Here is a 288,358-nt window from a genome sequence, read left to right as displayed (position 1 = left end):
TGCAACTGCATCTGGCTAAGAATGAGGTGTGTGCTAACCTGAGGATCCACCCTGAACTGATCCTGTTCACAGAGGTTTGTGAAGGAAGACCGGGTGAGAATTAGAGAACTGAGTTCACTGGAATTTTTGAGAAAGCATTAATCCAGGAAGGATTTTGTGGCCAAAATCCTGTTCTTACTCTGTTGCTGAAACTGTGCTGCCCCAGTTGCAAGTTGAATTTATCACTGATGTTGAATGTCTTCTGAAACATTTAATGGAGATCATAGCATTTATAGCCAGTACCATAAACCTGAGCTTTCAAAACCACCAAGAATGATATCTCCAGTGCTGAAGAAGGGCAATTGCCAAATAATTCCGTTTAGTCTATCATTTTTTGCTATTGATTTATGCCCTTCCCAGGAGTAAACTCCAGCTACACGTGTAAGAGGCTTTACTCTCTCCATTGGAGCACTGGCAATGTTGGTACTACAGCCTGTAGAAATTAGCATTGCAGACAGGGCTCAAACAACATTATGGTTCTAGAATAACACACAAGAAATGCTACCAAATACTGTTTGCTTCTAGTGTTAACTGAACTGCAGCAGTGCTGGTCAGGATACTCTCGGGCAGGTGGTGTCACTCTTGGGGATGGTGCAGGGCTGGCAGCTGGACTTGGTGATCCTTGAAGGTCCCTCCAACTCAGCTTATTCTGTGATTCTGTGAATAGAAACAAGTCTTTTGGCCTGGCCTGTCCAAGTAGAGAACAGAAGAATGTGAATATACTGTAGCATTTGAAAAGAAACAAACATTTAGAATGATATGGGTATGGTTTTTGTCTTTGCCTAATTTCAGTGTTTCTTGATTTTAATGTGGACTCACAGAACTTTTGGCTACTGCTAAGTTTTAAAACATTATCAAAGGCATTCTAAATATTCTAGTTGCTTAAGCTCCGTTGATGCTGCAAATATTTGCCAAGTCTATACTTATCACTCTATGTTTCAGTTATCTCAGTTTGTTAACCCAAAATAAGTCTTTCTAGCATTTTCATGTTCTCACCATGTCAAAACAATGTGAGCCAACATGCCTTTTTTTCTGATTTATATTTTTTTTATAAGTGATGAAAATGAACCTAAAATCCACCAAAGCTGAACATGCTCAACACTGAAGGAAGGAGCATAACAGCCACAGCAGTGTTTCAGTTCAGGCTAAAGAAGGTGGGGTTTGATCTGTTCATTGTATTTCAGCAGTATCTGTGTCAACAGGGAAGAGAAGTTCCTATACTGATTATTGCTGTTAGGATACAGAAATTCTCTTTATGATTTATGTTAGCTTAAAGAAACTACTTTATTATTATATCAACCTGTACAATTCTCTTTTGCCATATTTTGACTCCGCCTTTTCTGAGGACCAAATTATGTGGAGAGAAAAAAAAAGATCTGATCTTACTTGGGAGTTTAGTGGGAGAGCCAGAGCATTTTTTAAACTGTTGTTGTCACTCACTATGGTAAATCTACTGGTACGAATAGAAGCTCTAGGAGAGCAGTAAGTGCAGTCTATGGCTCCTAGGAAATAAAGCCATAATCTCTCTTGGAGTAATTCAGTTCTGTAGCTGAAGAAAAAGTCTGTATGAAATTTTGTAAATGCAAAATACCAATAGGCTTGATTGTACTATTTTCTGTTTCTGAAGGTTATAGGAGAATGGTCCTATTGCAGTCATATTTCTAAGATAAAAGATCATGGTAATCTTTTAATTTCTCAAAGGAGATCTCTGCTGAAAAAATTTATTAAGAAAGAACTTCTTTCAATCAAATTATAAAGTTAGAGCGGGCAACTTTATTGTGAAAGAGACTGGAACTCAGCGCTGCCCCAGAAGTCAGAATTTATGGATCTCTGCTGCAAAGAACTGTCTCTTCTACAGCTCCACTTCATTTGATGAGGAGTCCTGAAATCTAACAGTCAGCTCTTCTGCTCTGCCTCCTCAATTCCCTATTCTTGCCTGGTAGGAGCACGCCTTTTAAAACTAAAAAGCCATTTCAGAGAAAAAGAGAAAGAGAAGGAGTTTTTCAATTAACATTGAAATTGTCAGAGACTAATTGCATGTTAGCGTCAAACAAACATTGTTGATGTTGTTTTTGGGTTTTGTGTTTTATAAGTTTTCTGTAACCCCTAATCAAACATGGGCGAGTATCTGTTGAAACAATGTATGTAATTTGTTTACATTGTTAGTTCAGATAATTACAAAGCAAGCACAATGGAAATAACTGGTTTCTTACTTTTATGTGGAAAGTGTCGGGAGGATGGGGAGGAGGAACTCAACAACTAACCAGTGGTTGTCAGCTGCTGTGTAAAATATTGCCTAATTTACAGTTGTTGCATATTAGCATTGCTAAGAATGCTAGGGACATAAAGTGTCATGTTGAATATAGGGTGATGACTTCATACTAGAGCAAGTCTGGGGATATGACCAGTTTGCAGTCACAGAGAAATCAGCTTTAATTAATTTGAGTGCCAGCACTGTGTATAATTACACAGCATGAGAGTTTGCATGCAAATGCTAAAATGCTGATTGTTGAAATACTTGCACTTACTTATTAATACATTGGGACTAAGCAATCCTGGCCTGTAAGCAAGGTATAGAAAGAACACATGGTGCTGTTGGGGTAATTTGCACTGCCCTTTAGTTAGCAAGCAGAATTCAGATAGTTCTGCTTCTAAAGTGATAAGCATAACACATTAGTCATTCTTGTGGGTGACACACCTTGCAGCCCCCTCTCAGTGTGCTACTAAAACAAGATGATCTATTATTATTAAAGTTGTCAGAAACATAACAGCAGGATTTGAGCTTCATTTATTGTAAACACTAGCTACAACTCAATCTTGCTTTCCAATTTCAGTTTTTATTTACTTATTATATATTGTCAGTATTCTCAATTAGACAAAAAATGTCTTGTAGGCAACTGTAATATAGAAATTGTCATAGTAAAGTAAGCCCTCTTGTTTGATGCTTCACACCTTTCAAAGACCATGACAAAAGACTGTATGTAGCTTTTTCTCCCCTACCCAGAAAATACCAGTGCAAAGCTTTTTTTCTGGACTTTACAGTTGCTGTGTTCTGAGGAATCAAAACTGGTAGCCCAAGAAATGGAAGCTGTGTACCATCCTATCCAGTCTTAATCAGTATGTTGGTCTTATCCATGTGTGACTAATCCTGTTTGCAATCAATTTATCTCAGTATTTTACTGCAGCAACGAATTTCACTGATTAATTATATGCTGAGTAACGTAATAGCAGCGACACTAAAAATGCTGTTCCTTAATTTGGATGAAACTCTTTTGTCTGTTGATATACACAGGGAAAAGTACATAGGTCTGTCCTTGTCATTCATTACTTTATACATCAGCAAAATCTGCTGCTAAACTCAGGTAGTCCACTCCTCTTCAGTATCTCACCATATGGAACTTCTTCATATCTTTAATCATGCTGTTGACCTTCTCTGGATCTTGCCAAAATACATTCATAATTCAAAAAGAAAAAAAAAAAAGGAGTCTGAATGTACTTGTTCATCACACGATGATCTTTGTATACATCTAGGTAGTGAAACACAGGTTAATACAGGAGTTTATTTTGTATGCATCTGAAAATTTGCTCTGTTTTTCATGTTGCTTCTTAAAGAATGTTTTTCATTTGCAAAGCATTAACATTTGTCAGGGTTATTTCCAGCCACACAGAAAATGTTCCTTTGTGTATTTTGATTATTTAAAGCAATTTTGCTTCTCTGATGTGTATGTGCATCCAGCACAGCATGTTCACTGCTTTGAATGAATGTGTGGGGAATGCTGTTAATTTCCTCATGTGCATGTAGAGAATTGCTTTTACTGTCCGAAGCACATGTTGAGATGGGGTTGCTTTGTCTTCTCTTTCACATTACATAGTGCAGACTTCTTTGTATTTGAAATGCAGTAACTACCATATATTACAAAATTGACAATAAGCAGTATATGCTAGACACTGGTATGGTTTGGGGCTTCCCAGGGTCTCCAGATGAATTACAGAGGCACCAAGGCTTTTTCCATGCTTTGGGCACTGGGTGGTTAAGAGTGGAGTCCAATATAACTAGATGGTAGATGGAAGATTGTGCTTAGATTACAGTGAGGGAAAATACTGCTGTCCTAAAAAAAATAATAATTAATACTTTGATCACTCGATTAGTCGAGTTTAAGAATGCTCTGGAGTGCATTAGTTCCAAATCCTTCCCCTAAGACATGCATTTTTCTGAGCACAGCAGATTCTGCTGCATAGCCAGCAAAAAGTGCTTAAGGAAGCCAATGCCTCCAGCATGCTGCAGTCATCTTCCCCATGGATCCAGGGTCTAATGCCTTGGAATGAGTGTCACAGACAAGACTGGTGAGGTGTTGGGAATTGCTCTGTGACTCTATGTGTTTTCACTGACCAAGGTTCAAGGACAATTTGAAAATATCATGGTGAGAGGATTATGTGCTTCATTCTGGCTTACATTTAAGCATGTGTCTAATTTTAAACACATAGTTGCTTCCATTCATTTCAATGGTATTATTGTTGTACATAATTTTAAATATCTGCTCAAGTGATTTAGTAAATTGTATTCAGAAAAGGCATGAGGCCGGAGTACCTGTGAATGTGATGGGATAGCTGGAGACCAGCTGTCCAGTGGAAACATCTCTCTTCTGTGTCAGAACCATTGTTCTTCTCCAGTTTAAATAAAAATCTCACTTTCTCTGGACTTCTCCCATCTTCCCATATAAGGTCATTGTAGGCTTTTTCCTTTGAAGGGAATTCTGGCAGCCCTCTTGAGCTGTCCTAGCTATGACATATTGTGCTGTGGCCTCTGTTCAAGTCTTATCAAATTGTTACTCATGTTTGTACTGTCTCTCACTGTGTATTTCAAGCAAACTCAGGTATTTTTAAAAAACAAACAAAAAGACATTTTCGCATTGTTTTCAGGAGATTTCAGTAGAGCCCAGTGCTGAGTAAATAAATGACACAACAGAAAAATACATATTTCTTTTCCTGGAATACAAGTCAAGCACAAGACTACCAAGCAGATAGCTATGATTTAGAAAACTATAACTCAGTATTAATGTTTAATGGATGTGGCACATTCCTTGCTGGGAAGTGTTATAAATCACTCCTTGAAGGAAACAACAGAATATTTGAGGAGCATGTTGACGAGGGTTTTGTGTGGTTCAAAGGTGACATGGAAACAATGGCCACCTGAAGACAGTATTATATGGCTGTGACAAAGAGCAATTCAGCTCTATTCATTTCCTAAACATGGAGAAAAAGAGTGTCTTTTTTATCATTCTTTTGGTTGTGCTTGTATCTTTGGAATGTTCTTATTTTCTTCTAGGAAGAAGATTTTCCACTCCTATCATTCTTAATTAAAAGGGTTTTTTCCATCCAGGTTTTTAGTCTATCAGGCATAAATGCTTTTTGCTGTGTTTTGTTGTAGCATTAAGTGAGCTGGCTGTGCCCAGAAGACTTGATTCTGCCATCCTTATTCCTGTTGAAATTGATTTTGATACCAGCTGTACCCACCCTGAGTAGTTTCTTTCTTCTCCATAATTATATTGAAGTCAGCAGGACTATTCATATTAGTAACTGCTCACTGTGTGGTGGTGCTCAGAGCATGGCCCAGGAGGACTCACTTGTGGCCAGTGTGTTAAGTCTGCCTGAATATGAGTAGCTGAACCTGGCCCACTGAGTACTCAGCTTAATAACACTTCCCAGAGTAATTACTGCTTAGTACAGTGGAAGCAGGGCAGGATCCTGACGTGTTTTCTCTCTCTCTGTTGCTTCTTACTTTCCTTTTTATTCCGAAGTGAGTGTATTTGGCTGGATATTTCCCTAGGAAAAGCAAGGTATGTGATTATAACCAAATGAACAGCTTGGAACCACAAAAGCCCCGCAAATCAAATTTGTTTATAGCTTGTTACTGCTTTTGTTTGTTTCATAAAAGCCTATTACATTTACTCTTAAATGATACAATATGACCAGTGTGATCTTGTGGTAAACAATAAGAATAGCTGTTTCTCAGATTTTGCTTTTTGTGGCTTCTCAGTGTTTTTCATTAAACAACAGAGCTTGCAAACTTTAATTCATAAACTCACCTTTTAGCCTCATCAATCATAATAAAGAGCCTTAATAGCTAAATGTTCAATCATACAAACTCAATTGTGGTTCATATCTTGGTTGATTCCTTTTTTGAAACACTTTTGGAACACTAGTTAGTTTCTGTTTTCATTATGTATATCGAAGAAAAACTGTATTGTGAATATTCCTTTTTATTTAAATAAATAGATGCTTGTTTGAAGGAAAACTTACATCAAGAGGGAAGAGTACTACTTTAGACATCAGTGGCCCCAGTATTATACCATTTCTGAACTTTGCTAATCTTTCTATATCTGTAGTTTACATACTTGTTAATGATTTATTTCTTTCAGCTCCTGAAACGGGATGTTTTCTCCATTCTCTTAAGAGAAGAATTTATATCAATAGGGATGTTGTGCATAAAGACACTAACAGTATCAGCAGTACAGTTTTGCTTGGAATGTGGTTACTGAACAGATATCCCTATTGAGCACTGTGAACCTGACTAGCACTAATAGCAGGTTAATACTAAAATTAACACACAAACCACAGGAGAGAAGTACCCAAAGGCCTTGCAATGGTACTCTTAAGTAGTACATGTGTGTTTTATTCTGTGTTGGCCCTCCCATGATGTTTTTAGTCCTTCTAAAGTGATTGATAGACCTGATGGCATGGGCACTTCAATGTGGTGGAAGTATTCTCACTGCATATTTTGCACCCGAGATATTCATATCAGCTGGATTGAAAGGCAAAACTCAACATTTGAGAGTATTTCTGGTCTAAAAATGCTTAGTGTGTGCCTACATGTTTATCTATACACAATTTTACAAATGTATACAAAATATACAAATATATACACATTTTAATTTTGTAATCAGCAAACATACAAATTTGAAGAAAAAGCATCCAGATTCTGGTTCCACTATGATCAGAGCAAATACTGACAAATTAAATTCTATACCTTATGTGAGAGAACAAAGTAGAGATCATTGTAAGGGCTCCCTTGACCCCAGACTCTTCTTATTTGAAGTTCATTGATTAAAAATGCTGTGGCATAGTCACAGACAGTTGTGTAAAGCTGTTGAGTTGAAAATAATCTATTTTCAAAAAGTATTTGGCTGATTCTTTGGTAAAATTTGCCTGCAGGCAAACACTTGAAAAATGATACAGCCTGTTAGAGCTTAAACTGAGGAAAACTCTTGATAGCTGATGTTCACACATCACTAATAGCCTGAAAAGTTATGGGGTTTAGATAGTGGTATTAAAAGTAAACTCCATGTGATACATTGAACAGATGCCAATCCTGTTCATGCAAGGGTCCCAATGTTAAAAAAATGTATTAAATCAACTTTCTGAATGCCCCTGTTCATTATTTTGCTGACTTGGAAACCTTGAAGTGTTTTGTATCCATTTCATTATCTCCAAAAAGCATGAATTGTAATGGAATTTACATAAAAATCCTTCTTTGGAGTGGAGACTTTACTGCACAGTCAGCTGCCCCCCTAATCCAATCTTCCCCAATGCAGTTGGCCCGCTGGTTGCCAAACTCTAACAGTGGGGATCTCCTTTGTTAAGAAAAGTATGAATTTGAGCTTTAAAATGAGCAGAACTCTTTTCTATTACTCACGATGCCTCCTCTTGCTGAGTTTACATGAAATGTCTAGCAGGAGGTGTTATTAAATAGCCTCAAAAATTAGGCAAAAAACCAATTATCTAGAAAAGGGACACAAAAGGCTTAAAGAAATGAGCGTTTGAATTTTCATTATTGAGTATCCATGGGACACCACACCACTATTTGAATTTTGTTATTAACCCTTTGCATAAGAAGGATCAGTTTTGAATTACACTTTGAGGAAAGCACAAGTTGGGAATTTTAAAAAGCCTCCTTCATTTCTTTCAGTATTATTTCAGCGCTCCCATGTTTGCACTTATCTCAAAAGAGTTTTAACTTTGTATTAGATTTTTTGTGAAGGTTGATTACATGGGCATTTCAGTCTCACCTTCATTCTTTATTTAGCTGAAATTCCTAATCAGTTCAGTGGGGGGTAGACAGGACTCAAGTGTTCCTTTAGATGAATTTCAGCTTCTAAAAAATCTTAGGGGTTGAGTAATGTATTCTTGTTTGTTTTTTCCACTCTGCAGATAAAATCTAGAGAACATTCATCATCACCTGGATAGGAGTGATTTAAAGCAGTTCACAGTTTAGGCTGGCAGCCATTTTCTGAACTTCAGCAAAGCATCAAAGTTAGAATGACAAGCAGTAATTTAATAGTTTTCATGGGACCTTTGCAGAGGGTATAGAGACAGATACACATATTGCTTAGGAATTCTTCCCGGAACAGATCTTGCTTTAGTAACAAAAAGGATCCAGCTGTCCTTGCCTCAAGAAAAATGCTTTCTTCAAATTAACATTGTTCTTTTATTCTCCTGAAAATGAAGTTTTCTAATGGGTCAGTCTTGTTTTTATTCTAAAAAATTCAGTCCCAGTGTCCATGTCTGGTCATGAAACTCTGCTTTTCCAGTCAGGTTGTTCTTCCCATTCTGCTTGTTTCCCCCTTCTTGTTTCAGTCTTCTTTATTAATTTTTTTTCTATTCCCTTTTACAGTTTTTCTTTGCTATAATCCCTCTGACAGTGGTGTTAATCTGAATATTACTGAACAGTAAAAACAAGCTACTAGGGCAGAGCACATCTAAGCCCAGAAGTCATATAGTCACTAACAGACATTTTCATTTGGTTTCTTCTGTTTTTACTGGGCTCTATTGATTTCTTCTGGAACACCAGTCTTCCCAGAGCCAGAGGAGAACAGTCCTTTGGCTCTCTTCTGAAAGGCATTTGCCAAATAGTAGCATTAGAAACCTCCCAGACTTTCTAACAGGAGACAATGGCAGTATCCAAGATCTGTACACCAGGATCCTTCACCTCTGCCCAATCAGACACTATGCCAAACTATGCACTTGCTTAGAAAAGATCCACAGAAACCTTTGACATCTATGGATTTACAAGGAGAGAGTTTACTGGACACTAATAGCACTGACGAGAACGACAAGCTATTACAAACATGCTTTTACTGTTTTCAAAACAGTTCAGTTTCCAGGCAAACACTTCAGGCCCATATAAGAGATAGATCTTCAGACAGCAGAAAATTTAGCAAATGTTTTTCTTTTTATGATCTAACTTGTTTTGTGTTTTTAGGTGAACGGAAGTGGTATCTCCATCTGAAAGGAATTTTTAAAAATAGAGTGCAGTCTTTTTGTTGAGGTTAATTGTTGGCCTTTGCCTGCTAATTTTCAGAGGCTGTAGTTAGTTTTTTGGGAGACAGAAGGAAGCATATGGGCATGCATGGCCAGGCCTCCTTGAATATTGCCCTTGAGTGCACACTGCTAGTAAACTGAGGAGGACCTGGAAGGACTGACAGGGCTATTTTCACTGCAGTACTACAGAGTCAACAAAATAATGTGGAAACTGGACTAGGAAAAAGCAGTTATGAGGGGAATAAAATATTTTGTGCCATTTAAGAAATAGAAAATCAGACTCAGGTCTGCAAAATCTGCTTGGGAAAAGTTCTGTTTGAAGATTTGTGAAAGGATTCATGATTGATCCTTGTACTGAAAAAATTATAACAGAGGAACCTTTAACATTTGTGTCCACATCTTTAGCTGGGGTAAAGGATGCAGTTCCATTAAGTCAATGCAAGTGTACTAATTTGCACCAGCTGAGCTTCTGCTTCTTTGTTTGTGTAGCCTTGTCGGCACCCCTTGCAAGGGAAAGCAAACATTCATTGTTCTTTCCTGGGTCAAAGAGAAGTCAGTGCAGAAGGATCCCAAAGTTTCCTTATCTCTTCTTGTTTTCATTTTCACAACTGGCATTATTCACATACAAATGACTTGAACTTACAGTGCAGAACTTAATGCATGTGCTTCTGAATGTACCTGACACTGGCTGATGGATGAGTAATTTCCATGAGTAGAATTCATGTATTGTCATTGTTTTATGCAACATAATCCATGCTACATTAATTCAAAATGTGTAAACTGGAAAAAACAGCATGATCTGAATCACAGTTCATTTCTGATGAAATTTAAATCACATTTTACCCAAAAAATTTACTTCTTAACCCTTAGTTTCTTTAACAGTTATTTTACACCCCTTATTATTTTATCCTTTTGGTGTTATTGATCCTGTCCTCAATGAGCTGCTTTTTTCACTCTAAGTGCAATATCTGGATCCATGCAACACTGTTTGCAAAGAAGCTGTTAGTAACTGAGGGATGATCACAGAGAGATAGATGATGGTGCTTTCATTTGCATTCACATATATGCACTCTTATTGCACATTAAGAGTTATATTGCTAGCTACAATTTTATTATTTCCCATATAAATACTTGCTCATATTCTCACAGGGAATTATGTGTTCATTAGAATAAGAGTGGCTTGATTAAGATGAAATCCATATCATGAAGGGGTTTGGAAGTTATTGAAGAAGATTTTTGGAAGCTGTTTTCCAGAAAACAGTTAAGGAGTCACTTCTCAAATGTTGTTAGGTATTTCCAGTCATCCATCTTCTTTCAAAATTAATTGAGAGGTCAGTACTTAGTCACCCCCTAATTAATCAGTGCTAAATATAATGTAAGAAATATCACAGCCAAACTGGAGTCCTAAGATCCATCTTTTGCTGAGACATTAGAATAACTTTCAGGATTCTGATTGAGGGTTTGGGGCTGAATGTTTCTTGTGACTGTCTCAGAAGGGCTTGCAAATCTCATTAAAATGCTGTAACCAGAATGAAATGTGGTTTGGAGCGATTTCCTTGGCCCTGATGGAAATCACCCGTTCCCAGGATATTGCTATCCCAGTTTTGCCAGGGACAATATATCCCTAAGGCTCACAAAGCACTTGGGAGTAAGGAAAATGTTTGGCCTTTAAAAAAGACAAGGTTATGTCAAGACTCAGTTATTTTAAAAGAAAAAAAAAAGTCCCTGGTGTGAGAATCTTTGCAAATTTAAAAACTTTCCTCTTTTCAAGTGGTGCAAGCTGAGCAGTGGGCTCTCCTTGGCTGTACATTCAGCACTTTATCCATGAACAAAGTATAAATATTTCCAGAAAACCCATTTCTATATTTATTTTCAGAGTGACATCACTTCCCCTCTGTATAGCTGGTGAGAGATGGTTCAATCCAAAGCCAGCTCTATTTTCAGAGAATACACAGACACATAGTCAGGGTGCTAGCTCTGGAACTGCAGTGGTTTTCACTGTAAATGAAACAATGATGCTCTCCAGTTCCTCACCCAAATTCTCTGTATTTTTTTGGTTTAGTACAGGCTAAAGAGCACATTTTTTTGTGGGGAGTCTCATGTGAAAATACTGACCACCAATCATCAGACAGACTCCAGTAGCAATTACTGTAAACTGTGCTGCTCCATCCAATAACATTAATATTTTTGACAATTCTCCTTCCAAAAATAACTACAGTTTATGAGGATCAAAAAGGAACAGAGTTCTCTTCTTTCTTCAAAGTATGTTCTGAAGCAAACTATCATTTAAGTGTATTCTAAAGTACACAGGTGCTATTATAATCCATGCAGTGGGAGTATCTGAACCTTTGGTCATACTTTTTTTATGTGTATCAAAATATGTTTTATTGCATTTTATAGAAATATGCTACATTTATATACCTTTTTGTTTACTCTCCACCACTTTACCCCTGAGAAGAGGCTTTTAGGAGGAAGGGAAGGTGTTTAGCAGCAACCTGCTCATGTTTCAGCTGAGGGGTATGTTCCCCTCAAGGAGCAAGAAGGCTGCTTAACTTACAAATATCTCCTCAGCCTCTTTCTGTTTGAAAGGCCAGTGCTGCTGGGGCTCAATCACTGGTGGATAGGCAACCTTTCCTGCCTGGCAATGGTAAACAATCCTCAGCTTTTACCTTCTCCTGCAGGAGTCTGAGAGCATTAGCTGCATGGTAGATCAGTGCTCAGGACAGAAGGGAGCTGTCACTGCTTTTAGATCTGCAGAGCACAATTACCTGCATTTCCTGAGCCCTGGCTGCCTCATTAAGTGTTCTTTAGAACTATTTCACAAAAAAAAAAAAAAAATTTAAAAAAAAAAAAAAACCAACCAACCAAACAGATATTTGTTTCCTCTTCATTTATTTACATGTAATGCTTACATTGGCCAGTGTGGCTGTGGTTTCTAGAGCAAGGTTTCTTATCTAGACCAGAAGCCTGGATGATGTTTAAAGAAGCCAAGTAGTTCCTCATAGCCACACATCCCTCCAGTGACTCAATCAGGATCAAAGTCAGGGTTCTCTTACACCTTTTTTCTCCCCTTTAACCACATGACCTCCCTCACTGCTGGCAATATGCGTCTGAGTTCCATTGGCTGGGAAACTGCAGCAGCCAGGAAAGGAAACAGTCACACCTCCATAGCCTTGGGACTCAGGGCAGGTCAGGGCAAGGTTAGCAGCTGCTTACAGGTAATGCATCTTTTCACCAGGAAAGGTCAATTTAATGTGAGATCCCTATCAAAAATCCCTGAAACTGTTTTGAGCCCCTAAAGAAGGGTTTCAGTAGTTACATCCTGCATCTTTAACATTTTAGTGTTTAGAAACTGATTTCCTGGAGCTTTAGGGAAGACACCAGGTATCTTGGCTCCAGTACAGATTTTTAGAACTTGAGTTGATATGGGAATTCTGTGTTGTGCTTTCCTTATTTTGTGTATTGTTAAATTATACACTTTGAGGTGCTCTTATGATTAGTGTCATTTACTCTCAAATTCTTGTGAATGTTATTTTGAAGCACTTCAGATATTTTCATTTTAATGACACATAATGATAAATACAATTATTAAAAAATACATCCCTGTGCAAAGCTAGTGATGTCTTAAGAATCCTGGAGTTCTTCAGAAAAACAATAAGACTATAAACTAAAATAATATCTAGGCTAATTGTAAGTCAGTGTAAAAACTAGCCTTTTAGTTTGCTGATCGAAAGCAAGTGTTTTCATAGTATGATGTCAAGAGGAAAATAATTCCATTGATACAGCAATTTTAGAGCACAGAGGGCAGAACCACACAATTTTAGTAAACCCTTGGAACAGCTAGCAAAAGCAGTGCCACAAGAAAAAAAACAGGCATTTTGCTATAGAGAGTGCTAAGATCATGTGCTAGCAGTACCCTGAATGTTAATTACAGAATCTTGAATTCTTTTCACTATTATATAAAGAATCAATTCAATGACCTGAGATCAGATGAAATATGAAAAGGCTTCTTAGTCTGCCTTTGTACCTTGATGGAGGCACTTTCAGTCAGCGGAAACCAGTACATTGATTTACTTATTAGGAAGTTATTAAAAAAGAGAACTCCACTGTGAACCATCTACAGAACAAACTAATCTGATACCTTTCCAGGAGAGATGACCATCTAATGCCTGAAATTCACAAGACAAAAGGAATTTTTTCCTGGTTTATAGATACATGCTGATGCTGAATGACTGTTAGAAAGGATCACAGAATTCACCAGAAGCTTTGCTTGCTGAGAGAATATGTTATATGTTATGTTTTGGAGAGGAAAGGGGATTTAGGGGAAACCACACTGTGATTTTTATGGGTACCAACTGAAATACACAATATAACAAGAAAAAACCCACAAGAGTGCAGCAAACTTGTTAAAAGTTCCACCAAACTTCAGAAAATTAATAAAGCATTGACACTATCAGTGACTTTACCCTAATATGATGTTTACACTGTATAATCTCAGACTTGACAGTGATTACACAACTGTAGGCAGATGTTTTGTAATAGAATTTTGCGTAAACTTCAGTTACAAGAGCCGTCCCGAGAATCTTAATTTAGCTTAACTGCAAATTTTTTAGATTGGTTTATTATTTGGAAAAGTCCAAATGAAGTTTAGGTAACAATAAAGTAATAGAAATCATATATAATTTAGGGATTTGTTCCATTCAGCTCCCATATCCATGCAGTGCTTTCTTGCTGAGCTCCCATAGTCAGCCAGTTTGGCTGTGTACTTGAGAAGACCTCAATATGTCACTTTGATATTAATTTTAGAATACAGTCTAGATTTCCTCTTATCTCCTATCTCACTCACCATCCTCAGCAAAATTTACCTAAGAAAACAGAAGCAGGGAGGAGACAGTGCTGGCAATCAGATACAGCATCAAGGTGCTGCAGGTTCAGGTGTACCTGACTCGATGGCTGAGCACCATTTTACCTCTCTGTGGTGCCATTTCTGTGAAATTTCAGTTACCCAACTTCATCAGTACCATGCCTTGTGATCTGCACGTGGAGTACACTGTGAAAGACAGATATCAATTGTTGTGAAGGATATCTCTTCTCAGATATTAGATATTTTCATTAAAATTTAGTTTAAAAATAGTTTTTAAATGTTTTCAATCTCATTTTGTGTGTGTGTGTGTTCTTGCATTGCTGTCCAAGTGCCTGTTTTTAATTTTGTTTGTTGTGATTAAAAACAAGTTAAGAAGCTGAACCAAAATAGAACATTCTTCAGTCTTTATTGTACCTTTTTAATCAAAGCACTTCACTTTTTTCTTTATCTTTTGAGGCAGTTGGTGAATGTAAAGCAAAAAGAGAGAAGGCAGAATACAGACCAGTAAAGAGGTTAATGATAGGAAACTTTGAGAGGCTTACTAAGGTGAGTATGGAAAGAAGTTTGTGGACACAGTAAGGCGTCAAAAAATTTAGAAATACAATTTCTTCCTTTTTTCTTTTTTTCATATGTGTGAATGATGAGAAGGAAATACAAACCTCAGGTCTAACCTGTTGGTAGCTCAAAGTATGCAAAGCACCAGCAGTAGAAATTATGTCCAATAAAAAAAGATGAAAGAGATGTGATAAAGGAAAATACTAAACTCAAAAAAATTATATGCATTTATGTTTAGAAAAGAACAAAACAGAAACAAAAGGAAAAATTCTTAATTGCTAAAACTGAGTAAATTATGAAGGGTTAACTATTTTTATTGATGTTTTCTGATATAAGCTGAGTAGTTCAAAAGGAGCAAGAATTTTTAGGAGCAAGAACTTTTCACAATATTTCTTATAGTTTGTTAGTTTTTGTTGGGTTTTTTGCTTTGTGATCTAGTATTTCTTAGTCCTTTTGCTTGTGTAGATTGAGAACAAATGCTTGCCATTTCTCTTCCTTGAACATCTACATAGCTACATTGTAATAGATTTTTAAGATATATAGGGTTAATGAATGTTATATATGTAGGTATAGAAATTTGAGAGGATATATTTGAGAGGATATTGACTTTCCATTTGAGATGGAAAGTCATTCTGTAATTAGATGAGGGCTGTGCTTATTTTTGAATGGAAACCTACTGCTAGCATTTTCTAAACAAATTGTTGCATGGCAAGCTACTGCAGTTCTGTCATCAGGACAAGGTTTACCAAGAGCTCCCTGGAAACATCCCTGGTTTCTGGTATTCAGGGGGAGGTTTACAGCACCATTTCTGCTCTGTGGACTTTGCTGTGGATCTGGTGGATGAAGCAAATGGACACTGCTTAAGTGTGATTTTTAAATGTTTTTAAAGTATATTCACATGAGGTTAACAAAAATGAAGGCTGTGCTGTATATATATTAGAGAAACCACACCTCAAACCCCATTTCATATACAATTTTTTTTCAGCTTTCTATAATGCCTATAGGCCCACTGCTTCTGCAATACATCTTTGTCTGTATTGATAGTTTTATTATCAGGAGGGGCTGTTTAATTCAGGTTTCACAAAGAGGGTAAGATTTTAATTTGGGTGGATTATTCATAATGAAAGGTTCGGTATTTTCAGAAGTTATTGTATAGCTGGAGCATTATGTGTAGACATAAACCACTGTGTTATATCAGTGTTTAGTGTGAGGCTGGTGAGGCAGGGGAACAGGATGCCCAGAAAACTTGTGGATGCCCCATCCCTGGAAGGCCAGGCTGGATGGAGCTCTGAGTAACCGGGTCTAGTGGAAGGTGTCCACACCCATGCAAGAGGGGTGGGTCTGAATAGTCTTTAAGGTCCCTTCCAACCCTAGCCATTCTATGAGTCTATGATTCCATGATTGTGTGATATGTGTGGGTGCAGTGGGTAAAACCTGACTGCACACATTTGAATAGAAAAGTAGCACAGCATCCATGAGTTAAGTAACAGCTTAGGACAGGGACAGTTGTAACTGCCAGCACTTAGCCATAAACATAATTTTCTTATATCAAGGAAAATCCTGGGGAAATTCGTTCAGCTTTTAAGAACAAAGATTTCAGTAAGCCTTTGCTGAAGTTAACCCAAGGTAACTGTGAGCTGTGTGTTTCTGTCCTGCAGTGACAGATCGTGTCACACAACCCTGTGTAAGTGAGAGCTGTCTCCCAGGGTTGCTGCAGCCTTGCCTGGGTGAGGCAGCTGGCAGAAGGGCAGTGATGGCCTCCCAGCACAGTGTCCTGCACAGTTCAGATTGCAATGATACAGGTGCTGCTGCTCGGGTCCAGCTGCAGCCTCTGTGGCTCTTTACTGTGTCTGTGAAAGAAATCATAAGTGCTCATCTGCAAGAAATGGAGAAACAGCAAATATATACTACCTTATAGATTGAAAAACTGTAAGAATTTTAGGCTAAAATTACATTAAAAATAATGTTCTTTTTAGTTAGCGTGCATATTTAGATTATTACTAAATGCTGCATCTCTAACATAAAAAATACAACCCAGCTGAACAGTGCAAAGTGTCCAGTACTTTGAGGGTCGTCCTTGAGGTTGCTTGGTTATTGTGTGTAAGTTTGTTTTGTACTGTTATTTGATTAAGGCAGGACTTAAAGTGATCTGGTTGCCTTCTCAGCACTGAAGAGCTTATACACCTTGCAACTGCCTCTAATGTATTCCAGTATTTGTGTGTTTGTTACTGTGACATCTGTTCTTTGCCAGACATTTTGGGTGGCATTGCTGTACACTTCATTCTCAAAGTGCTGAGTGATATGGTCATGAAAAATACCTCCTCTTTGCCCATTATAAAAACCCCAGTCATATCAGAGTTGTTAAAATTTATGCTAAGTCTATTCAGTGAAAGATAAATAGTCATCACTTGGAGAACTTGCTGTGCAAGGCATGATCCTGCAATATGCTAGGCTCTTCTGAGATATTCTCAGCACCCTCAACTTCTAGTGAGTTGCCTGATGCTCAGCACCTTGTCAGATCTGGCCTCTGAGAAGGAACATGAAAAGACCCAAAGCAAACTGGCAAATATTCAGCTGTTTGTTGTACAACTCTTTTTTTTTCCTCTCAAAAGTAGCAATTCAAACAAAGGATTAATTTAGAAAGAAAAAAATTAAAATCAAAAGAGGAGAAACTAGGATGTGTGAAAAAGAATATTAACAGTATTTGAAGAGGCAAAGAAATTAGAGTTATAGAAAACCTAATTTTTCTTTAAATAACATTGGGAAGGTTGTAGATGTTGTTTAGTATTGTCCTTGAATATTTTGTAAGTGGCACAACCACTTCATGAGATGCCAATTGCTGAAATACAGAGTTGTGATTTAAAGTGACAATGTCACCTTAGTTTTAGTCCAAGTGATGAATTTTGCCACGAAATGAGTTTGAAATGGGTATACCAAACCTAACATGGAAAGATGTGTGTGCATTTGAGTTAATTTCAATTAAAATTAGTTTTGTTAGAAGTATCACTCCCATAACTTGTTATGAAAATTTTATCTCTTTTAATGTGAACTCAAATGGGCCTTACAAGACACCAAGTACTCAGGAAGGGAGCTGATGCATCCAGATAGCCAGGACAGGCAGCAAAAATCCCAAACTGTACAGAGTAGCTCTGGATATTTCTTTTCTTTTTAACTGAATGGATAAAAGAAAATAGACAAAAAGCTTTTTAAAAGTACAGGAAGCATATTCTTAATTGCTTGCACCTGGTTTATGTGAAAAGCTAATATGGAATCCTGTAACTGATATCACTTTCTTTTCATTTTTTATTATGATAAACTATAAAAATGGCAAGATGGTAGAATACGAAGCTTTTAAATTGCAAATTGCATAGTAAATCAACTTAATTTATGTACTATGTTTATTGGTAAATTGTCTGGATTCATTAAAGCCCTGGAACTGCATTTGTATAACAAAATATGGCCTCTTTTCTGGATTTTGAGTCCATTTTCAAGCTGCATAGACCTCTTTGAATGTGTTAAAGTAGTAGCCTCATTTAACAGGGAGAGTTCATAAAGCTTTGAAGATGTTTTAAATCATTAAAAGGGATGCTGTCGATTTGAATTCTTTTCAAAATGACCAATTAAAGATTTTTTTTTTTTAATATGGAAGGGGTTTTTTCTAATTCCTAGAAAATATCTAGAATTTTTTTTTTTCTCTGTGAATGTTTGGAAGCATCATTCAGAAGACCAGATAATGTTACCATCATAGCCATCATTATTAATCATGAATACTTTCATATTCCCCTCTCACATCCTTTCCTCTTACAGGAACTCAGCCCAGTGCATTCAGCCAGCCTGACTCCTGAGAATCGTTTCAGCATTGTTTTAAACTTGGAAATCTGACTTTGCTACAGCATTGCTCTGTGCACTGTAGTTATTTTCATTCTTTGCTGCCAGTTGTTTGGGGAGGATTTGTAGGGCTGAGCTTTCCAGCACCTCTCTCCAGCAGAGCCCTGCCTGCAGAGCCCACCCTGCCAACCAGCCTTTCAGCCATGGGCTGTGACAGACAAGCTCTGCCAGATGTCCTTGCCATGATTTCAGATTTTCATGCTCACAGCTGTCCATCTTACAGTTCTGCTGGAAATTCCTGTCAGCCTACAGGGACGAGAGAGAGGAGCATGTGTCTGTGCTTGAGCCACCCACATCCACACCGCCTGCTAGTTTAAACTGCCAGTGAAAAGCCTTTGCCCTGCTCTTCGGGACTGGAGATGGGATTGCAGTCTTCCAGTGGAGGGCAGGGTGCAAGGTTGGAAGTGGCAACATCCAGAAGTGTGGCAGCTTTGTGCTTCAGTGTATGTGAGCAAGAGCACAAACTACCTGTGCTAAGTAAACGGGGAAAAATGGAGCAAAAGCAGGTCAGCTACACTGCATGATGAGTTTTTAGATGAGAAGGCAGCATTTGAGTTTCCAGTGTCTTTTTAATGGCTTGGTGAGATTTATTTTGTTTTCATAGTAAAGTCTAAATGGTGAATATTTTATCCAAGCGATTAAAGTAACTTTTTACTCTTATGCATTAGGCATAGAATATTTAAATATAAGTGAGAGAGGGAACACTAGATATGATAATATCTGACAATGTGTTTCAAATTACCGGCAAAGCATGTGCATACATATATGAATACATCTGTGGTTTCTCTTCAGCATTAGGTAATGTTCTTTTAATGAAAGAAAGGAGTGAAAGCTCCTGCTATTCTCTTCAAAGGAAGGGCATTTATATATTTTATATAGCACTCTTTATACTGCTGTGTTATGGTATGTAATATATTGGAACTTCTCAGCCTGTGATAGACCCCCAAAGGGTAGACATGTAGGTCTAAGAGATGAAAAAAATCAAAGACATGATCTCTTGACAGAATTATATAACCTTCTCACACTGCCTCTGAACCTCACTGAATCCTCGAGGTGACAGAAAGTTGGCAGGCAAAGTCAAAGCAGCTGCTGGTGATGGCATGGCTGAGATCTGTGAATCTGTTCAGTGGGATCAATGGCTGAATGCTCAACAGCCCGAGCCACCGATCACCACCCTGACCCCAGTTCCTGCGAAGTCCAGCAGGTTGCTGGGGAGGCTTTAAGAAGCAGGGAGTGGAAAATGGAAAGCAGGACATGAACAGCAAAGGGAGGAGAAAGACAGAGGCACCCGCCCTCCTCATAAAAGCCATTCAGGAAATTGTAAAACTCAATCCTATGTGCACAGTACTTGATCACATAGAAGTTTTACTTTAAGTTTTATGCATACCTGAATAAATGCTGAGAAATTCTGTTCTCTACATAGTCTGGGAAGCCTAGCTTCCATGGAATTTCAATAAATGCCAGAGGTCTAGTTTCTCCATGGACCTTTGGCTGTCTCACCCATAATATACACATGAACATGAACCTTAGTTTTTACACCTGTTTTTTTTTGAAATATTGCATGTAATAAATAAAATACCAACATGCAGTATATGCCAAATTTTGCAAAAGAAAGCAACACTATAGGAAGGGTACAAGTGAGTTTTACTAAATGCATTTTACTCATACTCAAAAATACTTTAACAATTGAATTGTTTCACAAAAGGAACTATTTCAGCGCAGTTGCATCATGAAAAATTACTTTCTTAGAATGGCAGAATAGATTTCCACATGCTTTAAGTCTCATAAGATTTATCTAATTTTCTCAGTTCACTAATAAAAATATATTTTACAGCTTTTAACTACTTAACTTGGAAAACTCAAATGGTCTGCAAAAGACCAGGCAGGGTTCCTTCTCTCATGCATCTTGTTATTACTAAAGATGCTCCCAGTTAAACATTAGCAGTTTTTCTGCTACCCTTCATTGGGATAATGTAGTTTTATTATAGTACAGAATTTAAATGCACTGCGATTGCATAAATTTCATTGTTGATACAGTAAGTAATGGCAAAAGATAATTCAGTTCACTCCATCATAAATGGGAATAAAACCACTTTTTCCACTAAAGTAATCATACATGAATGTGGATGTACACAAGGGGCCTGATCCAGAAGTAAAAGTCTCTCCCAATAACTAGAAATCTGGATTTAGTCCAAAGAGCAAATTTGTTGAGCAAAGCCAGTACATTTTACATTGGTGCTTTTAAGCATGGAAGTGCCCTACAAAGGCAGAAGTCTTTGAGGCTATTGTTTAATTTAAGGTTAGATTTGTTTCACAGAGCTCTAGTCTGAAGGAAAAATAGTTTCATATATACAAATTGTTTAGTTTCATATAGAAAAAAAACTATATGAATCTCAGCTACTTGCATTTAAAAGTCATGAAGTTGCAAAAGTGCTGACCAAGCCATTTTGTGTCCAGCCACTGGTCATGGCTAACCCAGGAGGTCCCAACTGACAAGAACTTAGCAAATATGACAGAAATGGCTGGAAAGGAGAATCCAGGGAACTACAGGTCCGTCAGTCTGACCTCCATGCGGGGAAGGTCATGGAGCAGATCATGTTTAGTGCCATCAGACAGCAGGTGCAGGACAATCAGGGGATCAGGCCCAGCCAACATGGGTTTATAAAAGGCAGGTCCTGCTGGACCAACCTGATCTCCTTCTGTGACAGGGAAACTTGCACAGTGGATGAGAGAAAGGCCGTGAATGTTTTCTGCCTAGACTTTAGTAAATCCTTTGACAGTTTCCCACAATGTTTTCCTGAATAGACTGTCTTCCCATAGTGTGAATGGGCGCACTCTCTCCTGGATTACAAACTGGTTGGATGGCTGGGCCTAGAGAGTGGTGGTGAACAGAGCTACACCCTTTGGTGGTTTTTGGTGGCTGGTCACTAGTGGTATTCCCCAAGGCTCAGTGTTAGGGACAGTTCTGTTCATTGTCTTTACTGATGATCTGAACTAGAGGATTGAGGGCACTCTCAGGCAGTTTGCCGACGCCACCAAAAACTGTGTGGGTGTCAATCTGCTGGAGGGCAGGAAGGCTCTGCAGAGGGATCTGGATGGGCTGGATCGATGGGCTGAGGCCAGCAGTGTGAGGTTCAACAAGGATCAGTGCTGGTCCTGCATGTGGGTCACAAAACCCCATGCAGCACAACAGCCTTGGGACAGGGTGTCTGGAAAGCTGCCCAGTGGAGAAGGACCCAGGGATGCTGGCTGGCAGCAGCTGAACACAAACATGAGCCAGCTGTGCCCAGGTGGCCAAGAAGGCCAGTGGCCTCCTGGCCTGTACCAGCAATGGTGGGGCCAGCAGGAACAGGACAGGGATTTTCCCCCTGTGCTCAGCAGTGGTGGGGCCACACCTCGAGTGCTGGGTCCAGTTCTGGGGCCCTCAGTTCAGGAAAGACATTGAGGGGCTGCAGCTAGTCCACAGAAGGGCAATGGAGCTAGAAGAGAAATCTTATGAGAAGTGGCCGAGGGAGATGGGGGTGTTTAGCCTGGAGAAAAGGAGTCTCAGGGGTGACCTGACCATGCTACAGCTGCCTGAAAGGTGGTTGTAGATGTGTGTGGGTCAGTGTCTTCTGACAAGTACCAAGCAATAGGACAAGGGGAAATGGCCTCAAATTGCACCAGGGGAGGTTTAGAATTGGTATATTTCTTCACTGAAAGGGTGGTCAGGCACTGGAGCAGGCTTCCCAGGGAAGTGGCTGAGTCACCATCCCTGGAGGTAGTTAAAAAAGCATGTAGATGTGGTACTCAGGAACATGGTTTAGTGGTGGACTTGGCAGCATGAGGTGAATGGTTTTACTCAATGGTCTTGAGTTTTTTCCAGTATAAACATTATATGATTCTATAATACCAATTAGATTATAAGACTGCACTCGGAGTCAAAATGCTCAAAGCAGAAAAGATTAATTCATATTTTCACCAGGAGAAAGCCACATCCTATTTGTTGTGTTATTCTGATGCATGCATTAATACTTTTTTTTTTCATTTTCACATATTTCCTTTCATTATATAGCAGTTGGACTATAAATATAGCTGTTATTAAGATATAGTTTCCAAATACAAAGAATCAGAGGAAGACATGCTTTCTTCTGTCCCGGTGGAAACTGGAGCACTTCCAGTGGTACCGTTGGGATTACAGTATTGTAAAAACGAGACAGAATTGCATTCCTAATCTTCCTTCCTACCATGGCTTAATATCCTTGTCTCCATGTCCAAATGCTCTTTCATTTTTGAGCACTTCTGAGTCAACAAAGATGCATTGTCGTGGTGATAACTGTTGGATAACACTGTCATGAAAACAACTGAATTAACTGGCTGGAGTACAGTTCCTTATTTCATTATGTGACTGTGATATCGAGCCATTTCGTTTCTCTTTCTCAGTGCATATCACATAATAATTTGCACAGCAAATTCTTTCACTGTGAGATACATTGTTTTAAGGTTTGAATGAAGGGAAGTAGTAAACCTAACAATTTTACTTACAAAGATAAAGAATTACTCAGTTCGATCACCTTCACCTCTAATGAGTGCACCCATTTGCACCTGGATAAAATGTGTTTTTCAAATCCAAATTTAGTATACATTTAACACATGCTACTACCACTATAGTTGTTTATAATTCTGTTTTTGATCTCAGTATGCAGAACTTTGGCCATGTCAGTTCTGCACATCTCAGGTATCCTTTATAGGGTCTCATTGCATCTGCCAGTCCAAAAAAAAAAAACCCTCTCTTGCACTTAGCTTTAGAAATACTCTATCAGGACAGATTTTTTTTACAAATGTTCTCAAAGCTGATCTCACTTACTCCACTGACTGCAGATTTTATGAGATGTGCCTGTCAGCAAACCTACCTGCTATCACATTTCTGACTTGGGTAGATCTCTCTCTTTCTGGGCTCTTCTGTTATGTATTCCCTCCATCCCTCTGCATTCAGTCCTGTAGCTTAATGACTTTTACAGAAATTCTCTTAATTTTTATCTTAGAGGCAGAAAAAATATTCATGTCTTTTTGCTTGAAATTTACAACACCTATATGTTTTGGTTTGTTTTTTTATAATTGCATTTCCTGCAGCAGAAATGGGAGCACAGTCAGTTGGCCCAGAGGAACTCCAAGACACCCACAGCTGGATAAATTCCTGCTGTTCACTTCTGTCTTGCCTGTAGGCATTTTTTAACAGTTTTCAGTTCATGTGCACTTTTACCTCTTGTTTAATTTTAATTTGTCTTACAACATAATAATACCTTTAGGGAGTATTAGTGCTACAGTAAGAACATACATAAATTCTGTGTATACATGTACATATTGTGTGTGTGCATAACATACACAAAAACTGGGCACCCCTGTAGTAGTTTCACTCTCTAGCTTGGTTAAGCTTTAAAAAAATAATATGGTCACTTGCATAAACATTGATTAGGCTTTACAGAAAGGGTGTTTAAATTCAAGTAGTGTTGAAGTTAAGTAACTAGAGAAGTGAGCAGAAAATGCTGCAAGCAATATACCAAGCAAGGAGTCTTTACCCGAAGGAGAGGAAGGAGAATTTGTTGAGCACCTGGAAATGGGCATTAAAAACATAAAAGTCTTCAGAGTTTTACTCAGCTTTTGAATTTTCCTGTCATCCTACCCTGTCTCTCTGTCACACAAATCCCTCCCTTCTTTGACACCCATTTGAGAAATGGACCTGTAGCAGCTACAGGTGCCACACTCCATGTCCGCTTCTTGAAGACAAATTTGCAAAGAGCCGGGGTCAAGAAAAACAGACACTTCTCCTAAGAAAATGTTTGATTTGGTTGACCAGGAGGATATTCTGTGATGAATACCTGGATCACAGCAGCTCTTGGAGAAGTGAGAGAGACAACTGCTGGGCAGTGGGAGGATGCCAGGAGCTGTGCTTGTGCTGGAAGGAAACAGGAGAGTTTTTAAGTTATGAAGAATGTAGTTTATTATACTCAGAATGAGGGAAGGGGTGGGGTTAGGTTAAAACAGACTGAAGAAAAATCTTCTTAGAGAAGGAATCAAAGGGGGGAAGGAAACAAACTATTACTGAAAAGTAGAGGCAACCCATAGCAAAAATTTGTAAACTGCTGATAAGAAACCTAGTGAGAACTGTGTATCCCCTACAGAACTGTGTGATGTGCCTTAGTTTAGAGATTACATTGTATTGAACTCCACTGTACCCTGTGGAAATCTCACCCTCACCCAAAACTGATTTGAAAATGTTTTACTTTTGTTTATTTCAATAAACATAACAGGTAAAGGGCTTAATAAAGTTTAAAGTACTTTACCAAGTCTGCTTTTTGTACAGGTAACTTTTTCCTAATATTGTCGGGTACATCTTAAATGCAATCCTAGAAAACAGTCAAAAGGATAGGGAAATAGGTTCCAAAACTGGAATTCTTACACATCTACAGCAAAATCACACAAGGTACAAAAAATGTCTTTGAATGACGTGACACTGTTCTGTGAGGGTTTTTGCAATATCCTTGTCCTAGTTCCAGATAGAACAGGGTTAATTTTTTGCAGTAGCCAGGAAGGGCATGGCAGGACAAGGAGGTTATTCCATACCACCCCACATCATTGCCAGGGCTCTGGGGAAAGGAATCTTTTCCAGGAGGAAGGGAAGGGCTTGCAGGGTGGTGTGGCTGCAGATCAGGTCACAAACTCCTCAGTGAGCATATTTGCATGTGAATCACTCTCTTTTTTGTACACTTTTGTTATTAATATTACTGCTACTGTTCATTTTCTTATCTCATTTCCATTTTCAGTAAATTGTTCTTAACACATGATCTTTGCCTTTTCTGCCTCCATTTGGAGAGGGGAGGGGAAGGCTCAGGTGGGTTTGGTGGGAGCACCAAATTGGAAAGCACCATTTCTAAACAACAACAATCTTTTACAAATTTTCCTGTTTATAAAGTATTCTAACAAGGAATTTTTTGTTTGGCCTAAATTTCCAATTGTATGACATAGGTAATTTCAGCAAAAAAAAAAAAAAATTACTATTATTATAAAGGCTATGTAACAGATTCTTAGCTGGTGAAAATCAGCTTAGCTCTTCCAAAGTTACATGAATCAACAATCAAGTGGAAGAAATTGTAATACAAATATTTTGTACTTCTTACTTATTCATAGATATCGAAATTTTTAGTTTTGAAGTTTTGGGCCTTTTAAAAATTTTTCTTTTCCAATACCATTTCAGAAACTGAACTTTAAAAGATCTTTGCGTCCCCTATGGCACAGTGTTGTTTGTTATATATTGTGTATAGTTATATATAAAGCTCATATTAGATATACAAAGTTGCAAGGAAATACTTATTTTAAACTACTGAGAGCAGTCCTGTAAACTGAAATAGTTTTTATTTATAAGGTTAGACGTATTAATTTCAAAGACTATCTATGTACATCTCTAGAAGTACTGCTGTGAAAAAGCACTGTAGATTCTGAAACTTTTAGTTTTTTCATCAGAATACTGAAAAAATAACAACTTCACTGGTTGATTGTGAGACAGTGCTGTCATATGACTTAGACCTACAAATGTTAGGCTTTGGTACCTGAGCTGGAAAAGTCTCCCCAGATCCATAATGAACATCCCATATAACGTGAGCTTCCTTGTAATTTATGAGCAGATCTTTGTCATGAATGGAAAGCACAATGTGCACAGTTTTTCCAGTATTTCCTAATAAATGAACACTTTATATTTTTTGGTATCTTGAGTTATGAAGCCTCTAGAAAATCTGCTATGGCTCACATGGAGATAAAGTGTAGAAGGTGACTTCATGTTGCATGGTCAGAGAGGTTGATCAGACTTTGTTATCATTGACAAGATGTGGAGTGGTTCTGACTCTGACTCCATTATACCTCTCTGGAACAAAACTGTCCAAGACAACTCTGTACTTACCCAGGGTTTCCAAAACCTTTAGGACAGCATAATCTGAGACCTTATTAAAAAGTGAGTTGTGATAGTTGATTACATGCAAATAGATGAACAGCGATGAAAAATATATCTAGAACAAGAAGCACTAGAGAATGTTTTCTTTAATGCAAAAAAACAAAATTTACTATCTAAAGACAATCTTCGGAATATGTGGAATTATGTTTTAATGCTTTATGTCTATCTCTCTTTCCTAAATGTTTGACTATAATCCAAACAAATTCAATCCTTCTAATGCATTTCTATGTTTTTCACCATAGACACTTAGGCAGCATTAGGAACTTATCTCTGTTTGCCCTTTACCTTAATGGTGACATGTTAGCAAACCAGACAATATGCTATGTCAGAAATATCAAGATTTCCCATAACCTGAATTTAGTAATCCCCATGTACTTTTAGCTTCCTGACTCTTTTTACTGTCTGCATTTCAATAAGGAGTCCCTACTATCTGCTCATCACTTCTAATTACTTTTATTTCAGCCCATGTTCCTGGTTTCTGGGCCAAGAACTTTAAAGAACTATGATGTACTCTGACGAAGCATTTAATCAGGGCTGAGTAATCCAACAAAAAGCTTTTCAGGGCAGGGTGGAATATGGGAGGAACCATATTGTCTGCCCAATTATTATGTTTCCTTTTGTCAGCCCTGAAAGAGTTCCTGCAGGGACCAGAAGACCTGTCCTTTGCTTGATGGGAAGAAGCCTTGGGAAAAGGGCATGGTGGCAGAAGACAACATAATATCAAGTGAAGTAGGGAAGAAACAGTGGTAGGGAAGCACACACACTTTTCAACTCCTAAAGCTTTTGTCATCGGAGTGCAAAACTCTCTAGAAATATTTGTGGCTGTGGGTGAGGGGCAGAGGAAACCTAACCATTAATTCCTAAGAGGTGTTATCAGATGCATCAGGGTTTGGCTGTAAATTTGACTACATTGCTGTGGTGCACAGAGAAATGAGTGAGGAAATATCTGATTAAAGTGTACATTGCTGCTGAGGCAACCGAATGTTGCCATAGCAATTGAGATGAAATGTGCAAAGAAGTGAGATAATTAAATCTAACCCCTTTAGTAGTTTTGATAGTCAATGCACTGCCAATAGGAAAAGTTATCTACAGTGTTAAAGATAAAACATACTCCTTGTGGAAGTTCTCTTTGCTGGTGTTTTGTTGCTCTCTTTTTAAATATTTTGCTTCAGGTACCTAATTTGAATGTTCTCTTTAATAATCAAATACAGTTTTGACCTTGGTCAAAAGCCTAGGACTTTTGCTGACTTATTGTATTATGGGAAGCATGTACACAGAATATCCAGGAAGTTTTATTCACCCTTCCTCTGCGTGCAGTACAGTAAGGCCCAGGCTGGCACCTCAGAGCTTACAGTTCAATAATATCTAGAACGTGCTGCCCTCTTCAGGAGCCCATGATCAGAAATGGGCAGTTTTGTTTAATGCTCCAGAAGCGGCACTGAGCAAACAGGAACTACAGGGCTGATTTTTTTTTTTTTCTTTTTGACATTTGTAATGCTTGTGCCAGAGGCACTGATAATGATTATAACTGAAATAGACAAATCTGATTTTTTCAGAAAGGAGGTCAAAAACTTGTTAGCATTTATTTAAATTTGAGAGCTGGGTGATCATACACTTACCCAGACACTTATTTCAGCAAGTGAAAACAAAATCCAGGAGAAGTCTTGACTCACTTCTTCCAAACTAATAATTCTGTATTCTATATAGCAGCAAATAACCTGTTAAGCAAAAGTATTTGTGTCCAAAATGTTCATACATTAGCCATCACACTAAACTTACTTACTTTCATCTGCTCTGCTCATCTGGAACCATCTAAGTGCTTAAACTATGATTTAGTGGAACATTAAAGCATATACTTAACTCTAAGCACAAGCATTGCTGCAATGCCTTCGGGAGGACACTCGTGTGAAAGTATTGAACAACTCATGTGTCAGCCTGGTGGATTGCATACCTGGCTGATAGGTAGGGACAGGCCCACAATTTTCAGTTTGTATCTTACAACACTGTAAGTCACATTCTAGAATCTTAATAATTAAGCAGGTAAGAACTAGAGACCAAATCTTTTGTGAATATAATTCCTTTTGAAGTCAATGAGAGCTTTTGTTCGTTTATGAAGTAGTGACATTTTATTGGTATACAAATAGTTTTGGAAAAAGAAAATCACAGCTTTGTGGCAAGGTGACTCAAAAGCTGCGTGGAAGAAAAGGGAACTATTACTTTGCTGAAATGAATGGATTTTTTTAGTAAGAGTCCCAAACAGGCAGTTGATAAATGCATACCTCACTCAAACAGCGTGTTTGCAAACTCAGAGGGCTGAGGAGCAGAGATCTCTGGGAAGCACACAGAATCCAGTGCTTTGTGGGAACTTGGCTCCACTGAAACAGATGTTCAAAGGATTTATTTTGAACTTATGTGAAATATTGTTTGTTTGGCTGAGAGGGATCCTGTTTTCCTGTGTTTTATAAAGGAAGCAAAAGAAATATGCTGTGCTACATCTGGGGCACTTTGAAGGAGGTGTAGCCCATGAAGAAAGTGGCTTTAAGCCACCTCTGTAGATGCTCAGGTTCAGGGCTGCTACAGGCCAGTGAATCCTCATGTGAAATAGAGCAGCCCTCAGGGATTGTTCTAATTTACACGAGCTTTAGCCAGGCTCCCTATTTCTTGTGCTGCATGCAACCTACATTAGGTCTGAATTTCTGCAGCACTGCACACCCTGGAAACTCCCTTTTTGCCCAAGGTAAACTCCTTGAACGGAAATAACTTCTTTACTGTACTGTGGAATTCTTCTCTACCTGGAGTCTCCCTTTCCTTTAAATACCCTAGTTCATCCAGTGGTACATGTGGTCATGGTGAAAACCTAGAATTGAGCTATCCTTTATTTGAGTTTTTACTTTTCCTCTTTAAAGATAGTAGTCCTACTTGAACCTCAATTTTTTTTTTTTTTTTTTTTTTTTTTGGTAAGTGGCTTGTGACTGCATCTCTTGGTACTAGTAACATTTTCTCAATGTAATATTTAATTAAATTTCTTAATTTTCTCCCTTGAATGTTTACTTAAAGATTTAATTTTCTTAAACAGTGACAACAATTAAGAATAATAAGTGGGTTTTAAGTGTTCTTCCTTCTTTGGCACACAACTCTTTTACCTCAGAAAACTATATATTAGGCAGATTCTGTACCTAATCTGGCCATTTCAACAGGAGTAAAGTTGTATTCTGTGTGAGAAATGATCACAGAATTTAGCCTATTATCCTGAAAACTTTTTATTCTCAAAGTGCACAATTGGTACATATAGCCCATGAAATCACAGAGCAGCTCTGTGTAGGTACTGAGTGAAACTGATCACCCCCTCTCCGTTCAGCCTTTGGTACAGGGAATGGTAGCAGTGATTCATTTCTTTCTAAAGAAAGCAGAATAGCCATATGTCAGGTGGAAAACAGACTGAAAGGGATCATAGAAAAGAAGGAAGTGAAGAGAGTTAACCAGTATCCATGCTTTCATTTTCATGCCACGGTTAAAGCATGCTGATGAGGTGTGGGGTGTACTCAGTACTCCCTCAGGACCCCATTCTGACCATTGCAAACTTAGAACTTGGTGAGCAATATTATTCTGAAGCAAAATGTAGAGGCTGATTAATTGTTTCAATAGTAATGGAATTTTTTCAGTACTATGACTTAGGAAGAAAGCCTTTAACATGTCATTGATAATTGTCTTTTCTGATCACAGCCCTTTATGCTCTGCTCCCACTCCATAGCAGAGTGAAGGCAAGCCTGTGGCTTTATTTTTAAAAATACAGTCACAAGCTGGATGTCAAGATCCTATGTCTGTATTTTGTGAACACTATGCAGATAAATTCCAACTGGCATGCAGTTCTAAATACAGATATGCACAATAACTTGTGCTTTTTTCTAATCCAGTACCTGCTAAGTACATATAATACATATTTGGAACTGCATTAAACTATTGATCTATGGTTTGAACATGTATTTTCATTTTTTGTTTTGATGCTGATGCACTGTTTGGCAGTTAGGATCCCTGCAGATTAGAATATAATAACTAATAACACATTCTTTGCTTTCTAGGGTCTTTATGGCAGAATGATGAATTCCATCTTTTCCAGAATGGTAAGCAAAAAGCTTTTTCTGTTTCTGATAACACAGAACAGAAGGTAAATTCTTGTAAGAAAGGGTTGCCAAATTGCTTGAAAAATGACTGTACTGTACAATTTCATAATTATATGGCTTATACAGCTGAAAATATCTGAATATTCAGATCCTGTAAGCTACCTAGAAAAGATTTGCAGAACATTATGCCAATTACTCAAAAGAAAATATGGGAGGATTTAACATCCTTATTAGAAATTTTGATGACCACAGAATGCCCAACTGTTCATTCTTAAGAACAACTATTTGTAATGTATAAATTCCCTTAAATATAACTATCTCTCTTCCTTAGGCTCAAAAGGGGTGGCTTTCATAGCGTGTTGCTATTTGAACTGTGTAAAATTGATCTTTATTTATGTTTCACTAGAGCTTTGCTGTATGTGTGAATTTAAAAATGCGTAGCTTACAAACACAGGCATCACTTCTGCATGCTATCATGTTGTTTTAAAAAGATGGTTTCATTTTTCCTTTTTTTTTATGGCTGAAAAAGGCAGTATTTATTTTGCCCCTTGATCATAACATCTTTACAATCAAAAAAAAAAAAAAAATCCATGATACTGTATGTGTAAAGGTCATCCTAAAATAACACTTCTGAACAAACTAGTGAATCCTGTGAGTACCTTGCTAAGGAGAAATGTTTTCCAGCAGGTCTTGGGCATTCACTTGACAAAAAATATCCTTTCCCACTACATAAAAATGTAGTATGAAATCAACATAAAACCATCATGAAGTGAAACTACTGTGGCAGCTAAAGTGGAAAGAAATGTTACTTGAAAAATATCTCACTGGAGCACAAGTTCTGACTTAAGAAGTGCTTCTTAGTGTTACACTTGAAAGATCTTCCATCTTATCCCCAAAAGAACTCAAAACCCCGTAAAAGAAAGTAGATTATTCACAAAATCTAATGCATCAGAGCTTAAAACAATGATTCAAAATATGTGGGACTGATTTTTTGTTATATCTGAGAGCAGCAGTATCAAAATGTGTTCAAGAAAACCAATAACAAAACACAAGTTTTATGATGACCTTTAAGAATTGTTTCTGATCAATGTGGAGGGTTGGTTGTTCTTTGAAACTTTTTTCTAGGAAAGTAAAACCTGCAGGTGAAGCTGTTTTGATGCTTGGTTTTGATCTGTAGCTCTACCCCTCTGATAATAGCAACGAGGTGTGCTTTGGCAAGGTCTGTAATGCACTTTTACCTGCCTGCTCAGAGGGAGAGAATGAGGTATTTCAGAACTATCATGCCTGCAGATCCTTCAGGGACATATCTGTGATTAAAGAAAGGGAGAAGTCATGTTAAATTAGGGGTGGGGGGGACGTGAAAATGAAGAATAAAAGAACAGTCCAAACAGGCATGAGAACTACATTTAACCTCTTTCATCCACAAACATAAAAATGTTCAAGAAGAACTCAAGAGTCATTTTAATCTAAGAGATTAACTATGTGACAGTTAAGTATGTTTGGGATTAAAGCATCAAAGGGCCTGCCTCTTTTGTGTATATTTGCCTATTAGCAGTGGGCCCTTGGCACAAGGATTGTACGTAGGTTGCAGCCACAGACAGACACTTGTACTGCATACACCCTTCTCTGCAATGTTCATTAGACAAAAATATTGTCAAAGGTAAGTGTTTACCAGCAGCTTTAGTTCTCCTTAAAACCATTTTAGCCTGAGGCTGATTTTGTGAAGAAGGCTTGGGGGAAGGGAATAAGAGAGGCACAACATTTCATTTTTTCATGAAAATAAATGTATTCACCCTGTATCCTGATCTGTGGCAATTTTTAACTCTAAATTTGCATGTTAACTGAAATTATAATTATTTTTAATTATTTTTAATTTATTTTGAGGCCAAATGTGTGATATACACTGTAAGTGAAGCAGGTAAGACAAAAGTTTGGACTTTAAGGGTTACTTCAACAGAGGCAGTAATATAGTATTTTGGGTAGAATTAACTTTTGTACATATAAACATGTACCTCAGTGAATTTTCTCTCCCTGCTCAGGAGTCCAGGGTTACTCTGTTGATTATGGATTTCCTTTATGTAAATATTATTTCAAATATAAATATATTTTCAAGTTGGGTATCTTCTGTTTAAGAAATGGGAAACTGAGCTTTGTCACATTACTTCCTTTCCGCATGGCAAGGCTTTCTCTAATCTCAAAACCAAGATAAATATCATAGGATAAAATAAATTGTTGAATATATAATTAATATCACTTTAAGAAAATACTCTTACCTTCTCATTTCTAACTCTACCTCTGCTTAATGTATAAAGATTAAATGCACATTACTGTGAGCAGTCATAACATCTAGATTTTAATCTAAAAATGGACTTTTTTCTACATATGTTAATACATGATCTGTTACCTCAAATGATTCCTAAATATGTGCCATTTTGTGGTAGCATTTCATCAAATATATAAACATTTTTTCATAAAATTTTAATTCCACAAGTTTTAATATATGGAAAATCATGTCAGATTAACTGAGAACCTAAAAGACCCACTAGCACACACAGAAGACAGCTGCAGCTAAAAACTGAAGGAGACAAAAAAATAGTTCTCACTTTCTTCTCAATTAAAACTCTGCAATTATTCTTTGAGATTATAGATCTCTATTGGGATTCTGGTTATACAGAACTTTTTGGTTCATTTCACAGGAATAATATTCATCTTAATTAGCAAAAACAATTGATGGGCTTTTCTCTTTTTTCAAGAGGGAGTTCGCTTGGTGTACTGATTATGAGTAGTAGATTATCCTGATAAATTAAAAGTTCTTGTCTTTCTGAACAGCAGCTGAATATGTTAGCTGTCTTCAGCCTTGTAGCTTCTTTGTTAGACATCACCTTGTTGAGACTGAGTGACTTACTTGGTAAGTGGTTGACCTGATTTTTTGTCTGGCACCCTAACATTGCTGGGCATTATGCCAAGATGGATTCTGTAGCTATTTATGACTACATTCAAGGTTCTACTATGCAAATCACAACTATTAGCCAAAAAAGCAGAACAGATTTGATTCTAAATATTTCCATAGCTCACAAGGTCAAAGCTTTTGTTTTCACAATTTTAACATGTAGTTGTGTAAGTAATGATCAGTAATGTTTAAAGAGATTGTCACCTTTAACATTTTATTTAGACTGATTTAGACAGTACATAAACATTTTTCCTCATGTGCTACAAAATACTTGTATGGAGCACAGGAAGAAGAGACACGAGCTGAAATGAAAAAAATGTGTCTCATTTTATGTCTGTGACCAGCTCAGCCACACCACACAGAATTACAGTAAAGGAAAGTAAAAGGAAGATGAACTGTGACAAAACAGCTTTGGAGAGTGCAGCCTTCCTCCCAGATCCCCCTGATGCAGCAGCCTGAGGGAGTGGCACAGAAGAGCAAGGACCAAGAGCCTGCCCTGCCCACAGTGTGGGCACATCCACACTGCCTGCACCTCCTTGCTGGGCCTGAAATCAGGCCTGAATCCCACACAGGTCCCTAGGCAGGGTGTAGTCACAATTATTTTTGTCAGACCTAAATTCATCCATCATCTCTCTGGTGGATTGTACTTGCAGACAGGTACAGGGCACAGTGGCCCCATAGATCTGCTCTTGCATCGCACACTGAAATGGTGGTGGTGGAGATTTCTCTGGGGTTTGGTGTCCTTCCCCCTTTCCCATGACATTCAACCCCCACCGAGACTGAAAAGTATAACTTTTGTAATTTCAGAAGGAGGAAGTGCTACTAAAGTTCTTTGGGATAGGTTTGCCATTTGGAGAGCCATTTGTTCTCTGTGCTCTCCAGTGTCCATCCTGATTTGAATCCTTTGGTAGTCATTGCTATCATCCTGCAGAGAAGCTGTTGTTTTGTCTCAGTTCTACAAAGTAATAGGGAAAACATATTTACAAAACTAGCACTGGTATATGTTATGTAGTAAGAAGTGTGTCTATAGAAAATTGAATTGTGATTTAAACACATATAAAAATGATTACTCGTAAGCAGAAATTGAAAAGACGTTATGTGCACAAGTTGTTACAAGATAGATTTTTAAAAGACATATATCTCTACCATATCCTAATTTCCTGACAAACCTAACAAACGCATTAATAAACCTTACATGTGTATCAACAAACTTACCTATTAAAAATACTCAATTACAAAATAATAATTCCATTCATCCAACACCTAAAGATTCTTCAGCAATATAATGCAAACAGGCAATAGGTAATAAACAATATAGAATATAGAGGCATGGGCATAATGATAATATAGACTATATATAGTAGTCAATATAGTAAATTGAGATATTTCCTCTTAAAGAAAAGGGAAGCAGATTTAAAACCAAGCAGAATCTGTTTTCTAATAGGGGTTTGGGCATGCATTGGATTAGGTCCTCAGACAGAATCTGAGGTGGGAGCACATGTGCCTTTAGCCACCAAGGGTGGATAAAGGCTGCTTAATTCATTGATTGTAATATAAAATAATTAACAAGGCTGAACCACTGGTTCAGAGTATTTCTTTGATTATAGTAAAGGGTTAACATAGAAAACCTAAACCAGTTAATTGTTTTAACAGTTTGCCTTATCAGTCAACAGTTTTCTTTATAGTTGTAAAACAAAAAGCATTTTTTAAATATTCTATTGAAAAAGAATCTGAGTGTGAGTTACCAGTGGCTGAGCATAGTTTTCATTTGTGCAATACTTTTTATTCACCACCTGAGTTCTGTGGGTTGTGGTGAAATAATGTTTTCCAGCAGAAGGGAAAGAATTACGGGAGAACTGTGAATGAGTGCAGAATCAGGCCAATTAAGATAAAGTAATTGGTCAAAGCCTGATTTCTTTGTTTTACTTACCATCCACTCAGAGCAGGGCTCATTGATCTTAGTGGGGTTACTTCCTTTACAAACTGCAGGACTGAGAGTGTAGAGCTTCCCTGAATCATCTGTAACAGTATAACCCCATAATTCCAACAAGGTGTGAAAGAGGCTTCCAACAAAGTAGGGAAGATATTTTAAAGTGGGACAAAAAAATGTAGGTTGAATTGGGAATATGGAGATTTTCCATTGAATTCACAGGATTTGTACAAAGAAGTAGAATTTGATCCTTATTAATACAATACAAAGCCTTGGAATTTATTCATTGTTAAACTTCCATGCTTTAGCCAATTCTTTTTTAAAGAGTCCCTTTTCCAATGGGAATCACAGAGCCCTGTGTTAAGGTAAACATTAGCAACTCTGTCCACAGGCAAATCTAAATAATACTCCAGAAACTAAATCCAAGACATTAGTGATAAAAATACTTAGCATGTATTTGTTTCCTGGGAGCCTACATGGAAATTGAATTCCACTGAGCTGCACTCACACAGAACAGAATTCAATTAAAAAAAAATCCACCTGAATTCCATGCTGTGAAAAGCCCTTGCAAATTTATTTTAGGGACTTTGGGTGTGGAGCCTGGACACAGTTTTATTTTATTTTTAATGGAATCAGCCTTAATGTCTAAGGTTATTCTTTACTTGCCTCTGCTGAACAGTTTTCACATATAAGCCAACGGAGGACAACTCGTTATTAAAGAAGTCAGCAGGTGTCCTGTGCTCTGAAACATATTAAATAAAGAACTCAACGGGATCATGTTGACTGTGAGCTCCACAAAGAAATTAAATAATGAAGACAGCAGCTCTTCAATGGAGCCAGGTTTTCATAACTAAAAAAGTCTTGTCACAAGGTGGAAAGTTCCCCTACATGTTTTCACTGGAATTTCTGTTCTGGAATTTTCTGAAAATGGGCAGTCTATAGATTTGAGACGCTAAAACTTTCTGGCCAGAAACTTGTGCAACAGACAGAGAGTTCGGAGTGGCAGGAACTGAATAGTCCAAATCTGCGCTTCTCTTCTTATTTCTATTGTTCAACAAAAAAGCCTTGCAAAATGGCCTTGTTATCATTGTCAGGTTTGTTGAAGTGTCTTACCCGTGTCAATATTAATGTGAAACACTCCTGCAAAATACAAAAAAAAAAAAAAAAGTAGGAAAGGGTCCATTGTATTTTTAGTTAGTATTTTTTCAATGTATTAAGCCTTCCAGCCACAGAAATATTTAAAATACAGTCCCCTTTTCAATTTAAATGTATTTTTGGATAAGATAACTTTAAACCTTATTAGAAAAGTTAAGAACTAATATAAACACAATTTTGAACTTCCTACTTATTCTGAGTTGTTGAGTAATTGCACCAGACAACTGTTTTTAGAGTGGTCTTTAATATAAGGAATTACAAAATTTATTGGGTGTTAATGTATTAAAAATTCTGTCATGCAGTAATTGTTTGAAGAAAATTGACAATTAAGAAACCTAACTAAGTTTCTTTTTGAAGAAAAATTAAAGTTAATTTAATTCTCTTTGGAAAAATAAAAGTTGACTTCAATAGAAGTAGGTCTGGCCAACTCAGAGTTGATTGGAAAATAAATTATCCTAAGTGCATCCAGACTCACTGAGCATCTTTAAGAAACAGAGTGTTCATAACGAACCAAAGTCTTCTGACAGCTTAATACGACTTTAAAATAACTAATATGAAAAAATATTGCAAAACCTTTGTTGACCAGGTGTTTTCCCTTTTTATCAATACAATATATTCCTATAATGGCCATCCCATGCTCTGTCATTAAAATGTGAATTTTCCTTTCAGGTGCTTTGTCTCAGACATATGGAATTCTCATCTGCAGTTTTTACCTCCAGCCTCCCAAGTTAATCACTCAGGGCTTCTTGAAGAACAGTTTGCTGCAAACACAATTCCACAATCTGGGCCACAGTGAGTTAGTATGAATTTATCAAAACAATTAAAAACTTCTCCAAAACTCCCCACTAATTTTAATACAAAAAAGACACATTTCCCTATATTTGTGATTTCTCAGTTAATGTTGTTGTTGGTAAAAATTATTTGTAGGGCTGTGGATATGGTCTTGATTCAGCAGAAGTTTGCTGACCTAGACCCGTGTGTTTGCAGAAGAAAGGCCTCAGCTTATGTTAAGTTATGGGTGAAAAGTACAAAGTTCTGATGGCCTGATGCCATTCATTCCTACCAATAATTTATTCCATATCCATACTAATTTTTTCAGGAAGGAAACAAACAATTCTCCAATACTAATTCTTCCCTAGACACAAAGGCGAGTTAATTAAAGTGTTTGCCAATCTCTTGTTGTCAACCTGATGCCTTGTGTGTGGGTAATTGTGTGTTTAACAGAAAAATTTCCCAGCAAGTTCAGAGGAAACCACATTTGTCCAGTTATATGCACTTCAGCCTCAATGTTGATGAAAAATATTTTCCCTACCATTTTTCCACTCCAGTTGCCATAGCCAGTTCCCCCAGAAAAAAAAAAAAAAAAAAAAAATCCATAGTGATCCTTATGCTTCTTTAAATGATCTGTGCATGTGAGTCTGCCTGGGTCAGGAATTCTGCCAGAGCTCCACTACAGCAAGCCAGGGCCCAGTGCAGGATCCCTGTAAGGGGCCATGTGCTGGAGGGCCAGGGGCACTGCTGGACCCCAAAGCTGAGCCTGGAGCAGCAGCCAGGCTGGGCACCGGGCTTGCAGTGCCTAATGCTGCAATCCCACGCCTGACACCCTGTAGGAGTGTGGGAGCTCACCCTTGGAGATCCCTTGAGTGAAGCCCAGATGGCAATCCCTAAGTGTGCTGGAAGAGCGAGTGGCCAAATAAATTGAATTCATTCAATCACTTTCAAGACATGTCATCCTTGTGTAGCATTTTGATCCCGTGCTTGAGTAACTATATGATTAAATTTTTATTAAAAGGTAATGCTCCTGTTTTAATGATGGTTAATTATATATAATTAAAATGAAAGGATTAATAATATTAAACATTTCATCAGAGGTAAAGATAAATATAAATACATATATTGTAGTATGATTTAATATGAGTGTATAATATTGAGCCTATATTATCTTCAATGCAGTATGTAAAATAGAAAATGAATAAAATAATACATTAAATAATATTATATTCCAGGTACTATGTAAAATAAATGTCTGGTTTATTACTTCTACCTTCATAAAATCCATTTGAGTTTTGGAGTACAATATGCAAAGAATGGTTGAAGTAGTTTTAAAAATTCTTATAAAAAGTCCCTATTAAATAGATGTATACGCTTCCGTGCTATGTCACCTTTTCCTGGGAAAAGTTAATTACAATGGTAAATGACCTACATTTTTGACCACAGAATCATAGATTACAATTTGGAAATACCTCATTTCTAGCTAACATTGAATCCATACATCTTTAGTGGCCTAGCTTCTGATTTTCAGAATCTTTGAAACAGACCTTAAATATTCATGCACAGGATGTTCTTCCTGCATTGCTTATGTCTGACAGATCTAATCTCATTTTGACTCTTTCTAAAAACTTCAGTGTTTACTGTCACAACAACACAACTTGATCTCTACCCATAGATACACCTTGTTTTAAACAATAATATTCATTCCAGTTGTGATTTCTGCCATTAGATACAGTGAATCTCCAGGTGTAATATGCTGTGAGTACACAGAAACTCTGTTCTGTAAAATGCTGTGCCTTAACATAGTGTAATAAGCTGAGAAATGTGTTAGCTTTTTAAATAATTCCTTTAAACTGTGTAGTTTTAAATTACAGAAATGTTTTGGATTCTGCAAACTATAAGGAACTTGCATTTTTCTAACAAGATCTTAAGGCCTCAAGAATTTTAAGGATTTTTTATAAACCTCAGTATGCATTTTTTAGCTAGATTTTGGCATTGTTTCACTGTAACTCCAGTACAACTCAATCAGTTTATTTTATAATTAAAAGCAAGGAAATAGTAACAAAAATGCATAATATATGGTACTCGTGTTTATAATAGAAACATCCATAAAGAAAGAAACATGTTTTAACTCTTCTCATTACCCCAAAGGGAATTGCATCTTTAATCACACAAAGCACAACAGCTTTCTAATTTTGTTTAAAGTGTTTCAGTACTTACAAAAACCAGATCAGGTTATTGTAAATCTAGAGCAAATTAGAATCATTGGCCTCTGCTCAGCTGTATTCAAGAATACTATGTAAATCATAAATTTAATGGCATACTGAGACACACATCTGTTTCTATTTTGTAGAAGTTAATAATCTAACTTCAGAGTATTTAAACATTACTTTCATTAACTGGAAAATTGTGAAAAATAGAGACTGCTGTAAGTCATGTGTTGCAGCATTATGCTCAGGGAAATATAAAAACTGCAAGTCTATACAGTAAAGCCTGAGTTTCTCAGAGAAGTGCCATTGTCTGTTTTGTGACCTTGCAGCTCCTCTGTTTACCAGGGAAAACTTACACAAACAGAGCTGCATTGCTGAGTAGAATCTGCACCTGCACATAGTAGATTCCAGTTTGTATTTTTAGTGGCAAATGCCTTTCACAAGGAATAGTTGGTGCCTGAATTCCCTAAACTTATATAGATAATGACCTAATGGCTTTTCCTTTAGTTAGCATTCTAAATTCAGGCAAATAACCTGCAGATCAATATACATATTGCAACTGATTTTATTTTTGACATTAGAACTGATAAAAATGATGTGCTGAATAAATCAATTCCCCATATATAGATAATTTTCTAAAACTTATTTTTTGATCTAGTGTGTACTCTGTCATATAAGTTGCTTCATAACAAAGTTCTGATTGAAAATTTTATTAATTTATTAATATCTTACGCTGTATCACAAATGAGGTATTATGCACAATTTATGTAATTTGAAAAGACCCAATTGTATGTGATTTGTTGGAGAGACACATCAGTATTTTCAGCTTTTTTTTTTGTTGTTGTAAAGACAATAGTTTTATGTATAAAAGTTATGTCACAAATGTAATTTCTAACAGATTTGTTTCTCTTCAAATAATCTCTTTATTAGACGACACCCAATCTTTGGGAAGTCAGATGCCACTTATGTGCTGTTTCTCTTGTGCTAAAATTACCTGTGGTAGTAGATACTTTGCATTAGAGCTTAGGGTGCATAAAGCTGAATGGAATTTATGTAAATAACTGTATGAATATGTATCCCACCTTTTACCAGTGCTAATTTCAATGAACTGTATTTGAGAGGGAATTATATTAATATATACAACTGATAGGAAATTTGCACATTAATTTTACTGTCAACAAAAATTCTGATGAAAGCAAATTAAACTGACATAGCCTTGTAGAGAAGCAACAGGAAGAGAAAACCAAAAGGCAAAACATGATACAATTCAAATCTGTGGTTCATTCTTCAGTAATATTCACTGCTTGCATATGCAGAAAATTCTGCCATTCCTGTGTAAATGTATATGGGGTTATCACTTTGCTTTCCAAGAGTGTCATAAAAATTTAAGTGTCTTAATGATATATTAAATGTAGTACTATGATTTACCAGATGTAATACAAAAAAATCATATTTTGGTGCTGAGTAGTCAGCAAACAGCAGCCTTTGCTCACAGTGAGGTGAAGAATAGCATCTTAAATAATTATTGAATGCATTTTATTATTTATATTTAGCAGTAGTACTAAGCAGCCAATCGATGTTCCTCAAAACAGGAGCATGGTACTAATGTCATTCTTAGATTGCAGTGTTTTTACGAAGGCGTAGCCATACTTTCAATCAGATTCAAGTCTATTTGTCAAAAACATTGAGGTCTGTCAAAAGTAAATGATCATTTAATTAAAGAAAAAAAGGTGGAATATCTTTGATCCCTATACTTAGTGATATTAATTCGCTGTGCTGCAGGTGTGTGTAATATATAACAAATCATTACCCAAGCAGAGGCTTTTATAGGCGGTTTCAGTGAAGGCAAATGACTGTTCTTTACAGCTGCCAGAGTTACACCTGGCGATGTAACACAAGCACAACAAAATGTGAACTAGAAGATGTAAGCCTGGGAACAAATCTGGGTCTCCCTCTCCATGCTCTGCTCGTGTCAGCTGAGATGGATTGCAAAGCAGTGCCGCTGTACAGAGTTGATAGGGAGGGGAGGGAGACTGAATTTGCTGCTGTGTCTAGGCTCTCTGACCAGTGATCCATGATGCATCTCTGGTATCTGCTCCAGAGGGAGCCAATCACATAACTTTCACCATTTCAATCAGTAACAAGAGGAAAAAATATAATCTTATAAAAAAAATAAGGTACCAAGTCCTTGTGTTAAACCACACAACAAAATCAAAGCAAGTATAACCAATCGACTGAGGTTAAAGCACTTCCAGATTGGCATGAGGAACTGATGGGTAGAACCAGATAACTGCATGTAAAGCACAACTAACACTGCCTTGATTAAAGCTACCAATTGAAAATTCTGAATTAAAAATTAAGCATTTGGTTTAACAGAATAATTCATATTGAGACATGGGGAAAACAGCAAAAGGGAGCTGAAATATGCACGTTTGGAAGCAAGTATGTCTCTCATGCCCCATCTTTTGGTAAGGGAAACTTGAAAGTTGCAATCACGAGGTGAGGAAGTCCCAGTGGGAGGTTCTTTTTGGTTCATGATTGATTGTGAGCACACTGTCCTTTCCTTTTTGTAACCTATTACTGTATCTCTCAACTTGATTATTATGACTATGGACCAGGTTTTCATGTAGGCAATATATAGAATTTCTGCAACTTGACTCCTAAAGAGAAACATGGAAAGAATTTAAGCCATTAAGTTTAAAGACTACTCTGCTTAAATGCTGCCTACCTGGGGAAGATGTCTATGTTCAACAGGCACTTCCATGTTTTTTATATCACATTTTCCTGCAGCTGTAATACTCATCATACCAAATACTGCCTCAGTCAAGATAAACCAGACTAAAGAGCTCTGCACTTCTGTTATTGCTAAGGCTCTGTGTAAAACAAAGCTGAGCAGTTAAAAGTGACAGTCAAACTCTAAGAGCATCTGACACCCATGAATGCAGTTAGTCTACCACTAAACCCAGCAGCAGTCATCCCTTTCTTTTAAAGGTGTAGCTTTATTCTACAACTAGCATTTAGAGACTTGTCTAGTGTATGAAACAGGGTCAGTTGTCTCCTCTGCTTGAAGGGTTTCAAATGCACATTTCTCACCAGCTAAACAATTCTCCAACCCACAACCTGACTGAGGATGGAAATATTCTCCACTTCTGTTGAAGTCTTGCACCAGGCAGAAAATGATTCATGATTCACTGTACTAGAAAGTGAGAACACCAGAGGGAACATGACTCTGTAGCTTAATGATTTGGGCAATCAACCAAGATGGGGAGACCTTAGTTCTGGTTGGTGGTCCAAGAATTTGGTGTATTTTTTCCCATTTTTTTAACTCCCAAGAACATAAATTTAACCTTATCCCCAATGTAGGCATCTAAATCTTTATGAGTTTGTAAAGCTGTTCACATCTCCTCAAATGAGAGGTCTGTTCCATCAAGAATATGGATTTTAACAGTGCAGATTATGTGAGGTGTTTGGGTAAGAAGAGAAAAGCCTTCATGGATTCATATTTGCCAATGCAGTGCCAAGGCATTTTGCCTTTGAATTCTTTATTGCATTACCTTTCATTTTGTGATACAGAAGCAACAGAAGAGTGGCCAGAAACCCAGGTAATATGATACTTAAAAGCACTGTGTAATAAATACAAGCTAGAGATTGGAGTCCAGATGCAATTGGAATTTGATTATTTTATATTGAGCAGGAGGGTTGCAAGAGGTAAGAAGAGATGATGAGAATATGCTGAGACCACCACACATGCCAGTCTGAGTCATGGGGTACTTCTCTTACTGCACATTACAGAGATTGAGCAAAGTCATCACAAACTGTACAATATAGTTGTGTAAAGGGGAGGAGAAGGAGCTCCCTGCCTGTCAGGCAAAACTGTATTTATTTTAAATAAAAAAATTACATAGAAAAATTACATAGAAATTACATAGAAAAATCTATGTAATTTCTTAGTATTCTCTTGGGCTTCTGTCCTTAAAAAAACCCACTTTTTTGCTGCCCAAATGCAGAACGTGTGCCTATACAGATATAGCAATTGGAGAAAAGGGAACCTAGAATGTGCAAACCTATTTGGATAATTGGGATCTCATGACATATCTCTTTCCCCAAAAGCTCAGCACTGCAGTTCCTTTCCTGGTATGATCATTTAAGCTTCAGTGCTGAGCTTTTCATATGAAAACGGGGAATTGTACTCATTTCTTTTTTAAGTGTGTCCTGCTACGTTACTCCTAACAGCTCAGTCTTGAAAACTCTTTGGCCTTTGTAAATGCCTGCAGCATTAAACTGTAAACTTTTCTCTCCCAGCATACATCCAAAATACCTGAATTCCAAAGGAATGTATTTCTTCAGTAACACTAAGCTCCACTACTCCCCCAAATTTACTTCAGAGAGTGGAGAGGTAACTGAAAAATACGGCATTAAAAACTGCATCTAAATTCGCTGGCAAAAATCATATTGATCTCTTCTAATTTATTAATGTGAGACAAAAATTCTGTTTCAGAATAGGAGTTAATATGGCATACACATGCTTTTGTTTCATAGCTGCATTTTCTCTGAACCAAGTTGTTTCTAATATTACTTAATTAAACAAAATTAAATTAATTTCTAAGAAACAAGAGAAAACAGCTTTGTTGAATAAAATGATCTTCATTTTCTTGAAGCTATTTAAATTAAAAACATGCGTCTCTACAGTTGGAAAAAAACCATCCATGGTTAAAATGTTTGAAGCCCATCAATCTCTTTAACCACACAGCTAATGTGTTCCTTCTGTTTTCTTTGAATGAAATCACCATGAGTGGTTAGATGTTGATTTAACATAAAGCAAGTGGAAATGGGTGTTTCCTTAGTCATGTGTAGAATTTATTTTTAAAAACAATTAGCAAGTGTTATGAATAAGTCAATGATTTTGTCATTTCTTAAATAATGATATAGATTATGAGTCATTAAAATTGATTACTGAAGTAAACTATGCAAAATGCAAATTCATATTACATTTATTTGTTAGAAACAGCTGCAGAATTCTCTTATTTTATTGATGGGTTTAGTTTTGGCTTTTTTTCCCCAAGTGACAGTAAAATCAATTACTTAGTTTAAAAGGCCGGTAATTGTCAAGATATATTTCCAAACTTTTAAGGCAATACATTGGATATTTCCTATTATGGGTTGTATCATTCACAGTTTATTCATATAAATTTGCCTGCAAAATTAATTGGGGATTTTCCTAAACAAAACAAGCAAAGTTTTCTCTTTTTTTGTTTTATGTTGAAATGCTAAAATCATTTAGTGGTTTGTTACTTTTCCTTGGGAAAAAAAATGAAGTCTTTACATCATAGCAATTAAACTGGGTCTTTATATGAGTGCCCCAATTTTAGCTGATAATAATGCATACCTGTATTTACTACCTCTTCTGTCAGTCTTTGCCAACATTACATCTAATTACAGGTTCATTGATACGTTATTCACAGGAGTACAGACAGATAAGAGGAAATGTCAGTCGCTAGTATTTAAAGTTCAGTCATAAAACTGCAGTAATAAAAAAACAGGCTGCATAAAATCTGTGTAAACCATTACTCATGAGGGAACTGACACTTAGGGCAATACAAAATATTATTTATCAAGGTACTGAAACATTTTAAACTAACCTTTTTAAGAATAGGCAGATATAAAATGCAATTCCATGACCAAAAAAAAAGCAAAAAAAAAAAAAAAAAAAAGCTAGAGCAGCCTGTAAGATCATATTACAGACATAATGATTTAGCCAATTTTTGCCACAAGTTAAATCATCTTTCTCAGATGCATCTCTTTCAAGTACACAGCTGACATTTCAATCTTTTCCAGTTGTTACTGTCCTACACGTGGGCCCTGGAAATGCTAATTGATACACAATTGTGATTATTTTAGAAATTGCTATAAAGAGTGGGGACAAAATATCACAAAATATTTTGATAAGAATGCAATATTTCTTCTCATGTTTTCAAACTAGATATTTTGCACTGTTGTAGCAAAGCAAGATTTTAAGGAAAATCTACTTGTTTCTTCTTGTCTGTGTGGAGTAAGATTCATATTTATAGGGATATGTCAAAAAGTAAATAGTAGGAAGTCATAATGGTGGAAAATTGATTTGTTATAATTCCTTCTTACATATTAATATTCAAATCTGGCAATAAATGTGGCTGAGTAAAAACTAAAGGATCAGATTTACGTATGCTGTGAGTACATGTGTGTACAATTTTTCTTTTAAAGAAACATATGCTGATTCATGTGAAGTAAAATTAATCATTTGAATAGTAGTATTATACTTGCCAAAACAATATACACCTCTGCCAGGTATTCTTATATCTTAATGCAGTTTTAATGAGAATTAATGGAAACATGTGTTTTAGAAACAAATGCAAAAAGGTCTCTGCATTTTTAGCAATTGTTTAAAACCCAGTTTTACAGCTTGCCATTGTAAAAGAGTTGTAAAACTCCATCTCTGCATGTAGAAAGAAATATGATTCCAGAAGTTTTTGATGAAAAGAGGGAAAATGAACTTCAGTCCTACATTTGAATCCACATAGGTGAATTCACTTTGACTTCTGCAAATATTAGCACAAAGCCTAGTTCTGCCGTTCTTTTCAATCTTTTTGTAGGCAGAAAAAAAATTAGAGAACCCAGCAGAGGTTTTTTTTGTTGCAAACAGAAGAACTTCTCTCTCTCATGTCCTCTCAAAGGAAAACCATCAACCCTAGATAATTCTTGTATTATCGACAGTTTTCCGGCTAAATCCTGTTCTCATCAACTAAGCAAAAGTCTGTTAGCTCAGGGGTATCACTGCTTATCTGCAATTACATGAAAGAAAGAAAAAGAGAGGAAGACAGAAAGAAAGAGAGAAAGAAGGAGAGAAAGAAAGAGAAAGAGAGAAAGAGAGAGAGAAAGAAGGACTCGTTAATGATAAAATTTAAAACTTTGGTAAAATCATAGCAAGTCAATATGCATATCTTTATATTTCTGTGACCCTCTTTTAAAGGATGTTTCTGTAACAGATGCGTCCAGATCTTTCAATGAAAATCAGCTTCTCATAAAATACATTAAAATGCCTGTATAATTTAATTCCACTGGAAATGCATAAGGGGTTATTTAGGGTTTATACAGGTGTTTATAAGGATAGCAAGAAAGGGCAATTGGCTATATTAGGAATACACCAAGAACTTAATAGAGACTCTGCCCTTTTGCTAAATGTTGATCTCACAGAAACCCATGCTTTTAACTATATATAGTAGGTACAAAACTGTTACATAGATGATCTGTCCTTCCATTCTGTTTGAGGCATTTTGCAGATTTAACCCAATTGAAACTTATCTTAGGAAGGTGTGCTGCTAACTGTGGTAGAACTCTTCCTTTGGGCCTAAAAGCTTGAGATTGTTCTTCCACTCCCCAGTCCCCTGGACAGACACCCTGAACTGAGGAAGGCCAGCATGGCTATGGCATGTCCATACTTCAATGACTTCTAGATATTCACCCCCAAGACTGTTGCTAGCATTGTTGAAAGTCTAATGTGGTTTTGAAGAGCCCTGGACCAGCTCTATGGTTCTCAGCGCTCCATATTGCAAGGTCTTCAAGATCCAGTCTCCTTTTATCATGTCCTGTTTTTCTTAATACATGCTACAATTTCTAAACACTAACTGCACAGGTATGCAGAGACATCAAAATGATTAAGTAAAAAAATAAATCATTACCATTAACAAGGGTAATGATCCTGATTATAGGTGTTGTACTCTGGATTGTCAATGTGCTTTGGACCTAAAACAGTTGATCAAGCCCGAAGTGGTCCGGCCCAGTGCATGCGATTTCGTGAGTAGAGGCAGTTGAGAGGATTTCATTTCAGTGCTGCAGCGAGGGAGGGGATGGCTAAAATCCCCAAACAAAGGGAGGGGGCAGTTATCAGGTCAAGCCTGAGCTGCTTTGACCGCGGCTGTCAAAGCTCCCTCTGGTCACCGCAGCCCCGGCGGGCGCGGAGCGTGGGACGCACGCACGGCCCTCGCCCCCCGCTGGCACCGGCCCTCGCTAATGCCCAGCTGCTTCTCCCTGACCTTGAGAGCTGGGAATTGCCCATGGTGCACATCCTGAAAGGTCAGAGCGGATTCTCAGTGTTTTGCGTCCATGCAGACGAGAAACACAAACCCTACAGCACCAGATCTTGTTTCTAAGCGCAGATTTTTGGGAGAATGCAACAACGCTACTACACTGCGTTTTGTATCCGAGCACACCAGTGAGTCAACTGAGTATCCTTTAAATCGTTTCCAAGTGCTGTTTACCCTGCCCTGACATGCTTTCCCTAACGCATCGCTGTGCCTCGGCGCGCCGTCCCTGCCGGGCAGAAGCCGGGCCATGTCAGTGCGAAGGAAAGAAGGAAAGGACCAGCGGAGCCGTGAAGGCGCTGGGGTGCCGGGACCCCCGTCTTCCCGCCCTGCCTGCCCTCTCTCGCTGCTCGCCCAGCCGGTGAACGATTTTTGGCTGATGCCGGGGAAGGGGAGGCGGGGGACAGCCGCTGCGGCGCGGAGAGCCGGCCCGGCGCGGCGAGCCCAGCCGGCCGGGCAGCTCCGCTCGGGCCCTCGCACCAGGCGGGGTGCGCGGCATCGCCGCGCGGGCGGGTCGGCTCCGCGGCGGCGGGCGAGCGGCTCCGCGGCGGTGCGCGCCCCTCGGCATCCGCGGCGGTGGCGCGGGCAGCGGCAGCCGGTCTGCGCGGCCTCCGGTGCCGAGCGGCCGCTATTTAGCCTTCAGCACCCCCATCCCCCCCCCAAATGAATGAAGGGCGGGGGGGGGGGGGACTGAAAAAAGACAGGAAGGGGGAGATTTTTGTCCTTCGCCGATGCCGCTCTACGTGATAATATGTTTATATGATTAGCTGAGCCCAGGGGTGGGAGCGCAGGGAGAAGGGGTGGAGATTGGAGGGGGAGGAGGCTGGAGGTGACTCCAGTTCAGAGAGTCCGTGTCAGGACTTGGCGCTCCCCAGCCGCAGACGGAGCGGTGCACGAGCACGGAGAGGCTGCCATACATTCATTGGGATTTTTTTTTTTTTTTTTGGTGTGTATGTATTGCGTTTTTCCCATTACCGCGCGCGTTACTTGCTCAGCGTCCGATCTCCAGTCGTTGGCGGGGCAGCAGCACAGAGAAGAAGAGGAGAAAATCTGAGGAGGGGCCGGCCCCGCACTCTGCCAGAGGCCAGAATGTCATCCCGGGAGATGTGAATCCGGTCGGTGCGAGCGACAGAGACACGGAGGAGGGGGTCCATTGTAACATTCGAGTTGTTCCCCGCTGCCCCAGCTGCTGGCATCGCCTCCTGATCGCTTCACAGAAGGGACTCCCGAGGCTGGGCACACACACTGCACTGCGCCCGTCCTCCTCTCCATTTCGGCTTTTTTTTTTTTTTTTTTTTTAATTTTTTTACTGAATTTATTTCTTGTGTGCGTGCCTGCGGGAGCCTGGCTGCATCGCGCTTTTGCCGCGGAGCGGAGTGTGGGGAACTGCAGGAAAATGTTGACTTAGACCGAGAAGACCCTCCCGGCCGGCTGCGTGGAGAAGAAGCCGCCCCTGCTCTGCGCTGCCCCAGCCCTCCGAGCCGCAGCGCCGGCTGCCGCCCGCTCCCGCCCCAGCCCACCGCCCGCCCGCCCGCTCCCGCGCCGCCGCCGGGGCCCCGGGACTAACTCCGCCGCGATCTCCCGCAGCCCCGCGCTCGGCGGGCTGACCCGGACCGCGGGTCCCGCCGGGGACACAGACCCCGGCCCGCCTTAGGCTCCCAGACATAGGTAAGCGGAGCCCCGCGCTGCAGCCTCGCCGCGCGTTCCTGCCGGCGCCTGCTCCCTGACTCCTGGATGTTCCCCTGCCGAGCCGCCGGCAGGGATGCACTTACTTTAGGGTTTGCCTCGCCTGCCGCTGCCGCGGGGCCGCCGCCGACGCAGCGATGTGCCCCTCGGTGAGCCGGCGGCTTTGGCGCGGGCAGCGCGGCGGCGGCGCTGCTCCGCACGGCCGCGNCCGCCGCGGGGGCTGCGCGCCGGGGTCCGCCCGCCGAGCAGGCCCGGTGCTCCGCGGCGCGCAGCGCGCAAAGTTGCACCCGTTCGCTAAATAATTACCTGTTGCGGGTTTATTTGTGTAACTCTGCCGAGCGCCCGGCTCCCAGCCCGTGCGGGGTGGGGGGTGCCTGTGGGAAGAGGAATAAATTACCCTTTGTCGGCTGTGGGGTGAGAACAACTTTTTTTTTTCTTTCTTTTTTTTTTCTTTCTTTTTATTTCTATTTATTTTCACATGTAGAAATCTGGGGCCATCTGGAGACAGAAAACAGTGTGTCATGAGGCACCGTTGCTGTGTCTGGCTCTAAAAATAACATCTTGTTGTTAGTCTGCGTCGGCCCTGCTGGGATTTGAGCGCGGTTTGTCAGAAAGTAAAGAGCTCTGCTAGTGCTCAGGTGTGTTTTCTTTGCCCAGAAATGCCCCTGTGCGCGACGGAAGGAATCCTGCGGAACAAATGTTCTGCTGTTTGGCTTCCTCAGACGCCCCGGCTCCCTCCTTTTGTTGCTTGCCACGAAAAGAGGTGCCATTTCGCATCATTCTGCAGAAATTGTTTGAATTAATGCAAGTGTGAATTCTTACCGTTTGAAGGAGGGTATTAGCATATCAAAGGTTTCTTAGCTCCGGCTCAATTGAGAAAACTTCAGCTTGTCTTCCATTTGCTTCCAAGAAGAGGCCCAAAGGGCAGTGGGAATTGTAAAGGGGTAAAATGGGGAGGTGGATTTGGGTTATGTTCCTGAACTTTTGCTGTTTTGCAATTATGCGAGTGAAGAACAAGGTCCCTCCGCTGCAGAGCCCTTGCAAGCGCTCGGACAATTACACTCTATTGATTAATGGTTTGTTCCGAGCAAAAAAAGTGACCTTTTATGACAGGCACTGTGGCCTGGTTTCTGATTCCTCCTCTCTGGGAGGGGGATTTAGAAAGTGCTTTCTCCCGCGCTCTTGCTCTGGTATGGCCTACACGTTACTGCGTGGAGGGATGAATGGGGAAGACCTTCTAATTACTTCAGAAAACAAATGAAATCTTGTAATAAAAGACCTCTTGGTTCCAGGCCTTTGAAACAAATATGCTTCCTTCCTTAATGGGTGGGTAGGCTGGAATAATAGATATTTTTATGGAGAGTTTTAAAAGAAGTTTTGATCACCACCGGCCATATGCTTCCATTTCCTTTTCATTCTAGAAAAAGTGAAAATGAGTAATTCTTGTAATCTCATTTAATCAGTGATACTGTGTTTACAAAGATAACCTAATTTGTGGTTAGTATTGCCCTATAATAAATAATTCTCAACCAGCTATGGCAGGAGTGCTGTTTTGGTGGCTGTGTAGAACATTTATCGCATTGCAAGCTGTTTTACGAGACTACATATTCATAGTTTTTTATTCTTTTGTTACTATTTTCTTGAGTTTGAAAGGGGATGTGGCCTAGCCTACACTTTTATTACCTTTGCAAATCAATATTCATAATCCAGTAACCCAAAAGCCAAGCAAAATCCAGTTATCCATCAATAAGTTGGGACCTTTTCCAGGGACCAGATGTTTCTTGGGAACTGTATTCTGGTTTATATCTCTGGCAAAAAAAAGAACTTCCTAAATTTTCCTTACCTATTGCTTCTTTCCAAACCTTTTACTTGAATGATACAGATATTTTATGTTTTTAAAAAGTTGGTTTAAGTCATTGATATGTAGCATTTGGTCTGTTGTTTGGGTGGGTTCGTTTGTTTGTTTTATTATTTTTTTTTTTCTTCTGATTCACCATTTGGGGGATGTTTCTTTTACTGCCATGAAAGTGATGTGCCTTTAGAGTAGGATATTCAATTTCAGGCTTCAATTTCCTTTCATGTAATGAAGGAACTGAGTATATATGGTATGTCTTGGTGAAAAACACTGCAGTTGTTCAAGTATTCTGTTATTCTTAGATGGACACGGCTATTTGGGCATTTTGTAAATAGATGTATTTAGTGGTCCTAAAATTAGATAATTACTCTCAGGTAATTTCCAGCAGTTTATTTACCTAATGTCTTCAGCTGTCTGAAGTAGTATCTTTTGGTGGTGTAAAAGGAACATATTGATGTAATTGCCATTATCACACTTAAGTTGCTGTTAACTAGTCTGCTTTGAATGCAGAGGGCTATCAAGAAAGCGCATTATCCTTTCAGCTGTTAGAAATAATCCAAAAATTGTCTTGAAAATGTTGCACTTTGGTTTATGTGACGGGCAACCCCAAATTCGACAAATCTCTAAAGGTAATATAGTAGTAAAAGGAAGATTTTCAACATTCAGATGACAAAATTGGACCACTTAGAGAAAAATTAATGTGCTGCAGCAGCACTTCAGCTGCCATTTTCAATCACTGTGGGTTACTATGTGTTGGCAACAGTAAAAAAGCGTAGACATTCAGATAGCTCAGGGAGCTGGTAGTTGGGGGAATCAGGATGTTGAATCATGTGGGGTAGAACAAACCAATTACTTCAGGTTTTGACTTGAGAATTTCCAGTAAACATTTTTTTTTCTGGCTTTTGGCTGCCCTGCTCATTAATAGACCAACATCAAAGCAGGCAACCAAACTTCCAAATGTTATAAAAACTAATGTAAAGATACAGATCTCACATGTAGTCTTGCAAGTCTTAATTTAAAACAAGCAGTTGGAGTTTTTATTGCTGCAATTTTCACAATCAGCAGAGACATTAACACCAGGCTTCTGGGTGTTTCCCTTCTTAAAATGAGCAAGAGGAAAGCTTTAAAAAAACCAAAGTGTGCTTAGTTAGTTCTTATTTGATCACTTCAGAAGCTTTCTCAGTGTTTTATTTATCTCTTACTATTTTGAATGTGTAAAGTCAGGAAAGGGAGTTACTCAGGAATCCCAGTCCATAGTAAGGAAGCACCTTATTAAAGTTTAAATAAGGAAGGTAGTATAGTCTTAGGAGTTTGTAGTCTTTATGGTTAATAGTATGTAATAATATGGTTGGTTTTATTCTGGAAATGTGATATGTAGACATGACATTTTGATGAATAGATATTTTTTAAATGAGAATAGTTGTGATGAAGAAAATTTCCTACAGTTTTGAATTACAGCTTTTTTTTAAAAGTCCATAATTTTCACTTCAAGGTTTCGGAGAAAGAAATCTCTAGTTAGGCAAAATATTTATCAAAGTTTTATTTGAAATACATTTCTAGATAGTGTGTCATTAATTCATATAAATCATAATAACCATGCAGTAGAAAGCATTGTTTGACATCTAGAGAGCACAGAAATGCAATCATAACTTTTTCCTGAAATTTGGACTTAAAGTTTATGTATTTCCAAGCCGTTGCTCATCCTCTGTCCACCTAAAATGTTGACATACCTGTAAGAAAATACTGTTGCCTTGTACTATGGCTTCTGCTGGGGATTGTGCCATGCCTAATATTAATGACATATAACCTACCAGTAACACTTTATATCAAAAAATGCTCTGTGATTCCTCTGCATTTCCACTAAGGAATATCTGTGGATGACTGATTATACAGGAACTGGAAGTAACAAATAGCGATTTTTACCTAGTCAGCTGCAAGTGAAGAAGTTAAACTGTGTGTGGTGTGTAATGGAAGTCATATCCATGCACAGGTAGACAAGCAGTCACTTATGAACCAAGACAGTTAAGAGCACAGGGTAGTGAAATTTGTAGTCAGTCCTGTTACTTGGAGTTGTCATCAGACTCTTTCAAAGCATTTTTTAGGATTCATGTTTATGATGTTCAAAAGTGATTTGAAATTGCGAGAAATTCACCTCCTTAAGTATTTATGTGCAGCTTTTCAACTTAAAAGCTCTCTATTATTTCTAAAAACACCCTCTGTTTGAAACAGGTAAAAAATTTTAACCATCATGGTTGTAATTGGATGTCAAGAAAACTGGAAAAACAACAACCTATTTTAAGGCCATTCTCTATACTGTTAACAATCATGTTTAATATTTAAATAGTTTTCAAAGATAGCTTCATTTTGTTTCCAACAGTTTTTAAAATAAAAGTAGCAGGTGGTTCTGGAATATTGGTAACTTATCTATACCTGGTGTAGAAAATACTTCTAGTCTTTATATGATTCCTTTTAACATTCTTCATTTAAAAGGTGAAAGATGACAGCCTTAAAGCCCTCTTCAATAGGTAATTTTCTAGGAGTTCATGTTTCTTTCAGCCTGTAATAGATGAGATGTGTTTCTACAGCATGGACTGGGAAAATTGTGTCGCTTAATATCAGCAATTTAGTGATAGAAATACACTTGCTTAGTGAGTGCTACGATCTGACAGCATTCTCTAGATGCAAACTGATAGTTAACTAGAAATAGATTCCAAAAGGAGGAAGGAAAAAAAGTCTTCAAATTCAGAATCGTAGCACCTCCAAGTTATGGGTTGTTACATTAAATGGAGCATTTTATGGGGTTTAGAAGAATATGTAATATGCATATGTCATGAATTCATTCTTTCTGATTTTCATGAGGTACTCTAATGATTCAGCCAGCTCTAGCTTGCCGTTTACCCAAGTTATTCAGAAATGCAGGATAGTAAAAAGCATTGCAGCCTGACTGAAGCAAGCACAATGCTCAGCACCTGCAGGTAGAGTGCAGTCTCTAGCAAAATGCTGTTGATTGTTACTCTGGCACAAAGCAAGCTTAAATACAGTTTGCTTAATTACAACAAAAATGCTTTTTTATGAGTAAGACATGCCATGTTTGGGGAATGTTTTGTGTGTTGTCTGCTAAGTAAAATCCCATCACACTTGTATATGTTTGTTCAATTATCAGAGCAGCTAAGAGGAGGAAAAAAAATCAATTTACCCTGAAAAGCACCAGAAATAAGATTACCTTGGCTGGTAGGAACTTGCCAGCACTGTCTGAATTGCTTAATATTATCAAATGTTGCCATTTTTCATGTTCAGTAAGAAGGATGTTGACTATTCTACATGTCCAGTTCTGCTATTTGTCTATTTCTTTATAAGGTATAGGCATGTCTTATTTTTATTCCTGCAACAGCAGTTACAGATAAATCGGAGGATCTAACAATAACTTTATAAAATAGATGGAATAATACCATTCACTGGAGAAATAGTATTTACTTGAGATAAGTGATAACAACTAGTTTTTTCACTTGTTGTTCTCGTAACAGACAAATGTAAATACCTTAGCAGACATTTCAGAGTGAAAGGCGAGAGATAAAATGTAATTACTTTTCAGGGTGGCTCTGTCGATGCCCATGTTCTTGTCTGTAACAAAAAAAATATCTTTGCTCATCACCTCAGAATATGAAGGCCATTTTTACTTCTCAATATAAAAATATTTTCTGATTTCTAATGTTGACCTCAGTATTTATCTTTAGCTCTTCTATGTAAGCTGGAATCCTTATAGCCATGAATTCTAGTTGCTGTTATCCAACGGAGCATTTAATAGAGCACCTAATGGACTCTGCTCCTGTATTTTTCTTGAATGCATAGCATCTTGCTTCATTCAGTCACCAAAACTAACTTTGCTACAAGGACAGGCAACACGACAAGTTAGAATCAATGGACCATTTGTAGGTCACAAAGTCAGTTTACTGGAATTTCAGAGGAAACTGGTTGAAAAGAGAGGACAAATGTCACTTTGAATAGAGATGTTTAAATCAGACTTCTGCCTTAGGGTAAAATTTAGGTCTGTTGTAGCCTAGATGTAATGTCTCCCTCTACAGAGCACAGCATTAATCATGGCTTGACAAGTGATCATGGGCTGAGAGAAAAAAGGGCCTGTCTTGGTTATGTGGTTATTTTTTCTTCTAATCTTAATCTCTTAGGAGCACATTATAAACACTAACATTTACACAAAAAGATTTAGTATCAATGTCTGTGTTTCAGTAGTGAGAGTAGCTAGCTTCGGAGAAAATCTAGTTAGTTAATAAGAAGCTACTTGTGTTTCTTACGTAGATCCAGTATTAGGAATATTTTCCTTTTAACGTAATGCAGGGCTTTTTTTGTCTAAAGAGATTTATTTTATGCCATTTCCTAATACAAATATGGTAGAGTCTCAGTCTGCCTGTTTTGTTCCTTGGTTTACTAAATAACTCTAAATCTTTTTTCTCTACAATTGTTTTACAATGTGTTTATCACCCAAGAAAGACACTTCCTTTTGCAAAACCGGCAATATAAGGAAAAGGGGGAGCAGTTTTTCTAAAATGTAACACAGATGAGTGTTTTTTTACTATGTTTATATGTTAATGATGTGTTACTTTATTGCAATGGGCTACAAAATTGGAATGAAATGACATGAATGAAGAGTACTATTTAAGATCCCGAGTTCTGGTACTATACAAATTGTGTTTAATACTTAAATAAGGGATGACTTGATTCATAGATAGGTGTGGGAGTGTTTATACATTTTATGGTAAAGAAGGGAATTTTTCCATTTCTTGGGCTTTTTTGCTGCTTCCTGTGGTGGGGACGGTGTGAGAGCAGCCAAGCACTGGGTGTGCACCAGTGCTAGGCAGGTATAGCTCCTTTATGGAGGGTTACATTTGTGTCGGCAGCTGTTGGAAAAATAGATAATATCAGTGAAGTAGCAGCAAAACAATTTATCGCTGGAGAATGATGCTTTAAAAATTAGAGTACTTCTGTTTATCCAGTTGCCTGTGGATGTGATAAAATCCCCAATCTCTCGTTTAGGTTGGGCTGCTGCTTTCCTTTGTGCCCTCTGTTGGTATTTTCCCATCAGTCGACACCTCACACCGATTACTGCTCTGAATCCAGATGACAGAATAATAACGCCGATTACTGCTAAAAGTTGTTTCTGGCAGCTGGGGAGGGGATGACCGACCTTGTTCCTGACTATCAGACTTGCTCTGCTGTTGATGGGCTCGGGTGTGCATAGAGAGAGAGCCTTACTGTGAAATCAGTGCTGCAGTGGTGGAGAGCGATCACATGCCAGAAGGAGATTTTAATTCACTTTTCTATGTATTCTCTGTAATTTTTTACAGCATTGCAGTCTACACCAGGGTGAGCAGGTTCAGAAACAATTCCCTCTCCGTAGGCAGCGTTGCTTTTAAATAAAGTGACATTTTGAGAAAATATTTCTGAGAACAAGTTCTGCTGTTGACTCTGCCTTTCTCTGGCAAATTCCCGATGCCTGTGTTGATGGTAGGCAGAATTCTTTTCATCTGATCCAGGCATCCTTTCATTAAACTATTACACTATTTTTTAGACTTTTTCAGTGTAAGGTGACCAATTTGGAAAAACCTGCTTTCCCAGAATGAATAATGATTGAATCTTCATTTTGAACAGAATGAGTGTTCTACAGGAGACCAATTCATAACTATTTTGTTGGCAGTGTCTCCAGCAGTTTTTATTTGCTTTAGTCTAATAAGTATTTCTTAAACTTAGACTGTCAATTGGTGAGGGTGATTCTTGTGTAAATCAGTATAAAGTGCTTAAAGGAGAGGAAGTGCCTAAGCAGTGGTGTATTCCTGGTTGAGCTTCTGTGCCAGGAACATGGGTGTAGGCTGAGAGTTGTTGTGAAGAGAGAGGGGAGGTGCAGGCTGACATAATCTGAAATTGAGAAGAAATCCTTTTGCCCTTCAGGCAGTAATCTTACCCGTGCTTGAATAGAGCATCATCTCTCTAAAAAGTTGGGGTTTTTTCCCCCCCCGCTTTCTTTATTTCCTCATTTCAGCAGGTCTATAATAGTATCTCATTGTAACTGGTTGATGATCCAACTGTTAAAGATATTCCATCAGCAAAGAAGATCTCTATTTGCAGTAGTCTCATCCTCTTGAACTAAACACCCAAAATTTGTCTTATGTTTATTCTATGTAATGGCTGTAGCCGTACTGAAATATCCGTACTGATATGGCTGTATCCTTCTGAAACAGGGGCATCTTTCCCCTGGCTTTTTGTTTTTTTGGGTTTTTTTGTTTGTCTGTTTGTTTGTTTTTTGATGGTTTGTTTGTTTGTTTGATTTTTGGTTTTTGTTTTTTTTTTTTAAAGCTGATATTGAAACCTTGAAGGGTTGTATTCTGGAGTTTCCCAGTGAAAATTGAAGTTGACACAGGGCATATGTGACTTTATGCCCAATGCGTATGCATTCATTTTATGTATGTTCTTCATCAGTCTCAGGGCACTACTTGCAGAAAGTGAGATTTTGCTCTGTAAGAGAAACAAAACCACAGGCATACATTTATTCTCACTGTGTGAGAAGAGAAATTAATGTTGCCTGATGGCTTCCCAGTTTTTTGGGTGTGTGCTAAAGGTTAGATAGGATAAAGGCTTAATTACAATGTACTTAATATTTATAGCTTCATTCACTGGAGCTTTATCCCATTTGCATTGAAGGGATTTTTATCTAGACTGCTCATCCCATTACGGCAAACAAACTTGAGACATTTTAAGGTAAGGGTTTTCTTTTGGGAGAAAAGCAGTTTACTTCCAGTTGGATGAAAACTACATTGTTACTTCATGATTTGATTTAAATTGATAGGGATTTTTTTTTAATATATATAATTTAATTTTCAAGATAACTTACCATCCAGTTCAATTGCACTTTAAACTTTGGTGGAGTGCATGTGTAATTGTATCCAAAAGTGACTTTAGGTTTTACCTCCTAGCAGTAAATAGAATGAAGGAATGCTGCTGCTTGGCTGGTTTTCAGTTAGACAAATGCATCAGATAGGATGAACTTGTTTTACTGTTTGGGGTGGTCTTTCATTTTTGTTTAGCTCTGGATAAACAGAGCCATTTTTAAATTTTCATTCTTTTTTTTTCTTCTCTTTTTTCTCTTTTATTTTTTTTTTCTGCACTGAAAACATTTAGATGAAAATGATATGGAAAAAGAAATTTGTGTGACTTAATATAGGAAAGACTAAAGCTGAATGTTTAACTTTTCTGAGGAGACTGGAAGAGACACAGAACTGGGAAAAAAAGTGGAGAATGTTTCCTGTGTTACCTCCTTATGCCGGATAACATCGGAGAAGGATTTCTGGGGGTTTCTTTAAAATGATGACTGATTATTTGGTTTCCTACGCTGGTTGTTGCCCACATTTTTCACATATTTTTGCTCATTCTTATTATTACCTGCAGAGGGAGCTTGTATATGAGATAATCAGAGTAATCAAGGCATTCAGGGCTGAATTGTTTCCAGTAAGTACAATTTCATTTCACTGTGCCTTTCTGCAGAAAGGCTCTGCAAGACAGCTTTTAAAAAGGCTGTCCATCAGTAATAGCAAATCACAGTGGGCAAAGATTTTAAAACATCAATAAGCACAAGCCAACTTAAAAAAAATACTTCATATTTCAAAGAAGTGCCTATTAATCAGAAGTTTAAAAAAGAGATGAGGAAAACAATTCTTGCCGGTCGAGGTGCAAGAGGACAGTTTTGGTATTCTGTATGACAGGAAGCAGATTTTTGTTGCATAAACTGTCTTCTCAGATTCTGAAAATGTCATGTCAGCATCACAGAGACAGCAGAGTTCTTTCAGTCTTCGACACATCTCGTGCAGAGTAGTGTGGTAGCCAAAAAGCAGGAGGTAAGTATTTCCTATTTACCCAAGCAGTGTTATGGATCATAATCAAGGTGACTGTGGATGAAAGGCTAACTCCTAATTTTGCTTTTTCTCGATTTAAAAATATAAAGAGGAAAATGAGTTTCATCCAAATTGAGGAATTGATTCAGTGGGGTGCTAAAGCAGGCAAACAGTTGTAAGGATTTCTGTCTTAAGCTTTAATAAATGCTGAGAACAAAGAACAAGGAATGTCTTAACCTAAGTTTGTTCGTAAATTGTAACTTAAAAACTAGCTTAAAGAATCAGGAATTTGTACTTTAGGTAGTGATTTTTCCTTTATTTAGCACAATGAAAGAAATAATCTGGTGTACTGCAGGCTTCATAATCTGTATTTTAGTTGTCTGGATAATGAAAGTGTGTGATCCTTCAAAAAGTTAAGATTTCAGAGAAGAAAGTAATATATAATACAGTTTCACTTGCTGAGCAAGAAGCATAATAGATGGTACTTAAGTTTATTCTGTCCTTATCTGGGGAAAAAAAGGTGGCAATCATTTTATTTTAAAATATTTCAGTAAACTGAAAGATGGTTTGCTGTGATATTGTTAGGAAATAAAGCAGCATGTATGCAAATTCCATGAAACAGAAACAGCTTTCTGTAATATGCTCTCCTGTAATAAATCTGTGGTGTAAATTGGTCAAAAAGTTGATTTTTTTTTAATTTTTTTTTTTAGTTTAAATGAACAGAACCTTAAACTTAATATACATTCAGCCTTATGTGATCTTAGCGGTTTAGTTTGGATTCTCTTTTTAAACATAGGGGAAGATTTACCATATCTAAAAGAGTAGTAACTCTGTGTCAATTTATTATTTATACTGGCTAATCCTTTCTAATGTGAAAAGTCAGCTTGTTATTGTAACACCAAATGGCCCTCTAAGTAGGGAAACAGTTAAGTAGATCTCCTGTAATAGGTTGTTGTCTAATAAAGAGATTTATGGTATTGGCAAGGGCTATTGTATAGGTATTACCCTCTCACAGCATGATCATGTATTATCTTAACAACTCAGTGCCACGTTTATGTTGAGCATTTTCATAACAGGGTAAGAATATTAGCCACAGCAATTACACCCCAATAGGATTATAATGGTAAGATTTACAGAAAATATATAAATTTTAACTTTAATGGAGATTTTGGTAGGTGCTAGGAGTTGAAAAGTTGTACCATCCTTTTTGCATGGGAAAATAGTGATGTGTAAGTCACGATGAAGAAAGAGAGGTTTGTTAATTTAATCTTGTTGAGGAATTGTGGAGAGGCAAGGACATAATCTTTCTTTACACAGTCTGTCCTTTTCTTTCCTGGTGAGGTAGGGATGTTTGAGAAGTTCCACTCAGTGGAGGTTGCCGTACAGTATGAAAATCGAGACGTGAATGTAACTTTAGTTCTGGTGTGAGGATAATGCAGCTGCAATTAAGATATATTTTTAACAGCCTTGTATTTTGAAGGTAGAACAATGGTAATTTACATGCTACATTGGAAGAGCCTACTTGAATAAAATCACGTAATTTTTTTGTTTTAGCTGTAGCGTAACACGTTTTCTCTTTCACTAGTGCCAGGTTTTTATCGTGATAAGTAACTTAGATAATTTTTTTAATTACTGCAAGCAACAAAAGTGACAATAATGTCATACTTGTACAATTTTCATGTAAGTGACATTCAAGCTGTTCCTTAATTCTTAAAATTTCCATCTGTTTTTAAAAAAAACAAAAAAGTGAGGCATTAATACTCACTTACTTGGCAGAAGCAATGTTCCAGTCACATTTAATAAAACTAAATTATGTTTTGTCAATAAAAAACACTTATGGGGACTAATTGAACAAAATGCATTAGGTTATATAGTCATTTATGAATAACTGCATTGAGTAGCACAGCAGTCTGCATGGCAGAGTGTGATGAAACAGCCACATATTTTAAGATGGTATCTTGAGCTATAATTTAGTAAATGCTGAATTTAAACAAACAAAATACCTTTCTTTCCCTGATTTCCTGTACCAAAATTACAATAAGGTAATTCCAAATTAAGAAAATTCTTATTGTATAAGAAACTTCCAGTACATGTTGCATACATTGTAGACATTCAACGGTAGTATTGGTTAAATTTGTAAGACGCATTTCCTGGGTGCTTTGGATTAATTCTGTGTGTAAGAGTTTCTATAGAAAGATTCTGTACCCATCTGTTTTAAATTGTTATTGATCACCAGAGAAAAGATGTACATATTTCTTTTGACATGATATATTCCACTTCTGAAAATGTGCTAGGAGACGTTGCCCATGGATTTAAATGTTGGTTTCTTGTGTTTACTGGAAAATAACTGGGACCTCAAAGCTGCTTCAAAGCTAATACTCCAAACTTCATTATTTTTGTTGTCATGGTAGCAGCATATGGCTTCATCTGTGACCAGTAGCCCGTGCATGTTTTATCTAGTGCAAAATTCTGGAACTTTGTAGTTTTGTGTTCAGAAGAAGAATAACATTTTCTATTTTAGACTAACTCCTGTAGCTTCTTAGGTTGGCTTCACATTGCATTCATTTTGAACTGTGGAAAGTGATCGTATCTTTTGTCTGTAAGTAAAAAGAAGACACAAAAGGATGAATGTTACCCCCAGTGAAAGTGGAGCTCCAGCCGATTTAAGAGCGTGAACTGTGACTGCATTGTTGAGGGCAGTGCTTGGCTTGTTATACCCAAGCTAAGAAGAAGCCAGTACTTAGAATGAAAGGGTGAATAATGCATAAAAATTAAGTAAGAGGTAAAGCATCCACACTTGAATATTACCAGTATTTATAATTAATTTTGAAAGTGTTAAAATAGATTGCAGGGGATTTGTTTTACATGGATTTATCATTTTAAAAGTTGTCTAATGTTTCAGAATGCAATTTCTACATTTGAAAGAGGAAAATATATGCAGAAATATTCTTACCAAATTGTTAGCCTTATGTGCTCTCCTGAAACATATTCAGAATGTGTATATATAACTGTGAGATAGATTAACCATTTTTCTTTTTGTACAAATGCCATAATGAATGGCCTCTTAAAATCAGTGTTCTTCTGCTTGCAAGACAACAAATCAAAGCACAAATCCACACTGTAGTCATTTTACTTGTAGAGTGCATTAGAAATGAAGCCACACTAAGTCATACTTAACTGCCCACAGACAACTAACCCTGAAGAAGGGGCAAGTCTTCTTCTTCTGTCTTTTTTATTATTATTTCTATCTCTTTGTGTGTTTGGAACAGCCATGCTGTTATGACTAATAAAGCTTTTGTATTTGGCAAATGGGATGCAAGTAATCAGCAGTTCTTGGCTCATGACTGAAAAATCTGCCGAGCAGAGCACATAAAACCAATATAACCTTTCAAGTATACCTGTGAATAAAATTCTTCCTTATGCTTCTGTCATTTGTACAGTAATTCATCTCTCCTTCCTACATCTTCTCTTCTAATAGTATTATTTCTGATTACAGTGGGTTTTTTTTGGTCAGTGGCATGATAAGCAAGTACTGCTTGATCAGATTTTAATTTTAAAAAAACAAATATAAGAATATAGGGTCCAAGAGTGAAGGCAGCATCTTTGTGCTATCTATCTAATTAACAGCCAATTGAAAAATTTAGTTTATTTTAATTATATTTAGTTTCATATCCCCCCAGCATGATTTATCGCTAGAGATTCCATAGTCAATAAATCTTAGTTCTTGCATATTTTCCACAGAGAATCACTCAATATATGAAACAATTATTTAAAACAATTTTCTGTTCAATACAATTTTACATATAAAAAAAAAAAGCTACAAAGTCCTAATGTTAATTGAATCAGACTGAAATAAATGAAATTTTCAGTAGGTCTGCTGGAAGACGTCAAGTAATTTTTTTTGTTTGTATTTTAAATAGATAATAACCAATGCACCAAATAAAGCTGCAGCATTAACAGATTATTAAAATTAATTGGTAAGGGTTTATGAAAAATACATGGGGCAGTGAGAAAGTTTCAGTGCTGTGGTTAAGCAGTTTGCACAACCGTGTTCACAACCTCTGCAAAGCTGATAGGATTAATATATCCTTAACTACTTAATTACAGCCATTATTTAAGTTACCTAAAAGAAAACTGCTCAGATCTTGTGCATATATGAAGTATTACCTGCTGCTATGCTAGCTGAGTAGGTATGCTCAGTGGAATTTTTTTGGGGCTCCCAGATGCTCTAAAGGAGTAGCCCCTGGTATCATCCTCTAACATTCACTCAAACTCATATGACCATTGAACAAGTTGTGGTTTTACTGCAGTGCTGGTGAAACATTGAATGCCAGTGTATACGAGGGATTTCCACCCCTCCCCACCCTCCTCAAAAAAAAAATAAAAATGAACAGCTTTGTTACTGTAGGTTTGTGACTTGTAGCTCTCTGGTGGCATGGGCTGTGACATGCTGGGTGCAGCGGTGGTCTCTGCCACAGCTGCCACCTGGGTCTGGGAAAGTAGGAGTCCTTCTGTCCTGCAGGCCCACATTCTCAGCTTTATTCTCTCAGTTGCTTCATGATAAAATGGAGGTGTAATTAGGACTAATTTAGCTAATCATCGTGAGCTGGAGGTGGTCCCATCTGCCCTTCCCCCTGAAAACCTGTCTGTGATACATGAGTGTGATCTGTGAGAGTGAACGGGGAGCGTTGTGTGTGCTGTCTGCAGATGAAGATCCTTGGAAACCAGGTTTGTCCTTTTTCTGTTATTCACAGTCAAAAAGTCAAAATCTCCATTTTAATGAAGACATTTCAAAGAACAGACGGGCTGAGAAAGATATTGTATTTCTTTACATGCTCCTTCCTCTTAAACATGGAAGAAGCCTTAGGCTATAAATTAAAGTGTTTTACTCTGTGTAGTTGATCTCAGGCTGCCCAGTTGCCGTGAGGAGTTAAAGTTTAAAAAAAAAAAAGAATTGTAAATGGCTTGACAGTTTCTTGTTTTTCAGTCTGTGGTTATCTTTTGTCCCCCTCATGTCCTGTTTTTGTCAATATTTTCCTTTCACCTAGGAACTATAGCAAGTGGGAGGAAAAGTAACTTGAAAGAATGTAGTTATGCCAGAGATGCATTTTCATGTGGGAACCTTTATAATCCCTTCATGTAAATGACATTCACTATGGAAACAGTAAGAGCTCTTAGGAGCAGAAGGGTTCATCCTGTGCTCCTTAGGAAACACTGATTTACTTATCTCCCTTCCTGGAAAGGGCACACATGTGCTGGGGCTGGGGGAGGCTGTGGCCAGGCTCGCTGTGCAGGGCTGCAGGGGAGTGCTGGGGGGACCCTGGGAAGCTTTCGGGAGCATCTCATAAACCCTGTGGTTTTATGAGCGTGTTGGAAATGGAGCCACCTTAGTGGATAGGTGCATTTTGCATTTTTAATTTTGCCTGAGAGAGTGTTGTTTACTTTTTTTCTTTCCTTAAGTCGTTGGGTTCTCAGGTGTTCTTCAGTTTTAGTGAATTTCTTTTTTAGTGAATTTCACAGTTTTCCTGTGCAGCAGCTGGGGTCACAGGTGATGCTCGTAGTTTTGCTGGCTGGATTCCAGAATGTTGCCTAGAGTCCATTTTCCTTTAACCTGGAGCAAGAAGAGATGTAGATTTTTGTTATTTCAAAAGCTTCATATTTGTAAGCTTTGTTGACGAGCCTTGTAAAATTTAAAATTGTTTTGCAATGTTTATTACTTTCTCTACCACATTCTTAAAAATTAATTGTGTGCTTGAATAGTGTTTCCCAATCTACTTGAATTATTGATGTTTTGGTCCTTAGTGGAAGAGCAGTAGTACTTTTCTTCCCACACCACAGTCTGTTCAACCCCAGTTTAATGAGTTGTACTCCAGTACCTGTAATAGAATTATAACACACAAAAAAAAATCATAATTATGGCTTACTGAGTAGGGCTAAAAATGGGCAGTGGGAAACTTGTGTGTAAGTTCAGGTTTTCAGACGTTGGTGCTCTGTGGATGTTGAAGTAATCGGTGCTAACTGTTTGGAAGTTAAAATTGTTAGTGGCCATTGCAAGATAAATACTTTCCTAGACAGAAATGCAAAACTTAGTAGAATATTTAAATATTTGAAAATAGTTAGCTAAAATTAAAAATACATTCATCTATCTTAAGCTGTTCTTAGACACTGTGTGTTTTACAAATATTTTCAAAAGTGAATTAAATAACAACAAAGTTTTACTAATCCTAAGTAAATATCTTCTTATGAATGTTTATATACTTGAGTATACATATGTCTGGGTCTTTATTAAAATACTACTTATTTAAAAATAAAAAGTGTCCAGTTTATCTTGTGATAAAATTTGTGAGATCAGGAGAAGAAATGTTTGCCCAGAGTCATGGATGAAGGTTGCTGCTAGCTAGGAAGAGCCTGTTTTCCTTCAGTCTGCTCTCAGCCAGCTGGACTGTACAGCTACATGTTCTAGTTAGTAAATAACAACACCGTGGAAAAGCTAAAAATTGCTGTTGTAAAATAATACTGTCACAGTGAATTTGTTTTTTATTTTGGAGACAAGAAATCATTAGGGTGAAATCTCTAGCTGTTGAAAACTTCCAGTGTGCTTGCTGCAAGCTCCTCTTGTACACCATGGTAGATATTTTGGACTAGATATTTTTATTTTAAAAAACCTAGATATTTTTATTTTTATAAAACTGATATTTTTAGGTCAAAAATGTCAAATCACCTTTTGACTGAAGACATATTAAAATAAAACTGAGTAACTTCTGGAGAGTATGTTGATAACCAAGCAGTGTCGGGTGAAGTGTTCTGTCATGCCTCTGTCCGTCACTTCTTACATGTCTGAGAAGATGGACCTCTAGGTTGACTTGGTTTTTTCCTGACCATTTTCATCTGTATTATTCATCTTCCTGTCTTGCTTTTTTAATTCCAGAAATAAAATCTTAGTTCAGCCCAGTAGTGATCCGTAAGTAAGCTGTACACTTACTATTGTCACAACCTCTCCTGGATTTGATTTTTAAACAAACAAACAAAATTCCCAGAATGGGCAATGGATGTGTTGAAATTGTGGTCAGCTTTTTTTGAAATTAATATTATTATTATGCCACTCTGAAATCATTAGCCATTTATAGAATATTGCAATGGTGCTGTGAAATCATCAGCTGTTTATAGAAAATGATTACTGGCAGCATGGCAAATGTTTCAGAATATTTGCGTGCAGGTGAGAGATGCAGACATAGATCTCATTGCACATTGTGCGTGCTGGCTGCTCTTGTAGCACTGTGTCCACGTTCATTACTGCTTTGACTCAATTGTCCAGAGAGTTTTGTGGACTCTGATGTGGATTGGTGGGCTTTTCATGTGGATGCAAAAGCAGATGGCTGCAGTCCGTGTAGCTTGCAGTTGTGTCCTGGATAGGAGTGAGTTCTCTAGGATGGGTTACGGGCAGCTGATCCTAAACGCTGGCACCCGCTTGAAGGAAATCAAATTGCGCTCAGCTGTTTCCTGCGAGCAGGTCTTTCCCCTGTCTGTGCGGTGCCGTGTTCTCTGATCCCTGTTGCTGTTCCTTGCTGTCCGCCCTCCTCGGGCTCCGCGGCCGGGCCGGCAGGGCCTGCCCGCTCTGCGGGGCGCTGCGCTCGGGCCTTCCCTTCCCATCTGCTGCCCTTCCCTGCGCCCTACCCAGGGGCTTTCCCGCTTCCTCTGCACTCGAAACCACCGGGGGGAATGCCGTCTTCCCGCTCTGCCTGCTTTTTTATTTTTTTCCCTTGTCTCTTTTTTTTTTTTTTTTTTTAACCCCCCCACCCCCAGCCCCATGGTGTGACTCTCACTGATTTCTGGTGAGTAGCTGGCAGCGCGAGGGAGTCTGCCTGATGATGATGGTATCATTGTGCATCTGATTTGCAATCTATTGCAGAAGTGCCTGTGATGCTGACTGCTGTTATTTAGTGTTAGGATTTTAAAATATTAGAGCACGTAGAGCACAAGTTGAATCAGGGTGGCTTGCTTAAGGTGTGTATAAATGGCATTGTTTTGTGAGTGTGAAGGTTTGGCACACTATCTTTGGGCAAGATGTGAAATCCGGTGATCTAGATTAAATTTGGAGTTTTTGAGATTGCTGAACAAGAAGCTGGTAAAATGGCATGCATTTTCTTAACAGGGACAGCTTCTCTTAAATTTGCTTTCTATCTGTTGAGCTGTCAGCCACTCTGTCACTGAAGGCTTAAAGCCATATTCATGAAAACAAGAGTTTTCTGGATTTCAAAGAAAATGCTATTTTTGTTAAAAGTAGCAATCAGAGCAAAAGGTTAGACTGTCATCAAAGTGTCTGTAAAAATATGCTTAAGACCCCGTTCTGTTCTTGGCTGTTGGAAGAGACGATGACTTGTAAATTGCCTTTCATAAAAGTGAGTTTGATTTAAGGTATTAATAAAATCTAAATTTGTGCATTCTGGCTGTGGGGACTGAAGATTTTAATTTAGTGAAATGCCAGAACAATTTTTTTGTGCTCAGTTTGATAAGTGTTGTGTGAAAATTCCATCTTACTAAATTAGGGCAGACATATATATATTACAGTGTTTACAAACTGTTATGATTACAACCTGTTAAATTTCATATTTAATATTCAGTCATCTTTGAGCAAAAAGTCACCTCATTTTTGTCTCAGCGCTGTTGAATTCTTGTGTTAAAACAGATTAAATTGCAAATGTTAATCTAAGTAACTGTGGAAAGTTGTGACCTGGATTTGAAATAGCCATGAGACTATCACAGCAGCAGTAAATCTTCCAGAACATGTAAGGCTGGCACATGGCGGGGATATGTCTGATGTGAGAATTAGAGTGCTGGTGTAGGAATAGCCTGAAAAGAAAATCGTGTGCCAATATAATTTTATTTTAAAATAAAAAAAGGGAGAAATGATCACTTTAATATAAAGTTGTGTTTTTAAAGGTAGCACACAGTAACTTCATAAAAACTTATTTTGAAATGGCAATCTAAGATTCAAGCTGTATTTAAGAAAGACTGTTTGTGGCACTGAGGCACCTGGTTCTTAATCCTCTGGCTTCTCTGACAACAGTGATTCTGATCTTTGAAATATGGATGGGAATTTCAGGTGCAGACTTCAGCCTAAAGAAACCATCAGTTTGAGGAAAAGTAGACACTAAATGTACTTTCCTTTTGTTTTCAGCTTTTTACTGTCCTTTAATAACAGCTTTTCTCTCACCTAAGCCTGGCTTAGCCCTAGTTCTTGCGTTTTAAAGTCTGATATCATCAAAAAGCCCTGAGTTTTAATTGTCAAGCACTGGCATTGCTGGAATCTTTTATTATCTTACTGCTTTGATTTTCTTCATCTCTCTTAAAATGTGTCAAATAAGAATGTGGGTGATGTCAGAAGAATATGATAATAGTAATTTTTAAAGCAGTGTTTTGACTTAAAATAATGTTAAAACAATCCCGTTCAAGCAAATCTTGATATTAATCAGGGGACATTAAATGATAATTAAGCCTAGTGTATTAAATAATTTCTACATACGTATTTGATCTGGTTTGTGGTTCTTTTCTATAAATGAATATTTTTAGTACAAATTTATTCTTTCAGGAAGGCAAGAAATGAGCTTGCAGATACTGGCCCACATGTGCCCACGACAAAATTATCTTGAGGCGCTATAAAAAGGTCTTCAAAGTGTTATCATATCTATTATTGTAATGTTGACTATTGATTCTTTTCAGTTTCTAAAAAATACCAGGATAGTAGAGCTTATGCAGCGAGAGCCTGAAATGCTTTACCTCCCTGGTTTTTTTCAAAGCTAGAATATGACTTTGTTCATTTCCCTCACTCCAGAGAAGGGTGATTGGCAGGCTCTGGCATTCAGCTGTCCACAGCTGAACTGCAGGGCTTGAGTTGCCTTGGCAGGGCTGCAAGTAAAAGTTTGTGCCGCTTTTGCCAACTGTGTTCTTGGCTCAAGCTGATGTTACACGTCTCTCGACTCCAAAGCGTGCTCATTTGCCAAATTCTACCTAAAAATGTATGCTGGAATTCCTAATTAAATAAACCCCCAGATATTTATTTTACTCCTCGGAAAGGCAGGCATTCTTTCACAGTAGATGCTGCTTTGGTAGAAATACAAATAAAAATTTAAAAAGCCCAAGGTGGATTAGAAAGTTACAACTGCTATTAGGAGAGAAATTTTCTCTTGCAAACAGATTAGTAGCTTTGGTTTCTTCTAAGTAGTGAAATTATGTGACTTTACCAGGTTCTTACCTGAAGTTCTTTGCATATATACATTTTCTTGTTTATTTTTCAAGTATTTTGAAAATTGTTGCACTACAAAGGATAATAGCAGTCCGTATATAATTTCCTTGGGTTTTCCAGCTCGATAGCATTATAGCTACCTTATTGCTGCCGTAAGCTGAAGGTAGCAGTTGAACGATAAAGGTGTAATTTATGCCAAACCAGTCTGGAAGCTTTTTCAGAAGACTGATAGCAACTGCTTTTATACGTTTTGCTATGTAAAATGCTTATTAATGTTAGCAGATGTTGCACTTTAATCCCCCAGAATGATTGTTTGGTAGCAGCAGGAGATTTATTAAGCTTGAGTTGTGTGAAATTGTGTGTGCATAAGCTGCTATTTAGATTGTAAAAATGCCATTGAAAACTGTAAAAAGTTCTAACTGTAATTGGCAGAGAGGTATTAGCTGTTTTAAAAGAAGTATATGTGTACCACTGGCCCTTTTGCTATAACCTCTTTATCATTTATCTTCTTGTATTAATGTCACTGAATTATTAATTCATGAGCAGGGTTGGATAGGGTGAAGGCACTATTTAAATGTGTGGCACATGTATCCTTATCGCTGGAGACATGAAAAGAGTCATTTTGTGTTATCTATAAAATGGAAAGGACATTTAAAAATTTCATTTACGGTAATCCACTTCACTTCCCAGTAAAACACCTAGATTATTGCTACTATAATATAATGTTCTTATTAAAATTTTGTAATCTTTCCACTCTCTCACTTATAAATACTGTTGATAGACAAATGTAGACTAATTTTTTTTTCTTTAGTTGCACATACAGTTCATGAACTGCAGCAGAACGTATGAAGAGCAGGGTTTTAATAAAAAACAGTTCTCTTTAATTTCTAGTAAAAGAATACAAAATAAAAGCCAATAAGTATTTATAATCATGAGAGGCTAAATAAATTATCATCTAAAATCATAATGTAAGCTAATTAAAGAAAAATAGGATATTTTCCAAAGTAACAGTGTCATTGTCACATTGAGCCATCAAGAGCTATATTACTTAAAAGAAATTGTAGATGTGTGGTTTGGTCTGCTTGATGAAACCACAGAATATCAGAGGTCACATTGCTGCTAAAAAATGTGTTAAAAATGTATCTTAAATTTCATCTGTGCTGTATGGATGATTAGAAAAAAATAAATGTACAGGAAATATAATGTTTTCAGTCACTTCAACGGAAAGAGTTCATTCTCTTGAATACTTTAAAAAGTGTTCATTCTTTTAAAAACTCTTTGCATGAAAGCAATTTCAGGGTACTTTGTCCTGAAGTGCTTGCGGTGGCTGGCATGGCAGTGCTGGAGATAACTCATATTCCATTTTGTTTAATATTTAAAAGATATCACTTCACACTTCCCTTTTCACCATGCATGGAAGAGACCTTCACTGTTTCCACAATACATGGGGAGTTTTTCTTTTTTTCTCTTCAGAAATTTCTCTGCAGAAGAGAAAGTGTTATGTAGGCTGCTAGGGAGAAGAGTTTTAATCAGTGATACATGCAAGTAGAAGGAGCCTTCCTGCTGAATTGTAATTTAGAGTTCTTCTTGCTTGTAACTTCTCCAAATATAATCATTATAGTTTCCTGAGTTAGACTTTCTACAAAAGGAATAAAAAATAACTGAAATAATTTCTATTTTTTCTGTTATAGTTTGAATAAATAAGAAAGCCCAGTTTTCCCCAACTGAAAGAATGTTGCAGCTCTGATGAATGACTGGTACTTATTCAGCTGTCTTGTATGGTTAGGAATAGTCACCTGAATGTTCATTGCTTATTAAATTGTACAAGAAAATACTCTTAACTACAGCACTCTTGCACTATTATACACCTCGACAACTTGTATGTCCTTGCAGAGCCCATCATCCAGTAAGGGCATTGGATCCCTTGTTTCATTGTAGAATCAGGCCCTTTCTGAATAGATGCTGTAGATTTATTTGCCAAATTTATTGCACACTTTTCTCACATCCTCGGGGATGTGCAAGCTGTAGATGTGTAATTCAGTAGTGTGTTTGTGTGTAGGCACAAGGAAGAGAGTGGTGTGTGCAGTGCTGTCATACAGGGCTTCTCACCCTTGAGCTCTTGTCTTGAATGTGTGTATGAGAAAAGCCAGTTACAAGGTTGGGAAACCTAGGAGTCTGTTGATTTTTATTTCATGATTTTAGAGTTTTCAGCCTTCTAAGTGCTACTGGTATGTAAAAGGGGTGTACATTAAAGATGTGTCTGCTGGCACTGCCTGCTTTTTTTTGTACTTAGAAAGTCCACAGAAGTCCTCCAAAGGCTTATGTAAATTCAGTGGAGTTTCTACCTGTAAGTCATACTTGCCTGGAGAATCTCTTGACTGCTTAGAAAGCAGTTAAAGGATTCTTCCTTTCTTCTGTTGTCCAAATTAAAAATTTTCTTGTGGCTCATGGCCAAGTATGGGATGGTAGCACACAGCACTTCTCAGGTTTCTATGCAAGACATAAGCCATTACCTTTTAATAACTAAATGGTTTGTAAATGGTTTGGAAAATCCAGGTTTTATGGACTTACTCCTGTAAGTTTGTTTGGTGGTGGTGATTTTTAGTGGAACTAAAATGTGGTCTTTTAAGTGTCCTGACCATCAGGCTGCTGGAAAGAAAACATACTTCTGATCATGATAATATTAATAGTGCTTCAGAGAAAAGAAACAAAGCTAGGAATAATGTAAGAAGAGGTTATTTGAAAGAAGAAAAAAAATGCTTAGGTACAGCATGTTTTAAAACAGCATGTTTTAAAACACTAAAATCATGCATTATTAAAATGGTCTTTCATAAAATGCATTGTTGTGATGCTATGATAAATTATAATACTTGAGCATATGATGGAAGAAGAAATATTTAAAATTTCCTTTCTCCTGCTCTCTGTATATAATCACAGATTTTTCACATTTCTTTGCATGCTCATCTGATGTATTTTATTCTGGATTATCTCATTGCCCCCAAGAAAACCCTTTTGGTAATATTGATAACCTAATATATGACAGATTTTGGTCATTATTATTTCATTTAGTGGTCATATGTATAGACCAAGAGGGAATCTGAATATTGATTTCATTGAATGACTAGTAACAATGATTTATGAGTCACAGATTCAGTGCAGTGAGCCAAACACAGCAGAGATTACATCTTAGGTGCCACCACTGATTTTGATTCATATTTCACTGCACAATGATTAGGCCATGGTCTCACAGATGTTAAATGTTCCTCTCCAAGCAAAGATCTGCCCAAACTGCACTCAGTGCATGGTGACTATATCTATATGCCCTATTTAAAATGGTAAATATTTTTCAGTATCTTATAAAGAGCTGGCATCTCTCTGATAACAAAGGGTTTTGATAGAATTTTTTTAAATAATAAAAAGTGATTTTGCTGCACACTCAAGCTTGTTCCTGAAACTGGAACAATATAATTTATATTGAATACAGACCTCTTAATATGATTATAAGTACAACTGATAGAAAATGGATGCTTTAAAATGAATGTTAAACCAGCAGCTTCATGAATCTTTTTGATAATATTCCTTGGCACGTGCCCAGAAAAGAAGTTTTCTGTGCAGTAGTTTCCAGGGAATTGGTGCTACCAAACTGAGGTTTGTGCTTGAATATCAAATGCCAAGGCAGCAGCACAGCCATCTCCCAGGAGGTCCAGTGTGTTGGGGCTATACAGCCCCCATTAACCTGATTATGGCATGGATAAAAGTGCTGTACATGCATGATAAAAATGTGTTCTTGTCTGCTCTTGCCTGTAAGTTGATTTTATTTTGGAAGGTAGTAACGCCTGGGTGTTTTGCTGGCTCTGTGCTGGTCTGCGGAGTTGTCTTACTTCAGTGTCAGCTGTGAAAGACAGAATCATATTGGGTTGGAAGGGACCTTAAATTATCATCTAGTTCCAACCCCCCTTCCATGCCCAGACACATGCTGCCAGACCAAGTTGCCCAAAGCCCCATCCAACCTGGTCTTGAAACCCTTCCATGGATGTGGCATTTGAAACCTGTTCCAGTGCCTTACCACTCTCTCAGTGAAGAGAAGCTTCCAAACATCTACTCTAGATTTACCCTCTTTCAGTTTAAAGCCATTCCCCCTTGTCCTATCACTGCAGGCCCTTGTAAAAAGTCCCTTTCCAGCTTGCCTGTGTCCCTTTAGGTACTAGAAAGCTGCTATAAGGTCTGCCCAGAACCTTCTCTTCTCCAGGCTAAACAGCCCCAGCTCTCTCAGCCTGTCTGCATAGGAAAGGTGCTCCAGCCCTCTTGCCATCTTTGTGGCCTCCTCTGGACCTTCTCCAAAAGGTCCACATAATTCCTATCTTGGGGGCCCCAGAGCTGGATTCCATACTCAGTATCAGAGCTCATCTCCCTGCCTAAGCCCAGGGCCTAGTGGCCATAAAGCAGATCAGGTGTGTTGAAATCCTTGCAGTCAATTAGAGGAACACCATGTCGCTTCACAGGTACCGACATGTCTGACCACAGTCCCAGGACTTAGTTCTGTTTGTTTTGTTTTTCAGTCTACTTCCACTTCAAACAAGTTCTCAGCTGTGAAAAACAGTGGAGGGGAAGGGGAAAAAAAATCAGCTAAGTGGCATAACAGCTTTGAGAAATACGGGCCTCTGCAAAGCCTTGTCAAGGCTGTCAACAAACAGTTTCCTGTCTTACAAGACTGCTATGTCTTTGGTTGATGTTAGTCTAGTGATTTTTTTTCTAAGGGAAAGAAATGAGCTCTTTAATATAAATAGATTATTTTGAGGATTTCTCTTCTCTGAGAAGTTTGAAAAGCCTTTGAAATTTCTTCAGCTGTTACAATTGCTTCTTTAGGTTTGGCATATGGTTCTCAGTGTTTTTGTAAAAATACTCATTATTTTCTTGTTTATTTTTGATGTTCATAAAATCTGTCCTACATAGGTTTGAAAATGAGAGCTATTTGTTTTGCTGTTTAATGAAGAGAATGGCAAACAGCCTCAGACTGTGCCTCTGGTGTCCACAGTGATCAGCATATTTAACATGCTCAGCATGACACTGAGATATTACAGCCGATAACGGCTGTAATTGACTTACAGCATCCCTTTCCCTCCCCCCTTCTTTGGATGGTGGGGAATTATCTTCGAGTCCCCAGGAAGCTGTAGTGACACAGAGGGCAGAAGTGATAGAAAGGTTTTACCTGCACTGCTTGTTTCGAGGTGGTCTCATGTAGCAGGATGGTGTGGCTTCAGGTGAAATACAGGGAATTTGCAATGAGGATTGAGTGACGCGCCCCGTCCGCCCCTACCCCCCCGCCTTGATTCTGAGCATTTATCAAAGGCAAAAAGAGAAATTCAGGCTTGGCAAAAGGAGAGTGCCTGGAGCCAAAAAAAGCCATTCTTATTAGCACTAGCAAAGGTTTGCTTTGCTGGCTTATTGAATGAAAACTCCCATGAGTGTCCAGGCTTTATCCTGTGTTAACAAGGGGCAAAGCTGGCTTGTTGGGAATGGACCACTGTGTAACGTGTCTGTAAAACAGAAGAGTGAGGCCAAGCTGAATTAGAGCACTGATGAGAAAGGAAAATCTTTTGTCTTTTCCTTTCAAATCCTATTTATTTTCTCTGTGAATGATTGTGGTAGACCACTGAGGTGCTGGAGACTGATGGACTAAATTGTGATGTTCCGCTGGTAAAATAGTGTCACTGCACTGTTTAGTGTCATGTCTTGCATAGCTAGATTGGATATTTTGAATGATCCATTACACTGAAGAGCTGGGAACTCAAGCTGGGGTGGTGTGGGTGTTTCTGGGGTCTTTGTCAATTTTAGGGAACACATTTATTGCTCACTGTTTCAGGCATTCATCAGGCATTAGCATGTAACTTCAGAGCACAATGCAGCAGAATGCATTGAAGTAATGTTTTTGTAGCAAGATTGGATGACCTTGGTCAAGTCTTGTTCTTACTGTATTATTCCCTTTCCTCATACTGTATTCTTTCCGTGTAACTTGGGAAGAAATGTTTTGGGTTAGAAATCCAATGTTCAAGGTGACAATTAATAGGGACTGTTTAATACAGAAGTGTAGATAAGACTCCCTGCTACCTTTGGAGCATTAGATTGCTTTAATGAAAAGGAAGTATTTATTTAGCCATTTTAGGTGGATCAGAGCCTTTCCTTTCACCTTGCAATATGCAGCTGGTTTCATTGGAGCAGATGAGGCATTGGTTGTTTATCATAGGTAGTAGAAGGGGGCTTACTAGATCAGCAGTCTTGATTGTTGTCAGGGGTTTTTTTTGTAAGGTCTCATAGCTAAAACTCATAACCAGATTTTCTACAATCTGGTACTGGAGCACTAATGTGCCATTATTAATGTAAATCAATATTTGAATTAGCATATTGAAAACTTAGGAATAACTCGTGTTGAATGCATCTGAAGACACGTTTGATGCTGAAAACTAGAGCTGGATCTCACTGCAGATATGTAGAAAATGGTAGCTCTTGGATCATAAATAGTATTAATCTCATTTGAGGATTTTACTAATGTGGCTTAGACAGTTTTACTAATCACACTTCACTAATTAAATTCTTGTGTTGCAGATTATAATAAGTTTAACTTTTTTGGTTTTTTTAAATTGGGAAAGCCTCATGATGGGAAAGCACGTGGACACATGATTTCTCAGGAGACTAAGTTGTCTATTATATTGTATGAATATATATCTATTCACCCTTGCCTTCTGTGCCCCCTCCTTTCCTTTGCAGAATGGCTCATATATATTACAGAATTACTCAGTTTCATAAACTGGGTTATGAAAGGCAGTGGGGGTGCTGCATGTGTGGCAAGGAAGGTCACACAGGATTTATGAGAAGGATTGCCTGGCCCTGCTAGTTCCTTGGCAAGTATGAGCTGTGCAGCTATGCCTGATGTTCCTTACCTCCGTGTGCCTCGTCATCTGTAAAGCTAGTACAAATTTTATTTCTGTAATAGGGATGTTAAAGCTTCACTGAGGTTGCAAGTGCTCTGTGGTGTTTCTAAAATTATTTGGAAAATTAAGCACTATACTCTAAAATACATCAGCATTAGCCTGAATGACTTTTAGCTAAAGAAAAACATCCTTGCTTAGCTGGAAAGATCTCTGTATTCTCCTTTGTCTTAATTGCCTGAAAAGCTGGATAGAACAGGAGGGAAAAGGCAGCTTTTGAGCATGCTGTGTCAGTTGTCCGGATGCTCTTAAAAGACCCTTTTTTGGCTTTTGAAAATAAAACCTTGGGAAGGTTAAACAGAGTCGAGTTGGGACGCGACAGTCCTTTAGAGGTCTTTCTCTTCAAAGATGAAAGTATTTCAAGGAGCATGCTTGGAGAGCTTTCTCTTATCTCTGGGGTGCTCTTGAGCAATGTTGCGGTGAGAGGGATGGCCGGCAGTGGCATGTATTCTGCAGCGGTCCTGTTCCGTCTGTGAGGAGTTTCAGAAGCACAGAAGAACAAGGAAGCGAGGCGGGGGCACTGAGATATTCGGGACTTGGAGCACAGCCTATGAATACAGTATGAAGAGATGCCCAGTACCTTTGCAGTGTTACAGGTTTGAGCATTAACATTTCTATTCCTGATCTAGCCTTCTTTGACAGTGCATATGAGAAGAATCTTAACAAGGTGAACCACTCTACTTCCAGCAGGGGGTTGTTTTTTTTTTTCCTGTGGGAGATTGCACTGTGGCCCAGAGGTAGGGATTTAAGTTACAACTGAAATTTTCTGGGCAGCTTTTATTGCACTCTGAAATTCAAGCAAGATTTTGCTCTAGGGAGTTTCTCTTTGCCCCACCCACAGGCTGAAGCAGTCAGCGATGCAGAGAAAATGTTTATTAAGGTCTGAGGGGAAATAACTTATTTGTGCAGGACAGCCACTCGCTGTGGTCTCCTTTTTCTGTTTACAAAGAGGTAACTTAATACATCTTTTCCTGCTTCTACTCGTTTGGTTTGGGATTTGTTGTTGTTGTGAGATGCCACCGACAGTCTCTGTATCACTGATAGATGGATGGTCAGAAGGATGTGGCTGACAGCAGTCTTTAGTCCGAGTGCTCTCTGGCTCCAGCTCATGTCTGGATGCCTTTCTCAGGTTTAGCTTTTGTTATGCTGATGAATGGTTGGAACTGCACGTTCTTTTATGTAGAGCCACACAGAGATTCTCAAATACAGAGGCTCCATTAAAATTTGTTTGCTGTGAACATATTAACTTATTCAAAAAGAAAAGAAGGAAACCCAAATCCAATTGCATCAGTTTTCAAACACAGTTTCATTTTTTGGGGGGTTTTTAGATAAACATGTGTTACTGATAATCTGGAAGGGGCTAGTTAGTTTATTTTGAATTCTTTTTGCAGCAGCACACTGAGTTAAATTCTATGTCTGTAGGCTACAGCAATCTAAAGAGAACAATATATTGCACAAAACACTTAAAATTGTTTAAAGTGCTTGCAATTTCTTCTTATTTGAATAGTTTGTGCTGGTTTTGGTATTTCAAAGGCATCAATATGTTTTCAGAAACTGTAGATCCTTATAAAAGTGACTAAGTCAGTTTAGAAGAACTCTACTCAATTGAAAAAAAAAAAAAAAAGCAAAGTGTTTGGCATACATTTTGCAACTATTTCCTAGGGAGATGCTGGGTCTTACCACAAGTGATGCTTTGATTATTGGTTTTATTTTTGACATAACTCTTTCCTCCCTGCTCCAATTTAAAAAGGCCCACAAGGAAGTGGTGACTGAGGATGATAAAGCACAGGGATGTCACTATCCAGTTGAAGCTGAAGAAAGCTATCTCAAAACTTGAGAGTACAGTGATATGTTATAGAAACAATGATAAAAGTTGAGTCTCAGGAAGTCCAGATCTTCTGGGCAGACTGGGAGCAATCAGGAGGCTGATTTAATTTCACTTTTAGCCATTATTATTCATCATCTATTCTCCTGGATTATTCTGATTGCTTACTGAAATTACGCTGATTAGTCTGTAGTGTGTGTGGAATAGTTCTATGATTTTTCCTTTGGGTGCTACAGGTGAAAAATTAATCCAAACTCTTCCCAAGATTCTAGCTGAACTATCTCCAGGGCTTTTTTTTTTGGAGATCATGGTGGCAATTTTTTCGTCTTAACTCAGCAGGAGCTCCTTTGCAATTTTAATTTCTGCTGAATGCAGTGCATCCTTTGTGGACTTTTAGATTTATTTTCTTTTAGTTACAAAAGAGTCTCAGCCCAGTGTAAAAGACCTAGAGCTGGAATGTGACTGTGTCCTCATGAGCACTTCGGGGTCCTCCTGTGTCACCATCTGAATTCAGGTCACACCTTGTACCTCGGGGCAGATGGGTGTGTGCCAGGGGGAACCACGCTGTGCCCATCCTGCACTCCGTTGGCTGTTGCCTGCCTTGTTGAAATATGTGTGGAAAAAATACCTGTGACTGAAGAGCACCTATCTGTTGTTGAAAATTGGAAAAAGGGTTCATTTTTATGTATCAATAAACATAAAATCATATGGCCTCAGATGTCAGTTTTCTTTCATTTCCCTGTGTGAGGAATCACAAGCAAACTTGTGTTGTGAGAGGGATGTCTCCAGTTCTCTTAAAGAGGAGCCAAGTAAAGAAACCTGCTTGGCTATTTAATAATCTCCACAGATACACTGCCTTCATTGAGAGCCAGAGAAATTGTTCCATAATGTTTTCTGTTAATTCCCATCTTTCTCTCTTTGTGGGAAAAAAATTAGTGTCAGTTTTGTTGCTGTTTGTGTGCTCAGGGAACAAACTTTTATCATTGATTAGGATTAACATTAACTAATACACACTTTCTATTTCTAAAATTTATCAACATTTCATAGAATTTCTGTATCTGGAATTTTGTGCTCTTCATCTCTTTCCACTTCTCCTTGCCAAAAGGGTAAATGTATTTTTAAAGCCCTTAACATGCTCTAGTACTCATAAGAATCATAAGTGGCCCTTGGATCCTGCCACTTAAATTTTTACACAGTCATTGTTACATGGTTTTAAAGTAACATTAATTTCAGATATCTCAGCAATATGTCCACACAGTCCTGTTCGTTCGTCCAAGCCAATGTGATATCAGGCTCAGCCCTTTGCATCCCTGGTTACTGCACTGTTCAGTGTTCTCCACAGTTGTTTCACATGTCTGTAATATGTAGAGCCAGCTTTCTACTTTAAAATAATCTGTTCTTCTATGTATGTTAATTTTTCTTTAGCTTCCCAAACTCTAATAGTCAGGGCTGAAGCATGACCTAGCTTCACACAGTGAGATATGGAAGAGGATGTGTGTAGTTACTCAGCCGGCTGGTGAGAGAATAGAGTCATTAGCAAAAGGGAGCACTCTGCTGTCAAATCTTCTACCACAGCTACTGCACTCTATCACTGTAATTATATTTTTCAAATGCAAATGATAGCTTGAAGAATTCTTCCTTTGGTACATCGTTTACAGGAGCAGTTCAGTTCGTATTTCTCAGTAGGAGACAAATCTTGTCTGAGGCTAAGGACAGAAGAAGGTCTCATCCATTGTTTATTCCCTTTTCTCTGAAGATGTTTATTGTGTAGAAATACAGCTAACTGTGCAGTGATATGAAGAGGCTGCCTCACCAAACGGCATATTTTGTCAGCAAAGCAGCTGCTACTGCCTCTCTTATCCGAGGAGAGCAATCTTTGTGTAGCATGAAGGGAACGCCAGAGCCGTGGCAGGGAGCAGACCTGCTCAGCCTTCCTGCTGAGGGGAGTTGCTGTGTTATTCTCAGCCACTCCATATTTCAAATCCCCCCCCCACCAAAAAATATATATAATATATATAGTTGTAATATATAATATATAGTGCCCTAGATTTAATTTTTCTGTGGTTCTTTGGGGCAGAGAAATGCAGGTTGTGTCAGATTGGTGCAGTGAAAAAGCTTAGCCAACTCATCTCCAGGTCCAGTTTCTTATATTCGGTGCAAATATTCTCCTGTTGGGTTTTTTTCATGTGTCTTAGTGCAAATACATCAGTAACACTCATGATTTCAACTTAAACACGTATCATTATTTGGCATTGTGCTTAGTGATGATTGACCTTGAGAGATTACATCCCAGAACCCTGCCAAATTCCCAGCTACAGTGCAGGCATACTCTCAGTTTTTACTAAATATTTCCGTCTCTGTGTGAAGTAAAATTTGGTATTCCAAATTATTGGTGTTCAGGTACTGATAGATTTTTTTTTTTTCTCCTTTTCTTCCAAATCCTCTGCTACTCCAGGTATGAAGATGAATAATGCAGACCACTGGTTTCGATGATGCTGGGCTTTTATAACTGGATTCATTAAGGAATACAAAGAAAATTCTTACAGGGATCAATAATGGTGTCTTCTGGCTTCAGAATGCAAAGTTTTTGGTTTCTGCTCATTATCAGCTTCCTGCAGTGTACTGAAGGTAAGCTTTAGTTTATTTTTTACTTGGGTTTTCAGATGAGTTAAATGGACTGTACAATAAATTTCTGTTAGATAACTTGAAGCTTGAGGATGACAAACTAAATGTAGTATATTCTAGGCTTAATTTATAAGACTCAAATTGTCCCTTTTTAATGAAGAAAATAAGAAATAGGTTTTTTTAGGTTTGGTAGTGTTATATGTTGAAATTCAAATGCAACGTTCAGGCAAGTGAAATATTAATAGACTTGATTGGTAGGTGCCTTATTTTTGGTTTCTTCCTGTTTATCCTTCCTTTTCTATTCTCATTGCACAAGAAATGTATGGATATGTTAAATGTGATATAAAACAACTAAATGAAATACCCATTTTACTTTTCTAATTTCGCTCACTGAAAACAAAATGGCAAACACTTCATTAAGATTAGTGCTATGCAAGTTAAATTTCAGGAAATAAAACTCAAAGTTCATACAGAAATAGCATCTACTTGAAAATATTTTTGCTCTTTTTGGAAAAAGGAAAAATACTTCACTGCTATCAAATGTGTTTAAAATAGCTGTTAAATTAAAGAGATGAGGAAGGAAAAAGATTTTTTTAAAGCAGTTGCATTATCTGTTCTTTTTCTGTTTTTTTTTTTTCATAAACTATACTTCACCCAGTTAGTCTATCTCCACAGCTGTTCTTGTAGCCCTTTTATTAAACAAGAGGAACACAAATGAATGAAAAGGAAAATGTGACTTATGAACTTTTAATTGGAAATACTCATACAGAACTTGACGCTGGTTTTGGGTGTGAGCATTTTAATTGACTAGATTGCAGGTGAAAAGGTTGGTTTAGTAATAAAATAGTGTCTCGATGCCATCTCACATTATTCAGTAATTGATGTATAATATACAGAGTTCCTTGCTGCATCTTTGTCATGATCTCACCAGTTTTTAAAGCAGGTACGCACGTTACTCTGTCAAAATTCCCTGAATTTTAAAGCCAGATTTTCAGAAATACTTCTGGAAAGCTACCCTGCCTCCTCCTCTCTTTCTTCCTAAATTTATATAAGTAAAAAGGAACTATTATAGAAATAAAAAATCCCTAAAAATTCAAATATTTTCTGCAGCCTTCCACGCTCACTGCATCATTTCCTTAGCTTTCTTTCCAGCCTTGCCCAGCTCGGGCCGTGCTGGCAGACGGGCTCTGCCGAGATGGGCTGGCTGTTCATCTGCATGTGTGAACACACACATCTCAGGGAGCGCCTCCTCGGAGTCCTCCTGGCTGTTTCTGAACTTGGGGAAGTCTCATTTCACTGAAATAGCTTCCACAGTCAGTTTCCCATCCCTCCCCTCCTTCTTAAATGCTGCCAGGATGTAGTAAAACACTGAGCAGATCTGAGATGGTTTCATGCTTGGTGGGACTCCTGCTCTGGGAGCTGCTGTACTCGCTGCCCTGGTGGGGTCTGCCTGGGCTGGGGGCTTGGTTGTAATCCTACTTGTACAGGACAGTAAGTACAAACAGCTGAAAGAGAAAATGCTTTCCAGCCTCCTTCATAGGTAAGAAAGGTAAATGTGGATTAGGAGATTGGAGTTATAAACTTTGTGACTGGCTGGTTTGGTAATAACTGGTGCTGATTATAAATGCACTTACCTTGCAAAAGTGGTTGCACCAGGTGAAACCTAAGGTGTAGGAAGGTGAGACATCTATTTATGGGTTTTTTTCCTGAAGTTTTAAAACAATAAGGTTTTTTTTTAAATTATTATTATTGCAAGTGCTTCAGATCTCTCTACTTAATGCATTTTACAAACATTCAGGTCCTTGCAGTTCATTGCTGTGTGATGGTTGAAAACATTTGAAAGCAGAAAGGAAAAGCAGACGAACAACTTTCTGTGGTTTGGTTACAGTTGCAAACAGCAAGCTGTAAAACATGTTTTATCTGCTGAGCTTGGAAAGGGAAAAGTCAACTGAGAACTTCTGCAGATTGAATTTTTGCCATTTGCAGAAAGTTAATTTTCATTGTCATCTGTAATATTTCAAATTCATTTTGTTCAGTCCCTGTTTTTCTTGCTTTTAGTAGCCAGTAGCAATCTTTTGATGCTTCAGTTGTGAATTTACTTTTTTAAAGTCTGTACAAGAGCTGCTTTTTCAGCTAAAAGAAACAGGGAAGGAAATTGGGAGCAGATAACAGAATCATACCAAATTAATTGTAAATTCTTAAAATAAATGAAATACTATGGCTCTGTATACTGGAAATGAATATTAATATAGAGTTGGCTTCCAGCCACAGAAGAAAAATGAATACTGCATTATTACACTTTCTCACAAAATTACATTGCCTTCTGCTTCAGTAATAAGAGATGCCAAGTATAACATGCTTTAGTAGCACTTCATGCCTGGAAGTACGAACATGAACAAAGGTTAAAATAAGAGCATCTAACTTTTGCTAGAAATAAGAAAATCTTTAATTCTCTTGTGTGGAATGTAGTTTTTCTTATAGAAATCTGATGTGTACATGAAGGTTGTTGCAGTTACTGGGAGAGATAAAACCTGGCTGAATTCCCTGCTGTTACATTTTAATGTTTCTGTACAGTTTAATGGAGAGGAAGGGGGAGAATGATCCTGGGTGTGGACAAGTGATTCATTTATTCATATAATGAAACATTTTCTAATCAAGAAAAGGCTTTATTACTCTCACAGCCTTAACTTTACCTCACCAGGGAATTAGCAAGCAGGCACAGTTATACGAAGGCTGTAATTTTCTTTTAGTGTTGCCTATCCAAACAGGAATCGTATCCTCAGATAAGAAAGTCTTGGTTTTTTTTTTTTCTTTTTTTTTTTTTTTTTTTTTTTTTTTTTCTCCTGGCTATGCAGTCCAGATGAGATTGCTTTTGAAACAGTCCATTCCTTAAGGTAAAATGCACCTGGAACAGACAAGTGCCGACAGCTGGACAGGAAAACCACACTAAGTTGTTATACACTGCTGGTACGTCTGATCAACAAGAAGTCAATATTGTTGTGTTTGTTGTTACTGCCATCAACAGCAAGCATTGCCGCCCTAAATGAGGAAGAGACGAGAGGCTGGAAAGAGGAATGAAAAGCTCAAGTCATGAGCTGGAGTATTATTAATCTCATTTCTGAAAGTTATTTTTCTGTCCCTTTTTCTAGCACGTTTTATATAGGCGTGTCTTTCAAAGTTGTTCTATTGCAAAGGCAGACTGAAGGGACTGCCTTGGGAAGCAGTTTGGCTCAGCCTTGGGCCTGGCCTGGGGACTCAGGGCAAAGCAGAGCTCCCTCTGCTCTGTGCCAGAGCCCCTGTCTCTCCCATGTCCCTGTCTGTCTGTCCCATGCCCCTGTCTGTCCCAGCTCGTGTCTGCCCCACGCCATCAGGAGGGGATTCCTGCTCAGTCCCATGCACCTTTACTTACCTGTTTCCTACAAACTCTAGGAAGTTAATTACTTTTGACACCACCTCTTTTTTCCCCCCCTTTTTTTTCCCCTTCCTAATTAGGTGAAATCACTAACAAGTTAAAAATTATCTGAGAAAATACAGAAAGCCAGAGAGTGAGATCACACACTCTCTTGTTTCCATAGCAAAGCAGAGTAGAAAGCATATTATATGTATTATTGGTTTCTCTTCAAGCAAGTTAAGACAGATACACTAATATGCATATGAAAAAAAGATGTCAGAGCTAAACATTCTGGTGTAGATTGGTTTTTGGACCGTACAGGTTTCAGTATTTTAAGCTTTATCTTGCTTACAAAGTCCACCTTTTTGACTAGCTTTTGATGCTGTTTGTTTTTATTCTTTTCTGCTGCTTGAAAAGCACAAGTGCCTGGGAAGTGCTGAAATAATTTTCTTTGCTAACATTCTATTCTAACCAAGGTTTAATACAATTTAAATCCATTTTATTATGAATTATTATCTATGCTTTGTCCAGAGGAAGAAGCATCATGATTTCATTATCTATTTAATTCTGTTTTCCTAAATGGAATTAATGTTATTTAAAGAAATCCAGCTTGTCTTTGCTTCTGAATGTTTGTTTTAATGAGCGTTACACTGAAAAGGATATATTCCTGTAAATTCCAGCTATGCCAGCCAAAGAGCTGAGTGCTGAATTGGAAGCAGTTCTAAGTGCGTATTCAATGGTAGTGCATTTACTAAAGAAAATACAGATAACATACTTTGGGCCACTACAAAGATATTTGCTATTTTAGTGTATTACTCCAGCTCTTCAGCTTCCTGTGAAGCCACTCAGACATGGAGTGTCTAAGGCACATGGCACAGCTACTGAATTAACAGTAAAAGCATGTCAGCTTTACTACATGCTTACTAGGAGTGTTAGTAGGACTTCGCCCAGGATAAAAATTATAAAAAACTTGTACCATGGCATTGAGTAGAAATCAACTTCTGTTAATCAGTGGATTTAGATTCTGCAAGGAGTGAAATCCATTATGGAATCACACCAGAGCAAAGAGGAGCACTGATTTAATTTGTAGCCATGGAATTGATCACAGTGAGGGCTCTGTCAGGCCCCCAGTTAGTAGGAACCACTTGGTTTACAGAGGCTGCAAAGCATCCATAAGCACACCCAGTGCGCTAAGGCCAGACTGGTATTGCCCACTCTTTGGAGGATCACTTTAATAAGCTTATGCTGTCTTTATTTATATCATGTATACCTGATGTTGTTTAGGATTCTTTAGCAAATGAGGGTTTGTTTTTTTTCTTAATTGGTTAATGCAGATGATGCAGAATTTTTCTGAAGAAAGCAACTGCTGCTTGGGTTCTGTTTTCTGTCCTGAAAGATCATGCCATTTTTCAGTGGGATTTTCTGGTCCATACGTATCTGGGACATCTCTCTTTTCTTTTCTAATAGAGGGCCAACATGTCTTCTTAAGAGAAGATTTATCTAAATAGCAAGACCAAACTTCTTCTTAAAGGAGAACGTCTGTTAAGCTTTTCAACTGCATTTTCAAAAAATAGAGACTGACAGACTGCCCAGAAAATCCAGAGATACTTTAACATACTGGCAGTGAATAACCTTTTATATATTCCCAGAGTACTGAGGTCTGCAGGGTTCTATGCTGTAACATTATATTTTTGAAACCAAAGCAATGCTATCACTATTTCAAAATGTGGAAGAACCATGTAGAAGAATGCATGAAGAACCGTTTTACATACTGTACTTACATTTAAATGAAAACTTGCTAGGAAGTGTTAGTGTAGGAGTCTTACAGTTTAAACAAAGAAAAGAGTATAAATGCATAATTACTATGAGATGAGTAATAATATTACTATTTTGATATTCTGTCTTCTCAGTTACTTAAAAACATTGTCCTTTATGAGGGGAGATTTTGCATATTCTTGGGCTCTGTGTTCAGAAGAAAAAACCCTTGTAATGTGTAAAGTGGTAGAAGTGCAGTGTGTTGTGCTAAGGGCAGATGCTGTATTTTTAGAGCCCTCTAAGCTGCTGCTGGAGTTTACTGTCTTTGGTTGCTGTAACCTTGGTGGGCCTCCGAGGGAGAGGAGAGCTGTGCTGATGACCAGTGCAAAGAGGGGGTTTATTTAACCTTCAGCTGACCTGCACCGACATCATTGCCTAAGGTGCTTTTCTTTGTTAAAGGTAAATCTGGGAATGTTTTAGATTAGTTTATTATAAAGGGACCTTTGCAGGAATACAGTAGCAGATTTTGGACGTGTCTTTTAAAAAGCAAGTGGGCTTTATTAGTAGTCTACTACTAAATATAGGAAAAAATATAGTTTATTTTTTATTGAGTTGTATTTTAAAAATCTTTATTTTTCATTTCTGTTTTTTGTTGAGTGGAAGAATGCTGCTTGTCATAGTAACAAGTTTTTATATACAGTTTTAACATTGTTTTATATTGTACTTTCAGGTCATAGTGTAAAATGTGAGTATAACTGCCTGAAGCATCTGCTATCCATGAATGCTTCAGCACTGACTTTCTTATTGCATTTAGTGTCCTTATGATCAGATTATAAAAATTATCATAAAGTATAGTGATTTTAGATTTAGTATTTGTTGCCAAGTTCTACAAGCACAAAATGGGTTTTATATTTGCAAGTATATCCATTGATGCTCGTGGTTTACCTCTGTGAGTAAAAGGCACAGAAAGTCATAGTCTGTGCTAATTGTATATTGCATGGATGGATGTCTTGATAGCAGGAAGAAAATGTAGGATGAAGGCACTACAGAAAAAGGACTTACACAAATGGCTCTAAAATATGTTTCATGTATGTGCACACTTCCATGTTTGGGCTAGCGTTCCAGATTGTGTTACATGAGGAAGAGGAGATAAAACTATCCACAGAGAGAAATTCTTGGCTTGTCCATCCCTGCTCCCATTATAAAGGCACTTAATAGTATAGGAGCTCCTAACAATGGCAAAGACACACTTGGAAACTGTCTGACCTTTTGCAGTGATTAACTGGTATCATCTTTATTCATCAGTGTTGTTTTTGTAGAAGACTATTTACAGTTGCTCCTTTTGATTTTTTTTTTTGTTTGTTTGTTTATTATGTTTGCATTGATATTTTAAATTAAACTCCAGAATACTGGATGCTTTTCCAATTTTTTTTTCAGGAATACTAAATTTTTTACATTTTTAACACAGGGTATATTTTGTATCTGTGCCTCTGTAGACGAGGCATACCTGAAATCCACAGACATGGTATGTTAAATTGAATATGTAGTTCTTTTTGATAGTAGGAGCTGAAAAAATCCTTTTGTGTGAGGTGTTCCAAATTTCTGCTGTTCCAGAAAGAGTCTCAAACTACTCTATTGGCTTTCAAAACCCAACTGTGCTGAAGCTGTGTGTGTTTCTATAATCTCTACCTCCTTGCTTTCATTTGAAGTATAAGGAAATGGAGCTGTGTGAATGTCAGCTCTGTTTATGACTCCTTTCAGTCAGGGAGACAATTCATCCATGTCCCAGTGACATTAGGGTAACCCACGTAGTTGTACTTGAGGGTTTTGCCAGTGGTAGAGGAGATTCCCTGCTTGTTCCTTCTGAGCTTGGACCAGTCCAGGTGGTTGGGAATGTTTAATTCTTTTTGTTTTCTCAATTTATCCTGGTATCATAATCCCTGATGTTTTCTTGGTGTATAAAAGATGTGTGGGGGAGACTAGTTGAGAAGCAAAATGAATTTTTTTTTCATCTGTTGCCTGAGCAACCCATACATGTGAGAAACCCAGGGGGACCACATAACTTTCAGTTGCTGGATACAGCACTCGGTGAGTTTTATGAGGGATCTTGTCGGTGGAAGGAAGGCTGGCTTTTGTGTTCTCTCTTGTCAGGGATTTTGATGTCTCTCTCAGGAGTTAGGTAGTTTTGTTCTCTTCCAGCAGAAAGTACAATTAATGCAAGGTGCTGTTGGAGCAATTTTCTTGTTAAATTTGAATTAGGTAATTCATTTAGGAAACCTGAGAGGAAGTTGACACTGAAACCAGATTCACCTATGTGCTGAACAGTTGCAAAAGCAATGGGAAATGTTTGCCTTTTATAGGCTTCAGTGCTGTTTCATATCGCTTCTGTTTTAACCATCTTTTGAATGAGCTTCACTCAGATTTTCCTGTTTGCTGCTGGTCCTGTGCCTGTGATTAGATCTTCCTTCCACTGTATTTCTCCCACTGAGCTACCCTGGTTCATTTCACTCAGGCTTGTGAATTGCCTCTAATTGCAAAATGTTACTAGAATTAAGTGGCTATTTATTCTGCAACATTGTAACATTTGCCATTGAAAGTCTATTGGAAAAGTCTGTGTTCTAGCCGAGCACTGATCATGCTTTTTAGTGGCTTAAGATAAATATGCTTTTAGTAAACAAAACTGAACAGTTTGTTGCTTACGCTTTTGCATCATTTAATTTGTAACAGATGAAACTGGCATGCGTGAAGAGTGAAGCATGGAAAGTACTAGAGGGCAAACGGGTGGTTTGTGATGTGGATTATTACCCATAAAGATGGATAGGGTCCACAAAACCTCACTTCATGTATTAATGCACCAGCTGGGGGGAAAAAAAAATCTATCAGCATACTATATCATGCATAAACTGCATGGTTTAGGCCTTCAAATCATGCTCAGTAATCTTCTCTATCTTTATTCTAGTCTGAAGATCTATACATGTATATAGATCTTCCTAGATATAAAAAGCATCTGTACACTTTTAAAAATTCACAATGCAAAAAGGCTGGAAGTCATCCATATGTAAACTGTCTTGAAGGATTTGTGATACAGTGTTTGGTTCTGCAGTGTAAACTGAGTGCTGACAGAAAAACAGTCAGAAATACATCTAACCAGCAGTCTTTCCTTTATCAGTTACAAAGTAATCTAATAATGTAGCAATTATTTTATGCTTTCTATGTAACAATATAACAATTATTTTGCTGTTCAAATTATTTGAAATTTCACGCTGATAAATCAACAGAGTCCTGACTCAGTCCTGAGAACAATTCCTGATGTGATATTTAGTCTTACCTCTCTGATGCATTATTTTCTGGCTCTTAGATTTGTTGTGGATCCATTTTAACTGTATTTCTATGTTGCCTTCTTCTTACAAAAGGTTTTTTGAAGTATGAAGAGAGACTTCCTGAATATTTGCTGTTAAAAATTCGTCATCATGTTAATGTTATTTGTAACAGACTCAGTGATTCTGACTTTATTTACCTTAGAGCCTCATCTGTTTTGATTCTTTTTATTCCCTTTTTTATATGGCTGATTAAAAATAAAGTAGAAAAATCTTGTGACAATAAGTGGGAAAAAACTAGTAAAGAAATTCTTTGGTCAAGGTATGAATGATTATGAAATAATCAAATTTCATTCTCTTGATCCTCTTTCCACCTGGAGTAAAGGATAAGGTTGTAACAGAGGAAAAAAAAATACATTTAGAAGCATTCAAGGATGTTAAGCAACAATAAAACTCTGTAACCATTTAAATGACAGCAGCTGACTATTTGAATTAACTTTGTGTTTGACTTAATTTTGGGGCCTAATTATTCCTAACTTACGTGAGTAGATTTCAATTATACAATACTGCAGGGATTTGTAGCTAAGGCAACTAAAGGAATCATTTTACATAAAGTACTTTTGTTCAACTGATTAGGCAGGTAAAAATGGAATGATAGAAAATGGGAACTCTTGTCTGATAAGGGCCAGTGAATTGTTACCAGTGACACTATGAAGAAATTACACAAGGAAATCTCATTATTAAAGATCTTGAAAATTTTTGGCAACATGTTTATATCTTGATAGGGTGGTGTTAGTTATCTGTTCACAAGCAATTCACTGGAGTATTAACAATATCTCTATCAGTAAAAAGACAATGCGTATTTTTGTGATGCCTTGGTTTGGCCTGCATGAGGTGGATATTTCTAGAAGCTTGTTAGCTAAAAATTTTGTTCTTAGAAGGACTTTTTAATATGTATTTATTTATGCCAGTTAAACATTTAACTGGGCAAAAGATGCTATCTTCATTGCTTGATACTTCATGTTTTAGACATAAAATCATTTTTAGACATACAATATATCTCTAGCTTCACACTTATTTAGAATTACTGTTCCATTAAAATAGTTCTCAATTACATTACATTCTTAAGATAACCTGAGGGAATTAAAAGAGAAGGAGGTATTGGAATAAAAGCCTCTGGAATCAATTCCTGTTTTAATGCCCACAAACATATATGCCCTTCATTGGGAATTAATTTTTCAGCAAATCATGTGCATAGTTAGAGCTTAAACCTGGGTAGTTTTATGCATAGATAGACAGATAGATAGAGATATAGATACAGATAGAGAGATATTTTGACAGTGTGGACATATATGCTCAGTTAAAATTTCCTTTTTATTCTTTGAGCATTTATAAAGTCATGCCTCCTAAATTAGATCTGCAGCACAAGTTGGTGTTTCCTTTTGATGATAGTAGACTAAGTTCCCTAGATTTAGAATGCTTAATTTTGCTTTCCCTCCATTTTTCAATCTCAACTTTTTTCGTTTCCTCAACCAAAGTATTGAAGGTTACAAGAGTGCTTATTCTGCTGACAACACAATAGCATGTCTGCAACCTAAACTATTAAGTCTGTGTTTTTAGAGCCGTCAGCTTTGCTCATGTCACTTGAATATACACCTAGACCTTACAGTCAGATACTTTAGGAGAAGCACTGCAGTTGTTTTCTGTGTTTGTTGTGTTTAGGAGGTCAGAACTTGGGAGTGCCTCTGATGAGGTTGATGGAAGGCTTTGATGCTGTTTAAAGGGAGGAAAAAAACCCCACTCGTAAAGCATATGTTAAAATGTGTAATGCAGTTTCTAAATTAGATCCCAAATAAAGGCTTAAAACAATACAATCAGACAATAATAAATGCATCTCTTTCCTCCCTCTTGACAAATTCCAGGTTTTTGTTGAAAATTCATATTTTTGATCGTGTGTCTGCTGTTAATATATTAGTGTTACACGCTTTCAATTAGTACTGCTGACAAGTTATTTGGGAAAGTCTCTGGAGCATGGGGAGATGTGTACAGCTTCTCTGTGACTGGTGTTTGCTTTCCAAAGTGAAAGCATTAAGATTTAATTATCAAAGATGTTTGCAGTAGGCAGTGTGCCTTGGAAAGCCCGTCAAGGGCGAGGCTGCAGGTGCCCTCCGTGCAGCTGGGCAGGGGGACTCAGGGGGACATTCCTGACATCACAGAGGGTCCCTGCACACGGGTGGGTCAGCCTGGGGACACTGAGCTGCACGATTGCCATCTGATGGTGGGAGGAAGTGCTGACTCCTGCTCTGTCCCCCCAACAGCTCCCTTGTGGTTTCTCTGGCACCCCTGTGATGCAGGAGGCAGGGCCGCCAGGAGACAGCCTTTCTTTCTCTTTTAGGAAGAACTTTCCCCCAGCCTCTTCCCTGACCCTTGTCACCCAGACATTTGGCAACTGGGAGAGGTGTAGGTCATGGTAAAGCTGTCAGAGTGCTTCACCCTTAAACAGATGAAAAACCAGTAAGATCTGTGCATCCACTGAGGCTTGGGAAACCACTGTGCCAGCTGAATGGGCCTTTTCTTTTCCATATGGAAAACTGGTCTAGAACATGCCACTCTTTGTTGGAGTACAGTGCCAGTTTGACACTTTATGTGATTAATGTTCCTTTGTGGGACCCTGTCATTTAAAGTCAGAGTATCTAGAGCCTCATTCTCCTTGATTTAGTTATGAAGATGGTGAAGGGTATCCCAAATTGTCTGCAAGGGTTTACAAGTGCAAATCCGAAGACAGCCTCTGTGTCTTTATAAGAGTGCGGTGAGTAGATCCAGAGGTGCATCTGATTTCTGTCCTGCAGAGAGAAACAAGATTTTTCCAAAGGGTTCATTTCCCAGATAAACTAGCCCTTTCAAGACTACTTTAGGGATTTTAAGAGTGCATGTACTTTTACTGGAACAGAAATTGCCTCATTATATCTCAGTCCTTCAGATTTTTTTCTTTCACTGGTAGTCAGTACTGAAGGCCTCAGAGGAAGATGCCAAAATACTTAAATGCACAAAGTAGCCTGCTTAGAGTGTACATTTCTTAATTATCCACTGTCATTGAGTACCAGGAGATATTTCTTGACTCATTGCTTAGGATTTAAAAAAAAAGTATTTAAGTTTGGGTTTTGGAGTGCATTACTGTGGCCATGAATCTCCTTGTCTTTTGTCAACTTTACTTTTCAAAGACATTATCACAGAGCATATTTCTCCATCTCTCACTTCTCAATGCATTTTCAGATCATTTAAGTAGTAAATAATACTGCTGCCTTGTAAATTTTGCCATCCTGTTCCCTCCCTCCACCCTCTCCGTCATTTTGATGATCAGCACCACTTCACAGACCTCAGCTGTGCAGAGGAAATCATTCTGCTTCTCTGCATTGTCTTCCTTAGCCTTGGTTGCTCACCTAATTCAGCAAACTCATCACTTCTCACACAAAAGAAGCTTCCTACTTTTGTTGTACTTAAGAAATTTCTGTTGTGAGATCATTGGAAAGCATTTTGGAAAAAAAAAAAAAAGCAAAACACCTGCGAGTTTAAGATGTGTACAGAGCACAGGCATGGAAAAACATACTAGAGTCAAGAGACAAAGCCAGTCATAATGTGCCAGTTTGTTTACTTTTATATATTGGTACAAGTCATAGTGCTACATACTTTCCTCTAATTTTGCAGCACAGCTATAAATTTTGCTATATCTAATTGCAGCAAACTTTTTCTGCTCAGCAATTTTTTTTTATTCTTGCTGAGCAAGTAGTGTGTTTATATGAAAAATACTTTATATATAAATTTGGTTTACAGATGTTTAAGGGCTTATAATTCTCCCTTTAAAGTCAAGCTTAATTTTTTATATGTTTTTTTAATGGAAAGATTTTATGGCCAACACATGCCCCACGAGAAAAGGAAGAAGTTACAGATGGTCCAGAGTAGAGGGTCTGTTTCATACATAAAAACTTCATGTCAGCATTTCAACAGAGCAGTTTCTTAGGGTATCTCTGTTATCACTGACACTTTCACATTGACAAGCATATGGGATGTAGTGCTGAATGTGTAAATTGAATGATCACATCTAGCATTTCCCTGTACCAGGTGCCAGCTTGCTGCTGCAGCTCTGCACTTAATGTTGAAGGAGGAGTGCTAGGAATAGTTTCATTTGCTAATTATCTCTTATCTTCAGCACATAGTCCTTGGACAAACAGCTTACCCAGGTGTTTTTGAGAACACCTATCTGGACAGTGCAGGACTGCAGGTGGTCCTGTGGTGACAGTACAGAGTGCAGAACATGTAAGAAATTTCCATCCATCTGTGCATGGGGGGGGGCGGGGGGAGTTTCTTTTTTTTTTACGTCTTCAGTGAAGAACAGAAGATAAATTTGTGAGAATTTTTCTATCCTTATAAAGTTTGTGTGAAAAGCAGAAGACTGCTATTCCACAACCCAAGAAAAATGTGTGCATGTGTATGTTGCATTTGAGGGGTTTGTGATAACAAACCTGATTGTCCTGTCTTGTGATTCCAGTGGAAAGGAAAGAATGTACATGCCAGTGAGAGTTTTGCAAGGACCTGCAAGTTAAAATAAATAAAACCTGGTGGTTTAAGGAAGAGGTAGAATCTAAATTGCTTTTCAGTACTCCTTTTCCAGGATCCAGTTTAACAGGATTATATAATTTTACTAATAACACTTTGATCTGTCATTTATACAGAAAGGCAGGCTTTCCAAAGCATTTGCCTTACATGTTCTTTTTGGGCTAGACTTAATCACTTGCAGAACTGATAATATTTTCTCATTCTTTAAAATTTCACATTAGAGTCTTATACTTAATAGGACTGTGGTTTGAGTATAGAATGTTAAAAGGAACAATTTAATTCATAATCCAGTAATTCAGACAGCTAAATTATCCCTCCCTTTCCCTGATATTTATTAAAATGAATCCAAAGAAACTTCAGAAATGTTGCTGTCATCCAATTGCCCTTTTAGGTTTCTTTATTGGTGTACAGAAAATTCTTTACTATGATTAAGTGCAACATCTGTTTGTTTATGATTTCTCCTTGCATTTTTCTACCCTTTTTATAGGAGTTACAGTTTTCATTCTTAGGTGTTCTATACAGGCTAAAATACATGGTGTTTGCCCATGAATCTGGGTGAACTGAGAATCTCAGTTGTATGTATTTGCTCAAGAAAATTTTATTTGTAGCTGCACCTCTACACTTGTTTTATTTCTTGCCTCTAGTTTTTAATATTTACTAGCACTCAGAAGGTGTTACGTAGCAACTTGTTAATTAAAGAAAAAACATCCCACACCTAGCAAACAAAACCAAGGGAAAAAAGCCCCCCCCCAACCAGCCCAAAGGGAAAAAGAACCCCCAGCCTGTAGTCCCAGATGAAAGGAGGCTGGAGAAATACCTGAGCATGCAGTTATTGTACGCAAATCAGGCTGCCTTGAAACTCGGGGTGTGGGTTTTGTGCCATGGAGTTGATCTCCTCTCTTTGCATGTCTGAACTAGTGCCAGGGCATGTTCTGTGCAGAGGTCAGTTTGCTTCATGGGCTTGGGGTTGCAGTGTCCCAGTTTCTCATGGGGTTCAGTCCCAGGAGCTCTCTGCCCTGCTCTGCAATTGGGTTTTTCCTCCTGCAGCCCAGCCTGGCTGCTGGATCCCCCAGCTCCGGGGCCCTGTGCTGACAGCAGCTGGGGCTTGGCCCCCTTCCAGCACCAGCCTGGGTTGTTTCCAAGCCCTGGGAGTGGCTAGGCATTGGTGGGGACATGCAGTACAGCTTTAGGATGGATCAAATTAACTCTGAAACTATTTCCTCCATCTCCCGTCACTGTTCTAGTTTTAACAAAGCTTCAGTTTTCTGTCCTAAGAGCAGGGATTTTTAAAGTGTTGATAATGCTTAGAGATGGAGGCAGCTGCTGTAGGTGCACGCTGTGGGTGCTTAGGTGTTACTGAAAGTGTGTTAATGGATACCATTAGGCATTGTACCTGTATTTTAGGTGCCTCAAACGTAGTTATGAGACTGTGAGAGCGGTGTTTTCCAGCTCTTGTTTCTGCTGAAGTTCATTAACCTGAAGGAAATGGGTAAATAACAAAGACCAAAAAGCATCTTGAGCCTAGGAATTTATTCCAGGCCTCTGAAGAACTCATTTACCTTGTTCAAGGGGTCAGTTCTTTCTATGACTCCTAGACCAGGAAAAACAGGTTTTTTCAGAGAATACCTCCAGGCCAGGTAAGGCCCCAGACCTTTTAACTCTGATTTGCATTATAATGGCTTTCCCAGTCCAGGCATGAATAGACATCTGGGAAGCTGATCTGTTCATCCTGAAATAGCCTTAGCAGAAAGTCAGATCAGCCATTTCTCATTTCTTGTCTTTCTGATATTTGTTGTAGCAGTTTCTTAAGTTTTACTGTGAGATTTATGAGCTCAATTCAAACTGAATTCAGAGAAAAGTGGACACTTTCACAAAACCACAATTTTTTCACTCATTTCCAAAACTCGCAATACAAAAGCATGTCTCTATATCAAATAAATAGGAAATATTTATACTGAAATATTTTACACTGGAAAAATATTAAGTGATTTTAAGGGTAATGTTCATGACATCATATTTTAAGAACAGTTGTTACTAAAATTAAGAAAAAATTTTAATCATATTAAGCAAATTCAGTTTCTATATCCTTTAAATTTACTGCTTGCCTTCAGTACTATGCTGTGTTATGTCTTATAACTCCAACATAATGATTATTTGAAGGACTGTGTGTTTTTTTCAATTTTTGCACTGCAGTGTGTGTTTCTTTTGGCTTTATACTTTCTTTTTGCTCTTCAGCTTTATATTATGAAGACTATTTTGAAGAATATGTAGGAGGAGATAGAGGTTGAGCTGCAGAAGTAAACTTTTCAATTGTTTTCATCATACTGGTATTTCCTATGGTCAACATGTAATCCCCTTTGTTCTGTCAACAGTCAAAAAGTATTTAAGCACATTATTGTGCAAGTCAGTTCTATTTCAAGATATAGCTGTCACTGTTCTCACCTATTTTCTTATGATTTCATTATTCACATAGTGAGCAGTTGGTACCACAGGGATGGCACTTTCTGTGCTCAGGTTGTGCTGTTCCCTGCAGAAGAGGCTGGATTCATGCAGAAGGTAACAGATAGCTATTTTAAGAAACATGGACTGTATTCTTTCACCTTTTAACATGGTATATTTTCTTTTAGTGAATCTTAGTGGATCTGAATCTGAACAAAGGAATTGGTTATTACAACTATAGCAGAATCACAGATTTGTTTTGTTTACTGCTTTCACTTAAGTTTCAGCTGGACGAAACTGCGTTCTGTAGTGACAAGACTTCCCAACTGGTACGAAACAGTAATGGACAGGCAGTGTGGATGCTAGCCAAAGCACTAAAAAAGAGGCATTAGGCAATATGAAAGCTATAAATATGCTGAATATTTCTAGATATATGAGATCTATAAACTGAAGTTGTACATTATAGTAAATCTTGAATCTCATTTGAATGAAACGTCATGCCCTGGTTCAAGAAGTGTGGTGTCCTACCTAATTAATTTAAAAAAAAATAAATGTTTACCCCGGAAAGCAGAAGGGAGAAATATAAATTTCCATAGCTGTGTTTGATAGGACTAGTTTTGGAAATTGTGAAAGGCAGAGATGCCTATAGGAGAGTTTTGATGGAAGGGAGAGGAAGGTAGCCCTAAGCAAGTGCTGTGAGCAGCCCTGGAGGGACTCCATCTTTAACAAAGGAACAGAGAAATGTAGCTGTGAATAACTCTCTGAAGCAAGTCAGCTGTGGGTAAAGGAGGAGCTCAAAAACCTGAGTAAACCAAGACAAGAGCTAGGAAGGCTTGCTTGGGAAAGAAGCTCTACTTTTTTGCTTTTGTATTTTACTTAATTCTTTTCAGTTTTTCTAATCAAGGAAGTGACCCTTTCACACCTCTCAATTTTTAAAAAAGTTTACCTACCTAACCCTGTACAGAGCGTGTTCAGGACAGGGGATGACAGCACTGGGATGCGTTTCCTGCTCAGTTGCCAGCAGCAGCCTGGCAAGTGGGATTACGAGTGTCAGACCAGGAAAAAACGTTCCCCTGGCTGATGCCTCACAGGCAGGAAGGTGCCCTGTTTGGCAAGAGGCAGATTTTCGACGAGGCAAGATGTTCCTGCAGGGTGGGAGGAAGAAAATGCTTCTTGTGCAGGAAAAGCTGCAGCCTCTCAGGCCAAGTAATTGCGTGTGAGAGACTTTTGTAATGAGTAACATGCAGTTTCTCACATGGAACATCAAAATAATGAAAAACCGATATTACAGCTTTTCTAGTCCATTTTTGGACTAGAATATTTCAAAGGTGTATGAGGGAGAAAATCCTTTGTTCACCTACTCCGACTTTCTCTGCAGCCTAAGTGTGGTTGATGGAAAACAAACAAAAGCAGTCAGCCATATGAACACAATATACTTTTAAACAAAGAGTAAAAACAACTGAATTAGCTCTACAATTAAAATATGTCTCTAGTGTGTTTTACATTGTTGGTGCTCTAAAGGGGTTAGAAATGGTAACATGTATCTTGCATCTCTCTTGAACTGGGTTGTTAGCTGTAATAATCTCGTGAAAGGTCAGAACCCTCTCAATTCCTCGTTGTCTGCAGGACTTTCATTTTCTCTCTAATTTCCCCTTCAGCTTTTTTTTTTTTTTCTTCTGTATTTTTGGCTTGTCTATAATTTTTTTTTTTTTTTTCTTTTTTTTTTTTAATGTATTTTAAACCTCATGTCTATTTGTTTTTGCCGTGTTTCCCTTTGGGGCAATTCTTAATCTCTCAGAAGCATCAAAACGTTCAAAAACTGGTTTAGTGGCCAGTCCAGATAAGAGGCATTCTTTAGTGCATATTCTTGTATCTGTTTTTCCCCTTTCACCCAGTAGGATCCTGGATTTCTAGAAAGGTTTGGAGTTTAGGTTGCAGATGTGTTCAGCTGCTGCTCTCTGCCTCCCACCAGCCTACCCTATTTCCTTGCCAATTCAAACAGCACTTTCCAGATTTTCTTAATGAAATTCAGTTCACCTTACTCAGCCTAAAGTGAGTAGTAGAGGGATGTATTAATTTAGCCTAGAAACTTGATTTGTGAGTTATCTCAGTTCTATCAGCCTAGGTACTTGTTCAGACTTGGATCCAAGTCACAGGAGAGGAAATTTCTTGCTGGAAATTTTAACTGCAATTTCTAGGCATAGCTAGCATTATCAAAATATGAAAAATTAGGTTGTCTCATTGCTCTTCACTTTACAGAGGTGAGAAGTGTGTCAGCACCTGCCCAAAATGAGACGTCTTTAAGATTGGGTTTATTTTTTTTATTGGTTAAATTTAATCTCTTCCCTAGGTGCTTATTAGTTTTTGCCTTTTTTACCTAAGACTCCTACTGAAATAAATAGGAATCCATGCTGTGCAGCTGGGGAGGGGACAGTGCATGGTCCTTTGGAAGTGTTTTGCTATAGGGTCTCTGCTGCTGTGGTACAAATCTTATAATATGAAATACATATTCTGCATTTTAAACCATAAGAGAAGTGAAAAAAAAAAAAGACATGGCTATGAAGTTTTTTTTTTTTTCATCTGCATGGAAAACGTGGTTCTCGTGTTAACACTGTCAGTGCAGTTAGTAAGGAAAAAACCGGCTGAAACAAAGATATGTATCAGTAAAATTCAAAATAATTGGCATCAAGGTAGTAAAAAAAATAGTCACTGAAATGTAGCTTATTTTTAAAATTAAGGCTTTGAAGTTTTTTTAAAAGTGTGGTTTTTATTTTGACATAATTATATACATGTTACCAGCATTTCAGTGAAGACGACATTTCCTGAAACAAAACACATCATTTATAAAGGCTGTTGAAAACTCAGCTCTCAAATTATTCTGACTTCAGTGGTATGAATTACACATATAGGCAGAGCCTTTAACATAAAATGACTGTGGCACCGGCATCATCTTTCATCTCCTTTGCCTGCCCTGTCTCACACTCACTCCATCGCTTTGAAAGGTCAGATCTGTTAGTGTAAATGGTCCTGTACCCCACTACAAGCAATAGAAAGGAAAGGCAAAGAATCTCTGTTATATGGAGGATTATCAGTGTGTTGCTTTGTCTATATTTCAGTAATTAATTAAATTATTCAGTCCTTCAACTACTGAGTGTAAAAAAAAATCTGAGATTATACTCATTTGCGATTGAAATAAGCCAATGTGACCACTTAAAAAGCATGTTACCCTTCTCTTCATCCCTGGGACCTGTCTTCTACTTTAGGTTGCCCCTCCCTACAGAAATGTGGTCTGAACCATAATCAGTTATGCATCATGGGTGATCCACTAGCACTTAAAAAAAAAAAAAAAAAGTGAGCACACACCACAAAACACCTAGCCTAAACAAGGGAGGAGCAAAGATGAAAGACAAAGTCTTTTTCTTTCACCTTTTTTTTTTTTTTCCTCTTCTGTGGTGATGCTTGTTTATGCCATTTGAAAATATGGCCTTAGTCTTTTTAAACTCCATTTGTAGCTGGAGAAGTATATTTTCCAAAGCAACAGGATGTCAGAAGAAAAACTGAAGGATAGAACCCATGATGTTTTTACTTCCACTTTTGGGAGGAAATGAGAGATTTTTATGACTCTTTTTATTTAAGGAGACAAATAGAGCCCAGGTTGGATTTGATGTTTTAAGTATTCCCTTGCTTACAGTTTTGAGGTATTATCAGTTTTATAGGTGGATTTAATTTCCATGGAGTAAAATTGTGCTAATTTCAACATGCGGCAGGCTACTGTGATGTTATTTCTTTCGCTGTTTTACAATTTCTTTTTCTGTTCTACTGCTTGATTACTTTTATTGTAAACCCACAAAACAGCTGGCATAATGCAGAGATTAAAATTACACTTTTACAAGAATGATGAAGTGTTAAACTACTTTTACTCTGACATTTTGGGCGGCTAGATTTTAATCATTTGAGTAAAGTTGTTAATTCAGCTCAATAAAAGCCATATCCACATGATAGATGTAGATGTCAAAATGCCACAAAGGGTTCCCTGCCTTTGATTAGAGGTGTTACTATGAAGTTAAACCCAGATTACAAGAGCATCTTAAATTCTATTGATTCTGTCATCCTTTTTTTCTAATGTGCTGTTCAAAATCAATGTTTAAAAAAAAGAAAAAGGCAAAGAATGGCACTATATTCCCCCCTAGACCTGCTGGTTTCTCTGTAAGTTACCAAGAGACAGTCTCTACGTCTTTCAGTCAAGAAAGAACTCAATGAAACAGGGATTTACTCTGACTCGGCTGTCTTGCTTTAAGTTTCATTTTGTTATACATGCTTCACCCATCTTGGGACGTTGTATTGGAGTGTGTGCTTGGGGGATGCAGCTGTCAAGCATTATTTCAGATAAACAGAGCCCCAGCTACATCCTATCAGAAAAACTGTCCAGAAAATCAGATACTGCTTCTTTTGAGGTTGGCTTGACTTTTGCTTACACGAAGCACAAAAGAGCTTACAGAGAGGAAACACAGTCCTTGGCACATTTTGACTAGTTGCAAATTCATGAATACTCTGTATTCTGTCTTTGTTTAAGGCTTAGTCCTTATGACCCCGAGGTGCAGTTACTCCCTTCCCTTTCCATTACCTGGCAGCTTCTTTTCTCAGAGAGATAACAATGGTAATTCTCCTATGCAAATTCTGCAATTCTTAAAGGCAGGATTCTTTGAAAAAGAATCGGTAGTATTTTAGGAATAAGAAGAGGTAAAGAAAGAAGAAAGCTCGCTGTGTAATGGGAGTAATCCTGCAGAGGACAGGTCACACAAAGTGGTTGCATCTTTTCCTTTTAAGTGTGTCTTCCAGTGTGTTTTGTTTGAACATTAAGGGCATAGTGATAGTTAAAGTTCACAGCTTATAGGATAAATATACCTATCAACCTTTAGCATTTGAACATGGAAGTGCACTTAGGAAATGTCTACTGTATTTTACTTCTAGCATTGTGATTCTAATCTTAAAATTCTTTATGTTGCACAGCAGAACAAAAATTGGAACTAAACTTAAGCCAGTTGACCCTGTCCTGCTTACAAGTAAAACTTACACCATGAGATTTTTTTCCTAAAAGTAGATATTAAAATCATCATGCTTTACTTATTTTTAGAAAAATATTTTAGATAGGAATTCTTCAGAAATATAACGTAAATGGTATGTTCTGTGACTTGACATTTATTGCATTTCAAATTTTATGCTTCAGATGGATGGCTTAAATAGGAATTAAGACAAAATGATTTTTTTCCCCATTTAAGTAGTTGCTGGGAAAGAGGGAATAGTCTGGAAATACCATCTTGTAATCTTGAATTAGAATGAGTTATGCCAAGTAGCTGTGGAGGCCATTTAGTATTTCAGAAACACAGCAGGGGAGCTTTTTTAAAAGACATAATTAAAAACAACGGATGATATAGGCTGTTATGGATCTTAGGTCCCAGGCTTCCTGAATAATTGTAAGTTCCTCTAAAATACCTCTTGCTGTGGTTGCCTATTTGTGTGATATTTCACTTTAGTCAGTATATTTAAATGTGGGGGTTTCAGTAAGTTGCGACTATGTTGGTCACTTCCACATTATTTTAGTTAAATATTGTTTGTTTGGGTTTAAATAATAGACCTTTTGAGAGAATATTTCATTAACTGTTTGGATAATCTTACTTTAACTAAGAGACTGAACCTTACCAGGGTATGTGAAGTTACATCTATTGTTTTAAATGACAAAGTTGTTCAACTGAATAAAGGTCAGTATTTTTTTCCACTAGTTGTCAAATTGTACGTGAGTTGTTTGCAATCAACTCTACTGCTTTAGGCGCAGAGAACTGTGCTTTAAAACAATTCTGCATAGCTACACAGGGACATAACTGAAATTTCATTGTAGTATCAGCAGTTTTAGTAAGGACTGTAGTATTGGAGGAAAATTTCTTTGCCACTAGCAGTGAAGATTAATGGGCGTCTTTAAAAGATAGAAAACATAAACGCATGCATAATATTTCCAATAATATAACAATATTCCTGGAAAATGTTAAATGGAATTTTGAATTGGAGCCTTGTTTTCCGTATTGCAATGTTGATCTGCAGTCAGTATATACCGTCCTCTGAATTCCAGTGACACATTCACTGCTGCAGACGTGGGTTAGGACTGCTGCGACACCGACCACTGGCATCTTTAAACAGGATATTATCTAATACAGTTTATAGCTTCATTCCCTGTGCCATTAAATAAATAAAGCATTCAGTGTGTGCATCAGTGCCATCAAGCATGAATACCCTGGTGGACTGGGAATTAAATGCCAAGTGAGGGTCAGAAGCAACAAAGGCTGAATAACACTCAGCAAATATATACATATTAGGTAAGGAACAGTGCCCCTGATGCAGAAGAAATTGAATAAGTACCTTGCAATGTCTAGATGGAGCATAAAGACTTCTTTTGTTTGCCTGAGCTGCTATCATTGACCCAAGTAGAATATTCCATTATTGAATGAACTCAACAATAGTTTATTACAGGTAAAAAGAAATCTTGGGATCCCAAATTCTGCTGTGCTATTATACAATCAGGCCTGATCATTGTTCAACCTGCTACAGTTCCTAGAGGCTGAATATAGTTGTTTCTTGATTGGGTTATGTTTGAACAGTTCCAGAAAAAAAAAAAATCCCCAACATTCTTTTGTATATACTTAAATTGGTTGTTCTTCATTATTATAGTTTGGCTTGCTTCATATTACCCTCTAGTGTACAAATATCCTAGAAATATTATTTTTGTTATTAAGAATTAGCAGGACTGAGTGTTTAACACTGAGGAGTGTTTAGAAGAGTTACCCTCTTTGCTTTGCTTGCCTAAAGTGTGAATAATGAACTTTTTGGCAGATCTAACGTAGATAAGTTTATTTCAGCATTAGTCCATTAGTCGTAAGAGAGCAAACTTAGCCTCTCTATGCAACTGAAGTGAAAAAGCAAAATTTGTATTATGAAACCTTTGTTAAAACAGAGGGGTGACTGTGTGGTAAGCTGAATCAAGGGATAATTATTGCTTTGGGTGAGTAGTAAGCTGGAATGCTTGAGTACTGATAACTGTGTTCCCATTTTTTTTAAATTTTTCTCCAGTCTTCATATATAAAAATTAAGTTGGTTGCAATTCTGACAGTGGGCTAGGAGAATAATTGCCCATAATTAGCAGGAAAAGCATTGTTATGACAGAATTTTCTCCTCAGTTACTTTAATGTGTTCTGCACAAAGTCATTCAACAGCCAAAAAAGTCTGTGAATTGCCTGAATTGATAGGAATTAAATAATGAAAATTAAACGAAATTTGTTTTGGAAATAAAAATGGAAAAAAAATCAATAATGCATCAAACTGTCATAAGAGGCTATTCAGCTCCTTGCATAGTTTTAGTAACTTATCTCCTGAAGTAAACTGGTGGATGTGCTGATATATGATAATACACACTTACCAAATTCTGTAATTTAATCCACACTGTAATTCAATAGCCTTTTGCCTAAGATGTTGTAATCTCTTTAGGATGTACTTATCCATGAAAGTAGAGCCTACCAGCCTATTTGAGACTATATGTGAGTGCGGAATTTCATGCCCTTTAAGTAGTCTGATGCCCTTTTGGTTAGATAGTTTAAAAGATCTGATTTTAAAGGTCCTGTTTCCTTAAAAAAATCCTCTGAAATTAAATTAAGGTAAAATAATAAAATTAAAACATCATGGTAGTTGTTTTATTCCTGCAGGTGAGAGATTTCAGGACAGAGCCTCATTAAATGAGAACAAGTTTAATTGTGATGCCTTCACTACCAGTGAATTCAGTGCTCCCTTGCTCTTATTAAGATATTTTTTGTTTTCCTGGGAGTCTGAAAATAGACACATAAACTCCGGAATTGACAAGCATGTAGTGTCTCCACTAATTCCCACCTCTGTTTGTATGTTCAGAGCTAGCAGAAACATAAACAGGTATAATTCTGGGTACTTTAAGGCTTTCCTCTAATCTTCTTCAATGCTCTTTATTTGTGAATTGGATAACAACACAAAAAGGTTGAGCTGCTGTCTTGATTACTCAGTAGCACAGTATCTTTGGCCAGAGCTACAGTAGGTTTTGCATCTGGTCACATGAAAAAGGTATCCAGTGTTCATCAGTCTCATTATGATTTTGAAAGTTGGATTCAGGTGTGTAAACCCAGCAATTTGTTGTAATGAGGGGTGAGTGTTTAAAATTATAATGAACAAGATTTTTATATGATTAGGATTGCTCACTGCAGGAAAAAAAATCATCCATATTATCCTATTTTAATGATTCTGTTAGAGTTTCCTGGAATAAATGAAATACTGAAATACAGACAATTATAACTACAATAACTGAAGTAACTGGAATACAGATACTTTTGTATTGGAAAGTAAATTCAAAGAAACTACATAATGAGGTTTGACTATTTTGAATCCAGTGAATAGTTTAAAAAAATTACTTAAAAAGGTAGCAGTTGGAGTAAGCAACAAATTGCCACTTGTCTGGATGTAAATGCAGACTGCAAAATCTGTAATATTATTTTTCATTCTGTATTTGTGAAGTCCTTACCTTATTAGAACTAATATGGATCTAACATCTTCTGTAGAAGAACAACATCAGGGTGAGCTTGTGGACATGTTCCCTGTCCATCTTTATCAGAGTCCAATGCCTCACACAGATGGACACAAATATTCTTCATTGTAAAAAGAAACTGTGAAGACAGTTCTATGAAAGGTATTTTTAGGCTCAACAGCCTTAGGTCAGTACCATTAAAATGTATTCTGTCTTCAGTGAAAAAGATCTTTTCCTCTTCATTTTCAACCTCTTCAGTCCAATCTGTGTATAAAAGATGTATTTCTTTTAACATACTTGTGGAGTTAATAACTATAAATAAAAAAATAATTTATGTGGATTCTCAACAGCATATGATTTGAACCTATTAGAGTCCTCACACCCCTTCATTTATCCACATCCATTTTTACCTGTAGCTGTTAATTTGTAAAATGATAATTAAGATTTTGTCAATTACATTTTTAAAGTTGTAATAAGTGTATTGTATCACTATGATGAACACGTTCAATTTGTGCTTGTATAGCACAATTTCCTCTTAGGCATCCTGTAATCTCTACTTCATTATCCAAACAAGATTTCAACTTTCTTTTCAAGTACATCCTCATGATTAATTGGGCTATTAGCTAGAAGGTACCTCATGTGCCTGAAAGGGTAATGGAGCACTGATGTTTGGGGATGTGTGTTTTGCTGTCCAGAGACCAGAAGAGGCACCCCCAGGATTATGTCTATAACAGACTTGAGATACCCAGTTCATACTTTAGTAAGCAATTGGAATGGGTAATCTGGTAATGCATCATTGTAACTAGTGAGTAGTAATTGCTGGAAAATAAACTGAGATCTTACAAAACAACTGCATGCATGCACTTGTGGATTTTCCCTGTAGGGCTGGAGCCAGGAGTTGAGGCAATCACATTTGTACAAGTACGTTTCTATTGAGAAAACCAGAATAAAAAAATGAAATAAAACATGTGATGAAGCTTTCTAAAAGTAGTGTTCTTTCAAGACTGATAGCCTCTGGCTAAATTCACATATCTTGTGGAAAATAATGTAGAATAACAATTTTCTCATTCATATTTTTCCCTCTTTTAGGAATAGTTGGCATGCCCATACACACTGCTAAAAAAAAAAATACCACTAGAGTGTATCAATAAGTATTTATGAACCACTGATTAGTACCTTTCAAAATACTTAGTGTTTGAAAGGTGTAGCTGTAGCTACAAACTGCACCAAAATGCTTAATATGCTAAATGGCTAGTGACATGTATTTCTGATGGTCTTTCTTATTTTTTGTGTTTTAATTTTTTTTTTGTTAACTTTATCATTAGGAATGGTGGGTGGGCTCTGACATTCCACTGGAAGATCCTTAATCTGATAAATTAACAAAACAGCACTGAGGCTATCAAACACATTCCCCAAGAAGTAACCTTTGCATATCCTGGACTGACCACTTGGATTGTTTGTTTCATACAGAAGTTCAGGGATTCATATCATACATGCATTTGTCACAGTATGTATCCAGGTGGATTTCAAATTTCAGAACTAGTCAGAAGGAAGTGCTTTTTGTGTCCAGACAGCAGTGAGTATTTCTCTTTGCTCTAGAATGTGCTGCTTTCAAATGTGCCCAGCTTCTCAGAGCTTTGTCCTACGTTCTGCTTGTCGTGTTTGTGAGCACAGTTGCTAGTGAGCTTGTCCCTCCTGTAGGTACTTAAACACAAATCATCTCTTCACCCTCTATTGGGTTGATTTTGCACCCCACAGAACTGAAATGTGTAGATTCTGAGCCATTTCTGTAATGTTGTAATAGATGTTTCTCCTCAGAGGAGCTGCAGGTTTCACATGTGGAGCTCTCAAGAGCCTCCAGACCCTCCCTGCACATGACACGGGGCCTCAGAACCCAATGGGTTCCCAGCAGAGGACACCCCTGAAACACTGTTCTCCCTCATTCAAACCCTAACTCCTGGCTCAGTATGTTCAGCCTCCTCTGATCAGAAATTTCACTGTGCATCCAAAACAAATTCTTGAAACATTTTCTTGGAAAAAAAAAAAAGCTCTGATCCCTGCTGCGTCCAGGTGTTCTCCCAGTGTTGCTCTTCCCAGGACAGCAGAAGTGTGGCATTTCAATGGGCCTGGCCTTGCAAATGCAGACACAGGTTACTTTGCTGTTGACTGCACAGTTTTATTCTTCTTGGTTTCACCAAGTTCAACAGCTGCCTGAGTACACTGTGGCATAAAAGTGAGTGTGCCCAGAGCTGCCCAAGTGTGTAACTACTCACTATTGACATTGTGCTTCCTCACCCTCCCTCAACCTTGAAGACAGGCGGTATAGTATTTTACAAGCTAATTGTGCCTGGTCTTGCTGAACTGTAAAACAATAAAACACAAACACTGATTTTGAAATCTGAGCTAGAGAACAAGCAGTTTAAATACTGACTGACTTTGAAACTGGAGCCGAAGAACAAACAGTTTTGCCCAGGCACACAACCTGGAATGCTGCATTAATTCACCCGATCTGTTCCCGACTCTCCCTCCCGAGGTGTGGGGGCTCTTGTCTGTGTCATGCCAGCTGGTGAGGTACACTTGTTGGGTTGAGGATGGCTCTCAGCCAACCTGCATCGCTTCCAAACATGTTGAAGTGAGTAAAATTTGGATTTGAAGTATTTAGTTACTCTGAGCCAGCTCTTCAAGGTTTTCTTTTTCCCATCCCTGGTGACAGCCCCTTTTGTTTTTTTGTGCTGGAAGAAGCAAAACTTGCGGGTTGCTGCTTTGAGACTTGAGCAAAAGTTTCTGATGAACACCAGATGAAGAAATACCGTCTTTTGTCAATGTTTATGTTACAGTTAAGAAATAATTTCTTCCTAAGCACCTGTAGTTTTACACAGTAGAGTCTACCTAACAGTTTGGGGATTTTTGATTTCTTAGTACTTATTTGTACTTTTGTTTTGGCTCTTGGGCTCTCATTAGTTTGCCAGATGTCTTGCTCTGAAACTGTGTGATGCCTTTTTGGAAATATAATAATACAAATGGGACTGTACAGATCGATTGAGATACTCTATTCAGTTTTGTTTTAGTTTTGGCCTCTTTTCTTCGGCATATATATGTATGTAGCTGATCTTTGCATTTTTTCTTTTCAGTATCAGTTTTTATCAGTAAGTAACTGCTAATTCTGGAAGCAGTAATCTTTAGACATGTGCAATACTGGCCTGGGAGGTTTGGAGGTATGACATTCAGCCTTGGTCTTCTTAACATCAGCTATGTGGTCCCAGTCTCATAAGAACACTGTAGTCCCTGTACCTTTGTGGAACCCCCAAGTAGGATGTGAAGTTGCCAATGGTCTGACCTGGAGCTGTGAGCTGCTAGCCCATAGTGAATGAGTTTTTCTGACTTAGTAGCACTGAGGATTGCTTGCAGGCCTCTTCTTCCACCTGAGATCTGGAAGTGAACACTGGTTCCTACATTTAGCATCTTTCAGAGGTCAGCCTGCCAGGAGTGAGTCTTCTTTGGCTGCTGGTGTCATCTCCCACCTTTCACACAAAAATACTCCCATGCAGGTGCATTCACACAGGAGCTGGAAATTTGGAGAGTGTCTTCCGTGCTTGATAGGAGACAAATATTTATCTCTTCTCAGGCCACCCAAAGCTCCAGGTTGAAGGGGTCTACATGCCCATCCTGTCAATAGTTTGCTTGGGGAAGGTACAAGAAACCCTGCAAGATGCAGTTCTGGAATAGCCCAGTGCTGATGTTAGATATGTATCCTCCAACCTCGATCAAGTATAAATTGTCTGAAAGCGTGAAGGCTTGCTTTGCTGTCAGTGATCTCAGAGGAGAGTAAATGCTTCTAACTGGGTCACTCAGCTCTGGTCATGTTTCTGATCCAATGTGATAGTCTGTCTCTCTCAGTTCTAGGCCAAGTTACTGCTGTAGTTGTAGCCAGAATTATTTCTTCTGTCCTAAAATGAATGAATCCTCAACTGCTTTTGGATTACAATTTTGTAATAGGTTTCTGGAACAACCTGGTATTGAGCACTCAAAATACTATTAATCTGTGCTACCTGGAAAATGCTAATTAATCCAGACATACTGTTTTCCATGAAAAGCAAGTGCGGAGTGGCTTATTAACCTTTTTTCTGAAGGAGATGGAGAAGAAAATGTAGGCATCACCATTATTCCACCCGCCCAAAGAGATGGGCAGGGAAGAGGTGTGGAATTGCAGTTTATTATTTCTCCCCAGTAAGGGTGCCAGTGTCATACACGGAGTTCATTATCAACTTCTTCTCGCAGGGAAGCAGGAGGAAGGAAAGAAACAAAAAAGGTCATTAGTGTCTGCTTAGCAGAAGTGATGTCAGGAGAGCTGTTTTTGTTCATCTCCCTGTGCCCGGGCAGGGGTGGGCGGGCAGAGCCCGGGGCGCCTGCAGGTGCTGGGCTTCCCTTGCGGGCACTTCTCGGGTTGCATTTAATAAGCAATATTCAAGCCCTACCGGTTTGCTTTCTCTAAGAGGAACGGTGAAAGCATTGACTTGGTCTGGAACAAAAGAATGGGAGGTGCTAAACTGGCTTTAGGCATAGTGCTGTCCTCTGCAGGTATAGAAATAGCTTGGGATTTCTTCGTTCGTTTCCATTTTTTCTGTTCATTTCAATTCTGTGACAATTTATTTAAAAGTTAAAGTTATCTAGGGACAGTTAAAGTGGAAATTTTTAAATTTTTTTCTTCTGATTTGTTATTAATTATTTTTAACTGAGAGGAAGGGACTAACCTGATTTTAAAATTTTCTGTGACCTGGTCACCAAACCCAAACAATTCAATTTTTCATTCTAGAAAAAGTGCTTTTTAAGTATGTCCATTTGTAATGCAAACAAGTTGGATAACTTAATTTATGTGGCGATAATACCCAGGATTTGAAGAACTGTGTGTTTAGTGGAATTCCAGTCTGCTTTTTTTTTTCCTAGAAAAGGTCCAACATAAATAAATAAACAAAATAAATTTGATACTCATTTAATTAAAAAAATAGTACTTATTTACTCTTTTCAATATAAGAAAAGAGGAAAAATGTAAAAATCTCCATTGAAATAGCATTAAGGTAAGTAGATCTACAAACTGAGAAAAGGGAATGCAAATTCAGTTTAAAATCTATGTTTATCAATGTGTTTTGTTAACGATCACTGAGTTATCCTTTATTTTATAGTAAAAATACAGATAAAAGATAAAAGTAAATAAGGATAAATTGGTTATCTAAATATAGGTTTCTTTCTGACAATTTAAATTATTGGACTTTGATTTAAATGGCAATTTAAGTGATTCCGAACAATTTGGTTTACATTCCTCGTTTCTGTTTCCAGAGATATGGATGGCTCTGCTTGTCTCCTGCTCCTTGCTTATGCAGTTATTCCTTGGATTAGGATTTAAATTATTATTGTTACATCAACAGACTTCTCATCTGCAGCATCTAAACAAGCCCAGCGATGCTGCCTGTCCTGTGTAGGGAGAGCTGTGGGGCAGGGAAACCAGAGACCTCTCTGAGCTGTACTCAGGGTTTCCACCTACAAGAACCTGTAGAGCAGCAGAGCTTCTGTCCCTCCTGGGAGTCTGAAGGATCTCTCACACTATCCAGTCTCACCACTTGCTCAGGAATTTCTGAGTAATACTTGTCACCAGAAGGGATCTCTTTTATCTCCCTTGCTGCCTGTGTAGCTCCTTGAAGAAGTTCTGTTTTCCTGTCAAGTGCCCTTGGGAATTTGCTAAGCACCGTGGAAGTGACCTAAATATCTGCTTTTACCATACAATTAACATCATAACTAGCCTTGGAACATTCCTCATTGTTTGGCGGTTATCTTGAATTCCCCTTTTAACACCAAATCTAGGAAAGACCGGTGAATGTACTCTACCAATAGACTGCAGATTTACAGTAAGGAAAGAAAAACACTGCTTGTGTCTACCAGCAACTTAGATAAAATAAACCCCTTGGAGTTTATCTGTCTGAGGCTAATGGCATTTTTGTGCAGCCCCATGTCTGGGCATCAACTGCACGCTGATGCTCAGTCCTAAAGTTTTCCTTAGTAAAACAAGACCTGTGTTTAAGGATTTGATCTCAGACTGGGGGATGCTATTCATATTTACATTCACTTCCCCTCTCCAGATTTCTGTGAGTGTAACTTAATTAGTAAGTTGATCTTAACCTTTTCCTGCTGCTGCTTAATTTTTAGAAATGCTAACAACCTTTGGGAATGGTTAGGTGGAGCTATTCCTGTCTAGACAGTAAATACAGCTTAATGACTGTCCTGGTCTTTAAACAATCTGTAACTCATTGTGAAGTACAGGCTCCCTTATGCTTAGTAGCTCAGGGGACACCTTCAGCATCCTTACTACTTTTCACACAGAAAAATCTCAATCGTGTAAACAAATATGTGTATTTATTAGCAACAAAATCTTACTCAGACCTTTAAATGTGAATCCTGCATGTCATATTTTACTAATGCTCAGCTGAAGCCAGACGGTAATAAGCAAAGCCTCTGAATTTGCAATGGGTTTGTGGGGACTGATCCCAGCTTTGGTTTTCGGGGATACTGCGACAGTGCATTATGCTTTCTCCACCTGCTGACCAAAATATGGGAGTTAATTTAGCATAATCTGTACAGTCTGCAGAGTTCTTACTGACCTCTATGTTTCAAAAGTCACTGTTCTTTATGGAAGTTTGAAAGCAGACATCAAAGTAGTAATTATGGCGGACACTGAATTTCACACAAATTCTGAGGGAGTTGTCAAAATGTGAAAGCAAACATCACAGAAGAAAAGCAACCAAATGCTAGTTTTAGTTACTTTAATCTATTCTGGATTTGTTTAACACATTTGTGATGTTGCTTACTGCTGGCTGTGTACTCTTTTGGGCATGAAGATGGCCTTGATTCTTGTCTCAGGCAGTGTTTCTTCTCACTTCATCAGAAACTGGTCCTGATTGACAACAGACATTTGTGTTTTTAAACTGACTGTTAGAAATAGTCACAATGACACAAAGAAAAATAGAAGACATATGTCCCTAGGAGTGTGTAGTGAACATAATCTATTCAGAGGAGTAGTTCCCAGTGGGCTAGCAGCAGGGAAACTTAAACACATGCATGGAAGGATTCGAGAGTCAGTCTTCATCTGTTTATCCCAAAAATGTGTGTTTTAACCGAAAAAGAAAAAATCTATAGAAGTCTTTTGTAATCTGTTGTGGATTTTACTCAGACCATTACAAATAAACTTGTGTAACTCACTTTGCTGAGCTCATAAATGGTCGTGTCTGCAACTGTCTGCTAAGGCTCAAGATTAAGGTGCCGAGATTTATGTGCAAAACTTAGTTTTTAATGTAGATTAAATATGAACAAAGTGCATGCTGTACTTATTCATGTTCTATTACAGCCCACACAAAGAAAACAGGAAAGTTAAGACTCAAGGTCTATTCTATAATTCAAGGTTTTTACTGAAATTTGAAGGCAATTTAAGCCACCTACTTATTTCAAAGGTAGTATCGATAGACCACCTGCTGTTGACATGAACTAAGAAAGATGGAAGGATGTAAATGACTTTTAGTGATTTGCCTGCCTTTGAATACAAATGAGGCTAACAACCTCCCATCCTGCACTCTGGCAGTCAGCTACTGGAGTGTTTTCAGGGTGCTTTGTTGGAAAGTGAGTGTTGTCACCATGAATTATCATTACACTTTGTTGTTGTTGATGACTGCTTGTTAGCACTGGATAATTCAAGTGTAATTCGGTTAGAATGTTTTAGGTATGTCACTAATTATGTATTTTGTAACTTGCATTTGACAAGGGAAACTACTTCCAGCTGAAACTTGGGAAGACTTCTCTTACCTGCAAATTGACAGATTTGTGGTGGAGAGTGAGATTCAAGCTGAATTAGCTGGAAGAGAGAAGAGAGTAGAAGGCTGCTTATCCCAATCCTATTGTCATAAATCTAATCTTCCAAGCTCAGTCAGCATTTTCAGTGAGTCCAGGGAAGATGTGTAAATTTGTCTAACAGTCATCTGTGCTTTTTTGTTGAGAACACCGGGAGACTTAACTTTTAAGCCAAAGATTCCAGAAATGTCCATGTGCTTTTCTTTTAATGCGGATGCAAAGGCCTTTGTGATGAAGACATTTCTTCCAGTGGCGAAACAAAGAGCTAGGAAGCAAACGATTCAGGGCAGGAAGAGCTCAGTCACTTTTTGGGTTGATGAGATAAAAATCTGAACAATCGGGACTGTCCCTTCAGAATAGCTTAGCTGGCTGCTGGGGGAGGTTTTTGGACTGATTTCCATTCATTGTTTTCAGTGACCCTTCTTGAAGAGCCTGAAAGGCGTTTTTAAAGTCAGTCCCTCTTTTCTCTTCACTTGTAAGTTCTGAAAGCACACTGCAGTGATTCATCTGTGGTTGCAGACTGCCACTGGCTGTCTCCTCCCATGGCATCAACCATCCCTTTGAATATTTGCTACCTATTCCTTGTTTATGCGCGGCTTCAAAAGCAACAGTTGTCACAAAGAAACAGGCTATCCTAAATGACATCTTTCACTGCCTTTAGATCACAGGTCAAATTGGAAAATGAAGGTTCAGGGATGATTTGATAGCACCAGATACTATCCTAATATCTTTGTAAACTGATCTTACAGTTTAATTCAGCATCATAAAACCCAGCCAGAGAAATGTCTGCTTGCCCGTATATGGACAGCTATCATAGCAATAATTTGCTTATGAGATGCTTTTCTTTCTGGAAGACTAATGTGCCTTAGTTCCTATCAAAAATAAATCAATTTCCTGTGAAAACTGGCATAAATCAGATTGTTTCTTCATGTTTTTGCAGTGTTTGTCAGAGTAGCTGTTAGCTTGGTATTGTCTCCTGATGAATTGTAGCAGTGGATGAACAAAACAATATTAATCTGTTTTTGTTAATCCTGTTTTGTAATTAAATACATCTTTCATATAAATCCTGTTAAGATTTGAATGAAAGGGGATTTATGGAAACATGACTTGCTTTTTGTAAGATAGTTTTAGGATTATGAAATGAACACTGGGAAAAAGAAAAGTTTGACTTGCTCACAGAGTAAAAGATTTTCTCTTTGTTATTTTTGCTTTGCTGGTGCTATGAAAAAAATATAATAAGAGCATTCAAGCTGGGTTGCCTGTGGTTTAACTCTAATTCCATAGGCTGCACACTCTTTCTCCCCAAAATCCCCACAGCAAGTGACCTTGTCAAACAAAAGTGTGGAATAATGGGAGGCAGCCCAGGGACTGTGGCTCATTTACAAGCAGCTGTTTGCTACTGTCAGAACAAAGGCAAATCAAAGTTGCATTAACGGGGTATGACAGGCACAGTGAGCAACTCCCCAACAATGTTCATCCTCTTGTGTTGTTCTGGTTATAATATTGGTTTGCCTGAAGGAGAAAATAGTCATAAGGTCAAGTCAGACATCTATGTTTGCAAAGCCTTTCAAAATTGCACACATTATTCGGCTTATCAACTATTGATGTTTTTAACAAAATTAACATAACAGCAAATAAATGCATATTTATGTGCACGCTTGGCTTTTTGTATGAGTATTACAGCCATGTAGAGAATTAACAGTTGTATCTTCACAGCAAGTTTGTAGTCTTGGTCCTCTCTTGTCTCATTCAGCCCATCCAAGAACCAACGCAATTGTAGATAATGTGGCTTTTGAACATCTGCATGGCATCCTAGCAAGTTTAGAGGATCACTGTCTTCTGAATAGCTTTTGTAGTTTACTGCTTGACTAGAAATTTTCTCTGTACCTTGCAAAATACCACTAGATTGTCTTACCTCAGGGTAAAGAAATTGCATAAATGATGTACAACCTTCCTTGAATTTCTATTAAAAGTGTGCTCTGGATCCTGAGGAACCTTGTGAGCAAGGTCTGTTTGACTTAATTGAAGCCTGGCAATGTATGGCTACTGGAAACTGGACACTGAGAGAGAGAACAGGAAATTTCTTATGGAATAGTAGAATATTTTAGGGATAAAGGTCCAGAATGTAACATATGAGTGAGCAGTATTCCCAAGCCACAACTGAATGGAATAAGCAGTAGGTGAGGTTTTAGCCATGTGAATGAGCCTGCTGCATAACTTGAGCCTGTAGTGCTCAACCCAGTCTGTCATCCAAAATTAGGATGAATCAGTTAGACTGGCTAAGAACATGTCTGAGAAAGGCTTGGGAAGAAAGGAAATTCAAACTGAAAGGACAGGAGAATTGCTGGACCTAAACTTTATAACAAGGCACACAATAGGCAGCACATTTCTTAGTGTTTATTGTACCTCACGTAGGGTGATAAAGGCTGAAGGCAAAGTGACTTTTAACAGTCCCCAAAGTGCAGTATTCCCTGAGAAATACAGTTTAAAGTGCCTTACTGCCATTATGAAATTTATAAATAAAAATAAGGAAAGCAGTAAGACTTGCACATTTATTGGGCAAATGGATATGACTACTATGTCATTAATAGCTGATCAAAAAGATCTATTTATTCCATAAAACAGCAAGAAACTGTCTTTTATATTTAGCAAGTATTTTGCTACTGGTATAAATTCCTGAATTGCTTGATTGTTTTTTTATAGGGAGAGAGAGAGACTAGGAGGAGGAACAAGAGAAAAAAATGCTTTTAAAGTAAAATATAGGGCAGATTTAAGGCAACTGTGGAGTACATTTTGGTAAGGGCGTTTGACATCTGCTATATTTCACAATTCAGATACGATAAACTCGTTTAGAATTTAACAATTTGAAGTGTAGTTACTTTATTTTCAGCCTAATTTGCAGTTTAGTTAGGCATGTTGAGGAGGTACAGATGTGAATAATGTGGATAAAGGCCAACTAAGATGCAGCCAGTGTGTCTCCTAACCCTTAGAGACAGTGTGCTTGAATTCTAAGCATTAAGGGTAAAACTTTCAAAAGTGCAGTGGCTTGCGTGCATACAAAGTTGTACTGACAACATCTTTTAAAGTGCTAACATGAATGTGAATTTAATTTAATTTATTCTCACAAACTTGCAGTTCTAGCTGTATGTGTTATAGTATCATGTACAGGTGCCAGCCAAGATTACAGCTCCATTGAGCTCTAGTCATCCAAAAAGTTCTATATTTATCAGCATGGAGAGCTTGTCGAGTTTCCTCTTTCACTGCCGTTATCAACTGTTTTGAAATATTCAAAACCTTAGAGTGATACTGAAAACTTACCCAGTGTCCAAAGCACATTGTGTATTTTGAAGTGAGAAATAGAACGGTACTTGTAAAGTGTGCTTGCATTTAGCTTAACACTCAAAATAGAAGAACACCATTTGCATAGGAAATTTGGTAATACTGATTTATTTCTTGGAAAGGTTCAGATTTCTTATACTGCTCTAGATGTCATACAATGTGCAGCAGTTTTATATCATCATCTTATAGTCAGTATATTTAACAATAATTTAAGAAATGGATATTAAATTTTGTTGTTAATCAATCTGTTAAACTCACATGACAGTATCTTAAATTCCTTTCAGTTAATGGTCCTACTCTTTCGGGGAAGGGAGGACATTTTGTGCATTTCTTTGCTTGAATAGTGCTAAGAGACTAGCAGATGGTCACTTTCCAACTGGTTTCCCTTGAAAAAAAGAAATTAAAATATTATAGCGCCAGGGAGAGATGTTGTAATGTGTCCCTTTCAAATTAACAGGTCGTTTTTTCCTACTATTTTATGATTGTAAAATAGCTCAATGTCACATAAAAGGTTAAAAGCTGGAGTAAATGGCATCATGGGAAATTTGAAATAAATAGGGTCTCATATGGTTTATGGCTCTATACTTGAACACACAAGGAATATATTTCTTTCCTTGAAAAAGCATTCTGTAAGAGCTTACCATGTTAATATGAATTGTGGGCACAGCAGATTCTATTTCAAGTACTTATAATTCACAAGTTAATTTTTTGTATGTTTGTTTACTAAATCACACCTTTCTAAGGCTACTTGTTCAAACTGTTGGCAAGCCTAAGAAAAAATGTGGTATTTTCAGAAAAAAAAAGGAAGCCAAAATTCCAGTTCATTGAACTATTCTGCAGGTGTCTTAGTGGTTACTTTTCATAAAGCACAGACCTTCAGAACTGATCAAGTTTTAGACTCCAAACTGTCAGGTATTTCACATTAGCGCCAAATTTGTTTTTTCTTGGTAAAACTGCCTCCACTCTGATGTTCTTCAGTGTCCTAGTTCCAGCAGCACTACTGAGCAAGGCTTGCAAAAATTTAGCTCCTTTGTCTGTTCCACTGGCTGGTTTTATTGCTATTCAGGTGAAGAAAGATGATGGGAAAGCCTCGTAAAGCTTCTCACTAGCTACTGAGGTGAAATAACCCTTGTTTTGTCTTCTGATATGCCATCACCTGTGGCTGTTGGAGACTTGGTGTGCAAAGGCTAACAGGAAGTGCCTAAAACAGAACTTTAAGGGTTTCTGATTTATAAGTGTAGGATTGTCATGACAATGAGAAATGCTTTGTTTTTCAAAATCATTAGCCATAGTAGTCTTTAAAATTATCAGTCCCGTGCTGCTAGGATGTTTTTATATTGAATCTGATACCAAGACAATTTTTGTTTTCAAATGGGGATTGTGAACTGTGTCTAATCCTGTCAGGTACCTGGGAGGAGAAGGACCAGGGAAAGAAAGGAGTCAGTGGAACATTGTCCTGCATGCAGAGCTTTTTCCTCGAGTTAATGTTTTGTAACTTTTACAAAGGGGAATGCTATGCTTAGCTGTTTTGGAGTTTCAGTCTCGCAGAAAGAGGCCTATAAATAAGTTGCCTATAAATAAGCATCACAACTAGTTTGTTTCATAGTGCCTTTAATTTTTTATTCCTGTTTTGGTTCCAGTCCTTTTTGCTAATATAGCTGGTATTCTGTGAGGAAATGCAGGACGCATTGCCTGTATTTCTTCATAGAGAAATGTCTGTGGTCATGGCAAAAAGAGGGTGTTTAGATATGTGATGAAGCCTGGAGATAGAATTTCTCTAAAAGTAGCTTAGGCCAATTACAATTAATAACCGTTTTTCATAACTACAGCAGGAGACAATTGTGGATGTTTCAGCTGTACGGGGATATATTAAGATTGCATTTGAGTTCAGAATTGTTCAGAAACTGCTTAGCTACAGCTTAGTGGTACCACACCCAACCTCCAAAAGCTGGCAGTGCTCAGCGGGCAGTGCTCAGCCCTGCAGCACAGCTCTTGAGATGTCTGAAGGGCAGGCAGTGAGCTGAAGTTTGCAGAAGCACAGGAGCAGCACCCCACTGCTGCCTGGTGCAGGCTGGCACAGACAGAGGTGGGATGCCCTTGGTGCCCACAGCTACAGGACAAACCGCCTCTGTTTCAGTTCATGCGGTGTGAGTAGCAGGTTGGATTCAGTAGAAGAGCCAATAATGCTCTGCAAAAACTCCCCACATAATAGCAAAGCTTATTGAAGTCCAGAGTTTAGTGTTACAGAGGATAAGAGGTTTGAAAGCTTTTGTTCAAAATTGCAGGAGTCTAAGCAAAAAGGTGAAGACAAAAGATAGTGGATAGAATACTGCTCAGAGGACATAAAAATTCTAAAGAATTGACAAATCAAATTGGCCACCTGGAAGATTGTTCAGAGGAGAAATATCAGCTTATTATGGCTTCCTACCAACAGAAGAGACAGAGGTATTTTTTTCACAGTGGATTATGATGGAGCAGGTCCTGGGTAATATTGAACTCCTTTTCCAGCATGATATGTCACTGGGAAAGCTACTGACACCATTCATTGAATCTTGAAGTATGTGAAACTCTTGGATGATAAAAACAGATTGTCAGAGATGTTTAGCCCTAAAGGTTCAAGATCACTGAAATTTAGCAAGAGACATAAAAATAAACTGGTTCCTGTCATTGTGCTCAGGAATCCAGACTAATTTTTCAAATAAGAATGAAATAGTAGTAAGAGTGTGCCATAGTAAATTATCTGTAAATCAGCTACAGGCCTGTTTTTCTTCTGATGGATGTACATGTATATTTTGCAAATGAATGTATTTATACTCAAATGGCTCAATCATTTACTTTTGTGTTATCTTTTCTGATGGAAACTTTTATTGTGTTTTTTTTCTGGTAAGGCAATCAAGTTTTAGAGGCATATACAGTCATACAGAGAGTAATGTACATTACTGTAATTGGTTGTAACTAATCCATAATTGCACCTTTTTAACTGGGATGACAACTAGAGGGGCTTCAGTTCTTAAATTATGTAGGAATAATTCTTCCTATATGTGATTTAAGTTATAGCTGTAAGAAGCATTTGGATTAAAGACTATTTTGAGCATATAAGATGAGGCAGGAATCCACTTCAGCCTGAATTATCTCATGATACTCTGCAATGAATTGTTTTGGAACAAAGGTCAAAGTTGAATCCAAGCTCTCTTAGCTACCAAACACCAGCATTATATTTCCTTGGAAGAATATGGAAGGGATTTGGATTGGGTTTGGAGGAGAGTTTAGTTTGGAGGAGAGTTTTGATTGAGCCTGTTGTGGAACAAACAGTTGTTGCTTTTTATGCACTGCATGTCTACAGATCTGTTGCACAAAGGATTTTACCAATGTCCTTAGTTAATGTTTGAGTAGTTGAATATTACAGCAGAAAAATTGTGTCACACCATATGTTTTGCTGAGATGTTTGGTTTATCTACCAACTTAACATAAAAAAGATGCCAGTTGTTAGAGTCAGTAAAACTAAATAGCCGTCTCTGAGTAGTAGCTGAGCAGACAGAGAAAAATGCTGTTAGCACACCCCTTTCAGTAAAAGTGGATAAAAATAAATTAGTAAATTACCTTTACCCAAGTGTGGTGTCGAGATGTAGATTTGGAATTATGCAGTCAGTATCCCCAGTGTCCCATTGAAACTTGGATCCTGAGCTGAATCTTTTACATTCTTTATATACCGAAAGAAATGAAGATCATTAGAATGGTGTACAGCAAAGGATTAAAATCACAAGCGTGTATCAGTTTTACTACTTTTAACATGTTTTGCTAACATTAAATTCATAAAAATATATTAAAGGAAATGGTTTTAGTGGTTTTTGCTTGTAGCAGATTAGGAATGAAAAGATTTATCCTTTGGTAAAACAGCAAGGAACCAGTCAACTAGTTGCAGAAGATTCAAAGAATCTACAGGAAATTTTTCTGGTAGTCTTTTTCTCTTCTGTTGTTCTTAAAGGGAGTTTTTATAAGTTTTTTTTCATTCTCACAATTCTTCCCTCTGTCTCTAGATTTTATTTTCCTTAAAGTCAGCTGGGAACATAATGTACTTGCCTGTTGCTCCTCCTATTTCCTTACTTTGAAGATACTTCCTCTGAAATCTGCTTCAGGATTTCTTGAAGGATGAGATAGAGACACTAATATAGTTATCCTCCTTTTTTGGCCTTCCTGATGTTGCAGCACTGAGAATTGCTTATGCTCAAAGTTTGGTGCTTGTCCAGTGGCCATGTGTGATTACACCAGAAACAGAAGGAAAAAACAAGTTTGGATATGTTTATAGAAGGTAATTATCATCACAGAGGAAATAGACAATGATGCATTGAGCTATCTGAATGACTTGGCATGGAGTCAATTTTTAATCTATTTTGTTGTGCTTTTGAAAGCATATTTGTCTTGTACTTCCCTTTCCCTCTTCATCTCTTTCATAAGCATCTTACATGTCCATGAGTGAAACAAATGGCTGATTCCTGCTTCCAGAAGTGCTTAAGGGAGTAGGAGCACAGGGGAGCTGGAAATGCCTGGGACTTGTGAAAGGCTGTGATGACAAGGTTGAAGATGCTAGCACCAGTAAATCAGGAATGCCTTCCTAGTAAACACAGCTGCTGTGTCATTGCACGGCAATGTCTGTCTGGCTGGGACTGGCTGTCCCGTGTCTCAGTGAGGACTTGACGGGGCTGTGCTGGAGCTCCCTGGTCCATCCCCATCCCCATCCCTGTCTGCAGGCAGGGGACGGATGGCGCCGAGAGCCGCCGTGCGTGCGCGGCCGCGCTCCGGAGAGCCCAAGCTCTGCCTGAGAGGGATAGAAAAGCCACTTCCTCAGTCTCTGACCAGAATGCATGATAAGGCTTGATGTCAAAAAGGGCAAGATTGGGCTCACAGCAATTATGGCAGAGGCATACTGGTTTCCTTGACAACCAGATTGAGGATTCTTTGTGATTTATTATTTACCACTTCAAACTCTCATTCTCTGATTTAATTAGGGAGAAGGATTTCCATAAGTCCCCTCCCTTCCAAATTTGAATACCCCCACATTATTGCTATGACCAGCTACACCTATCCCACCTTGATGTGGCTCGAAACCAGCTACAAATTTGGCTCTGTGTTTAGCATTTGGAATATTGGGCAAGTTGCTCAGACAGCAGATAACTGAAATTCAGTGGATGTTATGTTGGGTGGTGACTTGTTAATCTGCACTTACTAGCAGGAATACTAGACCTCCTAACCTTCGCCCCCCACCCCGTTTTTCAAGGGACTGCAACAAGGGATACTTTTCAATTGTCCTTAGAGCTATGGGAAAGATAAAATATCTGTTAGTGTCAGTTTCCCTTGCTCAGGCAACTCACATTATTTTCTCCTTGAAGGCTTTATTAGCAATACATCAGTCACTGTTGTGTAAACAAAGTGCATTTTGATACTTGGGAGCTTTTTCTACTACCAGGTGGATAGCTATTTGAAAAGGAAAATATCTCCTAAATTGTGGCCAAAGATGGGGAGTACAGCTAGTCTGTTCTAACTTGAGATGTATTTCAAATATTTATTGAAATTGTATTTCCCATGTTTATAAAGCATTGACTGAATAGTGATCTTCAGTGCCCATTCTAAATTTAGTAATTCAGAATAGAAGTCTGAACACAATAATATAAATAATAGAGATTTTTATTCAAATGTCACTGGCAAATTTGTATCATTATACATCAAGATTGAAATTGGGTCTTCCAAAGGGCATTTTTTCTCAAAGTACTTTCCTGGGTTGCATATTTTTTATTTCGTATTCAGCATGAGGAGTCTGCTGCATTTAATAAAATAAAATGAAGGTCACAGAAGATCACTGGTTTTCCCATAATGTGTCCCAGTAGATGACTGGAAAAAAGGTAGTGTTTGAAATGCATTGAGGATCCTCTGTGCAGACTATGTAGAAAACTTGTGTCATTTTTTAATTATAGGGAGGACTTCTTGGTTTAATTGTGTTTATTTCACTGCATACAGTCTTTCAGCTGTACCAAAGTGTATACACGTTTTAGCATCTCCACCTCAGGGAGTTCCTGAGGTGAGTCAATAGGTGTTGCTCTTCCCATGGTGGGCTGAACGTGAAGCTCACTGAGTCAATAAAAGACTTACAGTGGCCTAAACACTCTTAGTGTCAGGTTCTGGCTCACTCATGCACCGGTGTCCCATTAGGCTGTTGAGGGAGGCTGACTGCTGAGGGAAGATGCTCCTTTAAAATTGAGTAGTCTAATGAAGCTCATTAATGCATTTTTCATTAGAACAAGAATATTGAGTATCCAGGTTAAATTCTAAAGAATCTGTCCTGCACTCACTGAGGTTAATGACAAAGCTCCCAATGATATTAGTGATGCAGAATGATAACTTAATTGAGGTAATTAAGATTCTGCTTACCTAAAATTCCGTATTATTTTCAAGTAGGTAAAATATTACAAAATTGCTACTATGAAGAGTTGTATAATGTTGGATCTCAACACATCCTTCAGAGATGACAGCAATTCAGTGGGAGATAATACTATTTCTGCATTTTGCATTTGATTTGCAATGTGCCCTTGTAGTCTTCTAGAGGGTTGTGTATGTGAAAAGCGTTGTGGAAAATAGGGTTCCTTTTGGTTTTGGAGCTCAAACATTGCCTTTATTGTACATTTAAAGATAAAGCAGGCCACACATTGCTGAATCCCAGTAAGGATTTGGAGGTCAAATTCAGCAGTGGCAGAGATAGAAAAGGCACTGCAGTAGTACTATGGCATTGTTTAAGTTGCAGAGAATAGTTTAATTAAATGCAGCTCACTTTGCAGTACTGCAGACTTACTAAAGTCACTGTTTGGACCAAAAGAAATGCTATTTGCTTACTGAGTAGAATAGATAGGATATCCAGCTGTAGTGCCTTCCAGGGAGTCTAAAGCCCCTGTTATAAATGATTGCGTCAGGATGCCTAATTTAAATAGTTACCCTAACACCTGCTCATTCCTGCCGCCTTTGGACACCCCTAACCTTCTCCTTCCCTCCTTGGCACCCCCAGCAGATTAACAATTCCCTCCTCAATTACGCTGCCATAATGGCCACTTTGATCATGCTCTGAGCTCGATATGGAAATTACCTTGATGAAGAGCGCTCACCGCTGCAGAAGGCAGCAGCAGTGCAGAGAGGTGGGCGAGCAGAGCGCCCTGGGTGTGCTCAGCTCTGGGCACCCAGGTGCTGCCCCCAGCCCCGCAGTGAGCTCTGGAGCCATCCCTCCCCTCTGACTGCCAGCATCCCACTGCCTGTTGGTACTCCTCCGTCATGGATCAAGAGAGCACCGTGCTGTCGGTAGCAAAGCATCGGTTTAGGTGGTGTGGAAAAAAGTGGAGCAATCAGATCTTCTATACTTCACAGCTGTCTCCTGAGATACTTGCTTTAAATACGTGGGGAAAGATTTTTTAAAAAGAAAACTCTGACCTGGGACAGTGAAGCACCATGCACATTAATTACTGAGAAAATTACCTTTCATATCTGTAGTAATGGTGCAGCACTTCTGTCTTGCTGGTTTTGAGTTTCTATTTGAGCACCTAAGAGTGATTTTTTTCCTGGGTGTGGTGCAGAGTTTTCCTAGTCCTCGCCTTCATTTTATGGGTTGCATTATGATCAACGCAGAGCTTTGGAAACACAATCTTTCAGCTATTAGGTGTGTGCTTCTAAATTGAAGTAATCAGCAAATGCAAAATTTTCCTTTTTGTGTTGTGCTGCAGTGCCTGTTCATCCCTCTTGTTACTTTCTAATATAAATAGTATTAAATATGGAACTCTTACACACGATAATGGAAAATTGCTTAGTTGCTGTCTTAGTACTTAGAGATTTCAGGGATCCTGATTTTTCATTTATTTCATTTGAAACTTCATTAGCTCATTCTCTAAAAGCTGAAAGCATTCTTGCCATACACATTGTGATGGTTGGTGAGGAAGACACAAATTCCAGTACTGAAAACCAGAATTCAAACTCAGAAGCCCTGAATTTGAGTCCAGGTGGAATTTAATTATCCTATCCCTTTATCTTCCTTGTTTTTCATGTTTGTTATGAGGCATATGGATATGCAGTTGCTTTACAGGTGATTAACAGCAGTTTGATGGGTGGAAAAGTGCCTGTTTCATTTATTTACTCTCGAAATGGTACCTGTGTTGCCATTCTTACTCCCTGCTGCCCAGGGAGCATGTCAGAACTGCACATATTCCTTAGGAGTTTTTTAATTACCTCGTTGTTTACAAAAAAATGAAATAGTTTTCCTTTTTTCATGCAATTTATTATTCAGAGGATTTTCTTAAGTATGTATGTAGAATTATTTCATGATTCACAGAATGTGTCAGAACATTAAGTATATTGTAAGAGCTGTGTGCTGTCTATAATAGTATTTTTTAAATCCACAAATATTTCATAGAAGGTAAGGTCAGGAAGAAAGCCTTTCACTCTGACAGGTATTTTCCAAGATTGCATGCTGCTCTTGTCTCGTATCTACTTATGGGAACATTTAAAGTGATGGTACATTTACCTTAAAGTACATTCATCACATGGTTCTTCTTGTTTTCAAAAGGTATGACTGTATATTTTGATTTCATCTCCTGGATCCCTGCCTTTATGTTTCCAAGGGTTCTACTTTCTGCCTCTGAGTTCTCTGAAATGTTCTGAAGCTGTACTTACAAGAAGGGGGGGTTGCTGTGCTATTTGCATGCTCATAAGCACTCCTTAAGCAGCTTGCCATCATTAAAATTAACCACATAACTTTTCCACTATAAATTATACTGTGACAATTGACTCCACCCCATCATTTTACTGAAACAAAAGAGAGTATGTGAACTCTTATATCGTTTCTTGATTCCATTTCTAGTGTATATATAATTCTGTTTGTAAACAAGAAAATGCCCCGTTTTTAAGTTTGCAGTTGTGATCTCAAATATTGCTATGCGGTAGCAATTGTACAATAATTAAATCTATTATTTTTTTTACCACAAGGGTTGTATTTGGTATTTTAAACTCTGGCAACTGCAGAATAATATCTTATTTTAAATGAGCCAGAATTGTCAGGTATCTTAGTGAGATTAAATGTTTCACTTTCTTACATAGGTTAGGGTGTAGCCTGCTAAGAAGGCAATGTACACAGGACACTAAGGATTATTATTAGCACCCAGCATGTCACCTGCTGGGATGATTTGGCTTCCACCAATGCACATATTCCCAAGGAAATGATACATCTCTGCATGGCTTCTATCAGTCTCTGAGGTGACAAGGCTTTGGGTTTCTTAACGAAGGGAAGAAAATAGTTCTTTTGTCAGCCACTCTGAATACTGATGATGGAAATTCCCCTTTCTTCCTCTTCCTCTGCCCCTCCTTAACACATGGTTTCCAATCAAAAAATGATTGCAATAACTGGAAATATAAATTGTTGTCAAGATACACTTTTATGGAAAATAAAAGAATATTTATTTTTATTCTGCTACCAGTATCCTGTGCAGAGGAAACAATTCAACGGGAAATCCTGTTGACACAATATTTCTGACACATCAGCCTTTGTGTGTCTTACCTCCCTTTTTAAGAGGTTGTTTCTGATTCAGAAGCTTCTCCTTCCTGACAGGTGGTGTGCTCAGAGAGTTCATGGTAGGTAAACTGGAGATAACCTTCAGGAGGGCAGGTTTACAAAGACTTGGGACATGGGACTTACTTGCCTAGAGAAATTTTGAAGATGCAATGTATTTAATGGCAAGAAAGAAAAGGGTAGAGTGCTTTTTGTGAGCTGGCAGAGGATCAAGTGTGTATGATGTGAAGGAAAAAAGGAAGGAGATTCTTGAAGCCTGAGAACAGACATCTGGCTGGCAAAAGAAAAGAAATATCATTGGCAGATGAATACTGTTTTAAACAGGGATAATTTTAGATCAAGAGGGCAAAGTTTTGCTCTCATGCATACAGCACCACTGAAAGGGATGGGAAAGGTGCATGCATACGAGAATACAATGTAGTGCTCAGTGAGAACTGAAGAACATGTATTTTTACATTAGATATTTAGACTTTCATGTTTAGATCACATGGTTTCCATCTGCCATATGTAGGCATTGCTAAAACGCTGCCAGGAACCAGGCTCTGGTTTGGTGACTTTCATTAAAGGAATTAGTGGTTTCTCTCCAGTTTCAGTGTGGCTGGATTCAAAGTGCAGAAGCCCATTTTCACAGTTTAGCATTAATTAGCACTCTAATGGCAGCCTCAGCAGGCAGGTGAAGGATTAAATGGGCATGAAGACCAAACTATCTCTTTTCCCGTAGTGGTGATTCCTTCAGAGTAGGGCCCAGACGTATTGGGCTAGTGTGGGGATGTGTGCATGGCTGCAGTCTGCCTGTTCTTGTCCCAGGTGACTGAAGGACTGTGGTCTGCAGGTCTCTCAGTGTAGCACTCATCCCTGCCCTCTGTTCTCTCCTGCTATGTAAGTGCACACACTCTCCCCACACACACCCAAACCCTAACAAAAACACAATCAAAAAAAGCCCTTTAATTCTGCTGGCTCAGAGAGACACATTCTTGCCCTTCTGAATGAGGGGTGAGAGCTGTTTAGGAGAATTTAAATGAGATCCTTGCCAGCAGTACACAGGAAGGATCGACGCTGTTAGATTAAAAGGCTGAGATGCTGCTGCTCACTTTAGGTTTTGCTGAATCATTTAACAAGGTGCAGAAAGTAGGTAAGCCCTGACTCTTTTTTTTTTTGCTGAAGAGAGCCTCACAGGGTTATATTTGAGAATTGCATGGAGACTGAATACATAGAAGGAAAATTGTAATAAGTTTCAGTGAACCTGGAAGGCAGGACCCATCCTGGTGTGAGTCAGAGGGTGTAACTCTGGCTTCTCTCCTGAATCTCATTAAGCAGACATACATACTTTATGTTTATGTATACTGAATATTAAGTGTATAATTACAGAAAATTACATGCCGTTTTAATTTTGCTGCTCACACTGAATCTTGAAAAACATTACAACTTGTCAAAGATTTTTAAAATTTTAATTTTTTTATAGGCTAAATCATGTTCAAATAAAATGTAAAAAAATACTATAAAAAGCCTTCACTAGTTACTTAATATTTCTAAAAGCTTTTCTTGATAAGAAATCATATTTCCATTTAGTAAGAGACAGGCTTCCAGACTTTAGTTATGCAATTGAAATATGAAATGTCTGAGAAGCAGAATTCTAGAAACCAGTGTTAAGAATCTCCCCTCACAGCTCATTTATTCAGTGGAGAAGTTGCCTGGCTTCAGTGTAATTTAAATGGTCAGGTCTGTTCCTTAGGACTGTGTGTCTCTTTGTTAAAGTTCAAATAATGAGCTACTTTCATGTACTTTGTTTTGAGATAATCCCATTTTTATGAATGAGTTTAAAAAAATGAGGGAGGTGTCTCTTAGTAGAAAATAATTTTCCTTTGCTAAAAAATCCCTTTTCTCCTGATGTCTGCTCCATTCAGCATCTTAATTGACAAGAAGGAGTATATACATAAAATGGTAGAGAATCCAGCTGTAGGAGGATATTTTTGAAATGATCACTTCCTGCCTAATTTGACCCCGACTGAACAGTGGGGTTTTGTGTGCTGGGCTGCAGCACAGGCTGGCTGTGCACGGCTGCTGGGTTTCCCTGAAAGAGGAGCTGAGTGCTGTGAACTCCAGACCTCTGTGCACTGTCAGAAGCTCTTATTGTGCCAATGTAATCTTTTAATAGACATGCTTGCCAGAATGACTTTTTCCTTCAAAGATAGAATGAGAAAGCACAGTTGTCATTTAAATTGCCTCTGTCTTTTGTAGTAGTTGGTAGCGTTGTTGACCAGGGTTGGATAATTTAAAAGCTGTTTAACAAAATAACATGCTTGTCTGTGTGAAATATATACAGTGCTGAGAGACAGGAGAAAAGTCTCCCTTGACAGAGTTCATGGGATTCTTTAGAAACTGCAGGATGCTGAGACTTGTCTGAGGAATTACAAAAGCTTTGAGGCGCCCATGTTGAGCATTTGCATGATTTTCAGATGGCAAAGTGTGTTCAGCTGTCTTCGTGCACCCTCCCGTGTGTGCATGTATGCACTTCAGTGGAGAGGGAGAGGATTCTCAGTGCAGTTTTCATTGGGCTTTGCATTTGTTAAACATATATTATTGAAATGCTGCCCAGGACACATCACTTCGTCTCGTGTAGAACTTAAATCATCGTGTTGTATGATATGGTAAAATAAAAGAGATTGTGAAAGAGACAACTGTAAACATTCTGTTTGAAAAGATGTGCTCTTTTCAAAGGACCTTTCTGTTACAGCCAAATAACACAAGAAGCAATATTTCCTTGCTCACAGAGACACATATAGCTATTTCTGCAGAGATTTGGTTTGGATTCTCAGTTCTTCCAGTATCTTCATTCTTTGAAATAATTTTATACTTCCATGTTGACTTTCTCTGTGCTTTAAGTTTTAATCAAAGGTTCCTTGCTTCTGATGTCGAGTACTGATGTTAGCCTGTTTACATTCCACTGTTTTTCCTCTGTATTCGATGAACATTCAAATGTGGTGGTGCCGTTTTGCTTTTATCTACCAAACTTAGCGCACTCTCTTAGTATTGACAGCTCAAAAAGATTGTGTGCTAGTGGGCAGGATGCTGTGAATTATTAACTTTTCTTTGCACTTTGACAAATTTAGGTTATCTCTGTAAAGAGAAATCGTTTTTCTGAAGGAACCAAGACAGTGGAATGGTAAATAAGGCTTTGCAAACTTTAATTAAAATTTTTTAGCCAGATTTGAATTTACCACATTTCTGAAACATGATTCCGAATTACAGTTCTTGTACAGGACTTGTACTTCTCATTTTATAGACTAAAATACCAGAGGAGAAATTTTGATAGTGGTTTTTCCTTTCAGTTTGTCTTTCTTATATGGATTGATCAATAAAGAATTAAAGAATGTATATTGCCACTAAACACCCCCCTCTACCTTTTTTTCTTAGAAATGCGATTTCACAAAAGCAGTTTATTTGCTCCTTTCAATAAAGAACCTGCACTCACCTAATTTGTGAGCAGATGAAATGTGCAGGAAACATATGTTTGCCAGGAAGCTTTTCTATAATCAAAATGGTCAGCAGGACAGAAACAATGTTTTTTTTCTCATTAGGTGTTAATCTTCTTCCATTAAAAAGAAAAAATAAATTAAAAATTGGCATACAACAGTGATTAATATACACAAGCATGAGTGAATCAGAGACAGCATATGTTGCATTAGGTAATAGACGCTTATTTGAGTTAATGTTTAGGTTGTGCTGGAAGTCCCAGCCCAGGCACCAGAAAGGCCTTTGCAATCGGGGAGCATTTTGGGCAGCAGACAGCAGGAGCGGTGTCATCCAGGGCACAGTTTGCCTCGAAGCAATTAGCAGGAAGAGGAGGAATGTTGATTTCAGCTGCCGGAGGACAGCCAAACAAAGTGGGTTTGTTCGAGGTTCGGTAAGGCAAGCAGCAGGTTTAAGAAAATACAGTGTTGGGAATACTCATGTGGAAGTGCATTGGAGATACAAAGTTACTGGTGACAACAGTAATTATTGACAGAGCCACATACTTACGTCTAAAATACTCTGGAATGATGCTGAAGCATTCAGATGCCGGTTGTTCACACTTCCATCCCGTGGCAGTGCATCTGTTTATCAGGAATTATCTCCTGAATGTAAATGAATTTCAGTCCTAAGTCACTGCACCTGTTGCCAAGAGGTATTTATTCCAATCACTTGCCTAAAGCGCAGGGAGTTATTGCTTGACGTTTTATAGCTCCAAAAAAAAACCTGTCGTTTCAAAATCATTTGTTCAGAGAGGAGAAAATGGAGCAAAACAGTTCATTTTACCCTAAGCACTGCTATTTGGCAGTATTCACATTTGCACGGCACAAAGCTGCAATATTGATTTTTCGCTTACAGGGCCTCCCACAAGTTCTTTCTTCGATTGTCAGGATTGCAAGATGGATTGAATTACACTTTGCTTGTTGATATACTTATTTTTTCTTTGGTGATAGGAAAAAAATTACAAATAAAGCTTCAGCATAAAGATCATAGCAGATCTGCTAGTGGACTTTGAATTTATTTATTTTATTTAGTTAAAATTCTTTCTGCACCACAGAGATTCCTTAGAGCAGCATTCCCACCTAACACACACTGCATTGTTTTGCTTTATTGCTTGCTGCTTTTGCAATGTAACACCTACGTAGCAATCTCACGTGTGTCCTCTGTTGCTTGCAAAGTGATCTAACCTTGCTCTAATATTTTTAATGTTTATCCTGATACAGAACTTGCAGATACCTGCAGGGGGAAAAACTGCAGGATAAAACACATTCAGAGTCATTATAGCAGTTGCCATAGATGAAGAAGTAAGATTTGCAGGCTGCTGATTTCTCTGTAGCATAACTGCCGAAGTCTTGTGTTTGAATTCAGAGTGTTTCCTAGCAGAAGTGGAGCTTGTGCTGCAGGATCCACAGTAAGGGTCAGTGCTGGTTCCAGGGAGCTGTGTGTGGCTTTGTCAGCCCTGGCCCCGTAACTATCCTGAGCTGCTGCTGCACATGAAGCCACTGACACATCAGCAGCTGTACCCTCCTGCCCTGGTGCAAACACCTCTTTGGACAGCTGTAGGTGCTGTTCCCCTTCTTGCTGATGGAAATTCAAAAGGTTTGGGAGGGGTGGACTCCCCAGCCAGGCCATGGTGGTGCTGCAGGCCATGGAATCCCGGCTGAGTGCAGGAGATACAGGCACCATTGCTGCCAGCTGGAGGGATGAGCTTCCTGGGGATGGCATTAGATTGACAGGAGTAGTAGGATGTAGGAATGGCAGTGACTAGCAGCGTTATATTTGGTCCCACCATGGCTGTTGTGGTGGTAATTGACCAAAGGAGTTGCTGTATTCACGTGTGGTGGGGACTCTGCGTGTACCCCTCCCTGTGCCCATTTCACACCCTCCCCGAGCTGTGAGTGACTTCTGTCTTCATTGTTTTAATTTGCTGCACGGGAGGAACGTGCAAGGTATGAATGTGATGGATTTGTGTTTTAGCTCTTTCCAGCTCTCAGCCCATGACACCTCAGCAAGCCTATAGTCATAGTGTTTGTTACTGCTCGTGGTATGTGCAGCAACACTGAGGGCCAGGAGTGAATCTCAGGTGGAACTTGATGCTTTCCACAGCACTGACTCCTTCCCTGATTAACAAATACTGAAGCATACTGGCTGAGTAACAGTACTGGTTTCCTGTAGGATATGGTTCCACAAAATATAAAGGCAGACCTGGCCACTGGGCTCTGGCCACTGGCTCTGGCCAACTGTTCTCCTTGTGGCTGGGCAAGTTCATGCCAGGGAGCCACATCCTCATACTAGTGTGATCATTATAAAAAACTTTTGCTGTCTAAACAGATAATCATCTGCATATAGTAGGAGTTTTAATATACAGAATTCAATAGAAAAAGTTATAGCCTCTGGTTCATGGGAAATTTTACTATCAAGGGGTTATCTCAAGTTGTTCTTGATTTTTTTAGGTGCTTGCTTCCTTGCTTCTTCCAGTGCATCATATTTTTTAAGAAAAGTTTATCTTCTTCACTTTCAAAAAGCCAGAGAGCTCCAGCTATCCATACTTAGCAGCTATTTCTCTTTGCTGTCACAACAGTCTCCAACAGTCTGCACAGAAATATTAATGGCCTTGTGTTACTGTATTATGAAGGCATTTAAAAAAAATAGGAAGTTCTGCTGAAAATTTAGGATTTGCTATTTTAAAGAAATAGGTTTTTAACACCACCATATTGCCCAGCTTGTTTTCCAAAAGTCACACAATTTTGTAAGAAACAGAAATACTGTTTAATAATAATCCATCAGTAACTGTGCACAAGAAACCATAGTATGCAGATAGTCTTATTCTGATGTATTTTAGTAAAAAAAAGTATTTTATACTGCTTCATTTGAGAAGTTACTTATTTTTAGGAATTCTGTTAAGCAGAAAAAACCATGTTAAAAATTAAAATTAAACCTATAATTTTTGTGAGAGATGGGGAGATTTTATGCAGTACACATGTGATTTTTGGTAGTGCTAATGTCTGTATTTGTTTCAAAATCCTATCTGTATGTAGTTAAATTAATGTAAAAGACACAGTAACGAGCAGTGGAGTTTAACTAGGTGAAGTGTCAGCATGTATATTTGGATCATGACAATGCTGAGGTCACAAAATAGTTAAGCAAAAGTAACCAGCTCTCCCTGGAGAAAGGGAGAGACAAAGTAAAAAGACTAATGAAGTTGGAAGTTGGAACTACAGCTTTGGGCTTTTTTGTGGTTTTATTGTTTTCTTTTTTAAAATCACTTCTGCAAATCCTGCCTGCTCTGCTGATTCCTGCTTCCCGACACAGCCTGTCTGACTGTGCCCAAGGTCTGGAGACAGAAGCAGAGAGAAAAGAGGTGGAAACTGGAACGTGCAGTGTAGCCATGCAGACAGGCACCACTGTCTGCCCTGCCCAGGATTGGAAGCAGTGAAAAGGAATTTCCTCTTTTCCCAGATTAAGGACCCAGCAGCCGTGGTGTAAGGGATGTGACAGTTCCATGAAAGATGCCTCACTTAACATGGTACCAGGTCAAACCTGGTAAAGGTGCACTTCCTTTAGCACACGAGAATTGGTGTTTATGTGGCAGAAAAGGAACAGTCCAGTTCAGCGTGTCTTTTAGGCTCAAGCCCATTTTGTCCTTGTTTTTTTTCCCAAGGTTTCAGCCGAGCAGCACTACCGTTTGGTTTGGTGAGGAGGGAGCTCTCGTGCGAAGGCTACTCCATCGACCTGCGGTGTCCAGGCAGCGATGTCATCATGATAGAAAGTGCCAACTACGGACGGACAGACGACAAGATCTGTGATGCTGACCCTTTCCAGATGGAGAACACAGAATGCTTCCTTCCAGACGCCTACAAAATTATGACACAAAGGTAAAAATATACAAATTGTGGTGAGGACTAATGAGGAAAAATGTCTGCATTAATACAGAGAGAGGTGTATGCTGTAAGAAATGTTGAGTTGTGCTTGCCACTTTGGTATTCAGGTAGTATTTTTCCTATCTAATAATATTTAAAGGAAATAGAATCTACCAGTTGCAATTAAAGGCTTTGGGGTTTTTTAATTCTGAAAACAAACATTAAAAAGCAGAAAGACAACTTCAAGGAGAACGAAACAATTCAGTTACTTGGAGATTCCCTATCTCCTTGTCTTTCAGGGGGTCAGATAGCCCTGAGAATTTTTCCAAATGGCTGCTGTATTTTTCAGTAAATGCAGTAAATCCCTGCCATAGTTCTTAATAGTTGTTCCCTCCAATGGAAAATGTCAGAATGATTGCATGCCAGGAGGATTATATGTCATTTTACATGTGTGTACGAGCATACATGTGCATATAAGTACAAGACAGCGCTTGACATTCAGAGCAGACAGAAGGACCAACCAAGAATCGTAAAGTCATTTAGGTTGAAAAATACTTTTAAGTTCATTGAAACCAACCATTAGCCTTGTGCTGCCAATTCCACCTCTAAATCATGTCCCTAACTGCCAATAAAAGTATTTTTATTACAAAAGGTGCATGAGAGCTCAGATTCACAGAAAGTCCTGCTCTAAAGGCTGTGTGTGGACAGCAGTCACCTACTACTGACAGTTGTGGAAATGTCAGCACAAATAAGTCACTGGCATTGCTACTGGCTTAAACTAAAAGCCTGAATGAGTTCAGGATTGGTTGGAAGTTTTCCTCCCAGTGCCTTTTTCCTAGGGTGAGGAATCTGAACAAAAAGGGGGATGGGCATAACCTGGAAGCTTTCTGGTGCCTGTACACAGATGTGTCAAATGAAATATGCAAGTTGTCCTGCCTTCTGTGCTCCATTTCCTCTGTTCCATTTGAACATGGTAACACTTAGCCTTCCATTTTGATTTACTGATTCACTTAAGTTGTCATGAGTGGGACTCTTTCAATTTTTTATAATTTTTATACGAATATGCAGATGTTTTTTACTTCTGTAGTCAAATATTTGGGCTGGATCTCAGACTTCAATTTCAGATGCTGGAGGTAAATTGAGGATATCAGGTCTTTTATTTCTTGTTCTTGTGTTGAACCTGTGGCTTGTTTTGTGATCAGTAAGGGAAAGGCTCCATCGCTACACTGTTAAAAAGGTAATATAACTTCTTTAAATCATGTTTGAATTATCTTCTTGTGGTTCGACCTGGTAGTTGTTAATTAGATCAAGCCAGATTTCCATCGAGACTGCAGCAGCAGTGTCATCATCCTCTAATCTGTCAACTCCCTTTGAAACCACCTTCAATTGCTTTTGTAAATGTAGTGCCGCTCTGTAGACTTCCTTGTTGTGTAAAATGCATGTTGTGTTTTGATCAAAGTCTTCCTTATGTTCACTGCAAATATACAGATTAGGGTAGTCAGAGACAAATATAGAGGCACAATCTTGCTGAAGTGACATCAGACTGTTACTGAAAAGCTGAAATTTCAATCTTTCCCTTTCAGTTAATCAGCTGTAAAAATACAATAGCAAAGTGTATTTTTGAACTTCCCCCATCTTCTACTCTTATGCTTTGTTCAACATTAAAATAAAATTGTGATCACATGTAGGACATTGGTTCAGATTATCTATGCTCAAAGAGTTTTTAGGTTTTTTTCTCTTTTTTTTTTTTTTTTGTCTGAACAAATGGCAAAGATCATTTGACACTTTGCTTTCTATTTTTGTCTGACATTTATAGCAATTTGGAAGTTTGCTTTCAGAGTTTTAATGCTTAGATCCTGTCATTAAGTAGAAAAGATGTCTCTTGTCTTGCTTAACTTTTTCCAAAATTGCTCAGTTTTGGAATGTGCTATATTGCAAGCATAGAAGAATGTTGCAAACTTCTTATAAAATATTAAAAGTTCTTATATCTCATTTATTTATAACTGCATTGGTGATTGAAATTTTCTGTTGTCTCAGGCAAATTGTTGTTTGGTACTCAGCACATGTCCTTGATCTGATATATAAAAGTAACACATCAGCTGTATTTTGATGGCAGCAATTGCATAGAAAAATCTAACCTGAAGGACTATCAGGTTCATTGGTTGTCCTTTTTATTTAATTGGTTGGAGCTTTTGATGACAGTGAAATCTTGTCTACCTTTAGAAATAAACAGCAATAGTTTCTATATTTCTACTTAAAATCCTGCAGTGTTTCCTTTTAAGGACCTGTTTTTATCACTTCAGTCAACTGTGTTACCACTGCATTTGGGCACTCAATTCGGTTTAGAGATACAGTTAAATGTGGTTCTGCAGCAATTATTAAGTGCTCATTATTCATTTGCAACATTAATCCACAGCTTTTGCACAGCAACTACATTTTCTGCAATTACGAGGTGAAAACACTAGCTTAATGAGATCAATACTGTGAAATCTGAAGATTGAAAAATAAGATGAGGTTTCCAGTTTAACACAAAGCCGTGTAATCATGTGCTCTGCTCCCTTTCCAGAGAATTTGAGATAGTAGCACACGGACCTTGCCAGTGTCCACTGATGCATCAGCTCCTCTTTCTCAGAATGAGCTGCTACTTAATCTTTTCTACCTCACCCTATTCTTTCTTTTCAGCAGTTCTCAAAAGATTTTTAACTTAATGCGTTCCTAGGAAGCCTGACTAGAACACTAATGACTTCATTGCTTTGCTTTTACCTCTGTAAAGTAGTTATTAAATTTTTAGTCCCTGATTGAAATTGCATCCCAATTATTCCAGAATAAAGTCTTTCAGATGTATTTAGATTCTATGTAAACTTCAGACTGGCACGGTTGAAATTAAAGCTTTGAAGAAAGAGAGTAGACCTTTAGAAAATCCTTCTCCTCTTTCACACTTCTCTGATAATTAACCCCAGCGTTTGCATACCATCATGTTTGAGAGATTCTACCACATGCTGCAGTTCAGTGCAGCAATAAGCTAATTTCTGGAATATTTGGTGAGCAAGTAGCATAAGTGAGTGGCAGAGGACCCATGTTTCACTCACGTTTTAGATCTTAAAATAGTCCAACTCCTCTGTGCTCTGCTGTCCTTTAGCAGGGACAAATCTCCTCTGTTTCCTTTTCATTTAAAAAGAAATTAAATGAACAGGGAAGCAGAAGATGCAAAGCAGCCTGAGGAAATTGCTCTAGTTGCTTGCTCATAAAGTGCATTTTTGTGGCTGTAGCAGAAACTGTCATGAAACTTTGAAGTTGATAAGGCTAATACTGCTTTTTATAGGTGCAGCAGAGATTTGAAAATTAACAGCATAAAATTTACTTATGACCTCGTATTATCCATTTCTGTGGCAAGCAGATTGCAGGTGGATCTTGTGAGTTCTGTTCAAACCGCCTGGGTGTTTAATTTTCTGTCTCCAGTGTCTCCCATGGTCGGACCATAGGTAAAAGAATAACAGATATTTAATAGATATTTCTAAATATGTACTTAAAATGTATTTCAAATCAAAAGTCTCTTATGTATGTAATTTTATAGTGGAATAATAAGATGCTAGGATGGATTCTTGCATGCTGGGACTATTCCTTTTGAATTACAATTAGGGGTTGTTTAGTAGGAATCATTTTTCCTAGTCCTAAATTTTTTGTTTAGGAGAAGTTCTGGGTTATTTGTTGTCATGACTGGATAATGATCTTTGTGATTCCAGGACAGTGCAATTAGATTTTTTTTTAATTGACTATGTATTTAAATATATACTTGGACGGTGTGGCAGATAATAATTTGGAATTATATAATTTTAAATCTTGATAAAGCCCATATTTAAAAAATGGTGGGTCTGTTCCAATCTGTACACCTTATTTTTTAAGTAATTGTAGTTATTAATATTGTTGGGGTTAGTAGAAAATTAGTATTTTGTATTTAAAGAAAATGAAGCCTATTCACTCAGAATCTGTGGAATCATTCACATAGATGAAAAATTCAAACATTTACTTTTGACAGCCAAATTAATATTAAGTTCAGAAGGAAAACACTTTTTCCCTTGTAATACAGGCTAAAATACCTTGAATTTTTAAATAGGAACTGTATGTTCTCTGATCTGATACCAAGAGTATTGTAAACACTGAAAAGAAGAAAATTCAAAATGTTTAGACTTCTTTTGCAGACCATGTAAACATCTGCTTTAAAAAAAAGTAGTCTCACCTTGGGATATTCAGTTTATTTTGGATCTAATTTTTGATCTGCAACAAAAAGGCAGTTACATCAGTTTTGCACTGAAATAGCCTTTAAATTCTGTTTTCACCTACAATTTGTACTATAACTGTGGCTTTTGTGTACTTTACATCTTTACTAAGCATATTTAATCAGTATAATTTTGCTTTCTAAATGTGCACAAACAAGGCAAACCTCATTTTCCATAGGTAAGCTTAAACATAAAAATATGTCAGGTATAATAGATGAACTTAGGCAACTGTCATTTTTTTTAGATATTCTTCCCTTTTAAAACATTGCTGCAGAAAAGTAAAAGGATTGAAAGAGGAATAAATCCTCTTCAGCAGTGTTTGTTTTTCCTGTTGCATCTATCCTTTCCTATCTATAGCACAAGCAACACATGTACCTTCAATTACCATGTCCTTCATGACACCAGTGAGGAGTTCACGCCTGGGTTTTTGTTGCCATGGACTTTTCTCCCATGGCAATGCTCGTAACCTGTTATGTCCATCATCCCTCTGCGAGACAGCTGCACTCCAGCAGAAGGTTTTCACAGCGTGAGCGGCGCACCCCTGCCCTGCTGAGTGACCAAAGGCAAAGCTGAAGGAAGCAACACATCCATTCCTTCTCCCAGGATTTACTTTTTCTTAATGCGTCCCCTGGGAGATCGGAAGACTGGAGGTGTTCATTCTTTTCCATCTATTCACACGTCCAAGAAATAGGTCATTTTGAAAACTCCTATATATAAAGGAGTGAGACATTTTTGAAAGAAAACAAAATGAATTCTATTTCAAAGAAGACTCATCTCTCAAGCCCTCTTTCCTGTTCCTGCTTGTCAGGTCTGCAGAGAAAGCGCTGTCACACTATATTAGTGTCCTTTCAAATGAAAACAAGTTTGGTCTGTTCCGTAATGTGCGTGGATAAAGCAAATCTTCTACTGGACTCCAAGCTTGGGTGAAATCTATAACTGATGAATCTCATTCATTGTAGCAAAAAGGTGTGATCAAAAGGAAACTTGGCACAGGGTGCTTTGCTGATAGAATGCAGCTGCTGCTGTGGGTCACTGCAGACCTGAATTCCAGCCTGTGCAAGATTTCCAAAGAGAAGCATTTCAGAGCCTCTTTCAAAAACAGCTCCTTCAGCCAGGGCCCAGGGTTGATTCAGTGTTTAAACTGCAGCATACTTAGACTGGCATTTCTTGGTGGCATGACTTACAGCCTTTTTCATGGGCTGGATTTTGTCCTTTGCCATTTGGATCTGCCTGTAATTGAGGCAATGGCACACTGCACTTCGGGGGTCTGCAAGGCTTAGACAAAGGCTCTGCTGACCCCTGCTGCTGTCCTTGCTTTTTCCCTTGTTTTTCCTTCTGCAGCCGAAGAAGTTTGTCTCTCTTTGCTAAAGATACTATCAGGTGAAAAGTGTTTTCAAATAAGAGGTACAGTTTGCCTTTCTCTGCTTTCTGCATGTGTTTTTCCTTTTTCATGTCAGAGAAATCCCAGTGCTGATGACAGGGTACACAGGCTGTTGTGCATCGGGTACGTTCTTGGAATTGGCACACATCGGAAGTTCTGTCTTACTGATGCTGATCTCACAAATGAGGACCTTTTGCTTTGGCATGCCAGTGCTTTCTGTTCCAGCTTGCTTATAACTGCTTCACAAAACATTTACCGTACAACATCATCAACATTAGATTTTTTTTTCTTAAGCACCCTTTTAAAACTAAGACTTCTGTTAATCTGAAATAGATCTTAGTACAGCAGTCAACCCTGTGACTATTTTGATGCAGCAGAAGCTTAAAATGCTCTTTATTGTGAAACTAAGCTTTTCACACAAGCTGTGGCCAGATTGATTTTTGTTTTGCTTTCTATGTGTTAGTCACAAGACTTAGTTATGACTCAAATATGAAGAAAAAAGCAGAAATACGTGTAGTCTGTTTTCATGAACAAGGCATAATCACAGAGCCTAGAAGGTTCCTGAAACACACCGCAGTCCTTGGAGTTATTACATCAGGAAACAGAAATACCCGTGACTGAGAAGAACTTTTCTGGCATTGTGTATTTTCTCTATCATTAATTCTTAATATGAAAGTCGTAGGTCTAGTTTTACTCATTAAAAATAGGGGGATTTGTTAATGGGGTTGTTCTATCATGGCATTACTTAGTAAATTAAATAGAAATCCTCATATTACAAGGTTCTTAGCAGCCAGGTGAGGGGAAATAGCTGTCAGTGGTACTTGATCATCATTTTGCAGTGTGTTCTATTTTAATTTCCTGCAGAAGAAATTTCACTACACACGTGCAAACACATAACACATGGGCGCGTGGCTGTAGTCGCGACATTGGACAGGCTACAAAGGAAACAACAAAAGGATCGTTCATACCAACTAATTACATTTAAAATTTAGATTTAGTTTGCTTCAAAAAATACGGGATTCATTATTTTACTAGGGTGTAGCTTGATATTCTATTTGGTGTTTTCATATCTTATAGTCAAGTAGTTTTCTTCCTTTATTATTGGCAAAACCACAATCAAATTCTTCTTAAGTCAGCGTATCTCTTATCTGGCAGGATCATATATACACACTCATCAGTGTTTCCTTACTATTCATGGGGTGAAAATAAATGTAACTAACTATACATATATATACATAAAATTTTAACTATTATATGCTGTTGCTTGTGTATTTGAGCTTCATATAAAATACATGCTTCAGCCTGTGATTTTCTTGTGGTTTTTTTCTGCTTGCTGAAATGGGCTTTACTAGGTGTGCACACTGTTTGGCCCAGTTAATCACATACTATATGTTTTGGGTATGTAATTGCCTCTCTTAGTAATTTGCTAATTTTTTAGAGAACTTGACTGAGACAACATTGCTTAACCTTCGGCACCTTTCAGTTGAATTTTGTGTTGTCTTGAATGAGTTTGCATGAATTTTACATGGTTTTCATATTTCTAGTCTAGCCAATATAAGTTCCTGGTTCAGTTGCAGTCAGAACTTTATTATTAAAAAGTTCTAATTTACTTATATATTGCTGCACCAAATTTAGTTCATATAGAATAATAATGTAATAGTTGAAGCCTATTAATTCCTCCCACCCCAATAAAACCTCTATAATACTTAGCCAAAACAGCTACATTATCTGATAAGTTGATTTAGGACTTTATACATGTGTTCATATAGCCATTTATCTCAACCCTTTCTGAGGAGACCTTTATTAAGCTGTGATGACTGCTGAATATGAAATGTAACCAAGATTATTTTTTTATTCAAATATAATTTAAATATTCATCAAAGAGGAGTTATGCTTGAAACTGACAGAGACTATTAACATCAAAAAATATAATTAACTGCACTGGGTATCATGAAGCAGAGTTAGCCAAATAGCCGAGAGGTCTAATTGCTCTAGAGTCTGAGAAGCAATAGTTTTATTTTATACTTTTGCTGTGGAATTAATAGTGATGTGGTTTCCTACGCGAGGCAATTAAAAGCTGCCTGTTAAGGTTCATTGCACTATAGGAAATCTGTTGAATATCACTTAGTAAACAGAACTGACATGGAAAAGGTACATGAAGATGGGCAGGGTAGGGTATAGATCATAAATTAGGACAGATTAATATGAATTAAATATATGTAAGTAAATTATGAGTACTTTCTAGTGTTAAAAGTCAGCAGTAGCCATGAAAGTGAAAAGTTTTCATTAGTAACACAAAGGAAATGGAATTTAAAGATTATTACAGTGCAGATGTTTAATTCAGAGGAAAGAAATAGAGGAGTAACATGGGTTTAAAAATTAAAAACTATCTACAGAGTAGTAGAGAAATTAGCAGATCTCATATTCTGTAAATGTCTTTCTGCCACAGAATAATCTCCTACTTGCAATAAAAAGAACCTTCTGACCTTTGTGGCTCAATTAAGCTTTTAGTTGTATTCAACAAGAACAGTCTTCTTTATTGAATCCCATAGATTCTGCCTGTGCCCAGAGTATACATTCTAAAAAGGGATGGCCATATTCGTGGTATTTTGACATTAATGAGGTTGCTGAAATGGAAGAGTTTAAGGATCAAAGATACAAGCAATGGTGCTATTTTACAGCATTTCTTTTTTTTTTCCTCTCTAATAATAAAATTGCTATTTAATTGCTTAATAAATGAGCCATGATTACCGAAAGACACAGATAATTTCCCTCTTTCCATTTTATCATCTCCATATTGCAGAACAATAATTAGCAAAAATACTACTATCACAAATGAAAGTTTTCATTTTTTTTCCCTTCGTGTAATAACTGTGAATGAAGGGAGTTTGCATGTGTGTCCTTTAGTCTAGTATGATACTCAGCTTCTATGGTTTTTAGGAAGCAATCTAAACAAAAAATGTCGTACTGGTAAAATAAAATCACACAAAGAATTCAACCAGAATTCCTGCTTTATATAAAGACTGGCTGCCTGTTTCATACATTATTTAGCAGGCTTACCCTGTTTATATCAGTGACATAAGAGTGCGTGCTACTTTCTCAGAAGAGCGCTGTCTTTGCCGCTTCACAGCACAGTGCCTTGTACTCCCAGGCTTGCACATGGTGTTAGCAGATATTTAAAGCACTTCAGCTTAACATTTTATAGGTCATGATGAACTGAGCCTATAAAACAAGTTACTGCAATGAAGTTAATGCAGTCTTAAGAGTGTTACATAGAGCAAATACTCAATATTCAGGATATTTTTAGCCTACTGTAGACATATCAATGGGAAGGAAAGGTTCTTACCATGAGGAATTCTTTTCCATGTCCAACCTGATTTACAATACACTTACAGTACAGAAGCTTTACTACAAATTTACTACTGAAAGCCATTTTTTCCAGGTTTACCCGGTAGTACAGTAACTATAGGAACCTTGGAATTTCAAATTGTTCTACTACACATACAGACATACACATGTAAAACAGAAAAATTAGAAAAGAAATGAGGCAGAAAAATAATTTAATTGGGCAAGCTGCTCTGACCAAAGTCATGCACTTTGAACATCTTGGAGGAAGAACTCTTACTCCTTCTCAGTGACACCAACCTGAACAATGTTTCATCTGGCAAGATGTGTATTTTGCTGTTGTAGGTGCAAAGGCATCTATATTCCTTTCTTAGTAGTAATCTGTGAGCTTAAACCTTACTGTTCATTGCTTCTCAGATACCTTGCTTCTTGTGATATATGTCTATATAATGAAGGAGCAATTTGGAAATATATTTAATACGCACATTTTTGCAGCACTGTAAAATTGTTTTGCCATAACTCAAGAGTTTGTGCTCTGTCTATTAAATACTTTCTTTTAGGCTGAATTGTAAGTGTAGCAATAACGTGACAGTTCTGAACCCATAATCTTTCCCTGTTTACTGAATTTATTACAGACATTGAGTTCAACTCTACTGTTACACTCATGAAACTGTAGGTGTTTTCTCATCTAGGAGGTAGCAGCAGTGATATTACTTTCAGTATATTATTCTGGTGCCAGCATCACTGGTGGGTATGAAAAACATAATTTACTTTGTGTATTTAGCTTTCTTGGATAATTTTGCTGCCTTTTTGACAGAGCTACAGCAAAAGAACACCTCCTGGAGTCACATTTAAAACAGGAGCACTTTGGGTAATGTGCTGTAGACAGAACACATATGAGTTAGAGCTCACTTATCATGAATGCTATCAGCAGTGCCTTGTTGCTTTCTTATCAGCCACTTCCTGCTGTCAGCCCAGTGCTTATTTCAATAGTAAAGGATTTGCATCAAATGTAACACAGTATTATATATGGCTAACATGCGGTTTTTAATTGTGCAGGCTCACAAGACTCCTTCAGTGGCAGACAGTTTCATAAAAGGATTCGATCATTAATATTTTTGACACAATTAAAGATTATCGGTGCATTGACAAAGTGAAGCCAGTGAATTTTCTGTTGTATGTTTTACAGTGGTGAATCTGCTTGCCTTGTGTAAAAACCAGCTGCAGAATAGACAGGATTTTTGCAGATGTGGGAACAAGCAAACTGAAGCATTCCCCTAAATTTCATTGGGCTCAAAACTGGAAGTTCCAGGAAACAGAGAGTGCACAGTTCAAATCAGTAACTTAATCCCTTAACTTCAGATTGCATAGAAAAAGTGGGATTGTGCTTTCCAAGTTAGAGCAGCATACTTTTGCAGGGGAAGTCCTATACCTGGAAGCCCTTCTAGCTTTCCAGATGATAATTAGATCCAGACATCACTGTGGGTAATGAATAACAGGGCTTTTGTGACAGGCATTCCTCTCAGAAGAAAAGAAAGTACTTGTAGTGAGGACTCTCAGACACATTTTAATAGGAAGTGACACCACTGTTACAGAGTTGATTAAAGATCTACCAAGGGACAACACTTCTGGAAAAAATCAGCCGATGAAATGAGAAAAGTTGTAATTTTATTATTAGTTATCAGTTAAATACGTGTAACTTTAAGGCCATGAAATCTGTAGTAAAAATTATGAGAAAAAACACTGTATCTTCTTGCTAGCAGATTGCACTTTTATAAATCTCTTAAAATAACCAAATTGTCTTTTGCCTCTTGCTCAGCATTTTGCTCTGAGTTCTGTTGAGCTGTATAAATGAGTCACTCTGCAGCCCGATGGAGTTGGTGGATGTGCAGCAGTGGGCACATGGCCTCTGTTGATGAAAATGACAACCCAAAAAGGGGATATTCCCCAAGGCAAGTTTACAAAAAACAAATTATTCTTTTTCACCCTGTAAAACTCATCTTACATGCAGGATCTCTTGCATTATTACAAACTCTAATCCTCTGAGTGGGTAATTAACGGACCAGAAAAGCCATTTGTGGAAAGAAAGAGCCATAAGGGTGAAAAATATTTCTCTGCTGAATGATCTTTAAGGAGTAAATAATTACAAGAGTGAGAGGTTTGGGATGACCAATCTAAATCTGAACATAATTAGGACGAACACAGTTTGAAAATCGAAGCAGTTGGCATGTGCAACAATTCTCATTTCAGAAGACTAATTAAATATTTAAAAGCCCAAAACCCCTCACTATTCACAGAAAAATAGCCTGCCACAAAAGGGTCTGTAACTTTGCAGATAATTAGGAAGGGTTATAGGGGAAAAATCACGGATTGGCTCCAAGGTTCTGCAAGGTCATGTCTTATTATGGTGTATCTTTTCTATGGTCTGATAACAAGATCTTGCTAATTTAATCTAAGTAGGGCATCCCATAGCGATTTCCCATTTCCCTTGTTAAAAATATGATTATTTTTCCATATGCTGACTGCAATAGGTGAACATTTTTGTAAATAATTTCTCCTAATTGATACAGGCTATAATATTTTTAATTATTCAAAGTGAATGCATGTGTTAAAGTTGAGTTAGGGTTGCGCCCACTGCATGCCCCATGTGAAGTTGTCCTCAGCCTGCCTGTTGCACAGGGATACCAAAGGACTCTATGGAATCTGGTTGACCCAGTGGCCAGTTCTGTAAATGACTAAATCTTAATTTCCTGTTAGAGGCAAAATAGTTTTTTTGTTGAATATGCATTTCTGTATGCAGAAAAGATGTTTTAAACTCAGGAGACCCATAGCAAACCAAGCTGAATTTGTATTGCACAGACCTGGAGGTCTGATGGAAGTGTGAGCATTGAAAGTGTATGAAGGCTTCTGTTTCAAAAGTTGCTAACAAATCGTACCTGTCATCTAAAATACCTTATTTTAGTAATTAAAGTGGGTGATTGTTAAAAATCTGTTTCAGATCTGTGCAAATTAGCATGAAGAATAAGGCTATATGTTTTCAATGTTGTAATTTTCAAAGTTATTCATTTAATAATGACTCAGAAGCTGTCTTAAGTTATATAACTTTTAGCTATGTTATGAATATGGTGCATGCCAAGCCATGGATAAAAAAGATCAACTATGCTGCACAAAAAGAATTCTAAAGGGTTTTTACTTTACTGTTATCCTGTACTCTCTGCCTGGTAGTCTCTTCTCCTGCAAGTCTGTTGCAGTGTTATTCCTAAGGATCAGACAATGTGCTTCAGGATTTTCTCTTGGATTTTCCATAGCTCTGCTCTAGCACTGTGCCTCTGAAATAAATGCCCCCTCGTAAAGCTCTGGGTTTATTCAAAGCCCCACGTTTCTCCCCTGAAACCTGCTCAACACACGAGGCATGATTCTGCACTCGTGCTCATTTGGTGTGAATAATCTGTGCAAATTGCTCAGATACGACGATGCTGCACTACTAAAGTTTTCATTAGTAAGTAAGCATAGCTGCAGGCTATTTATTTTGTCTAAATGGTGAAACATTTAATTGGATCTTTTGAACTTATTACTTTTCAGCAGTGCGGATCTGCTTGGCTTAGTTGGTGTTCTAAGATGTGCACTGCCCGTAATCCCACGCTGCAGCTTGCTTGCAAATATGCATGCATGTAAATAATATGGCAATTATTATTATGATGAAAATTACTGTATTTCCATTTCTTATTCCTCAGGTGGGGTTGCATTAGAAACATTTTCTCTAAAGAACAGGTCTCATCTGCTTCATACTGTTAAGGGGTTTGGGTTTCCCCCATGCAGACCTCACCAGGAGATTTCTATTTACTTTGCACACCTCATTGCATCTTTGATACTTACTTTTACTGTCCTTGATTTACAGCCATCTCCTCACAAACTCTGATTGGTTTTGTAGGCCTTTGGTATAAGTGGTAGAAAGTAGTAGAGATAGAAAAGCAGGATTATAAAAGTACCTAAAAATATCAAGAGAAAGCAGGAATTATGTATTCCACTGGAAATCCACTTTCTTTTTCCTTTTTCTTTTTTTTTTTCCTTCTCCCTGTTTTATCTGATGCTCCAGTTTCAGGTTAATGATAACCCCATAATAAATAGCATTTACACCAGTAAGAAAAGTATTAGAACAAGGATGAACTGTAACAAGAAAAACTATTTCTGATAGCTTAGATGTAAGTGAGAAGGTTCCTCATTTTAATAGTGACTGCTTTGAACTTAGAGACATGAATACTAAAATGCAAATGGGTCATAACTAAATGTGTTAAAGTTGTAAGAAGAGGTTGAAAGCAAGATATATAGTTAAATTACTTTGCCATGCAAGTCAGATACACATTCATTGACAGTGAATCAAACAGAGTAATTCTAAGAAAAGGCCTATGGGAGTTGCATATTTTATGCTATGTTTTATTGTCTATTTGGAGTTTTTATGCTTAATGCATACCCTTAGACTCCCACAAGATTACATTGTATAAAGAAAGCACAATTAAATATTATTGCAATTTTTTATTGGGCAAATTGAAACAAGGCTATGGGGCACCTTCTCCTACAATATTAATTATACACTATTTAGCTTCCTTATATGTGTTTACTTGGTAATTAGGAAGATTCAACAAATCATCAATATTATATTTTGAAAGAAAACAGAAGGAAAAAACATTTTTTTTTCTTCACCCCAAATATTTTTCATCCAAATCTCACAGATTTATTACTGTAATGGTCATGTTGCCAAGTGCATAGAAAATCCTAGGGCTGGTTCATGAATTTTCAAACCAGGCTGTAGGACACCTCACTGCTTTAGCAGTCATAGCACCAATATCTAGACACAGGTCTTATGGCCAAATTCTGCTATCATACCTGCTCATGTATCTCCTTTTGTCTTTTAGATAATGAAAACTGCAAAGCACAGTTCACTAAATCCATTTCCTCTTTGAGCTCAGTAAAATAGGTGCTATTTCCTTTTTGCATGCTCATTCCCCTATAATAGTTTTGGGGCTTCTAAATTGAAAATAATTTTAAAAAATCTTACAAATTAGTAAGCAATGTTGTCAGGCCAGTCCCAGGATTATAGATCTATCTTTAGGGGCGTGTAGCTCTGTAGGATGTGTGCACTCACTCATCCTGCATGGGAAGGGTAGTAGGAACAGCAGTGATGGCTGGCCAATCCTCCTTCAAATCCAGTCTTTATAGGAAGGCTGGATTTTCACAGCAGGTCTTTTTTCCAGGCTTTGGTTTGGCTTAAATTGCTAACTCATCAGGTCTCAGTACGTAATAATGTATGGCTTGTGAGGTGAATTTGAAACTCAGAATTTAAATACATGCCTGTAAATTTATGTACTGTGGCATTTCTTTATCAAAACATCCCTAAAATAAAATCTCTGTTCTCCATTTTATATGTAAGTTCTGTAATAAAACATAGTATTTAAGTAATATTTGATGTCTTCATACATCTGTAACTTTGCATTTAATGACAGGAGTGGAGGTTTAGTGAATATTCATAAAAAAGCAAAACCACATCTCACATGGCAGTTGTAGACCATTAGGAATACAGCTGTAAAGACAGCTACTTACTTTGGGTAATGAAGTTCAGGGATTTTTCAGTGTAAGTCATCACATGAAGTGCATTCATCCCATATTCCCATATCTTTTCACTCAGACTGCAGCTCACCCAGGGTGAATAAGGAACAAGAAGACCATATGGAGTATGTGGTGCTGCAGCTCGGAGTTTACGTGCCTCGAGTGGTGTTTAAGCAGGTTGCTGCAGGCGATATGCAGGAACATGCCATCGTGCTGGCTTTTAAGTGTTTAATCAATATGCTGAAAGAGAAATATCATCAGAACTGGCTTGAAAGTTTCAAAACATACCAAGATAGTTTTTTTTAATGTATCAACTATGTTACTAAAAATTAATTTTGCATACTAAATGTGAATTACAGTGTATCTTTTTTTTTTTTTTTAATAGTAAATTACATGTGACTGTGTTTGCATTTCACCCTACTTAAGGAAACACTGCATTCACAGAAATACAACATTAGGACAACCCAAAATTATTTTGATAGGTTTTTTCTGGCTATACATTCATCTATATCCTTTTCAAAATATCATGATGTTTATGTTACTATTTTTGTCAAAGTTGTGTATGCAAAACAAAAGCATTTGAAGGATACATTGCAATGTGGACATTATTTCATACATACCTGATTTTTGCAAACTGCAAGAACCACTTGTTAAGGGTCTGCTTATATCTTTCTGTATCAGATGTGACTTGCTCACAGAGATGACCTCTTCCCTCAGTCAGTTGGTTTGATCCATGCAGTGCTAATGTCTTTCCAGATTCTGTTTTTCAGATCCCAGTGCTTCACTTTCTGGTCCAGTCATAATACACTGAGGTTTTCATTTTAGTGCTGGAGTATTTGTTCAAGTCCATAGATTGTATATTTTTAATCTTCCTTAGAACAATGGTGAATAATGGCCCTTGGCAGGAGATAATGAAATTTTCTTAATTTATATTTTCAAGCAGAATCTTCAATTGAAAATGGCATCCTATGGCCTGCAGACATAGCTCTAGTGCAAGTTTCAGGGGAGCTGTAATAATAATGCAGTGCCAGCAGTGACGAGGAATGATAGGACAGTGAAGAAGCAATTTAAGAAAGAAAAGAGAATGTACCAAAGCTTTATTGTAGCATATCTGATGATCTGCTGAAGATTCCCAATAGCTTTGGGAGCATGACAGGAGAAACTAATGTTATCTTGCCAAAACAGAAGCCCCTGCTTAATCAGCAGAACAAGATTATTGATTAAAACACCTCGCACAATAGATTGCACATGGAATCTCATCTCCATACATTGCACATGAAAAAGTGCAATAATAAGCATAAGGTAATAATCATAATAATAAAAAAAAAAAAGCAAAAGCAATTTGTTGGGAATTGAACAAGTCAAGATTAGAGTTGAAATACAAACAAATTATCATGGAAAATACAGCTGTCCTTATAGCTTAGCAGAGAGGATGGATGCAGCAGGGACAGGGCTACATCATGAGCAGAAGATAATACCAGCCCTGCTGGAGCTGCTTTACTTTCCTTTTTCTTTCTGTATTCATCTGAAATGTGAAGGGCCATTCCTCATTTGCACAGTCTTCTTCCTGAGGTGAAAGGAGTTCAGACATTATACTGTAACTGTTAATTAAACACTCCATTTGATTTTTAGATTACTCTAAGTGATGCATGTGCATTATGAAGATGTAACCTTTCTTCATTCATACTAAAATACAGAAGGAACGTGTGTCAGAGTACACAATTGCTCCTTGCATTCATGAGAATAGTGATAATTCCTGCATTTCCCCTTGCAAAAGTGTTGTTGCTGCTAGCACAAGAGCCTGAATTATCATTCTTTCATTACTGCAGTTGGTCCTTTCCTAACTAGCATTTCAATTTTAATTCATACATTGCCTCTCCTAAGTTAACTGTTACTGAGTTATACAGACTTTGCTGATCTGCTGTATTTCCTTGTAAATGGCAAAGTCATTGTGTCATAAATCTTTGTGAATATTGTGAATTCTTCTTGAGTGGGAAGACATTTCTCAGTGTGCAATCATATGAATTTTAAGATTCTACATAATCCCCTGAAAATGTCCATATTTTACAATATGCTGGGGAAGTATGCACTTAGGTAGATTGCAGAATGCTTAAATGGTATTTAAACCTGCAGAGAACTTAAACACTAGATTACAAACACTGAAACACCAGAGTATTTGTGATTTGTCTTCTTTGCAGAAATTACAGCTGGTTTGTATCACACCTTCATTATAACAATTCTGAAAGAGTTTGAATTGAGAAACCAAATGAATGAGGGACTCCAAGTTATTAATCAGTTCAGGTTTTTGAGGTTTGACTTTTTAAATTTTTTTTTCCTAATGATGTCTAGGCCAATTTTGCAATTTCCAAGGCACTTTATTTCTATAATAGCCTTGTTTTGGAGAATCCTGTGACACAAAAGGTGCTTGCCCATTACAAAATTAAATGGGTCACCAGATTTAAGGCTGAAACAGTGGAATATCCTCTTCTTCAAACACAGTGTTTCTAAGTGTAAAGGTTTCTTAAAATTATGAAGTTCTGCTGTAGCAGTGATGAGGTAGCTTTGATAACCTGTAGTCACGTAGGATAATCTGCTGTTTAATGCTATTTTGTGGAGAGTGGAGTCTCTTTTATCTAATGTGCTACAGAATGTGAGGCTTCTTGTCCTTAGGAAGCTCAGCTGAAAGCCTTACCAGTTTGTAAAATGGTTTTTGCAGACAGTAGCAGAAGTATAGGCCAATAGATAACAGAAGTATCCCTGGTTTTGCAGCAGACAGAAGGCTTTAATTTATTCAGAGAACAAATCACAGTAGTATAAATTCCCTGAATTACTTGTCTCAGAACTACCTCTACAAAATTCACTTATTCTTCACCTCTTCTCTGTAACCTATGAATTAGGATTGACAGCTGCTATAATTGCTGTTGGTTTTTATTAAAAGTCTCACTCTAATGGAAATATGACCTCTAAATAGGTAAAAAAATATTACAGTTACCTGTATGTCAGCTTTTAAAACTGTGGATATCCTAACCAAGTGTCTTTAATTTGAAATCTTAGAAGTGTATGTAAATTGCTCAGGTTTTATAAAATACAGCCACCAGTGCAGCAGAATCAGTGATTTGAATGTGCAAACCTGTAACTTAAAGCACAAATACATTATTCATGTAGTTATTCAAGTAATTCCACTTCTTGGGGAAGTGCTGGTGGGCCTGGTAGCACTGCTGTATACTGCAGCAGTGGACAGAACTCGTTGTTTTGTAACTGGGGTCTTAGGTTTAGCCAAAGGGGGTGCAAAAGGTGACCATATGCACAGCAGGTGAAATTTTTCATAAAGGACTTGTCAAAAGTTTTTGGCGTGTTATCAACCTAGTATGAAGTTCTTCTCAGTTTCCTGGCTGATGGCAGCATTATGAATCTTTTACTGAGAGAAAAGGAAACTGAAGAAAACAACTCTTCACAGGGAAATTAGTCTATCTTTTTCTCACTGCTAAATATGACCTTGGTTAGCTTCATTCTCAAGCAATTTCTCCCAACATGTACTAGTTTTATTTTGTAACAAATAAATAATTCTGTCTTAATTGCTGCTCATTTGAGTATAAAATAAAATTTTCATACAGCTCAAAGCTGTGGAAACCATCATACTGAAGATGCACTAGAAGAAGTCTTGTAGGAATTACTTTGGCTTCAGAATAAGATTTTTGCTAAAGAAACGTAAATTTAGAGAAATTTATTACAAAATCCTACATTCCAAATTTTCTCATGCTGGTTAGTGTACCTGAGGTGTGGCATATAAAAACCCCTGTACTGGGGATATTGCAGAGAGGTCTGTGAGGTTTGGGGCCACATTGCCTTCTGCTTCTGCAGCCTCCATCTACACCACACACACAGCAGCAGCACTCTGTCCTCCATGGGAGGGGCTGTGTGCACATTTTCACATTTTACACACTGAGTACAGTGGTTTTCTCAGCAAGCTGGGTGCGCATTTCACCACTTCACCCTGGGTCTGAAGCCACTGGGTGTGTCTGAGTCGTTCCAGGCTCTGCTGCACCGACTGGCTGAGCCCTTGTGGTGGGAGTGGGGTGGCGTTATTTGTGCAAGAGCTGTGCAGGGGACCTGGCTTTGCCCTCTGGAAAAGGTGGCAGATGAATTCCCACAACCTATCCATATCCATGGTTGTGTGTATACAGAAATCCCTGACTATTTCCAATCAGTTCTGCAGTGATGAGGCTTATGATGGTAGAAATAAGCAACTTTAAAATTCTTTTTTTTTTCATTTAAAAAAAGAGGAAAAAGATAAAAAGAGTTAGCTGATCAACTCAGAGAGCTTTTGTCTCTGAGTTTGCTCAGCAGAGAGGCACACAGCATGTCCTGACTGGCTCTATCCTAGTTTGATTACTGTATAAAAAAGGAAGTAATTTATAATAGAGTTCTTTGAATATGTTTGCTCTACCTTTTATGAGGTAGCATGAATTATTCTAATAGCTGTTGGTGCTGTACAGCTGTGGAAAGCCACTGATACAAGGCAGATTATTTTAGCTTGGGTTATGTGGTATTCAGGAGTATGGGAAGAAGTAGAGCAATAGAGAAGTTGATGTACAGCTGGAGTCAAAGGCTAGTCTATTACTGAAGTTCAGACTTCTGTTATTCAGTTTGCTGACAAACAAAACTAACCCCTGAGAAGATCAGCCAAGCTCTTTCCCTTTTAGTCACCAAACTCCCTAACCTTCCTTTTTTTTTTTCTTCCTCTTCCTCATGACTGTTTTCCTGTATTACATTTTGACTATCTCTTCAAGGTTCACTGTTCAGTTTTAACTTCCAAGCTAATTTTTTGGTTTTTTGTTTTAGTTTTTTTTTTTCTGGAAAAAATAATAGTAGTCTAAAATCTATTATTATTATTATTATTATTATTGTTACTCTTCAAAAACATTAAGTTCAGTAGATCCTCACAATTAGAGGCATTGTAATAAAGTTCTTTTCTTTCATTGTTAAGCAAATAATTGTTATGTTTCAGTCTCCTCAAAAATACATCTGAATTAATTTTCTTTACTGCTTCCTGTAGCCTAACAGAGGAAGCTTAGAGTCCACCAATTGCTCCTAAAATAATTAAAATGGAAATGCTAATGTTCTTTGACTACAATAGCTCTTCTAACCAAAATAATTTCCTTGAGTCACAAGAAAAATCTCTCTGAGAAGTAAAGCCATTCAGCAGGATGTATGTCTCTAAAGATGGAAGGAATTACTCATTGTTGTTATTATACATTATTCAAAATTGCACATTTTTTCAATCATCATCTTTGCATTTTGTTTCCATTTTATTGAACAGTAGTGTCAATTCAGTCTAAACTTGGTACTTGATACAGCTGTCTCTGATAGCAGTTAAGATAGCATAGATCTCCAAATTTTTAAGTATAGAGCCTGAACTAAAATATTGCCCTGAAGTCTTCTTTTGGACTTTGGCTAATTAGTATTAATTAACTTTGTTGTCTTATGGATTGAACTGCCCAAGTGTGAAGAGAGTTAGCACTGAATGTAGTCCTTTAGTATGAACTTGCAAATTAAATGTAATTTTAAATTAATTAGCTTGCTTTCTTTTCCCATTACAGGTGCAACAACCGAACACAGTGTATAGTGGTTACTGGGTCAGATGTGTTTCCTGATCCTTGTCCTGGAACATACAAATATCTAGAAGTTCAGTATGAATGCGTTCCTTACAGTAAGTATAATCTTTTTATTCTTGCTCACTTCCTCTGGCCCTCACAATTGAAGCTGGAGTGCTGTTACATGGAAAAGAAGCATATGTTTATGGCCCATGGCCCCATTATGCATGCAAAGCACTTGCAGACTAGGGCCTCCAATTAGCTTCACAAAGTGTGGAAGGAAGCCATGGTGTGATGCTGGCCAAGTGTCTGTCTGTGTTCTTAAGTGTTTGGCTTTTAAGGCTACTGTTTTTCCAGAAAACAAACTCAAATTAGCTATTCAATAGGCCAGATAGAAATTTGTACTTTTGCCCGCAACCAGTTGCTGACAAATTGGCTTGGCTCACAGACTTGTAAAGCAGGAATTGACTTCAATTTTAATCATGATCTACTTGAAAGGCTACCTGCTGCTGTGGTGACTTTGGGTGCACAGCAAAACCCAGCACTGACATTCAGAGGCAAGTGACCCAGTTGGGGGACATTGTAAAAGGATTTTGTGCTTCGTTATAAATGAACGCAGATTCAGAGTGAATAATTCATTAATAAGGTACTCACACTGCGTTCTTTAAAAGCAAAGGGGAAAAGAGTGAGAAAGAAATGTTTGCTTTTAATTGAAAGACAAAATGTCAGTTGTGTCTTGAATCAGCTAGCAAAATAGAGTTTTTCACTGAAAACAAAGTAAATAGTGAAATCATGATGAGACAGAAAAATGTGAAGTTATGGTTACTTCAGCAGTTTTGTACAATATTCTTTATAATGCCAAAGCTCAGTAGTTTTAGACATACTTCTTATTTCCTTGCAATAATTAATGCTTTTTTTTATTGACATGTGTGCATGTTCATGAAAGTTCTGCAGATTCGACACTTTTAACTGGTTTTGCTTTCTTGTAAGGTCATTCTTTGCAGTGACTTCTCCCTCGTCCTGTAACTCAACAGAGAAATAGCTGTGCTTGCAATGGAATTTGAGCAGTGCACTGATCATTCCCTTGAGTTATTATTAGGCATGAATTTCTTGATCTGCAGTAATCCTTAACCAAAGTCGTATTTTCTGTTGGTACAGGAAACTGGCCAAGTCTGAGATGCAAAAACACTGTGGTGACAGTATATATTGAAAAAGGAAGGAAATGAGTTCTGGCATAAGCAAAGCCATGCCAAAACTGTCCATACTGTTTCATGCAAAATTTAGAATTCTCAAACTGAAAACTACTTCGTACTGCTTCCATACTGAACCTTCACTGTTGTTAAAGGCCAAGCACAGATCATCTGTTTTCTCTTCATTTCTGCTGTGTCATTGTGAAATGGTTGCTTGCTGATTTTTTTCCCTGTACCATTTGTAGGTTTGGAAGCCTACTGCAAACAGTGATCCCTAGTACCATTCCTCCTGTGTGTAGTATTGGTGGCTTGTTGTAACTGTTCTTCTCGTGCCACTTTTGAGGAGTGATGTCTTACCCCAATCTAACCAAAGTTTTGTTCCACAAAGACCACTTCTGCTTTAGCATTATTTTCATTTCCAAATTCTCAGAAAGAGGGCAGTGCATCTGATTCCAAAACCTGAGGTCAGTCAAGTGACAAGAAGTTACCTTTCCAGTTCCAGTAGGCTAGCTCATAGAGGAAAAAATGTAATGCAAATAATGTTCAAACATAATTTCTTATGCTGTTTTAGGAAGAGCAGTGTGGATATGTTCTACTGATTGGGTATTGCTATCTCCAGGAATCTTTTCTTTTCCAGTTTCAGAAGTATAGTGCCACAGCGCGGCCTACCCTGTACTCTAACTTGTAGTTACTTTAATTTTAAAGTGCTTGTTTTTGTCAGTTGCATTGGCCTACCCTTTGAATTCTGTAATTCTGTGTCTGTCATAATTCAGGATTCTGGATGCTTTCCTGTTTTTTCAAAGTCTATAAGTTTCAGAGTTTGTCAACTGCAGCATGTACAGTGATGACGCTGCCCAATTCCAGAACTGTAAGATGCATCACCTGTCATTACCAGCAGTCATCAAAAAGATTGCCAGTTACTAAAATGAGTTTCGAAGATTGGTTTCAAATCACATTGTGCTTCAATAGCCATTTTGATTGTTTACTCTCTTTCTTCCCTGTCCCACAAAGCCTATCCTGTTATTTTTCCAAGTCTCTTTTTTTGATGCCTGCTAAACTCCAGTTACCAAATCTAAATTTTATTTCCTTACTTGTTCCAGAGCTCCTTATCTAAATTTACAGAATGACTGAAATCATTAGATTTGCAAATAGCAGCTGTATCAGTGTAAGAGACTTCTTAGGAAGGTAGGATAAGCTTTTGTGGGCCCAGGAAGGGAGGAGTTTAGTGATCACAGCACTTCTAACCAAAGTTCATTTATTTCATTAATTTCATCTTCAGTTACTGCAAGACTAAAAAATTTGCAATACTCACTGTGGTAGCTTTCAGTCCATGAGAGATGACAAGCAGCAATTTTAGGAGGTTTTGTGGTGAAAGGTGAGAGTTCTTACGCACTGGAGTTGCTGTCACCCTTGTACAAAATGCAGTTTATGAGCTCCTCTGTGTCTTGCTGGCCTCCAGAAATACATAGCTGCTTTGCTTATTTGAAAGTACTTCATTTTGCAAATTTAATTAAGTTTGAAAGTACTTAATAAATGCTTCCTTTTTTGCATCTCAAAGTGAAAAAACCCAAAAAACAAAACAACAAAACATTTTTTCAGACACTCAGTTGGATCTCAAACAAAAATTCCAGACAAATTTGATAGGCATTGCTTTGTCCTGAAATAATAAGAGTGCTATCAATTAAATTACAAAGAGATTGAGAGTACTATACTTGACATTTCTCTCACTTGTGCTTCACGGTCTATGTTGGCACTTTGACTAACAGAAGCCAGCCCTTTTATAAAGAACATCAAAAGTGCCATTTGTATATCTGTGCATTTTTATTTTAAGCCTATTTTGGACTCAGGAATTCAATAGAAAGCATTTTAAAGTGTTTTATTATCTCTCTCTGTGTATTGATTGGTCTTTGCAGCATTTGTTTATTTCAATAAGCCCATCTGTCCCTGAAAAATGTACAGCTGTATACCAATGCATGCAGAGCAGACATGCCAGTAATGATTTTATTTATCCCTATCTTTTCCCCCCCTTCTCCTATTACTAATTCTAAGCAGGTACAGTATCAATATTGCTCTTTGGTGAGAAATAAGCACATGCATAGAAGTTCACAAACAGAATCATCTGAAAGTCATTAATACTAATGGTGAAACACAAGAATTCACCTCAGAATACATCTTCTGTTTACTCTGATAAATCCAGAATTACAAATTACAGAAAAATGGGTATTTTACCTGAAGATGTATAACGGTACAAAGGCTAGGAAAACTACTGCTCATTTTGAAAATATTGACACCCTCTAGTTCACCTGTAAAGTTTTGGAATTACTTCCTGAAGAAGCACTAGATCAGATCAGCCAATATCATTCCCAGAATAATCATATGTAATTTTATTAAATGAAACTGAAAATCCAAAACTTTATATGAAACATACAAAGGCATTTTTCAGGATAATATTGTAATACTGAAAACGTAATAGCTGTGCAAATAGTTTTGATACACTTCCCTGGTATCAGCAGCTACTGTTGCACAGCTTGGTACATCTGTCATTTTCCAGGTCATTTTATGAAACCAAGGGAGCATACTTCAAAGGCCACAGAGTATATGAAATAGGTTTATTGCAAATAATTATTGAAAAGCTATTTACTAGCTGGGCTTCAGCTATATATCTTTCTGTAACTTCCTTAAAACTTCCTGGGGGAAAAATTGCTGTAGTAATATAACTTTATTAATTGGGTTCAGTTTATGTCTTCCATGTATGGTGGCAGGATGGATGTTTGTTTTAAACACAGTACTGTCCTTGCATACTAGCTTGCTGTTTCGGGCTTAATCGATGATGCTGGAGAATATCTGAATGAGCTAATTGTTAATTTTTTCTTCTCTTTTCCTCTTGCTTACTGTGCTTTTGCTTCTTTTTTTCTAGATGATTTTGCTTATTCCTTCTAGTCTGATTTTGCAGTTATAGACTAAGAAGTGGCAAAAGTTCTCAAGATTAACATTCAGGAAAACAAATAAAATACAGCCTAAGGAGATGCAAAGGGTGCAAGCTGCTTTCTTTGCAAGAAAGAAAAGCAGGGAAATGTCTGGGGCAAAGATGGGGGAAGTTTAATAATCACATATGCAAACCTATATAATTAATATACTGAATTTTGTATTTCTAATTATCAATTAATACAGTATGTATATGTGCACTTGCACATATATGATAAATTAATATGTTTCTTAAAAACCAACTTGATTAGCATTATGCTTTTAGAAGAAGAGTGTACATAGCATGTATTAGTAAAGTAATTCATTATTTATTCAGGTTCACTAAGTGAAACTACATGTCAACATATCTGTATTCCCTCCTTAATCTACTAAAATGATTGATCCATGTTCATTTGAGTAACCGTAGAATCTCTCTCCTGCTAGGTTATCCTGTTGTCTGTTTCTCTTTATCCAATATAGAGCAGTTCTTATTCTCCCTATATTTAGCGTCTGTTGCTAATTTAATCTTTTAGACTAATAGTCAATTTATGTTAATCTTCTTTCTTTTTTCCTTGCACTTTTTTATTTTTCTTCCGATGCTTAAAATAGAAGTGGAGCAAAAAGGTAAATAACGTATACAGTCCAAACCCCAGCTCCTTGTTATGTGCCTTATGGATGTTAACCTCTTCCCTTCCCCTCCCCACAACACTCTTATATTATGATAATCAGCAGGATCTCATAAGTACACCTCATAAAGAAGTCGACTGTTTGCAATAAAGTGACTTGGCTGCTTAAAGTAGGTGGCGGGGTATAGTGTCTGAAGTACTTGGGCTGGAGGGAAGACTCCCTTGCTTTTTTCTCTCCCTTTCTCTTTGTCTTTCTTTCCCTCTCTTTCTCTCACCCTTGGGTAAATTCTTGTTAATCAAGTGTCATCTTGCCTGGCTTCCAGAACCCTCTCCATAGCATGCCATGGTTACAGGGTTTCCTGGTCTGTTTCATTCATTGCTTTGGTTGTGTTTTGTTTTCTCTGCTCCTAATTGCTTTCTCTATATACCTGATGATGTGTTTTGTTCCTTTATTTTTAATCGAGGCACCTCCTTTTTCAGCCTCACCACTTCTTAAAGTTCTAAACAAGTCAATGTGATTTTTTTTTTGGACTGAAATGACCTAGCACACTGCTGCACATCAGCTAAAAGCTCTGGAGCGTTAATGTGTACTCACTAAAAGTCTGAAACGAAAATGCAAGAGTAGCTCTACATTTTCAGTTGTCTGTGTATGCCATTGAGCCTTGGTCTGTACTAGTGAAAACAGTTCCCATCCACTTTCCATACTGGTACAGCAAGAACATGGTAACTTTAAGAAAAGTGGATGATAAAGGGTGATAATTGCATTAATTATAACATAAGGTATAATCTAGTGCCAATTAAATTGATTTTTTTTTCTTCCTGACACAGTCATTATGATTTACCTACCTTTTTGGTTTTTTCTTCTTCTTTTTTTTTTTTTTTAATTTTTATTATGAGACAGTCTTAATTTGACGTAATTCTTGTCTTACTTCTCTCTGTGACTGTTAGTTTTTGTTTGCCCGGGGACGTTGAAAGCAATTGTGGACTCACCGTATTTATATGAAGCTGAGCAAAAAGCAGGTGCTTGGTGCAAAGATCCTCTCCAGGCTGCAGATAAAATATACTTCATGCCATGGACTCCGTATCGCACGGATACTTTGATAGAATATGCTTCTTTAGAGGACTTCCAGAACGGACGCCAGCAGACGACGTACAAACTCCCAAACCGAGTGGATGGTACTGGATTTGTGGTGTATGATGGAGCTGTCTTTTTCAACAAGGAAAGAACTCGGAACATAGTAAAATTTGACTTGAGGACTAGAATTAAGAGTGGAGAGGCTATAATCAATTATGCTAATTACCATGACACCTCTCCGTACCGATGGGGAGGAAAGACTGATATTGACTTGGCAGTTGATGAAAACGGCTTGTGGGTAATTTATGCTACGGAACAAAACAATGGGATGATAGTAATTAGCCAGCTGAACCCCTACACTCTGCGCTTCGAAGCCACCTGGGAAACGGCCTACGACAAGCGAGCGGCATCCAATGCTTTCATGATCTGTGGTGTCCTGTACGTGGTGCGGTCGGTGTATCAGGACAACGAGAGCGAGACCGGCAGGAACGCCATCGATTACATCTACAACACCAGGTTAAGCAGAGGCGAGCACGTGGACATTCCTTTTCCCAACCAGTACCAGTACATCGCCGCAGTGGATTACAACCCCAGAGACAACCAGCTGTACGTGTGGAATAACAACTTCATTCTGCGATACTCCTTGGAGTTTGGCCCGCCTGATCCTGCCCAAGGTAAGAATTTCTTTTTTTTTCTCATTTTTGATCTCTTGATGTTTCCATTCAGAGAAATAAGTCACGATGTTTTTGGTCTTAGATTTAGCTCATGACAGAAAGGCGAGGAAGGGTTTTTTATCTGCAGTGTGCTAAGCTGAGCAGCATTACAGCAGTGCAAGACGAATTTGCAGAACCTGTGAAGAAAAATAGGATTACTTTATTTGGTTTACAGGCTCATGCTGTTCTTTTTTTTTCTTTTTTCTTTTTTCTTTTTTCTTTTTTCTTTTTTCTTTTTTTTCTTTTTTCTTTTTTCTTTTTTTTTTTTTTTTTTTTTTTTTTTTTTTTTTTTTTTTTTTTTTTTTTTTTTTTTTTTTTTTTTTTGTCTTTTTTTCCTTTTTTAAATGCAAGTGCATAGCTTTTCTGGTTGAGAATGAGTTGGGGAATTATTTACTTTATACCATCAGTCAGTTTGACTCCAATAGCTAAACTGAATTGGAGTTGCTTCATGCTGAGCCAGAAGCCTGTTCCCATCCGCTCAGTGTTACCTGCCTTCTGAATTGATTACAGCACACACACAGACCTTTTAACTTCTTGGCGCCAGCAGTGGAGAGCAATGTGTGCTGGGAGGTCCCAGAGGAGACATATGGGGTTAATGTGCAATACCAAGCATAAGTATTCATCTGCAGCCCTATTTTCACAGTTTTTAATGTCAGGTTAGACAAGATTGTCTGACATCTTTTTAGTGGATTTCTCAGTAAGCCCCTTACAATTGCATTCCAGCTTGCTAGAAGTTAGTACTACTTCCTAAAATGAAAGATACTAACTGTCAAAAGGGAAAAGAAAAATGGAGGTCTTTAGGTGTCAGAAATCCCTAAAAAAATGACATGAACAGGCACAGCCACATATTAACATCTACAGAGGAAAGTAAATACCAGGAGAAATGCTCTGTGGCAGAAGATATATGCAGCAAAAGCTGCTTTAGCAATGAAGGTAATACTTCACTTCTCTCATCTAACTGCTATGCATGTTTAGCAGCCATTTTTTCTACTTCAAGAAAGTAGTAATAATGGCTTCTGCACATGAAAAGTTGCTATCCTGCTTCAGCAAAGCTGATTCATGCACAGCAGTGCAAACTGAATTATGCACACAATTATAACAGCACACATATAGCTTTTCCAGGTACAAAACTGCATAAGAGGCAGCAGAACAGGGTGGTGTAGAACCCATAAGTTAATGATCTCCAAAGCCATGAATGATCTGTCCAGTCTCCTACAGAGCTCCCTGACAATGCCTGGCCAGGCTCAGGCAGGTTACAGGTGTTTGGGGAACTGGCTGGCTTTGCTCTCTGTACATTGAGCAAGTCCATTCCTCAGGGAGGCTTTGGGCCTGCCCTTAGCAGAGAGATAAACCACCTTTGTAATTAAAAAAAATTAAAACTTTCATTTTCATACATTCTCATGCATGCCACTTTTCATTCAGTTCAGCTGAGACAAAGATGCATTTTAAATTCTCCAAAGCTTTAAGAGTAAGAGAAGAAGATGGAGGTGCAGGCTCTAAGTAGCATTTGCAGTTCAGTCAGCTGCTGTGAATGTGAAAAAAGCTAATCTTTAAATCACTGCATACAAGAAAAAGTGTAAAAGCAAAGCAGGGGCAGAAAAGGCTTTGTGGAATCCTTTGTTCTCTTTAGTAAACCTCCAAACATCTCCGGTAAGGCATTTCTTAATGTTTTTATTATGAGAGAGTCTTCAAGAACTTAAGTTATAGTGTATGTGCTGGCCACATCCCATCTGCTCTCAAAACCAGATTTGGGCATCCACCAGCACCCTTTTCTCTTCCTGGGCTCCTTGCTGGCATGCAAGGCAGGAGCAGAAATTTTTATTCCAACAAGACCTAGGCGAGAATCGTCCAGGGCACACTGCAGGGTGCTTGCATCTCCTCTGAGCTATTTGCCCATTCACCCATGAAGACAGAAAAGGAATATCTGAGTAAGTTATGAGTTTGGGTTTTAAATGCATTAGGACATCAGTAAATATCTTTTGATTCTGATATTTTTAAAATATAGAAAACAAATGATGACACTCATTTCATTTGAGCATGTGATGCATATATTCACGCACAGTATTTTTCCTTGGATAAAGGCAATACCCAATATTTTAATTTTGTGTGGGTATGTACATTGCAGATCTAAGATTATGTTTCAGGTCATTTCCTCTTTTGCCTAAGCCATTTGCCTGTAGTTAGAAACTACTAAATGAAAAGAAGAATTATCTAACATAATTGTCCTTGAGATGTACTTCTATAAAAGCAAGAAGAAATTCTTTACGGTATCTACATCTATATTTATTTCTAGTTCCTCTTTGTTTCAATATAAATTCTGTATAAATTGCAGCTCAGTCCTTTGACTATTATATAAAGGATCTACATGTGTAATACACATTTTGATTTTTTATCTCATATGGAATTAGATCAGCTTTTAAGCATGCTTGAGGAACAGCGTTTTCGTGCTTTTTTTTATTCTAATTTGGTTTGGGTTTTTTGTGGTCAACTCAGATTTCTTAATCATCTACTCAACAACATAAGAGCTTCCATAACATTCTGTAAGTCACCTACCACAAGAACTTTCTTTCGGTGTCCTTTGCAACAGTAATATCAAGTATTTAATGGTGTCACAAGGTCAGTGTCTCAAAATTGGAAGTCATGGCCCTTTCTTTTCAAATGGTTAACTTGGGACCATTGTGGAAAACCCAGTAATCTGTGTTCCCTCCGTTGCCAAGTGAGAAATAATGATAGATACTGATTTTTAGTTTTTTTTCCCCTATATATCTGTCTTGGCTATTAGTTTTTGTCTACACCACAATGTCCAGCTACCAAGTGCTTCAAAAACACCAGTCTTTCTTCCTACATGAAAGATGAATTTGTCAGACTTGAGTTGCACTTTCCCTTCAAATTTGCTCCCAGGGCCAAAACTTGGGCTCATCCATGTCCTAAAACTCCTGGCTTTGTTTTCTGTATTGTCTCCTTCATTTTTAAATCTCCCTGTTGAAACCTCTGAAATACCACTGCAATTAACCTAATGTTGACCTTGCTCTTGCTGCAAGCCTACACCATTTTCTCTTCTTGTGACTTTCCCAGTATCCTTATTTTCTTAGTCTTCAGGAGAAGTTCTTCATATTTCTAAAACTGTAGCTGCTGGAGACAGATTGCTGCTTTAGTACTCAGACAGTGGGGTCTGCTACCCTTAGAACTCCTCCCTTAACCCTATTATTTTTATGTTATTTTCTTCCTGCTTCTCTCAGAAATTATAATACACAGACGTATCATAGAATGATGGAAGAATCATTAAGTCCAACCATAAAGCTCACCCTGCCGAGTCCCCCACTGAACCATGTCCCTGAGCATCACATCTGCAATCTGATGCTGAACAAATGCCCCAACTGCATTTGCAAGGGGTCCTCCTGTTTCTGCAGTGTCTGCTTGTGTCTGCCAAGATGGTGCCATTTGCAAGGTGTCTGCCAAGACAGTGCTTCGTGTAAAACATTCAGCCTGCAGCTGTGCTTCTCTGGTGTAGATGTGGAAATGATTTCCAGAGCTACAGCTGTCAAGTACCGCTCAGATGTTGCAGAAGAGCATGTTTTCTAAGATTAGGTGTAAAAAGTATTTAAAAGTCAAAACCCTAATTTTAAAACGAAATCAAATATGTCAGGCCTTGCAAAAAGACACTGAAAAATTTGAGACAAACCAGAGTTTTTAAATCCTTGGTAAATTTAGTGGATATATCCAGGTACATTCTTTCTACAGGAGGTACCAATGGTCCAAATGAATCCTTGATGAAACAGGACTTTTTCAAGGAATTCCAAGTTAAAAGACCAGGAAGAATGAGGGAATTTTACCTCTAAAAATTGAATATGAGCATTACATTGTAAGGTTTCCTTGGTAACAAAAAGAAGATAAATCCTTTTGTTCTGTGTTAGTGCATTAGGGAGAGATTTCATCTACACTCATCCCAATTTGTGCTAACTGTTCAAACTGTAGTTGTCTCCCCTTTTGTGCCATGATACCCATCATTAAGTATTATTGGATCACTGCAGGAAGAGATGGATGTTGTGAGTATGGACAGAACAGAAACTCAGAGAGTAGCATCACCAAGGGCTTGAAGTAATAGGAAACTAGTGCAACACCAAGAATCTACAAGAAAGTCATGCAGCAAATTAGGTAAATTGGGTCTGTACTAGTATATCAAATCTGATAGACTACAGATGAATGAAAATGTGGTTGTACAAGTAAAGACAATATAATGGGGACCAGATAGCATATTTCTTAACCACAGGTATTTTGCTATATTTTTTTGTCATGTCTGTTATCATTTTCAAGGTATAAATTTATAAATGACTGTGTAAACATTTCATTTTCAATTGAATGGGGTTTGGCAGGGTCAACAGAGTACTAACTAACACAATAGCTGGAGTCACCTATAGGTAATTAGGTGACTCTTAGTACCTTCCCTGCTATTCACTGAAGCACAAGAAGAGGTAGAGATCAGTAATAAGCAGAAGGTAGGAAAATTGTGATTTGCACAGGTTTCTGATCTCTGTTGTTTTACATAGCAGCTCTGTGTATGACACCTTTTGACAATAAAGGCGGGCACGTAGATTTTCATGTGTCCAACTAAATTGAAATACCTGACCTATAAAAATATACATTTAACTGAAAAATCCGTGCAGCTGATTTCTGAAATGACTTGGATGCCAGAGGGGAGAATGAAACCTTTTTCAGAAGTGGCACATCATTTGGGCATTACAATTAACACAATTGTAAATCTAAGGTTAGAGTTGTATTTTGGGTGGGGATATTTTTGATTTGGCTTGGTTTAGTTTTATTTTTTAAAATAACTTATTTTATGCCTGCCTAGAATAGAAACCTGTTGGCAAGGAATACTAGATAGCTTGTATGCTTTCTCTAAATCTGCTCTTCACTGATAGTTGGGGAAAGAAAGTTACTATTCCCCTGCTGTCCTACAGCAATTGTGTTAAGTTTTTTATAGACATCACACTGCTAAACAGGTGTTAAGTTTTACTCCAGTTGTGTCTTCATTTTTAGTAACACATAGGATACATAACTGTTTAAATCAACTGTTAGGAACTGCGTGCAACAAATGTAAATTAATTATACCTCAATTTGAGTCTTTGGATTTACTTCTTATTGCTCTTTTCTCTTATTTTGTTAATTTTAATGACTGTCTTCAGCTGACAGCAAGAAGAACCTATTCTTAATAAAAAAGCAGGCAGAAGAGGTTTTGCTTTTCTCCTCAGTATATCAAGCCTAGTGAAAAAGTCAAAATAGCATCTCACATTGTAAAAGTGGCTTTTTTGGAGTTGGACAAAAACTACATAGCTTCACCCCTGCTGCTTAGAACAATAGGTTAATAACCTTGACATGGGGTTTGTTCCTCTTCTCTGTTGCAGCCTGTTAATCATCACTGCCATTACTTTGCAGAGCAAAGTGCTCTGCAAGGCAGAGCCTGCAGATGCCACCACCCTCCACTCTCCGAACGAGACACATCAGGTGGTGGCAGCTCTCATGTGTCTTCGTGCAGCTCAGGAGAATGGCCGAGCAGATTAAGTTCCCCCAGGTCATTAAAGACAAAATGACCTGCTTTCTAAAAGCTAAATATATTCCTTGAAGTGATGTGTTCGGTTGTTTCTTAGTTTTCAACCACCTTCTTTCCCAGACTTCCTGCACTGTCTGAAGTTTCTTGGTGCATTCTTAAATATGCTGACTTATTTTCAAAAATTTGCTTGAAGAGAAAAGCTCTTAGAAGTTATCTGCAATGTTTTTAATTTCTTTTTGTGAGAGGTGGTTTAAAGTCTTTCTCTTACAATGTGAGATTACTTATATATTTCTATGTAGTACTACCATGCTGTGTATGTCATTTTTTAATCATGGGTGATAGGCTTTGAAATTGATTTTAATGGATAGCATGAAAATTGTATTAACTAAAGTTGTGTAATGACAGCAGAATTATTTTATCACAGGGTGCAATACCAAATATGTTCTGAAAATTGTTACCTCACAACTGAACTTCAAAGAGTTTAATCTGACACTGATTTTTTTACTTCTGAGACAAAACTGTCCTAAACATTACAGGGTTTGAGTATTAATTGCAATAATGCTAATACCCATTTTGATGTTTAAATATGTATTAATTAGCAGAGTGTATTAGGAGATGGATTGTAATAATTGGATGTCCCCTGCATCATTCTCCATCCCCATGAGCTCTCTGTTCCCGAGGACCTGATTCAGCAGGCCTTGCCTGACACTTGTGCAAGTGATTGCAAATGCTTTTGACAAATGTTAATTGGGAAGCACTAGAAGGCTGGATGCATTGTAATCAAAAGCAAATTAGAGCAGTTTCACAAGATGTCAGGCAAGCACTTGCAGAACAGATCTGAGGGTTTCAATAGTCGCTGGCTACACCACAAGTTCAGCACAATTACACAGGCTGTGTTCAAGCAGCCAAGAATGAGACTGAAGAGAAGACAGGCTCTGCAGAAGTTTGTGAGCAGGAGAGGGATGATAGGAACATCTTTGCCTTTAGTCTTGAAAAAACAGATCATGATGATGAAAACTTCGCCCTAAATTCATGTAAAAAAAAAAATAATATTCTAAACCTCTAATGTAAGTGAAACATAACTGAAAAAGGGTTTTGAGAAAATTGTAATTTGTCAAACAGCTGAAGCTTAATATTTTACAAAACACTGATTTACAAAACAGCTGCTGAAAAAAATGAGACTGCTCTTTATTTTGGTTTTATTTTATTTATGATTTAATTTAGAGAAGCTGATTGTCCAGTAAGTCAAGAATGCAACGGCCTAGCAGAACAAGAAAAAAAGAGAAAGAAAAAAGCCAAAAATATTTTTCGTGAGCTTATTTTTTCTCAGCACAAGCCTCTGTACTGTTCTGTGCCTGTAAAGCATTTTGAACACTAATGAATATTTGGAAATAATGATAATGGTTGCAGTTGCTTTACTCACCTGCGTTGTTTTTCCATATACCTGTGAAGGTGTTGCACAGCCATTCCAGACTGCACTAGCATTAATTTATATTATCTCTCCAAAGCCTGAAAACCCTGGTATGGCTCGGGCTGTACCTCAGCAGCTCCAGCCATGAGTTCCTGCTGTGGGTCAGTGGCAGGAGCAGCTGCACATCCTGAGCAGGAGGGATTTGGCCTAAGCCTGTCCTGGTGTTTCACGGAAGATGAAAACTCAGTCCTTGCCACTGGCTTGTACGAGTTATGTCTTCATACCTGCTCTATCAAAAAAGGATGTTAAAGCCCCGAATGTTCAAAGAGCAGAACGCCATGTACCTGCTGGGTGCTGCCTCTGCTTGGAGCTAATCGGGCATGCAGCTCTCTCAAGCAGCACGACTGCTGGGTAGGAAGATGTTATCGTAATTATTGCCCTGGAAGGTGTGTGCTGGGTGACTTGAAATTTGGGGGTCTGTTTTTCAAAAATGGTCTCGTTAGTTACAGCCCGCTGCCTTTGTTGTTGAAGCTGGACTACATTGTTCATGGCACACTGATTCAAATGATTCTATCTATTGAGTTGTTCCTGCTGCAAATGTGATTAAGTAATCTTTAATTGCTTTGAGCGTGTTTGTTGTGTACTGATAATTCCCTAGTATGCCTTTCAGCTTTTAGAAATGTAACTATCAATTTTTATTACAGAGGAGATTATTTGGAGAATGTGCTGAAATGTCATAACAGGATGAGCTGGGAGTAAAAAAAGAAAAAAAAACCCCAAAAAATTTCAAAGTTATATCTTAAGCATCCAGAATAGCAATAAGAGTAATATTAAGATAAAGGAAAGGAGACGCCAGAGAATCCTCGAAAGCTACATAAATAGTTTTTAAATAACATTTTTTGTATATAATTCTGAAGTAATTTATTTTATTATTACTCTGTTTTTTCCCTGTGCAGTGCCTACCACAGCAGTGACAATAACTTCTTCAGCAGAGGTTTACAAAACCACAGTGTCAACCACTAGCACTACGTCACAGAGAGGTCCCATAAGCACAACATCAGCTGGAGGAACAAAGGAAGGAAGCAGAGGACCCAAACCACTGCCACCCATTTCCACAACCAAAATCCCTCCTGTGACAAGTTTTTTTCCTTTGCCAGAGAGATTCTGTGAACCGACTGAGGCCAGGGGGATTAGCTGGCCTCAAACACAAAGAGGAATGATGGTTGAACGCCCTTGCCCCAAAGGAACACGAGGTATTGCCTTTATATCTTGATGTCAAGCAGACATTTCAAAAGCAATATGCAGCTCTCTCGTAATGAATATTTTTTAATCTCAGGCTCTCTGTCCCATGATTTTTTTGTTACCCAGGGAGTGCAGTATCTACAGGCAATGGTCAAGTTAAAATCTGCAATCGTCATTTGAGCATAGCCACAGAATTACCTTGCGCTTGCACTTGTGTGAATCCAGGTCAAATTTTAGGGCATTGCTTGAGAACTGTTGTGAAATATGCTTACAGCTGCCTTTCTCATTATCAACTCCCCTCTGGATGAGCTCCAGGAAAAATCAAGGGCTTTTTGTTTGTTTGCAGAAAACGTCTGGTACTTTTCACTGACTTTTTTTTTATTGCTCTTTGTGATCTACATTATTTCCTTACGTTTTTGTCAATTATTGTCAAGTACTACCATTAGCAGCATTCAGGATTGAATGTTGTTTAGGAGCACAGTGTAGCCAATTTCCTGAATGCATGCAGAAAAATGGTTTCCATTTCACTGTAGTTTTCTACATCTGTTGTAGGAACTGCCTCGTATCTCTGCGTGGTCTTAACGGGAATGTGGAACCCCAAAGGCCCTGATCTTAGCAACTGTACCTCACACTGGGTAAATCAGCTGGCTCAGAAGGTTGGTTGAAACCTTTTAATCTGGCATACACTGGTGATTAAGGATTTTAACTCTGAGCATTAATATTTCAGTTTGTTGAAGTTGTCTTTATTACTCTGTGTTCATTAAAGAAGGAGTTATGTGTACTCCATGTGCGAAGTACTGGCCAACAGTTATGTTCTTATGTGTGTTTTAGTATGGCCTCTCTAAATTCTTATGTTGAATTTGTGATTGCATGTTCTCATCACTATTTGAAACAAAGTAGCTTTGCTTTGTTTTCAAAAACCAAAAGAATATTTGCTTAAAAAATCAAATACTGTACAACACATAGCAAAACCTCTGATATACAGCAAGGGGTTTTTTATTCAGTAGAAATGACACTGTAATAAATAGATTTTTGTCTGAGTGCATTGATAACAGTATGATTAGACCGCAGAACCACTTTCTGTGTTTTCCTTTCCTATTGAGATTTACAAAGTTTATGAAAACTGGATAATTTGTTGTCAGTACAAGGCTACTTGACTTTCAAATGCCTCAAGCACTGGTATGAACAAACAGATTTCTTACTGTCTGATAATGCAGTAAAATAAAAGTGAGGATGAACAGAAGATCGAGCCCAAAAGTCTCACTCAGATTTCTGGTTTTGATGGCTGTTAAGAACTGCTTTTGTGTGTCACGGATCTAAGAACCTTTAATCTTCTGAGATAAAGAGAACGTTATTGGTCTCAATTAGTTACAGATTTCAATGTATGTGCAAATGGTTATTTCACCACAACAAAGGTACACAGGGAATTGGAATCAGGAGCCGCAAGCAGAACAAGGGACCCTGCTGAGATAATAGAAACTGTCATTTCAGATCAGAAGTGGAGAAAATGCTGCTAGTCTGGCCAATGAACTGGCTAAACACACCAAAGGACCAGTCTTTGCTGGCGATGTTAGTTCATCAGTGAGGCTGATGGAACAGCTCGTGGACATTTTGGATGCTCAGCTTCAGGAACTACGGCCCAGTGAAAAAGACTCCGCTGGAAGGAGTTATAACAAGGTACACACCTCCCATCACCTCCTCCTGCTGGGATAACAATTGCTCTTGGGTTTGGTATTTTTTTCCTTTCAGAAATATTAATCTATACTTTGTTCCTGCATGTGTACAGTTCTGGAATAAGCGTATGAGAGAAAACAGCAGTAAATACACAGCAGAAAGTTGTAATTACCTTCTTTAGGGAATAAGATATAATTCACAATAGCTGACTGGTCCTAAAATACATAGCTGTGTCCCATATTAAAATCTGGAATACATTATAACTAGTGTGAGGGAAATGAGTATTAGCTCTCAGAAATTCTGTAACAAATCAGCATGTTTATCCAGTGATCCTTTTAACCCTGAACATGTAATAAAATCAGTGGAATTCTGCATAGGTGCAGGGTTTTATTTTAATCCAACTTCCTGCAGAATAATAGCACTTTCTTAGACTTCTAAAGACACCAACATGACTTATAATTGATCTTTAGAAAAAGGCCTTACTGCACATAACTAAAACGTGAATTAATGTTTTCTCTGGAAACATGTTCCAAGAAACATTTCAGAAAAAATATGTCTTTGTGGTTTAAATACAAATTACAGTGTTATTACCTTTCCTCTTTTTCTCAGAGGAAATGCTATATTTCTCAGCCTCTTCCTTGCATGAGCCAAGTCAGCAAGCCACAAATGAAATATTTTTTTGTCCTCCTTTGGAGAGAGAGATCCGTGCACTTCTCTGTTATTTTGGCAATAGTTTTATTTACAGTCCCTAGATGCCCTTAAAATAGTTTTCCCAGAGACAGATCAAGTGCCCACACACAGATTTTTTCCTTTGACCTTTTCATACAAACCCCACCATTTGGGCAAAAGATATCTAGACCCCTGAGTAAAGGTTGCTGTGCTGCTTTTGGCTCGGGTAGAGTTAATTTTCTTCACGGTGGCTAGCATGGAGCTACGTTTTGGATTTGTGCTGCAATAAATCTTTCATATCTTCGGTAAAAAGATGTTTTTGTTAATGCTGAGCAGCACTTTCACAGCATTTTCTTCTTTTCTTGCTGCTGCCCTGTCAAGGAATTTGGGAGTGCATGGGAATTTGGGAGGGACACAGCTGGGACCTCTGAGCCCAGCTGACCAAGGGTGTATTCCATACATGTGATGTGACATCATATTCAGCATATAAAGCTGGTGGGAATTAGGAAGAACTGGAGGACTTTGAAGTTGTGGTGTTTGTCTTCCCAAGTAACTATTCCATGTGATGGAGCTTGGCTTTTCCGGGAATGGCTGAACACCTGCCTACCCATGGGAAGCAGTGAATTAATTCCCTGGTTTATTTTATTTTGTTTTACCTATTGAATTGTGTCTGTCTCAACTCGTGGATTTTGTCAGTTTTACCCTTGTGATTCTTTCCCCAATCCTGCTGGTGAGCAAATGAGCAAGCGGCTGTGTGGTCTTTGGTTGCCAGCTGGGCTTAAACCACAGCTGGGAAAAAACATTTCCTGTGTGATGTTCTTTTGTAGTCATCATGGAGAGAAACTAGATTTATGTCCAGGCTGTCATTCAAAATCAGGATTTGAAACACCAGAGTATTTTTTTTTTCTCTTTCTGAAGTTTTCCAGAATCTTTCTAACTTCTGATTTTCTTTTTCCTTATTAAAAAGCTCCAAAAACGAGAGAAGACGTGCAGGGCTTACCTTAAGGTATATCTCCTGTGCTGTCACCCTGCTTTCTCCCTGCTTCAGCAACCTGCCACGCTTTATCATCTTGCTGCATGATCCTATGTATTTCAGTCTTTGATAAATGTGTATTGTGCCCCATATCAACTTTACAAATGTTGGCTTTGCACAGGTATAACACTCAGAAAAAAAAAAATCAAAGTTCATACCTCTTGTACTTTAACCCGTTTGAAACTAAAAGAGCAGAAGGGATAATTATCTGAATTGGAAGTACATCTCTCTTGTAAAAAAATTTTGGGCAGGGGTAAAAAACTTGCAACTCAAAGAAATTAGTTCACTTGGGTAGAATTTTATATCAAAGACTGTTTAGAGTTAATTTGCTTGCAAGAAAAAGATACATTATGTAGCTTGCTTTGTGTGTATTCTTATGCCTAGTAAAATCACTCCTTCTTACAGTTTTAAGAATTGTTACAATTCAGTGACTTGAGGATACAATGCAAAGACAAACATTTCTCTAACTTCACTAGTAAAATGTCTGCCACGTGTCCCATTAACCAGGCTATATAGAAGGCGTGTAACACATTGCTACCTGATTTCCAGATCCTTTCATCAGCTATAGAATGGTTGCCTGTAGTGGCCAGCTCCTTTGCTGCAGTACAATGCCAGTAATGTCACCTCGCCCTTATAACGGGGAGAAAAAAGTCCTAGAACAGACATGTCTGGCTCTGAAAGGTTTTGTTGCAGATTTTTTCAAAACCTCTTTAAAAATACTGATTGTTACTTGTATCCTCTGAGATGAAATGTAAGAATTATTTTTGGAAAGAATTTTGAAATACTTTCCAACATAATAAAATTCAGACTCTTACTGAAAAGAGATTTCTCTGTACAGGGCACCTCTGTCCTTTATCCTAAAGCCCTGAAAGTGGATGGGAGATGTCCAGTTATACTGAAATTTGACAAAAAAAGAGATCTGGCGAGAAATTCGCTTCTCAAGCAATAATAGTTGTAATAGTTTATATTAGAAAATGTATTTTAATAGTAAAGGGTAATCCAGCAGATATGGTTTGGGTAGAGTGGGTTTTTCTGCTTCCTTTTCATTAGCAAACAGGATCGTGAGAAGAGCAGCAACAGGGCTTCTCTGACAACTGTGTCACAGGGGCTGTGGGGTTTTTCCCATCCATTTGCCTCTCTCTGAGAGGAGAAGCACATCAGAAATACTACTGGGCAGGTGATGTTTTTCCACAAGGAAAATGCAGAGTTAGGTTATGCCATAATAAGCAAAAAGCGTATCGTATCAGTGAATGCATACCGTCAGTGCTGTATGGCAATACATGAGAAACCAGAGCAGAACCTTAATTTCCAACTGGTGTCATTTTCTGTAGGTCTCAAATGGGCTTCTCTGCTTAGATAAGACTAATAAACCTCTTGAAATTACAAATCAAAAGCTGACTTACACTATGCAAATGAAGCGAGTTCCCACTTTGTGATAGAGAATTCATTTGTACCTCAGATTAGAGGCTCCAATCTGTATTTCTTAGTGACTAATGAATCTGGCCTCTGCAGACCAATTTCTGTTCCACTCTAGTTAATGGCTGCAGCAGTATCAGTGCGAGCATTTTGACTATTCTCCCATTAGAGAAAGAAAAAAGGCTTTAAAGCCACTTCGAAGTATCTTCCACCTGTCAGGAAGGTCGTGGTGGCTCACAATGCAGACAGAAAGAGGATATTGAAATGGATTAGGCTAATTAATCTTGCTCTGACAATAGCCTTGACCAAGTTTTCCCATTCGTTTGTTTGCACAATATAGTACTCCAGACTGACATCTTTCTGTTTGTATAATGTGTTCTGTTTCCATTTCCAATGCTTTTAAATTGATCAAACAAATTATATATATGCTTAATGACACATTAGGAATAGGTAAATGGGACAGAGTAAACAGGGTGTTACAGCAGTGCCTGCTGTACTCAGTGCACAGCACACTCGGTGCACAGAGCGTTATGCATTAATGTAAAAGCCTGCCTTCAATTGATTACCTGATTACTCTGATTGGATTATTTTGTAAAATAATGTAATCATGTCACTGAATTATTCTTCTTCCTTGTTTATTACTACCTTATATGCAGCTCAGTGAACCTTAAAGCATGATGATAGAGTTGTTACAAGTAAAACTTTTTGAAATAGCAGCTTTTATTCAGCTTTACAGTTTTGCCGTCGCTAACAGGAACGGTCAGTGGACATCTTGTTTGCTCTATTGATTTCCTTTTCTAACTGACCTTTGTGCAGGAATGGGAGTTGGTAATCCTTCTAAGTATCTATGAACAGGTACAGGAAAAGGAGGGGGAGTGAGAGTGGCCAAAACTAATTTATATCCACTGAGTCAGCTTCATTTCGTGCCTCCTGTAATAAAGAAGGTCTATTTGTTATAGACAAGTAGTTTATAGTACTATGGCTGCACTAGTGGGGCTCAGTTTCCAGAGGACTATTATTGTCATTTTAGCCTAAACTGCAGAGTGCTAATTTTGGCGTTAGCATTTTTAAATAGAAGTTATACATTTTGACATTAAGATGAAAGCTTCAGGCAAGACTTCTGGCATTTATTTTTACATTTTTCAGCACATTAATAATACCATACTTATATCTGATACAAAACAAGTCAAATTTGCATGTTTACTGCTTAGAGACCACACAATGCTAGTGGCTAGCTGCGCTTCTATTCATGCTAATCCAACAAACGGATGGAAAATATTTTAATGTTGCAAATAGTGTTCTTGTGCCATTAAATCACAGTAAATCATTCTGACAGTTAAGTATTATAATTGTCGCCGTATAACATTGGGAATTTTCCCCAGCTGCCTAGGGCTTCAGACCTAATGATAGTTTTCTAATGAATGCAGGCAGTTGTGGATACAGTGGACAACTTGCTCAGGCCTGAAGCTCTGGAGTCCTGGAAGGACATGAACTCTTCAGAACAAGCCCACGCAGCCACAATGTTACTTGATACATTAGAAGAAGGGGCTTTTGTCTTGGCTGATAACCTTGTAGAACCAAGCAGAGTCTCAATGCCCACAGAAAATATTGGTAAGTAAACTTCTTTTTGAGCATAAGTTAAAGTGCTGTGTATTGCTTTACACAAAAGGAGGAAAAAGTACTCCAGATAGCGACATACTTTCTGAAGGCTGAGCTGTGCAATGTTTGATGGAAAGGTGAGTGCTCCAAAGCAGGGAAAACACACTTTTCTTGTTTGAAATTAGCCTTCTTCTTTATTGTCATTAGTACATTATAAAATGGAAAGTAGTTGATGTTACAAAGTTGATTTATCTCTGAAAAATCATTAACAGAATGCGTGGATTTGAAGAGCGCTTAAAAGGCAGAGTATGGATTTTTTGAGGTAACTGCTTTCTGTAGAGCTGCAGAAAATATATTCCTGTTAAATGTAAACTGTTCCTAATAAATTTAAATTACTTTTTTTGCAATGTACTGTGCCAGTTAAATATTTTAGGCACTCAGCATAGGCCAAATGTTTATATTAAACATGACTGCCTTCAGGTAAAAATGTGTTCAGTGAACTACATCTCCCATAATGCAGAATAGCTATGCTCCAGAGACTGCAAAATAGCTGGAGATAGTTGGAGCGTAATTTAGAATTTAAGTGGTGACAGAGAAATGAAGGGGTTTGGTATTAGAAATGTGCAAATATTGTTGCACAGGATGTGCTAAAGCAAAAATCATTGCTATGCATAAAATTAAAATTCCTTATTACAGAGATTAATGTAGTCTTAGGAAGGTACAAGGAACCTGAAAGTCTGCTAATATGCAGAGTACCAAGATAGAGACTTGGAACAGACTGCAGAAATGAGACTTTTCACGTTTCAGTGTCTGCATATTGGTAGCTGTAGATGATTCCGCCTAGTTTTTAATTGAGTAGGAAGATGGGGAAAGGATGGGGAAAAGTCTCACAGCTTGTTATCAAAGGAACTGCACCAGTTGTTTTGAAGGAATGTGGGTAGAATCACAGATCTGCCTTTGGATGCACACAAGCAGTTCCATGGAGATGAGTAGACACTGAATATTACTTCTTGTGATAAGCTGTCTTCATGACATAGTGACACTTCCCTGATGCCATGCAAGACTGAGTTGCTAGTACACATATGTATGTATGACTTGAAGAAAGAGAAGTGATTTCCTAATTTCATACTTTTTGTCAGTCTGTAGTTCAGAGCTGTAGCTAGACTGGTTTAATATAACACAGATTTTGTCAACCAATTGTCCATGTTCACCTATATGATTTTATCTATCCAAGAAAATCCAGCATTCAATGGTAATCCCATAAAAATTTCCGGATATGAAATATGTTATAAAAGTAATACTGAGTGGCATCTTATTTTTCAACTTAAATGCTTATTAGCAGAACTAATAAAATTGTTTCCTATAAATATACAGAATTAGATGTAGAAAAAAAAATTGGAAATAATTTTTAGCTATGCATACTGATTTAGCTAAATACGTGGCATGAGTATACTTAGGTATTTTTTGCTGACTGTTTAAAAAACTCTAAATCAATACTTAAAGTTCTAAATTTGTCAGCAGAGGATACTGCATAGACATTAAGATCTTCAAAACTAACATTTTTTTGCAACATGTATGTAGTATCTTTAAGTGGATGTTTTGTGGGCACAAATTTGAGCAAGGTTTGATGTCGTGTTATCACTAATAAAATGCTGTCATTTTAGCAGTGTGCATTAGATTTAGTTAAAGAAGCTATGTCTGGGTGATTGAAGCATGCAGTGCAAATCTGCCTTACAGACAGCCATATGAGAAAACTAAATAAAGACTGGGGGAAAAGATTGTCGTCAGGCATATCATAATCTGGCCAAGAGACTTTCTCTGCATTCTCCTTTCTTAAATTTTTTTTTTCCTCTGTTCTGCTTAGTTTTGGATGTTGCAGTGCTTTCTACTGAGGGCCAAGTGCAGGACTTGCGATTTCCTCAGGCTGGTAAAGGAGGCAACTGGATTCAGCTCTCTGCACGAACCATGAAACAGAACAGCAGGAACGGTGAGCCTTGGGCACGGAACAGTGGAACTCCATTAACTTCTATAAAACCTACCTTACCTAGTTAAAATATCAAAACAAAACACCACAAAGCTGCTCTCTGTGGCTTTTTTTTTTGATGATCATGGGTACCTTGTTGTTTTTCTTCAAGTCTGTGGCCTGAAAATACCTCTCAGTTTACTGATGCTTAATTGTCATTAGAGTGCAGGTTGCTGTAGTCCTCAGTGGAGTGATGATGGGCTTTTTTTCCCCCTTTTGTAGGACTAGCCAAACTGGTTTTCATTATTTACAAAAGTTTGGGTCGTTTCCTCAGTACTGAAAATGCAACCATAAAGTTAGGCAGTGACTTGGCGGGGCAGAACAGCACGATCGCCGTCAACTCCCACGTCATCGCGGCCTCCATCAACAAGGAGTCGAGCCGGGTGTACCTGACTGATCCTGTGCATTTCACACTGGAACACATTGATGTGAGTTATGCTAATGAGTCAATGGGAAGGTCACAAAATCAGCAAGAGAGAAACGCAATGCAGAAAAACAACCTTTTTCTCCATTTGAATTTTAAATGTTGGACTAGGTCAGAGATGCGAGTTAAGTCTATGAACATAAAATTAAATGAGCCTGGTTCAGTGATTATTAGAACTTAAGTGTATTCTTAATGAAAGCTAATTCAGTAATCAACATGAAAATGTAAATGACTCATTTGTTTCTAACTGAAAATTAACTCTTACCTTAGTAGAGGGGTAGAAAATAAGATTCTTGATGGTTTGATGTAGTAAGTGTTAAGACTCTTTAACTTTTTACATTAATTATGGACCAAGTTATGAAAGCTTATACAATTTTTTCAAATTGCATTTATTCAGCAAAAATAAAGTATGGTATCTTGATCTGTTATACTTTGAATTTACGTATATTTTATTCGTGGTATTTTGTTTAATGTGTTTCTTTGCTCTTAAGTTTGTCCCTTTCTCTTTTCATGTCTGACATGGGGAAAATAAACAGTCACTACTGTGATAGAGAAAATATGGTTAGATTTTTTTTTCATCAAAATAGATAGGCATTGAGGAGTGAAATTTTTTGTGATACCTATTCATATGACTTTGGCCTGACCAAAGGTGAGAACCAAAGGAGAAAGATCCTGTTTTCAAATTGTCAATTACAGAAAAAAAATATCTTCAGAATAAATTCACAGACCTAACTTTCCAGAAAGCAAAAATAGCTATAATGTACCATCCGTGGATAAAAATTGTAATTGTTTAAGAAGGGGTCTACAGGAATTGAGACTACATTTCAGAGTGCTTTGGACTATAAAGACCCTTTTAAACTAGATGTCTTCCTTGTGCAACATAGTGCACAGCTTTGCTGATGAAAAACTTTATTGTCCAAAACGTGCAAAGTTTAATCTAAATTACTTTTTACACATATTAAACAATTGTTATTGCCATCTTAGTGTGTAAAATCCTCATTTTATGTTTTCCTTTTATCTCCCAGCCTGACAATTATTTCAATGCAAATTGTTCCTTCTGGAACTACTCAGAGAGGACTATGATGGGATACTGGTCAACTCAAGGCTGCAAACTGGTTGACACAAATAAAACTCATACAACGTGTGCCTGCAGTCACCTCACCAACTTTGCAATTCTTATGGCTCGTCGGGAAATTGTGGTAGGTAATGATATTTCCAGCCATCAACAGGGAATAAACTTAAAAGACTTAGCTTTAAATTTTTAGCAAGATCAAAATTGTAGAAGTTTCTTTAGTATTTATGGCTCCTACCCACACTTTCCAAAGCAATTTGCTTTCTGTAGCACTTTTCTTCCACATCCATAAAGTTGCAAGCAAAATAACAGGGAAGAGAAAACAAAGAAGAAAAGAGTTTTCTACAAGCCATATTTTAAAGTTACTGACCAACCTTACAACCATTTTATAGACTCTCCCTCAGTACAGATGGAGAGTGCCTGTTGAGACAGCTGTGCAGGCTGTTCCCTGGAAGCCCAAGTGCCAGCTCTCCTTGGCAAGGAAGGTCAAGGAACTTCCATACTGCTTGTTTAAACACCTCTTCATAGTCAGAAATTTTGTTGTCTGTTTAAAGCACTTCCTGCATGTCAGGGACCCAAGAGCATGCAATATTTGCAGGGATAGGTGACTTCTCATTAAGCCATTGTATTTGAAAAGGTCACTGTGAAGAATTGAAGTAAGGAATCTCCTTTAGCTAAACATGAGATTGAAGCCAGAATTACATGGGCAGCATATTCTGCGTTTTGTCCTGATCATTGTGAAAAGCATTGCTTTCTTCTCTGCTGTGGAGTTGCAGGTCTGTAGGAAGTCCTAGGGAAAGCTTTCCTCTCTCCTTTCATCAGAGCCTAGTAGTACCTTAAAAACGTTATGTTTCTCTGCTCGTATTTCCAATCAGTCTGCAGTGAGCCATAGAAAAAGTAAAAATGCTATCTGATCTGGATAAAATAGTCACATTTTTATCTCAGACCTTCTCCTCTTTGACTTACCCTATCTTGCTCTTCTGGGAAGCTGACCTGAGACTGAGAAATTACTGGGAACATTTTGCCCATCTCATGTAATGAACAAGTAACTTTTCTAGATACCTGTGAAAATAGGTTTTTGTTTATACTCATAAAGAGTCATATTAATTTTCTCCATTCTTGGTTATTTCTAGTACAAAGATGGAGTGCACGAATTGCTCCTCACTGTCATCACCTGGGTGGGAATTGTCATCTCTCTTGTTTGCCTGGCCATCTGCATCTTCACATTCTGTTTTTTCCGTGGCCTGCAAAGTGATCGTAACACTATTCACAAGAACCTTTGTATCAACCTATTCATTGCTGAGTTCATTTTCCTAATAGGCATCGATAAGACAGAGTACAAGGTAAGTTTTCTCTCTGTGTACTGATCTCGTTCTCTGAAATGACTGTTTGAAATGGATTTGAATTAAAACATGACAACACTGACAAGTTTTTAGCACTCCAACACAGCAAGGCTAAAATAAAAGCTCAGCATGAAAATAAGATAGATATATTCATACATAGTATTTACATCCATCCAAAATATGCTTTTTATTTTCAGTTGAGAAACACTGACTATTAACAAAGCAGGTGGTTAGACTTTTGAAAGAGGAGATGAAATTGAATGTTGACTATTAGGAACATAAATATGTTTTCTATATCTATTCAAATGTCTTAACAAGTATTGGCTACATTTTATATATAGTAGTACAAAGCCTTTTCCATATGTATACACATTTACACATTTCACATTCAAGCAGGTATTTTGGTGGTATTGGTGAAATTAATTCTGACATGATTCATTGGGTTGAAACTAATAATCTAGCATAGTTTCATCCAGAATTTGGCCAATGGGGAAAGAATTCAGACCAATTTCTGTAACAACAGTAGAAATTTCCATATTACAACAGACAAAAATCATGGGGCAGACACATCATAATTTTAAATATGCAGTATCACATTATGCATAGAGAACCAAGTGTTCATGTCTAGGATTATCTAAACTGTAAGTCCTAAAACTATATCAGTTTCAAAAGAAAAAAGTTGCTTATAAAATTAACAAGTCCACTCTGAAATTGATGACTGGGTGATAAGGGTGCAATTTCCATATCTTCATTCATACTGTTCAGCTAATTCACTTTCTGTAGCTACTAAGCACATACTGGTGTTTTTGAATGTTCAGAGTATGTTTTGAGGTATGGAAGATGCTCCTAAATTTGTGCAAGGTTTCTAATAAAATTATCTGCAGTGTTTCTATTGCACTGTTCAGTTGGAGAGGTAGGGATGTGAAGGTTTAGTGGTTTACATTTCCATCTCTCTCTTTCTTTGCAGATTGCATGTCCGGTTTTTGCAGGTCTCTTACACTTTTTCTTCCTGGCAGCCTTTGCCTGGATGTGTCTAGAAGGAGTGCAGCTTTATCTAATGTTAGTAGAAGTATTTGAAAGTGAATATTCTAGAAAGAAGTACTATTATGTTGCTGGCTACCTCTTCCCTGCTACAGTAGTTGGTGTCTCAGCAGCTATTGACTATAAGAGCTACGGAACAGAGAAAGCGTAAGTAATTGCAAGTGACCTGAGTGTTTTTCAAGTGAATAATTTTTTAAAGCCTATTAGCTGTCAGAGGGTCCCTGACAGACTAAAATACCATCTGAAAGCTTTATTGGTAAGAGAATGGCAATGCTGTGCACAAATTACAATCAAGTCTTTTGTAATTCTCTAGGTTCAGGGGATTTGTACTCTAGAGAGACCAATTCTAAATTACGGTCTTTCTTTTAACACAAAAGATTGACCTGAAACAAATTGAAAAAGTAAATAACTTTTTGTACTCAGATGTATATTAAGCAAAATTTCTCAACTTAAAGTATCTGACAAGCCTAACCACCCAGTTTTAAGCTAATGCTTCATTAGATTTCTTTGTTCAGCTGTCCCTCTAGCTAGCTCTCATCCCAAAGTATGACAGTACAATATTCCAACCTTTATGTTTTATTTTGGTAATATTTTATCAGGCAAGTAGAGTGGGATTAAAATTAGCCGCTGCCTTTTATTTACAAAAATACAGATGTATATAGGAAGTGACAGAAGGTAGACAGGAAACATTTCTGAGGATTTGAGTTGCTGGAGGCATGAATTTGCCTTTCAGTAGTGTTTATTTTGTCCTTTGATGAAATTAGTTACAAAAGGGGAAGATATTGTTGACTACAAGAAAGCTGCTTGATGTTGCTACTGATGAAAGACAAATAAGAGAATTCAGCAGGGAACTGGGCTGTATGAAAAATGAATTGCTAAGTGAAGTTAGCCCTAATAGGTTTATACGTCATTTAGTCTGGTATCTTATGTATTCTTTCTCTACAGTTCAACTCCCAGATGGGGCATTTTATTTATACCATATTATTATTCAGCAAAACATGGCATCTGAGCATTTTCTGTCTCATACTCCTCAGGCGTGAGCACTTAACATGTGGTATAAAGTTAAAGGCAGGCTTTGAAGATCACATGGGAAGCCTGCAAAAATTATTTACTGATGTTAGTTTCATTAGTCCATGATAGCACCTATCACCAAACCTTTTGACTGAAAGGAGGGCTTGCTCTGGTTTTGTTTCTCCTTATGTTAGTTATTCCTAATGATGTAGTTTCAGGTTCAGTCGTGTTACACAGGGTTCATTAGAAGACGTTCAGGTTACGTGTTGTCTGTGGAATAAGTGGTACTGTGCAATGTTCATCATTGTTTACTGGCAAAGTGTTACCTTAAGAAGTATTTTTGCATTTTCCCTTTATCAGACTGAGGTGCTAATGCAGCTTTTCACTTTTCATTCTCTTTCTTCCATAATAGTTGCTGGCTACACGTAGATAACTACTTTATCTGGAGTTTCATCGGACCTGTTACTTTTATTATTCTGGTAAGAAGTTTGGGGTTTTTTTCCTTTCTTTTTAGGTTGCCTCACAGCAGATTAAAAAAATTTAAATTAAATTAGAATTTCATTCAATGCCATCCTTATTCACAAGACATTCCATAAAAATGCTTAGAAACAATTTGTAATGTGACTAATAGTTATATAAATGTATAGAAATCTTTAAAGAGTGCTGACCAAATGATTAATTGTCAAAGCTGTGGTGGCACTTCAGCATGGCCATTTTTTCCTAATGGCTTGAATTCTGAAGGTCGTATTGACATGTGTAGTCATATGAAAGATCAATGAAGTACTAAACACAGGGGTGTTTTAAAAGGAACCATTATTATTGCTTTCAATTGAGTCGCTACTGTACACATTCTAGAATTTAACTGCTAATTATCCAACATAATTATCTCAAAAGAGTATTCTAATGCAATGGATAATTAAATAAATTTTTTTCCATTATACTTACACAGTATTCGTCTGTGTATTTGCATATGCACATTTTTCCATGCCTACTTCTGTGTGTATTTGTGTTACATGTAGTGCCTGTCAGCATAGAAGTTCCCCTGTTTTGGTATAAATAATGGGCTGTTATGTAACCAGGAGAAAGCCTGTGCACATTCATTGCTGCAGTCCCTGTGTGCCTGCACCCATCTGTGCCCCCATGGCTGGGTGCCCCAGTGTCCCCTTAACACAGAATGCTCACTCAGACATCGATTACCAATTCTCTGAGCACTTCCAGGTACAAAGCCTGTAGTCACGTGTCAACCCAGGGAGAGAACTTCTCCCATTTATTTCAGACTAACAATGCCAACACTACAGAGTGGAGGAATTTGTGAGCACAGTGAATGCAAGATGTGCGTTTTGGCTCACCTTGGTTTTCTCTGCAAGCTCTGTATCTTTAAAGCCTGGCTTTACTTGGGAAATACTGTAGAAGGCTTGCTGGGGACATAGCCAGTGTACATACAGGCCTTTTCTCATAATTGCTGATAGTTTGGAGGGATGAATTAATTTGTTTTCATGCTTTTAAAATCTTAAATAGTTACATGTTTTCCTGCCCTTTCACAGTAGTCGAGTTGTGAAATGTTAGCAGAATTTCAGTTCACTTGAATTTCCAAATTCAGGAATTCTACTTTTCCGTATTTAGAAATACTATTTTTTCAGTGTGAAGCACATGCATCAGGCATAATTTTGAAATTTCTTTGACTTTTATAGATCTGTGTGCCAGACATCATATTTCACCACTTTTTGTACTTACAGTACAAACTGATACTTTGGTTATGGAAATTTCTACTAAAAAAATTTCCTGGCCAATGTTTTGGTTTGCATTTACTCTGTTTATATCAAAAAATATTTGAATCCTTGAGTGATCACTTAAGAAAAGATAGTTGTGCAATGTAGAGGTTGTTAGAGTTCATTGGCATATTTTCAAAGACATGGATATAGATGCCAAAATTTATGTGTGTATGACTTGAATTAGAAAAATTACAGTGTTAGTAAGTTTTAAATGTAGACCATAATAATTGCACAGAGTTTATTCTAAATACATTCAAATTAAATCCTATCTCAGAATGATGGGGATTTTAAAAAAAATTAAATTTACAATTGCAGTTGAAAGTCTTAGAAAGATAATGTGTTCAACATGATAGAAAATATTTTTTTAACATGAAGTTGTTTCTTGCAGTTGTAATTATTCTGAAAATTGTTCTGAGTTTCATGCTACAATAGTTAAGTCACGTCAAGTCTAGTTGTGTGGTGATAATTTTCCTTTTTTTTGTGGCTCCTTCTGTATTTTATTGTTACTGGGGGTATTTTGCTAAGTCACCTATATTTCTCTCCCTTCCTCTAAAATAACATTTCACATGGGAAGCCTTGGGCTTTGCTGACAGCTTTTTCACTTCCTCATAACCAGGTCAGAGTGAGAATAGAGGTGAAGGACATTTAATCATATTGACCATGTACAGACATAGTTCACTATTATTTACTGGCCATGACATTATTATCCTCCAGCAAATCATTTAGACTGAGACGCAAAAGGCTTTTGGGAGCAGTATTCCCAACTTGAAAAATATGAAACAGCAGGTAGCAATCACAGCACAGTTCCTAGGAGTAATTCTTCTCTAGCAATTGCTTTGCCCTCTAATCGTCCCAGCTGAAAAAGCAAGAGAAACCAGAGGAAGAAGTGTGAGAAGTGTAGTGGCTGAAAAATAATATGTCGTGCATTGTAACCAAAGAGCTATATTTGTAGTGTAGCTTATTTAGTGTCAGTAGCATGTGAGAATGTTGCCTTGGTAAACTTTTTAACATGTGGCTCAAATCTCTTCTATGTTTCTCACTTTAATAGCATTGCACACAATCTCTTTTTTGACAGTAATCTCCTCTAATTTACAGGTTTTTTTCTCTGAATTTATAAACATTTTTACTTGTATCTGTGCACATTTTTGCACAAAATGAGAATGGGAAGTATGAGGGGGAAGCATGAAGCTCCTCAGTACATCTTCTGAGGAACTTTTAACTTCACTATTTCTATAGCCTGTCATGCCTTTGGGCACCAGGGTTATTATATCTATGAGAAAAGAGCATGTAAGTAATGAGCGGTGGGAAACCATTAGTATGCCTGAAATGGTTTAATGAAAGCTTGGATCATGATACGTCAGGAGCTGTTCTTATCATTTGGACAGCTCCATCTGCAACTTTAATAATTAATTCAGTTCAGTAAGAGTTCAGTGTGCACACTCATTTAGAAGCCTTCAGAGAGCACCTCTCTCACTGCCAGTCCCAAGGAGAAATTGGCTTCTGCATGGCTAAGAGCAAAGATCTGGAGATACAAGAGCAGTTTTAGAGCTGCATTTGCCAGGTAACAAAAGCTCCGGGGAGTTCAAAAAGGGTCAGAACATGTGCAGTTCAGCTAGGTTACTTCAGAGTGGTGTTTCTGTTCTTCTGTCTTATCGTATCCATGTCAGCACTGCAGGCTGTGTGGAATGAATTTTAAGCTGCTAAGCTCAAGGCGGACGTGAGTCCATTGAGCAGGTTCATGGCTATAAAACAAACATTGCACTTCTGTAATCTGTGGTCAGAAAAGCCTGAGCACTTTGACTGCTGTGTAGGTCTGTATTCATTCATGTCCAAGGAATGAGTGGTGTTGGTTTAATTTAGCCAAAACTGTTGCAGTTTGCCTCTCCCAGCTTGCAGGCAGAGCCTGTGTATTAGTCTACCAAGGGTTGTCTAAGCAAAAATTACTTAAGATGCCCCATTTCATTAACACAGAATGTGGTAAACGTTCTCACCCAGGCTGAAGTATTGCTTACCAGCAACTCAGTGGATGGACAGATATACACATAACATAGCTCCACAAGTGAAAATGCACTGTATTTGTAAACTTATTTTTTATAAATAGTATGTGTTTATCTTTTTATAGTAGACACTTGATAAATGGTATTTATCTATTAGTCACAGGGGAAATTTATCATAGTTTTGCAAAATCTAACTTTATTTTGCTACTAATCCATTGTACCTGAAGCTAATTCCAGTTGATCAGTCTTCTGTGCAGGTTAGCACACCCACTTTTTTAAAAAGTTGAGTTGGACACACTCCCTGTCACCAAATTACATAGGTTTCAGGATCTAGAAAGCCACATTTTCTACTTATACCTTCTTTCACGTCCAGTTCCTTCTGATTTCCAAATGAGAAATGGCCATATGTGTGTTGCCTGTGGAAGAAGCATGATCTTCCTGGGTGCTGCATTTGATTATTACCATAAAAATTCTTCATATTTTATATTTTAAAGTAGTAAGTTGTTATTTTTTAATATATATCAATTGTCTTTCACTTTGTTCTATCCAATTACACTTGTATTAAGGGATGACAAGGAACTAGTATGTTAGAAGATAGTATAATTTTTGTTTTTTACTTTACGCAAAATTCTAAAATCAGGGTATAGATCAAGCTAGTTCTCTGTCCAGTATTCCAGCTCTTCCAGTAGACAGTAAGTTTGAGAAACTAGATCAGAATCAAGTATAAACATAAATTAAGTACTATAAATTCAAATTTTTGCTTACTATTACCAGCTAATGTTTTAAAAGATCTCATACTATAGCTTCACCTTCTGTAGCTGTGTGTTCTGTCACTTTTTGGTATCACAGCAGAATCTTCAAATCCAAACCTGATGCCTGACCAGACTTTTAATTTCTTATTTTTAGCTTTCAAAAGAATGTTGGTCTGATTTGCAGACACGCAGCATGAAAAAGATTCTACAGACATGGCCAAGGGTATAATTTTAGGACTGTTTGAGATGTATACATTGTGCATCTGTGTGTGTGTTTGAACAATATATTTATACTTTTTATTAGCATTAAAGAAGAGGGGCACTGTTCAGCTGCAGGTTTTGGCTCATCTGGGATGGATGCAGCCCAGTTGTCAGGATGAGGTCCAGCCAGTCACTGACCATTTATGTTACATGAAGTGATGAGAACGCCACCATTGTCAGAGGCCCATTTTTTCTCTTAGAAGATTGCTCTCAAAAGTCTCTCTTTCCGTTCATGTGGGCCTTTGTATGACCTCAGAGTACTGCATGCTTGTGGTGAACATTTTCTTAAAGAAAGGTGTCCTACTCAGACCATCTGTCAAGCTTGGAAAACATCTACAAATTCATTTGCTTAGATCAGTAACAGTTCAGTCCTCACAGAAGCAATTCAGGTTGAAAGGAGCTCCAGGAGATCTGTGGTCAAGCCTTCTCAAAATAGCCTCCTTAGCTCTGGGCCAGACCACTCAGAGCTGGAAAAGCTTCCCTTGTACAAATGAATACAAAAGTCCTAACTGTGTTTTCTTCTCTCCCCCTACATATTTCTCACCAAGAAAATTAATTCAGCTATTCCTTATAAAAGCAATTATTTTCCAGCAAGTTCCCTTCCCTCCCTGCTAGTGTCTTTCATGAGAAAAAAGAAAAAAGAAAAAGGCAAGATGCCCAAAAGTCTTTAACTTATGAATTCCTACAAAACAGTCAATTTCTAGATGAAAAACAATTAGGGAGCCAAAAGCAAATCTATAGAAAGGTTTGGTTACAGTATCTGTAAGCAAGCAAAACGGGGGTTTTTTATAATGATATAATGTGTAACAGAGATGCCAGCATGTTTGAACAAGTGGCAAACCATGGTCTTTTGACTGCTGAAACTGAAAACTATGCAACATTTCACAGTGATGGAGAAACAAGTATCATATGCTCAGTTGTCATAGTTACTTTGTCTTCAAAGTACAGTATTTTTCCTTTTTTTTGTGGAAGGACTTTCTCAGCTGCTGTGATATGGCATTATTATTTCTGTGGGCTGGTTTTGTGAGTCTGTACATAAATTACCATTAAAATATCACTTAAGAACCTGCTTTGTGCAGTTGTTCCCTGGTGCAGTAAGGGCATACACCCAGAGCTGAGCACCTCATAAAACCTGTTCAACACAGTGGAGCTTGGCTCAAGCTCTGGGGTAAGGCCATGTCTGCCCACATCACCAAAGGAACCTCAGTGCATGAATACAAGTTTTTATTTGTCGTGTGGCAAACCAGCACTTCAGTTGCACAAAGAATCAGACAATAAAACCCTCTTGTTTCATAAGGCAGTCATTTATGAGCTAAGCCATATCTATGAGTTTTTGATCCAAGAATGATGATGTCAGTACAATACAGGATACTCTAGGGTAGCTACTTAGGCAGGGATTAGCTTCCAGCTGTGCTGTAAATATTATTCTGAACTGGATTGTGCACTCCCGGATACACAGGCTGCAGACAAAGTTGATGTACGTGTTAGGATTGACACAAGGCATGTGTCTTAGCTCTTAATCTGTTTGTTTTCACAAAAAGCACATTGAGGTTGCATTTTTCAGGCAGGCTGAAGAAGTTCATGTTATGTCAGCTACCAAACTGTGGAAGAAACTTTTTCAAATAGAGGAAAATGAAATCTGTGTGCAAAGACATGGAGCTGAGGGTCAGGTCAGTTGCAGAGCCCTTGTCCTGTCTGGTGCAAAGGCCAGGGAAAGAAGCAGCTTTGTTTTCTCATCCAATGAAGTTACGCTGTACACTGCAAACCTAGATAAGAGGAAGAGATCACAATGATGTAACAAAAGGGTTTTTTCTCATGTGGTTAGTAATTTCCTATAAGAATAATAAAAGATAATCACCAAGATCATGAATTCTTGACACTTCTATTACATTTTGCAGCAATGGAAATGCACATAACCTACACCATGTACATACATCAGCCTAAATATTAAGTATCTTCAGCCAGTTCTTGAAACACAAACAGAAATCAATCGTAAAAGCTTACTTTTGTTATTTGTATCACAAACACCTTTTTCTATTAATCTCAACATACAATTGTAAAAATGTTGGACTTTGCATGATAAGATCAAAAGTTGCCAGACACTTTTCTGGGGTTGAGAACTGCATTGCAGTTCATGCTGTCCATCTTGATTCTAAGACAGCAGCAGGAGCAATAACATGATTGCCTTTAGCAGTAGGAATTATTTCTATAATTCGTGTTCTCATTAACAGACTCTGATCAGAGCCTTCAAAATACTCATCTTTTCAAGATTAAGACCAGGTCTTTACTAGGATTTCAGTGACATTTCTGACCATTGAGGCACAGCTGCAGGAACACATCTAGCATGAGCTGATATCCCCAGTGTTACAAAAAGAATGAAGATTTTGAAGCTGCCTCAGACAAAAGGCTTCCCAAACTGAGAGACTGGGTATAATCATGCTCCACCAGTAACCATTTGCAGATATATATATATATATATATATATGGGGGGGGGGTTTCTCAATCTAATGTATGTGTTATAAGGATGTCCAAGCATATTCTTCCACCTTCCATCTTCTCTTAGCTTTTGGTCCAGCCACTTTGTGTGCACCATTGTAGTAGTAGACAAGGATGTGTGTCTTCTTGCTGAAAGGACATGGCTCTTACTGGTTTCAAAGATACAGTTTTGTCCAACTTTTCTGTGTGATATAGGACAGCACAAACTAATTACTGAAATTAATTGGATACCATTTTTTAGCCGGTGTTCTGCAGGCATCCTTGTATTTGGCTTGCCTGTGCTTTTCACAGGCTTTGAAATCGATAGGAGAAAGGCACCCAGTAACTTTGATATCTGTGATTCTGTTACACAATAAGAGAATGATAAAAAATTTCCTTCAGTATCTTCCCTGGTGTTACCTGTATGAGTGACACAACAAGAATAAGATGCCACAGTCCTTCAAGTGCACACAGAGTCTCTCTTCGACAGAATCCAGACTACAAAGGGAAAGAGGGCAGCAGGAGGGTGCACCACCAGCATATGTCTATGGCACTGTTAAGTTTGATGCATTTGCTACATCTTTGTGTTTCTTTTTCTTCTTTTCCTCTCTTTTTCTTTTTTTTCCCAGTTACATTTAAGGTCTTTTCAAGACCCCAGTAGGATTGTGAGAACAAAAAGGAATAAAAAAAAAATAAAGGAGAAACCAGCAAAGGTGAAAAACATTTCAAAATCAGGATGGGGTGATAAAAAGACAACTAGTATAGCCCAGTGAAGCAGTGACCATTGTCCTCAGAGAGTGACATGGGGAACAGGGCCAAGGGTGACAGGTAAAGGTGAGCAGGTGATGGCAAAACATGCTGGAGGACAGAGCTAAACTGACAATGGAAAGTGTTGGACATGAGTTAAATATGGTGGTTCATGATGATGTGGTGCATTTTGGAAATTAAGTGAAACAAGGACTTCTAATATTTTTATCCTCTCATTCTTATTTGCAATCACAATTTGCAGACCATCTGATACAGTTACCAAGTTTCACTACTTACTTGGAAACAAACTACAGGGTTTTTGTTTAGCCTGTAACATCATCATTATTCAACCTATTACTTGAAGTAGTTTAATTTCATTCTTGTCTGTTTTGACAGCTGAATCTTATCTTCCTGGTGATCACATTGTGCAAAATGGTGAAGCACTCAAACACTTTGAAACCAGACTCTAGCAGGTTGGAAAACATTAAGTAAGTGCTTTGTGTTCAAGTATGAGAACTATGATTATTTTCTGATTGCTGAACTGATTGAAAGCTACTCTCCATTAGGAGCACATGCCATTGTCTCCCAGCAACTGCAGATGTCAATTAGAAGCAAACAGAGCCAATCCTGCTTTCGTCACATTGTTGCTGTAGTGTCACAAATGCCGGTCAAAATTAGATAATTTCAGGCTGGAACTAATGCCAAGAAACTGTTTCACGGAAATGCCACAGCACTGTAGTAATTTCATTTGCATTTAAAAAGCAGTTCAAAAATGATGTTCCTGTTTGCATGGTTGATATGATTATATTAAGTTTGTTTTGTTAAATGACTTTTTGATTTAGGGATTCTGAGCAGTTTCTACTCGTAATCCTGTTCTCCCAAGAGAATTGACTCTATTATTATTGTTAACTTGAAGATTATCTGCTGTTTTCATGCTAATTTAACAAATGTTTACTTTATCATGGTGTTCTACTGTAGTATCCCTTTTGCAGAGTAATATAAGTTTTTGATAACTAACTAGGCTTTGGCAGCTTTCACTTCTTTAGATAGCTTTTTACTGTATTCTGTTTAGCCTTACATTGTATTCAAGGTTTTTGTTACCACCACTGAAGGGATGGTGCCACTTTCTAACACTGAGGGTTGGATGTGAAAGGGTCTTACAGATCTGCTTTGAACAGTGGAAATGGCAAAGGGAGACTTTCAGTAAGGATAACATTATGAACTAGATGTTCTAGATAGGTCAGTATCAGCTTCATTGCATGTTGCATGATGAGAGAGAGCTAATCGTTAGCATCTCTCTCTTTTCTTCCTTTTCCTCTTTCTGTCTTCTCATCCACACCAGTAATTACCGTGTTTGTGATGGCTACTATAATACGGACTTACCTGGGTAAGATAGAACCCTACATTAACAAACTTCTAGCATGATTTTTAACTTTACAAACTCGGTCATATTGTGGATTTCCCGTAATTTTAATTATCTATTTTTGAGATACCTGATTTGCTAAAGACTTTTAAACTATTACATGCCTTTATACTTTTAAATTGCTTGCCTCTGCATTTTGAATTTCCTAATTTTGACTAATTTTTATAAACAATTAAAAATGCTCTTATTAATTTCTGTTTAAATTCTGTCTAATAATTTTGTTTCTCTTTTCTGCTTATAATGCTTTCTAGCTATGAAGATAATAAGCCATTTATCAAGTAAGATCATTAGTTAGATGTGGAATTCACTGACTAAATTCCCTTTCCCTTTCATTCTGTGCTGTTCACTACAATTCCTTTTCCTTAACCTATTCATGATGGAATCTTTTTTAGATTGTTCTGTAAAGCAGTATCCATATTTTTGTCACATTTCAGCAGGGTTTCTTCATGCGGAAGTTACATCCTCTAGCTTCAGTTTAGCTGAGTTTATCGAAGCATTAATGATTTGGGCTCTAGGCTTTTAATCTGCTGTTTAACCTTTGTGCATTTGTGTTACATTATTTGGTGTCATATGGCAGCACCACTGCTTAAAATCTATGGTGTGATTAGTGGCTAAGCCAGATTTATCAATCTCTTCTCTAAAAGCAGATAAAGCAATGGACTAGCTGAGGCTTGTGCTATACTTCTGCATTTCAAAATAGTTTTGACGTCCTATGCTGTTCTTGAGAAAGACAAGGGTTATATCTATTCTTGCTGTTTTCATTGGAGTCTAAGAGTACTGAATGGAATTGTTCTTTCTTTAATAGATAAAAGGTTAAACCCAAGGAATTTTTACATTTGAATGTGAAAATAGTAAAAGTCAACTGCAGGAACTGAAATGTTAATATTTAATTTGGCAAAGTACATTCTCGTAAGTAATGTTACTAAAATTAATTTTCTTTTACAGATCCTGGGTCCTGGGTGCATTTGCTCTCCTGTGTCTCCTTGGCCTAACATGGTCATTTGGTCTGCTGTTTATAAATGAAGGGACCATTGTGATGACATATCTCTTCACAGTATTTAATGCTTTCCAAGGAATGTTTATTTTCATCTTTCATTGTGCCCTTCAAAAGAAAGTAAGTTACCAAAACCATAGATAAATGTTCCCTAACTCCTTAGAAATGCCACACATAATTCTTAAGAAAATAGAGATAAAATTAACAATTTGAAGAACTGGAGTATTTTGAAATAGTTTGAGGAGGGGACTAGAATTCCAATGCAGCTTTTGTTGTATGTGCTAGTGGGACTCGTGTAACTGCTCTGTGACCCAGACAGGTTTAACATGGATGCATCATTTCCAACCTGAGCTTGAAAAGTTGGAAGGTTTTGTGAAGAAAATTTAAAAGTTTAACACTGGTAGTGTGGTACATATTAGCCTGGACTTACAGCCAAAAATCTTTTATGTCCATATGAAACAAATCCTGCCTTTGCTGCAGTGCTGCAAACAGAGGATCAGTTATGATATCAGCCCATATCAGCCTGGAAATGTTCTCCTTTTCTTAGATCAAGGCAGAGCACCTTTCCTGAGATCCCATTAAGCTGCTACATAAAACTATAGGGTGATAGGCAGGGACTGTACTATGTGTGCTCATTCATTACAAAATTAAGTGGGATGTAAAAATTAATTTAATTATGAACTTTGACACACCTTAGAAAAAAGCAGTCATTAATGCTAGACAGTTGCTAAAAGGAAGTTTTCTGAAGATGGAAAAGATGCCAGTATTAATACTTTTATTCCAAGTGTTTGCCTCCCCCAGAACTCCCAACAGCTTTGTGCTCTTCACTGGAGCCTATCTCACGAGTGGGATGAGCTAAATTAGTTCTGCTCCCTTTCACTGGATGAAAGTAGAAGGGTCCAGAAGGAGCTGGAAGGAGAGAGAGACAAAGAGAGACAGAGGGAGACAGAGAGAAAGCTTGAAGGGGAGAGAGGAGGAGCAAGTCGGAGAGAAGGAAAGTGAAGGGCACAGCTCTGTGGGACCCTTTTTTGGGTCCCCTGCGCCCTTTCTATTCCCCAGAGGGTGGAGATTGCTTCCAAGGATGCCTTAGTGGTGTTTAATGAAGAGTGCATTAAAAATGCTGAAAGCCTTTGTTAGAAGGCAGGATAAATGAAAGTAATGAGAGTTGAGAGGTAGGGTGAACATCAAAAAATCCCTCCCAAACAAACTTAACATGAAATGCAGTATGTCCTACATTTGGAAATATCCAATTTTCAATATTTAGATTGTAAATATTTTTACCAGTTTTGGGCTGGAGACCTAGCAATTTTTAACTCCCATTATAATTAGCTCACCAGAGACATAATTAACTGATATTTGTAAGATGGTTTGAGACCATTGGATGAAGTGTTGTTTAAATACAAAAATCCTGTGCTCATGTTCTCAACTGTACCAGCTGTAACATTACCAGCATCTCTTAAATTTAGTGCAGACAATGGCATTCAGAGGTGTTTCAGGAAAAGATCTGGTAGACAGAATTTTACCCAGATGAATATTCCACTCCACTCATTTGGAGAGAACAAAAGCACACTTAGAAGATTGAGCCTAAGAGAAGAAGGTAGGGAAGAAAATGCAAACTTCCCCAAAATGCAAATAAATTCTAGGTTAGGGTTTCATATAATGTTTCCCTTTTTACTATTTGTATTGGACTTAAAAATCAGAAACAGATTCCTTTTTTTATTTCTTTTTACAGCTGTGCATTGTTTTTATATAAAGTGGAGTCAGCAAAAGGCAAGATTAAAATACCAGTCAAGTGTGAAAAAAACATAACCTAGAGCAATAAGATTTATACCTGAAAGAATGTTAAAGCTGCCATTTAAGATTTTTAAGTGTCACTGCCTTTGACTGGATATTGTCCTGTGCTCTGTCTGCATAGCTAATGTAGTCTTTTTATTCTGTTATTACTACTTGGTCACTAAATTGAACAGAGAAATAGAATTGTGGAAGTGAAAACTATTATGTTTCCAGGTCTGACGAGATGATAGTGCTGTTGCTTCCATCAGTTTCCAACAAGCTATAATTTAGAAATAATGACAGTGGAATGCGCAGTCCTGACAGATAATGTACATTCACAGCAATACAGGCATTAGGCAAAACCAGCCCTGGAGGGTGGTATTTGGGTAAAAATACAGTTTTGATTGCTATTGTCTCTACTGTGTAGTGGCTTAGAGCATTTAATACCCATTAGTGTTCAGGCGTGTTTTTTCTTAGGTGTTATACCACCTAGTGATGATGTATATAGACCTTTGTTTTCCAGGGTTAAAAAATTATAATTGTAGGTTGTTTCATTTCTGTTTTCATTTTTATATGTCTTTTGTGCTGATATAGATAGGAGTTGACTTAAAATATGTACCATATACTTTTATAAAAAGCTGAACTATTGTACTTGAAGTTAAAGTACAAATTATTCAACTTTTCTTTATCTTGTGATTTATAGAAACAGCACAGTATGTATTCTGTGAGTGAAACTCCTGTAGGAAACAGCACATTACATAAGTAAATCCACACTATTAATTTTTTAAATTTTTTCCTCTCCCCTTTTTGCATACACATAACTTTCTGTCTTATATATTCATAGATCAGGCAAAAATTCCAGATTAGCTGAAATCCCTCTTTTCACAGAAACTCATGAGTCTCATTGATGTAGGAGAGACACTTAAGAGAAGACACTTAAGAAGAGACATTCCCATGTAATCTGATAGAAGATTTATGAGTTTAGACTTACACATTTATACAAATTCTATCCATGGTGTCCTTTCACTGATGCAGCCTTGCTGCCAAGATATGCACACACTCTTCTGTTATCCAAAAATAATAGTCAGTGAAGCAGTCATGGAATATAAGAGAGAATTAACTGCTCTGTAAAATGATCCTGATTACTTTATGGCAATTGTTACCACTCATAACAAAACTGAAGTTTCCACTAGGTCACTGGAAACAGAAGGTGAATAAATGTAGCCCAAATACTGAAAGCATCAATTAGTTTTGCTGCTCTGCCAGAAAAAAAACCAAACCCAAAGCAATCATAAACATGGGTATATTCAAATTTCTATATTCAACAAAGACAGGAATTAGAATTTTATGTTTTGGTCCTAAAGGTGAAAGGTGCTTCATTCCCAGCGTTATGGTTCAAAAAGTGACTCTGGAACACTGACGAGTGGCACCAGCAGCATAGCTGGGGCTGTGCCTGGAGTGGGGCAGTGGAGTTTGTGAGCTCTGCTCAGTGCCAGGGCAGGTGTGGCCATCTGAAGTAGCAGCTGGATGAGTTACACAGAGTAAGAAAATTCCTTTACAGGCGTTGGAAATTTGGCACTCTTTATAGGAAGTCATTGCATTAAGGGGTAGTACTGAGCAGTGCTCAAGCCCTTCTTGCCTGCTAGGATGGGAGGACAGGCTTGCTGTGCTTTCTGCACCAAAAGCTCTTATAAAAACCACTATTTTCATCCAGCATTCAATTCAGATAAACTGAACTATATTAATCTACAATATGAAAATGAAATGAAAACAATTCTGTAACTAAGTCAGTAATGATTATTCAGGGACATCTCTTAGAAGTGTGTGTATACCTTGTAAATAATTGGTTCACAACTCCTGGATAGCTGCTAATACTGCCACTGAATAGAGAGAAATATGTGGGTTTGCTAACAGCCAGCAATTCAACAGACAAGAATTATCTATTTGCTTGAAAAGTGAGTAGTTTCAATGCAAGGTTCATGTGTTTTTGCCAGCAGCTATTTAAAACTATTTTGTGTGCTAAGCATTTATTTTTTCCCCCACAGGTACGTAAGGAATATGGGAAATGCTTCCGACATTCCTACTGCTGTGGAGGACTTCCAACTGAGAGTCCCCACAGCTCAGTGAAGACATCAACCACCAGAACCAGTGCTCGCTATTCCTCTGGCACTCAGGTAACAATGATTTTGACAGCATCTTTTAATTACTTTATTTATGAAAAGCCTACTGAGATGTCTTCCAGTCAGGAAGACTAATTGTCTTCTCATTATTGTCATTTAGATGGTAAATACATACTTCTGCATTGTAGAGTTATTTCTTTTTAAACTCTTATTTTGGACTAATACAAATATGTTATTTTTTCTTGTAATTAGGGACTGATTTATGGGAAGGTTTATACCGTCATGTTTCATTGAAATAAAGTTTAATAAATTAGAGTTTTAATAAAAAAATAAGGAATTATCATTATGTGCTAGGAAAATGTTTTACTTTAGGCTAAAGTAAACACAAATATTTTACATAATAGCACATGAGTAGGAAAAAATCTTTTTGTAATCTACTATGCTTTTGTCTCACTGCTTTGTGCTAACAGAGTCGGATAAGGAGGATGTGGAATGACACTGTGAGAAAACAATCGGAATCGTCTTTTATCTCAGGTGACATCAACAGCACTTCAACACTTAATCAAGGTCAGTCACTGGGAACATTTCAGTTTTAGAATCCATAAATTTATTACAGATTTTATATCACTTAAGAGAGAAGAATTGAAAATGATGTTAAAAAAAAATCTGGAACGAGTGTTCTCTAAAAGCAGAGTTTTAAAGTGATCCACCAGCAGTTTTGAAAACCATGTTCCCTTAACTGGCCCCTGCTATAGAAGTTGAATTCTTCAATTCATGGCAATGTATTTAAATTAGTTTCATCAATAATTTAGCTTAAAAGCAAGATGATAATTTTAAATCTTTCCTAACCTTTATAGGTTAAATCTGGAATAGAAATATGAGTGCAGTAACATTTTAATGCATATTTGACTGATTTTTAGGTGCAGAAATTTTCCCAGTGAAATCTAATTGATATCATTTCTATGCAAAAGATGTCTGTAAAGCATTTATCTTTTCTATTTCAAAGAGCATCATGTCTGTAACATGGGATAGACTGCAGATTTTCACGCACAGAGAAGTCAAAACTCAAAACTTCTCATCTCAGATAGACTTTGAAATCTGTAACCTCATTCTCATGTCCAGACAGAAGACAAGGGTGTTAACCAAGACAGATTGTCCCTCCCTTTCTCCCCTCCCCGCTGTGTTTTGGAGGCAGTTTGAGCCAGCAGTGGAGGGAGGACTGCTCTGTGCAAGCCAGGTTTGAAGGCTGTTCTTCTGCCCAAGGCTTAAGTGAAGGTAGCCCTGGTCACACTGCAACCACTTCCTGCTCAGCTCAGAAAGTTTCAAACAGAAAATCCAGATTCAGGATTTGATAGCAGGAACGTTTATTTACATTTATTTTGGAAGTAAAAACCGTGGTGTTTGCAAAGCAGAAGGTATCAGAAAGCATGATTCTACTTTTGCTATTTGGTACATAGAAAGTGGCTAAGACCTGTGTGTCTCTCTGCTCCTCCCACCCCCCTTATGAATCCTGCATGTTCTTCTGGCAAAACTCAAAATTAAGTAACTTCTCCTAGGTAGAAAATGTATATTTTTCATGTCTCCTTCAGTGTCTTAATAAAATTCCAAAAATACAAGCCACATAAAATTTGGTATTTACCCTAATTTGCTGTCTCTGACTCCTGAGGTTTGCCCTAACTGTGCTGCACTGTTGGTTAATTCAGTGTTGAACAGAGGTCTCAGCAGCTTCTCCCCATTTCAAGTTCCAGACTCAAGTCACTGAAGATGTTCTGCCATGATCAGAAAAATTCTATCAACTCTGTTTAGTTATAATTTTGTCACTATCTCAGTGATACATACGTATAAGGGTAGCTTAATAATTTATGACATGCGATTTTTCCTTTAAAATAAAAATTAAGCTTTTAATTAAGCTTTTTTTTTTTTCTTGTGACAAGAAGAAAGAAATCTGGATTGAAAAAAATGATAATTCTAAATTGCACGCAATTATTGTAAGATTAAATATAGTATGCAAAATGTAAAAAAAACCCCGAGCAAAATATATTTCATTATTATTATTTCTAGTAAGAAGTACTTTACAATGTGAAAAAAATACGATAATTTTTTTAGTTGATCGCTAATACAAACTTTCAAATAAGATTAGCATAGTTAGACCATAATTCTCTGAGTGCTAGAATTTTCTGCTCATTTCTGCTGCTGAGTAGCTCTGGGAGTACAAAAGCATTAATATTTGGAATATATATCATCACTTGCCAAATATATTTATACTATAAAAATAGAGCTGTCTCTAATTGTCCTTGGGTCTGTAATATACTGATCCTGATGTACTGCTTTGCAAAGCAATAAAAAAGAAACTTGAATTTAATCTTATTGAAATGTTTAAATTGATTTTTAAATCACAGCACTTTTCTTTAGTAGCTAGAAATCAGAGATTAATTGACTTTTTAATAATTTCTGAAAAAAGGCTGGTTTTTTTATCTTATTATTGAGAGTGTTTAAATGGTGTTGTGTTAACATGTAAATTTGAGTTTACAAGAGTTTAAAAAAGTCTGTTCATGTAGTAATTTTCTTTGTCTTACATTGTTTGCAAACTGATAGTTTAAAGAAATTTGTCATTCAAGGATTTCTTTCTTAAAACCTGGCAGATACGTTTGCAGCATGACTGTCCCAGGAGAAAATGTGAATACTCTGATTTCTTAGAGCAAATATTTTGCTTTCCCCTCAGCATGCATACTTTTGCATATACTTCTTGCAATTTGTCATCCACTGTCTGTTTGAAAACAGCAATTCCCTTCCACTCTCTGTGTGTTTTTAATAAAGCGAGTAACAGCTCTGATCCTGTCATAAGAGATTTTTCAGTACCTTTCAGTTTGAGAAATTCAGTTCTGTCAATTCTGGACAGAAGTGCTCCCTATGATCATTTTTCAAGTCCTAATAGCTTTATGTAGTACCTTGATCTCTAAACATTTAATTGCTACTCTTGTGTAACAGTGATTTTGTATACATTAGTAAATATCACTTTTACTGGATGTTTACTTTGGGGATTTGGACAGCACCTGTGAATTACTGGAATTTAACTGTATTTTCCTGCTCCCATTTCCAATGCATAGCTCAAATACAGCCAGAAATTTTCAGCTGAATTACATTTTAGAAATCCTACATGATTCATGATGACTAAAAATTATTCTTTATTGAAACTGTCAGGCTAAAATTAAGCAACTGACATTTTTTTTCTGTTTCTTTTGCTTTAGGAATGACTGGCAATTACCTACTAACAAACCCTCTTCTTCGACCACACGGCACTAACAACCCCTATAACACATTGCTCGCAGAAACAGTTGTATGTAATGCCCCTTCAGCTCCTGTGTTTAACTCACCAGGTGTGCTTATACTTCCTGAATAAACTGCTTTTCTTGGCTCACTCCAAATTCCCTCTTTTCCCTAGATAGAAACTCAAGTTGCAATACCCCAGCCGTACAGTCTGAATTTCTGAAATAAATTCGAGAAATGCAGTGTTGCCAATGTCAGCTTGTAAAACTGCACTATATTATAGTAATGCCTTTGCCCTAACAGTATTTACCAATAATTATCCATGTTTTTAACACAGGTGGCATAAATCTTAATATACTATTAAAGGACTGACACCACATGGTCCGAGAGCCCATCTTCAAGATAAATATCACTTAGAGGTATCATGTCTATGCAATATAAGGTTGACTCTAAAGCTTGCTGAGAAAACCCTGCTTATGGAATGGATGAGATACTAAAGCAGTGCAAGGCATCTTGACTCCTTTGGATACCCCGGTGTAGAAAATTGTATCCAGCGTCAAACAGATCTAAACTATAGTATAGTGCAGCTTTATGGGAGATAATTTTCCTGTAGGAAAATTTTGAGATGAAAAAGTTTGAGTTAGAAAAGTTTAGTTCTGTCGGAATAAAGGGTGTCATCATTTACCTAACATTTTGTTGTTACATTATCTACTTGCTTTTTTTAACGATATTGCAGTTCATCAGTAAATATCTTACAGATACTGTTCAATGAGTCCTAAGATCACTTTAGTGTAAATAGAATGATAAATCTTTGAAAAAGAGCTCATAAAACCTTGTTTCCAGTTTTTATTTCAAGTCTCCTTTTTAACTGAACTGTAGTTTCTATTTTCATTCTCTTGTTTTCTTACTTTCCTTATGCTTTCCTCTAGCAACCTACAGAGAGACAAGTATGGGAGTAAAACTTAACTTTGCCTATCAAATGTAAATTTTTTCAGCATGATTTTTAATGGGCACAATTAAAACATAACTAGCGGTCATGAAGTAGACTCAGCGGGCAAGTGGTTCACAATTTGCAAATAAAATGTTTCCACATTCAAAAAGTACTTGCAAACTGCTTTTTGGGAAACACCATGAGGTCTGTAGCAAACCCTATTGGTAACACAAGTTATGCAATGCTGAAATAATTTGCTGTTTAAAACCAAAGCAGTGTCATGCCGAAATGCTTAACAATTTACTTATATTTTTACATTCCTACAGTAATCTTGCTACAGGCTATGAAAGATTTCAAATTAATTACCTGATCATGGGCAACAAAATTTGCCTCATCAAACCAATTTGAATATATTCTACCATGCTTAACTCTGCAGTATATCATAGAAAACTCATTTTGGATTATCAGATGTATTTTGATATCTCTTTAGCAGAGGAAAAGAAAATTAAAATTACAGAATTAAATCACTTTCATGAGGGAAATGAATCCAGCATGTGGTCCCTGTGTTGTCTACTTTTATAAATGCCATATGTTCTGCACAGCTAAATCCATTGCAAGAAAAATCTTGGAACGTACATGAAATTGCAAAACTACGTAGTTGTTTAATCAAAGCTTAAAGAGGCCTCTCAAACAACCCTCATCACTGTTAAAATCAGTACACATGGAGAAGAGTTAGCAATAACACAAATGCAAAATGACTTGCAAATTGCTGAGAATTTATTTGGAAATGATTACTCTATTTTTCAAAGTTGAAGACAAAAATCTTTTCATGAGAAAATGCAATCTCTTTTTAATTGAAAACAATATTTCCAGAGAATATTGAATTTTCTAGGATAAGCTGCAGCTTTAATTATGAAAAAAGAAATCCACAAAATGAGAAAACGTAAAATCTTTTCCAAAAAACTTTTCCCTTATACTCCTCCAAGCCTTGCATATTATGCAGCAGCCTCACAGTGGTCAGTCTCATTTCAGTAAAGTCACTTCATTCTTTCTTTACTTCCAGACATATTTGTAGATAACGTGCTTTTCTAGGAATGCTCTAACCATCTATTTCCATGGTTCAGACTGTTTAATTTCTTGCAAAGTTTTTTTTTTTTTTTCCTTTTTTTTTTTTTTTTTTTTTGCTTTGCTTGGGAAGCACTGTGCTGTCATAGTTTACATGTCTTTGTGTCTATAGGAAAACCTTTTCTTTATCAAGTTATTGGAAAAAAAAAGCCAAAACCCAAAGCATAAAGACTTTAATCATCATAAGACTTCATTTTCCCCCCTCTTAAACTCCTTTTCATGTTTTCAGCAGACTTACCCAATCTGTCATTCCCTCAACAGCTATGAAATATCAGCCATGGCTGATTTCCTCTTCCCATTCCACAACTAATATTTATTCTTTGGTTTAATTTCTGTGACCCATACTTACAGAAATTCCTAACATTTCTGCGTTTGACTTCCATGCCCATGGTAACTGTGGGCCTAGCTCTTAATTAACTATTCTGGTTCATTCAGCGCTGTCACTGTGACTGATGCAGACTGCAGGCAAACTTTGACCTTTAGCCTGGGGCCTTTGTTGGCAGACAGAATATTAGTGCAAAAAAATTACATTAAGTGGGAAAAGAAAAGCTGTTATTGCTTAGTAATCTAATTTGCTGAACCCTTGCTCTGACTAAGTTGCTGAGAAGCTCAGTAATTCTTCATCATGTTACAATAAATCATTTTACTTTCTTTTATATATCAGCTACTCTTAGGCCAGATAGCCTGAGCAGACAGACATGATGTGAGTTGTCCAAAGTGAGTCATTCCACCTGCTGTCTATCGTGTTGTTGGATGGTGCTTGTGGGCCCTGGTCCCTGTAGTGTGAAAGATGGCTGTCCTTGTTTAACATAAATTCTTTGTATTTATCCATTTTTTTCATTCTTTTCTTTACTTCATCTCCAAAAAAAAAAAACCAACCAAAAAAAACAGGAAAAAATGTTAGAAATGTTGTTAAAGTAGTTGCTTGCCAGTTATGTGGGTTTATGTTGTACATTTACCTTCAGTTATGTCTGTGATCTAATTCCTTTTTTAATTTAGTGTTGTTTAGGACAAATTCTGTTAATTTTCTTTTTCTAAATCATGGTGATGTACTTCAAAACATAGATGTTTCCAAATGAATTGCTTTGCATTACATATGCAAGGGCATGGAGTGAACAGTTCCTTGTGGAAAAGTCCCATAATTGACACTAAATTAAGAAATTCAAATGCCATTATTCCCCACAGGAAACACACACTACTATTTTTAGAATGCATCTTTCCTATAAGGTGTGCAACTGTTTACATTTGGGAATGTTCAATAACCTAACTTTTCTCAAGTTTTACTTCCAAGTACAACTTTGTCCTGAACTACATTAAAGAATTTTGTTAAAAAGAAAAAAAAAAAAAAAGAAAAAAAAAAAAAAGGTGATAAAAACATGTCAGGCAATAACCAGAGCTGTCCTTTTCCATTTCAGGACATTCACTGAACAATGCCAGGGATACAAGTGCCATGGATACTCTACCGCTAAATGGTAATTTCAACAACAGCTACTCACTGCGCAATGGAGACTATAACGACAGCGTGCAAGTTGTAGACTGTGGACTAAGCCTGAATGATGCAGCTTTTGAGAAAATGATCATTTCAGAGTTAGTGCACAACAACCTGCGGGGCAGCAGCAAGAACCACAACCTGGAGCGGGCGCTGCCAGCCAAGGCTGTGATCGGCGGGAGCAGTAGCGAAGATGACGCCATCGTGGCAGACGCCTCGTCTCTGATGCACAGTGACGCCCCCGGGCTGGAGCTCCACCACAAAGAGCTGGAGGCCCCGCTCATCCCTCAGCGGACTCACTCCCTTCTGTACCAGCCCCAGAAGAAAGTGAAGACCGAGGGAACTGACAGCTACGTCTCACAGCTGACAGCCGAGGCTGACGACCACCTCCAGTCCCCCAACAGAGACTCTCTTTACACGAGCATGCCCAACCTCAGAGACTCTCCCTATCCAGAGAGCAGCCCCGACGTTGAAGAAGACCTCTCTCCTTCCAGGAGGAGTGAAAATGAGGACATTTACTACAAGAGCATGCCAAACCTAGGAGCTGGCCATCAGCTTCAGATGTACTATCAAATCAGCAGGGGCAATAGCGACGGCTATATCATTCCCATTAACAAAGAAGGATGTATTCCGGAAGGAGATGTTAGAGAAGGACAAATGCAACTAGTGACAAGCCTTTAATAGTGTAGCAAAGAAATATTAAAGGTCACGTTCAAGTATTAAAAAGACTTAACTGGCCCCGTGCAGGCTCCCTCATATCTGCTCGAAGAGACAATTCTGTTGACCCTGTGGTTCTCCAGTAACAGGGGTGACTGGACCTCGCAGTTCTGTGAATTTTTATAAAACAAAAACTTTGTATATACACAGAGTATACAAAAATGAATTATTTGTTACAAAGAAAAGAAATACCAACACGGTATTTACGATATCTTCTGCTGCTGAATTTAACAAAATTGTGAAAAAAAAAAAGAAAAATAAACACTTTCCAGCCATTTTGCTGCAGCAGTTTGTGAACTAAATTTGTAAATATGGCTGCACCATTTTTTTTTCCTAGGCCTACATTGTATTATATACAAGGCGTAGGCTTTAAAATCCTGTGGGACAAATTTACTGTACCTTACTGTTCCTGACAAGACTTGCAAAAGCAGGAGAGATATTCTGCATCAATTTGCAGTTCACTGCAAATCTTTTCCATTAGGGCAAAGATTGAATACATGTCTAACCACTAGCAATCAAGCCACAGGCCTTATTTCATATATTTCCTCAACTGTACAATGAACCGTTCTCATGAAAAAATGGCTAAAGAAATTATATTTTGTTCTATTGCTAGGGTAAAATAAATACATTTGTGTCCAACTGAAATATAATTGTCATTAAAAAATAATTTTAAAGAGTTTGAAGAAAATATTGTGAAAAGCTCTTGGTTGCACATATGTTATAAGCTGTTTTTCTTACACTGTTCATAGTACAATAGTTTGTTTAAAATGCAAGTTCTACCTGTTTTCACTTATTTTTTCACTGTAAACAGTGTTCTGCTTTGACAAGTTAGTTTTTATTCTTAAGTTTTGAATTTTTGTTGCCAAAAAAACAAACATAATTGGAGAGAAAGTTTTTTTAGAAGCCAATTATGCCAAGCCTTGCACAAATTTGGTGTAGCTAACAAAGATTGTAACTCAATTCCCTGTTCATTCTTTAATCAGGGTTGGGTGGTAAGGGGTAAAGGGGACACTGGACACTTCTCACAAGCTTTCTCGTGACTAAAAGGTGCCTGTCCTTAAAAAAAAAAAAATAAAACATAACTATAACTCTTCCATATTCCTTCTGCCTATATTTAGTAATTAATTTATTTTATGATAAAAAAAATCAAATGAAATGTAAATTGTTTCAACAAAATTCTGCTTTTTTCATCTCTTTGTGTAAACCTGTTAATAATGAGCCCATCACTAATACCCAGTGTAAAGTTTAACACCTGTTTGACAGTAAATAAATGTGAATTTTTTTTCAAATAGGTAAAATGTGCATTATTATGTACGAAGCATAATTGGCATCAGCAGTCCTTGGACCCAGATGTGTCCTGCCTAGAATGGCATCTTTACATTTCATGATTTAAGTGTCGAGAATTCAACAGAAACTGTCTATAGCTCCACAGAAGACAGGTCATCTTTACTGTTCCTTTGTCACAATTGAATAGGATCAAACCCAGATATAGCAGGGTCATTAGGAAAATGTACTGTAAATTCATATATTTGCATAACTTTTAAGTAGGCATCTGCATTGAAATTAAAAATAAGGTGGTAAACACCACTCTCATGTTCTTGGCAACAGTAATTAGCAGCTAATTATTAGTGATGAAGATACATTGTTGCAGTGGGGAAAACACAAATAAGCAGCATTTGGCTAGCACTGAGTGCTAGCTAAATAATTCATCCATCATGGCACTGGTTTGTGTTAGATAAATAAGCATGACTGTCCCTATTTTTATCAAGCTAGAGAACTGCAGAAAGCAGCTGATGCCCAAGATGTTATCCACAAATCAGCAGCTAAATTGGAGGTCTGAAATCTTTTTTTATGTTGATTCCCAACCCTCTTTTGTTCCTCTCATCCAGGGCCTTTCAAAGATAGCATCAAGGACTGCATTTGTCACCACTTCCTAAACTGTGTTCTTTCAAATAACTCTCAAATTAATGCCCCATCATCACAGAGGCCAGTTTCATATGTGGCCACTGTGACTTTCTGTATGATAAGAGCAAAAATTCACTTGAAAGCTGTATCATTACCTTCTAATGCATTGGGATATATAAAGTCCTTTTGGAAAATAAGTCAATGCATTTTTAAGAAGTTTGGATTTCAGAAGAATGCTTTGGGCGAGACTTCCACTGTTGAGAAGGTTCAAGCTCTAAAAAAACTAAAATCCAGGTTGAGATGGAACTGTGGGGTTCAGGTAACCTCAATATATCTATTCAGGACTGTGACACTGCAGCAATTGTTCATGAGTAAAAAAGCATCTTCTACCATCAGCCACTGGTAACTCTTGCCAGTAAATTCCTTAACACTTGAAAGCTACTGTGTTTGCAGTAGAGTCACAAACATTTAAAATTTAATCAGAAAGGGTTTACTTCTTTAAATGCTTTAAAAATCTGAAGTCTCTATGAAACAGGACTTAGTTCTGATTCAGGGTACATAGCAGACTCCTTGGAGCAAAATTTATTCCCTTAGTCTGTCTGGCAAAAGCTTATTTGCTGCCTTCTACCTAGGAAATCATGTTCTTAAGGATTTCAAAATGATGGCACTCAAGTAATTACAGTACACATGACCTAATAACATCACCAACTTTCTGCAGAATCTTCAACCCCATTTCGAGCAATTACTCCTTTGTGTCTAACTAAAGGTGGCAAAACTACGTACTGGAGAAAGGTTTGTAGCATTGTGATCTTAAATACATATTCAATTGCAAATGTAACAAGTGTTCATGAAACAAGAAAATGTAGCTGATGAACCTAAGATGAACCAGCTGAACCTAAGTATCATAAGGGAATTCTTTTGTTAGCTTCTTTGTAATGTAGATGTTGCACCAGCTGAAGCCTGGGTTTTTTTTGGGTTTTTTTTGGTTGTTTGTTTTTTTTTTTTAATGTTGAGCTAGTGAGTGTCCTGTGTTTAGCTGGCAGCCAATACATTGCCACATTTCTGTTGGTGTAATTTCTCAGTGTAGTAGGTTACAGTATAATTATATAGTTGACAGCTTATTGTAATTTATGTTCTCTTCTAACATTCCTGCCATCTTGTCTTGGGATCAGAAGGACAGAAGAATTCAGAGGAAGAGTTCAAGAATAGCAAAATAATGGCAGCAGAATTAATGGAAACAAATGTTTCTTCAGGGTCATCAGCTAACCAGTTCCTATGATGGTGCCCACGATGTGTTGCTATTTTAGGCACTGTCTTTCAGAAGAGCTGTAATTTTCTTATGGCTGGTAATCTCCTGTTAGTATCAGTGTTAACCCTACTGGCTCAGTTCAATTCTTCCTTGTAACTTCAGTCCAGTTATATTAATTCCTACAAAAGATTGAATGGGATGTGCATTTAGTGAACTGTTGTATAATGGTGCTATGCATTGTCGAATATAAAATACATCTCAGTTCTACATAAGTGAACCATAACATGAAGAAATGCAACACTGGTAATAACTTCTTAGTTAAAACTAACCTTTTTCTGTAAATTCTACAATACACCTTTGCTTATTTTAAATTTGAAATGAAGTTACTAATAAAGTTTACATATATTCACTTATGTAGGCAATAAAAGGTGTTTCAAGTTGCCATAAATTATGGATAAAATATGTGTCATACTTGATGTCCTAAGTTTTAAGGATTTTTTTTTTTACTACTCAGAACAGACATTAACAGAGCAACAAAAAAGTAAACAGTCCCTGTGTACTGTAGCTGGTGTTATCCCTCCTTTGCTTCAAAAATAACAAAACTTCTCTTCTAGATTTGATTACATGACAACATACAGTAGTGTTAACTTTTAATCCATGAATAAAATTGCTTTTCAAAATCAAGAGAAGCGACAGGTATTCATATAAATATATATAGATATACACACACAACATTTTGATTCACTAATTCACTAATTCTAGGGAACAATGAAGAACTTCAAAAGATGGGATTCAGCAGTAATCCTTCAATTTTTCAGTAATCCTGCAAAGATACCCCAGAGAGATCACAGTAAAGCACTCCTTAATTTTTTAAAAAATAAATAGTGACAATTACCTCCCACATTTATGAAGAGCAGCACTACCATTTCAGTAAGCAAGGATCTTGCTATATGGCTGCACTGTGGGATGAGGATCCCAGATTTATGGATGCCACTGGTATGCTGGGTCTCTATTCCACAGTGACACCACAGGTTTGCACTGAGTTGGAGATAAAAAATTATCACTGTCACAACCCTGAAAGCAAGGGATCTGTGTCTTTCATTTACACAAACACTTTGTAAATTAGTAGGCATTCAGTTAATGGCTCCAACTCAATCATCCTGCTCTGCCAAAAGTCTGGAGTTTGTTAGGACCCTGTCTATTTCAACAGAGTGTTTGGGGTTTTTTTCAGTAGAATGTTCATGTGGTTTTTAGAACGACAACTTCCAAATCCTTTTATTCATGCAGGATAAATTCTCAATGGTATTTCATTAATTCATGCCTAAGAGCATTAATATCTCTTCTTAGTGTGTTATGTCATCATTAATCTCAGCCGCTCCCCATCCAAGTTCCTGGCATGTGCAGGGGATCACACCGTGGTGCAGCCTGAGTGCTTATGAATGCTACTGAAAATCACACAAGCCTCTACTCAGCAGCAAGGAGATTTTAAAGGACCATTCAATATCATGCACCAGCTGCTGCAGACATAATTCTGGGATCCCAGATGGGGGAAATCACAGTTGCATAAATTACCCTCAGAATAGGTAGCTCCATAAAGAAAATTTTTCTACAGCGAAGTTTGTGTACTGAACCATTTCTTCCTTGGGCACACGCCTTCTTTTATATGGTGAAGTGGGAGCCCTGGCACAATGTAGACTCTCCAGTGCCAACCAGTTCAAAGTTTAGCCAGCAAAGCTGAGCACAAAAACATCAGTGCGCATTAAAAGCTCAGGTTCCCAAATAGGAGGCAGCAGGTTAGTACCTGTATGGGCTTTTTTAATGGAGAAGCTGGATCTCTGAAGATAGCATTGGAATAACTGGTCCAGTCCTATTCTAGCATTAGAATTGTTTTAAAATAACATAATGCTGCTGAACATCTGGCCGTGATTGCTTAACAGAATGATTCCGAAGGGTTAATGAGGTTCTCATGAAAATCATTTTAATTCTCTTTAAATATACCACTTTTTTCTTTCTTTCTTTCTTTCTTTCTTTCTTTCTTTCTTTCTTTCTTTCTTTCTTTCTTTCTTTCTTTCACTAGCAATATAAATAGGAGCTTCTTAACTTGCGTTCATAACGCCACTCATTGTTTTAAATACTTGCCCTCTGTTTCCTATTACTTAACTTCTTGCTAAACAAACCCTTGTTTTCAGCATCCTCCACCTCTTTAATTATTTAGTTGCCAGTCTTCAGAGTTACTTTTTGCCAGTATGCTTTAAGAGATGGGGCAAGAACAAAATCATGGGGTCATGTTGATTTATGGATGGGAGTTGTATCTTCTGTGTTACTGCCATCCCCCATGGTCTCACATTATCTTTTGTTTTCATAGGATTCCTTTAAAACACACTATTCCACTAGGCTGGACATAGTAAGTAATGACCTAAATAGTTTTGGTTAATTTAGAGCCCAGCAAAACCTACAAATACTTCCAATTATTCTCTTGAATGTATGCCCAACTTTGCATTTCTCAGCATTGCATTTCATCTGCATCACACTGCCCATTTATTCACTTTGTTAACCCAGGTCAATCACAATCTTCCCTGGTTCTGATTAATTGAAGTAATTCTGTGCTAACAGCAAACACAGTGCCACCTCCCCGTCAGCATGCTCATCCCCATTTTCAGATAGCACCAGTTGAGCGGTCTAGGGGCACTAGACCATTAGCCTTTTGTCATGCTGAAAAAAACCCAACCATTTAATCCTGCTCTACCTCTTAGTTTCTAATGCACAACTACTTTAGCTCTCACTTCCTTGATGCGCATTTGCTTTAATGGCTTCTTGGTAGGCATATTTTTATATGGAATTTTTTTTTTCTTTTTTATATCCAAATAAATTACATCAACCATTCCCTCTAGTCTCAACAGCTGCACAATTGACTTAATTTTAGTATGTTAGAGAGGCACAATTTTCTTGCTCTAAGCAGTTACATCTCTTTTGGCAATGTTTCCTCTGCAGTTTGTGCTTAAATGTGGATCTGCGAGATGTCAGACCCAAAAGCATTTCACTGTTCAAAGTGAAACTTTGGTGGAATTTAGGCACTTAAATCCCAGGTACAACAAATGTTACTTCAGGGCCAGAATTAATTATAATCTGGAAGACATGTATGGTTTTGTCAGTAAAGACTTTTTATCATCCATCCCAAGTTTGGTGACTGTGGGTGTGCAGCCCGGTCATTGCAGGAACCATGAGCAGTGTCACTGCCTTGCTGTGCTTACCAGTGCAGACCCTGAATGCCATAATCCAGGAATTAGGTTACAAAGGAGCTCCTTCCTTCCCCTGCTGAAGCTGAAGTCCTGACAATAACTGGAGTAACTCTGATGTAAATGCCACCACCAGGGCTCTGCAGCGCCCATGGATCTGCCCTTGCTCCAGCTAGATCACTGCAGGAGGAACTGCATCTGACAAGCTTTCCAAATCTTTGTGAGTTTATGTGTATCCCTCTGCTTGGAAAACAGGTTCTAAAACTTCTCCCAGCTTTCTTTTTTTTCTTTTCTTTCTTTTTTTTTTTTTTTTTCTTTTTGTCATGGAAGCTGAAGGCTCTGACTGCGCCAAGTTCATTGTTCCTTTTGAGAAAGGGTCACGACTCCTGCGTGTACTCCAGAGCAGCACGGGCTCCATCCAGCCCGTGTCCCTCCCGTGACAGGCGGTGTGAGGCTGCAGAAGGGCCATGCCCTGTGGGTGGCACCGCCCGTGCCAGGGACTGCAGGGTGCTGTGGGGCGCTCTGCAGCCAGGGACACTCCGGACCCCACTGCCCGCACACAGCCGGCAGCCGAGGATGGATTTTAGCAGTAGCTTTACTGGAGAGCCGGGCTGGGCTGCGGGCAGCCCTCAGCCTGCGCTGCCCAGCCGCTCACAGCCTCTGCTTCCCTCGGTGCCGCGCTCAGTGACAGCCAGGCTATGGCTGCAAATGCTGCCTGTGGCTCTCAGCTTCCACCTCCCGCAGGCAGGACTGGCTTAGTGTAAAGCTACTGCTAAAATCCATCCTGAGGAGACACAGCTGAAATAAGCGATGACAGGGCTATCTCCATGACAAAGCCCAAACAAGTGCAAGTTTACACAAAAAAGTGATGGTTTCCAAGCACATTAGAGGTTGGCAGAAGAGCGTGGATCTTTTTTCAAAAGCAGGGGAGGGAAAGGAATACAGACAGATGGAGAAAATAAAAGGACAATATAAAGTAAATGAGGTGCAGAATTAATTTTTCCCTTTCTCATTTCGTTTTTTTACAGCACCACTCGGTGCTGCCCCTTCAAGGCAACACAGAAGAATCTCTGTAGTGTCAATCTGTCTGGGTAATTTGACAAAATAGTTCAGAGAGCCATTTCTAACTCTTCAAACTTGTTGATTCATGTATATGACCTAGCCATGCCAGATCACGATATGCTTACAGAAAGCAGTCAAGAAATTTTTCATTCCAATATATTGAAATTTTCAAAGCACACTTTCAAAATCCAATTTAACATAAAACAACTTAGTTCAATGGACCAAAACTCTACCACTCACAAAAATCACTGAAAATTAAGGAAACAGTCAAAACACCTAGCAAGAGAAAGTCGATTAGGGATTTGCCTTAGCACAGGCTTCCCATAAGTTATCTAGGCAAGTCTCCTAAGGCTATGAGTACATCCTTCCCTGAGAACAAGGCTCAGTACCAGCAAGGCGCTGTTACCCATGCAGGGGTGCTGTAAATATCACAGTACTGTGCTCCTCAGCATCACTTAAGGAATCTGGTCCATGTCCATTCTTAGAACTGCTAGAAGTATCTGCAGAGACAATATTTGTGTCATATTTAAAGGATTACTGTCCTGACTGAATACTAAAAGTAAGCAAAAGTGACACCTATATATAAAGAAGGAGGACCTACAGTAACAATCCTACAAAGTGCAGTGTAACTTGCTTTCATGATCCAGCTCATGGTGAGCACACAGAAGTTTCTCTTGATGCAGAAAGTACACAAAGCTAAGTTCTGAATAGTCTGACATCCAAAGTAAGCAGGTAGCTGCTGCAGGAGAGGTTCTTCTAGGTCTCAGCAAAAGTTTGATGCACATTAGCTGGCACTTATGAGACAGCTTGGTCTTCCCATATCAAGTTAAGAATATGCTTATAGTTGTAAGTGTTCTAATTAGGTCAACTTGGCTATTGTTCCATGGTTTGACAGATGCTGCATTTAAAGTAATTTCAAATACTAATTTTTAGACCTTTCCTGTGAACTGATAAATCAAGTGCTATTTATTCATGGAATTATTCTTTTCTTTCTTAATGCTTATTCCCTCTGGCCTGTAACTTTAATTAGAACCTGCTATCTGTTCATATTGGTAATAGTAACAGTTGTCACTAGAGTACAGATGCATAAATTCAGCTCATATTGCCCCTTTGACATTATACTTAAAGCCTAACAATCTTCCCAGCTATGCATCTGAGCATAGCATCCATTCGTGCTTTATCTCACTGCCACCCTGAACTCCAGACTCTAAACACTAACAATCTGATTGTTTTTTAACCAACCAGTAATGTATTTTCTAAAGACTAGAAACTGTACAAAAATAGCTTCATTTGAAGATAAATATCTGCCTGAAAAGGTTATTCAGCCTATCTAGATTTCTTTTTTATTACCATAGATTTTCCCAAGGCAGTATTGTTTCTTGAATAATTATCAATCTAAGCAATCATGTGCTAAAGCACTCTGATTCACTCACTAAATATACACATCGAAAAGAACTTGGTTACCCTGGTGAAAACAAACAACTCCTCTTCTTCTTTTTGCCCTCTCCTCAACCCTTTCATAGAATATAATGACTGCATTGAAATGTAATCAGTTAATATTTGATTTGCATTTGTCTGGTAAAGGAAACATCAAATACATTTTTTAGAGCAGAGGAATTAGGATCTGGAAAATTGTTCAGATAACACTAGTCTTGTTTGATTTGTGTCTTTACATACTGATTCATAGGTTTCAGTAACTTGAAAGGAGTCTTCCAGCATCTAGTTGCATCTAAAACTTCCCAACTTACTGTTTAGATAAACTATTTAAAAAAACTTTTCCTTCCAATAAAAACAAATTCCTTTTTCATGATTTTTCATTCTGTGATACAGAAAATTATATCTGTTTCACAAGTTTCTGATTAAAAGTATCAGCAATTGAAGAGCTTTCAAAGTCTCTGTTCATTGGGAAGATACAGACAGACTGCTCTTAAGATGGTCTGCACACCCTGTGTGAGAGTCAGCAACACCAGACAGAAACAGTCCTATGAAAGTATCCATTTGCAAATGCAGTAATTTAAAGGATTTTTTTTTTTTTTTTTTTTGCATTGACTCATGTATACTCCTTGGATGGTACAAAGTTAGATTCAGCCTCACATCTTCAAACACCCAGCCCCACTTGCTTACAGGAAAGGCACATTCTGCTGAATAAATGGTGATGCTTGAAGCAGGCAAGGGATGACGATGCTTAAAGGGCTTCTGCATATCAGATATTTAGTTCTCACTTGTCCTCACAAACAGAGCGAGTGATTTAAAGTTCCTCCAAGTGACATTGTAGATCAGCATGCTGCTGTGTGCCACAGAATAAAGTATTATATATTCTTGGCAAGAAAAGAGTGGTAGCTCCAAACAAACAAAGGCTCACCAGCTGTGAACCTGCCCAGAATTCTGCAGTTTGTGAGTCCTGGGTGCTGGAGACAGCAGGAATTCTACACAGCCTGGTCTAGTGGAAGGCTCCCTGTCCATGGCAGGGAAGGTGGAAGCAGATGATCTTGAAGATCTCTTCCAACTCAAATCATTCTGTGATTCTGACTTACTGAAAACGTCTAGTTGAAAAAAGTTAGTATCAGGAATGAAATTTAATTCTCTAATATAGATTTGAGAGATCAGGAAGATACCTGGTGGGCTTTGGTGAATTATGGAAAAATACTGCAGCCTCCTGATATAATTCTCAGTGAATATTTTTCCTGAAATACTGAAAGATTATCACAATCCTTTCACTGTAGCTACGAGTCAGTACACAAGCAGGAGTTCTGCTACATCAGGGAGCGTAAGAGCTTGCAGGATATGCCCAAATAAGTTTTTGACTCAATTTATGCCAATCCAAAATTAGCATATTTTGATTGAGGTCTGTGAAATTATTCCAGTCCTGCACCAGTTAACAGGAACAGAGTGAGGGCTGGTGTCTGGTGCTGTTTCCTGCCATTTCTGTCTGCTGCTCACCCCCTCTGTTTTATTACCTTATCACAGAGCCAGAGCTGTTCCACATCCATGCTTTCCTTCTTGTAGAATCATTGCTAAATTTAATGCTCACTACTTAATCAATTTTCTCTCAACAGGTAACGAATAATTGAACAGTTGGGGGGTGGGGAACGACAAGATTTAGTGTGTTACTTCCTCACAGGAAACAAGGCAACTCACCCATTTATATTTATGCATATTCAATTTCTTTCGTTAGCCAAATGACCTTAAGAGCAAAGGAATCCATGTCAACTCATCCAGTTGGTAGAAAACAACAGGTACCATGTACTCCAAGCCCAACACTGGACCACAGTAAATAACATTTTCAACTGGTGAAAAAGTGAAGACAGCAGAAGGCAGGAAGTTTGCAATATATTTCTGTGTTGCCATGTTTTGTTCTGCCACCAGCACCAGATTGCTGTTCATAACAGTAAAGCCTGCAGCGAAGCCCTGGCCCCAGTTAAATAAATAGCAAAAGTTTTTGCTGACTTCAGTGAGACCACGATTTCTTTTTTGAATCATTGCAAGAATCTTTCTGTATCTCCATTTGTTGATTCTTAGACTTGAATAGTGGACATTAAAAATAAAGGCAAAAATACCTCAGTTTTTCAAAATTATTTCCAGCCATGGAAAAATGCTTTGTTTCTTCACCACTCATAATCTTGTTCCACATGCATCATCCCCAGTAAGTGCTATTTCACAAAGGATAACACACACTGCTTTTCACCCACTAGATCAATACCTGTCTAAAAGTATTTACTCACCAAAAGGGCTGTGATCCTTCTCTTTGTCACCCTTGAACTTCTGTTCTGCTCTTGAAATTTTTTGCTTTTTGACACAGGTTCTTCTTTTATTTCCTGGCTATTGCTAGCTCCTAATAGGATGTTTTTTAGTTCTTTGCTCTGACATTTATTATAGAGTATACATCATAGCTTTTGTCTAACCAGAGGGTTGGTCCAGCACTGAAATTGCAGCTGTTTTAAAATGCCGCCTATAAACACACACTTTATCTTCAGTTCCTGTTCACAGTAGCTCAAAGGAGACAAGGAGATGATGATCAAAAAAAAAGGAAACAGAAAAGACTGATGGGAGACTTGTTTTATAGAAACAGGAGAAGAGTAGAAGGGCAAGCAAGACATACTGGTAATCTACTCTCTATTGGAATAGGGCAGCAGTTATTGTATCATACTCTGTGAATGTATTCAACTAAACAACTTATATTCTGACTAGCAAAGACTAAAGTGATGAAAGAAGCTGGAATAAAAGGATATTAAATAAGCCCCGGATAGTTGGCTGCAATATTCCCAGCCTTTGGAATCCTTTATCTTTCCTGCAATTGGCTGCTGACACACCATTTGTCTTTAGAGAAGCTCATGCTTTCTTCCGACTGTCTGAAACACAGATAAACCATGTTCACTGTCAGGAGAGACAAAACCTGTGTTCTTAAAGCAGTATCTGGAGCAAAAAGCAGTTGTTCACTCACTCCAGTCCAACTGAAAGATTGTTGCAGAGATGGAAGTGCAGCAGGAAAATTAATGCAGTCACCCTTTTGGCATCAGGAGTTGATGTCCCCACTTTGAACGATCTAGAAAGGATTTAAGAACAGATCCCTCATCTACAGGCAGAATGAGCCAATTACAGCAGCACTGTGTGCCCAGCAGACACGGCCAGTGCTCCCCTCCTGGGCCCTGACACGAGAAGACCACCAGAATGCCTGGTCTGGGCATGAGTCTCTCAACAGAGATGCTTCTTTTACCTAGTGCCCCAAAATTTAAGTTTCATGTAACATACATTCCATCTGAGAACTTACCTGCCACAATATATAAAAAAAATTGTGACAGGGTCCGATTTCACATTCCAGACAATCTTTACTTATACCCTGACCTCATTTCTTCTTATGCTGATGTGCTTACAGAGGCTACTAAGTTCTGTCCTATTGCTCAGAGGAAGCAGCATTTACAGCCCAGATTCTCACACAAGGCACATGAATTTGGAATAAAATCTGAAGTGAATTTGTCAATATCACTGAAAGAATAAGAATACCTTTTATTTTTTCTCCAAAGGGCAGCATTTTAGCATATCCCTGAACTTGACACAAAATGGGAAACTTGACAACGCTCTCTCACATAACAAAGTGTTTTAATTAATTCACTTTCCCTCATTTCTAGTGGCAGTTACCTTTTTCAACCTTAGCAACTAGTCATAGTGACATAATCACAAAGAGTACACAGTGCACAGTGTACGATCAGAAGCATATAATATGCTTGAAGTGTAAAATGCTCCAACAATAAAGCTGAAAAAAAGCATTGTTTAGTTATTGGCAGAACTGGTGCATTTATAGTTTCATCCAAATAGCTCCAACTCTGAAATTAATGCCTGTGCATATTTTTTTCAGGGTGGCATATATTATTTTTCATTTATTAAACGGTAGGTTAAAATCAGAGAAAGGAACATTTTGAACTACAAAGATATTGCAGCTTCTAGTGTTTCAAGGAGGGAATGGGGGTGGGTCCCAAGGTGTGTGTCAAGGGTATAATGAAAACCTTTCCCCTATGCATATCAGATACCACGATGCACAAAAACAAAAGACAATTGTCTTCCCAAGTAACTCACTGTATTTTCTGCTTAAAGCCTATTGAAAGAGTAGATAACTTGATATATAAAATCTGAAATGCTATCAGTTGGGTTTTTTTTTTTTCCCCGTGCATCATCTTTCTAGACTCTGAAGACAACAGCGGCCAATGAGCACATTGCTTTTGATTTAAACAGGCTTTAGGTCATTACACTCTGTTACTGCTTCAGCCATTTTGTGCTCTTACTTGCTACTCTCTCATTACACCTCATCCAGAACTGGGAACTTTCTGGCAAGTGACTACACCTTTCTCTGTATGAACAGAGAGGACAATGGATGCTGAAAACGTAAACACAAACTATGATGTGCTATCATTTGCATTCATTGTCTGACACTCCAGAACAAAGTCTGAACAGTTTTTCTGAACAGTGTATCTCCTCCAGTCATATTAATAGGCAAAGTTCATTAAATCAATGACTTTTCAAAAAAAAGAGCCAAGAATCCAAGAAGATTAAATGACATTAGTGTAGTTGGAGATGTGCATAAAAAAAATTTCATTAAACAATACTGTAGGAGGAGAGGCCAAGCACATCAGCATTTTATACAACCTCTGTGCTAGACTGCTATAATTGTATAGCACAGCTGCTTTCCTTCCAAGTTCTCTCATTCATTCCCAAGCCAGAAGCAAACCCAGGTAAGTGCTACCAAGCAGAAACACACTCCTGTTCTGTGCTGGTCCCTCCATAAGCTTGTGCAGCAGCAGTGTCTAATGCAGCACAAATGACCCAAAGCACAGGATGCCACTTCCAGCCCAGCAGCTGCATAGGCCCTTTTCTCCTCCAGCAATAAAATTACTGCAGCTGACCTTGTATTAGCCTGGGTTTAAAAGAGAATAGCAATGAGAACTGTATCATATCAGGGTCCTCATTCTACTGCTGCAGGAATTAGCTGTTGAAGTCAATAAAATCCTACCACTTTGCTTAAAACTTGGTTTTCTATCACCTGTCTGCCAAAAAGCATCACCCTCCAACACACACCGTCCACAAAGAAATATTAAAGGTACCTCAGTCATGTCAGATCATGTAAGAGAGGACTCCCTGGTTTCGGAATTAAAGACAGCTCAACCAATTTGATCACCTAAAACTTGAACAAAAAAAAAAAAAATTATTGCAGAGTCCACAAATGACTAAGAGACAAACTTCAGCCCTACAGTGCTTAGGACTACATTATTAATAGTATTCTGTAGGTTACAAGCTGATTTGTCCATATTATTTCAAGGTGACTGCATTTTTATGTAGCATATGCCTAACACCATGGGTACGATTACTACCACCATGTAACGCCAGTTTTCATGGGTTATTAATTGATAAATGACAGCCACCTCCTTTTTAGCTACTACATAAGTCCTTTATTAACACATTTAATTCAATAAAGAGTGGGATGGTACAAATCATATTGAAGGACAGACAATTTGTTCAGTATCATGCCCTGACTTCTGCAGTGCTCAGTAATGGGGCACGGCTCATTGCCTGCTCTCACAATGGGTCAGCTGCACTCTGGAGACAACAAATAGCAAAATCAACAGACACCATTCTTTTCCCAGAAATGCTTACAATTAAGAGGAGGAAAGGACAGAAATCTCACAGGCCTGTCCTGTAAGGTTACTCACTGTGGCTGCAATGTTATATAAGGCGAATGAATGCTCTGAACATGACATCAGCCCCTGGAAAATAAAAATTTACCAAAAGCAGGATGACAACAGAGTAACAAAAATCACAGAAGAAGAAATAGAAACAAAAATTTGAGAAAAAAAATTGAAACAACAAATTAAAATACGCAAACATTGGAGCCTGCTGGGTATGGACCGTGAGAATTTTAATGATGGACAAAAATAAGCACAAGTGTTTGTCCAGTGAGATATTTAAGCATGAAGACATAACGGCATAAGAAGACATAAGAATCCAAAATGAATCGTCTTCTGTGTGAAGAGCAAAGAGCTCATGGAAATCTTCATTGTAGCTAATTTGGTAGATTTAAAAGTAAACAAATCCTGACAGATTTCTAATAAAAATAGTCCATTTACATCAATATCTCAGAATCTCCTGTTTACTTTTGTGAATCCAAATTAAATCTTTAAAAGGGAGTACCTAAAAATATTTGTTATGTTGACATTGTTGAGAAAAAGTTTCACAAAAGCTGCATAAAACTAATGCAAAATAAAGTTATAAAATTAATATAGCCAATTTAAAAGTGTGTTAGAGCTATAGCCTTGACATGCTAACTACAAGTCAAGTCCTTCCCTGGAAAACTTTAAAAGAAAACAGCCCCTTGTTTGTCATTCTATACTTAAGAATAATACAGAGCTTATCTAAATGTTCTTTATCATAAAATAAACTGAATTTTCTGACCTTCCAACAGGCTGCAAAAGGCACCTCTCTGAGATTTTGGTAGAATGCCAAAGTGAAGGAGCTGCATTTTAAGATGTGTCTTTGGGCAGCTAAAAGGGCTCAAAGTATTTACTGCAGTGAAAATTATTGGCTAAATTCTTGCCTGAGTCATAATTACAGTCCTACTACAAAATAATGACACTATTACTTAGAAATTATGGTAACATGGCTCAGATTTAGGAATATAGTCAGCTATCTAACATCAGCCTTGAAGAGCTCTTTACTGGTTGTTACAATGTCAAATAAATAAATGGTAACCAAGGTAATTTTAATGAATTATACCTTTCCTGTTTTTTTTCTTTTCCTTTCCAGCATTTGTTTGCCAAAAAACATCAAAGTTCTGGAATTCCTGCTCAAAGCAGAAGTAATACAGGTTAGCTGCAATTGTGTTTTCAATTCTGCATTCAATTTTGAATTCTTGTTTTACCTATCTTTATTGAGATACGTCAGACTCTCTTCTCATATACCTCTTCAAGCTTGCAGGAAGCTTCAAAACTCACATTTTTCCTACTGAATTAGTCCACAGAACACAGGTAAATTTAATGGGTGCTTGGTGGTGTAGCTCAGAAGTGAAGACTTTTGGGAGAACACAGCCTTCATGTAGCAGAAAAGTCTCCATTAAGATTTTGTCTTAAATACTTTTCCAGAATGATGAGACAGATGCTTTTACTAATGATGATTTTGTTTAGCTGTTCATGGTCTCTGGAGCACTTTGTCTGAAGAAAGGCTCAGAAAAACAAGTCTCTTGCAGACTTTTATTAATCAAGGGCCTTTGGGCAAAGTCCTTTAGCTCGGACAGGATGGACCAGCACAAGCACTGACAGCAAACTGGGGAGGAGCTCTCTGGGGCAGGTCTGCTCTAAAATTTCAAAAGATTTCCTAACAGCTGCTTCCCACTGGGCCCTTTACAGGCTTCAGCCTCAGGAGCAGCTGGGAGAAAGCCACAGTCTGGATCTACATTCTTAGGGCAAATCTCCAAGGCTGTCTAATTACAGCTGAGATTTTTCTGCCCCTCTAGGACACGAGGAGCAGCCAAGCCATAAACAGTGAAAATAATTCTGTGCTTAAACAACAGTATCTAGTGTCATTTTAGACACTGAGTAAAGACATCTGCCCAGAGAGCATCCCAGATGGGACTTTAGAGGACCATTCCAAGAGACAGAGCCATTGCTATTACATGTCTAATTCCTTTAAACAGAAAACTGAAGTTGACAATGTTTCCAGATTTATTAGTTGAGGCCATGATCCTTAAAACCTCACACAATATTTATATTAATCACAGCAAAAATATTGCAAAGATAAGGACTTGCACTCCGGCTGATTTGAAGACAGCAAACTGTGTTAACAGTGTTTATGAAGTTCACAATTGTCAGAAAGTCCACAAGACTTTCATTCATTTAACCTCATCTTAGAACATCTTGCCTCTCAGATATTTTTCTGTTAGACACACAACCTTATGAAGAGGTTTAGCAGAAAAAAGTGAGGTATTACAACCTCTGCTATTTTTATTCAAATACATTATCATTCTACCAACCAAAGAGAAAATGACAAAAATCCTTTTATGTTTGTATTTAATTCTGTGATTTAAATTGGAAATATTGTGAATTATGACTCTTCGTCTTTGTTTCAACCACATATATATTCTTAAAGGCATAAAATTTTTACCATATAAATGTTAAACTATACCATACTAATGCTGTCAAATTTAAAAAAAACCCCATATTACAGTACAGTATCAAAACTAAATACAATATATCTACACATCTCATATCACTTTTAATGTCCTATCCTTTGTTCCCAAAACATCAGTGGCTTTTTAAATGTCCATATCTGCAGTTTGTAAAAGTTCTGGTACACAGAGAAATAAGAACTTAAAGAAGGGTGATCGGAAGGTGTAAAAAGTGGTACAAAAAGAACAACTACTTTCTGAAATCCTAGTAGAAATGGTAGATGAAGCATTTTAGAGTAACTCAAAATCTTATCATTTACCTGTCAAAAAAGACCCAGATCATTCCAGTCTCATAATAAAGCTATTCATCTACAGAGTTTGGGGATGACGGGTATGAATGATCTTGCCTGTACTTTTGGAGTTCAAAAGCAGTCAAGGAGGAGATTTTTCCTCTCCTTGCAAGCTGCATCTTCCTAAGTTTGTCTGCTTTACCACAGAGACTCAGGTTACTTGCAAGTGTCAGGTGAGTCCTCAACAAGGAGCAAGTACTTAAACACTTTCTAATCCAAACCCCCTCTCTAAAAATACGGGATTTGGAAAATCATAGCAAGACCTACATGCCTGCTCCAGAGCTTCTGCAAACTATGCCATGGCAACAATTTTCCTATTGCCAAGAGAACAAACTGGATATTTTGGGCTGAACTAAAACATTATTCATCATGGAGGGGAGAAGAGTCCTCTGGGGAAAATTAGCCGAGTGTACTATTGCAACCTTTCAGTATATTTAGGAATGAGATGAAGAAGATGGACTTCAGTTTTCCTGATATCTTTAGAATCTCAGTTTTCATTTCCATCTTTCTCTCATATCCTAATTTTATCTATTACAGTGTGGGAGAATTTTAAAGCCAGACTTGGGCTGCAAAATAAGTCCTAAGTCAGAAGTATTGACTACCTGGCATTCATTGCTGACAGTGTCAAACAGGTGAAGATGAAAACCTATCTTGAAAGCATAGTTACGAAGGTTATTTAAAATAAAATAAACCCTGAAATGTCAAACACAACTGTAAGAGTAGAGGTTGGACTACATTCAACATTTTATTGCAACTGGACTTCATGAACCTGTGTCAAATGCTAGAAATAAATTCACTTTCAGCTGCAATTGAAGATTCCGTTTTGTTTCCAAATAACTGTGAAGCCAGATAAAAGCTGATCTGTCAATTTTGCAGCTAGTAGGGACTAAAAAATCGTTTCCAATGAGCAGACAGGAAGCTGGATTTAGGTCTTCAGGAAGATTTTTTTAATAGGGATACTCCCTGACTGAAGGAATGCATCTATTCACACACAATCATTTTGTGATATGAACTGCATTGTCTGTGTTTATATGACACTTCCAGAAACATATCAAAATACATCTGGTTTACCTTTTACTGACTTCTGATGGATTATCAGAGGTACTTCTGCCCACTATGTGCATATCTACATATATGCATACATATGTGTGTATATATATATATACATATATATACATATACACATACATACATGCCTGTATGTGTATATATATATATATATATACACACACACACACACATGAGCTTTGAATTTACCTCTTGTTTTTCCAGGAAAAAAATAAGTTTATTACAACAGCAGAAGATAATTTTCAATTCCAACATCCATGAGTTTGGTGATACCAGTTTGTGTCTGAAAATTATAGGTTAAGAACCCATTTCACAACAGTGACACACTAATTCTTAGCCACGATAGGCCATACAGCATTGTCTAAGAGGAGATGCCCTTCTCAGGCTGACAGTGGATACATGTTTTGGCAGCTTTTCAGCCACCTGTAGTTCAATACAAGAGTGAAACTCATAAACCACATATAAGCTACTTACACAGCACTGCCTTTTAATCTGTGCATAAAACACAAGCTTGCTGCTGAGTAATGGAAGAAGTGAAGGAAGAAAATACAGCAAAGATCAGAAATGAGGACAGATCTAATTAATATAAGCAAAAGCATAGCATAGCATACAAGGCAAAATTGCTCTTTGGAGACCATGGATGGTGGTTTATTAGCAATTTCAGAAGTACGTCTTTACACTTTAAGATATCAGCTCAATAGTCTCCAGAGTCAAGGTTTCTGCTTTCACTACTGAGCTGTTTGGCTGAGTATTACTGTTTCCAATTTGATCCTGCCTGAAACAGAAGCTTCCATGGTTGGTAACACTGAAAACACAAATTAAAACTTTGAAAAATTGTGTTAGTGGAAAATATTCACTTTCATACCACAACATTAGTTTGAGTCAGGCTTCCTTGAACACTCTAATTTAACCTCTTACACACTAGAATACTTTCTATTGTCCATTACTTATTCTTAAGGGGAATGTTCACAGGTTCACCAGCTTGCAGACTCTGAAGGAACTAACAGGATTAACATAAGTGTACCACATAAGGAGGATGTCTATTCCTGGGATATCTTGTACCCTGCATTTCCATGAATAATAGCTACCGCTGAATTAAATAGCTAATTGCTGGGAGCTGTGTAGTCATGCTGCTGGGCACTTAGATGGACTTAGAAACTCTAATGAGGCACAGAACACATTTATTCTAGCAAAGGCCCACTCTATGGACACTGTACCATTTCTTATGATAGCATTGTCTTTGTTATCTTTTTTATATCATCACACTGCAGCACTATTATGTTTGTGCGATTATGAAATGGCATAAAGGTCAAGGGTTTGTTGATGATCAAATTTAGAGGTCAGTGTCAGACCTCACTTGCCTGACCTAGCACAGTCAGTCTAATGAGGCTGCTTTATTTTCAGGGCAATTTCTTAAGAAATAGAAATGCAATCTAGCAAAACTGTCACAGAAGGATGCAATAAAGTGTTGATAGCAGCTCAAGATGATCACTTAGTAAGATCTCTTAATCTATCCCTAGGCTTCCTAAACTCAGAGTATGTTGCACATAATTTTAGGTATTCATATATGAAATGAAATTATTTTGAATATAGCCCTCATTTACATTAAAAAAAAAATCTACATGAAAAGGTTCACCAGAAACTCAGGAGAAGCAGATGCTTTGTTCACCTTTCAGCATTTCTAGAACAGGTTACTGGATCCCAGTTCAGGCTCTCTAAGCTTACTGGAAGCTAGGAAACCCAGTCTCCCCTGACCTGGGGACCAGAATAACTCTTCCACTCTTCAAAGTCAATATCCTCAAGAAGAAAGAATTGTACCTTTGAGAAAAAGAGGAGCTAAGATCTCTACATAGGTTGTGAAACCTGTGGGACTGGTGACACACTAATGCAGGATTTTGCCTTTGAAAATCATCTGCTCCTGGCTTCAAATCCAAACTGAACTCTGCGGCTGCTACACCTGATTTCAGGGCTAAACCCTCCATCCAACTGCTGCCTCATATACAGCAAGCAAAGGTCACAGAGCAAATAAAATATTACACATCTAGCAGCTCTACTAATTTGGATCCTATTAACTTTTCTCCCCTCTACCCCCCAAAAGTCTTCCAACTCCTGCTTGCCTCTCACCTCGTAGGGAATTGTGCTGACACAGTAAAGGGGCAAATAGCAGCAATCATTTGCTCTCTTGCATTGATTGTGCCACAGAGAAAAGCCTTCAAAGGGCCTGATCCCACCTCTCTCAATAAAGCCAACACCATTCCTCACCAAGTACATAAACAACGCATATCTAAAGGAAGGTCAAACATCTGCACATAGGAGGTACATAATCCTACCCAAAACCACCAATTCATCATCCTTGGGCAGGTAATATAGATGTTTTACTATTAAGGATTTAATTTCTTAGTTCAGCTAGGAATTTACATGAGTTGTTCCAGGAAACCTGGGGAGGGAGGTAATTGTAAAGGCAACAGCAGAAGCTGTATGTGTTTAAACCAGTTCTGTAAATCTCTGCACAAAGATATACACCCTGAATGCGAGGGGAAAGCAACTGTGACAAAGAGCATCTGGTCTTTGAGTAGCTGTAACACAATGAACTCTTTAAAGTGACAACCCAAATATGGGTAAGGGCATTGTTTAGATCAAGTCCACATGCTATGGCTCTTACTAGATATGCTCTTTGGAAAATGAAAATTAAACTGAACCGTTTGGCAGGGTGGAAGTCTTGTGAAAATTTCTTGCTTGTATGCAATAATGAAAATTAATTTGAACATGGGAGAAGAAAACAACTCAGAAAGTGATTTAATGGTCCTACAGAATGGTCCAAACCCTGAAAGCCTCCAAGATGTAAAATATTCAGCATTGGATCACTCAAAAAAATCACTTCCTTGGACTAGGGACCCAGTTTCATCTTCTAAGTCACAAATTTATCAGTAAGTTGCAAGAAAAGGGTGGCATTACAATGGTCTGAGTCTGGGAAAAAATTCTTTCTGTCATGTGCTGGCCAAGAGCACTCACGTACAGAAAAAAGAAAATTTAATTTGGTGAGATATAGGCCTGCATGATTAAGCATTTGCTGGTTTTATCTGTGATTAGGTAGGAAAGAAGGAAAGAGAAATATGCTTTGGTTCTGCTGTCAGAAGATGTGCTGTAGCCATGCTTCATAATTTATTTCTCTCAGTTTTTCTTGTAGCATAAGAACAACAGCAACAATAAAGAGAACAACCAAAAAAGACTCAAAAGACATAGCACTGGGGCAGGAGAATCAGGTGCCATACAGAATAAATAAAGACCAGTGAGGCAGACCACATCAATAATGCAGGTCAGCAAGAATGTCTAGGAGAAAGCCTGTGTAAGGCTTCTGCAATTAAGAAAAGAAAATCCTTTGACTTCATGGCATGTCTTCTGAGATTAATATCCCATGGCTACAATTAAAAATATTGTTTGGGTTTGTTGACCCTCTCTGCACACATACCCCGAGCTTTTAAAGAATTTGTTTTTTAAGGTGAAAGGAACAGCTTATGATGTGTGTGAGAGTGTGCATGTGTCTTACACACTCACACCCCCCCACACATTTACACATTCACACACATTTACACACTCACTCACACACTGCCAAAGTTACACACACACACACTCACTCACAACTCACACTCATGGTTAGTTATTTAGAAATTAAAGGTCTCTTGGCACAGACTCACCAAGAAAAGGCATCTGATGCTCACAGAATATGCATAATAATGCTGATCTGCTCATTTTAAAAACCACTTTTCTAATTCCTTCATATTTCTGTATTCCATCAACCAAACGAACAGAATTAATATTATTTAAACTTAGAGAGGTGTACATTTACAGAGGTCATGGATTTCCTTTGATTTATTTTATTAAAAATTTCCTCTTTTCCATTATTCTGAAAAAAAAAATCAGATTGATTACTGCCTTCCATCTTATAAATATGGGCAAAAGAGAAACATCTGTCCATTGGTCTGGAGGTGTCTGGCCTTCCATTGTTCAGCTTCCCATGACATTTGAATGTACTGAAGTAATCACATTTTAGGGGGTTTTTTTGGCTCTTGGAAGACAGCATTTCATGACCCAATGATTTTTTAAAAGGAATTGAAAAAAGAAAGTCTGAATAGTTTGAGAATAAATTATGCCAACATGAAATGAGCTCTTATTCACCAATACTTACAAATAGCTTTAGCAAAGATAAAATAAAGCGTATTGTAATTAATATTTTAATTTGCTAAGAAAAGCTAAATAGTGATTAAACCCCCTTCCCCTCCCCTTTCCCCCTGACAATAATGAAGCTAGGCAGTTTCAAGAGATGCAGAGCAGCCAGGAGTTTAATGTCGTTGATTAAGAACATGTTTCCATGGTGGCTATTATGTCCCTCTAAGAGACAAAAACAAAACCAAGCCTTATTTCCTTTTAGAACTACAGGGTTTCTTCTGCCTTTATAGGACAGACAACAAGAAAATGTTTAGGGATAATTAAAGGCAATTAGGCTCATCAAGGCTCATTTCTGGTCTAGCTCCACTTCTTTTCTCTACAATGTGTACTAATTGCTGCTTCAAGATATCAAGTAGCATGGATGACTTTTTTTTTTTGCACTTTCACAAACAAGACTGCTTGGTCATTACCAGCTTTGACAGTGTGAGTAAGAGACTCCTGATTAGGTTTTTGTTTGCTTTTTAAAAGATTTATACTACATGTCCTATTGAATCTGATAACAGAGAATAATAAATTAACTCTTAGCAATTGTGTAGTACCTTCTGCTAGAGGATCTCGAAGTTCTTTGCAAACATTAATGAATTAATTCACTATACTCTTTCATTGTGTTTAATAGGTATCATCATCATAATTTTGTGGACTACTGAGTACAGACGAAGATGTTGGGTAGTACATTCAGTGTCACAGTCAAAACATTACAGTGCTGGTCTCCTGTTCACACACAATTAGGTTGTTTGCCATAAACACGCCTCGCGTGTAACTTCTCTTACATCTGGCTTTGATTCACTGATAGTCAGGTCACTTAAGTTATTCAAATGTCTAAATTTCAAAGAGAGCTTTCTAGAGGGAAATTAGTAAGAGGCAGAGGATATCTAGAACTATATACAGAAATATTAAAGTGCTTCTATATTAAATGTTGCAGAAGAGAATTTTGGGAAATTCTGATTTTGGAAGCAGAAAAGGTTTGTCAGCAGAACTCTACAATTATCAATTCCTGACAGCACAGTCATGACAGCTCCTATCCCACAGACCCCTTCACTTAAAACTGCAGTCCATTTACCTAGTTCAATAGCTCTCCAGTACTGAAAGCAGTTGACTGACACACACATTTAATTTTTCCACCAGAAAATGTCTTCCTTTACTGGCTCTAAGTGCAGAACAGGAAAACAAGAAATTTTGTCTTAGAAGAATCACAGAATCATGGCATATTCTGGGTTGGAAGGGACTCCCAAGGATCATCACATGCATATGCTTTCAAGGGTTTGAATATTTGTGAACATTAATCAACCATACCTCTTCCAGCACTGAGAGAACTTTTTCCCAAATGAACTTCAGTGTATTCTACAGGTATTGTGAAAGCAAGAAGAACACACTTGGATTTTCTTAATGAAAGGAATATGATTTAATAAAAGAATATAACACATTTTCAGATGGCCAGAGATGAATAATATAGCTTGCCCCATTTTAATAATGGAAATACTTCCCTCACTTCTCAAAAGCTGCTCCCATTCTCAGCCCATGCCCTTCCATACTAAAAATATCTTGGGGCAGCTAAAAGATTAGTCACATGGTGCACTATATTCTTTTGGTTCCATGTCATTTATAACCAGGAGACTGAGAAGAATTTTTCCAATTTATAAATCAACTCAAATTTTTTAAAAAAAATATTTCACAAAATATTTACACAGTCCTTTTTAGCAGACATGCTGAGTACCAGTCATAACATCTGATATACAAACTCCCTGAACAGAGGTGATAAATATATATATATATATATGTATAATATATATATCTGATATAAATCCCTCCTCAATCATATCCTGCATAACACCTTCTACATTGAGGATAATAAATTTACCCACTTTAAGCTGTCTTTGACTGAATAGGAGTTTAACATTCTCCTTCCTGCCAGTCCTCACACCTGTTGAACAAAGAAAACTTGGCTAGACGAGTTTTCCTAGCTTCCCTTTCCTCTACTGCATTTGCAAATATTTGTTTGGTAGGGCTAGGGGGCATTTTGAGACTCAGAGATTGCAGTCTCTTTCTCAGTCACTGTTTTAGACTTCAGTTCCTGAGTATAAGCATGTTCCTCATGGTTTGGATGGTCTTCCAGATAGGCAGCAGCCACTCTGGGCTCACACACACATGGTGCTTTGCAGTAGGTGGGGATGAGGCATCTTCAAGAGAGGTTTTAGACCATAGGTTACAACAGAGACACACTTAATGCAGAAGGGCAGAGCATTAAACAACTTTTGTTCTTTGCTAGCCATGGAGACCAGATCCAGTCCAACAGCACCTTCAACCAGTTACCATGGTCTTCCTACTGATTCCAAAACCAGAAATCATTTTGACATTTAGGAATTGAATCCATGCTGGTTTTAATCCAAGACTCCCTGAACATCACATGGTGAAAGGTGCTGTGGAATATCCCCCATGGAAAACCTCATGGTTTTCCCCCACAGGAGTGGTAGGCTGCAGGCAAACTTGCTCAGTGGATCAGAGTCAGTCTGACAGAGTAAGTGGAGATGCTGCTGATACCTGGCTAGTTCACCCATTACTTACCATTGGTTTTGAGGCATTTTCTAGTAGATGGTTTATGTTTTCTGGTGATGATGGCTAGAGATCTCCTTTCACTTTTTGAACAGCTACATAAGTGTCATTCCTATTTTCAAAAAAAATAATCATGTATCCTATGAATTTTCTTTTACCTAGAAATTTATTTAAGACTCAGTAATGTGAAATCTGCTACTGCACAGTGCAAGGACAGACAACTGTTGTGATGATACATTTTATTTTTGGGCAAGAGCTGGAATACTATTTTTTCTTTTTTGCCCATTCTTTGAGTTATTGAATATGAAAAGGTTAGGCCATTACTACTCCCTATGGCATCTTACTGAGATTTCAGGCATAAAGATACCACACTTGAATCATCAGTTCTGAACAGGGGGTGCAAGCGGTGAGGTACTGCATAAGAGCCTGTCAAATCCAGTGATGTTGAAATGTCCTGTTACAATTTTCAGTCCTAATCAAAGAATTATTGATTTTAAACTACAGTCTCATGGATTATATTACGGGAAACCAGTTAGGTAGAAACCTCCTTCAATAATTAAACAGCTGAAAAAGCAGCTCACTACTTTGATTACCTGTAACTTTGCCTTCTGCTTCAGCTTTGATCTGGACAAGCAGGTAGAGAAAAGATTTACATAGAAGGTCACATAACTTCAGTCACATAGCACTGGAAGTCTGTGCTGCAGATATCTATAAACATATATATATATTACTTATGTTCATAGATATAAAAAGGCATATAAATTTTTATATATATATATCTCAGGCATTTACCTGATGTTCACGCTCCAGGCTTTTAACTGCATCCAAGGCAAGTCTGGAGTGCTCTTTAGCTCATAATAAAAGGCACCTAGGGAAGAATTTTCCAGAGCCTACCTCTAGGACTCTACCTATTTCCAACCTTCCTTTTTCTACTGATACTTTTGATCAGGGACAGCAGATATTTTCAAAGGCCTCAGCTGAGATGATTCCATGGTTTTTCTTCTGAGAACATGAAGGTCATTAGTAGAATTCCTGTTCTCATGTACTTCATTCAAGCTGATCTTTTCATCATTTGCTTAGAGCAAATATCAGCTACAATTTATTACAAAATAACATGCACATGCTTCTAATATTAAACTTACTGGCTCCTAAATGCTTTCAGCTCTATTATATAAGATGCAAAACAGTTTTGTTTTTAATTCCCGAAAAGTGATTGCCTGGATGTATAGAAGATGGAGATGACATGTTTCCAGCTGGAACTGTCTACATATTGCAAAGAAAAAAGAAAAAAAGGTGGGGTAATAAAATGTTGAACACCCAGAAACCTAAATAAATGAAGCACTGCTATAATACTAATTTCAATTATTTTGCCCTGCCTCTCCTCCCCAGACAAAGGGAAAAGTAATTTGAGCACCCCAAACATGTCTTTATATCCCCACCCTTTCAGCGTGTGATCACTCACACCATCAGCTATGCTCTGAGCATTAACCCCATCTTCATTGTAAACATTTTATTCTATTACTTTGACATGGGCTCCCTATGAAAGTTTATGATGAGACATTTTCAAAACTTAACCTTTTGGAAAACATCACTTGAATCTAGAATTTTAAACATTTATCTCTTAGCCTTTCTCAAGCAGCCAAATCAGTTTTGCTTTTCATAATCTATGTATTGGTCCTTCTGCAGGGAGGAGTCCCTGGCTGTCACACTCTCCCCAGCACAGAGAGATCCAGCACAACTGGCACTGTCTATGTTTGGTATTATTCTTTTAAAAAAATAAAACGCTTTACATCCAGTTTCTCAAAACCAAATCTTTATGTAAACATTACCTTAGTACTTATGATAAAATTTTTTTTATGCCTTTTCAAAAACATATGAAATGGACAAGTAACACATTGCCATGCTGTAATTAGCAGTAGAAATCCATATTTTATTTTAAATTAATAAGGATTTCAGAATAAAAATCTGGTGCCTATCACAGAAATCCCCCCAGTGTGGGAAATAAAGCACATACTTATCTATCACTAGATGGAGGCAGTACAAAAAGGTCAAAAATTGTGATACCTGGGGAAAAGGAATAGCCATTGCTTCAGATTTCTGCTTTTAGCTCTCACATAAGGTATTTCCATTTTTTATAATATATATTTTACCACACATTTCTTACATTACAAATGAATGTACTCCAGGGTCACAGAAGCTGGGTACTATACGAGCAGGTACTCCTGCAATACAGCAGGAGTGATTTACAGCATGTAATTTCAGTGAAACAAATTGGCACCTAACCTATAGTATCTATGTTTTTATCTGGTTGAAGGAGATAACATTGTTTGTGAAGCACATCACATTTGTTATCTTGCTCTATCTCAGAGTTCCCTTGAAATGACTTGCTGTTTTTTCATTTGTGAATAAGTGGAAGGAAGGGAAGAAACTTCTTTATTCTTTAACATACACACAATTTTAACTTGACTTACCTACTGAAACAGCTCTGATTTATTATGTACAAAAAAAAAAAAAAAAGTTCTTGAAGATATCCATAGCATTTAATTTTAAATTTGCCCTTAATTATGATTCATGATCCAGATTATGATCCATGATCATAGCGCTGACTGCTGAATTCACTCAAATGCTTTCAGTTGCAATTATTACTCAGCTGCATATAAGTAATTACTCATGAGTGGGAGAAATGGATGAAATAATTTCCTTTAATCTTGAAACTTTTCTCTTCAGAGGCCCTTTCAGCCTTCAGCTTCTAACTCAGTTCCATGCTGCACTTCTAGTCTGCCTCTCCTGTTCTTCCTTGACATTTTTACTCTTGCTATTGTTCTTATTCAGTAGACTGGCTTCAGGATACATTTAGGAACATTACAACTGCAACATGGAGAAGATGGTGAAAGTTGTTAAAACGTAAATCTGTTAGGCAAATATTTTTCACTATTTTAGTTTAAAACTAGTAAAGAAAAAAAAAAAAAGCTCAGAAATGCCAAATTAAACACCACTAAAATAAAATTAACTGAAACCAGCTGGCGAAACTTATGAATTTAGATTTTCTTCCCACTTGCTTTGTGATTTTAATTTTTTTTTTAAAGATTGAGATCACCATCCCTGGAAAACAGGAATAGAATAAGAAAAGGTAAAAAGAAAGTTCTATCTTCCTCTCTCTATTTCCATGTTTTTTCTTGGCAGCCTTCTAGACATCTATTCCCTCTTGCATTGGCATATCTCCAACAGTTAGCAACAGTAACTTCTGTTAAAGACAGGTAGTTCTGCATCTACACAGAATCTTTTACATAAATTAAATGGGACCTATCAGCTTATCTAGAAAAGTTAGTTCAGAGACAACAGTTTTGCATTTCCAGCTTTTGGGAGTAGGAGTCCAATAAACAAGCCACAAATTTTAATAAAATACTTGCTCAAGTTACTCTGGGAGAATTCAGTTTTAGTGGATGGGTACAAACATATAAGATACAAACATATCTGTGATTACTCAGGGATATTATTTAAATTTTCTGCTATAAACAGAATATTTGCAATATAAACAGGTACACAGAATTCTGAGCATATCATGCATAAATAAAGAAAAAAAATTGGCCAATAATTTATTTCCTAATGAATTTTCCTAAAAACCAACAATCTTAGAAATGTCTGTAAGAATTCCCATTATAAATCAGACGAAAAAATTCTTCTACAACTGTTTTGCGTTTTTTTTCCCCTATCTTTCAAGAGACAATAGGCACAGCTAATGTACTAGTTTTCTTGCTGCCTTTACTGTCAGGCTTTCCCAGGATGCTGTATTAAAATCATCAACAAACAGAAATGTCTTTAACCTGGATTTAAACCCACAGCCTGATCCAGCATTTAAGATCTTGGCCAGGAATTTGTTCCACAGTCACCATCCATAATGACTGAGAGGTCAGAGGCTACTTTGCTGTTCACAAGTGCAAACGCAACAGCAAATGTTCTGGAGTTCACTTGTTGCCAATTGTAAGGCCAAGGTTTGTTTTGCAATAGGGCATGGAAGATTAAAACAACACAGGAAACTTGGCTAGAGAACAGGTCCAAGTGGACCTTGAAGGAAGTAATTACTTTGGACTGCTGTACTCCCTCTTCCTCCCTCCACTCTTTCACTTCTTTATGTGCTTAATTGTAAATTACCCTCTACTCCTTCCCTCACTTAGTTTTGCCTTGTACCAGTGAAGCCACACGAAAGTGTCAGTACTAAATTCCTGCTGTAAAACTGGTGTCAATTCTGGATGTCTACGAGCTCAGAGCACTTTGAGCACTGGAGCTAGTGACATTACAAAGCTTGTTAACGTAAAATCTTCTTTGTGTTACATTTTTTGCAATACATTTTACAAAAATCTACCCCAGGGAGCCAAGGGGCAGTTGCTTCTTTATTACATTTTAGGAGAGACACATTATTAGCGTTCCAGTCTATATATTATGAAATTAAGTGGATACCCTTGGGGTTAATTCCTCGTTGTAATTGTAATGAAAAGAAACACTTTCTAACCCTCCATTTAGGATCTATAACTATTAAAATCCACTAGTCTTAGTGACTCCTGGGGCCAGTGAAGTACTTCAGTGTATATGAAAAAGGGCACTCCCACAGTGTCCAATATAAGTAATTTATAAAAATAACAGCCTCCAAGTGGGAAAAGTAACAAATGAGTTTCCATTGAGCCCCTCCCTGCTGTTTACTATTGCATGATGGATTCATCAACTACGTGAAATTATATGCATATCAAAATCATGGAGCTGGGTTCCAAGATTAGAGTTTGCCAAGAGTAGAAAAGGTAGAGCAGGAATCACAGAATACAATGACTAAATACAAGGCAAAATCATGCAATACAGCCATAAAGAATCCTCCCAGGAAAAAGAAAAAAGGTAAAAAGCAACACTCCTTTTCAACGGCTTCTCTGTTTCAAAAGATACTGTTTGCTTCAATGCATTTTAAATTATAATAAAACACATTTTAAATAATCAAAGATTAACTATCTATTTCAAAAACTTTTACTTTCTTTTGAAAATGCCTAATTTCTTTAGTCTAGGAGATGCATAGTAACAACAATGCTATTGCCTGTTTTCAATGTCTTTACTGTTTATCTCACTGTACTTTCTCTGAGAATTGCCCCTCAGCAGTGTTTTCCTGCTGGCTTTCGTACTGCCACCTTTCATGTCATCAGATGTGTCAGGTTTCACCATCTCGCCTACACACCTGTACCCCTGCTCACTGTTTATAATGCCCAAAAAGAGAGAGAAACATTTTCATAAATGAGATGAGAAGAAATGGATTCAAAACCACAGTAGCAAAAGGAATACTGTGCTCCAGGAACCTGCTATTAAATCATTTTTATGAACTGACTAGGTTTCAGCTTGAGAGCAAACCTTTAGCATGTAATTCAGTTTGTTAATAATGAAACAAAATGTATATCATCAGACAGTGCCTTCCAATTTAGTATTCTTACTAAGATCATTGTTTCTATTAAGCCGAAAACCATAAAAGTGCATGGTTGTCTAAGACAGCATAAGTTCCCATTTGGAATGCATGCATGCTGAACGGACTTACTAATTTAATAGCAGGAGAGTTTTCTACTGCTTTGTTAGAACTGCCTTGTGAAAAAGGATACCCCTTTAAGATTTCAGGAGTGGTCTGTCTTTTGATACTTGTTTAGCTGCAGTAGACAAAGCTTTAATACTTTATCTCTCTGTTTTTATTCATTATAATATGAATTCCCTTAAAATAAAGGAAAAGGGTCTTACCAGACATGAAGGAAACATGTAGCTGTTATTTTAAATCAACCATTCAACTGGCTAATAAAATATGATGTAAGTTGCTCTGTACAGATGAATTTAGGCTGTCATGGTTATTTTTAAGGGAAAGAACGAATGTAGCATCATTTTATATGCTCGTTTCCAGCAAAAAATGGGGGGAGGAGGTTAGGTATTAATTGCAAATTCATGTTAATATGTCACCTGTTGCTACTGGCAAGCCATGCTCAATAATGTCCTTATTTTTCCAGTGTCTACAAACCATCTACAAGTGGGAATATTCACAGCTTGTGCATTCTCTGGTCACCACATCAGCCAGTGAAGCTGCCATCCAGGCTGGTAGCTTAGTGAGGCATAAAGTGCCTGCTTGATAGGACAAGGACTCTTGCCTGCTTTCAAACGATTATAGACCATTTAATACAGACATAGCAATAGAAGATGAAAGTGGAAGGCTGATAAGGAGCCACATATACTTTCATTTTTACCATTGGCACTGTATGACATGCTGGATATACAGGTCTTCAGCCGCTGATGATTTTTAGAAGTTACATAAAATGAACAGGTGGCCTCCATCTCACTGGACAGGTGTTGGTATCACATCTAATGAAGCTAAACAGAACTACTGTCAATAGAAGGCTGTAAGTGTAATACTTTTCATGTCATTACATCCCTTTCAATAAATCAAGAGCTGTTCAGAAAATACATGATTATCCCTAGGAACTGCAGCACTTTCTAATATTGATTGTGCAGATGGTAGACAGGGCTGCACTTCTCAAGGCCAGTTGCTAATTATCCCATATCAAATATGGATAGGATGACTGCTGGGCAAATAACTGAGTAAAATGTTGAAACTGGGCACCTCAGAAAGAATTGGAAATCATTAAAAATGAATCAGGGGGCTCCGACTTTTGAACTTCTGCTTGTTTCTTCCTTATGCCTTCATGGAAATGGCTTTAGTAAAATTTATCTACAAGTCCCTGCAATTTAACTGCTAATCATGTACTGAAGGGAGCTTTCTTGAACTGGGACAGAGCAACACACTGGTAAGTCTGGGATGCTTGGAAATCATTGTTGTAATTTGTGATAAGAAGCATATCCATTTTATTCTAGCATTAAAAGTAGTATCCATCATTTTGAAATTAAAATGACAGCAGTAAACTCATGTAAGCGCTGAGAATAAGTCCTTTTATATGTGAGAGAGCATGGGCACAGTGAAGAAGACAAAGATGATATAATATCCCTGAGATGCAGAGTTCGTTTATTTGTCGATTTACTTTGATAGTTGTAGAGATTTTATTTGTACTGTGCATTTCATTTAGTGTTAAGAAGTTGAAAATAAACCTAAAACACAGCACAGATGCTAATACTACATTTCAACTTGAATAACTACACTATAACTACCTAAAAAATTATTGTAATTTCAATTCCATAATGTACCCTTTACTTTTTTCTTACTCATATCCCTTACTTTTGCAAATATAAGCATCACTGCATTTATGAAGGAATGTATTTTTGCCAGCTCTGAATGGCAAATACACATAAAATTATCAATACTGCTTGTTTAATACTGACCAGTAAACTGAAAAAAGGAGTCAAAGCAGAGAGCAACACTAGACTGCTCAAATATTGTAGAAACATGCTTATGTTTTAGTTATTATTTATAAAATAATGATCAAAAGTAGGAATTTGCTCCTTACAGAAAAAAAAAAAAAAAGCCGACAAACCAACCAAAAAGAAAAAATTCTATTCTAATGGCTTTTGTTCATTTTTTAAAACTTGACATCTTAGTTACTGAGGTAATTTCTTTTGAATACTCTTTTAACATGAATAGCTGTATTTTTCAGACTGCATTTCATGAAAGAGGAAAAAAATCACATGGTAGAACCCTGTCTCAATGTTCCCTGTCAAACCATAAATACAAGAAAAACTGAAATGCTCTTGGTTTGTAACGGGAGTTAGTAAAACATTTGTGCATGGTGAAAAGACCAATAAAAGACCCAGCATCGGTTGATTCAGTGAAAATCAGCATAAAGTTTTTCTACCGACATGAAGTGAATGTATTTGTTTCCTCATATAGAAGGACAAACCACACCCATATATTTTGCTTTTACATCCTAACTACAAAGTCATAGACAAAAAGCATAAAGTAAGAGCAAATATCACTCCAGAACGTAAATTGATTCAGCATTCACCTGGGAGAATGGAATTCTGGCTTCCAGCTTCTGCTTTCAATTAATATTTGGATTATCTCCATCCTAAATACCTCCTAGCCATGTGGATTCAATCGACAAGCACAGGCATCAGCTGAAGGCAAGATTTCCACATTCCTGATGGTCCCTCAGCACTGCTGTGTGATCACAGAAAATCAGGCACTTGCTAAATGGGTGCAACCTAACCCAAAGGCCAGACTGGGCCTGCCAGAGTCTCGGACCGTTTTGGGAAAACAAAGTGGGAGAAAGGCCTGTCATTATAGACCAAAGCAAGCAACAAAGCTTATTTAAATTCACAGCTGAACTACTGAATCCAGGCACACAGCACAAAAATAACTTATCCATGGGTCCCTCAGATTAGCACCATGGTGCCTTGCCAGGGCTGAAGACAAGCTACCAAAAACTGCAGCTGAATTTGATGTTGAAGAATTATCTCCCCTGCTTTCTGACCAGTATTTTTCAAAATGTGCCTGCCCCAGCCAGGAGCATGCAGAGCAGGAAGAACCAACCATGCTCACCCTGGCACACCACACCACTCAAACATGCCTGCATGAGGGTTTTCAATGAGCAAAAGGAACAACTCTGTACCTCAAGGAGCCTTTGGGCCTTTTCTTTAAGCTCATACATTTTCCATTGTGAATAACTTGTAACTTGCTTAATCCATGGAGGATTTTTCTAGAAAATAAATGAAGAAATAAATAACCAAACAAAGTAAATACAGTGTCATCTCCTTACTGGTAGGTAAAATATTCTTCAGTGTGGTAGATGTTTGGAGCTATTTACAATCAAGCTGAAGAGCTGGTGTGCTAGACAAGTATTTCCTACTAGCAACTTATTCAAGTAATTGCACAAGGCATTGCCTCTTTTCAGACATTTTGTTTAGAAAGCTAAATTATCTGAACTGCTTTGTTCTCCACATATGTTAAAAGCAGATTCATCAGTGAGTTAGAGAAAATAACCAAAAACAGTCTCCACAGACTCTTAAATAACAGTTCCTCCCCTTTTACTCTTGGCATTGCTACAAATGAAAAACAGAATATTGGAGGATTGCTACAGATCCGGGCTTTTCCATTTGCAAAAAAATCTGAGTTTTTAAAAGAAGCATATCATAGTTCCAGGAGAAGATACTTTGCTAGTGAAGATTCATTTCAATAGCTGAATAAACCTTTGGATCTGACCAGGATTTGTTTTCATTTTTGCACTGTAGCTGTACAAGCAACTGAAGAAGCTGAAGAAGCAACTGAACAAGAGTGCTCTTTTTAAATCTGAAATTTAAAACAGTTAATTATGCTCTGAGGAACAGTCTGAAAAGAAAAAAAACCTAACCAAACCATAATGCAGATATATTTAGTCATATGTAAAAGTAGCATTCAATTGCAAATGATAAGAGGGATCATGAGAGTGTTACCAGCAGGTTCACACTCCATGTAGCCTTCTCTCAGTGACACTTAAAGCAGAACATGCATTAGATTTTCCTTCTGACCAAAGCCTCCTTCTAATACCTTAAACAAAAGTATTCAACACTCCCCTTCTGGGCCAGTTATGGATTGAATTGCTCATTAACTCTGGAACCTTTCTTCAGGTTGTTAAAGTATTTACTCTTTCAGATTTCTAATGGCTTCAAATTAGATTACTAATGCCTACAGTACTGAGTTATACCACTTTACTTACCAGAGTTGTTTTTTTTCCTAGCACATACAGTATTTTGAGTGCTCAGTCAGAAGTTTTCAATAGCAGCAAATGCCTAGTTTAGAACTCAGAGTTCTTAAACAACTGAATAAGAAAAACACTCCCATTCAAAACCAGGAGAAAAATATTTTGTGGAATCACATATTGGTCAGTACATTTCCACTTGAAACCAAAGTTTTTGGTACAAAACAAAGTTTCAATAAATGGAAGTGCAACACAGCATTAATTTGGGAAAGCACAGCAGCAATGTCTGAAACTGTTAAAAAAAAGTAAAATACTCCCTCAAACTGGGTCAAGAACAACTGACTGCTGGTAGAGCCCCAAACACTTTTGGACACTCTTCTCCAGGCTGCAGGAGAAAACACTGCTGCACTTCATGTTTACCTGCACTGCCTGTTCAGATATCTCCTGCTGGGTGATCTGAAGGTCAACCCTGCATGGGGTCAGCCTGGTCTCAGCACTTCTGTAGGTATTGGGAGGAATTTGTTTGGTGCTTGATAGCTGTCTCCTGGAACGTTCACAAAGATGCAGCCCTTGCTTCAGCTGCAAAATAAGTCCAGGTGTTCATCCAATGCTTTGGTGGTGGAGAAAGGGAGATCTCAGATAGCTCCTGAGCCTGAAGTCTTCTGCCAGCTCCTCACAATCTCCCACCATGCTGTCAAATCTTCTTCAGAATAGCAGAGTCCAGTCTAATGAAGATACATTTCAGCAACTACTTAAAGCCTCTTCACTCTTGTTCATGTCCTTAGTGCAATCTCTGGGTCATGCATGGCCAAGTGCAAGCACAGCTTCCCCTCATTACCAGACAAATTCAAATGGATGATCACACTGGCTCAAGGCTTGATAGGTGCTTGGTTTGCTCTGTCTCTTCTTACATTATGTTCTTCAATATTAAAAAAAAAAAAAGCTACATTTTCAGCTGTCTTGTATACCCTGCAAACTACATCAAATAACCATTGAAATTAAACTTAGCCACACTTTCCTTTAAAGTGGATTTAGATTGTCATAATTTTGGTTACATTAACAATCTTATACTCATCTTTTATATATATTTATCACTTTTTTTTTTGTGCATGTAGATATCCTTCAAGAGTTTCTACCTGGAGATTTCTCATCTTGTGACTCTTTTCTCAAGAAAATGTAACTCCAGGGATATTTGTATTAAGATGGAGGGTAATGAGTAAAAAAGTATAATGCAGTTGGAAGAACACACATTTAATTATTCAGTAGTATATTAGTTTGAAAATTTAGTTAATAAACAATGGAAAGACAAAATAGATATTGTTCAGATCTCAATATTTAATTCCAAATTCTTATTTTGGCCATGTGCCCATCCTCTACCAAAGTTACTTAGAGAAAAATTAAGATAATTTAGGATAATTTAAATATTTTAAGAGGGGCTTATAGTTTTCAGGATAAGACCATAGCTATCCACAATAAAATATACTGATTATTCTGATTATTTATTTCAGAAATAAATAATCTTTCTCAGAAACCGAGGGTAAATATTGATGTGCAGTATCAATACCAAGATTTTTCAGAGAAGTAGTACAGCATCTTTACCTTTCTCCCCATGTGGATGACAATGAAATGCCAGAAAGATTGGCACAAAGCTGATTTTTTACTGCACTAAATAAAGTCAGCTTACATTTCCTACAGCAAGAGGATGACAAGGACAAAAGAGGAGTTTAATATTTTACAAGTTCCAAAGACTGTGAATCCTTTTTAGTTGGAGGTAGCTTGATTTTTGTTGTCCCATCCCTTTTCATAGATTTTTTGATAGCTCAGAAAAGAAAGAAGTCTCCAAATATAGACCAGCACATCTGTAGCCCAGATAAGGAAAGTGATATACAGTCCCATGAAAAATGCTATCTCAGGGAGCCATACCAGATATTTTGATGACTACTAAAGAATTTCCATGTGCAGAGCAAACACTACCAGAAAAAAGGGATATATGATAAAATCAAAAATATTTCAGGGACATGAGGAAAAAAGGGAATAGAAAGAAATGCAATAATTGTCTTTGAAACTGTGCTGATAGTGATTCTTTCTATGTCAGTAATTTTTTAGCCAGGTTGTCTGTAGTTTTTATTGAAATCGTCACTATTTGCATTGGACCCTAAAAACAGTTGAGTTCAAATGGATCACAAGTGTTTTCCTCCACTGGAATTATGATATTCTGTGGGTGAAATTGAAGAACTAAGGGTGAACTTTCAAGAACTAATAGAAATGCTTTTCTTTTAGAAAACCCCTCCTTCACTTCATTTTTTCTTTCCCAACATTGGCAATTGTCAGTAATGCCCCTTATTTTTCAAGTTTTACAATGTAAAATTAAAAGGGAAATAGTTTCAGATGAACAAATTTTCCATCACATAAGCAGTTAATTCAAAATTTGGTGGCAGTCTCTTTACTGACGCACTACACATAATTCCCGTTTAAAAAAGCCTTAACACCAGAGTTTCAGTAGAAGAAGCAGTGCTTACTTTAGTATTTTTTTCCTTAATCCAAGATAAATCTCTATAATTAGAATTGACTGCTTTTTAAAAGAACAGAAATGGCAAGTGGCTCTATCTTAAATTAAAAGATCCATTACCTTTGGTCTTCTAATTCTTCTCAGCAATGTGTTTTCTCTAGAGGCACTTTCTCATCCTTATGAAAACTAACTTACTGTAGGTGTAGAGGGAAAAACACATTGTTGGATTTATGTACTAAGTGTCTGGATAGGGAAGATATATACAAGTTTAGAGAAATGGGAAATAATTGCCAAGTATTTCATGTATGAACATATCATTAAAAATTATCTGTAGCATAAGATATGCATCAAATATGACATTTTTATTGAAGGCTAAATTTTCATTCCCTCATAGAAATGGGATGTAGGGAAGTAAAAAGTAAAGACTCATAATTTCTGCATTCAAGAGTTGAATGCCTAAAAAGCATAGAGGCACTTCTGGTAAACTTTGATTGCAAAGTCATTTATTTAACAGTAACCTATACCATTTGTCTAACTACTCACAGCATTCAGTGGATGGTATGTACCCCATATTAAAAAGACCTGGATTCACATCAGTTCAGTTTTCTTTTACCCTAAACAAACAAATAAAAAATACTCCCCTCGAAACAAAACCCCAACACATTATGAAATGAAACATTGCTCAAATGCAAAAATAATTATTTCACTGGTCCCTCTTCCAAAAGCTTAGTTTTATTCATTCTGAAAATTATTTCACCTAGGTATTGTAATAGGTTCTATATTTCAATAACTTCTGCTTTTCAGACCTGTATGTCTATATTGCCCTTTAAAATTGCACCATATGACCACACATTGGCATCTAATGGAGGGATTTTAGGAGTCATCAACAGTCCAGAGAGCTTATGGTTGCTGAACACAAGGTATTTTGACTCTCCTGGCTAATTCCATTTATTTCAGCAGAGCTGTGCCAACACTAAATCTGAGCCCTCTATCTAAATTTAATCTGTTCATTACCTCTGAAGACTATTGCAAATAAATAGGCAATCAAGTAGCTAGAAGGACAGAAAAGAGGGATATGGTGCATAATAGGTAACCTTACAGAAGAAAATCAAAGCACTGATTCATTTCCTTCCAAAAGCAGACAATAACAGTTCAAACTAATCACATTTCAAATTTTCTTTTCTGCATTTGATACTCTGGAGACTTTTTTCTGCTCATTCTAAATCAGCCCCTTGGTAACTGACTTCACCGATAACTGGATCAACCTGCAGGTAAGAGCTGGATTGGGATCTGTCGAGCATAAAGCTCTCTGCTTTGCACAGCAGTGAAAGCTGCTCCCACACTTACACAGGGTAAGCAATTGCTAGGAAAGGCTCCAGATGTCCTGACAATGTCTTTTACCTTGAACTGGTAAAACAAGCTCAATTTTACCCAGTTCTTGGCTTCCTCACTTCTGCTACATTTAGAGTGACACTTATGAAATAGATATCTTTCCCTAGGGAATGAAGCTAAGAACAATTCAGTTTACAAACTCTAGGCTTAAAAGGTCCTTTTTGATAATGCTTCCAGTAAGGACTGACTGGGATATCTCTATACCTGGAGTACACAATTCACCTGTACACTCCTGTGGACTCCTGCCACCTGTCTGATATTTTCTAGTCATTGCCAAATAGAATTCTATCTATTTATAAAATTTCAATAGACATTGCTATTTAAAAAACTTTCCAAAGGCACAGTTGAATGTGCCTCTGGGTCAAAGGAGAATCTTATCTCACCATGGTTTCTAAATCTGTGAGATTTTCTGAGGAATGGAGTGTTGAAATCTGATTGCTGAGGCTGTGCAACAAGAATGAAAGATAAAGAGAAATATTAAAGATGTTTAAAGTTCAGATATATCATTACTACCTTTCTCAGCACATTGACATAGGGATTAAATACAGTTTCTCAGAAAAATGAAAAAAAAAATTCAATAGGCTCTAGTCAGAATTAGGTAATGTAAGGATTGTTATCCCCTTACATAAAATAGGAATATTCTGTAATGAAACAGAATAGTCCTTGAAGTAGAACATTTAATAATAATAATAATAATAATAATAATAATCATCATCCTAAAAGTCCCTGGTTTTGATCAGACTGGATGGGGTTTTTTTTGTTCATTTATCCCTTTAAACTCTTCAGGTCAGCATGTATTGAATTTTGGTGTCCTGGTGCTGCTGCCTCTGTCTTCAAACTGTCCTTCAGAAACTGTATTTGTTTTCCTCCCTCCCCATACTAAATATCTGTAGTGCCATATGAAGCTCTTCTGCCTTACAACAGTAATGGCATTCAATCTCCCAGTGTGGGGCACAAACTCCTGCTTCACTTGGTCATCTTGGCCAAACCCTTCAGGCTTTGGGAGATCACACACATGACTGACCTGTGGCTAGTGACCAAGGCAGGGTCTCAGCTCACTGGAAGAAAACCATAACTCTTGTCAGCCACAGCCACTCTACCAGCCTACAGCAGAAATGTCATGAACAGCCCAGCGGAGAGGGGCAGGCAGAAGAACAAAAGCAAAGTGCCCCAGGTTTATACAGCAATTTTTTTTAGCTACTATGACTTTTATTCATTAGGTTATTAGATAATCTAGTATGGGTTTTTGATCCTTTGAATAGTTCTCATTTTCTGCCTAATTATTACTAATGAAGTTAATTCCCTGCCTCTCCCATGGCTGTTTTTAGCAGTTGAATACTCAATAAGAAAGGGTGTGGGGAACAATTGAGGAGGAAAGCAGTGAGTTATAAAAAGGGAAGGGTATTTTAGTCTAAAATACATTTGCATTTCAAAAGATTAGCATAAATCATGTGTGCTTACCTGGCACTCACTTTTTAAAATTTAATTAATGCTAGAAAGACAGTTTGAGACATAACGCTCTAAAGGTGCTTGGAAGAAAAAAAAAATTGTCCCCCAAGTGTCTGATGTGAAGAGCCCCTAGGTGACACTCAGAGTAATGCACTTTTTGAGCACTTAAATTTACTAGTGTCTTTCAGTGCTTCATTAACATAATTTGACACAATTATAGATATAAACACTTTATAAGCACTTAGTACTAGGAGTATCAAAAAACTGTTGATCTCCATCAGTTTATACTGAAAACAAAAAGCTCCAGCACAGCACTCCAATAAACACTTAGAACTGTTCCATGCTTATCAATAACATTCAAAATGTGCCAAAAAAGAAAAAAGAGTCTTTCTCACATGATCCCTGGATAAATTCTTTAAAGATGTTAAACCCCCATGTAGCAGGCTATCTAAAACAATTAAAATTGCATGAAATGAACTATTAGATTTACTTAATCCTGCTGCTCCATGAGTAGCTGCAATGACAAGGTAAGTCAACTGTTTTCGGGAAAAGGAAAACCAAGAATGGTGCCATTCGGAATAACAATCATCACCTTATCTATCACACTGACATGTTAAAGCTCCTGGAAAAAGATGAGGAATACTCAGGCTGGTATGTAGTGCAGGCCCAAGTCAGAGTAAGTAAGGTGAAACTGAATGCAGGTGTGACATACAGCACCCCACCTACAGAGTTTTTGCTGTTTGTGCTCCTAACTTAGTTGAAAAAATATTTTGGAAAGAAAAAGCCCACATGAAATGTGCTGTTTGCTTTCTTGATGCAGTTAGTGAGTCCTCCACATGCCTTACACACTTCAGAGTGTTTCTTTAGAAGAGAAATGTTGCTCTCCCAGAAGGTACTCCTGAGGACAGGTTCTGACAGGCAGAGTTTGGCCGGCAGTGAGCCCACGCCAGCTGCCTGTGCACGCACTCCATTTCTCATCTGAGCCACACATTCAGGCTTTGTGCTGAAAGTTCCTTCTCTTCAATGGGGAAAAGAGCAACAGCACAAAGCTGAGTTCTGCTCACAGGAAACTTCAATATCACCTCTCTCTCTCTTTTGATCCATGGATTTTCTTTTAATGGAAACCACTTTCAATTATTAACTTTTTAATTACTAACTTCTGTGCAGTCCACAAATTCAGATCAGGGTGAGGACTAAGTAAACACATAGTAAAAGGATCTGTTTCTTAAGATTGATTTGAAATAAAATTAAAGAAAGAAAAAACACAGGGTTTTTTTTCTCTTTTCCTTTCTCTTGATATTTGCAATTTAGCATGCATTTACTCAAGTTAGAGGCTGTGTTTTCCAAAGCAAATTAAGTACATAAACCTTGAAACATATTATCATCTCTTTTTATGTATGGTAGGTCAGCTAAATTTATGAATATTTCACCTGACAGTCACATTAATCATCTTAACATTTCATTATATTTTTGCCAGTAAAGTGGAATAACAATTGATTATACTAAAGACCAGTCATCACATTAAGAAGATTCCATTTATGTAAACTAAAAAACCCAAAAGACTGTGCAAAAGGTAACATTTTTCAGGTGACAATTTTCAAAGTCTTCACTTACTTTCACTAGGGTTAGCACCTAACTGCTGTTGAAAATAACTTATTAGCAATGGTCTCTATTTACCTTGTTAAGTGCTGGGAGTAGGTTCTTGTAGGATCAATTTATTTTGGTTGAGGGTATGTCTGATTTGCCTTGAAATTATCTCTGTCATGTGCAATTGCTGAAACATTGCTTGCTGAAATCAGGCTAGAAAATCTCTTATTTCACTTTTGGAATGAGACTGGGAGGTGTATAACTGAGGAACCTAAAAAAAAAAGAGCAAAAATATTGCTGTGAAAAAAGGCACCAAAAGAATAAAAGAAAATTTGAGACAATAAGAATTTAGGATTATCTGAAAAATCAAACCAATTTTTAGACATCTACCAATAGAGACTTCCTTCCTTTCTCTGTCTAAAATTTTCCATCTACCAATTTAAGACACTGTTGCAGCAAAGCACCTAAACATTGCTTAAATCCTCTTGAAGTCAGAGGGATTTAAGTACATGAATAAAATTATGTGCATACTGAAGTACTTGGCTGGGCTGGGTTGCACTGTTGAATTTGGCCATGGCCAATTTTAAAAAGATTACTCCAAGACTGAAACTTTTATCTGTAATTTCCTTGACAAAAGAAGATGTATTCTGCTTTCCTTTCTCTAATACTTTTGAGATAAACAGGAGAACAGAAACAGCCAAAATTGGTTATTTTATGGGGGAGAGAAAGATAGTCTCCAAGAGAAAAAATGCAAGCTGATTTTTACTTCCTTTGGATAAATATATATTTCAAGTTCTAAACCATCTTTTATAACACCAAATCTTCACAGTTAAGAGTTCTGTCTCTCTCAAGTTGCACATTATGTCTCTCAAAGTTTTGGGTGTTGCTGTGAAAAACACTCACTTTTAAAGACATTTAAGAAAACCCAAACAACACACCCTTTCTCTCCTGAATTCAACTGCAGTTGAGGAAAAGTATAAAACTATGACTGAAAAGGTTTATCCTCACCACCATCTAACCACAGAGGCATTTCTTTGTTTGACTTAGTCCAATTCCTCTAGGATCTAGGAGTCTGTTTCAGAGCATGTTCAAAACCATTCCAGTTTTAGCAGTTAATTTAGTTTGTCTTAAGCTTGATAGGAATCCAAAAATTATGCAGAGAATATCTTAAATCCTGAAGGGTGCAACCCAGGGGGTGGAAGAAAAATATACATAATATATGCATGCAATTTAGTTTCAATGAAAATACAGCTAAATATTCTTTCATAATGAATGCAAGAAAAAGATAGTTCAATAGCCTAGATGGGAGAGTGGTCACTACAAATAGAAAACATATTAAATTCCTTTTCATCCTGAGAGTGTTGACAGCAAAAACCCCCCACACTTAACCTTGAGGTTTCTTCTCCATGCGTGCATATGAAAAACAAACTACTTTCTGGTCTTGAAAGAACAGTTCTAGGTGTGTAACATGGGGAGCTTTGGGGCTGCAGATCCCAAGCAGGTAGAGTTCAACCTTAAAATCCTACTCCAGACAACTTACCTCTAGACAGAGGAGTAATTTAAAGCAGATTTCTGGAAACATATCTTGTCATATAGCCTTACATGCCTCTACTAACCACACACATAACTTAGGTTATATCTCCACTATGTTTCCTGGTGAGGTAATGTAGAAGAGACTAGATGACCAAGGATTATACACCAAAATTTTTGTTCCTGAGCAAAATCCCTTTTGAATTGTTATTGTTTATTTCTAACTTAAGTATTAGACCCGAGAATTAGCCTGCCTCATGAAACCAGTGGTTTCAGTTTATCAGTTGTTGTGACTGTAATTTTATTATTACAAAGCAATGAAAGAAATGGGTTGGTTATTTTCTTGCTTAAAGAAGAACAATGTAAAGTTCAATTGTTACACTATACTAGTTTATCTACCTAATTCCACTAGCAAAAAAAAATTATTTTCCAAACAAAACCTGATGGTGGAACTGTTGATTTAGATGACACCTATCTGCCTGTTACTCCTGGGCTCCCACTATTTTGCAAAACAATGGCACTGTGGGACTATTCCAAACATGTGACATACAGGAGTCACTTAAACATGGACCTTTCCATAGAATAGTCTGGGTTGGAAGAGACCTTAAATACCTAGTTCCAACTGTCCTGCCATGAGCAGGGACACCTTCCACTAGACCAGGTTCTCAGAGCTCCATCTGACCTGGCCTTGGACTTATTCAGGGATGAGGCATCCACAACTTCTCTGGACAACCTGTGCCAGTGCCTCACTACCCTCACAGTAAAGAATTTTTTCCTGATATCTGATCTAAACCTGCTCTCAGTTTGAATCCATTCCTCCTAGTCCTGTCACCATATATACTTATGTAGAGCAGAATGCCAGATTTCTTAACAAAAGCAGTCCAGGAATAACAACTTCACCCTTTTCCTCGTTTTCAAACCCTGAATTAATTCAGTATACATTATAAATCATTTTCCTCTCCAGACAATAAGCATTTGGGATATTCTGTCATTCCATGGCCCTTTACTCACAGAAGGTCTCATTTTGCTCCACCCACGGGCTGTTTGGGGTTTTTCTCATCACAGCTTTAGTCATAAAATAACTTTTTACCTAGAAAAAACACATTAGTTAAATACACAAATACCATTACATGGGGGCGAGGGGATATGTAAATTACAATATACTAAGACAATCATCACAGTTAAAACTGCAGAGGCATAAAGACACTGATGGAATGATTATTCGAGTGCTGAACTATGTACATATACACACCCTTCTGATGGGAATGATATAAATATTGCTTACTGGGTTGGCTCAGCATCCGGTGATTGCGCTTGTCTCAATCAATGAAAGGGTTATAGTTCAGCATGGATGTGACAACAGAACACAGTGCTACAGAGGAAAATGTAAAGCAACCTTAATAGCAACACAATCAGAACCACTTAAAGCATCATACAGTCATTACATTTTTGGAGGCAAACACATTTGTACAGCATCTATCTTAATATTTTGCATGTGATTAGCTTAGGTCTATCACTCTGTGGAAGCATGCCAATAACATACTGATGAAGTGGTATCAGCATAAATGAAGCTTGGGGGTTTTTTGTTGTTTGTATCTTTGTTTTTTTCTTTATATTGTCAAGGAAACTAAGAAGCATCAAGTAAATTGTGCTAAACTGGGCCTGCAGCATCAGCTATTTTGCTGGATACTTATGAAAATAAGACAAAGCTGAGTCTCATATACCTTCTCTGTGCAACTGCTTTTAATACACAATTACTTTCTTGAGTTCTCTGTGCAGAAAGAACACATCCAATGTCCATTGATTTTTTTTTCTAAGTATAGTTATATTGTTTTTTTCACTGTATGCAGTTTTTCTTGTCATTAGGAAGTTCTGAAGACATTCTTGACAAGTGTAATTTATTTCAATATAATTTATCATTTATTATTTATTTATTTAAATATAATTTATTTCAATAGGCTGAATTGTGTTCGAATCTTCAGTTAATTCCACAGTCTGCTTAAATATCTATGCAAGTAAGTTGTTCCACATGCAAAACATCTCTTGCTTGGGTACTGACTGGCCACCACGGACAAATGGCTGCTTATGCCTGCTAGGGAGAAGATATATATTCCTTAAGCCCATCATGCATTATTTAAAATCTGATGCTTTTTTTGTTCTTTGTCAAGAAGGAACACAAATTTGCAAGAAAATAAGCTTAAAAATGCTCTGCTGTGCAGATTTTGTTTCTCCCTTTTCCCTCTCATATCAATCGACTTGTTTCTTGTTTATGCTCTCCCTCCCCACGGCCCTACTGCTCATAATGCATGGAGCTGCAGGCACTCCGAGCAGAGCGGCTAAAGCCGACCTGAGGGAAGCAGATTTGTGGGAAGCACCACAGAGCTCAGCTCAGAAGCATGGAGATGCGTGTCACTTGGAGCTGCTGCAGATCTCATAGAAGCACAAGGGTTGGCTTGTACTCTGGAGCAGATTTCTTATTGAAATGGATGGAAAAAAACTCAGCTATGCAGGCAAGTGCCATGAGTTCATATGATGTGGGGGAGCGTGCCATGCTCTATTGGGCTGGTAGGTGAGAGGTGGAGACCTTCTAGGAGAACTTACAGAAAAATAAAAGGCTTTATAAAAAAGCGGAGATAATTTTTGTTTTCTTAAAATGTTTGAAAATTTATTAAATTATCAAATTTATTCATGTTTAATCTGTAAACTTGCAATAAATTTCTTCAGTTAAAAAGACTTCTCCCATAGCTACTGTATGAGGAGGAGTATGCAGTAAGTAGTGTCATTGGGTAATTAGAATATTGCAGTAGGGGGAAGCACAAAACAAAAAGTTAAGCAGCATTAAAGGCATGAAAATCCCAAGGGCTGAAAATATGAAAATTATGAAAATAACAAGGGCTGTCTAGATAGGTGAGGTTTTAAGAAACTATATCAAGATCTGAACATTGTCTATAGTAATTTTGAATACTAATGAAGCACCAGTGTGTAGCTTTGCATATCCAAACATGAAGTGCAGTTTAGATTTTTGTAGCTGAATAAATAATTATTATGCTACAAACAAGGTTCTGATGTTTTTAACATTTACATGATTGATTCATGCATACAGGATCAATATATAGGTCATTGCTTGCTTTGTTTTTAACAGTTTGTTCCTCCATTATGAAAAATTGGATCAGCAATGGTTGCTGATCCATCCATTGCTCATTGCACTGGAATTTAGCTTTTGTGCCTTGTATTAGATCATATTTTCAATATCGAAAAATTACCCAGTGACTGCATTTCTGATGACAAGCCTGCTGCTGCTCTTTCACATATTGTTTCAAATAAGAGTAACAATGGTCAGTTGTCTAAATGAATACTTTCTCAATACTCATGGGGTCACATTTGCTTGCAAGGCAAGCGATAGAAAACATTGTAAATAGAAAAAAATGGCAATTATATTTCTAATAAAGACTTTAAATCCTTGTCTCTTCTGTATTTGAGGCAATGTAGATGAAGGCCTTAGGAGTGGACAATTGCCTCTGTAGAAATGTATTTCCAATTACTGTCTCCCAGAAAGGTTTTCCATTGAGCTTTTAAGAGTGTTTGGCTACCTATTTACATACAAGGAGAAAGATATAGCATATAAGGGTCATGGCACGTACAATGCCTCCACAAGAGCTTTGATTTAAGGCACACCTGAATAAAAATATCAACAAAAAAGGATGTCTACTCAGTGGCAAGATATCATCTAAATCTCTAATAAAGTAAGAAAGACAATAATAATTCTTGGCACTATTTTTTTATCTAAATAATGGAAAAATATTCCTTGCCTACTCTGTGGCACTTATCTGAAGAATAAAGGATACTGTGCCCATATGGGAGTCATCAGAAGCTCTATATTAATAAATGCAAGATTAGTAAAGAACAAGGAGAATTCCACTCAGAGAGTGCTTTTCTCAGAGAATATTTTATTATGAATATGAAGAGATCTCATTATTTTAAAACTGTTCCTTTATCTTCGAGCAAAACAACTCTAAAGCAGTTTATAAACCTTAAAATATTAAAATGCGAAAGTCTCCAAAAGGACAACTTTACAAACTATTTCCTGAAGAAAATATATTCCTTGTGAAACTTGAAAAAGTTTAGACATCCAATGTCCATTGACCAGGGAATTTACTAGAATAACCAGGGATACATAGCACTGTAATTGACTGCTTTATCTGGACTAAAAAAAATTAAAACATCAATGCAAATGAACTGAAGAAAAAAAACTTTACAACATCAAAATAACTCTTTTTTTTTTTGTATTATATAAATTAATATCCTAAACAGTGGAGAAGCTCCTCCATCTAAGAAAAAAATCAAATGCATTAACTCCTTTGAAATACACCTCACATACATTTAGATAATGAAAAATCTAACCAGCTATTTTATCCAAAATAAGAACAGAATTATTTTATCTGAAAGGTAAAAGGATATAGTTCCATACTAAGTGACATGGACAACTAACTGCTGTAGTGAATGAAGACAAAAACAAATCCTTTGGTTTTATAGGTGAGACATCATGAAAAAAAAAAAAAAAAAAAAGGAAAAATTCCATGAAGGATAGAGACAAATTTTGAGCTTGAGGTTTACAGTCATTTCAGATCAATTTTGTACCTTCCTGGGTCCTTCCCTTCAGCTCTTGGAAATAAGGCTAGAACTGTGCACATACAGATGAGAAAAGACATGCAAATTGTGAACCTGCCAGGTACTAAAGAGTTAGTATGGATCAAAGCATAACAAAAATCTCAAGCCCTTTACTCACTCCATATTAATGTATCTCCCGCAGGGTAAATTATGACCCATCACTGCACTTTTCTAGTTAGTTCATGGAATACACTATTAAAGGCCAGCAAAAGTCAACCCAAAGAATGCTCCATCTTAGAAAATGTTCAGTAAAACTTCCAAAGATCTTGAGTCAGGGCTAGTTCAATGGAGTGAGAATTAATTTTTCAAATCAGTGTAATTACTGATTATGCTGCTAATGCAGTAGCATTATATGGCCTAGTTTGCTTCCATCAATTTGGATAAAAATTTCCTATTTCATAAGAACCTTCCTTTCCGTAATCCCTTTTAGAGATATTTGTCAGAAGACATGTACACTGTCCACTGCCATGCATTCCAAAGAGGTTCACTAGCCTGTGGGATAGGTGGGGATACCTGTGGGTAGGGAGGAATTCAGTCTAGCCTAGGAACAAACCACCAAAACCAAGACTACCAGAGGATTCCAATTGCAATTGCATCCAGTGCATTAATTTCTTGGTAGGAAAGAGGTTTCAGATGCAGATCTATTTATAGAAGAATAAGGACTATTTTTCCAAATGACCATATTAATTTATGACCTCCAGCAAATACTGCTGAAATGAACTGGGCAAAAACTGTTAAAAATCATATACAGTGAAAAGTAGGGCTCATCTCTTTCTCCCATTTAAAAGTTCTTCCTTCTCTAAGCTTTGACCTTAGTCCCATCACAAAGGAAATGAATTCACATATTCAAATTATTGACATTTACTTTACAAGGAAAACAATCAGAATTATAAAATTGGGTCGTGAGTATATTTTTGTCATATGTTACAAAGCTCTGGGTGTCTTGTGATCACAGTTACACAATAACTCTGGTACACAAAAACAAAGCCTTGTTATATTATGAAATCATCAACACACCTTAAACAATTGAATTAGACTTCATATACTTCATAGGTATAATAATTAATATGTGCAAAAAAGAGGAACAAAAGATCAAAACAACTTAATTAAATGCCAAACTTTACAAGCATATCCTCACCTCTGATACACAGACTTAAAAGCATGTAGGCAAGACTCACAGTAGGAACCATTCTTTGGATTAATTAATTAATAGGATAGTTAAATAGCATTGACCGAAGAAAATATAGGATCACTTAATGGAAATGCAGAAGTTCGTAACAACCTCCAAGGTGCAAAATAAGAAATTATTTGATCTTGAACTAATAGCTGTTTAAAACATTCTTTTAAACTTCCAAGATTAATTAAAAAATATTATATTTTTAAATAAAAAGATTATTTTTTGAGTAATTTAAGAAAAAATAACTACATTTTTCTCAAAGTGACTACAAAATTCTCAAAAAGCACAAAACAGATTAATTTTAAAACTGGAAAATTATCTCAGATGTGAGCTGTACAAATTAGAGCACTGTGGCAAGTTCTAATTCACCCAGTCAGCTCCTTACACATTAGAAAATGCAAGGTTGCTTTTTCTTGGCACACTTATGGGATAATATTTTCAAAATGTTTTCATTTGGAAATATTTTTAAAAATATCAGGCACAAATATACATTTCTTTAAAATATTAACAGGGTTTTGTAGAGCTGTGAATAAATTGCTTAAATGTGTGAAAGACTAATGAAATTATTTTAGGCCAGCCAGGTACAGAAGGACATAGCCAAGACTCCTGCTGAATTCCTATCAATGGACCTCCACATGCCAAACCTTGGCTCCTTCAATGAGGACACATGCAGATACACAGACATCTACCACATCTATTGACTAAACCCAAGATCAACTGGAATTCCAAGTCACAATAATGGCACCATTCCAAGCTCTTCATTAGTTGTCACATACCCTTATCACTTAGAAGAATTTTCATGTGAAAACCAAGAAATTGTAATCCTACTATATATTTGACTTACATATAATTGAAAAAAAACCCCAAAACACCAACCAAAAACAAAACGTAACAAAAAAACCCCAAAAAAACAAACAAACCAAGCAACAAAACCAAACTAAAGAAAAACAATCAAAAAAACCAAACCTACTTTAAATTCAGGTAAAGTTCAGAAATATAACTGTAAAGGATCTTGTAGCCCCAAATTTAGAGAAAACAGAAATGTTTTTTCATTGTACTAGAGTATATGAAGAAAATCTGAGATAACTACCCCCAGGACATGCACTTAATTAAGAACTGAACTGGAACAAAACTCATGGCTTTCAAATCGGAAGCTAATGTGTTGCCAGCTGGAATGCATGGAACCCCCATGGTAAGACTGAAAATACATGTTTATAAACTGTCTTCCTCCATGTATTCTGTGCTCTGGAGACACCCAGAACAGTAAAAGTTATATAGTAATAAAACACAGCCCACAACAAAAGAGAAGACTTTTTAAATAATTATCTTTTTTTCCTCCCCAAAAATGAAAGAACTATTTCCCATGAAGGGAAAATGAAAAACTGAGGATGGAATAGCACTAATTTGGACAAAAATAGTCAGTAAAACTCTTCCCCTCCAAAAGTATCTCACCAAATAAATTGTTTGCTTCTGCAGTCCACCATTTTTTTTCAATTTCTTAACCAAATTTGACAGGAGGATTTAGTTTTTCCAGTTACCTTTAAAAGCTCAGTCAGAAAATTAACAATCAGCTTTAGAAATACTTAAGAGAACTTGGTGGTTGCTGTTCATTTGCATATAGAGATTCAAGCAAAGATATTAGGTGTGGTTTAGATCAATTTCAAACAGACACATTGAAGAATTGAAGAAAAGCTCTACCTCATAAACTTAATATAATAATAACAATAATATTCAGAGAAATCTGTCAATAAAGCCCATTTTGTGTCTGAAGAACTACAGCATCTTTGCACATGTGCTAGCAGGGCGCATGCTCATAAGATGAGATGTAACCAACACACCATGTTACATTCATGAAGCAACGCCTTCCTTAATCCCTGAAAAAGGTCCTTCACTGTGCCAGGAAAGAAAAAGAGATCAAGGAAACCTAGAAGTGCTACTTGTACTTTCTGAAATGAGATGCTAATTCCACATTTACACACTTTCACTTTAGACTACCTAAACTAGGAATCTGCTAAAGAAAAACAAGAAAGCTGCATGATAGAGCCATGAAAAACAACCCAAACAACCATTGTTTCTGTAATTCAGTTTCAGCATCATTGGTAGATCAGAGATACTACTGGCAAAAGATCTTCTAAGAGATCCAATTAAATAATTTTTAATATTAACAAATAGGATTTTGAGAATGATACTAGAAGTTATAACAGTAACAAATCACTCCAAATGCATATTATACTGTCTATTGTGCTGTCCAGAAAGAATAGAAATTTTCATGAACAAAATTCAATTTATGTCTAATTTCATGCCTACAATCTTCATTATTGTGTCTCTTCCAAATACTCTTTATAAATAGAGGTCTAACAAGCAAAATCCACTGATGTTTATCCCATTATTTAAATTAAACACCTTCAATTCCATTAGGTCAAGTCACTTGCATTTCTACATTTACTAACTCTTAGCTAATCCAAAACGCCAGTAAGGATTTACCAATCCTAAAATTAAATACCTCTGTCTATTTCTAAAACATTGCCGTTATCTGTTATAGAATAAATTAGGAATAATAGGATCCTTGTTTCTTTAGACTATAACTATTTTAGTAATTTAGAGATAAAAGCAATTAGGTTCTTTCTGCATCTCATTTTATTTGGTATTATATTGAATATTCTTATTCTTTATTGGATAGCTCCTCTACAGGATTCTAATATTAGCATGTCTTTTGTACCTTTTAACTATGTGAAATGTTTCCAGTAAGGGTAATAATAAGACCTCTTAGACATCTTTTCCATTTACTAGTCAGCTAACATGGTAAGACTAATATTTAATGTTATTAATAATCCTCAAGTCAGGAGTTCAGAATTAAATAAGGAATACAAAAGATTGCTAAATTTAAAGCACTGTTTAATTTTGGTAGAGGTATGCAAATCAAGAACTAGTGCAATGCCTGGGAGAAAACTGTTTAAACATGCTTGAATTTCTCCTTAGTTCTGTTTAACCCTCAGGTTTTTTTTCCTGATAAACATTTCCCCTAATGCCTGCTGTGCAAAGAACAAGAAAATCACCAAAGCTACCCACACCGTATCAGGGGCTTGTCCTCAATCATTATCTTACAGCTGCCACAAGTAGCACAAAAGGTGTGATTTCTGCCACTCCCAACAGGGATCCATGGCAAGGGATCCAGCAAAGTGTCTCACAGGGAGAAAACATCATCGAGGAGCTGCATCCGTACCTATCGAAATTCAGTCTCCAGCCTCCAATGCTAGAAGAAAAACATTCCCAGTGCAGCTAATGCATGTGATTCCTTTTCCTGTCCTTGAGTAAAACTGGGGCAACAGAGCCACTTTGGCTAGTTTGCTGATGAGCCCATTGACTTCTCTACTAATGACAGCTGTCAAGGGGAAAACAAAGACCCTAATGTAAGCTGATAAGGGGAGTCTAAGGGGAAATGAAATGTATGGCATATGCTAAAACATTATAGCACAATAAGATATGTTACAGTTTTTTTAAAATACATTGAAAGTGTTCCTTCCCTGACAAAACTTAAATCTTCAGTATGTCAGGGCAGATATTGTTGGATTTTACATCCATAAAAACAATACTTGTGAGCCAGAAGACTGCCTCAGGAACACTTGGTGATTAAGTCAATTTTTTTTTTTTAATATATTATTGGTCTTTTTAGCCTGAAAGAATTTTTAGGTCTAACATTAGTTAAAATATAACTACATTTAAAACCAGATTTCTTTTCTCTCTCTCTTTTTTTTTTTTGTACATACATTTATATAAAAAACAGAAACATAGCTTAAAGAACAACTCATTAATCTCTGCATTACCCTCAGTTCTTGAAAATCCTCATTTTCAAGGAAAAATACTGTCATGTTCTACAGTTACATAAATAAATATACAGTATGATGCATAGAGACTACAGGATAGAGGGTGATTGTAAGTACTGGTTTATAGCAATACCATATGCACCTATAGATGTTGTGGGCACTTTTTTTCAGCTCAGAATATAAAGTTTCTATCAGTCGTCAGATGGCAAAACCTGCAACAACATATGCAATTAGCAAATGTGACATAGATCTATCCAGTATTTGCTGAAGATAAAGGAAGAGGTGCAAAAAGTCATATATACTTGAAAACTAAAGACTAAGTAAACATAACTCAGAGTTCTGTGGGACTAGATTATATCAGTGACATTTTATCCAATTGTTTCTGTCTCCTGTGTTATTTTTTTTTTAGAGATCTGAAAGTATAAAACTTCAAAAGTCTTATGGGGACAAAGCTCATGGTGTGAGAGAGAGAAAAATAGTCTAGATAAAAGGTCAGAAGTTGTGGAAAAGGACATAAAGTAGAACCCAATCATAAGTACCATGTGTGATAGATTCTTAGGAATATTTCCATTTTAATTATCACTGACACAAATTTTTGAAAATAAATGCAGATATGTGCACATGTGCATAGAAACAGACAAGCCAATAAATCAGTGTGAGATTAAACACCAGTGTGACAAGACAGTGAACAAAATACTGAACACATGCACACACTGTACATGCCAAAAAGGTTGCAGTTCTTTTTACTGTAATTTTTTGAGATTCAAATTAATTTTTTTTTTTTTTTTTTTGTAGTAGAAATCCAATGCTTATTTTAGCTTATTTTTAAAAACTGCTTTATGTAATACTAGCCAATATAGAGTTCTGGGGTACATTTTATAACAACAATATTTCAACTAAAATAAAAAAGCATATATGCATATGAAAAAATAGGAATATGTGTATTGAATTCTATAATTGTCTTTCTATTTGAGTATGTCTCCTACAAATAATTTTGCTTGGAAAAGGCAAATAGCATCTACACGCATTTTTTCCTTGAAATGGAATCTGGGAATTGCCTATGGTTTTCTTTTCAGGCTTTTCTAAATTGATCTATATATCTATGTAAAGAATACCTTTTTTTTGTGTACAATGCTTGTTTTTATATTTTTGCATTAAAAACTCAGTCTATATACACTGCATTGTGAACACACATTAGAAAATTTAATTAAACTATTAAACCTGTAACCTATCAATCTTGAACTAAAAGTTGTCAAATGCCAGGGAAGCCATTCCAAAAGTAGCACTCATACCACCATTAAGAAAATGTACCTGAAGGGAGTTATAGAGCACAGTTCCATAGCCACATGAAATAATATTTTTCTAAGTCTAAAACATAATCAAAACTAGCCCATTAAAATCACATATACTTATTAAGAGAAAGAAATACCTATGAACCTAAAAGAGGACAAATAATTGAATTTCATTAGTTGCACTGTGTAAGGCCTTAATCAAACAATGATTTATGCACGTGTTTATGCACACAAACTACCTCATGGATAAATCTCACACATGTAGTTCAAGACAAATTAGCTGTTGTAGGATCAGGTCCTAAATAAGTGCATGCTCAGATGATTGGGAAGCTGTTCCTGAGATTGATACTCAGCCAACCTCAGTGTTGGCTATTTAATTGAATAATCCAACCGAATGCATTTGAATTGGATTATTTGTGGAGTTAATGCAACACAACATGAGAAAAATGGCAGCATTGCACCATTAGAGATGACAATTGTTGGTTGATCAACCTGAAGTTATCATGCTGCAACGTTAATGAGAAGCCTGAACAAAACCTCAGGGGAAAGAGGCAAAGAAATGCTTACTTAATTAAATAATATGGTTAAATATTTAGTCATTACTACCATCAATCTATTTTCATGGATTGTTCAGGAGAATTAACCAAGCCAAAATTGGAGGTATCATAATGTCTTAAAAACCTATAAACATGTAAGACAAAATTACTTAAGTGTGTAAAGTTGGCATGCCGAACAGAATTAATCCCATTTACTGAACTTTGTTGCTGCTTAGCTTCACTCTTGCAGGGGCCAAGGCGATTACCTAGCTCATTTCACAAACTAATTCTATGAAATGCTAACAACCATCCCTAAGTCACCATTTGCTTTTACAAATACATCTATCCTGCCGTGCCATTGCCAGCTGATGACTGATGAGAAGCATCAAAACAAAGTAATTAAGAGAAATATAAGAAAGATGGTGCATCTTAATGACAGGCCGTATTAATTGTGCCCTGTGAATGCCCACTACAGCTCAATGGTCACTGCAGGAAAGAATTATTAGTGGCAACTTATTCTGATTTTGTGAGCCAAATTGTACTTGGACTCCTACAGTCCATTTAAACATTTATATGAACTGTGAGAGTAATTTTAGAGTTGAAAAGGCATAAGGCCCCTGTCACAAAGTGGTGGCTGGAATAGAATGTGTGCCTACATAGATGTAGTGTGGAGAGACTTACATGTCCCTATTCCATGTCAACTAAACAGGAGGAGGGACTTTTGGGCTGGGAAGTCCATGTGGGGCAATTTGAATACCAGGATCCTTTTACTACTCCTGTTTATTATTTGCTTCATCATATTCATTTTGTGTTTTTCTGCTAAAACAGGTGCAATCAAGCAGGAAGTGCCTCACACAACACACCAGCGATCAGCCACATGCCACACGCAGTGCAGTGCACACATAACCCACAGGCTGTTTTCAAAATACTGACTGAAAACAAACACACGGAAAGAAATCAAACCCCATTTGCAGGAAATGCTCACGGAAAACACACACACTGTCTTCCAGGATACATGGGGTGACAGGGAAGGATGTTTGATTAGCTGTTCAGAGTGCTGCTGATGACTCGGGGAATTATATGATACTCCCCTGTTGGGGAGAATGATAAGATACAGGCTATGCAGGGATGAATCAATCTAGCTCACCTCTTTTTGACAGAAGGTGTGTTTAATTTAATAGAATTACATCCTTGTAGGGTTCACTGTGAATGGATAAAAAGGTGATGGCCAACATTGGCAATGTGTCCTCAGTCTAATCCAATATTTCCATATTCCTGATGTTTGGAAGTGGTGTTCTCAAACCTGAAATTAATTTAGTTTCAATTCATGAAATGTTTCATATGAAATTCACGGCTGTTTCTATGTGTCAGTGAGAAGATGGAGACTTCAGTCAGTTCAAGAAGCAAGTTTCTGTTTAAGCCATCTGAGACAAACTAGCCTTCATTTAGTAAAAGAATGATGGAAGGCAACCTAGAACTTTGGTGTGGAAGTCTTGAGATGAGGAACCAATGCAAAAATCTATTTTGTGAATGAGAATAAAAAAATTAAAAAGAGGAAAAGGAACTTAAAAACGTAAGTTGTTCCCAAAAGAAAAAGCATTTTAAGGTAATAGCCACAATGAAAAAGAAAATCCCATATGGAATGAATAACTTTTCTAACACGTCTTTTTTAATTTGGAATAAGATTTGTGATAAAAATGTTAATGCTGGGGATTTAAGTGACAGAATATTATTCTAACTCATTCCTTTAAAGTCTCAAAAAAAAAAACCTCACAAAAGCTCCTTTGTTAGGCCTAGTTTAGGCCACCTTAAAGCTCCTTTCAATCAAAGTACAGCTTCTCATTAAGGGAAAAATGATTATTAACATCCTCATTTTGCTTCCTCATGTGAATTATTTGCATTCAAAAATGTGCACGACATTAGTTTCAGGGTAAATGCAAATATGACAGCGGGATTTCTCACCAAGCTCCTTTTTATTATTAGCTCTTTTTATGCCCTCCATTTATTATTCCCTCATCATTTTTCACAATGTATTAAAATGTTACATTTCTAAAATAATAATATTTTCCTTCATTTGGTAATTGTCTCAGTCCAGTCTACAAAAGTCTCCACCACAGTGCCTACAGTCTATAATTTGGAATAGTTTATAATAATTGTTCATCACTTCTTAGGGGAGCCTTGGGCATTAGCTATCACAGTTACAGAATCCCTACTCTCCCACTGAGTATGTGATTATTTTGGGTGAAGTTCATGTAGCAGGGGGATAGGGCAGGGACACGGCAAAGCTTATATTGTGACTGTCCCTGATAGACTCTCAGCTGGTGGTCTGAAGATAAATTGAGATGTTATTCAGTTTCTAAGCTTCATCTGTCCTATGTCTGCCAGAAATGAGGCCAGCTCCAAAACATATTTTGAGATTATTTTAAATACAACACCAAAAGAAAACAAATAAATGATTACTCTGACTCATCTTCCTGACATTTTAAGAGAAATGGTCCTGGATGCTGAAGATTAGTCAAAACATAGTGTGTTCAGTTAGAATAAAATCAAGTTACCAGTGGCATACTCTCTGCCAGGGTTGTATTTGATAAACTGATTACAATTACTTCTTTTTTCCCTGGTCATATTAAAGAAATGAAAATAGATCTGACTAATAAAAGCAAACTAATAAAATCATTTGATCATCCTGATTCACTGCACTTCATCGTGCCAAGCTTCCCTGTTGACTCTCAAATTGTTATTGTCAAATTCTCAGGCATTTATTACACTCAGGCTGACTCATGCGTCCCTTTTTTCTGTGACTGTGTTGATGTCCATCATCCCACCACCACTACCACTTAATTGCAGCCAACTCTGATACTCCCCCCATTAATGCTGTTTCAGAGTACCAAATTCTGCAGTAAAATCATTTACTGCGATCTGTATTGACATGAACACAGCATCTAATTCAGAGATGTATCTGAATACATTTAAAAAGAGTTCATGGATGATATAACTTTTAATTTTCTTCCAGAGGAGGCCCTAAGATTTGCCATAATATCATTTACCACTGTGTCATGGAAACATTGTTACTGAGTTTGACCTATGATGTTGAAAATTACTGAGAGGAGTAGAACCAATAAGGCAGTTACTGGCAGGATATATGCTAAAAGCAGATCATATCCTATTTATCTTTCCTGTGCCTTATTCCATTTCACTTACACAAAGGTATGTGCCCATTTTGTACTCATGAGTGTCAGTGTGAGTAATCTATGCAATTGTGAGTTCAAGTAGCATAACTTACTGCCTTGGAATTTGTTCCTTTTCTTGAAGTGGTTTCTGAGTTATAGTTTTCTGCAATGTTCTGTGGGAGAGACTTAGGTTACCTTAGGGATCATAATGAAATGCACCAAGAAGAGCTAGAAGTGAAGAAAAAAGCAGAAACACATCATCCTCATCATTTGGTTGTGACCCACTTAGCCAAATTAAAAGCAGCATAATTCAACTCCAAAAATTGATTTACCCATGTGAAATCAAGACAGACATGAATCATGGGGGAGGAATATGGAGGGTGGATGTGGCAGTGAATTCAAGAGACTGCAGGATAAAATCCTTGCTCACCAATGTCTTTTCAAGCCTTCTAAGTATTACAACGGGCATTTCTAGCACTTGTAGCAGCCATCAGTGAATTTCACATTGAAATAATCTTTTGAACCTAAGAAATTCTAACAAGTGTGCTTATATCCTCTTTTTAATCTTTCTTCTCTATTTTCCTACTCTGATATGAGGATATGCAGCAATTATTATTATATGTTTTTAAAGACATATTTGGCTCGGCTACATTTTTCTCATTCTTTAACCATAGATAATTAAATCAGTAACTTATTCCCTGTTCTTTCCAGAGGTCCTTCAGAGCACCGAGCCTTTCATCTGGGCAAGTAGTACAGCTTATTAAAATAAATTCATTTTAATGCCATCTAATTCTGCAATGATCAGTTAATTACGGACTCCTGTTTATTTTCCAGTCCAAGATGAAGAAATAAAATCATCACCTGACAATCAGAGGAGTGCATTTCTATGATTGAAACCATAGTGTAGTAATCAGACACACCCTGAGAATCTCATTATTTCAGGAATGTAAGGACAGGGCCACAGGCTGAAATGCAAGGCTGTATTGGCTTTATTAATTTTTGCCAGTCAGCTCTGCTTCCACTTCCTTCACCATTTGAAGATGTTCTGAAAAATGGACAATAAATGGACTGTATATGGACAAATAATGGACTGTATCTACAGTACAGATAGGTCAAAACCCCAAAATCTGAACTCCTAGTAAAATGATACCATTTTCAAGAACTGGTTGGGTTGAAGGGCCAGTTAGCATTTGCCATAGAAACCCTATTTGGAGGGAATACCATAGACTTGATATTTTCTCTTAAAGGTAAAAACCACAGAAATTAAGCAGCTCTTCCAAAATACTTTCAGAGTTTTCTTACTTGGAAAGTGGTGGGTTTCCCTCTTTGAACCTGACCTTTCTGTTACATGCAACTATTCTCCCTAGTGGAGAGAGCAAAGAGCTGTCTCAGAGTTATATTTCAGAAGGGGCTGCATGTCAGAATGGTTTCTCTAAGAAATTATAGTCTGTCCTCTGTTTCTCTTCCCAAAGCTGAACGCCTCACATTTTTGTTCAGGAATCAAGAAAACTTTCCCGCTAACTGTGCCAATAGCTGCATTATAAATCTCTCTTCCTTCTTCTCTCAGAATTTGCATTTATCTGTTCCGAAGTCCTCAGAATGGGGCAAGAATCTCTGGACCTGTGGTACAACTGGATCATGAGCTGAGCCACAACCACCCTGTCCTGGGTGAAAGAAGTCAGGACACACCGTGGCAGGGTCTGCCACAAGGACAAGATACAGACTGCAGTCTACAGAACATATATATCACATACAGGCTGTTATTCTTTAGACCTATGAGACCAAATCCTGACCTACACATCTATTGGCTTCCAGCTACATAAATACGTTTTTCCCCAGACCAAATTTATAGAAGTAGGAAATTGCACATCTCCAGGCAGAAGAAGCAGCATGGACACTGACTCAGCTTTGCTGAGGTCATAATCTTTACAGAGCCAGCAGAAGAGACTGGCCATTAATTTTCTCCAGAATGATTTCACTTTTCTCATTATGTCCAAAGCATTGTTCCAGACTAGTAGGTTGTGGCTGTAGGCTGGGGAGAATGCATTTCAGTGAGACAGCACTCATAAAGAAGTGCAGCAAACTTCAGTGTGAAGGTTATCCTTGTTGCTAATGATAGCCCAAAATGAATTCTCAGCCCAGACAATGAGGATGCTGACAGTGCTATGCTTGTGACTGTAGGGCCTCTTACAAACTCCACCGTGAGGCACAGCCACCAATGCCCACCACACTAAGGTTGTAATTTAACCACAGTGGGTAACAAACTACCAGAGAGCCTCTGGCTCGCTCCATGTCCCTTGCCCTGGTGGGATGGGGAGGAGAGTCTTGGGGAGAGAAACGAACAGTTTAATAATTTAAATTTAGTAATAGTAACAATAAACAAATGATAATAAAAGTAACAACAACAATAATAGTGAAAAGGAGGTAGAGGGGAAGGAAACCCAAGAGAAACAAGTAATGCACAATACAATTGCTCAGCACCTGGTAACCCACCTCTCTCCCAGCTGGCGGCTTCTGGCCAAAGCCTTCCAGTTTATACACTGAGCATGACATTTTATATTATGGAATATCTCTTTGGCCAGTTTGGGTCAGCTGTTCAGGCTGTGCTCCCCTGCAGGTTTCTCGTTTACCTGGTCAATGGCAGAGCATGGGAGAATGCAAAATCCCTGATTCAGAATAAACACGCCTTAGTGACAACTAAGATATGAGTGCATTATCAGCCTTGTTCTCATACTATATCAAAAACACAGCATTGCACCACAAACTAAGAAGTAAATGAACTCTATTGCAGCCAAAACTGGAACTATTTAGAGGCCTTAACACTCCAACCAGGCATTTCAGAAAAAAACCCCAAACAAATAACCTAACAATTATTTCAATTTATTTTGCTATTTTTATTTACTTATTTCACTATTTGATTTTCTCATTAAAATTTTTTTAAAAGATCATGTTCCAATGCCTTTCTAGTACATCGAGAATGACACCTATTCATACAGAAATAAGCGGCTTCAAAATATTTTCTAAGGGAAGAATATCTCCTTCATCCACTATGAGATTATCTGTATTCAATTTCACTTGATTTTGTCTCACTTTTATCATGTATGCCATTCCACCTGCCAGAGAAGTTGAAATGTCTATCAGAATATAGCAATATATATATAGGAACAATAGGTCTGGATCTTTTATTAGTAGTTTTTACTGAGGATATATTCTCACACATCTGCAGGCTGAGAAGAAAATGATAACTCTTATAAGATACACATTTTTCAATTCAGTAAGATATGATTGGCATAGCATGATTTAAAAGAGATATTGAAGCAGGTATCTCCTGATAGGTAACAGTGCCTCAGCTAAGCACAGCTCAGCCAGGACAGAGAGATGAAGGTCAGGATGTTGATCCATTTAAGCCCATTCTTTTAGGAAAATGTTCACTGATGAGACAAAGTTCATTACTTTTTGGAAGGGTTAGGGGAGCATTTCATGTCAGGATGGAAAAAAAAGAGAGGAAATGAGTGAAATACAGAGCTGAAATGAGACCTCTGAAAAGAGAACAAGGAAGCACTTTTTCCACGAGTACTTAATAACAAAAGCAAATAATAAAAGTAAAACCAAATGCATTCAAAATACTGAACAAGACAACACTACTTAAATACTCACCATTTACAAATTGGCATTTTTCTTCTTATTTTAAGGCTGTGAAACATTCTGGGAAATAATCTATATGGATCAGTGCAGGTGTTTTTTGAGAGGAGAGATATAAGGCAAGTTGCATACTATGTGGAACTCCACTGAGCTGAACCAAATTTATCAGGCTATTATTGCCTGTAAGCCAAAATATGAGAAAAAATAATACAATACAGTCCATTTCTGTTTGCATAGATGAAATTAAAAATTTTCACAGTTTCTGCATCTTCCTGGGCAAATTGAACCCTGAAGCTTTGTCTTGACAGTCTCTTACAAAAAAAACATTTATTTTGGCTTTCATATTAATGCTTTTATAAGATGAAACTTTTACTTAGTCATATTTATATCAATTTAAGTAACAAGCTTAGTGACTCAGCTTTCTAGCGGGCTATCACCTTCTTTCTTTCCTTGAAAAAAATGGGAGCAATTCTTTGCGCTTATGAGAACAATAGGGACAACAATTCACTAAACACAAAAAAAAATATTAAATTATCCACACAAAACTTACAGAGAAGATATAACTGAAGTATATGTACCCATTTACTGACCTGCATCTTAGATTACTTACTTGAGTGAACGACACATCAAAAGACAATCTGAAAGACCCACTTGGCTATTAAACCGTTGAAAATGATGAGCTCAATTGTTGAGGAATTCTGTTCATATTGATCATTTGCTACAACTGCCAGTGCAATAGAAGCTTAGCAAGCATAGAGATGAATTTAATGACAACATTTATTTTTATAAAGACACAGATTTGCTTAAGTCTTTGCAGCATGATCCCTTAATTTGAGATTTAGAAGTGTCTATTGCGCTGGAAAAATACAGTTTAAAATATACAAAAATTCCACAGTCTTAACTGGAAAAAATGGTGCCAGGGACAGGGCATTTTTTTCTAGTTCTTACACAAAACTGTTGAAGCCAGAATTTAATAGTGTAAATTGGCAGCTGTACAAATGTTATTTGACATTAAAACAAATCCAGATTTCTAGTACATGGGGATGATAGACAATACAGACACGCAACATATTAGTTTTCAAAACCACAATTTGACTTAGAGAAGTGAAAGCACTATACATTAAGGGGAGAATAACTTGAGAAATTTGAATGAGAGTTCTGGGTCTTTTCAAGGCTGTTATCCTGATGCTGCTGCTGAGGAACCTTTCTTTATCAGTTATACTATTTGTATGTGGATGAATTCTTCCAGCAAACATCTTTTGCACTGGGTAAAATGAGATGTTAGAACCATTACAATGTAGGTAGAAGGGTACTCTTTAGAAATGACAACAAATTCAGCAGAACAGTTGTTCTAGCACTTATCAAAACTTTTCAAAATGTTAATTCTTCTCAGGTCCCTAATTACTGAACCACACTTTTTGTATCCTGACAGATAAACCTGTTTAAAATTCTTGAAGGGGCTGAAGAGAAATGACGTATCCAGCCCTGAGCACCTTCTGCCACATCTCTGACAACAGTCAGCTCAAGGCACTCTGACCCCACAGATGATTATCTGTGCATTGACAATGCCGTCTACAAAAAATGCCAGAAAATTAGCACTTCTGAACGCCTGTTTTGCATCCTTTACTACACTATTAGAATTCTTTTGTCAAGAGAAGCATGCTACATCATTGTATTCATAATAAATGCTCTTTGATTTGTATGACTTTGTGTTTGTAATAGACCCAAACAAAGATCTCATTTGTTCTGCTGGCAAAAGCTAATCTGTACAAGGATTTTTTTTATTATTTTCTGCAGAAACTGCCTTTCTGAGCCTAGAGATTGGGTTAGCTAAAAGCTTCACATTCATTATCTTTAAGGTACCATGTTAATGAAAGCATTTTAATCATTGACATTGCTTTGTGAATTATTATTACACAAACCCCTGCTGTTGAGTAAGACAAAATTAACCCAGTGTAAGGGGCATTAAAAAAATCACAGCTAATTAGTAAGCTAACAGGAACAAAGAGAATGTATAACGAAGATGTTGAGAGGAAGACAAGTAAAATCTGTAGCTTCCATTCCAACATTGATCTTTCTGTATGAAAATCTTTTTCCTTTCTCATTTTTCCATTAGTCTGGAGCATTTTTATATTTTGTAATTAGTTTTCTAAGCCACAATGTCTCACTTCTCTCAAGCTATAGAAATCCAAAGGCTCATAATAGAAAATGGAAGATATTTAAAAATGCTTTTAAATTATTTCCCTAGCGATCTATATCAGAAACATAAAATAATTCTCTGGATTATTCTGGGAAATTATTTCCTTATTCTCTGTTGTTCTCCATGAATTGCAGAATACTTTAACTAATCTAGCCAGGTTCCTTTGGAATATTCCCTTCATTTTAATGGATTGATACTATTGTCCAGATTGTAATTCCATATGGAGCAGATAAATGAAGCCATAGGTTTAAATCACTGCATGGCTTCCCTTCCATGCTCCTACTCATGCTGGTTTCCAATGGGCATCACATCATTGTGCTGATGTAAGAGCCAAGGATGAGACAATCAAATCACAGAGAAGTATTCATGCTGGGCGCCATTTGCTTATAATTGCTCTTTGTAAGTTATAGTTTCAGATAAAGCTCCCAAAATGGAATGAAGACAAAATAATAATTAAGTCTGTTTCTCTTTTTGAGCCTGACAAAGGCTTTAAAATTTTTTTAACGTGTTTGCCCTTCTGTTCATTATTCCACACATCCCCCCCTTCTCTCTTTTGTTCATCAGCCTTTCCAGCCTGATAATTAAGACTCAAAATATTTGCTGCAGTTGTTTTTTTTTTTCTGAGACATCAATTGGTTTGTGTTGTAAATGTGGAACAACAATCATCTAGTCCTCTTGTGTGCCAGTAATTTAGTATTTCAATAATCTCCAATTGTTGAAAGGTTTAAAACAAATCAACATTTCTAGCAATTTCCTTTTCTTTGTGGGGAAAAAAAAAAGTGTGAACATAACAGTTACAGCCTATAGTCTTCTATTTTCCTTTTTTCCCCTCTTTAGTTTGTGATCTTTATGAGGGAATTAAAATGCAGGGCAATTGCATGGCATAAAACAGAAGACTCACTTCAATAAAAACATAACACTCTTGAACAGGGGCAGTTTTTACAACCAGTATCATTGCTTCAGCTCTGCTAGTGCTGAATAATTTCATTAACTCTTTCTTAAAAGTTCAGTGAAATAAATTAAAGGTAATATCTAATATATTATGCAATGGGCAGTACATTTTCATATGTAGAATTTTCCATGGAAGGATATTATAATGTTTTAAAAATATTGGCTAACCAAGACAAAAAGCTGTAAGTCAAAATTTTGGTAGATCTGTGACACATACAATGGATCCAGGAAGGGCAATGCCAAAATTGGGAACTAGATGTTAAGCACCACAGAACACATTTTAAAATTATGAAACTTATTCTATTTCCATAATCCTGGGGCAGTGTTCCTCTCTCCACATTACCAAATATTTAGGGAAATGCCTGAGTCACTGTTTTGGGGAGATCTGTGGATATTAATCAAGCCAATTGTCTAAAATGGATTTAGCTATCCAGTTCATGTAGCACTGAAACTGTTTACCATCACTGGCCCGGTCAGATAAATCAGGATTAACTCTCAGAACAGAACCAACCGCACAATCCTCATTGCCAGTATATATTTTTTCTTCATTCAACCTTGATACTCCAGAAATAAAATACAGTTTTCCCTGCATTACAAGTTTTCCTGTAACACAGCTTTCAGAGCACAGAAAAGCAACACAGAGGCTGTTCCTAAAATTATATCAAAATCCACAAATGATTCAGCTGAAAAACTAGGATGGACTTTCAAGTTGCAGACAAGAGAGAGACTGTAGAGTTCTCTGGCTCCTCTATAAATTAGAAGCAATTCATTAGGCCAGTTGAGAAATGACTGGCAGAAGACAGAATTCCATGTCCCATGCTGTGGCCCTTCCCCATGTGCAGCATCTGGCTCCCTATTCCTGGAAATGAGGAACCTTCTGGGGACTGCAGGATAACAAAGCTGCTCAGTAACACAAGGTCTGCCTCCAGTCACTACTCCTAAAATGCCATCCACTCTCCAGGGAGATTACAGCTTCTCTCCTTACAAAATAGTGTTATTTTGTAAGTGTCCACAGATGTGGACAGAAGTCCTTGGATAATCACAATTCACAAGCTTCTTTCCAAATTTTAGACAATTCTGGCAAAGATTTCCTATTCCTTTTTTCCTAGCCACCAAAATGGTTCCTTTTCCCTCCTTGCACTAGATCAGCAGCAAATCCTGCAAAGTGGAAAACTACCAATAGCTCCAGCTGCAATAACCTCTACTTCCAGGGATCCATGTGCTGCATTTGACTAAGTATGAACTGAAAATAAAGAAACTCATGAAAGGAAAGGAACAGAATGTTTTTTCAGATGTCCACAGTGAATCTCTGTTGTCTATTGAATGTCATGTTTTTACTTGTGGTAGATGCTATGTATTTATGAAAATTAGATACATACAAATCTATCTATCTTTATGGGTATGGCTTCACATATAAGTGTGGATGTGCATTTGCCTGTAAGAGTTGCATAGGAAAACTGATTACAAAAATAAGACTGTCAACCCTGGCCCATTTGTGTTTTTCAGTTTCACTAGCTACATGAGTATTTACTCAGATTTCATACAGACGTCTGTAGAAACTGTATGCAAGAAATGAATGCATGATATATAATAGAAATTTGTTACCTATAGCAGAGTGATTTCTTCTCAATAAATATTATTAAAGCTAGCCAATACCCTATTTGAATAACTACTTCATATTGTTCTAAATGTTTCTAGCTCTGTTTTTTCACAAAACCTATGTATATGGTTCTATATGAGCATGTGTTTAAGTTTGTTGTTGGGTAGAGCTGAAATTCCACTTCTTTTTTTAAGATGAGCTCTTACTATTTTAATGTTGAAAAAAAGGAAAGAATTTCACACCACTTTTTTATATCTTATACAAATGATTTACAAAAGTTTTTGAATTTTCATCTTTCTTCTGCTTCCCTACAAAGCAGTTATCAGACCCCATTGTGAACACCTTGGAAAAACACAGCCTGGCTGACAAATTAATAGTATTTGGTGGTAATATTACTAATTCAACATTTGAAAAGGCTGCTCACTGGGGAAAAATGACATGTTCTCTAAGTCACAGGAGAAACTAGGGAGATAGTTAATGGGTGTTGGCTGTGCTGCGCATATTGTGCACGACACTCTTCACATTGCAGCTGACTGACTGCCAATAGATGTGGAAGAAATTGTCAACAAGATTTATTGTTAGTTTCACATCTATACAGTTAGAGACAAAAGGCTGAAAGAGTTTTGTGAAGTTCAGTCCTGGTTTCTACCGAACAATAGCAACACACACTGATTAACATTAATGCTCTCACTGAAATAATTTTGCAGCTTTGGAGGTCTTAAAAGTTATTTTCTTGAAAGAGCAAAATCCCCACAATCCTCAGCAATTTTTTTTTTTTCTGAGATCAATACTAGACTGACTTCAGTTCTAGCTCACAAAATAGCAATTTTTCATTTTACAACTGGTTTTGGAAACCTCAGGCTTTCTTAACAAAAGTAGGGCACACAAAGTAATTAAAAAGTAACTGCTAAGGAGGAGCAGATGTTTCTTACTCAAAATTACAGGCTGTAAGGAGCGAGGGGAGTGGGTCTGGGGAGAGGGTTTGGAGAGGGGGCAGTGGGTCATCTATGAACACCTTAGAGTTAACTCTCCAGTTTGAAAGACCACAATAAACTTGTTATATAAATGTATGAATTCTGGAGGCATGAATTTCAATGAATGCTTTTTTCAGTTTCTGTTCCTGCAGTTTGTGCTTCTAGAGGATGTTTTTAACCTAGCTTCACTAAGGCAAAATGGTGTGATTTACATATATTTTATATCCATATACATTCTAACTTCAAAAGGATAGATTTATTTACCAAATGCTACAGAATTTAAACAGAAATCAAGGCTCAATATCTCAGGGATTTTTGTGTGTAGCCAGAGCAAAGGGTTTGTGTCCCTTGCATGATAAAAGTATTTTGAAGGCTCTTAGGATTATCTTGCTTGAATCTCTAGTGTGTTTATTTCTTTGCCTCAGGTAGAAATCAGCTGAGGTACATTTAATTACATTTTTGTTGTAGAAGACACCTCTAGCTCTGGAATCTTCTTGACTAATAGCTTGAGACTCTGATACATGAGACAGACTGAGAGGAAATAACCAGCTGGATTATTTCAAACAAAAATTTCTGCAAAAACACTCTCACATGGAGGGGAGAATGCAGGTACAATTAGAGGACTTACCCAGTGCTACTGCATGTTGCTGCATCCTATATCTTGGAAAGCAAATGGGAAAGGTATTTAGGCACATGCAAATACATGCCAGCCAAACAGCTGATAAAAGTCTCTGTGTTCATCATTTCTCCACCAAAGTGGGCACAGATTATTGTAAAATCATAAAATAAAAAATATTATCTCTTGTTGTCCAATTTCAGGTGACATTTCCCAGCGCAGATGCAGCTATTCAGAGAATCATCTTGGTAGTGAAGGACATCTGGATAACAGACAGCACAAGAGCATCAGAATATGTAGAAAATAGGATGGTAAAATTTAATGGCAGTTCTGGGTTGGAATGACTCTAAAGTGTCCTAACAGGTATTAGAAAAACTGACATTTCAGATAAGCAACCAGCTTATCTAAACATTATTTATAGGGCAATCTTTTTTTTTTTTTTATTTTTTTATTTTTTTAAGGAAGGGAGCTGAAATTGTAATTTTAATTTAAAAAAAAAAAAAAAAAACAAAAAACAAAACCAGTAACATTCACTACTAAGCAGAATATCAAAACAGTTTGAAACAGTCTTCTGATAATTAGGCAAACACTATTACAAGGTACAGTATGGGAAAGAGTCTGTAGAGGTCCTTGTGCAAGGAATTAAATGCTACTTTGTTGTTGAGTGTTCCCAAAAAAATAAGTTTGACATTGTATTGCCTTTGCATGGCCTTGTTTTGATAGCAGGGGAGGGAGGGGGGGGAGTGGGGAAAAGCATTTTATCTCTTTATCTCTCCCTCTGTTTTAGGATTTTTCCCATTTTCCAAAATATCTACGATTTTTTGTTATTCTTCATAAACTACCATAGTCAAATTTAGAAAAAAATATTATAATAATGTATTTGAAAATAATATTAAAAATATCATCTATATATGGGAAATACTACTGCTCTTTTTACATATTGTAAGAGCTGCAAGACTTAAACACATGTGCATGCACACACACACACAACAACTGCCTCTCCAGCTCTGCCTACTCTGGCTGTCCACATGGTCACTAGCAAACAGGACACCCACAGGAAAATTTATTCCCTTATGGCCAACTAGTTTCTGGAATTAGCAGAAATGTAAATCATGTGAAGTGCTGAGAAATCATTGATGACTGTTGTGTATCTGCCTGAGCCAGAACAAGAGCACTCACAGAGCTTTAAGAGAAGCAAAAGGTATTACAAGGATAAAGTGCAGAGTATTAACAAGGGTATTTTCTGAGGAAATGAGGCCAGAGGATGAGGTACATGCTGCACTGAGCAGTGTCCAAGACAGACCCCCTCTGAATCCTTCATTCTAGCACTTCTGTGTCATGCACATGAAATAAATGAAAAGTGGCTACAGAAAGATAGGCTAAGAGGAGTAGTTCAAACTTAGTGATTTCAGACTGCAGAAATTTCTGTCAATTCCCTTCTTCTGCAGAGAATCAAATCCAAACCTTCATCAAATTTGTCTGAACAGTCCTGCAGACTGACAGCGGGGCTGAAGCAATACCTTTTTTGGTCCTCACCCTGGGTAAAGACACAGAGTACTACTTCAGTCATAAGCAAAGCTTTTTCTGCCAAGGCTTAAAATCCTATCTTCTTTCAGGGCTCACATCACTTATATCCCCAACATTTAAGTGTTCTTGTTCAAATGGGATAAAGGTTAATTTCAAAAGAAAAGACCTAAGGAGTCAAATCCTATCTCCTTGAACATTACTGTGAGCTAAAGGGTAAAAATGTAACTATCTGAAAAATAAGTTAATTTGTTGGACCATTAAAGATAATTTGTATCAGTAAAGATACAATTGGCCAATTTACAAAGAGGTCAGGTAAGGCAACAAATGATTTAGGAGATAAAAACTACTAGATGTTTAAACAACAAAAATATTTACCATGGCTGTTTTCAGAGATAGCATTTCAGCTCTCTCTCATCGTGCCTACTTGCTAAAAGCAGTAACGGAAGAGCTATTTTAATTACAAGGAGTCAGTGTAGCACACACCACTATTTGGCGGTTGGGCGGCGTTACTGCTGAGTAACGCAGAAAGTTTCCAGAGATAACATCTTCATTAGTGAGACTATGATGTCCTACACTGACTTGCTTATAGGTCCACCAGGCTGAAAAACAAATGCCACAGATTAACCCTTCAAACATGGCGAACAATTTTGGTGCATGTGTCCTGAAGAGAAAGAAGAATTATAAAATGATCTGGTGACTGATGCAGACAGCCATGTGGTAGCCCATTTCCCTTTCTCCCATACACCTCTGAGGCACTCATCTGTTTGACATGAGCCCCTTCTGCTCACCCACTGCTCACCTTCCCTTTTTATGTGTCAGTAAAAGCCTAGTACAGACAAATTAAAGTAGTTCAGAGCGTATCCCTGGGTTTCACCGACTCCTCAGTTACCAGCCATAGGACAGATTAAAATTTCACAGATGTTAGGAGCAGAGATTATATGGCAAAGCAGTAGTGCCACTACAGATAAGGTTAAGATGGCACTTCCATTATAAACACCTATTCACAGTGGCTTATAACTTCAGGCTAAAAATTTATCTCAGGCTGAAACCGGGCATATTTGAGCTCAGCTTGGTAATGGTTTTCCCTGTCTCTTCATACCATTTTGATTAGGTGTTTGTGATATGAAAATGCAAACAAATATATGTCTCTGGTAGTTTCAAATGGCAATGAAACGTGTTTCTTTCATGAAAAGCCTGGAGGCCAAGGTGTTCCTACCATGCTAACAGCCATTTTATTATCCATTATTTCCCTCCTAAATATATTTTTTAAAGTGGAAATTTACACCATTTTTTCCAAAAACCATTCAGGGCAGCTAAGGGATGTGGTCCCCACCACTTGGCTCTGAAGGATGTGCTGTGTCCCCTTGAGGTGCTCCAGCACCATGCAGGTCAGGCCAGTCATTGCTTACGTCTTGGATAAAAGCCTCTTTTGGAAAAACAGAATTTTTGGGAGTTCAGCATATTAACCAAAACTTCCATAGCTTGGAACGAGGAAAAAACAAGTACCATTGCATAGCACACAAACTCATTTTTTTAATGAGGTATTTATTCTAATTGTCTCATTTATATTGAATTATACCTCATTATTAAAATCCTGCATTTTTGTTCTGATCTTTAATGAAGGATGTAATGAAATCCCTAAATACAGTAATGTCTTTTTTTTGTTCCTGTGGCCTATTCCTCCTATGAAGTTTAGAATTTTTGCCAAATATTATAATTTTTCATCAATCATCCAAAGCAATAAAGTACAAAGTCTTGCTTGCATGTCTGTCTATCTGCCTGGCCCCATGCACAGTAGTATCTACTTCAACAGGTATTTAAAACAATAAATTCCTGTAATAAACCTGTTGAACAAGACAAATTTTTATTGCTTTTTGTTTGTATTTCTTATGCATCAAGTTATGTGCTGAATTATTCTATCACAAGCAATGCACAGCCATGAAAGCACAGTTTTAATGAGCTGAGAGGATGCTACATCTATCAAAGCATATTTTTCAAGAGTCAGACTCGCAGTGGGCAGAGTACAAAAAGACAAAGAAATGAGAACAGGAAGAGAAGAGAAAAAAAGGTATACCAACAATTGGAGAGGGAATATAAAAATGATTGGACCTAGTTATTCTTGATATTTTTCAAGATTTATTTCTAATTTCCCTTGTGAATTTAATTTTTCCCCAGCACAGCCTGTGCACACTGTAACTCCTTCATAGTTCTGGAACATGTGTGGTATGTATAATCTTCAGGGTATCAGGCTGCAGTGAGTCTGCTGTGCTGGGAACAGACACATGATGGCTTTATGTGAAGAAAATCTCCTTGAAGGCTGTGGGGCACCATCGTGGTATTTATTTCAGACGGGAGACATTCAGATGGGGCAGATATAGACAGCAGTGTGATGCACATGGAAGGAGATTACATATTTCTTACTCTGGTCACTCCATGTGGAAAAGTGGAAAGAAGCTAAAGGCAAATCCAAGTAAAAAGGGATTTTTTTGTTGTTGTTTTTTGAAAAAGAGACCAGAAAGAGGACAGGATAAAAATTATAACTATAATGCCAGAGCAAGAAATACAGGAAAGTTTTAGATGTAACAGACTCACCAGGAAGCCGCCCACTGAAATAGGAAAGCAATGATTTGGGTGCCCACATCCCCACTACCCTGTGAGTCCATCAGGAGTGACGGCAGCACCTGGAGAGCCCCGTGGTGCTCTGCTCCCTCTCCCAGGACTCCAGCAGGCGCCAGGGCAGCACGGGCTCAGCAGGAGCTGATTTACTCAGCTCCTCAGCAAAGCAAATTGGCTGTGCTGGGCTCGGTGCCGCCTCGCTTAGGCTGTTACCAGTGTTTGAATTTACATCTGCCTCGGGTTTCTCTGCATTACACTGCAGGCACTTTTGTGGGTAAACTTACAGAAAGATTGTAGAAAGACAGTTTTTAGATAAATTATACACCTATGGAACTCCTAAAAAATATTGTGTTAGTAATATAGTGCAGTAAGACTCCTCCCAAAATACTGGATACATAGACAGTAGGAACATCCTCAGTTACATTACAGAAAATGAAATAATTCCAAAGGCTATAAGGGAGAGATATTATTATCCTTCAGGGCATAAACTTCAATTTAAAATTCCCTATAAACTACTGGTACAGGTAAGACTTAGATTATAATCCTGTATGGTATATTTTATATTCCTAATTGGATATACTGATTAAAAGCACCTTTCCTGTGTTTGTTCTAGAAGAATATTTTCAGTATATATTAGCCATCTGTATAAACACTACTTAACAACCTGAGCCAAATGTGGTGAAGAATAACTTTTTAAGTCAGCACGTATATACCAGCAAAACAAAAACAATCAAACAATAAAAACTAGAATCCCCAAACTTAGGAACGTTTAGCATTAGTTTCAAATTCCAGCTCAGAAATGCAGGCATCTCTAATGTTACTTTACTAATTTATCTGTTATAGCTATGTCAGATGACTGTATGGCTACAAAAATATTCCTTGAAGAGATGGATGTTATTTCTTCTTTGTAGGAAGGATTGGTCATGGTTCAGCAAGACTGCAAAAATAATCTTATTTTAGGTGTGGGCTGGTGATAATTGCTAGTGATTGAATGCCAATGAGTGAGAGAGAGGAAAAAACCCATATAATGACAGATGATGGTACAGGAAAGTGCTGCTTACACTCACACTGTATCACTTCATCAGACATTATAAATTAAGGGTAAATTAAATTAGGTTAAATATACGGTTATTTAACAACACTCAACCAAATATTTCTTTGCTGGATAGCAAATAAGGCTTGTATTTAACCAAAGATTAGTGCATCCAAATCTAATACCAAAGCAGTTTGTTTTTATAGGACAATCTAAACCGCGCTTTATGTTGACATTTCTATTGCCTACTTAATGAAAGCATATCAAATATGCATGGCAAATAAATAGTGTGTTCCACATAAACCTTCCCTGCATACCCCCTATCTTTTATTCTTCGAAATATATTTGTTCTAATAAAAATGCATATCACTACAATGTAACTAAATCTTATTTTCATTTTTTCCAGACTAGAAACACAAATCTAGATGGTTGTAACTACGGCTGTACCACTGTTTTAAAACACAGCCCTGAGCTGTACCTCTGCCTCCCTCTAAAGAGTCAGTCTGCTGAGAAAGTACCCTTGTGACAGATCAGATTAAGACTCTCTGGAACTCCTTAATCTGCTGTCCATGTAGACAGTGCTGTTGCATCGCCTATGATGCACCAACAGAAATCAGACCTGGCAGCACATCCTGGCTATGTTCTTCAGCCTGCATGGCTGAGCTGCTCTCTGTGCCCACCTAGAGCAGGGGAACACCTCGTTTGATAGTGCCTGGTTGGTTCTAGGAATGGGAGATGTATTTCCAATACAGTGTTCAATTTGTCTGTTTGAACATATACTGTGATTTATACTATCAAATGAACAAATTAAGACATATGTCTATTGTGCATGTCTTCTGTATACTTGCAAATAAGTCTAAAGATACAAGAAATATTGCAATTTCCATTTAAGTGATGTAATTAAATCTGTTTCTTATTTGGGTGCCCTACTCATCTTAAGCACAGAGAAGGAAACTCTTCTTTATATGCAAATATATGAACATAAAGGCATTCATTATTAATTTTAAATTTCTTTTATAACTCACAAAGGCATTACAAATAATATTGCAAAGTTGTTTTTTTTCTTTTAAAGACAACACAAACATATTTTTTTGGTATCTTCAAGTGCAGAAACTACAAACCCCAGATTCCTTAGCTCAATGCATTCTGACACAAATGTATATTCCTGCACACCTTCAGGTTCTGTTATTTTATAAAGGAGCTTTAATGCTAGTCCACCTGGTAATTCACTTTGGGATGTCTTTATGTACCACTGACAGTAATACGGCTCATTTTGCGTGATTAACTTAACCCCCAGTATTACAAGTGCCTTGCTACATTAGCATATCTTTCAAGGAATAGTTGCAATGTGAGAAAATTGCCTGTAGGATTATTTGCAACCAGGAACCTGTGAAATGTAAAATAAAATTGAAGAGTATAAAGTAAAACATCAAAGATACCTAAAATATTAATAGCCACTGCTCCAAAAGTAATTTAGAAGACTTGAATGAGGGAGTGAAAATTACTAATTTAAAAACAGATAGCCTTAGCAAAACAAAGAAGTTTAGAATAAACAATAGATAATATGAATTCAATGTATACACAATATGAAAAGAATGCAAGTGATACTAACAACTCTAGTAAGTGAAGAAGGCTGGGACAGAAATGCCTGACCAAGCAAGCAACTAGATCTATACAAATGACACAACAAAGTTGCATTACATTGCATTTAGGCTACCGAAGAGAAAGAAAAACAAGTGCTCTTTAATCCATCTAGTTTTCTGTTGTACTTTCATTCTAACTGAATGCAGACAGAATTTGTGGGCAGAAGGATTTTCTTTTTACTTGAAAAATTTGGAGCTGACAGCCATTGTCGCGCTGCTCCAAATCATGTTTTCACCTGCTCTCTGTGGGCCAAACCACGCTGCAAGTTTCAGTTTGGTTTCTGTGGGAGATTACAAGCTTTAAAGCTAACATTTTGAAACCTGTTTCCCTTTGGATACATGCTTTTTCTTTTAAAACATTTCAGAACAAAGCAATAAACTCAGATGAATCATAAAGTCACAGAAAGTAGGAAGAAAAAGTCTCTAGTCCTGAATCAGGCCCTGATTCTGCATGACAAATGGCAGAACTTTGGGTTGGATTCATGTTTAATATTCCTACCAAACTGCTGTCCCGGAGATGTTCTGATGTACTTACACCTCTGCTGCTTGGAGCCCCAACTGCAGACAGCCCACGGGCCCCTGGGACTGCTGCTCTGCCCAGCCTCAATTCCCTCTGTGCTGGGGCTGCCCTGGGCACAAGATGTCTGAATGAAATTCAGGGCACTTTCAAAACCTCTCCAAGGCCTGTGGAACACCTGCAGGTGAGAGCGACAGGACTGCTCTGTCCTGGTCTGCTCCTGGCTCTGAGGGGTGACTCCAGGTCCAAGCCTGGGTCGGAGGCTGGGATTCACTGAAACCCACACTTGGCTTCTGAACCTCTTTAACCTGTTGGTGCCAGGGCTGCTCTGTGGAACGTCAGAAGTCCCCCATCATAAGTCAGTAGTGCACGTTCTACAGAAAACAACATGGTTTTGGTTAAATGGGAGTCAATTTAGTGAATAAAGAGGTCTTCTTAAATCTCTAAGACCTGTGATCCTGCTGTTTCCATAGACACAGTCTATACAGTACAAGATGGTAAAAACTGAACTTATTTGGGAAGTTCCAGTGCTTTAAAATGTCAAGAATTTCACCAGCTGTGTCTAAAACAAGAGAAGAGTGTTTCGTATTAAATACTCCAGACTAAACTCTGTAATTTTTGATACCGTTTTTTTTTTAACTTGTGATTAATATATCATAAGACACTACTAATAATCATGCTCACTTATACTATGATACAGTGTGAATAAAAGGATTAAAAAAACCCAGAGTTGATACCTCTCTCCTGGTTTATGAGTCAGGGAAGGACGCCCTTTCAAACTGACCTATCCATCCAAACAGCAGATGGAAAAAAAACCACCAGCAGCTATTTTCAGATGACTTACTCTAAACACCAACAGGAATAAAATAGCTCTAAAAGAAAGGTGCTTTTTGTTCTTCTTTAAGCTATTACATATAGTAAGGTAATAAGGTAAAGGCACCTAACAGTGAATGATTCACTTTCCTATAATAATGTCTGGAGCCTCTCCTCATTGTGACCTGCTTTCAAGGTAGCAGAAATCACCTTTGAAATGACTTAACTGAATAATAATGACTATTCTATGGATAACCTACAGCAAGGCTGCTGTATCTTCTTCTGTTTAATTCCTTCTTCCACAAAAGGAATCTTCCTAAAGAGTACTAAATTTCATTATATTGACAAACATGTGATCCCATCTATCCTGTATGGTTTCTTTGGACAACCGGCTAGCAGGGATCATTCAGAGCAGCAGGAAGAATCTAAATCAATGTGTGCTGGGAGGATTAGACCCATATTTCACCACTGTTGCAATGAAGGCATTTTTACTCCAGTTACAGAAATCATTAGGAAATTGCAGTGCTTCTGTACTGGGCTTTAAGAACAAAGTTATTCTTCACTGTAAAATAAAGCTTGGCTGAGCCAAATTTAATAGGTTTTACTTAATGGTTTCCCAAAATTCTCTTCTATCTGCCTGCTTCTATGTATCATGAGCTACCTGGCCAAAAGTGTTTCACCCAGTGAGAGCAAATGAGTGACCTTTGTTGTGAAATCTGTCATAACTATACTATTCAAACAGACATTCTAGGAAAAGAGCAGAAAAAAATATTCAGAGACAATACTGTTCTTAAATGAGGACTAGACGACCATTGGCTGTTTGTTATTAATTTCACTATTGATTTCTGAAATCAGTTACTTTATGTATCCTACAGATGCTGGATTCTTTACTCAATGAATGTGTACACCAGGATTTCCATAACAGAAGTCAGTGCTGATTTTTTTGAGAAGTGTCTCATCTGCTATGAAATGGAAAGGAGCTGTTAAGCCATTTTTTTTTTCCTTTTTCTTTTCAGCTTTACACTTAGTATCAGAAATTTGGAGAGAGAATTATGCTTTTTTCAGCTGTGAAATACTGTGTTTTGGCAGTCTCCCTTCTGGGGATCCATGATCCTGAGGCTGGTTGCCACAGATGTCATGAGCAGGCACATGGAGGACTTTCAGCAGCTGACTATTTGGGAAATGCATTAGTATACTGATTCCTTCACATCTTCATTGGGAATGGTGTTTTTTGTGAAGCTACCTGGGCTAGAATGCTCTCACCTGAGCTGGTAGCTTGACCAGCACTCACATACCCACTAAACAGGGAGAAAGACAAGTGTCAGCTTTGAAAACATATTCAATACTTATACGAGTACATTAATTTTTTACCAGCTGGGGTAGCTAGCAAAAAAAGGCTTAAAATTTGGAATGGTTTTGTTTTCTTTTATTTTCTGAGTATTTCCATTCTATCCAGGACCATACAATTCTGTGACTGTAAGAAATATTTCTTGCTGAAGTCCATGAAACTTCTATCAGAATTTGCAGTCACTTGACTTTTCTGTGTGTGTTGATAACAGAACTATTTACTACAGAAGCCTAAAGTGTCTATTTGAAAAGAAATTACTAAACATAATATTTCGCTTTGTACAAAAATATCCTGTAAAAAGATTCTTTTCATGAATAGCAAGACTTTGCTTCAATTTATATATCTGTTTGCAATTTCTAAAGACACTTCTAGATAGATCTCATTTCTATGAGGATTTGATAAGACAAATCTGTGGAAATAATAAACAGATTCTGTTTATAAAGGACTTGCTAACTAGCACTCAAAAAAGGCTTTTATGTGTGAGGTCTTTTTCCTTGAATTGATCTTCACTGGGATAAAACTATTATTTATTATCATAGAATCCCATTCAGTCCATAAGTATGCAGAGACTTGATTTTGTCTGAATCCAGATAAAAAAGAAAAATACAATGTTTTTTGGAACAGTAGGTGATGGCACTATAGTGACCCTTCTATGAAAAAAAACCCCTCCAAAACCCCAAAAGTTTCTGTTCCCACCCTTTCAGGGCTCTTGGGGAGATCTCGTAAGGTCACATCTACAATGTCAGACTGATTTCCTATCTGGTAGTATTCACACCTACTGAATAGTGTGTTCACTAACTAGTTTATCAAGAAAGGAGGACCTGACCTACTTTTCTCAGATTTTCCATTGTCCTTAGTAAGGATTTTAGAATGTATGTACTGAGACATTGAAAAAGTTCAGATCTTCAGAATTACAGGAAGCCCAAACTCCCAAAAATAACAGCTAATGTGATTGAATGGGTAAATTGATGACCTTCACATGCAAATATTGAAATACTTAATGAGAAGAGACTCCAGGAGTACCAGGCAAGTTTCCAGTGCCTAGTTCATTATGTTCAGAGAAAAAAAAATGTACAGGATATTTTATTCTGAAATGTCCCTAAAGTGAGCCAATATGATACTACAACTGGCCAGTTTTACTCTGCTGCCCATTCCCACTCAACTCAACCATCAAAACTATAATTTGTGCATTTGAGAAGATGATTTATCTAATCTGATTCACACAAAATTAAGGAATATGAAACATTAGTCCTGCTTTCCCATTGCATGCAGAACTTCATTTTGTAGAGCCTCCTGTAACTCATTTAAAAGAACAATAAATTCTTTCCTCTGCTCAAAGACCTGGAACAGGATAATGTGAGGCAGTGAGAAAGAAGAACCATCCCAGATTGCAGGTTCCTTTCCCACAGTAGGCAGCTGTGAGTAACTATGCAAGATTCAAGCATGAAGTCTCCAGCATCAAAGGTTACTGATGAAATCTTCCTGCACCATACATCTGCTGCCATCTGATCTGGCTGTCTGGGACAGACTCAGGAAATAGTGCAAAAAACACATGGCCCAAATATTTTCAGAGCTGTTATCTCTAAAATATTACAAAGGCATTGTAGTTCAGTGATATAAAGAATAATAATAATTAAAAAAAGCTTGATTTTAAAAGCCCTTTTTTTACCACCACAATTTGTGGAAGAAAATAGACAATATAAAACACTTTACCATTACTTTAATAGATACATCATGTTCCCCAGCATCAGAATTACAAAGGTATAATTTTTTGTATTTATAACCTCTATCCTCATTTGCAGTGAAAATCTTACACTTTTTTAAAGCTATTTCACTTGGAATACTCACCTACCTTGCTATTTTGCTTTTATTTATTGTTATTACATACTTTATTCTATTTCTTCTATGAAAATAAATGGCAAAAGACTAACTCATTATACAGGATCTCATAAAACTCACATTTCTTAGGAAAAAATGGTTTCTGCTAAGATTGCTACTGACAAGCACTTTTTTAATTGCTAGAAATGTATACACAAAGAATACAGTGGATCTTAGCACTGATATTGTTGCTGAGGCTACAGTAATCTTCTCTGTATCGGAAGTCAGTGCCATAATGTTATTCTCTAGAGGGTATGGCTTGATTAGGGCAGTCCCATTGTTTCATCTGAAGTCTTAGCAGATTAATACTTTCATCAGGGCATCAATTTGTCCCACTTTTCTTTCTGCTGCTCTTTATGAGTGACACAGCCAAAGGAATGCACCTCTTTAAACTGTCATTCAGTTTAACTCCTCCTCTGCAATTATACTCGCATGCATAATACATCATAACAAATTGGATTTTGCAAAGAAGCAACAACAGAAATTACATTTGCTTGTGGCATAAGATAGAAACTGTTCTAATAGAGAAGGGGGGGTGTTAGCAAGAGATAAAAAAATCTAATGACTTAAAACCACTTACAGAAAACAGCTGCCTTCTATTTTTCCAAGGTTTCTTCTTCTCATTTAGCATAAAGACCAATTGAAAAAGGGGAATGAAAGAAAAAAAAGAGAAATATTAAAACAAATTAAAGAGCTTTTTCGTTATCAAGAGCTCTAAAAAATTGTACAATGTGTGGGGGGTTTTAGCAGAAAAGTTTCCTTTTGGCTTTAGATGTAAAATATAACTGCCTTACTTCAAGGAACACCTTTTTTTTTGAGTAAAAATTATAACAGAGACAACACTAGGTGAAAACTCACATAGGACAAATATCTTCACCAGATGTCCTGGCTGGAATAAGGAACTTACATTTTCCTTTGATGAGCAAAAGCCCTCCCTTATACACCAAACTCTGTGATGGTTTTCCAAGTCTAAGTCTAGAAGACTCAGTGGCTGATTATTCCCCCTCTATGCATCTATTTGGAGTTACTGAAGAGAAGAGGCAACCCAGAATACCCTTAAAGTAGCTGACTGGAGCCAAAAACATATCCCCAGTGTACATGGGACTTCAAGACAGCAACCAGATCAGTTGTCTGCTCCCGATCCCTCAAAACAAAAGCAAAATATGCATTTGGCAGAACATCAGCAAAGAGTCTTTTGGTTTATAAAAGAATTTAGATGAAAGGAAGGAATGTTTCCAGTAGAACACTGAAATCATTCTAATGTTTTAACTCTGAGATTGTTTGTCTTCAAGATATCCTTCAAAACTTAAACCATGTTTTTCCAGGCAATTTTTTTTTCTAACTTCAACTAATTTCAATTCTGTGGTAGGAGCTCGACTTCATTTGAAAAATAAAGAGGGATGGATGAGAGATCAGCTCTGCTGGGGCTATATCTTTAATGTTTAAAATAATGTATGTTTGGCTAAATATTTAGAAAAGAAAATTTTGTGGGTAAAATCTGAACATTTAATGCGGGAGTTCCTCAAACTTCAATAACATAAAAACATACATGTATGCAAGACAGATAAAAGGAAAGGTCAGGAAATAAATAATTGAAAATATAAAAGCCAAAACACAATCCCCAAAACTGCTAAATAGTGTCATCTTAATGAAATTCAAAGTTTTTTTTAGCATAGACTGCATAATGAGAGATATTCCCTGGAATGTTTCACTTAGTTTGAGGATGGCAGCAGCGACACAGGTGGTATGCTGAAGCTGTAAGTGATCTAGATATAAGGGGCAACTGTGATAATTCATATGAGGTGGGAGTTTAGACAGTTTCCTTTCAAAATACTCACGTGAGGAAGATGGAGCATATCTGTACAGATAAGGGATTTATTCTTATTCCCTCTAAAACTGTGTCCTATTAACTTTTACCTTAATGATGGATGATAGCTCCAGGACCCTTGCAAGACCTCACAACAAGGAAGCATTATGCTGTGAATTATGTGGAGAGCAGAAATTAGCAGCAAGATGACAATTTCTGGACTGGTCTTAAAATAACCAGGTACCTTCTTTCTTATAATTAAGCCAAGAACTTCCTTCTCAATTAGACTGGCAGAAAATCCTGTTCAATGACACTGGCAGGTGGCTATGTAGTTATTTCCAATAGTGTTAGTGCTTGTCACAGGGATAGAAATGAATTAGAACTGGGAAACGGGGGAGCCTTATGTGAACAGGCAAGTTTGGCTGCCAGTTATTTAGGCTGTGTTGGCAGGCTGCTATCTGAGATACAACCACAGCCAAAACTGAGAGAAGTCCTATCTTTTCAGCACATTCTGTGTTCGTCTACTCTTCTTATTAGGATGAGACATTTGGTTGCTTACACAATTATTATCATATTAGTGGCCATTTTCAAGTGCCCTCCAGCTACTCTTTTCCCTACACTAAAACTGCACAAACAAGCCACTGGAATTTCAGTGTGAGTAAAATAAATAACTGTGCCAAATGATTAAAGAGCAGGCTCTAAGCACGTTTCTGTATTTAGTATCTTCCTGTCACAACCCTTTGTTACAGTAAAACTACATTTGCTATATTAATCTTTGGCTTGCACATTTATTTTTATAGTAATTATATGACTATATTGTTACACAGGTAATTGAGGGACTTGTCAATTAAACTCTCATTTCTATTCAAGCGTGATGAGTCTGCTCTTAGTACCTTATGCACATGCAGAGAAGAAGTCTGCCTCTTGTAAACTACACTTTGCTTGATATATGCAGGTTTTTACAGTTTATCAGATATTATGCTGAAAACTTCCATTCTCTTCTTTTTTTTTTTTTTTTTTTTTTTTTTTTACAATGCAGCACTGCATAAGAAGGTACTCTGTATTCATTTTTCAGACCATATTTTAAAGTTTAAAAATAATAATGAAAAACTCCCACTGGATTATGTCCAAAGATCATAATCAGGTCTGTACCTGGATGACATTTTTTTAATCATTTTTCCCTTCTGTTGAAGTTAGACAGCACATTTCATGGCACTAGTCCTTCTTAACAAAAAGACATTAATTTCTAAGGCTAGGGCAAGTAGAATACTTGCATGTTAACAGGTAGTGCTGTCCACTACATAATAGGGAATTTCCCACAGGAAATGTGCTGACACTGATCTACCTTTTTATGATTTTCATACTAATCAATGTGTGCAACAGCATCACAGGTAATGATACCATTTAAAACAGTATTTTTTAGATTTTTGGCATTCCTTTGCACTATATGTGAGTACAAACAGTACAGTATTATGTGGTACAGAAAATAAAAGCATAGGTCCTTTTCCTTTGTCTAAATTGAACAGGAAGTTGACTAGCAACAACAGGTGGTGGAAAAATAAATTGCATTTAGAAAATTCCATCACTTAATAATTTAGGGTGTAATTAATAATACAGGAAAATTGATTAATTCTTTTTATGAGTTTTAGCCTACTGTGTCCTTCTAAATACATGGAGGATCTGCCATCGAAATCAAAGCAAGTCTAACAGTTCACCTCATGAATTCTAAGACTTGCACATCAAACTTTATAAAATAGTGCACACACTGATACAGAGTAGTGGATACACAGGTTTGGCTTGAAAATTAAAGGCTGGAAAAGAAAGGGTGTATTGGCTTTGCCCCTTAATTCACATGTTACGTTATCCTACACAGAGTTTAACTGCCCACAGACTGCAAAAATGGTCCAACTGTTTCCTCATAACATACAACATATGATATATATATTTATTGGTCTCTGCAATGGTGGAAAAGTTAGTCTGAGAGGACTGGGAGGTCCAGTAACTTCCTTAACTTTAAAGTATTTAATGAACCTTCTTAACAAAGCTAGAAATCTTGTGAGACCAGGCTTTTAGAAAATGCCCAGTCCTGTCTATTTCTATGCAGATGAGATGTACCAAGACAGCAGCTTATATAATCAGATCTGTGGTTGATTCACATTTTTTTTTTCACTCATAAGACACCCTTGAAATTTGTCAATACAAGATGCTGTTATTTAGAAGTTATTGATTATAGCAAAGATTTGTTTAGAAATGAGAACTCAGTAATGGTAAGGACACCTATTACCTTGTTACTCTCAAAGGTGACATTCATGGAAAGGCCTTCCCAAATCTCAAGGGCTGCTCTGCCCAGAGCTGCTGAACAATAATATGTTTTCAGTCATGGCATCCTGCAGACATCACATCCTGCATTGCAACGCCTGGATTCAGCATGGATCTTCCCTACCTTTAGAAAAATAGAAAAAATTGCAACCATTGGACATTCCTGACTGAAGCAATTGACGCATCATTGTAACAAGGATTATCATAGTCTAGCTATGGAGAATGAAAGCAATGGTAGCAGGGCTGATGAGCCAAAGAACTGTGTTGCGTGCCAGGAGTGCCAGAGCTGTGGGTGGATGGCTAAAGGACAGAAACTCCTTTGATTTCTGGTATAACAGTTCATGCCTGTCAGCAATACAAACTAGTCTCTTCCTTCTTCAAAGATGCCATTATTTTCCAGGTGTCACTGATTAGAAAATCCTAAATATCCAATTAAATTCATCTAGTGATAATCAAGATATACTTTAAAAGGCTCAAAGATAAGATGGAAAAAACTTAATTGTAAATGTATTAAAGGATTGATACTATTCTAGACCTGAAAGAGCCATTAGTGAACCAGACCATGCCACTGCAATTGCTTAGAGACTGAAATGGATCTGTAGCTGTAAATAGATGGAGGACATTCATCCTTATTGTCCAAATGCATTCAACAACAGTTTCTCCAAAAATATCTTGGTATCTTTTGAAAGAGGTGACAAAAGTACAAGGCTTTTAATTCTTCTAGAACAGAAATAATGATGTTTTTTGCTTCATTCATTTGTGGCATCCCACACTACTCCATTCTCTCCGGTCATTTACTGTATTTCTCTCAATCACCAAGGGGAATTTGTAGATCATCTAGAGTCATATGTTTTTAAAACACAGATGATATTCAGCTCTTTCTATGTTTTACCACAACTCAAGTACACAAAGCGCTTAGATAAAATCAATTCATTTATAAAAACATCAGGCTGCATTTGAATCTAAAAAGGAGCATTGAGGGGCAGGGGGAAGAATTACAAAGGATATGAAGGAAGGTGAATTCTTCTTTGATTGAAAATGTGCCCCAAATCAACCAGTTTTATATATAACCTGAGAGTATATGGATTCCTTGATGCAACTAAGTTACACAGGGCTAGAAATAAGCAGCAGTTTCTATATCACTGATTGCTACAAGGTTCCATCCCATTTTGGCAGATGAAGCCCAGTTTTTGGTTATTTACATGTGTCACCTCTCAGCTGGATTACAGCCATGTAGTTCCTGGGCATGAAGCCATCACACCTTAGGAAACTCCAATTAGTATAACATGCTGTAATACATGAGCTGCCCTGAGCAAATCTATCCTCTCTTACAGTGACTTCTTTCTGACTCCTAAGGCAAGGGAAAATCTCAGTTAC

At 37.4% G+C, this 288,358-nt stretch overlaps 1 protein-coding gene and 2 long non-coding RNA genes across 6 annotated transcripts in view; 2 read left to right on the top strand and 1 right to left on the bottom strand.

Moving 5' to 3' along the window:
* Positions 1-14,728, top strand: part of LOC121362061 — a 193,645-nt gene extending 178,917 nt beyond the window's left edge. Inside the window, exon 3 of the long non-coding RNA XR_005956440.1 lies at positions 14,682-14,728. This is a non-coding gene — a long non-coding RNA (uncharacterized LOC121362061). The remainder of the gene's footprint in view (positions 1-14,681) is intronic.
* Positions 14,729-49,180: 34,452 nt separating this feature from the next.
* On the bottom strand, positions 49,181-49,795 carry LOC121361958. The gene is made up of 2 exons (XR_005956427.1): positions 49,675-49,795; positions 49,181-49,288 (listed from the first exon to the last, which is right to left on the bottom strand). It is a non-coding gene; the product is annotated as an uncharacterized LOC121361958 (long non-coding RNA).
* ADGRL2 (adhesion G protein-coupled receptor L2) lies at positions 49,282-204,722 on the top strand. 4 transcript variants are annotated; one of them, XM_041483088.1, is made up of 22 exons: positions 49,282-49,570; positions 80,851-81,023; positions 133,119-133,332; positions 153,525-153,634; positions 159,247-160,047; positions 168,005-168,301; positions 168,843-168,946; positions 169,782-169,967; positions 171,601-171,639; positions 174,510-174,693; positions 176,546-176,668; positions 176,927-177,132; positions 178,154-178,327; positions 179,334-179,543; positions 180,511-180,731; positions 182,008-182,074; positions 189,996-190,087; positions 191,968-192,136; positions 195,835-195,963; positions 196,380-196,476; positions 199,514-199,595; positions 202,648-202,782. In XM_041483088.1, the coding sequence occupies exons 2-21, from the start codon at positions 80,951-80,953 to the stop codon at positions 199,546-199,548; spliced, it is 3,531 nt and encodes a 1,176-aa protein (XP_041339022.1). In that variant the 5' UTR covers positions 49,282-49,570; positions 80,851-80,950; the 3' UTR covers positions 199,549-199,595; positions 202,648-202,782. The 4 variants fall into 4 exon arrangements, with proteins under 4 accessions (XP_041339022.1, XP_041339021.1, XP_041339019.1 ...); XM_041483087.1 differs by lacking the exon at positions 199,514-199,595 and having other exon boundaries at positions 196,380-196,443; positions 202,648-204,722; XM_041483085.1 differs by lacking the exon at positions 199,514-199,595 and having other exon boundaries at positions 202,648-204,722.
* Positions 204,723-288,358: the final 83,636 nt, after the last annotated feature.

The sequence above is a fragment of the Pyrgilauda ruficollis genome, unplaced genomic scaffold (assembly GCF_017590135.1).
Source record: "Pyrgilauda ruficollis isolate IOZ18807 unplaced genomic scaffold, ASM1759013v1 scaffold6, whole genome shotgun sequence".
NCBI classification, from domain to species: domain Eukaryota; kingdom Metazoa; phylum Chordata; class Aves; order Passeriformes; family Passeridae; genus Pyrgilauda; species Pyrgilauda ruficollis.
This window is presented reverse-complemented; position numbering and strand designations above follow the sequence as displayed.

Excerpts from the sequence above, each read along its gene's own strand:
- ADGRL2 (XM_041483085.1), top strand. The coding sequence starts at position 80,951 with ATGGTGTCTTCTGGCTTCAGAATGCAAAGTTTTTGGTTTCTGCTCATT. Across the intron at positions 171,640-174,509 it reads CGTGCAGGGCTTACCTTAAG|GCAGTTGTGGATACAGTGGA; the intron begins GTATATCTCCTG and ends TAATGAATGCAG. Across the intron at positions 174,694-176,545 it reads AATGCCCACAGAAAATATTG|TTTTGGATGTTGCAGTGCTT; the intron begins GTAAGTAAACTT and ends TGTTCTGCTTAG.